Source organism: Periplaneta americana, chromosome 1 (genome assembly GCF_040183065.1).
Source record: "Periplaneta americana isolate PAMFEO1 chromosome 1, P.americana_PAMFEO1_priV1, whole genome shotgun sequence".
Taxonomy (NCBI): Eukaryota; Metazoa; Arthropoda; class Insecta; order Blattodea; family Blattidae; genus Periplaneta; species Periplaneta americana.
In genome coordinates this window covers 209647071-209935428 of record NC_091117.1, presented here as the reverse complement: position 1 = coordinate 209935428, position 288358 = coordinate 209647071, and the positions used below count along the sequence as shown (strand labels likewise).

Genomic DNA, 288358 nt, shown 5'->3' with positions numbered 1-288358 from the left:
TGCGTAATTCCAATTACCAGTTTCGTCCTTCGTACGAGTAACTCATGTTGAAATAATTCTGTATCTACTCTATAAAAGAGTACCTTACGTATTGTAAATTTAATCTTCACTTCTGCCCGATCCGAAAAGATAAAATTACTCAGAAATGCTATCTACTGTCCGATCAAGTGGTTTTGTCGCAGGGTCGTAGAAAGGGGGGGATCACGTGACAGTTAATTACTTAACGAGGCCCTTTTATTTAAGTTATTTTAAACACTTGTGTAATATTACGTAGACGTCCAATTCCTAACAGAAATTATTGTTTTCAGAAAAGAGCTAAGATAGCCCAGCTACGAGACTTTACAGAGGAGTGAACAGGAGCAGTTGGGAGAAACCGGGATGCGACGTAGGCAAACGGACGACAGTACCTGTGCGAAAATATGATTCAATATTGAAAGCTCTTTCGTCACTGGAAAACGCGAACATATTTCTGGAACGTACTGTATTCACTCAGTACTGCTTACGCGTCCTCGGCTCTGTGTCGTGAACGGTTGGAAGTTTACTAGTAGAAGGGGTGGGAGTGAAGTACGTTCCAAAACTCAGGTACAATAAAAATTGAAGTAAAAATAAAATGATGTCCCTGTACAATTCTTACGACTCCTTTTACCATCTGTCTCTTTACGGCCGATACAGTGAAAATCCACGGAGACTTCGTCCAGCAGGTGTGCGGTTTCGTGAACTGCTCTGCGAGCTCGACATCCGCCTGGCCAACAGTTCGCACCCTGGAGTATACCACCACTCCACCGTGGATTATGCGACGTCCCATGTTTGATGTAAATCTGAGCCGAAGTTTTAAGAATTTTACACCAGCTTTTGTATACAGACTTCGTTTTAGTGAACTTTTATCACAGTTTCCAAATTATTCATTAGTTTTTACTGACGGATCCCGAGTAAATGATTGTGTTTGTTGTTCCTTTATTGCGAATGGACAGATATTTAAATATAAATTGAGCCAATACACTAGTGTTTTTACCGCAGAACTATATGCTTTTTATAGAGCCTTATTGTTTTTAATTAGACAACCCCGGGGCAGATTCCTTATCTGCTCAGACTCCTTAAGCGGCATTCAGTCCCTGCAGCGTTTGAATTCTGATGATCCGCTTGTGTTGAGAACCCAGGAACTTTTCCACACTCTCCTAACCTCTGATTATGAGATTGGAGTAGTGTGGACTCCGGGTCATGTTGGCATTCCTGGTAACGAGGCAGCGGATGCTGCAGCAAGGGATGGTGCTATGAATGGGTCTGAGGTGTATTGGCGTGAGAGGTGGCGGGATATTCAAAATTACCTGAAACGTGTTATGGTGGCAATGGGAAGGACAATGGTCTCCACAAGAGGGAAATAAGTTACGAAGAATAAAGAATACTGTTCGCGTTTGGGATTCGTCCACAAGAGCGTCACGACACGAAGAAGTCTTACTCACCCGGTTGAGGATTGGCCACTGTCATCTGACGCATGGGCATCTGCTACGTGGCGAGCCTCAGCCGGAGTGTGATATGTGCCGTGTTCCACTTACGGTGGAACATTTTTTATTACAGTGTCGAAAATACGACCGTGTCCGTTGGCAGTATGGTATTCGGCCGAATCTACGTGACTCTCTTGGAAACGATTTTAATTGTACAAATGCAGTTGTGAGATTTTTATCGAATACACGACTTGACTAGGTGATTTAGTTTTTTATTGATCCGTTTTGTTTATCCTCCGGACCCATTACATCCGGAGGTTACATTCGTTGTTTTATATATGTTTTTAACACACTTGCCACTTGGACCATTTACATCCGAGCATTTTAGAAATGCGCCAGATAATTCATTTCTGGCAGCATATATTTTATTATTTTTACTATTTCTTTTTAAATACCAGCTAAGGTCTGTGAACTGCTCACTGTTATGTTTTTATGCTTCACCCTGTTGAAACTGCATTTGTTTGCCTCGTTTTAACCGTGACAACGCTTTTTAGTTCTTTTAAGTATTCTGGTTATCGTATTGTGTTCGTGTTTAGTGAATGATTTTAGATAAGGGCGCAAATAGCCATAGTAGCTGACGCGCCCTTTTTAAACCCCACTAACCAACTAACCTACTAAAAAAATATGTGAACTTTGCGAAATACAGGCGGAGCTGCAGTTGCGAGCGTCGTCAAATAAATCATAATTTGAATTTTTTTGGTCTCTTAAATCGACAGAGAATATTTGGAATTAAATCAGTAACTTCCCAAAACACGCTATGAAATGAGGAAAATTATTAAAATTGATATTTACATATTTCACACTTTAATATTAAGTAAGAACCAAGCTCTACTACTGTATCGGCAACTATTTAAGCTCTGCGCGATCATTACCATTTCAGCAAAGTACAGAGTGTCCCAAAAGTCTCCATACATAGGAAATATTAGTTGAAAATAGAAATGACACATAATGTGGCAGCCTTCGAGAGTCAGACATAGGTAAATGTGATCCAACCAGTTCCGACACACATTCTACATGACAGACGTCGATGATACAGGCCTGAAAATGGTGCAAGTCCCGTGTTTTCTTCTGGTAGACCTGCGACTTAAAGTAACCCCAGACGTAAAAATCAAGAGGTGTAAGATCTGAGGACTGGATTGGTCACATTCAGCACATTATGTGATATCTCTATTTGAAACTGACATTCCGTATGTATGGAGACTTTTGGGACACCCTGTACTTCAGGTATGTGGCAATGTGTACAGGCCCATAACGCCGTAAGTTGAATAGATCTGAATGCAATGTTGGGGGGGGGGAAGGAAATAATTTAATCGTGACTGCGGCTAGACGTAACAGACTGTCATACATCGTGTTCCGATCTTGCTAGCCTCTGGGATGTGTGACACATGAATGAAGAGAAATAGAATTAATTCATCGTCACTTGGTTTAGAAATTGTCAGTAGGCCTATTCAGTTGTACTGTATCTACAGCACTGAAGTGAGTTGCTGACTGCTGTTACACGGGAACAAATAATGCCCTTCCGTGCAATGCGAGAAGAGTCTCAGCTATGGTGAGCGGAGAGTCGGCCGGATATAAGCGTATTTAACAAGCTGCAGCTTCCTGAAGGCAAACATGAGAACCTTTTATGGCATTCGAAAGCGTTACCTCATAAAATAAAAGCCCAACAGCAAATGCAAAAGTAAGGATTTCGAAGTGTACAGTCCCTTTATAGCGTAATGTAGTAAAACGATTCTGTAATTTAAATGCGTTAGTCATTTAACCTTTAAATAGGATACATCAGGTTAATAGGTTATATGCTGTAATTTTAATAGAACAATAGCAAAAAATTGGTAGAAAATTAAAATTTCACAATACTATAATATTGCACAACATATAAAATATCCGTCTAGGTCCGAGGCATCGTTGATTCTTCGAGCAATTCTTGTATGTCCACTCAAGTAGGTTGCTAGCCTCACTCAAGTGTGTTTTTCTGTTGGGGTCTGCTCCCTTACGCCAGTAAATGTGGAATACAAGACGTGATAAAATGGATCAAAGGAAGAAGAAAAGGATGGAGAGATCACGTTTCAAGAATGACAGATGAACGACTTCCGAAAATCGCGATGGTAGGAAAACTAGACACCCCAAGACCTTTGGGACGACCTCCTAAACGATGGAAAGAAAGCTGGACACCATTATCAGAATAGGCAACGTTGGAAAAGACAGGATTTAATCCTGTTGTTGTTGTTGTTGTTGTTGTTGTTGTTGTTGTTGTTGTTGTTGTTGTTGTTGTTGTTGTTGTTGTTGTTGTTTTCTAATGCCAGGCGTTTGACAATAGTCATTTGACCTCTTGCACTCCAATATTTTTCAAAGATATTATCATGACCAGCCACTGAAGCACAGATTTAATCTTGGCTGATGTTATACCGCCAGCATTCCATTGTAAGATGTTCAGTTGATTCTGTACCATTAAAGTAGTCCCCGCCCGGAGATCCGATTGGGGGACTATTTTACCTCCGGATAATTTTACCTTAATGGTACTCATTTCATATTGGAGTTAAATGGCAAGTTGTAGCCGATTTAAGTGAACACCATATTTTAACATTTTGGTGTCTACTTCATTCACACACAACCCCCAGAATGTCTGGAGGACCACACCTGCTGTTGGTCGACGGGTCCATTGGACCTAGCTGGGAGATCTTGTTGATCACCAGCTTTCCCTCCTTAAGCCACTGGAGGACGATTTTAGTGCCATAGCAGGTCAGCACTAGGAACAGAAAAGTAGAAAGAGGAGGAAGGAAAGGGAAATGAACCCCTAGGCCTCGAATGCTCTAATGCCGTTAGGGTCGAAGAAAGTAAGAGTTCAGTTAGAGGACTGGATAGGAAAGGGTAAAGAGGGAATTAGGTATTGGATAGAGGAAAATTGTACCAAATTCGGTCATTAACTCATCAAGCTGACCAGTGCTAATGGATGAGTACCCCCTCCCTTTAGTTCAGCTTGTAAAATTATGCTTACTAACAGCTGCACCACGGGAAGGTAGGGATGGGACATTGGGTATTTGTCCAGGTTGGTTCCTTAAAGCCTTCAATGGCTCTCCCCCCTGTATCCGACAGATACCCTTTTGCAGCCTTTAATCCTACAATACGAAGAAGATATAAAATATGGACATTGCAATAGTTGTTTTCTTTACAGTCCGACACGGTTTAATAAACTAGTGTGAGAAATGATTATGTAATGTCTGTCCTTATAAATATTATCAAGGATTCTCTCCAAATATTACATTATCATCTCTATTTTAATTAATCCACTTATATTTGCCTTAAACAATTAACTTTTTTTTCTTTAATGTATCACATCACATTATATTGTATATGTTTATTGTATTCAGGACCCTTGTGGTCACTCGAATTCTTTAAGCTGATGTCTATAATTTAGAATTTATATATAATTTAAGGGTTAAAAACCAGCGTATAGGTAACTAAGTATGGACACTTCGCGTCGGTACCTTTGATGTAGCCGGACTGATTTCAATGACCTACAAGCCAGCTATGATATGATATGATATGATATGAAATATGGTATGAAATATGATACGTTACGATATTAAATCCAGATGTTTGAGATGGGCAGGGTATGTAGCACGTATGTGTATAGTGTGTTAGTTGGGAGGCCGGAGGGAAAAAGACCTCCCATGTATATCTCGGCCTCCCCAAAGAAGAAGAAGAAATTACTATTTTGATGATTTTATTGTCTATTTTCGTAATTTTTAAATGTCATTTTTTTTATTATTTTACTGCTTATTTCCTGAGCATTAAGTGTATATTTGCTTGCCTGTTTTAGCTAAAATAAATGCCTGAACTCCCGGGCCCTAGTGATTATGATTAAAATCATATCGTACTCCGAGAAGGCTTAGCAATTATACTCGCCGAAATTCAAACTCTGTCCCCGGATGAAAAAGTCATTTGCCAACAATTTGTACGTGATGCTTGCACCAGGGCCGTGAGACATCCAAGGCTGATATTGATCGCAGGCGCGCTTGTGTAGTAACATTCCAAATCACAAGAGCTGTGGTTGAAGTTCAAACTCTTGTTCTGAGATCAGACTTTATCCGATCATCTACGAGTAGCGACGCAAGTTTTCCCATTATTATGTTAAAGTTCAGCCTCCGCAAATCCAACCCCCACGTCCTCGTTGTGAGGGACGGTATCTACAGGGCGTCCTGGAAGTCCATGTACCTCTATAAACCCTTTAATTTAATAATGAGCACATGGAGCTAGGTGCTCAAGGAGTCCGTGCGTGCTTCATCGTGTCGAACACACAAGTCTATGCGTCTGGAAGCCCTTCGTGACGTTTCATCCAACATTGCAAAAGTGATTGAGGCAAAGGAAGCCGGTACTGCTTGTTGTAGTTCACTGTTGGTTCTGTAGCGATGCGCAGTAATCTCCCTCTTGAGAATACTTCACGCATAATTCTCCTGTGTCGTGAGGTCAGGGCTACGTGGAGGCCATGGAGATGGGGAACCAAGTCCAATCCAGAGTCCAGGAAATTTCTCGTCTAAGGTATACATCGACTCTTAGGATAAAAATCTACATTTCTTTCAAACTTTGGTGGCATGATGCTTGGGAGTAATCTAAGCAATTTGTATAATGCAAACTTAAAAATCGAATTTGGGGACACAAAGAATTTAAAAAAAAAAAAAAAGTTTGGACCGACCTAACTCCATTAAAAATTGACTTCGAGTAAAACTTCTTTCGTCAAAATGATCCTCTATGTATGGAGAATGTTACATATTAAAATTATTTATTTATCTTCAACCATTCTGAAAATATGCCACATTATCTGAGCACTTATGCAGGTATGAACCTGTCACACTCGTGGGTCTTAGTTCGAACTTAGGATTAAGATACAAATTAGATATACTTTAAATGTTATTTTAAGTGACAATGCTTCATTTAATTTAGGATGCTCCTTGTTATTATTATTTTATTATTATTATTAATTATTATTATTATTGTTTTTATTAGTTGTGTTTATTATTAATTGTCATTATTGAGTGTAATTAGTTACTACTGCCACCGGGTATATACCCCTTTGCAGTGTAAATAAATACATACATACACTTTAAAAATGTATATTTGCATAGTTTTGGGATAAAATAATTATAATCGATTGAAAATAATAATTTTAGTTTACAACCTAGCCACATGTTTAAGCTTTAATTTGGTACCTCAATGAAGTCTTTTGCCCAATCGGAAGTCTACTTTTTGTCCGTCGGAAGGATAATAAATGTCGGAAAATGTGAAATGGAGAAAACAGACACTGAAGATGGCGTAAGGTATAGAAAGCTCTTATATTATAAATGGGCTCTTGCACACGAAATTTTACTGTCAGCTCTGCAGTGCAAAACAGCTGTGCAGAGGCAGATTGCAAATTACAGACAACAGATAACTATCGCGCATAGAATGATATAATATGGATCATATTCACTCTCTAAACAATTGTTTAGTCAACTGTCCGAAGACAGGTCTGAACCTCACATGTGATACCAAAAAGGCACCACTTATGATGCAAATAAGCTATAATCTTTTCGCTGTAAGAAAAATCCTAATATAAACAATAGCACGTGACTGAAGTGAGGCTTCATTGGCCGCTGTTTGGCGCCATAGATTCTCAGTACATGTTCCCGCCTACTCTTGTACATTCTGTTTCATGTTAAACATTTCCCGTTACTCGTCAAGTAGGCCTAACCTCACTACTGTGCATTCATTTGCTTAGAAAACATTTATTTTATAATTACTCTAATTAAATTATTTTTAAGTCTTATGTCTTCACAATGGACAGTTGAGGATGCAAAAGCCATACTGCAGTACCACGTGCTTACGTGAACAACTACGAGCTCAAGTGACGCCAGCTTGTTACAAGGAACAGTCTACCTCGTTATTACTGTTGGTATTCATCCGCGTTCATAGTACATAAGAAAATATAGAAGTAGCTTTTCTTTTACATAGCGTTTTACATATGAGTGAAGTTATATGTTTCATCGTATTTAAGAACTAGAATGCAATGTTTTATTTTCAAATAATACAACATTGTGGTTTCCAAATACGAACTATATTTTCCTGCGTCATGTGAGTGTTTCGACTGGGAGCCAATCACGGGTATGACAGCAATGTGCTTATGTTTACATTAGGATTTTTCTTACAGAGAAAACAGTATAGGAGATAATAGGGTAGGATGGCCAGTTTCTATCCTCCAGCTTCATATTTGAATATACCTTTTCTCGCCAAGTCGTTTTTGCGTTTGCGCACGGCTCTATTAGAGTATTCTCTGATTCTCAATTACTCTATCATGCGTGTGATTGGTATTCACAGCTACCGCATCTGCCACTGGACACAATTTTCCACTGCACTTCTTCCTGACTAGCCATCCATTACTTTTCTACAGTGCGTCCGGAAAGTCCGTGTACCGTTATCATATTCCATCATAAACATTTACAGTTTTTAATGTTTATTTGGAAGGACGTCAGCACGTCGCGCCCCGTGCAGGGTGGCTACGCGATCTAAGGACGCTATTCTTAGACGGCACGGTCCGAAGATTCGTGGGTTCGAATCCCGCCTTAGAAATGAATAGATGTCCCTTGTTAATGCTCTGCCCTTTGTGTGTCTCAGTGGTATAACTGTGAACTAGTTATTTCGACCGAGAAGATAAAATGTCCGCAGACAATTTTCTCAGACGTAAGTCGCAAATTGTCTAAGCTTTGATGGCTGTTGACTCCAAAATAACGCAATTATGAAGTTTGTTTTGCCAAACATTAATGCTAGTAAAGAAGCAAAATGAAGACCACAGGCAAAGGCCATTCTACTCACATAAGGTGCGTTTTGAGATATATTTCCCTGTAATAATGCATGTACAATGATCTTTCATAGCATGTAGGCTACTACTTTGAAGCATGGATTTCTTGAACGTAGGTTAATGTTTCTTTGACTTGGAAACTGCTCAAAATATAGTACAGTTGAAGGTTAAAAAAAACGTAATTATATTAGGCCTATCGGTTGTTCTGTATGGTTGTGAAACCAAGCCAGGACGATGGTAACATTTAAAAATATCCCGTTCATATCATCTTGAAATAGTTATCCATACAATTTTAAACTGTAGTAGATTGGCAGTACTGCTTCTCACATAAGCGGCAAAAACCACCTCAGAGAAAAATACTTTAACCTCGTCTCGTTAGAAATGTATTCATGTCATTCATTAAGCCTATGTGTTTATATAGGTCCGTGGCCTGAGGTATCTTATTCTATACCATCTGCGCTTTCTGGTTATCATTCGAGTTTCTTCTATTTTCTTGTCACTAGATGCCTCCATTTGATTGAATTTATCATTCCGTCCAGTCAGCAACATGGCTGAAAAAAGCAAATATAATTGCCGATTTGTTATATGTTAAATGAAATAATATTAACTGTTTGTACATTCTTACACATTAGCTATTCACGTAATAATAATAGAAACATTGTTTGGGTTCTCAAACAGGCGTACAAAACTACTTTTTAAGAGGTATCATTGGCGATACCTTTGGTCACTAGCATGACTTTTCATCAATCACATTACTATAGTTTTCTATAATAAGTAGAATACATGATATTGTACAAACCTGATAGCTGTTATTTCATGCTCGCATCATTTTCATATAATCAAAATATTCTTTACAATATGATAAGCTTCACTAAAAAGTGACACTGATAGGAAGAAAGAAGTCAGGGGTAGTTACGAGCAAGTGGTGAGAAATGACGACAAACTAGCTCTACTAAAGTAGTTTCACAATACGTCCATTTTATGGCATCCACTGAATTCAGTGTGGAACTAGTAGAAGACTGCAAGTGCTGGTCAAAAAAAAAAAAAGGGATACTGTGCCCTTGTATTGTATAGGCTAATACTCCAATAGATGGACAGTTTAGTAAAAAATTGTGGGCAGAAACAATTCGTATAAGGCAATGGCTGTAATAGGAAGTGTGTGTGAAACTGCCAATCAGATTTGATCACTATGCCCGTGTATTGTATCATACTCCAATAGATGGACAATTTAGTAAAAAAATTGTAGGCAGAAACGTAGTGTTGTTGCTGTTATTTAGTTATAGTTATCATTATTCTTCAGATGCTTTTTTTTTTTACCTGTAATGTAGTTCCTGGTACAGTGCATCTTTTCTATATAATGTATATATTTAACGAGAGTATTATATTTGCCATGACTTCTAAGCGTAGTGTTGCTGTTAGAATACAGATACTTTCATTTCATTATTTGTAAGCAATTGTATTCATTTTTGTAAAATAAATCAAACTGAATGAATACCAAATTAAGTCCCCATAGCATCCCAAGATATCACATATGATACCTAGCATAAAACAAGAATAGAAGTCATGATAAGAATTTTGATTGGTTAGTGTTTGTCTTTGTATCGCCAATTATCCAATAAATAATATTTTAACATGGTTTTAGCTTTAAATTTGTCGCGGGACTGAAGAGATTAACACGTGAATTGTTGTATCAGTTATGGAGTCATCTTTAGGTGCAGATGTAACCACATGGAAGAAACGTAAGCAACGAAAGGAGAAGAAACAGGATATAATAAAGAAAAAGAAGATTGAAGGAGAGGGACATTTCAGCCACAAGACAGTATTTTTTTTTCTTAAAACAACCATTGTCCACAGTTAACTACATTTACACATGTATTTCTGAGTCAATTGAAGTTACAAATGTACTTCAGTTTGCCCAGGTTTCTTCAATATCTTAAGAAATGGCATGATGAATTTCATACTTGAAGTGTTAACAACACTTATGCCAGATAGTTTTTTGTTTCACCTGAAAATTTATGTTTTTAGAGTATGATTGTTTTTCACTTTTTCAGAAACCCTTCAAATGATATTCTACTTGATGGCGTTCACATATTTAAAAAAATATGACTTAGAATGTTCTTTCCCTGTGATCTTCAAATGTAATTTTCTGAGAACTTTACTATTCTAACCTAAAATGTCACAGCACTATTTGCTTCACATCGGGCTGATGTATGCCTATCATCTTAACATAATTAATTCCTATTGGCTGAGAAAACATTAATGTATTGCGTGGTTCGTGATTCTCCGACTCTTCGCTTTATTTAACGCATTCGCAGTTCATTCAGTCACTAATACCCAAGGACGTGCGGAGTTCTTCGTTGTATTGAATGTGGGCTACGTTTTTCTGAGAAAATTGTTTCGTGTAGTTAGTTTTCAAGTATAATTTAATTTTAAATTCTGATCCATTATTGTGTGATACAAAAATAGACCTCTAGTATTGTGTAAATGGTGGTTGTTTGAGTAGCAATTAGCTACTCACCTAGCGATCAGGATAAGAGGTGAGTGATAATTATATCACTACTAGTGGCTTGTACAGCAAATGCTGCAAACTAAGTTCATTAGAAGTTCAAATTAAAATTTTTCTAATTTATTTCCAATGAAGAATAGCAGACATTTTGAAAGTTATTTGCTTCCATAATAGTGAAACATACTCCCTCTGAATGCTTTTATGCCAAATACATTTCCTTGAACCTATCCATCTTCAGTTCTTGAGATTCAATGCGAAAACTCAAGTAACAATGTTAGGACGATCAGAGAATTTTTCATGTGGGAATAATGCAGTAGCTATTTCAGGTCATTGAGGATTACAGGTGAGAGTTGAGAAAATTTCAGGTTCGATTAAACCAAAGAAATATGAAATTAATTTTGATTTAGTTTTAACACGCAGCTAAAATAGGAAGCATGACTCATTACTACCTAGGAAAATTAGAGAATCACACCTATAAATATCTACATCACACTGCTATTAAATATATGAAAAAGACCCACATAACTTAACTAATAAGTATAAAAATATTTCATTTTAATAACAATATTGTTACCTTACGTAAGTTTTATAATTTTCAGTAACAATATATATAGCTGTTACTCAATAAATTATAGAAATAAAGATCTAATTTAAAATATTCTTTCTCTGCGTCTACTTATATAAAACCCCAAAAGGTTTCACTTTCATATCATCAATATAGCATTAATGTGTGTAATTAGTAGCAAATAGGTCTACTCACATAATATTGCATTAACTATAATAATATTTCATTTTTAATGGTAATAATCTCATCAAACATTCTCACGTTTTGTAGTTCTCAATATCCAATACACAGCTGTACTCGGAAAACTACAGACTAGAGAATCAGATCTGTAAATTATTTTTATACGCCATCTGAACTCTAAGATATGTCAGCAATCCTGCAGATCAAGGCCTTCGTGTAATATTGTTTATTGTAGTGTGTGTTTTGTTTTATTCTAAAAGCCATATTTTTCAAAACTGGCGACAGATGGATTTTGGAAAATAGGAAAATGATGTAGGAAAATTGACATTTCACTGAAAACTATTTTTCTGAAAAACTTTGGGTTCTAAGCTTCAAAATGAGGGGTCATTTATTAAAATCCGTTCAGCCGTTTTCCCGTAATTTCCATTGCCAGTTCAAATTTTATATATATATATATATATATATATATATATATATATATATATATATATAGATTATAGAACTTAGCAATTTGATTGAGTTAAGAAAATGTTTAACAAGAGTAAATTTTTCACAAAATGTATAATTATGTTAGTACTAATATGAAACTTAAAATCAATAAGCGAAGGAATTGTTTAAAAAGGGGAGAATTTTCTTTAATATTTTCGGATAATTTTCCGATTTAAACGTTACCAGAAAATTATCTCAAATCCGGTCCAACATTGATATTTGTCAAATATTGTGAACGCAATGTCTTGTGTTGTCTTAAGTAGAGGTACGGTGGAATGCTGGTCTGTATTGGGAACATTGTGTTAGATCGAAAAAAGAAATTGATTTAGTGTAAAATGCCGATAGATTGAAAATCCCCAGAAGAAAAGTTAATAGTACATTATGCAACGAGCCTATAATGGTAGTAATTAAGACGCGACTATGTTTGTTTATGAAACGAGCGCAAGCGAGTTTCATAATTTTCATACGAGCGTCTTAATTACCATGATAGGCAAGTTTCATACGACTTTTTATGCTCGACCATATTTCTAACTTGAAATTATTCATAAGTTTTCATGTTATGGTTATGTAAGTGACGAACGGAACTGACCTGAATTGTGAGATGTGCGCAGACGCGAAAGTATTGATTTTTTCCGAAGCACGAATATCATTGACCTTGATATAACCTAGAGAACATTAGTCTTGATATAACCTGGAAATTGATTTAGAATTGAAAAACGAGATGACAAATTGAATTTATTTGAATATTATTTACAATTAACGCTAATTATTATAGTAACAGAACATAACCTTCTGCAACAGTATTGGATTTCCAGCCACCGTGACTTTTCGCTAATTGTCTTTCGATTGCATATCCGAGAATAATCGATACTGGCGGGTTTATAATGGTACAATCAGTACAAAGGTGATTTGTCATTGGCTGAACAACTGAATTATAATGAATAGGTGTACTTTAATGGGGTGCATTAATGGGCTGCTACCAGGTGTATAATTACTATATTTCGGCATGGTCGAGCATAAATAATCTAATATATTTTGAACGTCATTGTAGCCTGCTTCATACCCTTGAATACCAGTAAGACATTAGCAGAGCTATGAGACCCACCATCTCACGTGGAGTGAGGAATAGGCTACAGTGTAACTTTATTTTAAGACGCTTTTCATGTAAAATAAACTTATCTCAGAATTTTTATTGCAGAGGCACAGCTATGGGTGCTGTGCAATGTGCTTTGTGAAAGTCGCACATTTATGATTAGAAACTGAGAAACTATGGAGCGTATACTGAAATAGATACACAGTGAAATGTTTCTTGAGGGGTGTTTTAAAATAACACCAACAACAAATATAAGCAAATCGCTCTTTTTCTAGCAATTAAAATGAGTAAAACATTTTTAGGAAAAGATTTTGAGGCGACCTGGTAACAAGTTAATACACAACACAAAGTATCTTCGATAAGAGTATATAAAATGTAGATTAGCCCAAAACAGCTCCAAATTGTTTTCTTACATAACATGAAGTAATATACGAAGTGGCGTATGCAGTATGTCTTTGAAATGTCTGCCAGAAAAATTAATTATTGTATATACAGGGTGAACCGTAAGTAATACAGTTAATTTCAAGGGGTTATTCTTCGAGATATTTCAAAGAAAAAAAGTTTAATACAATTTTGCTCGTATTTGCTTCCTTTTCGAGATAAAAATTGTTTTGTATGAAACATTTCGTAGCTCTTTTTGGGAAAGTCATTGATTTAATTCCCAATATGCTCAGTCAGTTTAAGAGAGCAGTGTATTATGATAATAAATGATTAAAAGAATTTTAATTTTATTCTTTAAACTTACAGAAGAAATTTGATCTGAACCAATGAAACATTTTTAATCATTTTCAGAACGGAAAGTTACATTTATTCACATCAAATTTCTGCACATTTGAAGGATAAAACTAAAATTTCAATCATTTACTATCATAAAACACTGCTTTCTTAAATTGGCTGATGATATTGGAAATTAATTCAGTAGCTTTCCCAAAATATGCTATGAAATATTTTATATAAAATATAATTTTTTCTCTCGAAAAAGAAGCAAACACGAGCAAAATTGCATTAAACTTTTTTCTTTGAAATATCACAAAGAATAACCCCCTGAAATTAATGGCATTACTTTATCTATCTATCTATCTATCTATCTATCTATCTATCTATCTATCTATCTATCTATCTATCTATCTATCTATCTATCTATCTATCTATCTATCTATCTATCTATCTATCTATCTATCTATCTGTCTGTCTGTCTGTCTGTCTGTCTGTCTGTCTGTCTCTCTGTCTGTCTGTCTGTCTGTCTGTCTGTCTGTCTGTCTGTCTACCTACCTACCTACCTACGTAACTACCTACCTACCTATCTATCTATCTATCTATCTATCTATCTATCTATCTATCTATCTATCTATCTATCTATCTATCTATCTATCTATCTATCTATCTATCTATCTATCTATCTATCTATCTATCTATCTATCTATCTATTATTCTATCTATCTATCTATCTATCTATCTATCTATCTATCTATCTATCTATCTATCTATCTATCTATTATTCTATCTATCTATTATTCTATCTATCTATTATTCTATCTATCTATCTATCTATCTATCTATCTATCTATCTATCTATCTATCTATCTATCTATCTATCTATCTATCTATCTATCTATCTATCTATCTATCTATCTATCTATCTATCTATCTATCTATCTATCTATCTATCTATCTATCTATCTATCTATCTATCTATCTATCTATCTATCTATCTATCTATCTATCTATCTATTATTTATTTATTTATTCTGGTGTAGTTAAGGCCATCAGGCCTTCTCTTCCACAACACCAGGAATACTTACGGTTCATTCTGTATGTTGTTGTTGTTGTTGCTGCTGCTGCTGCCGCTGTTGTTGTTTGTCAACTATCCGAAGACAGGTCTGAACCTCACAAGTGATATCAAGAAGGCACCACTTGTGAGGCAACTAGGTCAGGAGGTAATGGGGTAGGGTGGCCAGTGCAATTGAAAACGTCCTCAGAAACAGACAGCACTTAGAGCTTGATGCAATCTACATTGATTGATTTTGAAAACTAGCCTTTAAGGATTGGAGAAAAATGGACGTAAAGTGATATCAGAAGAAAATGATTTAACAAGTCGAGCAGAAGTAGTGTTTTCGCCACAAATACCTAATTTAAAAGCCAGTCACGTTGGTTGCGTTTGGTATTGAAGAATAACACAATAGGACACCTCATGTGCAGAGGTAAATCAACCATAGAAAAGGGCTGTATAATCCTCCTTTGTCCACCTTAAACCTGTTCTCTTGTGTGCAACTTTATAACAAGTACCGGAAAGGACGAATAATACAGTAGCCATTATATTACAAGCGTAGGCCTATTCCCTAACGATAAGCACGAAGAAATAGCACATTTTCTAAAATTTATTGGCCGTATTTGAATTGTTAAAGATTCGATTCATTACTAATGAATAAGGATTCATAAAAGCTGCATATTTGAAGCTTTGTCTGCCATTCTGATGGCCTTCTCTTTCTCTGAAGAAAGAATATTTGTATATTGCATGAAGACAATTATTATTATTATTATTATTATTATTATTATTATTATTATTAATCGTGGCGCGACAGCCCATGAAGGGACAAGGTCAGCCAGCAGGCATCTGGCCTCACGTCCACTTGCCCCAGCAGGGGTGAACGATTTTATTATCCAGCTGCTCAGCTGATTTCCGTAACCGAATTTCACTACTTATCGTAACTCCCCAAATTCATCACGATTCTGGATGGCATTGGTTCCATACACTGGCCGAAATATCATGAGAAAATGTCTTACACATAAGGACTAGAACCAGCTCGCATTCCGTAACTCGAGCCCAGACATAATGCCTTCGATACGGCGCGGAAAAAATTCTATCTATAATCCATAATATAATAATGGGTTACTGTTTCTGACTCGGAAGAAAAGTGTCGGGAAATCTCTAATTTGTTTTGTGTTATTAAACTAAATGATTATTTTTGCGTAACTGTGTTGAACTGTTCGGGTTACATCAGCTGCTTGTCTATGCGGATGACGTGAATATGTTAGAAGAAAATCCACAAACGATTAGGGAAAGCACGGGAATTTTACTGGAAGCAAGTAAAGAGATAGGTTTGCAAGTAAATCCCGAAAAGACAAAGTATATGATTATGTCTCGTGACGAGAATATTGTACGAAATGGAAATATAAAAATTGGAAATTTATCTTTTGAAGAGGTGGAGAAGTTCAAATATCTTGGAGCAACAGTAACAAATATAAATGATACTCGGGAGGAAATTAAAAACAGAATAAACATGGCAAATGCCTGTTATTATTCGGTTGAGAAACTTTTATCATCCAGTCTGCTGTCAAAAAATCTGAAAGTTAGAATTTATAAAACAGTTATGTTACCGGTTGTTCTTTATGGTTGTGAAAGTGGGACTCTCACTTTGAGAGAGGAACATAGGTTAAGGGTGTTTGAGAATAAGGTGCTTAGGAAAATATTTGGGGCTGAAAGGGATGAAGTTAAAGGAGAATGGAGAAAGTTACACAACACAGAACTGCACGCATTGTATTCTTCACCTGATATAATTAGGAACATTAAATCCAGACGTCTGAGATGGGCAGGGCATGTAGCACGTATGGGCGAATCCATAAATACATATAGAGTGGTAATTGGGAGGCCGGAGGGAAAAAGACCTTTAGGGAGGCCGAGACGTAGATGGGAAGATAATATTAAAATGGATTTGAGGGAGGTGGGATACGATGATAGAGAATGGATTAATCTTGCTCAGGATAGGGACCGATGGCGGGCTTATGTGAGGGAGGCAATGAACCTCCGGGTTCCTTAAAAGCCAGTAAGTAAGTAAGTGTTGAGCTTTTGGATTATTTTTTAATTTTTGAAAAGGAAGTAGCTAGCCTATATGTTAGTCGGCTGTCGTGCACATTTCATTTGACACACGGTTACTTAACCAGCAGTTTTATTGTTGCAGCGTAATATATTAAATGAGAAAAGCCACTCTTACTTCCTCATTAGAGAAAGTAGGCCTATTACGATGCTGCAAGAGCATGTTCGAGTTGCGCAGTACCGAAAAAAGAGGTTTGGATATACCGTCGATCGGTCTGTTCGTCTGTGTGTAACGATCTGGTTGCATTGTTTCTTACTTCGTGCCAACGAGGATTTTATCATGTAATGATATACAGGGCATATCAAAAGTCCGTTAACACTTTCAATAATTTATTACACAAAAACTACTAATGATAGCACTTTCAAACACACGTCAGTTTAAAGTCAAACTATCAAAGTTCGTTTTACACCTTACAGAGATTCAATGTGTGAACCACGATTGACTCGGCAGCTGTCCAAACGATAATCAAACTCTTCCCATACCCTTTTCAACATATCCTCTGTGACCGTGGCGGCAGCTTCTCGAATTCTGGTTTTTAGTTCCTCTAAATCACGTAGCAAAGGCGGTACAAACACAAGGTCCTTTAGATACCCCATAGAAAAAAGTCACATGCAATCATATCGGGTGACCTTGGTGGCCATGTCATGAAACATCTGTCCCTTACTCCAGCACGTCCTATCCAACGATCAGACATCTCCGTAATCAGGTAAGCACGAACTGCATTGTGGAAATGTGGCGGAGCCCCATCTTGCTGAAAGATGAAATCGTCATCGAAATCTTGTCTAAGGTGAGGCACCAACCATTGCTCCAACATGTCCAGATATGAATGTCCAGTCACAGTAGCCTCAATGAAGAAGAAGAAAGGTCCGTACAGTTTTCGTTGTGACAACGCGCAGAAAACATTCACCTTTGGTGAATCACGCTCATGTTCAATGATTCTGTGAGGTTTCTGTGTACTCCAAACACGACAGTTGTGCTTGTTAATTTTCCCACTTGTATGGAATGTCGCTTCGTCGCTGAAAATTAAGCGGCTGAATAACTTTGAGAGTTTGACTTTAAACTGACGTGTGTTTGAAAGTGCTATCATTAGTAGTTTTTGCGTAATAAAATATTGAAAGTGTTACCGGACTTTTGATATGCCCTGTATGTGGAATTAATAATATTAATAAAAATGAATGGGACTTTATTCGAAACGAAAACATACAGTTTATTGCGCGCAACTTCAAGAATCGCTACACGTGGGGAATAATTAAGCAGCATGTCTCGAAACATCGATACCAGACAAATGAAGATTTGAAGCAAGCTGTTAGGGAGGCATTCAGGGAAATCACACCGCCTTTGCTGCGGAAAATTTCACACAGGACATGGCGCCGCATCATTTTGTGCCGCGACAATGATGGTGCTCATACTCATGTTATGGATCACTAAACAAGCTGGAACGTAAAGTATCAACCATTGTCACACATCTGCTATGACATGTTCAAAATGGATGCACATCAACATACAAATGAGATGGGAGTGACAAAACTTTCGGTCCTTAATGTACATTCCCATTGTTTGTATGATGCGATTTGTTAAAAAAACATCTCCTGTATAGCCTTTATGCTACTTGTGAACAGTCGTTCGAAATTGTTGCCTACATACAGGTGGACTCCTATCAAAACTCGCTCCAAATTTTAATTCCGTATCTGTACCTATCAGCCAGAACCTCACCGAGATGGATAATAATATTTTTACAAGAAACGCATGACGAAATTTATTAGTAAATACAATTTAACATTTAGAATAAATTAATTTAAAACAAATAATAATTTTACTATACCGGAAAAACTAAACTACAATCTATAGTACATAAAGAAGACATGTTAACCCTACGCCATACATATCTCGATAGGTTGGGTACATTGCAGACGTGTTACTTTCAATGCACAAACATCACAGCAATGCCTTCAAATGCAGCTCGTTTACACTTGTGAACCAAGCGACAAACTTAACGACTCTTGGCCGTTAGAAATGAACAAATGTCAGCCCATCCTTTCGCCGCTAAATGAACAGATTCATAAAATTCTTAAATTTATGTTTCATTTAACGAGGCTTGCAACTGCTGAGATTATATCAGAGTCGCCGGTGTGCCAAAATTTTGTCCCGCAGGAGTTCTTTTACATGCCAGTATTTATTTATTGATTTCTTCCTGTAACCACTACAGATTGCCATTGACAAAGATTACCATGATACAATAAACAGAGTAAATGCCTTGAGGCTTAGTGATACATTGTTGTTAGAGTGAAAAATAACAATTTGAATTAAATTGAAACACATGATATTAAACGAAGTAACGTCAAGGAGATGCGAATAAAAGTCATGGTTCATATGTATGATGCCTGAAAATAGCTATTGATCCTTTGAGTGTCGCAATTGTTAGATCTCTTAAAATATCTTTATGCAGGCCAAAAGATTTACAGAAGTCGACTAGGAACCGGTACATGAGCCTGTCGCATTTAAGCACATTTAAATTCCATCGACCTGGGCTGATATCGAACCCGCAACCTTGGGCATTGAAGGTCATCCCTCTACCAACTGCACCACCCAGGCCGACTCCAAATTCATAATTTCTAGTTTGGACAAGGAGACATACTTAAAAACTTTCTATTTGAAATTAAATATGCTCTAGTACCAAGAATATCCACTTTCAGGAAAGTAATGCTGCAGATGTCGAGACTTACTAACAGAAATTACCAGACTGTGAAATATTCACTGCATATAAATGAGTTTATGCAAACTAAAGAGATATTACCACAAAATGGAAATGCAGGAAATACTGAAGTGTTATTGTGGATCGTAATAAAGTTTCAGACAGTACGAAATGGCTTAGCGAGGGATAATATAATCGTCTTTCGTCTTTGGAATGTTGCTTTCTGCCCACGAAATTTGCCACTTAGTGGTTGTGAACGTATCTTCTGCACAGTGACCTGTCTAATGTTTCTGTGTCCAGGCAGTAATTGTGTTACCAATTTCTCTGTTACATTCTGTCCGGCTAGCGCGTCTGGCCGCGAAACCAGGTGGCCCGGGTTCGATTCCCGATCGGGGCAGTTACCTGGTTGAGGTTTTTTCCGGGGTTTTTCCTCAACCCAATATGAGCAAATGCTGGGTAACTTTCGGTGTTGGACCCCGGACTCATTTCACCGGCATTACCACCTTCATCTCATTCAGACGCTAAATAACCTAAGATGTTGATAAAGCGTCGTAAAATAACCTACTAAAAATACATTCTGTCGTTTGATATGAAGGGTTCAGAACCATAGTGGGCTATGCGCAATTTACTAAAATCGTAGAAAACAAGCGTTAAAATGAAGTTATTACCATACTGTAGTTCAATGGAAACATATAACAAGTAATATAAAGGTACGATCACACATCGCTACTTTTGCAGCGCAACTTTTGTACTGCAGCTGCAAAAGTTGCGTGTCGTGTTCACACGTAAGCCAAAAGTAGCGCGCTGCACGCTACTTTTCGTGCTGCGCAACCCGAGTGCTGCAAAAGTTGCAACTGGAGGTTGCGAGTCTGTTCACACACAAGGCGCTACTTTTGCAGCCGCAGTCATGCTGCAGGTTTCCATCTCCGTGTTGATTTCTCAATATACATTTTGTGGTTATGTTCGCATTATTAAGAAACTCATGCGAAAGCTTCCTTATCTATTACTTGCTTTTCTGTCGTATCTAGTATTCAGAAATTGACATTATTTTTACTATAAAGCTTTTAAAAACGCCTATATACTTAAATGATAACCAACATTATATTCAAGTAATCAATGTTGGCAACCCTCCTGTTTGGAACTACGCTACGGAAAATGTAAAAAATGAATTATATCGTCAGCAATTATTCTCAGACTGTGTTGTGTATTTAATAACCGTTACAAATAATTTATATCCATCACATTTAACATTAAAATATGTCCAAACAATAAAAGTATCATTGGCACATTTGGGTGCAACACTGGTCGCAACCGCAGCAAAAGTTTCAACAAAACCGATATCAGAAATGCTGCGGCTGCAACCCTGAGAACCCTGTTCACACGTCGCTACTTTTAAGCTGCGCGCAGCATGAAAAAGTAGCGGGCAGCAGGTTCGGCAGCCGCTACTTTTCGGGTTGAACCGTTGTTCACACGTCGCAGTACAAGAGTAGCGCAGTTTTTTGTACTACAGCGGTGCAAAAGTAGCGACGTGTGACCGTACCTTTAAGTATACACATTGAAAGTAAATGGTATGTCAATCTTCATTAAACTACGGTATTCACTTAACTTTAACCCTTGCTTTCTCCGTTTTTAATAAATGGCGCTTGGCCCACTATGACTCTGTACCCTTCATATGTTCTATAATTCATCATGTACGAGTATTTACATTGAGATCAATTAGAGCGCTTTCAGAATTAGAAGGCACACAAGGCGGAGCTACTTCAAGCCGGTCATGTCTAGCCAGTATAATAAGGCGGTGTTGCCTAGTTAAATCGTCGGGAACTCTTGCTTATGCTTGCGTATTTCTTTCTTGCACGCTCAATACTTACGCACAGGGTTGAATTTTAAGCTGTGTCATTCGATAGAGTAAAAATTCTGAAGCTGACTGTACGAAAATGGAATTCGTTCATCACCTGGTTTGCATGTTATCGCTTTAATACTGAACAGAGATATTACTATCCAGCACGTGACATATGCCCTGAAGCCTCTCGCTGTAAACAGAGGTATATTTAGTATCTTTCCAAATTCAGACGGTGACTGTTTTCCGTGTGTCTCGTATATTGAACAACAAAACTCACCGTAACAATGTCTTCTGAAGGGATTCCAGTGACTCTGGTGTCTCGTCTACTATACGCAAAACGAAAGTTCTACTCTCACAAACGACGAGAACGGTAAGATTTTCACTTTCCGTCGCAATATTATGCAGAGTGTAAAAAGAAACATTGCAAAAACGTACGAGATATTTGCTTAATATTTTAAACAATAGTCTTGCCCGTTCTTCGATTAATTATAACGAAGATTATTAACAGCATGCCTCCTTAAGAACATGATGAAACTTTATAAAATAAAACAATTTAATTGCATTTCGTTTTTAAAATAATAGTACCTATGCTAGGAACGAGAAAATTTTATAATTCTAAAATTCAATTTGCATTTTAAATACCTTGAGTTATATCTATTGCAATAATTCAATTTGTATTTTAAGTATATTGAGTTATATCTATTACAATAATTCAATTTTCAGTTTAAAACCCTAGAGTTATATCTATTGCAATAATTCAATTTGCATTTAAAAAACCTTGATTTATATGTATTGCAATAATTCAATTTGCATTTTAAATACCTTGAGTTATATCTATTGCAGTAATTCAATTTGCATTTTAAATACCTTGAGTTATATCTATTGCAATAATTCAATTTGCATTTTGAAAACCTTGAGTTACATCTATTGCGCTAATTCAATTTGCATTTTAAATACCTTGAGTTATATCTATTGCAATAATTCAATTTGCATTTTAAAAACCTTGAGTTATATCTATTGCAATAGTTCAATTTGCATTTTAAATACTTGAGTTATATCTATTGCAATAATTCAATTTGCATTTTAAAAACCTTGAGTTATATCTATTGCAATAATTCAATTTGCATTTTAAATACCTTGAGTTATATCTATTGCAATAATTCAATTTGCATTTTTAAAACTTGAGTTATATCTATTGCAATAATTCAATTTGCATTTTAAATACCTTGAGTTATATCTATTGCAATAATTCAATTTGCATTTTAAAAACTTTGAGTTATATCTATTGCACTAATTCAATTTGCATTTTAAAAACCTTGAGTTATATCTATTGCAATAATTCAGTTTGCATTTTAAAAACCTTGAGTTATATCTATTGCAATAATTGAATTTGTATTTTAAAAACATTGAGTTATATCTATTGCACTAATTCAATTTGCATTTTAAAAACATTGAATTATATCTATTGCACTAATTCAATTTGCATTTTAAAAACATTGAGTTATATCTATTGCACTAATTCAATTTGCATTTTAAAATATCTACTAGCCCTACATTAATGCAATTTCCATTTTAAAAACTTTCAGTTATATGTATTGCACTACGTTAACTTTTAGGCCTATCTAATAATATACAATCTTTACATTCAATATTTCAATGCGTTATTATTGTATCGCTGTTTACATATTCACTTCTTTACATCTACTTTTACTCGTAAGCTTGTATTGCTATAGACCACAGTGATAGAATATAGAACCCTGGAACTCTCGGTCGATATAACCTTACAAGATTAAGTTAAACTAAATTAAAATAGATGTTTAAATTTAACAGAGAACAAAATAATCTTCAATTTCAATATAGGCACTAAATTACGTATGTAGAGGCATGCTTACGTTGTACAAAACATTGCCCGCTCCTACAAAATACTGTAGGATATATCCTCTTTTCTGTGGATAAATAAACAGCAATAAATTCAGGGAAGTCTGGACTTTTAGTAAACTTTCTCGCTTACAGTTTTTCAGGCAGTTTCCACATGTCAGATGGACTTTTTGGAAAATTAAGACACTGTTTCTGTCCTATTAACAAAGTAGATCAAGTTTCAACATATCAGACACTTTATTTCGTATGTTACTGACTCCACGATTCACTGATTTTTGAAGCGAACAAATGATAAACTTTAGGATAAAGTGACTGATTCAGTAAGGGCCGATTGTATAAACCATTTAATCTTAGATCAGAGGTTAAATTGATCCTCGTTCCAGCTGAACTTGGAATTTTGTGTTGTATAAAGTCTAATCTGAGATTAATTTGTCTTAAACTAAAGTCAACTTTGACTGAAGAAATTTCTCCGTTTAAGTTAGATGATCCAAGTTCAGTTATTATTTTCTGTTTGAAATATACGAGTGGCAGATTGTGCAAAAAGAATAACCATTATTATTAATATTAATAGATATATGTGTTTTCAATTTCTTGCCTTAATACACAAACATTCTTATATTTTATATGGCTTTATCGTGTTCAGCAGTATCAAATAACATAACCTATAATTATATTACGTTTATAACCATTAATTATTAATGGATATAATAGGTACATTCATAAATTTTCAATTAACTGTATTACTAAACGAAAATTGTCGTCTTGTAAAGCTTTATTATGTTTGGCAGTATCAAGCACCATAACATGATAACAATTTGGAAAACGGTCCATCTTCTTATTGTTCGCTATTATTTACGTTGCACAAAACAAACCAGTGTCTCCAACGGAAAGTACGAAAAGTCTCCAAAAAGTAGTTAGAAAGTCGCTAGATTTCTCATTATCAACAAAGAAATATTAAATTTTGTCACTATGGGGTGTTAAAAAGGTCGCTAAATCTCTATTTAAGCAATATAAAAGTTAAAAGAAATTGTTGTTGAAAAAGAGTTAAAGTCGCTATAGTGGCAACACTGAACAAACCTGTATAACATGGTCCGCGCATCACGTATTTCACCTGTTTATGCGATGTTGCCAAATCCTTTTCACGTGAACTTAGATTGCATTTGAACCAAGGTAATTTGATCGCGGAAAAGTTTTATACAATAGAAGAAGTGTCTGAACTCGGTTCACTTTCCGATCTTCGATCAAAGTTGATCTTTAGTCAGAGAGCTTTATACAATTGGGCCTAAGAGTATTTAAACATAACGCTCGGGTCTCCTGCCACATCGGACAAGTTCTGTCTTTTTCCCCACATATCCGCTGTCTTGTGCATCATGTGTCAACGCCGTATTGCTGCTCTATAGGCTATATGTCTTATTCTGAAACCGCTATAATCTGTAATACTAAATGCACTGCGTTGTTTGGTCTTTGGCGACCATTTAAAACGATTCGTACACATTCAACATCTCTGATGGGAACTTCATTCCCTTGCTGCCAATCGTGGTTGTAAGTGGTTTCCACATTTTGGGCGAACTCGAGAACTTCTCATAAAAGTTTTCGGGCATAGAAGGCCAGCGCTATACCAACTACGCCAACCGGGCCGACTATATACAGTAGAACCCCGATTATCCGTCACCCTATTAACCGATTGGCGGATTATCAACTGTCTTTCTCTATTTCCTTTTTATTGCAGAGAACAAATGAAGTGATGTACGTTATGTTAGTACATATTTGTTCTGCAGAGGGTTATTAATTATTACAAACCTTTACCCTTACACAGTATGTAGTAGGAATCTTTCGTTACTGGCAACAGGAACAGTTACTTGTGGGAGGGGGGGGGGGTTTTTTCTCCAACTTGTAAAATAATCACTAAGCTTACATGCTTTCAAAGAAATTACCCCAAGAACTTTCAACCTATGTACCATGCAGACCTTATCCTTACTATTCGAGTTGCCGTACTTTGTACTTCTATGCAAAATGTCTTCCACAGGTGCCAAAAGAAAACATGTTGTACTAATTTTCGAAACAAATACAAATACTTAAGAGATTTGAAGAAGAAACTGTGGCTCATTTCGCATCAGAATACGAGATTGGCGTTACAACTGTTCGCTATTTATTAAAAAAAAAATACAAGAATAAAATTGTACAAAGTACGAATACGTAAATCTACAACACGAAACTTTTACTTTTCCCATCTTTCTGCAGACAACCTTCTCCCTTGGTCCTTAAAACCCGTCGTTGACAACGGTACTTAAATCACTGAAGTTCTCATTCATTATCTAGCATGTTAAACACAACACTGTGGAGGAAATTACGAAATTGTAGTTTAATTTATGAAAATGTTTATTTACCGATTATCCGATATTTTCGATTAACCGTTCAGTCCATCCCCTTCATTACCACGGATAATAGAGGTTCTACTGTGTATGTATATATATATATATGTATGTGTATATATATATATACTAGTGGCTTGTGCAGCAAATGCTGCAAACTACGTTGAAATAAACATTTTTTCAGATTTATTTTCAAAGAAGAATACCAGACATTCTGAAAGTTATTTGCTTCCATAATAATGAAAGATACTCTCTCTCGACCCAATACTGAAGAGAATCACGCATATAAATATCTACACCACACCGCCATTAAATATATGAAAAAGACCCAACCCCACTTGATTAATAGCTATAAAAATATTTGATTGTTAGTAATATTATTATCTTACGTAAGTTTTATAGCTTTCGGTAACATATACTATATATATACTATATAGCCACCACTCAGTAAAATATAGAAATCAAAATCTAGTCTAAGTTATTCTCTACATCTACTTATATAACCCCAAAACGTTTCACTTTCATAAATCAATATAGCATTAATATGTATAATAGTAATAATGTCATCAAACTATCTCAAGTTTTGTAGTTTTTAATATCCAATACACAGCTGTACCCAAAAAATTACACACCTCAGAATCGAACCTATAAATTATTTTTAGTAAATTAAGTTTTTAATAACCAATTTAATTTGAGCTCTGAATATGTCAGCATTCTTGCAGATCATGGCCTTCGTGTAATATTGTTTACTGTAGTGTGTGTTTTGTTTTATTCTGAAATGCAACACGGCCGACTTGATGCTCGCTTCGCTTTTCCTGAATGCAATTAGCTAGTTCTCAAAACTGACGACAGATGGATTTTGGAAAATAGGAAAATTATGTAGGAAAATTGACATTTCACTGAAAACTACTATTTTTCCGAAAAATTTTGGGTTCCATGCTTCAAAATGAGGGGCCATTTATTAAAATCCGTTCAGCCGTTTTCCCGTAATTTCCATTACCAGTTCAAATTTTATATATATATATATATATATATATATATATATGAGATCCTGTTCAAAATATGGAAATATAGGCTTAAAAACCTACAGGACACGGAATGTTGGTACAGCGGAAAACTCTGGGAGATTGATTTCAAAGGAACCTAGTCTTCGTGAAGCAGAAACGGTCTAGCAGGGTTTAGCGATGTGGTTATGATGATGAAGATCACGATGGTGATGGTGATGTTGATGATAATGATGATGGAATATTCTGTTGAGAGACATTTGAGCGACGTTGGTGAAACCAGCTATGAAATACGTATTTATCGTGATTACACGATGTCTCACATTTCCCACGGTGTACGAAATAATCTCCCGCTCACAATATTCGAAGGGGTTACTTAGCATAATCAATATAGAGAAGTCGGTGGTTACGTCACTGGCCCGTGATCCCCGGGGCCGCGGGATGTTACTGGCAAGTCTGCGCACCTTGGATCACATACCGCGGAAATCGAACGCTTGGGGAAATTGAAACTGAAACTGAAATGAATAAAACATGCGGTTGGAAATTATTCATAGAGGAATACAGGGAAGGAAGTTTACCACAGGAATTACTTCGATAGCCGACTGCAGCATTAAAATATCATTACAGGTCAGACAGGTGAGATCTTCCAGTATCACCTACACGAGCGATTCCCAACTTTTGAATGTCACGGATCCCTTGAAGTTCATACTTCATTTTGGTGAACCCACTAAAACATTTTTACATAATTTAGGTGCGTAACTGATGTTTAAATATTTGCATAATGTAGTGAATTGACCATCCTTAACAGAGTGCTGCATTGGAGTTAAATCGTTCGCTTGAACTCGGTCGAGTGTCGCACCCTCGAGTGAGATACGATCGATCGTGATACGCTCGTAATAAATAGAAGCACAGTACAAGGTCAACTCACCGACATGTCTTATCTTGTATGGAAGGCGACAGATAAGATACACATATGTTTTGCTCACACGGTAAAAATAAGGCTTTATTTTCTGCGTTTATGACAAATGTTTAATGGAACAGTCAATGGAAAGTAACAAAACAGGAACATGAATTTATAAATAAAATAGTATGAAAAACTTCGATATACGGTTATTATTGCTAATTAATAATTATTCAATATTTGATTTACCACATGATATATTATACATATTATATATTAATATAATATGATAGGTCCATACATAGTGTTCCGCCTATATACTGCGACAATGTAGAAACGTTTATTTATTTATTTATTTATTTATTTGACAATTTTTGTACATTAGTACTATCAATTGTGCTTAAATAATTAACGTTACAATAATATGAGACTTGTGGAGAGGGTGACGTCCATAGATACTTTTTACAAAATATTATTGATATAGCAGTAGATTAATAACAGAGATAACGTCACAGAAAATATAATAAAACGAATAATCATGCTGCACAACTGTTACAGACGCAAAGATTGATACACTAATTGTTAGAGATTATTATTATTATTATTATTATTATTATTATTATTATTATTATTATTATTATTATTACTAGAAAACTTGATACTGTTCTTGCATTATCGTGATTGTGTTCTCCGTTTATAATAATTGCATTTACATCCAATAACATCTATCAGATGTGGCAAAAACAAAATCACTCCTGAATGAAAAAAAAAACATTTACTTACAACATTTATATTAATTTTATAGCAAGTTTTGTAGTTGTACTATGGAGAGGTTAGTTAAACACTGCAAAGTTTTGAAATGATAAACATCTATGACGTTACTACACAGTTCATCACTGTAACAAGAACGAATATCTAACGCTCGGCTTATACCGTTCGAGGATTTATCGCTCGTGACAATTTACCCATCATGCATGTGCACTACCTATCGGATTATGCTATGAACTACTTGGCGCTCGAGCGAAAACGTCCGATGCAGACCTCTGATCCTTAATAAATTGTTAGCGATATTGAAGTTTTAGCTTTTGAATATAATATGAAAATACATAAATACAAAGATATTTTTCGTTCTTTCTCGTTTTTCTGAGAAAATTAAATTAACTTTTTGACTTGCCGTAAAGTTGGGATGGTTGATTTTACCTCGCAGCTGTCAATTTAGAGAAATCTGGTTTAATTGTAAATTAAGTCGCAAATTTAGCTCAACATTAAAATGTATTTCTTCATTTGTTCTTCAATAGGACCAGAACAGAAAATGTACAGTGCACACAAGTAGGTTATATAAAGCATATCACATTTGAGTGTGCAACCGAGATTGCAAGAGAGTAGTTCTGGGAAACAAGGTTTATAAGTTCGAAACAGATGAAGTTCCAACAGCTTCTCTTCTTCTTTGGCGCGAAAACTATTTAATTTTAACACGAACGAATATTCACCCAGTTGTTTTTGTTTTTCAATTTTAGGAAAGAAAATCTTCCCTTAATTTTAACGTCAATAAATGAAGTAGTTCGTTATATTTGTAACGATATTGAACAAGAGTCATAACTACTTGCTAAAAAGTAAGTGTGGAAAATTAATCGAATTCTCGATTAACAATTCAGCGAGATCACAAATATAAATTTTTTATCGTTGCTTCAATATTATCCTGAACGGTGAACATCGTTCGAAGTTGGACCTTGAACACTGAATTTATAGAATTAAAAAGAAACTAAAAAATCAGATAGATAAGCAAGTATTTCAAGCCAAAAGTAGTTCCTTACTTACTTACTTACTTACTTACGGCTTTTAAGGAACCCAGGTGTTCATTGCCGCCCTCACATAAGCCCGCTATCGGTCTCTATCCTGAACAAGATTAATCCAGTCCCTACCATCATATCCCACCTCCCTCAAATCAATTAATAGGTCTATTATTCTCCCATCTACGCCTCCCAAAAGATCTTTTTCCCTCCCGCCTCCCAACTAGCAGTATAATATATGGTTTTCTGGATTCGCCCATACGTGCTACATGCCCTATCCATCTCAAACGTCTGGATTTAATTGCCCTAATTATGTCGGGTGAAGAATGCAATGCCTGCAATTCTACGTTGTGTGATTTTCTCCATTCTCCTGTAACTTCATCCCTCTTAGCCCCAAATATTTTCCTAAGCACCTTATTCTCAAATACCTTTAACCTCTGTTTCTCTTTCAAAGTGAAAGTCCAACGATTAGGGAAAGCATGGAAATTTTACTTGAAGCAATTAAAGAGATAGGTTTGGAACTAAATCCCGAAAAGATAATATATATGATGATGCCTTGTGACCAGAACATAGTACGAAATGGAAATGTAAAAATTGGAAATTTATCCTTTTGAAAGGTGAAAATTTTTAAAATATCTTGGAGCAACAGTAATGAAATTATTATACTTACTTACTTACTTACTTACTTACTTACTTCCTTACTGGCTTTTAAGAAACCCGGAGGTTCATTGCCGCCCTCACATAAGCCCGCCATTGGTCCCTATTCTGAGCAAGATTAATCCAGTGTATACCATCATATCCCACCTCCCTCAAATCCATTTTAATATTATTTTCCCATCTACGTCTCGGCCTCCCCAAAGGTCTTTTTCCCGCCGGCCTCCCAACTAACACTCTATATGCATTTCTGGAGTCGGCCATACGTGCTACATGCCCTGCCCATCTCAAACGTCTGGATTTAATGTTCCTAATTATGTCAGGTGAAGAATACAATGCGTGCAGCTCTGCGTTGTGTAACTTTCTCCATTCTCCTGTAACTTCATCCCGCTTAGCCCCAAATATTTTCCTAAGAACCTTATTCTCAAACACCCTTAATCGCTGTTCCTCTCACAAAGTGAGAGTCCAAGTTTCACAACCATACAGAACAACCGGTAATATAACTGTTTTATAAATTCTAACTTTCAGATTTTTTGACAGCAGACTAGATGACAAATGCTTCTCAACCGAATAATAACAGGCATTTCCCATATTTATTCTGCGTTTAATTTCCTCCCGAGTGTCATTTATATTTGTTACTGTTGCTCCAAGATATTTGAATTTTTCCACCTCTTCGAAGGATAAATCTCCAATTTTTATAGTTCCATTTCGTACAATATTCTGGTCACGAGACATAATCATATACTTAGTCTTTTCGGGATTTACTTCCAACCCTATCGCTTTACTTGCAAATGAAATGATTATAACAATAATATTTCAAAGTATTCATATTCCACTTGTACCTGCTATATTCTTCAAGAACCCTGTGGTGATAGTTCTTTGCCCTGTATAGATTCACTTTCTTCAAACACCTAAGAACACAATTTTACTGTGCCATTGCCTTTAGACCAAGTAAGAATATTTTCCTACTCACGTTTCTTTTAGCCACTTCTGTTGTGTACTTACGTGCAGTGAATATACGATTAAATGAAGCAAAACACTTTAACCTCTATAAGAGGAAAGGTAAACGAAGTACTTATATTTCGATTGCAAATTCAATGACCAGGACAAGATTTGCACTTCTCCTGCTTGCAGTGCTAATTACACTAGCCGTTTAAGGGAATAGTTGAAAAACAAGCTTACAACATCTAACCCGTAAGGAATTCCTGCAATGTGGAAAGAATCAATGTCCTTAATGGCTGCCTTTTTGAGCCTGAAATAAAATTAATAGAAACTACGTAGACTATCCAAAATAATCCATCAGCAATTATATTTTAGTAGCAGTGATTGACGATTTACCCACTCACATTCCTGTACAAATATGAACATACAAGATACATCGGAAGAACTGTTTGCCAAGTGAAAATAATTCCAACAAGATAGAATCCCAAGACTCAAATACGTCTCGTTACACCTCAAAGCGGTTAAAATGATCTGTGAAGGATTCAAACTGTCTAATACTGACAGAGTTTGAGAGACTAAATCTCTCTCACGTGCAGGCAAAGATATTAAGATAAAAGGTAAAGAAATTCTCTACACAAAGATATAAATAGTTCTATTTTTCGCAAGAGAGAAGGTTGTTTAAATACTTCAATATAATATTACTTTTCCAAGTGCTTTAATATTAATGGTTTTAAGTTTCACACTAGGTGAAAGGCATGATCCGGACGAAAGGAGGCTTCAGGAACTCGAAAAGTTAAACCTAAGATCTAAGCTGCTTCACCATTTGTACTGATTAGTCATTGTACGAGTAAAACATTATGAAAAAAGAAACCATTCTACAAGAAATACAGTTAACCTATACAAATACAAAGTCCTGACAGCACGGGACGAACAGAAACTTTGTCTCCCGCAATGCGCATGTCATGTCATATGCACCGAAGTTCAAGGACGTTTGTCGGATGTTGCATGCGCTCAATTCTCCTCAGTATGTTGTGAGCTACTTTTGGATTACTCATTATGCGCATGTAGTACAAGGTGGTGTGTGTTTTCTAATTGTTTGAGAGCACTGAAGGGATTACTAATTCGTTAGTGTAATGAAAGCTATTGCGTTTTTCTAATTCTTTGAGGACACTGAAGGCATTACTCATTTGTACTTAGTGTAGTGCAAGCTATTGTGTTTTTCTAATTGTTTGAGAGCGCTGAAGGGGTTACTCATTCGTACTTAGTGTAGTGCAAGCTATTGTGTTTTTCTAATTGTTTGAGAATACTGAAGGGGTTACTCATTCGTACTTAGTGTAGTGCAAGCTATTGTGTTTTTCTAATTGTTTGAGAATACTGAAGGGATTACTCATTCGTACTTTGTGTAGTGCAAGCTATTGTGTTTTTCTAATTGTTTGAGATCGCTGAAGGGATTACTCATTCGTACTTAGTGTAGTGCAAGCTATTTTGTTTTTCTAATTGTTTGAGAGCGCTGAAGGGATTACTCATTCGTACTTAGTGTAGTGCAAGCTATTGTGTTTTTCTAATTGTATGAGAATACTGAAGGGATTACTCATTCGTACTTAGTGTAGTGCAAGCTATTGTGTTTTTCTAATTGTTTGAGAATACTGAAGGGATTACTCATTCGTACTTTGTGTAGTGCAAGCTATTGTGTTTTTCTAATTGTTTGAGATCGCTGAAGGGATTACTCATTCGTACTTAGTGTAGTGCAAGCTATTTTGTTTTTCTAATTGTTTGAGAATACTGAAGGGATTACTCATTCGTACTTAGTGTAGTGCAAGCTATTGTGTTTTTCTAATTGTTTGAGAATACTGAAGGGATTACTCATTCGTACTTTGTGTAGTGCAAGCTATTGTGTTTTTCTAATTGTTTGAGAATACTGAAGGGATTACTCATTCGTACTTAGTTTAGTGCAAGCTATTGTGTTTTTCTAATTGTTTGAGAGCGCTGAAGGGATTACTCATTCGTAGTTACTGGATTGTAAGCTATTGTGTTTTTCTAATTGTTTGAGAACACTGAAGGGATTACTAATTTGTTAGTGTAATGGAAACTATTGCGTTTTTCTAATTCTTTGAGGACACTGAAGGGATTACTCATTTGTACATAGTGTAGTGCAAGCTATTGTGTTTTTCTAATTGTTCGAGAATACTGAAGGGATTACTCATTCGTACTTAGTTTAGTGCAAGCTATTGTGTTTTTCTAATTGTTTGATAACACTGAAGGGATTACTCATTCGTACTTAGTTTAGTGTAACCTATTGTGTTTTTTTAATTGTTTGAAAACACTGAAGGGATTACTCGTTCGTATTTAGTGTAGTGTAATCTATTGTGTAGCCTATTTCTAATTGAGAACACTGAAGGGAATACTCATTCGTACTTAGTGTAGTGTAAAATATTGTGTTTTTCTAATTGTTTGAAAACACTGAAGGGATTACTCATTCGTCCTTAGTGTAGTGTAATCTATTGTGTAGCCTATTTCTAATTGTTTGAGAACACTGAAGGGAATACTCATTCGTACTTAGTGTAGTGTAAGATATTGTATGTTTCTAATTGTTTGAGAACACTGAAGTGAATACTCATTCGTACTTAGTTTAGTGTAAGCTATTGTGTTTTTCTAATTGTTTGAGAACACTGAAGGGATTACTCATTCGTACTTAGTTTAGTGCAAGCTATTGTGTTTTTCTAATTGTTTGATAACACTGAAGGGATTACTCATTCGTACTTAGTTTAGTGTAACCTATTGTGTTTTTTTAATTGTTTGAAAACACTGAAGGGATTACTCGTTCGTATTTAGTGTAGTGTAATCTATTGTGTAGCCTATTTCTAATTGAGAACACTGAAGGGAATACTCATTCGTACTTAGTGTAGTGTAAAATATTGTGTTTTTCTAATTGTTTGAAAACACTGAAGGGATTACTCATTCGTCCTTAGTGTAGTGTAATCTATTGTGTAGCCTATTTCTAATTGTTTGAGAACACTGAAGGGAATACTCATTCGTACTTAGTGTAGTGTAAGATATTGTATGTTTCTAATTGTTTGAGAACACTGAAGTGAATACTCATTCGTACTTAGTTTAGTGTAAGCTATTGTGTTTTTCTAATTGTTTGAGAACACTGAAGGGATTACTCATTCGTACTTAGTTTAGTGTAAGCTATTGCATAGTTCTAATTGTCTGAGAACACTGAAGGGATTATTCATTCATACTTAGTGTAGTGCAAGCTATTGTAGGCCTATTTTTCTAATTGTTTGAGAACGCGGAAGGAAATGCTCATGAACAATAATTTTATCGAAGAACAGACGCCAATTACCGATGAGGGAAATGCAATAAATTAACATTTTATCAGCTGTGGCACGCAATCTACGAGACAGATTGAACGTGAGAGTGTTCTACGAACACTACAGTTCTGCAAATTCCACCCTTTCCACATTCGCTTCATCAGCAGCTACGTGGCGATGACTTTCGAATTCCACGAATGGTGTCCACGGCAACGGAAAATCGATGGCACGTTCCTAGCTAAGGTTTTGTTTACGAATGAAGCTTCAGTTACAAACCATGGACAAGTTAATCTTTGCAACACGCAGTACTGATCAATTGAAAATGCACAGTGGCCGAGGCAAGTGGACAAACAAAGGCCTCGACTTGTAAATGTGTGATGTGGGATCGTAAATAATAGTCCTGCCGTCTATACGCAATATGCGCAACCCGGTAGGCATTAGATACACATACATAATTAAAGAAAAAGGATGTTCACCAAATGTCACACGAAATTACTTGAAGTTATTGAAATGTTCTGAAGAAAAGAATCATACCTCTGTTATGTAACTTATAGCTACAAAAGATCAATCTAGAGGAAACGGCCAGCGCAGAAGAAACGAAACTAGAAAATTAGAAAAGCAAACGCAGCGACAAAGTTGGGATAGGACAGATACATTGCATATATAAAACGTGATAGAGATATGCTTATAAGATAAGTAATATTCAAATTAATCTGAAAAAGAAGCCGATTTTATCACAAAGTAAATAAAATAAGTACATTGAGTTATATATTTTGAACAATATTATGATTTAATGATACTGCACAAAAACCTAAGGATTATAATAAAATCATGATGTTGACCACTTGCACTTGATTAATTTATTAAAATAAACATTAAGTTAGGGGAAGGACGAGTAGCCCCGAACATCGTTGTTCCCACCAAGAGAAGAAAAATATTTTTACTGTTTATTTTCAACTTTATTATCCCTCTCCTACGGGCGCTGGCTTATAAGACAGAGAAATGAAGAAGTTAAACGGAGAAAGAAAGGCAGAAAGAAAGGAAGGAAGATCTTCATCTTTAGCCACCGTCATCTCAGGCAATAGCATGTTTGCCTGCTGATTATCTTGTTGTTTTTTTTCCGAGATTTTCTCTAACTATAAGGCAAATGTCAGGTAATTGCATAGCGAATCCTCTATCTCATCCCGCTATCACCATTCCTTCGACGCTAAATAACCTAGTATTTGATACAGCACCGTTAAATAAAAAATCTTCATCTTAGGAAAACTTCTAACCACTGTCACAACTTCTTACCAATTTCTTATGTGAGATATACAGGGACATTATTTTATTTTTACTAACATTTTTAATATTAACCTGGCTATACCTTTCTATTAACGATTGAAACAGAAAACACCGTTTGCTACCCCTTCCACGACTGGAGTTCGATGATACTGGCGTAAAATACAAATCACTTTACTAGGTATAGGAGGGAAGAAAAGTAGTTAATCCATTTATGTAAACTTGGAAATATCGCAGTTTTGAGTTTGATAATTTTCATTAGGTTTTTGTTTAATCAAAATGCAGTACTGTATTAACAATGAGTGTTTTTACACACGAACTGAGCTATCCATTCGGACGTATTGATTATGCAATGTATATTGTACTGTTACAGCACATTAGCGTACAATATAGAGAATGAAGTTAAATTTGAAAATAATCATAATATGAATATCTAAACACATTTTTGAAAATGGTGGCCGTTCATTTCGATACAGGCTTCAGTTCTTTTGTGCATATTATCGCACTATAGACTATTGTACCTAATCCCAATTACCAGTTTCGTCCTTTGTACGAGTAACTCGTGTTGAAATAATTCTATACCTACTCTATAAAAGAGTACCTTACGTACTGTAAATTCAATCTTCACTTATCCGAAAAAATAAAATTACTCAGAAATGCTATCTACTGTCCGTTCAAGTGGTTTTGTCGCAGGGTCGTAGAAAGGGGGAGGGAGAATCACGTGACAGTTAATTACTTAACGAGGCCCTTTAATTTAAGTTATTTCAAACAGTTGTATAATATTACGTAGACGTCCAATTCCTAACAGAAATTAATGTTTTCAGAAAAGAGCTAAGACAGCCCAGCTACTAGACTTAACAGAGGGGCAAACAGAAGCAGGTGGGGGAAACCGGGATGCGACGTAGGCAAACGGACGACAGTACCTGTACGAAAATATGATTCAATATTGAAAGCTATTTCGTCACTGGAAAACGCGAACATATTTCTGGAACGTACTATACTCAATTAACTCAGTACTGCTTACGCGCCCTCGGCTCTGTGTCGTGAACGGTTGGAAGTTTACTAGTAGAAGGGGTGGGAGTGAAGTACATTCCAAAACTCAGGTACAATAAAAATTGAAGTAAAAATAAAATGATGTCCCTGTACATGTAAAGACTGTTCTTTTATTATTACTGGTTCTTGAGTTGTAATTTCGTTCTTAAATTTAATTTATTGGAATGATATCGCAACACTTACAATTACGGTTTTTTTTTTTAAATAGATTAGTTCGGCTCTGGTCACGAGATTTCATTGATCAAAGATATTATTCAGTAATTTTTTTTTCGGCTGAAAGCCCACACCTGAAGTCTGTCCAAATAGTAGATTTAATAGGCTACTGATGGATGCATGAATGGATTTGTTGAATCCTTTTTGGATTGATGAAATGATTGATTCATTGTAGGTTAATTGATAGTCTGATTGATGAGAAATGGATTATGAATAGCACAATTACTGATTGATTGATTAATGGACATGAATTCTCTGAATTCTTTGACCATCCCCCAATATTATCAAGATTTAGCCTTTTCATGTTATTAACAATTTTTTAGACTAAAGAAAAACATGACGTGAATATGTTAGGAGAAAATCCACAAAGGGAAAACACGGAAATTCTACTTGAAGCAAGTAAAGCGATAGGGTTGGAAGTAAATCCCTAAAAGACAAAGTATATGATTATGTCTCGTGATCAGAATATTGTACGAAATGGAACTATAAAAATTGGAGATTTACCCTTCGAAGAGGTGGAAAAATTCAAATATCTTGGAGCAACAGTAACAAATATAAATGACACTCGGGAGGAAATTAAACGCAGAATAAATATGAGAAATGCCTGTTATTATTCGGTTGAGAAGCTTTTGTCATCTAGCCTGCTGTCAAAAAATCTGAAAGTTAGAATTTATAAAACAGTTATATTACCGATTGTTCTGTATGGTTGTGAAATTTGGACTCTCACTTTCAGAGAGGAACAGAGATTAAGGATGTTTGAGAATAAGGTTCTTAGGAAAATATTTGGGGCTAAGAGGGATGAAGTTACAGGAGAATAGAGAAAGTTACACAACACAGAACTGCACGCATTGTATTCTTCACCTGACATAATTAGGAACATTAAATCGAGACGTTTGAGATGGGCAGGGCATGTAGCACGTATGGGCGAATCCAGAAATGCATATAGAGTGTTAGCTGGGAGGCCGGAGGGAAAAAGACCTTTAGGGAGGCCGAGACATAGATGGGAAGATAATATTAAAATGGATTTGAGGGAGGTGGGATATGATGATAGAGAATGGATTAATCTTGCTCAGGATAGGGACCATTGGCGGGCTTATGTGAGGGCGGCAATGAACCTCCGGGTTCCTTAAAAGCCAGTAAGTAAGAATGTAAAGAAAAACAATATTGAAATGAAAAAAGTTTTAATCGAATGAAGCAGTAATAAGTAGTCCACTGTGGATGCGTGGTTTGCGGACCAAGACAGATGATTGTTTTAAAAGTTTTGTAATTGCTTCATTACACTTGTACTAAATGTAGAGCATTAAAAGGTGATTGACTATGTTGGATGAATAAGAATTTGTTTCAATATTCAGTTTCTTTTTCCATGTTATACTAACGACTTATTAATATAGTTTATTATTTTGATAAGGCAGTATTGTGTATAAAAACTAAAACTATCCGGTTGTCATGTGTATAAACTGGTGACTTATTTAATAAATAAATAAAGTGCTGAATGATCTTCAACAGGCCCAGGCCCAAACAGGCGCTGAGGTAGCTGGAGTGCGCTTAAAGTAGAAGAGCGAATGACAATAGTGACTACGTAACAAACGCGAAGTGGGGATCCACATCAGCACGTTTCAGGACACGTGAAACAAGGTGGCAATCTAGATCAGCACGTACAGAGCACATAAAATTAGGTGGCAATACAAATCAGCTTGCTTCTATGCACGTAAAATTAAGCGACAGTCCAAATCAGCACGTTTGAATGCACGTAAAACAAAGTGGATGTCCAAGCCACGTTTCAGTGCACTAAAACAAGGTTACCGGTACCTCTCCAAATGGCATGTTTCAGTGCACGTAAAGCAAGGTTACAGTCAAAATGAGCACGTTTCAGTGAACGTAAACAACGTCGCGATCCACCCAGCACGTTTCAGTGCACGTAAAGCAAGGTTACAGTCAAAATGAGCACGTTTCAGTGACCGTAAACAACGTCGCGATCCACCCAGCACGTTTCAGTGCACGTAAAGCAAGGTTACAGTCAAAATGAGCACGTTTCAGTGACCGTAAACAACGTCGCGATCCACCCAGCACGTTTCAGTGCACGTAAAGCAAGGTTACAGTCAAAATGAGCACGTTTCAGTGACCGTAAACAACGTCGCGATCCACCCAGCACGTTTCAGTGCACGTAAAGCAAGGTTACAGTCAAAATGAGCACGTTTCAGTGACCGTAAACAACGTCGCGATCCACCCAGCACGTTTCAGTGCACGTAAAGCAAGGTTACAGTCAAAATGAGCACGTTTCAGTGCACGTAAACAAAGTCGCGATCCACCCAGCACGTTTCAGTGCACGTAAAGCAAGGTTACAGTCAAAATGAGCACGTTTCAGTGACCGTAAACAACGTCGCGATCCACCCAGCACGTTTCAGTGCACGTAAAGCAAGGTCACAGTCAAAATGAGTACGTTTTAGTGCACGTAAACAAAGTGCCGATTCACGCAGCAAGTTTCAGTGCACGTAAAGCAAGGTTACAGAAAAAATGAGCACGTTTTAGTGCACGTAAACAAAGTGCCGATTCACGCAGCAAGTTTCAGTGCACGTAAAGCAAGGTTACAGAAAAAATGAGCACGTTTTAGTGCACGTAAACAAAGTGCCGATTCACGCAGCAAGTTTCAGTGCACGTAAAGCAAGGTTACAGAAAAAATGAGCACGTTTTAGTGCACGTAAACAAAGTGCCGATTCACGCAGCAAGTTTCAGTGCACGTAAAGCAAGGTTACAGAAAAAATGAGCACGTTTCAGTGCACGTAAGCAAAGTCACGATCCACGCAGCACGTTTCAGTGCACGTAAAGCAAGGTCACAGTCAAAATGAGTACGTTTTAGTGCACGTAAACAAAGTGCCGATTCACGCAGCAAGTTTCAGTGCACGTAAAGCAAGGTTACAGTCAAAATGAGCACGTTTCAGTGCACGTAAAGCAAGGTTACAGTCAAAATGAGCACGTTTCAGTGCACGTAAAGCAAGGTTACAGTCAAAATGAGCACGTTTCAGTGCACGTAAAGCAAGGTTACAGTCAAAATGAGCACGTTTCAGTGCACGTAAAGCAAGGTTACAGTCAAAATGAGCACGTTTCAGTGCACGTAAAGCAAGGTTACAGTCAAAATGAGCACGGTTTAGTGCACGTAAACAAAGTGGCGATTCACGCAGCACGTTTCAGTGCACGTAAAGCAAGGTTACAGTCAAAATGAGCACGTTTCAGTGCACGTAAAGCAAGGTTATAGTCAAAATGAGCACGTTTTAATGCACGTAAACAAAGTGGCGATTCACGAAGCACGTTTCAGTGCACGTAAAGGAAATTGGCAATACAAATCAGCACGTTTCATTGCACGTAAAATAAGGTAGCAATTCAAGAGCACGTTTGAATGCATCTGAAGCAAGACATACTTTGTTAAAATTAGTAAAGAAGTTGAATTGTTTCCGCATCACAGGAGTAAAGTTCAGTCCAGACACCACAGCTTACTTGGCGTTTTACTTGCAAATAAGAAGGAGCTTGTGGACCGTAGAACTGAATGCCTCCAACCCAGTGTTCAGTCTTCGTGTAGTCCACACGCTTCTTCCATTTGTAACTTTTTGCATGAACAAGTGAAACGTCAAGTAAGCTGTTGTGTCTTAAGATGCGTTGAACAGTCTTTTGTTTTGTCCGTAATAGGCTGAATTGGTGTTTTACAGGCTGGACGCCAGGAGGTTCTCCTCGGCGACGCCGGGAACTTCCGGCGCAGTGTTGCCCATGACACACCCGCCGTCTCCCCCGCAGCGCCGCAAGTTTAGCTTCCCGGCGTCGCTGCACTCGAGTCTGCTGGGCCTGGCGGGGGCGGGCAGCGCGGACGGCGGCTCCACGAGGCGGCGCTTCAGCAACGTGAGCGACGCCGTGTCACGCAAGCTGTCCAACACGATCGGCTGGCGGACGACCCCCGTCCCCACGCAGGAGGTCGTGGAGCAGGGCAAGTCGCTGTGCGGCCAGTACATCCGCAACCGGCTGAAGCGCTCCGGGGTGTTCAACCGCAAGTGCGGCCTGCAGCGCCTGGGCTCCTCGGGGGGCGGCGTGGTGCGCGACGTGTTCCCCGAGCTGGCCAGCCTGGGCCAGGAGCTGGAGCGCATGCACCCCAAGCTGTACACGGCCGTGGCGCGCCAGGCCAGCCCCTCGCCCGGCTGCGGCGCCCTCGGCTCCGAGAAGGCGGCGGGCGTCGTGCTCAGCGCCGTGGCGCGCGAGCTCTTGAAGGCCGACGTCACGTGGGGCAAGGTGGTGTCGCTGTTCGCCGTGGCGGGCGGCCTGGCCGTGGACTGCGTGCGTCAGGACCACCCCGAGTACCTGCCGAGCCTGATGGAGGCCATGGGCGAGGTGCTGGAAGAGGAGCTGGCTGCGTGGATAGTCGGCAATGGCGGCTGGGTCAGTGTCATCAAGTCAACACAAGTTTTGTTTTCAACATGTGTTCTTTAGTGATGATAACAATGATGATGATGGTGATGATGAAGTCCACACCTGTGGAGTAACGGTTAGCAAGTCTGGCCGTGAAACCAGGTGGCCCGGGTTCGATTCCCGGTGGGGGCAAGTTACCTGGTTGAGGTTTTCTTCCGGGGTTTTCCCTCAACCCAATATGAGAAAATGCTGGGTAAATTTCGGTGCTGGACCCCGGACTCGTTTCACCGCCATTATCACCTTCATCTCATTCAGACGCTAAATAACCTAGATGTTGATACAGCGTCGTAAAATAACCTACTAAATTAAAAATGATGATGATGATGATGATCATAATAATAATAATAATAATAATAATAATAATAATAATAATAAAGATACGGACTGGTGGCGGGCTTATGTGACGGCGTCAATGAACCTTCGGGTTCCTTAAAAGCCATAATTAAGTAACTAAGTAATAATAATAATAATAATAATAATAATAATAATAATAATAATAATAAAGATACGGACCGGTGGCGGGCTTATGTGAGGGCGTCAATGAACCTTCGGGTTCCTTAAAAGCCATAATTAAATAACTAAGTAATAATAATAATATTAATAATAATAATAATAATAATAATAATAATAGTAATAATAATAATAAAGATACGGACCGGTGGCGGGCTTATGTGAGGGCGTCAATGAACCTCCGGGTTTCTTAAAAGCCATAATTAAATAACTAAGTAATAATAATAATAATAATAATAATAATAATAATAATAATAATAATAAATACGGACCGGTGGCGGGCTTGTGTGAGGGCGTCAATGAACCTTCGGGTTCCTTAAAAGCCATAATTAAATAACTAAGTAATAATAATAATAATAATAATAATAATAATAATAAATACGGACCGGTGGCGGGCTTGTGTGAGGGCGTCAATGAACCTTCGGGTTCCTTAAAAGCCATAATTAAATAACTAAGTAATAATAATAATAATAATAATAATAATAATAATAATAATAATAAATACGGACCGGTGGCGGGTTTATGTGAGGGCATCAATGAACCTTCGGGTTCCTTAAAAGCCATAATTAAATAACTAAGTAATAATAATAATAATAATAATAATAATAATAATAATAATAAAATACGGACAGGTGGCGGGCTTATGTGAGGGCGTCAATGAACCTCCGGGTTCCTTAAAAGTCATAAGTAACTAATTAATAATAATAATAATAATAATAATAATAATAATAGTAGTAGTAGTAGTAGTAGTAGTAGTAGTAGTAGTAGTAGTAGTAGTAGCTTCTGATTGAGGTTCTGGCTGTTATCTACATCTCTTATCAGGCAGTACATCTCACTTGACGATATGTATCAGAGGAAGAACAATTCTGTGGTGTTCGGTCAGAACTTGATAACTCTAAAATGGTAATTTCCTGCTATCTACTCTTATCGGTAGGCTACTTAGAAGCTATAGAAAAGCATTATCATGTGCATATAATTAAACAGTGTTGTAATCTATGTCATGTTCATTCACATTTGTAGGTAAACTAGAATTCTGATTTCTAAAAGAAAAATGAAAATAAAAATTCTTGTAGCCTACCTCAAAACAGTTTTATTGGAGTTATCATATTCTGACCGAACACGACAGAATTGTTTGTATGCATCTGAAGTTTGATTAGTGTCATATGTAGCTAATCGGCGATGTATGCAATGGAGAGGGAAAGGAACTAGACACCCTACCTCATTATCTCTTATCCTAGTTGTCTCATAAGTGGTGCCTTGTTGGTACCACTTGTCAGGTTCAGACCTGTTGACAGTTGACTAAACAACAACAACAACAATAATAATAATAATAATAATAATAATAATAATAATAATAATAATAATAATAATACGGTAATAATAATAATTTCCTTTGCTGTGGTTCAATCATTGCGTTCCTAAGGATTGTAAAGACAGCAAACACAAACTCTGTCTTAAGTAGAGACACGAATTACCACGGAGATTGAATGTATGTCAGCTCAGTCAGTTGTCATGTTGTTTGAAACGATTATATTAGTTTATGCTCGACCATGCCGAAATGTAGTAATTATACACCTGGTAGCAGTCCTTTAATGCATGTCATTAAAGTACACCTATTCATTAAGGTTCAGGTATTCGATTATTCTCGGATATGCATTCGAAAGACAACGAGGGAAACGTCACGGAGGCTGGAAATCCAATACTGTCGCAGAAGGTTATGTTCTGTTACTATAATAATTACCGTTAATTGTAAATAATATTCAAATAAATTCAATTTGTCATCTCGTTTTTCAATTCTAAATCAATTTCCAGGTTATATCAGAATTAGTTCATGTTATTCTCAGATTATATCAAGGTCAATGACATTATTGTTCCTCGAAAAAAAATCAATACTTTCGCGTCTGCGCACATCTCACAATTTACGAGCTATGCACAAGGTCACTTCCGCTCTTGAGTTAGATACGAATAAATTGAATACTTCTGAATAATTTCAAGTTAGAAATATGGTCGAGCATAAAAAGTCGTATGAAACTTGCCTATAATGGTAATTAAGACGCTCGTATGAAAATTATGAAACTCGCTTTCGCTCGTTTCATAAACAAACATACTCGCGTCTTAATTACTATCATTATAGGCTCGTTGCATAATGTACTATTATGTACAATATCGCAACTTTTCACTTTCTTACGTTGTTCGATAATGGTCAGACTAGTGGGGTCGGAAAGAGGCAAAAGACTCGATGCTTTAAATAATATAATGATTATATTATTGTTGTTATTATTATCATTGTTAGTAGTAATAGTAATTTTATTGATTGGTTGATTGATTGATTGATTGATTGATTGATTTCACGAAGGCTGGATGCGGGATGGATCTTTGCACTTAGCCCGTTTATGTCCATTGAATGCCCTATAAGCGATGATTGTCTAAGTCCGATGGATGGCCCATCATCTACTGTCTCAAACTCTTAGACCTAAATTATTTTATAGCATCGAAAACCCGTACCACTCCCAGACAGCTCCCCAGTTTATTTTTACTGTTATAGATCCGTGTTTCGAAGGCAGAAGGTGATAATCAGTTTATGGTGAAAATGAGATTTTGCGGTATGTTGTGCATCCTGATGGTATCTTTATTGTGACAAAAGATGGCGTGCGTATCTCTGTTGTTTTATTATGAAACATGATTACTTTGGTTTTATACGATCGCTCAAACTTCAAATGTTCGCTCATGAAGAACAGCAGGAAATGACATCACATTTTTTCTTAGGGCCTCAGAGATAGTAGAAGAAATGAAAGGGAAGTGGAGTGTTGGTGGAATGAAAGAGGGATACGAGAGTAGGCCCTACCAGAACTCAAACTACCACTGTGGTGCGACTTTAAAGACTGACGATTTTCTGAAGATTATGCGTACTGAAAAATATTCCACTGATAAGTCGTTATTGACAGAATTCTAGCAAGTCAAGCAACACGAGACAGGGTTATGTTGAAAGCTATTATAGATAGGGTGATTTTATATGGGCGGCAAAACTTATCTCTGCGTGGTCGCATTGATTATAGTGAATTTGATATAAACAACCCACTAATTAAAAATGAAAGGAATTTTCGAACCCTTGCAAGAGAAAGGATAAATTGTGGTGCCTTGATGAAGTTCTAAGGAAACATTTTTAATGCTTGTTTTAGCTTTACTGTACACTATTAATGCTGGTTTTATTTATCGTTGTAACAAATTTCGATAAAAGGATATAAAGATGTCTTTATGTATTTATCTTCATTTTTATTTTATGTGCTACAAGAATCCCCCCCCCCAACCTTATTCCTGGGTGCACCACTATGCAAAATTAATCCAATGTACAATGTTTCTGCCTACATGCAAGTTAATTTGTATTTTAAAAATTGTTCTGACAATATTAGATGACTTAAAAATGCAGAGAATTGTAATCTCCGTGTCATAACCTACTCTATTTGAATAACTGTAATTAAGTCTTGCTTTCAGTATTGTTTATGTAACTACTACTACTACTACTACTACTACTACTACTACTACTACTACTACTACTACTACTACTACTACTACTACTACTACTACTGCTAAGGAGATGATTATGATTGTTGATTTTCATTATTTTTACCCCTTACAGGAAGTCCTAAACACGTAGTCTTTGTACGTATGAGATAGATTATTATTGTTAACAACGATAGACACCACTGACTTTGCAATGATAACTTACGTAAAATATCAGTAATATATAAGCAATAATATAGCATCACGGTCTATATACAATCACGAAGCTCAATACTTACTAAATATGCAAACATAGACAGTTGAAATATGCATCCATAGATAGTTGCTAACCACCAGGATCGCTACTATCGCCTCATCACAGACCCTTTCCCCAAGAGACGATAAAATGTATTGTACTTTCGATATCGTATTCTTTTGAAAAAATTAACACCTTCCTTCCACTATTGAAATGTGAAATACATAAGGTTCATATATTATTTTCATAAAGTATATATTATATTTTATAAACTCACCTTCCTGGATTTTTCGGAAGAATGATAAATCTGACCTCCTTTTCTTACAATATTTATAGTACTACAAACGTCTCCTTGTCCCATATTATTATTCAAATTGTTGTATTTTAGCCATTTACAGTTATTACAACCGATAACGAACATTTGACAGTTTACACAACCTTTCACAACAAAGCGAAAAACGGCACAGTCAATGCCTTTTCGATCTAGACCAGGCCGTAATGTTTGTTCGGGTTTTCTATTTCAGTGTATGGAGCTCAGTGAAATATTATATTATGACTTTATTGCGTATCATAGCTAAGTTTTATTTAGTGTAATGTGTCCATAAGTTCAGTTTACTTCTTGTTGCATAATATGTTTCAGAAATAATACAAAACTGTGTTATTTTAATGTGAAGAGAATTTTACGCGTTAACATAATCTGTTCGCATCAACATTTTAAGTTCAGAATTGAAGCTATTTTGAGGTTTAATAAAAACGTATTTATATTGTGATTTTAATTTAGCACATCTACCTTCCTTAATTGTAGACAGAAAATTTACAATACCACTCCTATGAAATTAGTGTACGTACGATTGTGTTACTTCGTCTCTTAGGTAGTAGATAAATACAATAATTCAGTACTCAATTGTAGTATTAAAATACAGACAAATAGAATGTGACGGGTGTCATACGTGACATTATGTTTAATTATAATGTATAATTGCGAATATAGGAATATAAGTTAAATATAGTAAACATAACCTATACTTTCCATATGACATAACATACATATGTAGTGGCAGGGCATTGGAGACCACTAAAATTAGACAGGAAGGGGCAACTGGTACAGTAAACATAATCTATTTTCAACATATCTAAATATTCGTGCGGTGCAACTGAAAATTATTGAATCGTGCATAAATGACTGTACAAGAATTTCGCAATATTTAATCGAATAAAGGCAGGTATTACACATACGAAAAACGTAATTTTCACACAAAAAATAATATTACACCTTAACTCGCAAGGAATTATGTCTGAAGTGTCTCCTAATCATTGTTTTAAATTTTATTAATGCAATTACACTACATTTTAGAGAAATATATGTTACTGTTTATGCATTCCAATTAATTTATAAGGTTGAAACGCCGCCCTTCGTGATCGGCTTAAGCGAGTCACATAGTCTGCCTTACGGCCTGTATTAGATCACGATGGCAGTGACACAGTCTATTGTTCGTAGTACTCACAGCGCCAAGCGGCTAGCAACTATCGTGAGAAATGCAAAAAATCACCCCAAGCTTCGTGACTGTATATAGTAGACTGTGATAGCATCTCGTTAAGATCTTTTGTCACTGTTGCCATATATTTTTTAGTTGAGAACAATATTTACTTTTCTTTTCTTGAAGGATTTGATTTATGATTATCTGACCTTCAGTATGGGTCTCACACTATTCTGTGCAATAAATGTTGTCTTTCCAGCAATGAAGTTTATGGCTGCTGATGCTGTTTCTTATTCCTCTTTTTTTCCCCTTTTATTTCAAGTAATCGCAATAATTGTTTCAGTTTCTCAGTATGTTTAAGTTGAATTTTGCATCATAGTGTGGAAAAAGTATACGCTTTGTTAGTCGGGATGGATACTGGGAATTAAGATCATAAATCACATTTTGATTTAGAAAATTTGCGGAATAGAATAAAACTACTGCTTTGTACAGAAAATTGTGGAAACTGTAGGAAAATGTTTAATAAGATATTTGTTGTAACTCTTCTGTATGCCCCTCAGGGGTAGTTTATCTGGTAAAGGAAAAGTGGAATTAATAATTCTGTGATGTTTGGTCAGAACATGATGGCTCCAAAAAAAAAAAAGCTGTTTTGAGATACAAGCATTTTTGTTTTAAGGCAGCGCTCGAGATTGCGGGTTCGATGCCGGCCCAGATCGATGACATTTAAGTGTGCTTAAATGCGACAGGCTCATGTCAAACTAAATTCAGCTTGTTTTGCTATTAGATCTATGCAAAAGATAGTAAATATCAATACCTTAAAAACAATATACTTTGCATACTTCCACTCGGTAATGAGTTTTGGAATAATATTCTGGGGAAATTCCACAGATAGTAACAGTATATTCCTACTACAAAAAAGAGTAATTAGAATAATAGTAGGTGCCAAATCTAGGGAATCGTGTAGGACTATTTTCAAAAAATTACAAATAATGCCAGTGGCTTGTCAATATATATTTTCATTAATAATCTTCCACGTATGTAATCGTGAAAACTTTGTAACTAATTCAACAGTTCATAGCATAAATACACGTCAAAAAATGACTTTCATACTCCATCGGCAAGTCTATCGTGCTATCAAAAAGGAGTGCGTTATATGGCAGTAAAAATTTGTAATAGCCTCCCTTTCGATATAAAAAATGAAACTCAAAACATAAGATTATTTAGAGCCAAATTAAAGAAGTACCTAATTTCTCACGCCTTCTATTCTATAGGTGAATTCATGACATTCAATAACACTTCATGAAATTGATACTAAAACCCTAAAACTATGTGTTGTACCAGTAGACTATATTGTAAATCTCGTCTATATATATTTCATCTAGACTGTGACTATAAATTAAGATTTTATAATAGTGTTAAGTTTTTTAACTTGTTCCATATTCTAGCTGTAAAGCAATGTATGAATACCATGGAATGTTAATAAATACAATACAATACAATTTACTGGCATGTAAAAGAACTCCTCCGGGACAAAATTCCGGCACACCGGAGACGCTGATAATATTATATTATATTATATTATATTATATTATATTATATTATATTATATTATATTATATTATATTATATTATATTATATTATATTATAACCTCTGCAGTTGCGAGCGTCGTTAAATAAACCATAATTTTTTTTTATATATGCTCTGGACCCCTATTGCTGGAAGATTGCCTGGCCGATGCTTACTACATAATTACCATGTAATGTTATATTCGTTACTCCATGATACAGTTGATGTAAGTGACGTGTATATTGTACTGTTATAAATGTATAATAGCTGATTTAAGCCTTGAAGACGGAACAGGCCAATAGGCCTAATCCCTGTAGCTGAAGAAGAAGAAGAAATGTCTAATAGCTTTTTTTTTGGAACAAAAGTGAATATTTCCCTCATTTCCAAAGAAAACTGGACATTTCCAAAAGATTTTTATCTATAAAATGCACAGAAAATAACTACCGGACTTGGAAGGGCTAGTGAACAAGCAGACATACCCATCCCACTTGACCGATTGAACGAACACTTTGTAAAGGACCCGACCTTAAACAACACAACGAAACAAGACACAGTTTTGCCTGACTCAGCTCCCCCAACTCGAGACAAATTCTATTTTACTGACGTCACTCCTATTGACGTAATGAAAGCCATCCGACGCATCAAGACGAAAGCTCAAGGGCCAGACAACATTAGCATATTACTCATACAGAAAATACAAGACATAGTAATACCTACAATTGCACACATATTCAATAGTTCCTTAATCACTTCAACTTTCCCTAAAATATGGAAGCAAGCTTTCGTTCTTCCTCTTCCAAAAGTCAAAGTTCCCACCGACCCGAACGACTATAGACCAATCAGTATCCTGCCAGCCATATCAAAAGCACTGGAAAGAATCGTACACAGACAAATTACTAACTACATGAACGAACACAAACTATTCGACAAGTATCAGTCAGGTTTCAGAGCTGGACACAACACAAGCACTGCTCTACTTAAAGTGACAGAAGACATTCGTGAAGCAATCGACTCTAATAAAGTAACAATACTAACACTTCTTGACCTTAGCAAAGCTTTCAACTCTGTAAATTTCGACCTGCTCACCCATAAATTGAGAAATCTGCATTTGTCAGAGACTGCTGTGAGTTGGTTCGAATCCTACTTACGGGAAAGACAACAATGTGTTGTATCCGGGAATCGAAGCTCTTCCTGGTTTAACATAACATCAGGTATACCACAGGGTTCGGTACTCGGACCATTGTTGTTCACGATATATGTCAGTGATATTACATCTCATGTAAGGCATTGTAACTTTCACTTGTATGCTGACGACCTTCAATGCTACATCTCTTCCCGCTTAGATCGAATAAATGACGCTATAGATAAATTGAACAAAGACATTGACTCGATTGTGACATGGACAAAGAAATTCCATCTTAATATCAATCCTGGAAAGACACAAGCAATCATATTAGGACACAAACGGCAAACCGACGCTGTAAAGCACCTCGACATTTCCCCCGTTAAAGTAAGTACAGTGCATATCCCTTTCAGTTCTTTGGTAAAAAATCTTGGCATTCACATGGATAATAATCTCAACTGGGACATGCAAATCACAGAAACCTGCAGAAAAGTATATTCTATTATTCATGTGCTAAAAAGGATAAATGTTCATCTTCCCTCTTGCTTAAAAAAAGTCCCTTGTGCAGACCCTTGTATTTCCCCATTTTGACTATGCTGACATTTTACTGACTGACCTTTCCAGCGACAACAAAATGAAACTTCAACGTGCTCATAATTTGTGTGTACGTTTTGTAAGCAATGTTCGTAAATATGATCATATTACCCCATCCCTGGAAGCAATAGGTTGGCTTAAACTAGATAAGAAAAGAAATTTACATTCACTTCTCTTTCTCTTCGAAATCTTGAACTCTTCTATTCCTTCGTACCTGTCGTCTCGCTTCACTTACCTTTCTTCCCACCACAATCTGAACACACGCTCTCGCCATGAAACAATACTAACAATACCATCCCATCGCACCTCCTCATACTCATCCTCTTTCACAATAGCCCTGCCAAGACTCTGGAATTCGTTACCTGCTAGCATCAGGGACTGTCGAAATAAAATTCAATTCAAACGCAAACTTACTAGGCACTTGGTCAGTAATTGAGACTCGTTCAGACATGGTTTCTTGTAAATAGTTCTTTTAATCTACCACAAAATATCTCAATATCCGGTAATTTCATCACTATAGAATTTTGTTATTGTAGGTTTAATTTGTAATTTAGTAAATACAAAAATATTCTTTGTTCTTAACTTCTATGATAAAATGTCTAGCTTTCATTAATCAGGTATTCTTGTCGTACTTTAATTTTTATTGTAATTGTCATTGTAAATTTAATATTAATTGTAATCTTATTGTTCATGTTATAGTTGTAATCCCCTGGTAGAGGGGCAGAGAAGGCCTGACGGCCTTATCTCTACCAGGTTAAATAAATAAATCTAATCTAAATCTAATCTAATCTAAAGTCATGATTATTGACACCATTAGAACAATGGATGTATCATGCACGACACATAAAATTATCCTTCACTTTGGGGTAAAGTGAAGGGTCGATATGGTTTTCCTAATTACTTTCTGAAAAAAAAAAAAAAAAAAACTTTTTTTTGGAAATGACCGGTTTTGTTTGCAACCTCAGCTATTAATAGTATATTTATGGCTGATAACTAAATGAATTTTGAATACGATATACAGCATGATCGCCGGCCCACGAAATTGACACTGCTACATGTTATGTATAACGAGCCAATATTAACATCTTTATTTTGTGACGTGTTACAGACCGCCTTGCTGTCGCACTTCAAGCCTCCCAACACGGAAGTTTCGGTCACGGGGATTCTGGGCGTGCTAGGCGCAGTCATGGCAGCCATGGTGTTCCTCATCTTCATCGCACGTTGGTTCGGAAAATTCGCCTTCATTTAATTTATAAGTTGTCTGTCCGCTGTTAGATTCACATGTTACATACGAAAAGAAAACACCAACCTTAAAACAACGCCAAGTCACAGCAACGTTCAAGACAGCAGTGCATGCCACCACTTGGTTCGCGGCTCAGTGACGTTGAAGAGACTGTGATTGTATTACAAGAGCCCGTCCGCTATTCACCTACCCGAAGACTAGAAGTTACTGGTTTATTGTGTCCCCTGATATACTGTATGTGTAATCTTGGTCGAGTATTTGGGTTCACCCAAACATCATTCTGCAAAGCAAAGACTTTGACGAGACATGCTGGGTGTTCATTTCAAACTGTGTCATAACGTCACTATTGTGAGTCAGCGATTTGAAGCGAGTTTCAGCTTTTATGTCAGAGAAGTTGCCTATTAATCAAGGCGTTCAATCTGAACTTGAGAACGTGTAGGGTATAACTTGAACGTCGTAGCAACAGATGGCGGTCTGTACGATCTGTGTGCTACCATAACCTCTTTCGAACTGTGTTTTGCGCGGGCAAGTCGTACCTAGGGTATTTGTTATCATCGGTTGCAACAAATGCTCCGTGTCCATGTTGACCGTCGAAGTTAATGTCAACAAATACTGTACGTAAGTAATCGTCTTAACCCTCTCCCCATATCCCGACGGTAAGAAAAAAAACTCACCTCAGTACGTGTTTCCAAACAGTTCACATTCCTGCCACTACCGGCGTATCGGTAAGTACTCTTCTGAAAGAACGCCGTACTTGCCAGGCAACTTCTCTGGCATATAGGTAATACACCTCTGCGGAAGTGTAGGAAGATTGAATTCTCTAGGCTCATCGGCTAGCCACATGACGACATACAGCGAGCCATGACACATTTTCAACTGAACACGCAGTAGAATAGCTGGATAATAGCCCTGATCACGTATATAACGGATTGACCAACGCAATGTTAAAAACGGTAGCATATGGAACAGAACAACCACCAGAATCGCCACCGTCGACTGAAAACGAACGCTAGATGGAAGTACAGTTGCTCCATACAATTCAAATGAGAGTTACAATGTAACTCATTCTACTGTCGCTAGGTGGCAGTATAGTAAACTTGATTATGACGTGACTCCTTCTACTGTCACTAGGTGGCAGTATAGTAAACTTGATAAAAGTTGTTAGTTATGACGTTACTCCTTCTACTATCGCTACGTGATAAAAGTTGTTGCCGTCAAAGCCTATAAGGCTGAACAATCTGTTATATAGTTATCAGGGATAATAGTTTTGTCTGGTCCGTATTAAGTTATTTCTTCGTTCTGTAAATCTCTTGTACGTGACCTATGGCTTCACTACCTTCAAGAATGAAGCTATGTTAAAAAAAAATGTTGTACATCGCCCTCGTTTGGGATTCACTTGAAGAATTTTGGGTCTAAACACTAGCAAGGTAACCATTAGCCCAGTGAAGACGGCTGAAATTAGTATTACAACTTTAGATGACATTCCGATTGACTTTGCCGAAAGGTGCTGAATCTGCTTACAAAACGAGAACTGTCAACATATGAACCCTAAAGATCTGTGATAGCTGAGTGTTGTGAACCTGTGTTGAAAGTTTCATATTAGTGCTGCGAAAGTGGCAGCGATCAGGTAGTTCGTGCAATGGTGAAAGTATTGGCACGTGTGCATTAATGTTAACTTTTATTTAAGTGTATGAATGTCTCACCATTACATTCCACTGTAGTGCCATGATAGTAATATTGTACATATAAATCACGAAAACTCGTTCTACCAAGTTAAACATTTTGGAACATTCATAGGGCATCGCATAAAACAACTTTTGAATAGCAACCAGAGTCCGTCGATGCCAATCTGCAACGTCTGATTGCTTAAAAAAAATATTAATTCAGCAAGATATAAAATTCGATCACGCGATTACCAGCGAACTTACATGAGCTTGCACAATATTTTTCATAAGCGAAAGAGCATTTGATTGCTGTTTCGTAGCTAAACTGCCAGTGCATGTGATATTTAATTTTCTCAAATTTCCAAATGTTTTGGAACCGACACGAATTTTACCGAGGTTCGAGAAAAGTCCATGTTTTAAGTTTCCATGGCAATGTGGCATTTGTTCTTTAAATAACTACTTTTGCTTCTGTTAACGTATTTTTTTCCCAATCTCCAATAAAAGATCGTTAAGTAATGTATTACTTCTTCAGCTCTGGAATAAAACCGTGCAATAACAAAACGATTTTCTCTTTCACTTTAGCCATTATGATTAAATTTCCTTACTTCTCTTAGCTGACAAAGACATGTTTTATTTTTATTAGTGCTGTCGATTGATCAAAATATTTAATCGATTAACGATTTGAATTTAATGGATTAATCGACAGATCAATCGAGATTTGATCGATTTGAAAAGAGTTTTATATTTTATTGTTAAATTTAATCTGTGTTTGGTTATAAACATAAGTATAAAATGTTGTATATCTGTATATATTGTATTGTTATATTACAAAACAACACTATTTTAATTATTTACTAATATATTTATTATGTAGGCTTATAATTTATTGTGTCAATTTCTCCTAGCATTTTTGAGACAAACACAAATAAAAAAAAGTGTAAAGACGCATCTAGTTAATACTGCTTCATTCATGATTTTAAACCTGTGAGTGCATTCACATGTTCCGAATTAAGTGCCGCTCTACGTTTATTAACGATGTTTCCTGCATCACTAAATACGAAAAAACTTTTTTTCTGTCAAGCGCTTCTCCACGATCGTTCAATTTAAATCACCGAGTTTACCTCTCAAATTGCCATATGACATAATGGAGTTTTCACTTTTCACAGACCACAGAAATCTGATTGTTTTCTTTAGCAAAATACATACACAAGCTTCATCTATAAACTCAATAAAGAAACTGCAACAGTGCAGTGGTCAAAACAACAGACTGGCCCCTATTGTAATCGGGTTACAGCATTTAAGAAAGAGAAGAAGGTAGTTACTCTCTCACTTGCACACAGTGTAGCCATGGCTAAGGGATGAGCGGGCGAATCACAGAAAAGTACGTATTTCATATGCTAGGTAGACGAGCTGACAATAAGGTGAAAGTTTTCTTGTAAAACCATAAAACGTAATAAGTGTTTCGCATTGTGTTTCAATTTTCAATAGGGGTAGATGAGGTCTCTGTCCTCATATCTCCATTTCTTTCTGAAGTGTTTGTGCAAAGATTTGCCCTATGTTACCTGGTTTGCAGTTACAAAATAACGGTACTATTGTGCTTTTAAGTAAGCAGTTTCTGAGAGACGAATATTTTCGGAATTTTTAGTCTGAGTTTATACTGTATTAATTATGTGTCAAGTAATCAGGGAAAAAAGAGTCTTTAAAATTTTGATAAAAACTGACATTTTTCTCCCGAGGATAGATAAGTACGGTACCTTAATGCTACTAACAATACAATTAATTTATGATAAGGGTAAGTCATTAGGACGTATGACAACATATTTTAAGTTGTGTTCATTAGAGAACTTGCACGTGAAACTAAGTATGCGTTTGCCATTGTCAGAAAAGATATCTTTTTGACTTAGTCATTTAACGATGTTGTATCGACTACTAGGTATTTGGCGTCAATGAATTTGGTGGTAGATAAAATTTGAAATGAGACCGAGGATTAGCCATGTGGTTACCCAACGTTTACCTTACAGTTTTGGGAAAACCTAATCAGATAATCAATTCAAGTGGGAATCGAACCCATATCCAGCGCAACTCGGGAACACCACACAAAAAGGCACTATTAATCTCAGCATGGGATTACCTTTAGAACAGGGCTGTTCAAACGGTGCTCATTGTGTGCCATCCGCTGAGGCATAACTGGTCATCTTAATAGTCTACGCTAAATGTGTAAAAACCATCTAATAACAGACATGACAGACAAAATTAACTCCTCTGAAAAGAAGCTTATTCTCTGGAAGAGCCAGCTTTCAAAAGAAAATACTGCACTCTTCTCGGATTTAGGTAAGTAAACGTAATTTATTCACATTAATACATATCAATGTCTGGGCACTGGGAAAGGAAACTAGATAGCAATTTTTGAAAACCCAAATTTACACAATTTAAAATTACAAATTAAAAGTTGTTGTGTATATCAATTCTAGATGGCAAAGAGGTATAGGTCGCGCCAGGGATTTTGGCAGATGGATTTCCTTAATGTGAACTGGAGAGCGAGTCCTCACCGCTGCAAGATCGGCTGTTATCTCTGTCGCAGTGGAATGGGTAGGACATAAGAGTAAACATGCACGCCCGAGTATTTGTGCACTCTGAACAGTCACCTCCAAAAACTAAACAAATATTACAGTAGTCTATATGTGTTTTTGGTATTCCCAAGAAACTTGTTCGATTAATTAAAATGTGTCTCAATGAAACTTACAGCAGAGTCCGTATAGGTCAGTTTCTATCTGATGCTTTTCCAATTCACTGCGGGCTAAAGCAAGAAGATGCACTATCACATTTACTTTTTAACTTCGCTCTAGAATATGCCATTAGGAAAGTTCAGGATAACAAAGAGGGTTTGGAATTGAACGGGTTACATCAGCTTCTTGTCTATGCGGATGACGTGAATATGTTAGGAAAAACTCCACAAACGATTAGGGAAAACACGGAAATTTTACTTGAAGCAAGTAAAGCGATCGGTTTGGAAGTAAATCCCGAAAAGACAAAGTATATGATTATGTCTCGTGACCAGAATATTGTACGAAATGGAAATATAATCTGTTATATATATGTATATGGAAATATGTTAATCCTTAGTCAATAGATAAGACTGAGTTTTACGAAATACGAACATTAAGGGATGGAAAATGGGAGGCAGTAATGATCAAAATAATTATACCGATTTACTTTTTTAACCAGCAGACGTGCAGCCTTTAAATTTAAAACAAAGATTCACTTATAAAATTGGGTTAGACTATTCATCTCATCTCTCAGAATTGTTTCTAAAATGTTTAAGGAAAGTAAAAGAAATTCAATTTCATGTAGGCTACTCCCTTGAAATAACTTTTTTTTTTTCCGAGTAGAGAGGAGAGAGAAAGAAGTCGACGATTTTAAAAATTCACTAAACTATATTTAACTAGAGACATAAAATTTAAAATGAAGGTTACTTTCTACAATATTGGTTAAACATTCTTAGATTTTTTAAATACCATATCCTAAGGTACTGATGAAAAGGCAGAAGGGAGTGAGAAATCTCATGTCATTCGATCTCGATGAAAGTCGATATCTGGGGATCTTTGCGATCACAGAATACGAATAAAGTATTATTTAGTCCGACTTTGTCCCTAAAGTGGTGGAGTGGGACAAAAATGAGTGAAAAATAAAATTAGATATCTTAGGGGTTTTCGAGACGAAAATTACGAATAATACAATTTGTGCGAATTCAATATGGCAGTTTCAGTACTATGAATTATATTTTTAAAAATTAAACATCGGATCTCACAGGTAACACATGTACAGTATTTAAGGGGGTAAGTAACACCTTTTGATAGTAGGCCTATACATTTAGTAAAATCCAAAATGTAATTTCTACATATTCTGAATGAATGTTGTGCTGGAATTTAATATAGTCATCAGCCAATACCTCTAGATTAATAAACAACTTTTTAGAATCCATAAAATACAGTATTTATTGTGAATGGTAATTATATTTTTCAATTGGTGCAATTTGTGCAGGAAAATTGGTTTCTCCGATATTTTGTACGATTTCGAATATTTTAAAATGCTTTCTTCTCTGTTCTATTCATAATGTGCGTGTGAAGAAATTATTGCCCTTGTAATATCCATTACAATCCTATTTAATATACTCTTATATAAATCTAACTTTCGCAGCATGCAATTTTATCCAATTAACCAAATTATATTTTGATTCTTAAGAAGAATCGTAATTTTATTAACTTGAATTGTCGCACCACCAGTAGACGATCCCTAGATTATTACTGGACAGATCTTGCACATTGATCTGGTAAGGGTATATATATATATATATATATATATATATATATATATATATATATATGTATATATTGCAATGCTTTTTCCTTTTAATTAAGAATTAATTTAATTTAGAAAATGTAGGAGACGTATTGTAAAATCATTGCGAACGGAAGTCATTTACATTTATTAAAGGTATTCTTTGAGTAGGACTGTACCGTGGTGTGTTTCATAATAAAGATAATTGATATGAGCTGCTGTTATGAAAATATGAACGACTCAGAATGTTATCGCATCTCATTCTCGCAGCTTACACAAACAATATTGGCTCTCCTACTGGAAATGTCATAGAGGTCATCTGCCAAAATCGGTGCCTCCGACAATAGCTCTAACGCGTCCTCCGTCACTAGCAGCAGTCTCCCAACCAGGCCTACGCTATGGTTGTCTTTTGTTCGGACGTGTCTGCACACGACCACCACTCCGGGAACAGGGAGCCAAGCTGCGCCCCTGTCTCCTGTATTCTTTCCTACACCAGCCTCACTTCTTACGTATTCTAAACTTATTTTATTCTCGTCTCGCTATAAGTCTCATTGCCATCTCCAACCCACCCACTTCTCTCCCCTGATCATCCTTATCTCACATCTTCCTGACTTCGACTCCCCACTTATCCCGGCTTGTTCGATAAAACACAACCATCTCCTCAACTCCCCCTCTAGAGTCGGTAAGTCGCGAGTTCGCTCTGTTGATCCGTCGATGATAGAGATCACCCTTCCCCACTCCTGAAGTCGGTAAGTGGCACAGCACGCTGTGTTGATCCTCCGATGCCAGGAGCTTGTTCTCGAAGTCGGTAAGTCGCACAGTACGCTGTGTTGATCCTCCGATGCCAGGAGCTTGTTCTCGAAGTCGGTAAGTCTCACAGCACGCTGTGTTGATCCTCCGATGCCAGGAGCTTGTTCTCGAAGTCGGTAAGTCGCACAGTACGCTGTGTTGATCCTCCGATGCCAGGAGCTTGTTCTCGAAGTCGGTAAGTCTCACAGCACGCTGTGTTGATCCTCCGATGCCAGGAGCTTGTTCTCGAAGTCGGTAAGTCGCACAGTACGCTGTGTTGATCCTCCGATGCCAGGAGCTTGTTCTCGAAGTCGGTAAGTCTCACAGCACGCTGTGTTGATCCTCCGATGCCAGGAGCTTGTTCTCGAAGTCGGTAAGTCGCACAGTACGCTGTGTTGATCCTCCGATGCCAGGAGCTTGTTCTCGAAGTCGGTAAGTCGCACAGTACGCTGTGTTGATCCTCCGATGCCAGGAGCTTGTTCTCGAAGTCGGTAAGTCTCACAGCACGCTGTGTTGATCCTCCGATGCCAGGAGCTTGTTCTCGAAGTCGGTAAGTCGCACAGTACGCTGTGTTGATCCTCCGATGCCAGGAGCTTGTTCTCGAAGTCGGTAAGTGGCACAGCACGCTGTGTTGATCCTCCGATGCCAGGAGCTTGTTCTCGAAGTCGGTAAGTCTCACAGCACGCTGTGTTGATACTCCGATGCCAGGAGCTTGTTCTCGAAGTCGGTAAGTCGTACAGCACGCTGTGTTGATCCTCCGATGCCAGGAGCTTGTTCTCGAAGTCGGTAAGTCGCACAGCACGCTGTGTTGATCCTCCGATGCCAGGAGCTTGTTCTCGAAGTCGGTAAGTCTCACAGCACGCTGTGTTGATACTCCGATGCCAGGAGCTTGTTCTCGAAGTCGGTAAGTCGTACAGCACGCTGTGTTGATCCTCCGATGCCAGGAGCTTGTTCTCGAAGTCGGTAAGTCGCACAGCACGCTGTGTTGATCCTCCGATGCCAGGAGCTTGTTCTCGAAGTCGGTAAGTCGCACAGTACGCTGTGTTGATCCTCCGATGCCAGGAGCTTGTTCTCGAAGTCGGTAAGTCGCACAGTACGCTGTGTTGATCCTTCGAACTAGAGAACTAACCTTCACCCGATTCCTCTCTCTCTCTCGTTATTCTGCCTCCCACAATACCCATGACAGCAAGTCGATTTTCCCCAGGCACTCCCGTTACCCCTACCTTCCTCTCACTCAGGTCGCACTTTACTATCACCCATTATAACTCTCCCCGCATCGAAGCCTCAGGACGAATTTCTAAACTACCAATTTCTATCACGATTCCCCCGTTACCCGTACCACAGAACTAGGAGGGAATCATAGTTACATTTTCACTGTTATTTCTGTAATAAACAATGTTACTTTAAAAACAGTCTTTCCTTTAAACTTCACCACAGTTTCGTATCACCCCACCCATAAATCACAGCCACCTTGTCACGTCACTCCCGTTTCCCCTCCCCACCTCGACAACACGTCGGAGAGCGAAACGACCAGGAGACCGGCGTACGACAAAGTACAAAATTTAATAGATCTACCTAGAATAGTTTAGAAAATTTAAATTTCACATCACTCTAACCTTAATAGGGTTTCTAGTTTCTACGGTCTTTGTATTTTCCAATCGAGCCAAACAATACAATCTTTTCTCAAGAATGAATTCAGAACTTCACAAATATATTATGTCGTTCTTGCAAATCGCAAATAGAATTAAATTCAGAAATGCTTCATTTGAAAGGGAGAAGATGGTAAAAATTTGACACTGATCCTAATTGGTACGTGATTTTCATTCGTTTTATGTAGAAATATCATTGCTGAAACAACTTAAATTCTAGATTAGTTTTATAAAAATATTTTGGGTCCGAAATTTTGACAAAAAATAAATATCAAAATACAGTCATTCATTAATCTCACAATGTATGCTCGCTTAGGTAGCGGATCGTTCCTTTTTATATTTATAGTCACTTCTTTCCTTTTTCCTTATTTCTTTCACCTTGTCACAGAGAAAACAAATGTGCGCCTTTTTCAGTTCTCTGTGAACAGTTCTGAACACAGCAGCACTGCATTTTTTCGCATTTAAATTACATTCTTTCCCTATACAACTGTATACTGCATAACGCGCGCTGGACTAACAATGGCGGATTTGTCGGCATTTGCCGGCTCAAACGATTGCGGTACTCTGGATATCCACGGACTTTGCGCTTAATAGCTATCGCACGCCATCTATGAACAGATTTGTGAACTAATACGCCATCTAAGTGAGTTTCCAATGTTACAATTCTCTCTCTCGCTCTCTCTCTCTCTCTCTCCCTCTCTCTCTTTTACTTGTTTATTTAGCGTCGATGGAGTTGGTGATAGCGAGACACTATTTGGCGAGGGGCGAGATGAGGCCGAGGATTCCCCACAGATTACCTGACATTCGTCTTAAGGTCGGAGAAACCTCGGAAAAAGTCCAACCAGTTACTGTAATCAGCCCAAGCAGGAATCGAACCTACGCCTGAACGTAACTCCACATTGTTGAACACCTCTCTTGGTGCCATTTATTGTGCACACAGTGTCAGCTACTAATACGTTTCAAATTTCAATCTCTGTCGATTTTTGTATTGTTGTATACTTTCGTGGCAATTTTATTGTTACATCAGTATAACGTGGTTGCACAAATTGGCAATGTAGCGCTGTGTTCCAAGCATGGCCGCTTAGTTGTTATGTTCAAGACCTTAAATGGCTTAAATCGACGACCTAGAAGTAAGAATATAGAGTGGCATCAGCGCTATTGGTGGTGCTAGCTTGAACTACCGGCTGCCATGTTCTAACCAAAGGCGTTATATAATAATACATACAATATATAATAATACCGGTAATAATAATAATAATAATAATAATAATAATAATAATAATAATAATAATAATAATAAATATACGTTTAACTGGTTAGCTCGCTTTATCAGAAGGAGACGTAGAGACACGTGGAGATTTTTAAATCCCCTAATTAAGATGCTTCTTGTGTACTCTGCTTATAATTGTAGCAACCGAACCGACAAAAGATAGTCTAACCTGTAATAGTAGTATATTATGATACAAGATTGGGAAGTGCTTTTTACAAAATCGAGAAAAAGTTTGAAAAATATTGTAAACATTTTTTGCACCAGCATATTTTTTAAAAATTGCAAATACAATATTATAGTTAAGTTAAATTATTATTTAATGTTCAGTTGTATTTGACAGGAAAGCTGTATGTTTTCCACTTCTTCATGGTTTCATCAAATACCTTACTATAATAATACCGGACACCTAACAATTCTGCGCGCGAACGACGCTGGTGCTGCTACCTAGGCGGCCGGTGTGGCGATACTCCCGAAAAAAGCTAAGATAATAATTGAGTATGGAGTTGAGACCAGTGATCTCAACATTATTGAGACACAGGAGCCAAACATCGCCTACCTTATTGCATAATCCATAAACTCTTTGCTTCAAATATATTCAAATTAACAGCTTTTCCTTATTTCTCCGTGACAAACTAGTTGTAATAATAATTTTTTATATTTCATATATAATAAATTATATTATAAAATATAATACATTATAAAATTATGTATCAAATTCGTTTAATATTTGTATATAATATATAGGTATATAGTTTTACTTGTCATAGGAGTTTTGTTTTTCCATTTTCAGCGCTATCAAATCCTTACATATTATTGTTGTTGGGGTCAACGTCTCAACAGTCATTATAAAGTAACTCTAGAGTCTACACATTTAATGACGGATTTATTATTTCATCGGTCCAATTTATTTTATTTGAGTACACAATGTATCTAGCTGTATTAATTATTGTATGTGTTATATTTCCGCTGTGTCGACTGCTAGTTGTTGTGATGTCAGTGCCAACTCCTGGGAGGAAGCAGAATCTCACGCTCAAACTGGTCTGAAGGTCATTGAAATCAGTACTGCTACATCAGAGATCAAAGGTACCGACGCGAAGTGTCCATACTGTATTATCTATGTGCTGGGAAACATACTAGCTGCTCGGGCAACGCGGCAAATGAAAACTCCGCGGCGTAACAAAATAGTGTAGCAAGTCCGTTATGAACAAGATTCAAGCTATTCAAAACAAGATACTGAAAAGAATTCACGGCAATGGTTGGGGAACAAGTACCAGACAACTTCGCGATGATCTCCAAATAGAATATCTTCATGAATATATACAAAAAAGCACAGAGAGAGAGAGAGAGAGCAACTCATCCGGCCTTAATTAAGGATGACCACGAGGATCCGAAAATGAATAGCTAACAAATACAATTAATTAAATATGAATAGTGTTATTAAGATAAAGTGTAATAATTAAGCACCATTGATTATCAATTGTAAAATAAAATCTTAGAAGATGACTAAATTATACTGATAAAAAAAGATTTTATTTAAAATTAGCATATCCTTAATTAAGGCCTTCTGAGTGGTATAGATGGAATTGTATAATCTGCAGGGAATCTTTGAGAATTTGCGAGATGATTTTTTGAATTTCAAAAGACGATATTGATAATTGTTTTAAAAAATGATATGTAAATTTTGGTAAAGAAATCCGAGCACCAAAAAATAAACCTGTCACTGACCAATTGAAGAGAGGGATGTTATACTTGGCACTAAGGTAGGGAATACAAGGTTCATAAATGGCCCTCTTTTCTTGATCAACCTGATCAGCTTGGATTAGATCTCTCTCCATGCGTATAGTTGGATCTATGATAATAGCCTTTTGTAGTTGCCTGTTTATTGCTATTATATCCGCTCTTCTGTGAGAGTCGTCTTCAGAAATACAGTGGACCTCTTCATGAACTTCCCAACCCTTGTTCCGAAGAAGACAGGCGATAGCTCCACGGATTCCATGATGCCTGTTGTTACGCAATAACTCTCCTTTCCGACAAAAGCCCATCACGTGGCCAAGAGTTTCTGTCTCGTTGCAGCCTGGTTGACGGCAACGGGTCGTGCTGAAAGCTCTGCCAGGAACGGAGCGCACTGCAGTAAGGTTGCAGGACATCTTGATTGCATTAATATATTCTGAAGACGACAAATTCCTTTTGGTGTTGACCCATGAATTGGCTCTTGGATATTCTTCATAGATGACTACACCTTTCCCCTTATGAGGTAACTGACACCAGGAGTCAAACGATCTCTTTCGCAATTCATCACGTAGATGTATTCCAGTTGTTCGAGGTGTTATGTTGGCTTCAGGAATTTTCAGGCGCTTGAGAGCAGTTTTCTTCTCCTCTTCAAGATTCCTGACAAGAAGGAGATGATCATCACTGACTTGTGAGAGACGTTTACAGATGTTAAAATCCTGAATATTAGCTTCCCATTCAGCCTTAATAAGTCCTAGGCCACGCACTTTTTTTTTTAGAAGAATATAGCATGTCATTATGTGTATCATCAGGAAGAGATATCATTTCTTTGACAGCACTTCTAAATACTTTATCTAGATCTTTAAGGAAGCTGTCAGGGAGCTGATCAAATGGAGCACATTGCAAAGGATAGATGAGCCCAGGCCATATATATTCATTCACAATCTTCAATTTCTGATCAGGCTTCAGTAATGGAGTTTCTGTAAGATTGTTAAGATCACGTGTTAAATTTGTTATAATTTTTTTTTTATCTAAGAATATTTTGTCCCGAAAATCAACTTCCAGATATCTAATTGTTTCAGATTTATCATCAGTACTATGTATAGCTGATCCATGAAGTGAAATGAGAGCTCCTTTAGTTAAAACACCTCTTTCGAGAATTATACACTTGCTTTTAATAGTGTTAATTTCAAGACCTAGTTCATCTAATTTACTTTCAGCCATATCAATGAGAGCTGTTGCTGACTTTTCATCTTTTCCAACGAGAGCCAAATCATCAGCAAATGCAAAAGCACTTAGGTTTTGAAGATCATTGGACAGTGTGAAACCGTATTGTTTGCTAATTTCATGATCTGTTAAATTTTCAAGAACGTAATTCAGTGCCAAATTGAAAAGTATTGGAGACAATGGAGATCCTTGAGCAACGCCTCGTTTTACGCTTATTGGCTTGGTTTTTGTGTGGTTAGTTTCTATTTGAATTGTATTATTAGTTAATAAGGAACCAATAAGTCTGAACAAGTTCTGCGGAATGCCAGATGATTTAAGGGCTCTAAGAATATGTTCATGGCCAACAGAATCAAAGGCTTTAGACACGTCCAGAAACACGACACAACAGTCTTTCTTATTAAGCTTAGATGATTGAAGACAGCCATTTATTAAAGATGCATTGATATGAGTTCCAGGTATATTACTAAAACCTCTCTGATGAGCATTTAATACAATATAAGACCGAAGCTTAATGTCAAGGGCTCTTTCAATGACTCTTCGAATGACGGAGTGAATAGTAATTGGCCTCCAATGTTTTAAATCGTTCACGTCGTCTCCTTTATGTATTAAAATTGTACGTGCTAATTTCATGAATTTTGGAACATGATTAAAATGAAGCATAGTGTTTGCAAGCAGTGTAAGAAATTTGGTAGCTTTGAGATGCCTTAAAACGTGTACTTACTGTTATTCTATCTGGTCCAGGGGAAGTATCAACTTTAATACCAAATAACGCTTTATGAATATCACTCTCAGTAATCACTATATCTTCAGGAAATTGTATGGAATCTTCATCCTCATCAGAAAGAGGGGAGCTATTATTTGTAGTACTAAAAACATGTTCAGAATGTTCAGTTATCAGACGTGTCGATACTTTACAAGTAGCTTTGTGATTTAAATTATGTAAAACTTTTCTTGCTACTTTACTTCTTTGATTGTAAAATTGATACTGGGTTAGTTCATACTCATATTTTTGCCTATTTATCATTCGCTGTCTCTTAGATTTCTTTTGTGGATTGGATGTTGTTTTATAATTACATTTACTGTTAATTTTACTTACTTTACGAGCTTGATAATGCTTCACAGCTGGGTGTTGGGGTCCTGGCAATTCAGCCATTTGCTGTGTGAAAAAATGCCTAACATCTTCCATTAGAGCTTCAAAATCTTCACTCGTTCCTACAGACTGGATGTGGTATAGCTTTTCTTCCCACTCTTTCATTGGATGAAAACTTATATATCACTTTGTGTATTTTCTGGATAAGATATTACATCTTCACCCTGTTGGAAAACTTGAACAGGATCCTGATTGTTAACTGCTACAGAATTTCAATTTGTTGTTTCGAAGAGTTTTTGCAAACTCTATTGATATGTAGCTGAGGTGTCAGTAATGTTTTTGTTGGGTGAAATATTGCTTGCGTTATTAAAATCTGATGAATGAGAAAATGCTGTAGTATACCTATGTGCCAGTTTTTTTCTTCTCTCTTCTGGATGGGCTTTACCCATATGTATATTTATTCCTGCATTGGATTTACATAATTTTCTGCAAATTAGACAACGTACTGCTTCTTCATTTGTGCTATCTTGTGACTTTTATAAGATAATTGTATATCAAACAAAATATTCGTATTTCACTATTGTGACTGACGCATTTCAACATTTAAATTTATAAAAGACATAGTTCGATAATAATATGCACCAAAAAAAAGTATAGACTATAAATTGTTGGTTCAGAAGTAAAAGTTTCGTAAGTTATTTATAATTATGTCCTTAGCAACCATGTATCAAATCCACAAAATATATATAAAAGTAAATTTCTTCTGAAGGAATGGAAAATAACTGTCAGTAACATTCACCTATATAAATAAAACTGTATTCTTCAATATTATCACTTCGAACCAAGGTATATAAAGAGTACTAATAACTTCGAACAATAAATACTTGATGATATTACCAAGAAAGACTATATTAAATTATAACTCCAGATCAAAACAATACCATTCAGTTCACAGCCTTCTCAATTATCAAGGCAGCACTCAATAACAACAAACAAATAAATTCTCTTGGCAGATATGACATAAACAGATATAATCGACGACGAAAACAACTACTCTTATAAATTCACTTCAACAAATGACATCCACAATATTTATAATATACTAATCCAGAGCCATCTACCAAGCTGAAACAAATTTATTTTCAGTCGGATGTATTCGTATCGACTGAACTTATCTGCATAAACTACGCAATAAATCATTTCTCTGCTGTGTTATCAATCTTATCATACGTGCAAGGCTTTGACTTTGCACACATTTAACTTGCCTGCCGCTTGAGCGCTACCGTCGCGCCAGTTAAAGTGTAGGCCTATTTTATACGTATGAGATGCGCGACTGTACATGGACAGTCTCGGACTGTGTTATCCACCAAGCAGATACCAAAGATAATAATGTATTACATCATCCAAGAGTCGCAAGGCAATCAACCGAAACTCTATTCAACAAGATAAAAGACTTGTGCACACTGCACAGATTTGTACTTATCAAGGCAGGTTTGAGTGAGTTAGATGTGTGGCGTGTATTGCTGAGTAATAATTTTGAATGTATACTTGTAATAAGATTGTGTTGATAGCCTCTTCCGCATTTAATTTGGATTAAAGTTGCATTGGATATATTGCATTATGATAGAAGTATTTGTTTCAGTTATACTTATATGTGTAATTTTATTGATAACGAAACACCTTTTGTTAGGAAGGAAATCACACTCTTTGGAAAATCGACATGTAGTGGTAAGTGCTTTGGAAGTACCTGGAGTTTATTTATTTGTTTTTGAGTATTTGAAATTAAGCTCGTGTTTGGTAGGCTTATAGGTGCTTAGTCATGGATTCTTGTAATTAGGCTACTTACAGTTGCGAATTCGTTAATTCAAAACACAGTACCGATGCCGGTACGCAAATTACGTAGATTACTTTGTTCATTATCTTAGGGCTCTACAACATCATATAGAATTATATATGTTTGACCTTCCCTTTGACCAACGCTGCTCTCACATGATTGGCCACCCTGGCTGTGTGGTGATCACGGTACAGGGCCACCGTAGAAACGACACAAGATAACCCCCCCCCCCCGAACCACATGAAAGACCACTTAACTTGGGAAGCGCACGGACTATCCATTGGGGCATAGCGGTTTATTATATCGACCTGTTGTCACTGAGGAATTGGATTTACAGAATAATTGTGGAGGCTGTTTCGAGCGATCGCGCCAATATGTTTGTACGCAAGAACAAAGGCCAACCTAACCTTACCTCATTAGTGTGATGATACTATGTATAGTCGAACAAATTCGGCTATTCTGTACGAAATGGGCACATGTGCCGATACCTAAGTAACAAGAGACCGAGAAGTGTGACAGATTTTGAGTGGGTTAATTGAGGGATTAGGTAAGTGACAAGAATCTGAGGACTGTGACATATTTTGAGGGGTCTACTGGAGAATACGGTACGGAACTGTTTTCTCTGTTGCTGTTCTTTTATTTAAGATTAATTAGGTAATTCTACAGAATAACTATAGGCCTATGCATAGGTAAGGATAGGAAGGGTGCAGTCTGTGTTCTGAGCCGTTTATCCAATAAGCCTATTATTCAAATCTAGTCTTTCAGGTGAAGCTCCCTGTAAAGCAGATTTGAATAATTTCAAGGGCAAAATTGTTCCGGGGCCGGGTATCGATCCCGGGACCTCTGGTTGAACGTACCAGCGCTCTACCACTGAGCTACCCGGGAACTCCACCCGACACGCGAGTTGTGTGGATATAAAGGGAAAAGTTGAGACGATGTCGGGTGGAGTTCCTGGGTAGCTCAGTGGTAGAGCGCTGGTACGTTCAACCAGAGGTCCCGGGATCGATACCCGGCCCTGGAACAATTTTTCCCTTGAAATTATTCAAATCTGCTTTACAGGGAGCTTCATCTGAAAGACTAGATTTGCATAATATATACGTTACTGTTTACGTTAACAGAAAACCACAATTCCAAGTCACACAGATATTGTGTGCATTCGTTGTGGGTCTCTGGCGTTTCGTCAGCCCACGCGAGTTGTGTGGATATAAAGGGAAAAGTTGAGACGGTGTCGGGTGGAGTTCCCGGGTAGCTCAGTGGTAGAGCGCTGGTACGTTCAACCAGAGGTCCCGGGATCGATACCCGGTCCCGGAACAATTTTTCCCTTGAAATTATTCAAGCCTATTATTGTTTTACTGTGTTAATGTCCCGAGATAACTAAAGAAAGGTGTCGACTTTTCAGAATCGTATAAGATTATGTTTGACTTCTAAATATTATTGAGATATAATCCAAATGGGCAATCGACTTCAGAGGGTTATTCAGCATTGAAATTCAGCATAGGACAAAATATGAGAAATTGCAGACAAATTTTGCCTACAGTAGGCTATGTATTAGAGGCAGGGTTCTTTTATGAGGTTTACAGCTTTACTTTTCTTCGAGGGTAAGCCATGTTAGGGATTTTATTGCCCTTTGCCAGGTTCGAACCCTTGTAGAATATATTTTGAGCGACTTAAAATATTTTGTCAGCAGAAGGTAGAGGGTCATTGCAGAAGGCAACTGACAGTTACTGCAGTATAAATGCTGTTTGGCATGTTATACGCGTCAGATTTAATTGTTACCTTTGTATCAGGTGACTGGTGGCTCCAGTGGGATTGGGAAATGTGTGGCTCTCGAAGCAGTCAGACGCGGTGCACATGTCACACTAATAGCCAGAGATGTTAAGAAGCTGGAATCCGCAGTCATGGAAGTAACAAAATGTGCCTTGCATCCCGAGAAACAGAAGGTGCAGTATGTGTCACGTGAGTATCCAGTCTTTATCAGAGTGCCTAGCATTACATCTTCATTGGTTCCTCTTGCATCTGTCATCAGACCTGGAGACAAATTGTACTGACACTACTACTTTGTACAGATGCCATCTGTATTCGTCCTTTACAAAGGATGCAACCATTACATTCCATTTCAGGTAATTTAGATAGCTACAAGACGGTATCGGAAAGTTTAAGGACTAAGACCAGGAAAAATTACAGGCTTACCTTTTTTAAATTTGGCTGCCATTATCTTCAAATATAATCCCCTGGGAAGTGTATACTGCAATCTCAGCTCCTCTTTCATGCCTCAAAAGCATCAGGGAATTCCTTTCCTTAAAGGCTGTTGTGATTCCACTTGGATTTATTTTAAGGTGTCAAAGTGGTGCCCTTTTAACTTGAATTTAATTTTGGGAAACAAGAGGCTAGGTTAGGTGAGTAGGGAGGATGTGGGATGACCACTACGTTGTTTTCTGTCAAAAACTGTCTCTTTCTGAGGGAGGGATAGGCAGATTGTTGTGATTACTTACTTACTGGCTTTTAAGGAACCCGGAGGTTCATTGCCGCCCTCACATAAGCCCGCCATTGGTCCCTATCCTGAGCAAGATTAATCCATTCTCTATCATCATATCCCACCTCCCTCAAATCCATTTTAATATTATCTTCCCATCTACGTCTCGGCCTCCCTAAAGGTCTTTTCCCCTCCGGCCTCCCAACTAACACTCTATATGCATTTCTGGTTTCGTCCATACGTGGTACATGCCCTGCCCATCTCAAACGTCTGGATTTAATGTTCCTAATTATGTCAGGTGAAGAATACAATGCGTGCAGTTCTGTGTTGTGTAACTTTCTCCATTCTCCTGTAACTTCATCCCTCTTAACCCGAAATATTTTCCTAAGCACCTTATTCTCAAACACCCTTAATCTCTGTTCCTCTCTCAAAGTGAGAGTCCAAGATTGTTGTGATGCAACAGCTAATTCCGATTGCACCAGAGTTCTGGTCTTCTGTCACACATCTTCTCTCAAGACACTGCAGTAGAAGTTAGAATTCACAGTAGAGTCAGGAGGGACAAAATTTTGGTAAACAGTGCCCCTGATGTCATTATATTACTGGTTGTCCTGTATGGTTGTGAAACTTGGACTCTCACTTTGAGAGAGGAACAGAGATTAAGGGTGTTTGATAATAAGGTTCTTAGGAAAATATTTGGGGCTAAGAGGGATGAAGTTACAGGAGAATGGAGAAAGTTACACAACACAGAACTGCACGCATTGTATTCTTCACCTGACATAATTAGGAATATTAAATCCAGACGTTTGAGATGGGCAGGGCATGTAGCATGTATGGGCGAACCCAGAAATGCATATAGAGTGTTAGTTGGGAGACCGGAGGGAAAATACCTTTGGGGAGGCCGAGATGTAGACAAGAGGATAATATTAAAATTGATTTAAGGGCAGTGGGGTATGATGATAAGAGTCTGGATTAATCTTGCACAGGATAGGGACCGATGGCGGGCTTATGTGAGGGCAGCAATGAACCTCCGGGTTCCTTAAAAGCTATATGTAAGTAAGTAATTATGTCCTTGATGTCAGAAAACACGACAAGCAAGCTTTATGTTGCACTCCTTTGGTCTAGGTGATTGCATGCTCTTTCATTGTGTGTTTTGACTCTGTATCATAACCATAAAATCCACCTTCCATCATCTTTGATGATCCTAGAGATAAATGTTGAGTCATTAGCCTTCTTACGAATTACAAATTTTATCTATTGTCTATAGGAGCGTACACACTTAACGAACGAACAACGAACGAATGATGAAGCAAAACTTCATTGTTTGTTTGCTGTTTGGAGCAACGTACATATCATCAGCAAATTGTCAGAAAACATTCACGTTCGCTGATTATCCGCAATAAAGGCAGACGGAAATATAACTATAGCAAGCACAGCCGTTGTTATTATAGGCAATTTAACAAAAAGAAAGTTAAAAACCAAAAGGCGATGGTGGCAGACACCACTCTACGAAAGTCTTAATCAGTATAGAGGCACTGACTTGCTTCATGATTTACGTCGAATGGAATTGGGGCAATTTCACAACTTTGGTCGCATTTCAGAAACAGATTTTGAAATATGTATTACTGTGCAAAATGGGGCCAAAAATTTCCAAGAAAGACACAGGCTGGCGAGAAGCAATACCTATTCAGGAAAGACTAGCATCAACACTTCGACATCTCACTACAGGAGATTCGTATACAAGTTTAATGTATTTATTCAAAGTGTCGAAACAGCTCATTACCAGGATTGTTCCAGAAGTATGTACAGCTATAATTGAGGAACTGGAAGATTTTATTAGAGTACGACTACAAGACAGGGGAAAGTTTCAGTACACGGATACCTCACTGACAATAATTATCTTAAAACACTAAAAAGAGAGATTTGTTTGTGTTGTCGAATGCGCATCATGCTTACAAAAAGGCACTTTTCAGTGCCAATAATTTATTTTGTGCGCACAATGTTGGAACTTTGTTTTTTCTGGGCGTGAATTTGTCCAAAAGGAACGACGTATGTTTATACGTGAACCAAGTTGACTCATACACTTCATCACTCCCCATTACAGATCTTTTTGTGGACTTCTGTCTTTCCCTCCGGAATGATGTCAGTAGGGATTCAATTTTCAATTTTCTTTTTGACTTCTGCTTCCTACAATAAACAACAAACGTGTATCCACTGAAAATAAATAAACAAAAATAGTTTTCAAATTTTGCACGTGTTTTAGCTTCCCAAACATCATGTTTTCTTACTTTATTGTGGTAAGTAGGATGCTTGGGATTCCATAAAGTTTCCTGCTCCCTATATGCCTTAATAAGATTTATAACAGCGTCTTCCATCCACCCCAGTTTCGACATCCTGTTGGTGAAATTGAACTAAGTGCTGTGTTCTGCTACAAACTACCAACTAATGGCAAATCCCGTCCACAACGAATACCAACTTCCTTTGATGTACCAACAAGCGACGGATCACTTCTGAAGGCAAATCAAAGATCGGTTTGCCTTTGCTGTGACGTACACACGTACCGATTTCAATCAGCGAATGCAATCGTTTGTCGTTTGTTGTTCGTTTGCTAAGTGTGTACGCACCTTATTGTATATTGTCAAAATTTGATCAAATCTTATGTGTCGTAGTATGTTGGAATGCTGTTACAGTTAATCGTTAATAGTTGTTTAGCAATACATTTGGCTATTCTTCATTCATCAAATCTTGAATCTGTAAAATATATATGTTTAAATGATTTATTAAGAAATATTAAGTAGCTAATAAATTTTCAAAAATGTGAATAATTGTATTGTGTCAAAAACTTACTTATTGATTGCGTGTAAAAAGTACTGCATTCAAATTGTAGCAAACACCATTGTATATTGGTAAAATGAACTGTTTCCAGTCATGGATTGTTCGACAGTGGTCCTCATGGATGAGTTAATTAATTTTCTCAAATGCGAAATTTTCAGGTCCCTACTCATTACTTGTAAAATGACAGATTTGAAATTATTGTAGTTACTTTCTCATTGTGTGACATTGTCCCCTGATTACTTTCGGCATTTAAGTTGTAGCAAGATCCATCATTCTTCGTAGGTGTGTTTGATAGAGGTTTCAGTTTCATTATAGACTTGTGTTATACATTTATACCAAAGTTCTTTAATACGATCTATGTTTACAATTACAGTTGACGTCAGTGGAAATTATGAAGATGTAGAGAAGGCATTACATAGTGCAGAAGAAGAACTAGGCCCTATCTTTCTGTTGGTGAATTGTGCTGGAAGTGCGATATGTGGGAGACTGGAAGATATTTGCATAAAGGACATCAAGGTAATTTTAAAAATTATTTTTGTCAATAAAAGTTAGGGCCATATTCATAGACATTCTTAGTGCGGGCTTCCAGTGGATGATCAGCGAACTAACGTTTTTCGTATTCATAAACCAGTGTTAGTGATATGCTGTGATATGAATCCTGTACAAGTAATCAGTCGATAGCCAGGACTATAGTCCCGTTGCTCTAATTTCTGGCAGCCAATCACGTTGCAGGACGGCTACATTTAAACGTGTGCATCTTGTGATTCGCTGATTCATTTCTTAAGGCTCGATAAATACTTAATATAATCGCCAGCCATTTTAGCTCTTTTTTTGGCGTTCGCAGAAAGCACACGAAGACGTTATTTGCCACTCAATTATTTGCTGAATTACATTGCATTTGATTTATTATCATAGGAGCTACAACATGATAATGTTTAACGGTGTGGCAAATAGATTCCTCGTAAGGTAGCTCGGCAATGTGAGAACAAAAATGGCGAACGATATTACCTACCTACTACTACTAGTAGACTTTATAGAGCCTTTACTTTCTAAGACGTAAGCAAAGGGACGGAGTCACGCCGGAAATAACAGCGTCGGGACTATAGTTTAGCACGCTCGTAGCGCGGGCTAGCGAAATGTCTATGAATAGCACCCTTAAGTTTTATCAGAAGTAAAAGAAAACACGGACAGATATTGACCTTTAATATATCTCTGTTGTCTTATAGATTCCTTTGTGTTCTTAATTTGTATTTTAGTACCAGATGGACTTGAATTTTCTGGGGACACTGTACCCCACCAAAGCTGTGATTTCCCGTATGAAGGGGAGAGGTGAAGGCAAAATTGTATTAGTTTCATCGCAAGCCGGACTTCTGGGAATATATGGCTACACAGTGTACTCTAGTTCCAAGTATGCGTTACGTGGCCTTGCAGAAGCCTTGCACATGGAGGTATTCTTACAAATACAGTTCTACTTAAACATTACTTCATATGGAGCTCCAGTTTCTGTCTCTAAGGAAGAAAGTATTGAAAGAAAATTAATCGAAACAGGCTCAGTTGATCTCTGATAAAGTGGAATTTCCGCTTTTATGTGGACATTTGAATAAATACATCTCTCTTACTCTTTCAGGCAAAACCATACAACATATCAGTGACACTGTCTTTCCCACCTGACACAGATACTCCAGGACTTGCTATTGAGGAGAAGACCAAGCTTATGGAAACTAAATTAATTTCTGAATCTGCAGGGTTGATGTCTCCAGAAGCTGTAGCTAAGCAGCTCGTGAAGGATGCCTTGGTTAGTATTTTGTGTTATTTGAATGGACAATTAGGTACTGCAATCAGCCATGCAGCCTAGACAAGCAATGCTTGGAGGCTTCCTTCTGAGGCGATCTCGGCCTTTCTATCTATCTAATCGTCTAATCTTGCTAGTTTGAATATAAGACAATTAAATAATAAACTAACCCTGCCATGAATCGTTATGATCAGGATGGTAATCTGCGTGTCGAGGTAGTCAAGTGACAACACACACTCACTATGTAAAACACAACTATTTATTTGAACAAGCAAAATAAATTCGTAGCACAGAAAATATCTTCTTCACAAAGTAACGTAAACCAAATCCAGCTAATTACCTTACATAGGTAGGTACTTCCCCACGCCGGCATCCATCTTGTCATACAACCTTGACATAACCATCACTCAGCACACACATAGCCGTTACATACAAATTGGCCACCCCTCAAACATCACACAACAATGGGTGCCTTCATCGTGAATTCCATACTCTTTAAGTTCGTTCTACTGCAACAACTAAATAAAACATAAGCCAAAACCAACTCACTGAACTAATTGTATATTGTGGTAGGCTTTTAGTTATATCACAGCTAGAAAAATGATCCTCTGAAATCAAAATACCGACCAGAGTTGACTGAACGCAAACCAGTCAGGAAAATGAATGCAGTTCAAGCTAATAAGTACATCCCAAAACTCCCCGCTAAATTCCACACGAATATCTTCTGCAATACACTCGCAGGTTCCCGCAACACCGTGGACTATCCAGCTTCTGGTAGACTTATCGAGCCTGGTTCGATCCCCGGCCTACGTAGAAGCTCGTACCCTATCACACCAACATCCTCAACTGCCGGCACACATCTGACCTGAAAGAGTCCATCAACCAGACTGACGCTACTGCTGCGAACAACTCGCATCACAGTACAAATGTAAACTCACGCCACTCGCTTAACCAATCAGCAAGCGCTATTATAAAATAATAACTGCTCCCTCAATAAAATAATAACTGCTCCCCCGGTCTCAACTCATCACAGGTTATAGTTATAGGAACAGAACCAGAGCATACGGATTCTAAAAAAAAAAAAAGTAGATGTAACCGAAAGTAAATGAAATTAAACTTCCAGTGTCAAAATATTTAGGTTACTCTGTTGCCTGATTGCAAATTAAAGTAATGGGTAGCATCTTAATGTATAAATTTTAGTGTTGTGGGATTTAATCGATTAATCGATCAATTTCTGTTTTAAGATTAATCAATCAAAAATATTTAATCAAATAATCGAGTTGATTAAAATTAATCGGTTGTAGTTGATATTAATTATTATTTTGTTAATACAAACTCATACTAAAAATTCCGACAATATTCCTTTCTTTGAAAATTCCTTACTTAAAAGCACAATAGTACTGTTATTTTCTAACTGTAAACCACAAACACTTCAGAAAGAGATGGAGATATGAGGACAGTGACCTAGTCTACCTCTATTGAAAGTTGAAACACAGTGCGAAACCCTTGTTTAGTTTTATGGTTTTCCAAGAAAACTTCCACCTTGTTGTCAGCTCATATTCCTAGCAAATGAAATACATACTTTTCTGGGATTCGTCCCCCTCATCCCTTATAAAATAGCCAAGTCTATACTGTGTGCAAGTGAGAGTGTAACTACCTTCTTCTCTTTCTAAAATCTGGTAATTCGATTAAAATAGGAGCTAGTCTTTTGTTTCGTCTGCTGTTATTTTGTAGTTGCAGTTTCTGTACTGAGTTTGTATAAACCACAAAAGTAGTAAATTGAAATCATCAGTACCAGTTGCAGAAGACACAGCCCTGCAGTATATATTGACTACACCCCAACTCTGGCTACTAGCAACAGGCATCTATAATGAACACCGATCAAAATATCCCTCATTTCTCGTGAAAAACAACAACTGAATAGACTACAGTGAACTATAGTGGACTTTATGTTGTCAGCAAACAGCTGGATACATTAAGAAGATTGATTGAAAGATCTTCGTCATCTGAATGAATATATAAAGTAACATTGAGATAACAAGAAACACAGTACAAACTCGTTGATTTCTTGTACACTTGGCAGTGTAAATAATGCTCATCAAGAGTCTGTCCGGAAAGATAATGAGCAAGTAAAAACAGAAAAAAAAAATATGTACATCTTGTCGAACATTATAGATTGCATTAAATTTTGTGGGACATTCGAACTAGTGTTGCATGGCTACAATGAGATGGAAATGTCAGTTCTTATTAATCTCATAAGCAGCTGGGGTAGTGCAATGAGGGGACACATTGGAAATAACGAAGTATTTGAAGACACTTGGAAGTCCATTGAAAATGTTCTACTTGTCTATTTACTGGATTGTGTCATAAAAAAGTGAAGAAGAATTGAATAATATTAAGTGTAATGATACCCGGGAGGAAATTAAACACAGAATAAATATGGGAAATGCCTGTTATTATTCGGTTGAGAAACTTTTATCATCCAGTCTGCTGTCGAAAAATCTGAAAGTTAGAATTTGTAAAACAGTTATATTACCGGTTGTTCTGTATGGTTATGAAACTTGGACTCTCACTTTGAGAGAGGAACAGAGATTTAGGGTGTTTGAGAATAAGGTGCTTAGGAAAATATTTGGGGCTAAGAGGGATGAAGTTACAGGAGAATGGAGAAAGTTACACAACACAGAACTGCACGCATTGTATTCTTCACCTGACATAATTAGGAACATTAAATCCGGACGTTTGAGATGGGCAGGGCATGTAGCACGTATGGGCGAATCCAGAAATGCATATAGTGTGTTAGTTGGGAGGCTGGAGGGAAAAGGACCTTTAGGGAGGCCGAAACGTAGATGGGGAAGATAATATTAAAATGGATTTGAGGGAAGTGGGATATGATGATAGAGAATGGATTAATCTTGCTCAGTATAGGGACCAATGGCGGGCTTATGTGAGGGTGGCAATGAACCTCCGGGTTCCTTAACCCTTTCTGGTCGGATTTAAATGTCTTGGCCACTGTGCGCCTGGTCCATTTAAATGACGCTCACCAGTGCGAATTGAACTACTATTTTACACTGCTTGATTTTCTTTTGTAACTTTCGTAAAAGTGAAGAATCTTTGATATATGGGGTTAAAATATTATATGAAAGGCTCACGCATTCGTCTCACTGAATATTAACTGTCTACTATAATTCGTTTTCGACTGTACGGGCTTGCCTTTATGAATGTGAAGCCATGTGCTTGCTCGCGTTCGTCAGATAATAAACTCAAGGCTAATGAAAGTAATATGAACTTAGAGATGTGAAGAGCCTTTTAGGTCGAGATATGCGACATGTAAACACCCAAAGTCGTAATCTTTGGTTTATATTTCGCCGTCATTATAAGACAACACTTCCTTCTGAGCTGGCAGTGGTCAGGTTCGAAGATCTATATTTAGCACTGTAATAGTAAGATAACTGTGAAAGATAAACACATGAGATCTGTAGCCATAGAGAAGACGTGGTAAGAGAATGAATATATACGAATGTCAGTGGCGGATTGTTAGAAGAACATAATTCATAAAATGTAATACATTATTGGAACTTTCGTGCCAATATATATTGGCGTATTTTTTCTACACGTATCTTTGCTAGATATTCTACATGCACATTTCAAATAAATATAAGAACTAATACATACCTATCGATACTTCTTCTCTGTATGGTAAAGGGCGAAACACTTGTTGGGGTGAAGTCCTGGCTTCCTCTCACATGTATCACAATAAAACGACGTTTCTTTCCTGCCACCTTTTACTTTTCTGTTCGAACAAACTGCACAGTCCTTCGTAACTTTCCTTTCGTGTGCCCGGATCAAGTGTAATTTTCCATTGAGACGATCTTCTGTATCTCCGGTACTTGGTCTCCCACGTTTTCGAGACATTTTGTTTCTCACATTCCCCACCAATCCTTCGATGATCTTCTTACGAAACTCCAGGTGAGACAAAGCAGGAAGATTTTTTGAGTTTTGATTCAAATTGTATAGGTGGAAACTGTTTACAAGGGAAATCTCCAGAATCCAGAAGTATAATTTTCGCCACCATTTCAAACTTTTCTTCAGGAAACCGTAGCTTGAACAGTAGTGGTCTGCTCTATCGACTCCCCCCATTTTTGAAGTGTAGTCTATAACAGCAACAGGTTTCTGAAAAACCTCTACTTCCTTCGCAGTTTTTCTCGAGACTTCTCTTGTGTCTGGATTATGCCATGTACTTAGAATGGTAACAACTCGCTTGTCTTTCCATGATAATGTCAAATATTTGTCTTCCTTCCTGTAGGCTACTACTTCATGTTTCTTTATTTTCAGTGCTTTCTTCTTCATTTGTTTCGGCAAGCCTTTCCTATTCTGCATTATTGTACCAGTCAAATGAACGTTTGCTTGTAACAGTTCCCGAGCAAGATCCAAGTTTGTGTAAAACCTGTCTGTGTATAGATGGTATCCTTTCTCATTCGTTACACTCTGAACTTTGTTTATAAGTTGAAGAACTATTCTGCTGGTGAATGTCAGTTCTGGATGAATCAAACTTTTTGTAGTTACTGATCCATAATAAGGAATCAAACCACAGACATAACCATTTGTCGAATCAGCAATTACATAAATTCGAAGACCCCATTTTGTTGGTTTCTGTGGGTTGTACATCTTGAATACTACACGTCCTTTGAAATTTACAGTAGACTCATCCACACATACATATTGCGATGGACTGTAAAATTCCAAAAATTTTGATTCAACGTAATCTACAACGTTTTTCACTTTACTTGCTCGGGACTGCATTTGTCTGTCTGGAGTTCCATCTCGAGGAGGGGGAGAGACATGAAGACCCCAATATATTTGCAGAAATCGCTTTCTTGAAAATATGTCTTTGTAGAACCGCGAACTGTCTAACCATTGTTCCGAGAAAAAGTCTTTGATAGTACTCTTCATACGTCTTCCCATATTCAGTATTACTCCATGAAAAGCCATTAGCTCTTCAGCGGTGACATCTTCCCAACCGTTCCAAATTGAATGTTTTCGCAAAGGTGTGACTTTTTGTATTTTTTGTCTAACGTACCTGTTGGTTTCGGTAGCTATTTCTTGAAACAGTGTCTGGCTAAAAAATAGCAAAAAAAAATAAAAATGGTGAATCAGGCTTTCGTCCAGTCTGGGGAGGTTTATAAGCTGCTGTTCCACGAAACGGTATATGATGAAAGTCATTGTCATTAGCACCCCAGTGATCCCAACCATCATTGTCAACACTGTCTATTTTATCATCACCATCATCTTCAACATCACTTGAACAGGACTGATTGTCATCAGAATCGTCACTGTCACTTGAAATGGCTTCACTTACTTGAGAATCAGAGTCATTGTCTTCAATTAGTTCAATGTCTGAATCATCACTAAAAGTTTCCCAATCCCCATGCAAGTCTTCATGTATCTCATCGTCGCCCAAAGCCTTCCGTTTTTTTTTTCACTATGTGTTTAGTTTTTTTGACAACATTTCTGCTCGTAGACGCCATTGTGATAACAAGAACGATAAAACATTCGCAGCCACTTCTAAAATGTATTTTAGAGCACAGGAAACAATTCTAATTCACACGGAAATAACACCACCGCACAGATCGTAATCTCAATAACATACTGACGCAACATGCATTCCTTGCTCCGAGTTCGGAGTGTTTATAAACATTGTAGGATACGTGGCGGACTCAGTCCGGCGCAGGACTGCAGCTGACATATTTTAGTGGCGGACTGACTCCGACATAGGAGCGGTAATGGTTAAAAGCCAGTAAGTAAGTATTAAGTATGCTGCTATTATGGCTGACAAAACTACTGATGTTGCTGAAAAATAGTTCGAGCGTGTTCAGAATAAGAAGGTGTATGGGGTGAATCTAGCTTAAGCTGGTGTATGTCTACTAACAGTGATACTGAAGTGATCTTGTCCGAATCCTCACGAAGTCTCACTGATGTGTTGCATGTTAATTTTTTTCTTATATGCACAGTATTTATAGTCAGAGATGAATTTAAACTGTCTTTGATAGACCTAAAAAATCTGAAGCTGACAGTACAAGATTGGATTTAGTATGGCAACTGGCTTGCATGTTATCACTTAAGACTAGAACAGCGATATTATCCAGTCTCCAACACAATATATTTTGTCCTGAAGTCCCTCTCTGTAAATTGAAATGGATACAAGTTTCCTTTCAAATTCAGATGTGGATTATTTCCTGTTGTATGCCTATGTATATAACACTAATACAGTACTTATTGTAACAATCTGTCTTGATGTTTTTTTTTTTTTTTTTTTTTTTTTTTTTTTTTGGACGTATTCAAAATGAAAGTTGTACCTCACAGAAGAGGTGTATGGTACGATTTTCAATTGTCATTTTATTATTATACAGACTGTAAGAAGAAATATCGCAAAAACGTATGAGATACTTGATCGATATTGTAAATATAACACTCTTGTCCCTTTTTAGATGGATGGATTATTACGAAGAGTATTAACTACATGGAAGAGAAAGCCATGTCTGCGTTGCTGACGGAAGAACAATATTCACTTACATATCATACTGGTCATGGATTATTTTGTCCGCAGAAGGATAATATCCACTTACATATACTGGTTATGGATTATTTTGTCTGCAGAAGGATAATATCCACTTACATATACTGGTTATGGATTATTTTGTCTGCAGAAGGATAATATCCACTTACATAATCATACTGGTGTTGGATTATTTTGTCCTCAAAAGGAGGATAATATCCACTTACATATCATAGTGGTCATGGATTATTTTGTCCGCGAAAGGAGGATAATATCCACTTACATATACTGGTCATGGATTATTTTGTCCGCAAAAGGAGGATAATATCCACTTACATATCATAGTGGTCATGGATTATTTTGTCCACAGAAGGATAATATTCACTTACAAGGGGGTTATTTTGTCGAGATTTGAAATTGTGAAAATGCATTAAAGAATTAAACTTTCTTAAGAACATTACTAAAGTTTATGAAGATAAAACAGTTTAATTATTACATTTTACTTTCAAAATAAATACTGACATACTAGGTACTAGGAGGTTTTGTAATTTCAGAATTCAATTTGTATATTAAAAATATTGAATTATACTGTATTTATTACAGACTGTACACTTTTTTTCTAATATATAATAATTTTTACCTTCAGTATTTTAATACGATATTACTGGGTTGTGATTTTCATAATCACTGCTGTACTCAGTGCTTACTCAGCTTGCACAGTATGTTATAAGTGGAACTTTGAAAATTCAGGTGATTCTGATTTCATTTCTGGGTCTGTACATCTGCTTTCACTTGTACACTTATATTGCCACAGACCACAGTGGTAGAATATAGACATTTCGTCCTCACATAAGCCTTCCATTGATCCCTATCCTGAGCAAGATTAATCCAATTTCTACTGTCATAATTCACCTCCCTCAAATTCATTTTAATATTATCCTCCCATCTGCGTCTTGGCCTCCCCAAAGGTCTTTTTCCCTCCGACCTACCAACTAACACTCTATATGCATTTCTGGATTCATCCCTATGTGCTACATGCCCTGCTCGTCAAAAACGTCTTAATTTAATGTTCCTGATTATGTCGGGTGAACAACACAATGCGTGCAGTTCTGTGTTTAACTTTCTCCATACTCCTGTAACTTCATTCCTTTTAGCCCCAAATTTTTCTTAAGCACCTTATTCTCAAACACCCGTAACATCTGTTCCTCTCTCAAAGCGAGAATGCAAGTTTCACAACCATACAGAACAATTGGTAATATAACTGTTGTATAAATTACAGCTTTCAGCTTTTTTTTTTAGAGCACACTGGATGACTAAAGCTTCTCAACTGAATAGTAAAGGCATTTCCCATATTTATTCTGCGTTTAATTTTCTCCTGAGTGTCATTTATATTTATTACTGTTAAGCAAAATACTCGAATTTTTGCACCGCTTCAAAGGATAAATTTCCAATTTTTATATTTCCATTTCGTATAATATTGTGATTATGAGAGACAATCATATACAGGGCCCGAATTCTGATAACATGTCATCTTTTTTTCCTTGTGTCTGAGGCATTGCTCGTTTGTTTATAAATCCCATTTGTGATATACGCATTCTAAATATCTAGGTATAATTTATAGGCAATTTTTGGTTATTTTTTTGCCATTTTCTGGTTTTTGGCCATTTTTAAAAGCTGTATGTCATTTTGTCAAGTATTGGGTCAAAATTTTCGTCATTAATGGGATTTCATAAATGCAGTGTGCTTTCTGCATTTTACAGGGTGAATCAAAAGTCTAAAACCATATAGATATCTTCCATGTGCTTGATTTTCGATTACTATAAGTATCACCAGTATTTGTAAGACCAAATGCTCTACCAGTGACACATTCGATTCTAGCCCTCAGCTATCTCAAAAGCTGCCATTTCAGATGAACTTCAAAATTTTTAATGGAAAGAGCATCAAAATCATGTGAAATTTTCTGGTGGGGGGGGAAACAGTGGTGCAACCTGTTTTGAGATACCTGTAATCGTTTTCAAGTTGTTTGAAGATAACTGTCATGACAAGTAAGCTGAAGTGTGTCCTTGAGAAACACGCAGGTTTCAATACATTATGCAGAGTTTCAAAAGTGCTGTCGGGAGACATGTTTGACACATCAGATATTAAACAAGAACTCACCCCCCAGTGACCTAGTGTACTTCAAATATGCACCCATTGCTCCTTTGGATGTGGACAGGAGCTTCACTATGTACAAAAGTACCCTGCCGGACAATTGGCGGGCATTTACCTTCGACCATCTCCGTATGTTCACAGTGATCTACTGCAATGCTGAATAAGGTATGGTTCATATGCTTAATTTTTTCATAAAACATTTAAATAAAATTACCCGGCTACTGTAATCCAATTTTTCAAGTTATATATTTTTTTTCTTTCTTTACAGAAGTTCAAAAGAGGAAAATGATGCTCTTAGACTGTAGACTTTTAATTCATTATTCAAAGTACCTAATTAATTCGTTAATTTTGTTCTTGTTTTCTACTTTTTTAATTGTTAAAAATTAAGTATGTATGCCTACTAATTCAATAATCTTTACTGTAAAATTTTTGTACAGTAGTTTAGTATGAACAGTTATTAAAATAGAAATTCCAAATTTTTTTAGGTCATTTTCATTAAATTTTAGTCATTTTATAGGTTATTTTTAAAGAATTTTTAGGTTGTCAAAATCCGGGCCCTGAGTATATACTTTGTCTTCTCGGTATTTTCTTCAAAACCTGTCTCTACTTGCTTCAAGTAAAATTCCCGTGTTTTTTCCTAATAGTTTGTGGATTTAACCTGTTCAATTCCAAACACTCTGTGTTATCCTGAACTTTCCTAATGGCATATTCTAGAGCAAAGCTAAAAAGTACAGATGATAGTGCATCTCCTTGCTTTAGCCCACAGTGAATTGGAAAAGCATGTGACAGAAATTGGTCTATACAGTATACTTATTGAGAGGAGAGGCCAGGGTCCTTCATGGACTATAGCACCGGAAGAATGAATGAATGAAGAATTACTATTCACTAAATTCTCATCCGAACATTGAAATAAATTTTTGAAGCAGATAAATACTTGTCAACATATTCTACACACGCAGACCAAGAATTCGAGCACATAACCACAGGGAATGAAAATAAAACTGTTGGAAGGTTTGAATACCTTTCCTCATGAAAACTGAGATATGCATTTTCCATACTTCTTGAACATAAAGCCATTTCCTATTGTAAATATAAATTTAACTCTGCCGAGTTGGCTCTGTGGTACCACATATGCCTCCAGACTAGCCAGTCTAGGTTTGATTCCCTGCAGGATAAGGTAAAATTTCTATCTTGGAACTAGGAGAGGTGGCAGTGCACAACTTCTAATTACTGAATTGTGCACTAATATGCCTGGGTTAAATCCCAAATATCTCGCAGTGCCTATGAAGAAAAGGCATATGTCACTGTTGATAGTGATTCATCAGTCGAACAGGGATGTTAAGCCTGGTGCTTTTTGACAGGAGTAGGCTATGTGCTGGCACCGGGTTTCCCCTTCGTCATTCCTCATCTTCATCATCATCCTCACTCAATCTCTACAATACACTCACCCTAGTATACAACATAAATTTCCACACACACATATATACACTCATGCACACACATTTAACTTCATATAAGGTGACCTCTTTGAATAGAGCAAGACACAAGAAGTAGCAGCAGCAGCCCAACACGGACTCACAAGAAGCGGAAAAACCAGCCATAGCCTGTCTACCATTCACAGAGAAGTTGTCGGGAAAGATAAGCAGACTGCTCCACAAACATGGAATAAAAACAATCCACAAACCTCTGCCGAAAATTAGGAGTAAGGTCAGATCAGTAAAAGACCGGTGATCTACCGCATTCCGTGTGAATGTGGGGGTTCCTTACAGTGGATAGATGGGACGCACAATAACTACCACGTCTTTCGGAACATCAAAGAAGTATCAGATTAATGCAGCCCGAAAAATCCGGATTGGCTGAACACTATTGAAAAAAGCCATAGGGCTAATTTTAATACCACCGAGGTCCTGGCGAAGTGTTCGGGCTACTGGGATAGAAGAGTAAAGGAAACCCTGGCCATAACGGTGGAACACGGTAACCTGAATCGGGACTCTGATCTCCAACTAAGCGCGGCGTGGGCACCAGCTATTAAATATCTCAACGCCCAGACGACAGGCTGTCATCAGCGGAAGACACATAAGAACTCGTCCGCTGAGCCATCGTGAGACCTGTGGTCAATCAGCCAAAAAGCACAAAGCAAGACAACACGTCGGCCGCATTCGCGCTGCGGTCCGCACTAATAAGAGCCAATCAGCGCACAGCTCCTCGGCTGACTCCTCCCTCTGGCACTATAAATTAAGGAGCTGGCTAGCCTTAGATATCATTTAACCCTGAAGATGAGGAAGATGAACATCCTCGAAATGTCGGTGGATCACCAATTTATGACCTGGCTGGAAGCCCGAGAAAATTTTGAGTTATCACATCACCAGGAAAGCTTCAGTAGTTATTTCATATACAGTCATTTCGCATTTTATTGCTGTTGCAAAAAATTACTACTTCTAACTATTAATAAGTGAACAAGCACTGCATTCAAATGCTGTGTAAGCTATCTCACAGTCTAACTGAAAATCTGAAGTATTGCCACAACGTTCTTACTATAAGTGGAGAAGGTGCCTGTCTGTCAATTCTTTATTATTATTATTATTATTATTATTATTATTATTATTATTATTATTATTTAATTTGTGTGGAAGAGACTAATTAAGGGCACTCAGTAAGAGAGAGAATCTCGACAATAATGTCAACCACAAGCTGACGATTAATTGTGATACTTGAATTCATAAGTTGTAATATTTATTTCTAATGACATTTGTTTCAGGTGGGAAAGTTCTACAGCACGGTTGGTTTTGAAGGGTTTATGCTCTCAACATTATGTGCAGGTATGACTCCAGTCTCATCAGCATTGGAACTTTTAGTACAGGTATGTGATTAGCTGAGTAGTTACATTACTTAGTTAAATGAGGCATTTCTTAAATAATATCCTGGGAGGGGGGTTAACGAGTTTAATATTCCAGCCATATTACTTTCATTGATTTTGCGCAAGTGTTTTGATGGTGTTAAGGGGAATACATTTGGGTTTCATAATGTGAAATCAGGATTATCCCAACAGTGAATAAATGTTCAAAAAATTATAATAAATAAAGGAGAAACTTTAATGAAGAAATTGTAATACACTAAGGCCGAGATTGTCCATCTTTTGAGTATCTCAGACCAGTACTTAAAGATAATACTTCGGAATATGTATTTACTTCATTTTGTATGTATTTATTCACACTGCAATGGGTATATACCCAGTGGCAGTGGTAACTAATTACACTCAATAATGACAATAATGAACATATTAATTAAAAATACAATTAATAATAATAATAATACTAATAATTAATGCTAACAATAATTTATAATAATAATAATAATAATAATAATAACAACAACAGGGAATATCCTAAATTAAATGAAGCACGATCACTTAAAATAACATTTAAAATAAATCTAATTTGTATCTTAAACCTAAGATCGAACTAAAACCCACGAGTGTGATATGTTCATATCTGCACAAGTACCTTTCAACACTACACTCATTTCGCTGTCAACTCACTCACTGCACTGAAACTATGACGCATTTCACTGATTCTATCCTGATTTCACTAACACTTCAAAAACATTTCACTGTTCAAATACTTTGCACTGCCACTATAAACTATAAAGCTTCACTGACAGGAACACATTTCACTTACACAACACACTTCACTGACACAACACACTTCACTGAAATAACAAAATTCTTCACTGATACAACACTTCAATAACAAAATATCATTTATACCCTTTAAATACTGTGTATAATTACCGTCTATTAGTAAAGTCCTTAAGCCTATTTTTAAATACATTTTTGGTTGTTGGTAAATCCTTTAGTAAGTCTGCAGGTAAAGCATTCCAGTTCCTGATAATACGATTGAGAAAAAAAAACTTTCCAGTGTCTGTCCTCTGTCTTCTTTCCCTCAATTTATATGAGTGGTCGTTCCTTGAAGAGTAATTTGGCGGCTGCAACCTATTTTTTATTTCTCTCCAGGCAGGCTCACCTCTATATGTTTTGAACATTGCACATAATCGAATTCGCGTTCTCCTGTCCTTGTGTGTGACCCATTTTAATGGTGAATTTTTCTGACAACATTTGAGAGCCCGTTTTTTAATCTTTTCCAGTGTCTTAATATGTTCTAATCTGTAAGGATCCCAACGTGCAGCACCATATTCCATTACTGGACATACTAGTGATTTATATGCAATCTCTTTGGATTTATCAGAGCCTTTTCTTAGTACCCTCATCACAAAGTGTAACGCTGTCCATGCTTTTCCCACTGTGTCTGTAACGTGTTCCCCCCAGCCGAGACCGCTGCTAAATGTTATTCCGAGGTATTTACATTTGTTAACTTCCAGAATGGTTTCAGCCCCTAATGTATACGATGCGACTATTTTATTTCTTTTCCTTGTAAAGCTGATGGCTTTGCTCTTTAGAGAATTTATTTTCATTTTGTTGGCTATTGCCCAATCGTTTATTCTATTGAGGTCATTCTGAAGAAGAGTAGTATCTTCATAACTTTTTATTTCCCTGTATACCATACAATCATCTGTGAATAAGCGAACCCTAGACAAGATATTAACTGGCAGATCATTTACAAAGGCCAGGAATAGAAGAGGCCCCAAGACACTCCCCTGTGGGACTCCAGAAGTAATTTCAATTGGGTTCGATAATTTCTCCCCTACCTGTACTCTCTGAGTGCGACACCCCCTAAAATGTTTTGCATAATTTAGACTGGTAAACATGTTCTACTAATGAAATATTTTCATTATGTAGTGAATTAAACATCCATAGTAGTAATTAACAGATAGCAATATTCAATTTTTGTTTTAGCGCTTGCATATAGCTAATTTCAAAACACTTGCAGGCTATGCAAAGTTGAGTTGTGCATGAGAGGGAGTCATGTTCATTATGCCAGTGTTAAAGGTTTTTGCAGAGAGTGCTTTTATCGACTGTTACACAGTAACAAATGGAGATAGAGGAATTCTCTTTATGCGTTAAAAAAAAAGAAGTAGAAGGTACAGATTTGAATTGCCCAGCATCATGGAAATTAAATGCTATTGTGAATTAAATTTATCCAAGATTACATTCTATAGTATGAGTAGTGGTATTATGAGACAGAGTTTCCACATATTACAACATTACTATTTCTTTAAGAAAAATAGATATTCAGGACAAAACTAATCTTAAAACCTTCTAATTTGTATGTAAGGTACTGATAAATGTGCATGAAACATGCTGACGACAAAACTATACTTGTTTTTTTGAAAGATGGGACATGACAGCAGCATTGCGATCGGAAAAACAAGTGAATGTCACGTAGCGTGGTAGGCCTGTTGCTATGGTAACAACAGTTGAGTTGCCAAACTTACAGTTTCCACATGGCGAGTGCTTAATAGCTCTCTTGGCAACATTTATTGTGAACACAATGTTAACATTGGTACGTTTCGTCTTTGATTCTCTGTCGATTTTTGTATTGTTTTCTTACCTTCGCGTCATTTGTCAACGGATGTTTTAATGTCAGCCATCTTAATGACAATTGTTAGCTACAATCAGCTGGCAGCGTGATAGTCCTTATTGGCAACATGGCACTGTAGTTCCAAGTTCGGCCGCTTAACTGTCATGTCCCATCTTTCAAAAAAACAAGTATAGGACATTCACGTATGGAAAATGGAGAACTTCATATTTTTTATGTAACTTCCATATGAATTCTGTATCTAATGTGTTACCAGTTTTCATGTCATAAGCATTGTATGTGATTCCAGGCTTAATTTTTAGAATTTACGCAAGCATTTTGTCTCATATTGCAACCTTATTTTCTGGAAGTCCAATTATGCGGCATGAGCATTTTCTGAAACATAACACCTGATTCCTTGATATAATCATGTTATGACTTTGCACACATAAGAAGAAATTATATTCCTATAAGGGATCACCTCGAATCCCATTTGTAACTTCGTTGTTTTTAAATTAGAGACTGTAGATAAAGACTGTCCCATATTACCAACTTCTCCTCTATGCTTTACATTGTTAATAATGCATAATTAGAGCAATTTTCTGTTTCTTACAGGGACTGTTAATGGGAATTCTGCGTGTTTTCACTTACTATTACGTACTAACATTCCAGCGAATTATTCACAACTGCATGAAGACTCGGGACCAGACAAAAAAATCTGAATGAAGACGTGATGATCTCCATGGTTAGGAATATTTCGCCAAAGTAGTGGTTCAGTTATAATAATGCTGGATGCAATGCTGTTTATTGAAATTGTCACATCAAGAAAGATTTGAGTCTCCTTTCTTCAAGTTCATTTGTATATTGTTTGTATTGAAAAAATTGAATGTGCACAGTTAGAGTAAAGGCTGGTTCACAATAAACGGGGAACGGGAACGACAACTAGAACGAGAACGGAAATATTGTTAAAATGAATGTATTTAAATGTGAGCATTCACAGCAGTTAATTGTGAATGCTTACATTTAAATACATTTATTTTAACAATATTTCCGTTCTCGTTAATTGTGAATGCTTACATTTAAATACATTTATTTTAACAATATTTCCGTTCTCGTTGTAGTTGTCGTTTCCGTTTCAGTTTCAGGTTTATTGTGAACCAGCCTTAATGAGTGTTGTTATAGCTGGAACATTTCACAGTATTAAAGGGCCATTCCATGTCTCGAGTGGGACATTTGCACAAGTGTTTTATTTATTTAATACTTTGATATATCTTATAAAAAACGTATATTTTTATTAATATATTGTAATGTGAAGTTTGTACAAATATTGAAAATGATAATGCTTAACCTTGTGTCACAGGTGGAACAAGACAAAATCATATCTTTGGATAAAAGAAATGATTATTTAAAATCTCTGTGAATTTATATGCATAAAATAATTTAAGTTATGTTTACTTTATAAATTACAATCCCACATAACAGTAGAAGGTACTTTATTTGCATTTTACAAAAGATATAACTTTCAGTGAAACTTGGACCTTAAAAGAGAAAGAAAGAAGCCGACTACAGGCAGCTGAAATGCGATTTCTTCGAAGTGTACTAGGAGTAACACATCAGAAATGAGGAAATAAGAAGCAATCTAAAAAGTTAACAGCCTGTTAGAAACTGTAGATGAGTATAAACAGAAATGGTGGGAACACGTACAACGCATGAGCCAAGATAGAACCCCGAAAATAATCGCTGACTATGTACCCACTGGCAAAAGAAGTATCAGCCGACCAACAAAAAGGTGGATACAAGAAATAAAGGAGCTGCAACGGGCTTAAAGCCTACAGCTTGAAGCAGAAGAAGAAGAAGAAGATATAACTTTCAGATACCACATGGGTTTTCTTCGGATGCTCTGGTTCCCTGTGGCATTCCAACAAATCTCCATCATCTTTTCTCTTCTCATTGCAAGTGTAGTGTAGACCAGCCTCCTATGGCGCATGCTGGGCAATGACTCTGTCGGAAAATTGGTGTACACAACTGGCTTCGTATGGGTGAAAGATGAACAGTCAAGTACCTCTCATTAGTTTACCCAGATTCAAGAACTGTAAAAATTTAACAGCGACAAATCTTTCTTTACAATATTGGGGAACTAGAAGGAAAATTAACTCCAATATGCAGAGCATTAGCAACCAACCAACCAACTAGTTTACCCAGATAGCGGAAAATTATTTTTAGTTTCTTTAACCCCGATATTGTATAAAACACTTCGATATGATAATTATAAAGGTAATAATAGGTTTTTCTAGTCTTGGATTTTCACTTTCGGTAATATTGCCGATCCTTCTGTGAGGATGTGAAATAATAGGTATATGTGATTTATAGGAGATTATCATTTCTAACTAATATTTATTTTATGTAATTAACTTACAGAATATTGTAATAAATGTACAAAAAATATAGTATAACACATTTCTTGTACAGTTGAAACTGGTTCATACATAGTTTGAGTGGAAGAATAAAGTTTTTTGCAATCAGCTATTCAATTAGTTTAATATACCACTATCTTGCAGGTGAAGCTTCCATGAGTTTTTCTCCACAATGTCAATACAGTGTGCGATGAAAGGGAAGTACCACATCTACCCTCTGATAGACACTTGATAGAAAGCAATGTTTTGATCAGCTCTTGTCAATGTCTTCCATATGTGTATTATAGTTATGGATGACTTGTGGTTGACCAACTGTTATTCTATTTTTCTGTTTTTGAGAATATGAGGAACCTGATGAATTCGTAGAACACTGTGGAAGTTAGTTGTCACATTCACCACACTATTGCAGGATTACTGTAGTCTGGAAAATAAAGGAATGTCAGTAAAAAAACTAGGGTGAGTGACTATGTGGTTTACGTCATTCATTGCTCTAATTGCCGAGATCACCTTTTGTTTCACATGCATGTTGAACGTTGTTCCAGAAGTTTGGAAAGTCACCCCAAGGTACTTGTACGAGTTAACGACTTGTAACTTCCCGTCTCCAATCTGCATTGTCTTTCTCTGATACTCTGCCAACTTTTCTGAATATCATCTATGCGCTTTTTTCTTGGTTGATGAGTCCATTTGTCTTGGCCCACTTTTGCAGATTATGTAGGCATTCCTGTACGTCTTCTAGTTTGCCGGAGGCTAATACCATATCATCTGCATATATATATATATATATATATATATATACACATACATACATACACATTCTGGTGGAGTTGTGGCTTCTGGTGTTTCTTATTACATTTGCGTTGCAAGGTTGAAGAGCAGGGGGCTTAGAGGGTCTCCTTGGAGGAAGCCGTTCGTCTGTGTGATGGGGGCTGATATATCTATATTGTTATCTATTGTGAGTCTGTTCTATTCTAGTATGTTTGTGATTATGCTCGTGAGGTAGTTGTTTGGCCCCATCATTTCTGCCATTTTGTCTTTTACAATCTTCCGATCTATTAGATCGAAGGCCTTGCTATAGTCGATGAAGACTGCATATATTTTATTTTTATTTTATTGGGTTATTTTACGACGCTGTATCAACATCTAGGTTATTTAGCGTCTGAATGAGATGAAGGTGATAATGCCAGTGAAATGAGTCCGGGGTCCAGCACCGAAAGTTACCCAGCATTTCCTCGTATTGGGTTGAGGGAAAACCCCGGAAAAAACCTCAACCAGGTAACTTGCCCCGACCGGGATTCGAACCTGGGCCACCTGGTTTCGCAGCCAGACATGCTGACCGTTACTCCACAGGTGTGGACAAGACTACATATAGTTTTCCCTTGGGGTGTCTTAGTTCATTCTGGATGTCAGCATTGAGGTTCGCAACAGCTTGTAGTGTCGATCTGCCTTTTCGGAAACTGAACTGTTCTTCTGGGATGAGGTTGAGGTTATCAGCTTCTTCATTGAGTCGGTCCGTGAGCATCATTGTAAAGAGCTTGAAAATTGTATTTTCTAGTGCTATGCCTCTGTATGATACGTCATTAATGTAGATAGAGAAGAGCAGTGGTTGATATCTGAGCAATGCTTTGTATAAATATATTTATCTGAATTTTCTTACGATGCCTCTGCCAATACATGGTTCATCAAATTATTGGGACTGTTCTGTACCACATTGTTCTTATATCCTAATGTTAAATTGTCTTTTTCCAGGTTGTAGGTGTAATAATAGGCTTTTTGAAGTAGAATACAAAAAATGCAAAGTTTAACCATTTGCGGTTGGACCCACAACTTTTTCCTCAATTCGTATCTGTTAGCTGAGCAGTATTATTACTTCGTATTGTTTTAACTTGTACTTTGCCCATAATTATACATTTTGAAATAAATAAAGAAAAATGGTTAAATTCACAGAATAGAGAATAGATAGTTGTTTCAAATGAATACACTTTTATTTATTTGTAGTTTTTTTGGAGAAATTACGTAGTTAGAGAAGTGAATGGTTGGTGAATCGAACATTTTTACAAGTTTTTGCTTGAGATTATTGATAAAAGTTTGCTTTCTTGGTTTACCTTCAAAGGCTGGGTGAGGTCGGCTAAAGGGGAGGAGGAGGCCGAAAAGATGTAATAATACTGCACAGTTTAAGTGCAATTTTTGGTCAGGAAATTTCATGATAATTGTCAGGGAAAAATTAGAAAATTCTGTAGAAACCCTATATTTTCATTTTATCTCGTTATGAGGAACATAATGAGGAGACCTGAAATCAGATGTGCCCCCTTTTTCTTAATTTCATCAGAATTTATTACATCACAGCCTTTCCCCATTCTGTTAGCTCGAATTATCTCTAAAATGTTTCTCTTATGCAGGTCATTAAACAGAAGTACTGAAGCAAAGAAATTGTCAAAATATACTCGTTATGGCAGTTGTTCTGGCTGATCAACATAGTCATCACAACACCACATCCAAGTCCCTTATCAACATATTTCTTATGTAATGTACCAGCACTTTGATATGGCTTGAACCAAGATACGAGGGTCATTCCAAAAGTAATGCACAACATTTATTTAAAAATTACATTTTTATCCTACAGCTTTGCTATTTTCACAAAATGTAGATACATCCTTTAGGAACAAAATGCCACTTTTCCACATAGTCCCCGTCCCTTTCAACTGCCTTACACCACCTTGGAACGAGGGCCTGTATACCTGCACGGTAAAAGTCTAGACCAACACATCTGAGCCACTCTTTGGCAGCATGCACGAGGGAGTTGTCATCTTCAAAGCTCGTTTCACAAAGCGATTCCTTCAGTTTACCAAAGAGATGGTAATCGCATGGTGCCAGATCAGGACTGTAAGGCGGATGTTTTAGTGTTGTCCATCCCAGTTTTCTGATCTCGTCTGTGGTCTTGTGAATGACATGTGGCCATGCATTGTCGTGCAAGAGCAGAACATCGTGCTTCTCCTGATGTGCTCAGTCAAGCTTGAAGTTTCTTGAGAGTTCCTACATACATGTCAGAATTAATGGTAGTTCCGTGTGGCATGATGTCCACAAGCAAGAGTCCTTCTGAATCGAAATACACATTAGCTGTAACTTTTCCTGCCGAAGGCGCAGTTTTGAATTCCTTTTCCTTTTGTGAATTTACATGATGCCACTCCATGGTCTGCCTCTTTGTCTCCGGTTCAAAATGGTGGAGCCATGCTCATCTCCTGTCACAATTCTTGCAAGAAAGTCATCTCCACCATTCTCATACTGGTCCAAAAGTTCGCTGCACATTGTTTTTGGGTTTCTTTGTGGGCTTCTGTCAACATTCTCGGAACCCATCTGGCACAAACCTTTTTTAACCCCAACTGTTTCAATATTCTGCACACACTTGTTTCTCCTATTCCAACTTGGAGTGACAAGTCTTTCACTGTTACGCGTTTGTCAGCCACAACCATGTTGTTAACGCACTGCTCATTGCCAGGACTTCATGCAGTGCAGGGTCGGCCGCTGCGAGGAGTATCCCGAATATTGGCGTGCCCTCTTTCACTAGATAATCTTCTTGCCCACTGACTAACTGTACTGCGATCGACAACTGCATCTCCATACACCTCTTGTGAATGTTTCCCACCATCTCGTTCTCACAGCACAGGAACTCGATAACAGCACGTTGCTTCTAATGAATATCATGACTATCAAGTACAGCAGCCACCTTGAAGGGGTGCTATCATGGCACCACTCACAGGAACGACTTAAATTTGAATACAAGTGGGAAGGATGCATCTGTAACCTCCATAAATTGCAAAGGTGTAGAATAAAAAATAAATTTAAAAAAATGTGCATTACTTTTGGAGTGACCCTCGTATATATTCAGAACGGGTCACAACACCAGAACTTATAACCATGTTATAGACTTAGTGTGGATGAATTGCTTAGCATCATGTTTGCCGAAATAAGGTACCATACTCTCATCTACAAAATCATTTTGTAGATAGTGGCTGTGGTCTACAGACTTCTTATTTATTTTATGTATGAGTGGTCGAACTGTTGCAAATCGTTCAGATAGAGGTAGCTTACCATTGTTGCAAACATGCAGGTTCCACATAATAAATTTGAACCTGTCTCTTGCCGTAGCTTCAAAAATCATTATATTATTATGGACATCTAAATGTCCACCGTGACTGAAATTATGTTGTTGTTTTCTAATGCCAGGCGTTTGACAATAAAGTCATTTGACCTCTTGCACTCCAATATTTTTCAAAGATATTATCATGGCCAGCCACTGAAGCACACATTTTGAGATGTTCCGAATCCATTTCTTGGTTTGAGTTGCACAATGGGCAGTTAGGGGACTGATATATTCCAATTCTTTGCAGGTGTTTGGCCAAACAATCATGGCCTGTTGCCAATCTAAATGCAGCTACAGACAATTTTCCTGGTAAATCGGGAAATAACTATGGATTATAATGCAGGGAGTTCCATTTTTTCCCTTGAGATTGTGTTATCAAATTTTGGTTTGTTGAAGTCTAAGTATGTAGATTTAATAAATCTTTTCACAGAGTAATACGTAGATTTAGTAACAGGTCTGTAAGTAGCAGTGCTGCCCTTCTTTGCTAAAGCATCCGCATTCTCGTTTCCCAGGATTCCACAATAGGATGGTATCCATTGGAATACAATTCTTTTATTGAGTGATATTAATTGAGAGAGCATTTTAGTTATTTCTGCTGTTTGAGATGAAGGTGTGTATGTTAAGAGATTATTGATAGAATAGCTGCTTTGAAGTCTGACAATATAACTGCATTCTTAAATTTATTGATCTGGCATAGAAGATTCCTGAGACTTTCACTTATTGCAATGATTTCTCCATCAAAACGTGTTCCATATCCAACAGATCTATGAAGTGAGAAGAGACAGCACGTAACACCTGCACCGGCACCTTGTTCTCTGGAGATCAAGGATCCGTCAGTGTATAAATGAAGCCAGTTTTGTGGAGGGTACTGAAATTATAAAGTTGTCAATAAATTATCAAAAATATTATTTATATCTGAAGTCTTTTTCCAGTACTTATCTTTTTAGGCACATTAACATATTCACTCAATAGTAATATGACTATGAAACTTTTCATTTTTTATATCTTTGAAAAATATTGGAATGCAAGAGGTCAAGTGACTTTATTGTCAAATGCCTGGCATTAGAAAACAACAACAACAACTTTTCATTTCTTGAGAGAAACAGTCACGGAGCCTATTTCTTTTGGCAGCATGGTGATTAGTATTTGTGACCATCAAATCTGTGACATCTTTGGAAAATAACTCGAAATGTTTTTTTGGTGTTCTTTCATTATACAGAGTGGGCCATGGGAATGTGACGATTTTAACATACAAAAGTAACAATATAAGATACAAATTAAAATTTTAATGCTGTTGTATAACAATAGCTTATTGAATTCCATTTGGGAACATGACCTCATTTCCTAAATAGCACACCTCTTAAATGATCCCCACCACTTAAGATGCATTGCTACAGACTTGGAGTGACAAGATTCTGTATCGCTGATTGCACCATGTTTATATGGCTGTGATTTCCTCCTGTATAGCCTTCAGTTCATTAATGTCCCTTGGTTTCCTAATGTACTTTAGACTTGAGGTAACCCCAAAGGAAATAGTCACATACCGATACATCGGGAGAATGTGCAGGTCACGGAATGTCTCCTTGTTTGGAAATCACATGGCTTGGAAACATTTCTTTAACCATTGTAATGGACACACATTGGTAGTGTGGACTGTAGCTCCATCTTGTTGAAACCAAATGCCGTTGAAATTGATTCCACGATAATGTAGCTCTGGAATAAGGAAGTCTCCTAACATCTCTATCTGCTTTAAAGAGTTTTCTACTATCTTCCACAATCCTTATGCAAATAACTTCTTCAACTCTGCTTTGGGAGATCGGATCATACCTGTATTTGTAGTCCATTTTTTTTGCTGGTCGTGACGAATTCCACAAGCAAAAATGCCCCAAATGCAACTGTTGGTTTTGTAGTAGGAGAGCTTGGCATGCCTGAGTGTCCTCGTGAAGTTCAGAGTTCTTGTATTTATTACACTGGTTAACAGCCATTTTGCATCTAGTATGTGATATATCAATTCATATCAATTGTTGGTTGTAGAATCTGAAACGGCCTTTGGAATTGCTGTATTACGTAAGGGTTTGGAAATATTTTAGATATGGGTTTTTCACTATTTTTACATTGTTAATGTTGTCACCTTTTCACAGTTATAATGTGTTTGTGTGTATAAATCATCATCATCATGTAGATATTTTACTACATTGTGCAACCGAAAGTAACAATGATTGTTGGAACTTACTAGGCAGCAACTCTGCAGACATATTGTATAAAAAATCTCCTTCATACTCGTAGTTGACCAAAGTTCTATTACAATTCTTTCTTTAAATGTCTGTTGAAAATTTTGTTATCCTGTATAGAATTTCGATATCATGAGCCATGGTTCTAAGCTGTGCCCTTTGTCACCCAATAAGACAATATTTTTAAATCCACTTCACATATCACGAACTCAATTCAGGTTTTCTACATTCTACAGTCATGAACGAATCCTGGCCAACTAGCTACAACACTTGCAAACCATTCTTTCTGTTAACGTGCTCATCATTTCATCATCATTTTTTTTATTTTATTGGGTTATTTTACGACGCTGTATCAACATCTAGGTTATTTAGCATCTGAATGATATGAAGGTGATAATGCCGGTGAAATGAGTCCAGGGTCCAACACCGAAAGTTACCCAGCATTTGCTCGTATTGGGTTGAGGGAAAACCCCGGAAAAAAACCTCAAACAGGTAACTTGCCTCGACCGGGATTCGAACCCGGGCCACCTGGTTTCGCGGCCAGGTGCACTGACCGTTACACCACAGGTGTGGACTTCATCATCATGCTATGTATATTTAGGAATACACACATGAGTACAGTCTGATAATAATAATATAAGCAATGTATGAATACCATGGAATGTTAATAAATACAATACAATACTGATAGCACTCTGAAAATTGCAACAGTTCTATATAGTAATGATGATGGAAACTTGAGCCACATGTTCTGTGGTACATGGATGGTCTGTCTGCGATCTTGCATGATCACAGCCCGAACAGCAGCAACATTTGAATGGCTGCAATGTATGCATATAATAAAGGGTAAATTCAGGTAATTCCGTGATATTAAGCATTTTTTGTTACTGTTACCTTAAATTTGAGTTTTAAATCGGGAAACTATTCTCATAGGAGAGGAATGTCTAGGAAATAACTTACTGTTACAAGAATGAAAATGTCAATAATTTTTTTCTGACATATTAAACATAAAAGAAATGGCAATGGGAGTTGTGTAACTCCGTGATATTCAAGTGAAAACAGTTTATTTTACTAGTTATTTTGAGTAATCCTGAGTACTAGTATATGATGACATGAAATCAAATTACTAAATGAATGAATGAATGAAGCCACTGTGTCCCATGAAGGGCTAGGGCCTCCTACAGGAGGGGACGCTCGGTTGGTGTGGTTCACATGATGAGCTATTTCACGTGAACAATATTTACATTCACATTCACTATGTGAGATACACTAGAGTTTGTCCAATTTTAGTTCTATATGAGTTTGTTCACTATCTGTCTCCACTCGTTCCTGTTGTGGGCGATGGTTGACCAGTTTCCTCCCAGCTGCTGCTTGAATGTATCTGCCCATCTTCTTCTTGGCCTGCCTTGTGTTCTCCTTCCTATGTACGGGTCCCACATGGTGGTTTCTCGCGCCCATCTGCCTTGTTGCTGCCTTGCTACATGACCACCCCACTTCCACTTCGTTATGAGGGCTTTTTCTGTGATGTTCTCAGAAGCTGTAATTTTCTGCAGTGCCATGTTGGAGACCTTGTCTTTCAGTGAAACGCCAACTATCTTCCTCTCCATTTTCCTTTGGCATATTTCGATGTTCGTCTTTTGCCTCTCTGTGAGGGCCCAGGTTTGACAACCGTATGTTAGCACCGGGAATACACAGGAGTTAAGAGCCTCTAGTCTGAGTCTGCGGTTTATGGACCTGTCGACATAAATAATAATAATTATTATTATTGTGACAACAAATTCAGTTTCTCATTTTCTTCAGTCACTATTATCTGACTCTTCACACAAAATACACTTTGTCCAATACATTTTGACATTTAACATGGTACCACATGTGGCAAAACTGACGTTGGATCCACTCTGCACCATTCTTTTCGGCATCTTCAGAATAGGTTCCACTGCAGGAACCACATCCATCATTATCCCATTTCTTTAGTTTTCCTTTTTTGAGACCACTTTGTTGTTTTGAAGTTGATGGTTTGGGTCTATTATGGCTTGTAGAAATTACTTTTGCTGAGAATTCACTTTTGCTTGCTTTTGGTTTCTTCTGACAAACAGGAAGCTTGAGTACTTCCTCAGTCGTAGATGTTTCTTTCTCCTTTGAGAAAAGTGTAGGCCTACCTGCATCTGAGTTACAAGAGATAGTGCAATGGCATCATCAGAAACTGCATCCTTGTTTGAAGGGAAATATCCCGGTCTTTGCAAAGCTGTTGCAAATGGTGGTGGTTTGAAAGGCATCTCCATATCCTTCAGCAGAAAGTCTGTTGAAATCGTAGCAGTCAGGTTTTTCATCAGAATGATCTATCATGAACTGGTTTAATTGTTTCTTCCAAGCTTCCTTCAGTGGTTTGTAAACTCTAACGTCCAAGGGCTGAAGAAGGTGAGCATTATGGGCTAGGAATGTCAACATGTGGACATTACTCTCTAATGCTAAGAATAGAACTTCTGGGAACAAATGACTGGCGTGGGAATCCATGAATAATATGGCAGGCCTGTATGGAGAGATATACTCTAAAAAGTGATGGAACCATTCAAGAATTAGGTAGATCTGCATTTATCCAGCCTTTAGGAGAAAGATGGACTAATGAGGCTATAGGAGACTTGGTCAACTTGTCATACATTCGGACGCCTTTGAAGATCACCATGGGGGATATGCTCATCCCAGAAGCACTAATGCACCCAAGGACAGTTATTGTGACCCCTCTTTCTCTGATACTTTGCTGGTAAATGTATTTCTTGTCCATCTGACTTACGACTTTACCTGACTTCAGAACATAGGTGAGTCCTGTCTTGTCACAGTTCCAAAGTCATGAAGGCTTACCTGTTAAATTCAGGTCGTCCATTAACTTCTTTGTCTTATCATAGAAGTCGTTAAGAAGATCTCTGTTAGCTGTAGAAGCTCTATTTGGAGACAAGTTTTCTGGAGTTCTGAGAGCGAGATTAAATCTCATCTTAAAGTTAACCCCCCCCCCCCAGTAGAAACCAGCCATTTCATTATTTCTAGAGAAAGGCTGATTGATTCTTTCAGCTTCAGCAACCCTGTATGCTGTCCACCTCATTTGATTTACTGTTAGTCCAAAATCTATTGACTGCATTGACGACATAATTTACTGATTTTACTTCCAGTTCTGCCGAAAAAACAAAAGGTTTTCCAATTTTTGCTAGTGTTGCACTATCAGGATCGGCTATAAATTTTGTGGCATAATTTTTCAAAGTACTCCATGGGCTACTGAAACGTTTGCTAGCCTGTATACAGACCATTCTTCGTTCTTCACCAGCCTCAGAGCTTTTGTCAGTGTTTTCGGATGTGTAGGCACATAGACCTGTAGATTGTTTGGGTGCCATCTTCTCGCACTATAACCTAACATGTTGAATTTTGCACTCAGAAATCAAAATAACGCGTATGTCGATAGCATCAGTAAATAACCAAAGTAGTCATTCATTGGGGAAGAGCCATTATTCAGATCTAGTGACTGATCAGCTTTGAGGTTAGAATTAAGTTTTATACTGAAATCATGTTTTAAATATCTATGTACCGTAATTAATTCCTTATTTAATATCTACGAAAAATAATGAATAATCGGATTAAAAGGCTCTTGTAAGAATCGTCATTAGTGTTGCCAAGTGTGGAACTACAGAACAGGGTAAACTGTTCCCAAAAGGGAGCTAAATTTCACCTCAAGGGGACTAAATATTTTCTATCATCGATATACCTTTAATTGATGTTTCTCTAAGCGTATCTTTCCTCCTAAAATGTATATATTGCCATGCAGTCGTCTTCCTCTTCGTTTACTGTTTCCATCCAGCTTCACATTCTTTATCGCCTCTTTCATACACAACACTCGTTTATATGCGGTCAATAACGTTATCTGGCAACTTATGTGTGTAACAATAATTGCTGTCACTTCTTAACCCATACCGTATTGAGAGAATTGCAGATAGCAAAAGAAATTGCATTCTATTTCTTAGTTTGTTTTTCACTACATTCATTACACTGAACACCCGTTCTGTGTCCTCATTAGAGTGAGGAAGTGTGAGAATGGACTGACAGCGAATTAATAAAAATGAAATAATCCCACGAGCTTCGATTTACGACTTGCTTTCAATTTATTTTACATTGTTTGAGTCTGGCGCGTGGCACCTGCTATTGGCTAATCAGTGGATTTTAAAATGTTTCCCCCATCCCTAACATTGCACCATTTATACAGGGACGAATGTGGTAATTACTATTAAGTAATGCCAATTGTTACGTAAGTTACGGAGCCATACAATTTGACATTACGTTGAAATGTTAAGAAGTCTGACGGTGAATTAAAAAAACTCTTAGATTTTATCCTAAAGATCTAGAATACCCGAAGGGGCATTTTTCAAGGCCAAAGGCTAGTACGAAAGGCTAGTTCTAGTTCGAAAAGGGCTAAATTGGCAATGCTGGACTTGTCATTAGATCTTACCTTATTAGGAGTGCAAGCAGAATTATACATTTGATGCACACCTCAAGAAAACTGTCATATTTGATACACAGTGATTTGATTCTAAGCTACCAATGAGAGAAAATATTTCAAATCATAGTTGATATTCTGTAATTCGGAGTTTCTGATTAGTTTTTGCTGTGCTGACTCTTACTTTAAAGAGATTCAGTAAGAAATTGTTCAACCTAACGGGTGTCCAAGATTGAGGGAAGTAGAAAAAAAAGGAACAAGGCCAAGAAAGGTGCTAAAAAGGAATTAATCTACCAGATACAACAAATGTCAGAGGAAAGGTCATCAGAGGATGATGAATAATGTCTTTCTCTTGTCTGCCTGGATAATTACAGTGGAGAATTGGGTGATGTGCAACATATGTAAGAAGTGGGCTCACCTTCGTTGTACAAAGGCTGAACGTCAATACGAATGCCCGGATTGTTACTGAGATTAAATAAAATACTTTTAAAACAAAGGGAGATACTTAGGCATACTGGTTCACCATGTATGTTTCCTTATAGTTTTCAACATGCAATTGATGTTAATGTACATTTCAATTTGATAGGCTATAACACTTTAATCCCGTTGCGATAACGTGCATTTTAACAATGGCGAGATTTATGAATCAGCTCGACCTGGCGCCCTTCGTTGCTAATACGGATGAATGCATTCAATTTCTATTAGACGAAGGACTGCTTACAACAAGGATGCTGTGCTCGGAGTGTGTTGTCTCCCTTCAGCCCATTACGAAACGGGGTCGTACTTATTCATTATTTTCTTGCAGAAGAGGCTATGAGCAATTCAACCAATCAGTTACAAAGGGGACGTGTTTCAAAACTGTAAATTGCCGCCAGGTCAAGTTCTCACATGCGTTTGGACATGAATTGTACGCGCAGACAGTAACGGGGGAGCGACGTCTCAGTGAGCACACACTAGCTGACTGGTTTAATTATTGCCGAGAAGTGTTTATTATGTCCATGGACTCAAAGTATCAAAATAGAGGGAGGATAGGCGCTCCCGTGCACATTGTTCAGATCGACGAATGAAGATCGGCCGAAGAAAGTTTCATCGTGGTCGAGTCGTAGAAGAAAATTTGATTCTTGGCATTATCGACGTGGTTACGAACGAGGTTCGAATGGAGATTTGTCCCCATAGTAACAGGGATGCCGTCACCTTGTTTAATTTGATATCTCAGCATGTAGAACTCGCCAGCACGATACACCGATGCCTGGAGAGGGTACAATGGTTTGCTGAATGGTGGGTTTGCTGCCCATTGGACTGTGAATCATTCAGTAAATTTCGTTGATCCAGGCACACACAACATAGAGTCGCGCTGGCGGGGTCTTCGGCTCAGGTTATCTATGGGTGGCATAAGACGTGATAAAGGAGATGCACACTTGGTAATAGGCCTATGTGGAAACTGTTGGGCAAAGGAAAACTGCATCAAAAGTAATGTCATTATGGCATACACGACCTACTGTGCCGTTTTATTTCGGCATACTACTTTTTTATTTCCTTTTCCTTTCTTTCCTTTCTATTCTTATTATTTTATTTTTAGTATTAGTTTACCTCACCTTTCATAGATGGCTTTACTTCTCCATTTTCAGTCTTACTTTCTCCTTTAGATAGTTTGTTTCTTTTCTTCCATTATAGCTCTATTATTCCTCACGTATAAGCAGCAAACTTTAGTGATCACGTGACTTGGTTTTGGTCTGTAATTGATTATTTTGGGGGAGCATTAGCACTCAGTTTGACTTTGGGGGAGAATTTCGTTTTGAGGTTTGAGTCTAGTGGAACGACTCGTTGAGGAAAGTTGGACGACAGCTGGGAGAGCTGTGCGTTGGTGTTGTGGCTATTCGCGATGGGATCGCGGGTGACCCAGTTCGGAAAGGAATGGACTGATGTAGTCTGGGATCGAACGGGGTTCGTGACTTTATACAGGCAGGAGCGTAGCCGAGCTGCGGTGATGTATGTAGTGTGTTTATTAAGGTATGAGTGTCGAATTGAACCTATTGTTGAGTGGGTTTCGAGACTGGTATACCAGAAAGTAAACAGGTTTTTACACATTAGTAAGGTTAAACTTATTATGATTCATAGAAAGAGTTTGATTACAGATAGATTGTGAAAGAATTAGCTGGCATTCGTCAAGGGTTTTACTTTGGTTGTGTTTGGTTGTGAAACATCAGACAAGTTGGGACTTGTTTACCGAGCTGCTAATAATTACAAACTGTGAGGACAGATGGCATTACTAGTTTGTGTAATGGCGAATGCCAGTTCAGTGAACTCTAGTGGTCAGCAGTGTCGAAGGAGTGAGGAATTATCATTGATTGTACTTTACTGGAGACCTTGATTCATTGCTATTTTTCCTAGAGTGTTCTTAATAAATCTTGACAGAGAGTGTTAATGATTTATATGGAGTGTTTTCTGTGTATCACCTCACCAAACAGACAATCGACACTATCATATCTTTCGACGGCAGGGTAATACTTTATTATCGGAGTACTGTTTACTCAATACTTTTACCAACTATTCAAAGTACACAGAGGCCCACCGTTGCACTACTTCACCTGAACATCTAGTATTAAAAAACAACGTGTCAGTTGCTAAAATATTGAGTGATTCAAAAGTTCAAAGTTAGGCTTTTGGGTGTTCCACCGTGCCCTGGAACTTGACATTTCCAACGTTTCGGAGCGACATACAAGTTCCATCATCAGGGCAAATAATGGTTGTCTACTCTGGTCTTACTTACGTCAAGTTGTAAAGTAAAAGTAAATCCATGGCGCTACAGCCCATGAAGGGCCAAGACCGACCAGCCGGCTGCTGGCCTCAGGTCCACATGTCGAAGCAGAGGTGGACGATCATCCAACCAAAATGGAGGTATCGTGTGGTTAGCACGATGATCCCCCCAGCCGTTATAGCTGGTTTATGTCAAATTGTATGAACGTAAAACATGAGGTGTAAGGAAATATACCTAATATAACCTTACAAAAGTAAGCTATATGAAGATAGCTGTGAATGCTGATGAAACGATAGCCTGTAACAAACATTTCAAACATAGAGTTACAATGAAAAATTGTTAAGATGTGCAATTAATTACAATTCAAAATTCAGTGTGTTGTACGTAACTTATGAAAAATCTTACAGAGTCATTAAGTTAAAATTAAATGGACAGATAGCATATCGATGGCTATTTGTTAAAACATCTTATCCGCAAATTACAAATTTTACAGGAGACGAAAAAACTGTTATGGTTGTCCATCCGTAGTATTAATAATGAGATTTGGTCTTATATACTGTATGTCCAAAAATATAGAAAATGAATGTGCCATGTATCACACATGAATTATGCTCGGTTTCCTTAATATGGTTCTTAAGATGTTTTGTTGGGCAGAGTATTTCTCGCTATTATTATCTATTATGAGTTAAGTTGTTTTCATGGACTGATATTGGTGGTTAAGATAATTTCGGATATTAAAGTAATTTCAACAATACAAGGGCTGCTCCTCGACTGATGCACGCAGGTAGTACTTGTGCACTTCATAGAGGTGACCGTTGTTCCCCAGGAGTAATGTAAACGGGTCCTCTATTGTTGAATGTATGTTAATTATTTTCCTGGAATGTGGGTTTTATGGTTTAAAGGATTATTAAAACGATTATAAGTCTGTTCATCTTTATTTTATAACCACAGAACCAAACTAATGATTATAAAGAAATATTTGAAATATCACAAAAATTATCACTTCAAATGCAATAATAAATTGAGTCATCAAGAATAATTTCAAGTAAAATATTATAGCATTGGTTAGTTCACATTGTTTTATTTGGAACTTTAAACAGAAAATTAAACTAATTGCAATATTGTATGTGGAAAGTTAGGTTAAATTTTGTATTGAAGATTCCACGAAAGATTTCAAAACTGACAGGTTTATTTAGGGGAGAACATTGGTTTCCCTTGATTTATACGTAACTTTGTCTTAAACCAGTTCTATAATCTTGACAAAGTGCATCCGTTCAAATCCATTTTTATATTTTATAACTAACCCTGCTTACATCACATATTCATTTTGTATGAGGTCTCGCCCACCTCATTGAATATATGGCCATAAAGTCATTTAAATATGCGCTCCTGCATATATGACTTGTATCACAGTCTACTATATACAGTTGCGAAGCTCAATATGTAGTAAGTATGCAAACATTAGATAGTTGCTCACCACTAGGATCGCTAATATCGCCTCATTACAGGCAATGCAAAATAGTACCGTCACAGTCTATTGTTTCTAGCACCCTCAAAACTCAAGCTTCGTGACTGTATATACTAGACTGTGCTTGTATCGTCTCAAATGCAGGTAGTAAGGCTGTAAAAAGCATTACGAGAGGGGTTCGGCCGGCGCTGTGGATCGTGTCCCGACATAGCTCAGTTGGAAAGAGCGCTCAGCGCGCAGAGCTGAGAGGTCCTGGGTTCGATTCCCGGTGCCGGTACGAATTTTTTTCGTATTAAATAGTAATAACCCTGCTTAATTGTCATTGTACTTATTGCGCTAGCCTATTATTGGTTAAACACTGTTCGGCAACACATTAATATTAAAAATCAATAAATTATTATTGTTACTATTATTTTTATGATCATCATTACCGTAACCATCATTCTTCTCTTCAAAATTTACAATTTAAAAAAAGTCAAACTTATTCGTGAAGGAAACAACGAGAATCGAACACATTACCTGTCGTGTCGGACTCTAAAATTAGCTGACTGACTAACATGTAATAAGTAGTGGAAGGTTTTGGTTTTGTAATCTTGTTATAAATGTGGGAACCTATATGGTAGGACTTTCACTCACTTCGAAGGGCATTTTCATAATTAAGGCTTGTAGAATATTTCAACTCAATCGCTACTCCACTTTCAAAAGGAATTGCTTAATGACACAATTACATTTGCTTAGTTTTTAATGCAGAGGGAGAGAGTCTATCTGGAAGGACTAATTCAATAATGAAAGGGAACAGATCAATTTCAGGTGCCAACTGTATTTCTAGTGCTGAAATTTAGCAATCAAGAAGTTTTTGTATTTTTTCGTAAATGTACGATACATAGGTTTCAGAAACAGACAACTACTTTCTGTAAGAATGAAGAAATATACTAAGTAAACTGTAAAACATTGTGCATTGAAAATTTCAGAATTTAACAACAGATTCGAGGCTGGTCACAAAATAACTTGCCAAAATACTTCAATTGAGTCTAAATCTCCTGATCTTTAGCTACCAATCACCTCAGACGAAGTTTATAAACTTCGAACAGAGCCACCGGCATAGCTCAGTCGGCTAAGGCGCTTGCCTGCCGATCCGGAGTTGCGCTCGCGCGCGGGTTCGATTCCCGCTTGGGCTGATTACCTTGTTGGGTTTTTCCGAGGTTTTCCCCAACCGTAAGGCAAATGTCAGGTAATCTGTGGCGAATCCTCGGCGTCATCTCTTGAAATAGACGTACTACCTCGCTGTCACCAATTGCATTGACGCTGAATAATCTAGTAGTTGGTACAGCGTCGTTAAAAACTTCGAATATATTATTTAACAGTATAACACATTCTTCTAGTCGTACATTTTTTTTTTATCTTGGAAACTCCAGACGATCCTGGTCATTTTGCCTATATTATCTGAGAATATGTGGGCTGTCATTGGTCAATAAAAATGAATTTAATTGTTCGTACTGATTCCTAAGAATAGGCCTATGACACCCTTTTCGCATCTTTTAATTCTTCACTTGAAGAGCCAACCTTCCAAACGTCTTGTATTCCTTTTTTTCTCACCAGAAACAGAAGAAATTCTGTTTACATTTCTTCAAAGTGATTCAATGAAATAAATGCAGTAATTGGTCTGTAGATTTTTATGGTGAGATGGTACTTAGAGGGATGAGGCCGAAGGTTCGCCATGAATTACCTGACATTCGCCTTGCAATTAGGAAAAGCTCGGAAAAGCCAAGCAGGTAATCAGTCCAAAAGGGAATCGAATTCACGCCCCAGCGCAACTCCGGGTCAACAGAAAAACGCGGTACTGTCTGAACTTGTCGGTGGCTCCTAAGTAGTCCAATTGTGCGAAATGATATGAATTTATAACAGTTTCTTTAAAATTAAGAAATTATTTAAAGCGCCCAGGTTATTATATGCTAACATGATGAGTGCATATACAACTGAGACAACAGACCTGCTGTTATTTGACTAATGTAAAAATTATAACACTATAGTCGCGACGCTGTTATTCCTCTTAGCCTACGTCTTAGGAAGTGAAGGCTCTATAAAGTCTAGGTAGGTAGTATCGTTCGCCATTTTTGTTCTTTCGTTGCCGAGCTACCATACGAAGAATCTACTGGGTGTTCAGTTCAAAGTGTGTCATGCTCGCTGTTTGCCGTCATGTGGCTAGCCGATGAGCCTAGAGAATTCGATCTTCCTACACTTCCGCAAAGGTGTATTACCTAGGAGGCAGAGAAGTTGCCTAGCAAGTACGGCGTTCATTCTGAAGAGTACGTACCGATGCGTACGATAACGCCGGTAGTGGCAGGAATGTGAACTGTTTGGAAATATATACTGTCGGGATATGGGGAGAGGGTTAAGACGATTACTTACGTATTTGTTGACATTAACTTCGACGTTCAACATGGACACGGAGTATTTGATTTGTGTTGTGGAATGTTACCGTACGTAACCGATGATAACAAATACCCTGCGTACGACTTGCCGGCGCAAAACAAGTTCGAAAGAGGTTATGGTAGCACACAGACCGTACGGACCGCCATCTGTTGCTACGACGTTCAAGTTATACCGTACACGTTCTCAAGTTCAGATTGAAGAACGCCTTAAATAATAGGCAACTTCTCTGACATATAAGCTGAAACTCGCTTCAAATCGGTGACTCAACAAAAGTGACGTCATGACACACTTTTGAAATGAACACCCAGTATTTGCCACACCATTAAACATTATCATGTCGTAGCTCCTATGATAATAAATCAAACGCACTGTAATTCAGCAAATAATTAAGCGGCAAATAACGTCCTCGCGTGCTTTCTGCGAACGCCAACGAAAGAGCCAAAATGGCGGGCGATTATATTAAGTATTTATCGAGCCTTAAGAAATGAATAACGTCTTTCTCAGCGAATCACAAGACGCACACGTAGCCGACCTGCAACGCGATTGGCTGCCGGAAATTAGAGCGACGGGACCATAATTTACAGGCATCCCTTATTCGCTATCCGTCTCGCTGAAAATATCGCCAGATGTTTCTGGCGTTGCCGAGCTGCTTAGTGGTGGACTGGGTAGTAGCAGATTAATCACTTGTAGTGATAAGCTTCCACTTTTCTTCTCGGACATATTTCTTAATAAAGAAATGAGAGAATCAGATGGCACTAGCAAAATTGATAAAAGATGTGATTTGTGTGCTGTTACGTTATTATTGTAAGAAAATAATATAAAAAAATGTTAAATCGAACTTACATCATCACTTTTTTTTTATATCGTCGTAAAGTTGCTTCTGGAATGCTGTACTGTGTCGCTGCACCTAAACAGGGCATCCCTCTCTCTTTTACAGCTTGAATTGCATCCTTAGTATTATCTTTGTCCCTATTCCCTCTAGTGGAAATCTTCTTGTAATTTCTCACCATTGCTGCAGATGTAAGAATAGGAAAAATTAGCTTAGTCGCGATTTCTGTCAGAAATAAGTCAGTTGCAATTCCCATTGTCGCTATAAAACACTGTTCTTTCACAATAATAATAATAATAATAATAATAATAATAATAATAATAATAATAATAATAATAAATTTAAATTTGTGACTAAATTAAGCCATTTGGGGCAAGATGACGAGTTTGTTATCTTACTCCAGTCCTCTTGCCCCAAATAGTTTGACGTATGAACTAGAGCCCTCCATAAATGGCAGAATTTGCGCTCTAAACGTAAACAATGGATGTTTATGTATTTGAAAAACATATTCGAATAATATTCCAGAACTAATTAACTGCCCAAATTCTTATTTATCCCACGCTAGAAATTATAGTATTGGTGGTACTTACCCAACGTTTCTTCACGGGAATTGGCTCTGTAACGGCTTTCCTTACTGCAAGCCTAGATCATATATGTAACAGATAACTCCTCGCTACGTTAAAATCGGCAGCACTTTGAAGAGAACAACCGCCAGGCTCGCCACCCGTCCGCCGTAAACGAACACGAGATGGTAGCTCAGTCGCTAATGCAATTCAAATGGGTATTATGACGTGACTCCTTATGTAACAACTAGATGGCAGCGTAGTAAACCTGACAAAAGTTGTTAACCTCAAAGCCTATAACCCCGACATATCTGTTACATATAAGATCTAGGCTGCAAGTTATTGCGAAATTTCATCCCTAGCCGCCATGTGCTGCTATCTGTCGGTTTCCTTGGGAAAGTAACAGTTGGTTAACTTGCCCCTGTCTCCCCTACTTAATATTCTGTATAAAAATCCGTCCAACAATTTACGAAAAGTCGCTGTACACAGAGAAACGGACGGGAAGTTGAAAAGCGCTTTTTAAGTATATTAGGAATACTGAAAATGCGGATTATATGCTATAATTTCGAAATCAGTTTTGCAATACATGATGAATGAACTTCGTATAATAGAAAGGTAAGCTGTGAAGACAAAATTTATTGCAAAGAAATTGAGTACCTTGTTATTTAGATAAAACAGATTCAATTCTTTCTGTTCCTTTTAGTGATAATGATTTTAACTCGCAGCTATCATTTCCAGCAGAAATTACTCATGAATACTGAATATGAAGGACAAAAGTTGGTATCTCCCTATCCACAGACACTTTAGAGTTGCAAGAAATGTCGAAATAGATTATTGTATTTGTCTTCCGATTTGTACTTGATATAATGACGAAGAGAAAGATTGGATACCGCCGCTTAAAGAGTGTGTCGTTCTTTGTCATAATTTCAATTACCGTCTAGCTTCAGTTTTTAGCATTTATTTTTCCAGAAATTGAATACACGCTACTACGCCATGCTGGTTACAGCATTTCTAACTTATTATTTAAGTCGTATCCGCCCCCACCACCAGGCCTACAACTAGTAGCTTGAACTCGCGCACTTCAGACTCTACTTTTCACCTCTGCTGTACCAACGAATACAGACTATTGAATACTGCAGACTCGGTTGATGCTGATTCTGTGTCAAAGCGAGATTATTAAAAGGGAATAAGCTAATTAAGATTTTGAATCTCAAGTTTGGCAAGAATACGAACTAAAATACACTAACAAAGGTAAGAAAGTATCGATAAGGTAGACGGACTATCTCCAGTCGTTTAGTTCTTACCATGTTTTATTGGAATGAAAGAAAATTTATTTTCAAGGATTTTCTTCAAAATATATTTTTAAGTCAATTGCATTATATAATGAGAAAGTGTATGCCATTTCAATCTTTTAAAATGTTATTTTTTACTGTCTTTGAAAATTCATGTCTTAGTCATTTAAGAATTATCTTCCACAGGAAATGACCTCGAAATGCAATACCGCCTATGATAACAAAAAAGCTACAACGGATAAGAGAATGGCTCTTATTTTAAGGATGCTGAAAATTGCAGGAATATGGTCGAGAGATCCCATCGCACCACGATGGAAAGCTCTTTTATATACGTTTTACTCGATTCTGATACTTTCTGTAACTGGCGTATTGTTAGTAGCACAATCCCTTTATGTAATATTGTCTGCAACAGAGGTAAGTGACATCGCAGATAGTTTGAACATCTGCATATCACAGACAGTGTTCTTGGTGAAAGTTTATCCCTTCATATTCCGACGAGACAAGGTTCAACAGGTCTTAGCAGGACTGGAGCAATGCTTCTTTACCCATGGCACAAAACATACACCAAATCAGTTGGAGATCATTAACAAGTCTATGGCTAGAGCCAGATGGTGCATTGTCATGTTTTGTGTTCTAATATATAGCGCCACTGTCAGCATGGTTGTAACACCGATCGTTGCGAATGTGACTTCTACAAAATTGCAGTCACCTTCGAATACATCCGAGGAAACTCCAGCGATGTCTGGAATGCTGACATGGCTCTGTTGGTATCCTTTCGATTTAACGACGCAACGAAATTTTCTCATTGCTATGATTCACCAATTAGTATCCATAATCGTGGAAGGGACAACCGTCATAGCGTTACCGAGTGCTTTTTACTATACTCTCATCATTCACATGACCGCTCAGTTTGAACTCATCGGTGAAGCTCTCAGAGACGCTCAGGAACAAGTGAAGCACAGATTTGAATCTAAGATCACTCAGAGTTCAACAAGTTTCAGAAACAGAAACAATGAGGAGTCTGGAACCATAAAATATCATTTCAAGCAAGGGACAGGTGAGCATTTGCCTCGTACTGATCTACGTGATGATATGTTCAAAACGGAAAGACCGCCAATGAATGGAGAAATAATTTCAGTCTTAACTTATTTTAAAAGTGATGAATTTTTCCAGTCTAGCAGTGACGATATAGGAGACATGCCATCATCATCACTAGTTACTGGAAATGGTGAATTTTCTGAAAGATCTGCATTTGCCCAAAATGAGGACTTTAACACAAATCGCAATAAATATGATTCACATGAAGACGTACACAGAGAGTATCCAAACTCTTTGGACGAAAATACATCGCAATTTGAAGATTATGAAGATACAAACACATTTAAATACGAGACACGAAACGAGTATCAAATGTTACAATATTCGCAGCTTGAATTTGATGCAGAAATGTACGAATACCTGAAAGATTGTGTTCGCGCTCATCAGGCCTTACTGAGGTAAGCGAAGACATCGTCTTCAGGGTATAACTAATTAATCAGTCTTTAGCTCCATATTCTAACAATATTATTATGAAACACTTGAAAAATATGGAACATTGCAATATGTAAGCCTATTCCAAACTATTACTACACTTTTTACTATTTGATGATCCATTAGGAATAGCGAGCTTCCTAAACTTATTCCTTTTCATTACGCCACTATTCTTTGAAAAATCACTCGCCATATAGTCCCGATTATGTAGCCTTGACCACCGAGTTCAACATGAGAAATACTACGGGTGAGGGGAGCAGACTCGGGTAGCTAAAGAAAAAGGTCATTACTCATTAATCTGTTGACATATTTATTCCTGAACATTGGTTTTATTAAGTACAGTACTGAGTTTCTACAACAATCAATTAACAGTACGTGAAAGGAAAACTTTAACAAAAAGGTTATACACAAATTGATAAGTCTGTAATTTACGGTTTTACCCCACGGGTTTAGGCACTATCGGGCACTTCCGGTGGCATAATCGGGTAAGTTCATAAAGTCTCTATTGTGAATATTTATCAACATCTATCACATTCGAAATAATCTAGTGCCTTCTTTGGCCAACCAGTGCATCCTTAACGAGCTCATTTTGCACATTTTCTGCACTTTATCCATTCATCTCGACGTTTTGTAAAATAATATTTTTCTTTGCTGTTACTGCAACTGACGATTCCTTCACCATCGCTATCTTCGCCTGTAAAGGCTGGTTCACAATAAACCGGGAACGAGAACCAAAATGAAAACGAGAAGCAGACGACGTGAATATGAAAATTTTTGATTCACAATAAACCGAGAACGTAGACGACTATGCATATCGATATGTATGTCAATAACGATATGTAAAGTCGATATTACGCATTCTGATGTTATCTGTGTATAATTGACCAATGGCGTTCTCTCATGAGTACAAGGCAGCCAACATGAACACAGGTTAACCAACTTCGAAATTTCAACTGAAACATTTCATTAGGTACCATCTTTATTATCACAACCTGTTTTAAGTCTACCATAACGTAAAATAATTAGAGAAGAAACATTTGTAATAGAAGAAAAATGAACACAACAGTAGTTATTGAATTGAAGCATGAATATGTAGTGTATAATACAACCAATACAGTAATAAAATGTGATTCGCTTCCGATCGGTGTTCAAAGATGCAGAATTGAAAGCCATGTATTCTCCTTCATTTTCTCATCTTTATACGAGGCGCGCCGCTTATCGTAAACGTGAGGATTTTCCTCAACACTCAATATTAGAATCTCATCAAATAAAAATTTGCTCCATGATGCACAGCACAGAACAAAATAATGCATAGGTTATGTCACGGTCTTCTTGCTACAAAATATATGACGACAAAATAGCTTTTAGATGGCAATAGAATGAATCTAGTGGGCTGTGATCGGAAACGTGAACGCCAAAGTTGAAACTTGGCCAACTCTCCGTTCCCGATCCCGGGCTCCGGCAAGCTTTTCGTTAATTGTGAATGCTCACATTTAAATGTACACATTTTAACAATTTTACCGTTTTCGTTTTCTTTCCGATTCTCGTTTCCGGTTTATTGTGAACCAGCCTTTAGTCTACTCTTATAAGATGTCTGCTTTTTCCATTTGCTGCGGCTAAAGTGGACCTCTCTTGCCATATATATATATATATATATATATATATATATATATATATATATATATATATATAAATAAGTATATATAAGTAAGATAACAATGTTACTTCATAGTTCAAATACTAACGATATTACTATAATCATACAAAAATTATGTGCTCTAAATAAAAGAGCAGAAATAGAAATTTCAAAAGAGGGGTCCACATTACCCGAACTTCCTCATAATTATAATTCTTTTCGTATGAATTATTCTAGTGCCTCGTTTGAATCAAGCAATTACTGCAGTTTTTTTTTTTTTTTTGTATGACAACAAGAGCAAACTCGTTATCCTGGATTAGCCAGACGTAACGTGCCAAACATAGTAGGTCACCTATCAGGTCATACCTATCTGACTAGATACTGGAACAAGAATGTAGTTCCGAAACTTTCTAAATGTTAAGTTTCAGAATTCGTTGAAATACTTGAAAGTTCATTTCTGAATATAAAGAGGTATAGTACATTTTTTCATCTAAATCCTGGTCACCATATAAAAGAGACAATAATTGTGAGAAAACTACGTAATTTATAACTGGACACAGAGAGAGCGATAGTTTTGACTGTGATATATTTAGGCTAGTGAAAGTGTGGCGCGACATGGTAAATAGCTGGTTTTTTACGAGATCCATTGCCATAATATTCATTGAAGAAAGGTGTCTCAGTTTCACAAGGTTCTGTGGTCAACTTGCAGGAGTCTGTCTTCAGGAGCGATACTCGTGCTCCTGCATGGATTCTGTTAGTGCTTGTGTTCATTACTTACTTGGGTTTCTTCAACTATGAAGCGAATGTCAGGTACTCCTGTGGCTACTTCTCGATCTCATCTCAGCAAATTCCATTTAGTTATTGACAATTCCGTCTACTCCAGAAAATATTGCAGTTGATATGGCGTCTTTCAATAATCAGAAACAAATGTGACAAAAATTAGTACTGGAATTGTGAACACTTCTTGAATTTCATAAGAATTTGTTTTCATTTTTTGTTTGTTTTTTTTTTTTTTCGTTCTTGATAGATAGTTGATGCTATATCTGCTATTTCATATAAATTTTTTTGTTATTTCTATCACCTAACGAGCAAACGTTCTGAGGAGGGCAGATAAAAAAGTTAAATTTTTTTCCTCCACCATGTTAATATTGTCAAAAGAAGTCCTTATAAAAATTTTGGCCACTCGACCGCAATTACGAGGCCGTCCAGAAAGTGATTTTCCCTGGGGGCGTTCATAGATAAAAGCACAATTTCATACAAGTATTTATTGAAACAGATACAGCAATTTTTGCTCTATTTGTCAACATATCACCTACTGGAATTGAGACATTTGTCATACCATGGGATCAATTTTTGTGTCGTAGAAGTCAGCCGCCTCAGTCCGGAACCAGCGTTTGACTGGTCTGCACCTTTCTCTGTCGATCCTATGATATGAAAAATGTCTCAATTCCGATGGAAAATATGTTGGAAAATAGCTCAACAAGTTGTGTCCGTTGTAATAAATTTGTCCAATGATATTGTGTTTTTTCTTTCTGTTAACGACCCCTGGCAAATCAATTCTTTTAAGGCCTCGTAATTGCGGTCGAGTGGCCAAAATTTGTACAAGCACCTCTTTTGACATTATTAACATGATGGAAGAAAAAAAATAACTTTTTTATCTGCCCCCTCAGAACGTTTGCTTGTGAGTGTATGTTTGGATTAAAATAACCCAATAGTCTATCGTTTTATGAGTGATTATTTTTGTTCCAATATATTTGCTCTGTAAATTTATTGTTCTCCACCAGTCTTGGACGAGGTGAAAATCACAGCCTCTTATCTTAATTGAAGGCCAAATTGACACCACAGTCTAGTATATTCAGTCACGAAGCTCAATACGTAGTAAATATGCATCCATACGTAGTTGCTAACCACTAGGATCGCTATTATCTCCTCATTACATACAATGCGAAGTAGTATCTGTACTGTCTAGTGTTCCTAGTACCCTCACAACTCAAGCTTCGTGACTGTGTATACTAGACTGTGCTGACACTATGGCTATAAGTATGCCTATCTCGAAACCTCAAAGCAGAGGGCATGTTCAGAAATAAGTCGAAACATTGATCTTATTGCCCAACCTAACCCTTATGGATTTCGTTGTATGGGGAAGATGGAAGTTCTAGTTTAGGATAAATACGGCAGAAGAGCTGGTTGCTCGCGTTGTTGAAGCTGCAGAGATTATTAAAAAAAAAAGTTTGACATTTTTGAGCGTAGCCTCTCAGACAGTCCGTAGTGCGTAGAAATCAATTATGCATTCCGTGAAACTAAAGGCAGTTTGAAGCATATCTCTGAAGACTATTTTTTCACATCACTGCATTCAGTAACAGAGTCTGAACACAATTTCTTCACACCACTTATTAACATGAAATGGCAAGTCTGAGAGGTTTTTTTTTTCGCATAAAAAGAATGTTTGTTTTTAACTCCTCTGTCATCCGTGAAACGTTGTAAACGAATTTTTTTTGACATTCTGCATATATCCATGCATTTTTGTAAGGTATGCTGAGACTCAGTTTACCTATGCTCTTAATATCCATATGGAAGTAAGGTAACTACTACTGGGGCCCAGTTTACCTAGCCCCAAGGGGAATATTAAAAACTATTATATAAGTACAGAGCGTTCGCCTAGAGGTGGGGCCAGGAAAGCGGCCTGCCTGCGGTGTCGTCTGCGGGTATCGTCTATCCGTAAGCTTCCGCTTTCTATACTAATAGCATACTTACTTACTTACTTACAAATGGCTTTTAAGGAACACGAAGGTTCATTGCCGCCCTCACATAAGCCCGCCATCGGTCCCTATCCTGTGCAAGATTAATCCAGTCTCTATCATCATATCCCACCTCCCTCAAATCCATTTTAATATTATCCTCCCATCTACGTCTCGGCCTCCCTAAAGGTCTTTTTCCCTCCGGTCTCCCAACTAACACTCTATATGCATTTCTGGATTCGCCCATACGTGCTACATGCCCTGCCCATCTCAAACGTCTGGATTTTAAGTTCCTAATTATGTCAGGTGAAGAATACAATGCGTGCAGTTCTGTGTTGTGTAACTTTCTCCATTCTCCTGTAACTTCATCCTGCTTAGCCCCAAATATTTTCCTAAGCACCTTATTCTCAAACACCCTTAACCTATGTTCCTCTCTCAGAGTGAGAGTCCAAGTTTCACAACCATACAGAAGAACCGGTAATATAACTGTTTTATAAATTCTAACTTTCAGATTTTTGGACAGCAGACTGGATGATAAGAGCTTCTCAACCGAATAATAACACGCATTTCCCATATTTATTCTGCGTTTAATTTCCTCCCGAGTGTCATTTATATTTGTTACTGTTGCTCCAAGATATTTGAATTTTCCACCTCTTCGAACTAATAGCATACACACGAGAATTTTTCTACGTAGTACTAACCTTGTTATAGGCGATGTTGGAAGCGATGTCCATCTGAATCCATACATTTCTGGCACCTTTTAATAAAATTATCATTCACATGAATAAGTTTGTCTTCGGTAATTTTCCTAACCTCTCTTTTATATTCATCTATCCTGTGAGGATTATTCCTATAGACATTATTTTTTAGAGTTCCCCACAAATAAAAATCGCACACTCTAAGGTCGGGGAACGTGGCGGACATAAGACCTGAGAAATAATCCTTTCTCCAAAAACGTCGCTTATATCGTTCATGAATTCATGGGCCGTACAGGCTGTTGCTGAAACCTATTGAAAATACCTATTGAGTTTCTTATCATCTAAAAACATTTGGAAAAATGGCGCGAGTATTAGAGTGCGATATCTTTGCATTTAATGTATCATGAAAGAAAATGGGCCCAATAATTCGCTTCGCTGTAACAGCACACCAAACTCCAATCTCTTCGTCATGCAGTGGAACCTCATAAATTAAATGGGGATTCTCTGAACTCCAATATCTATTGTTCTGTGAGGCAACATGACCTCGTAAATGAAACCACGCCTCATCAGAAAAAAATTATGAAATGAGGATTCACAATACTTTGTAAAATCCAATTACAAAACTGAACTCGTTTTTCATCGTCTCTAGGCCGTAATTCATGCACTATACTCACTCTGTAGGATTTTAATTTTAAAAGATTGGTAGCAGTAAAGACTGATGTTTTTGAAACACTAACTTCCTGTGAAACATGTCTAGGCCCGATTGTATAAACCATTTAATCTTAGATCAGAGGTTAAATTGGTCCTTGTTTCAGCTGAACTTGGAATTTTGTGTTGTATAAAGTCTAATCTGAGATTAATTTGTCTCAAACTAAAGTCAACTTTAACTGAAGAAATTTCTCCGATTAAGTTAGATGATCCAAGTTCAGTTATTTCTTTTCTGTTTGAAATATACGAGTGACAGATTGTGCAAATAAAATATCCACTATTATTAATATTAATAGATATGATAGGTACATTTATATATATTTCTTTCAATTTCTTGCCTTAATACACAATCTTATATTTTATAAGGATCTATCGTGTTCAGCAGTATCAAATAACATAACCTATAATTATATTATGTTTATAACAACCATTAATTATAAATTTTCTATTAACTGTATTACCAAACGAAAATTGTCATTTTATAAAGCTTTATTATGTTTAGCAGTATCAAACACCATAACATGATAACAACTCGGAGAACAGTCAACCTTCTTCTTATTGTCCGCCATTATTTACATTGCACAAAAAACCAGTGTCTCCAACAGAGTGTACGGAAAGTCGCCGAAAAGTAGTTGTAAAGTCGCTAGATTTCTCATTATCAACAAAGAAAGATTAAATTTTGTCACTATGGGGTGCTAAAAAGGTCACTAAATCCATATTTAAGCAATATAAAAGTTAAAAGAAATTGTTGTTGCAAAAGAGTTAATGTCGCTAGATTGGCAACACTGAACAAACCTGTCCGCGCATCACGTATTTCACCTGTTTATGCGATGTTGCCAAATTCTTTTCACGTGAACTTAGATTGCATTGGAACCAAGGTAATTTGATCGCAGAAAAGTTTTATACAATAGAAGAAGTGTCTGAACTCGGTTCACTTTTCGATCTTCGATCAAAGTTGATCTTTAGTCAGGGAGTTTTATACAAGAGAATTATTTGCGTATCAGCACATGCCGCTTTCGTGGCCCCACCCGTAGGCGAACGCTCTGTACATGAATCCCTTGTGTTAATTTGCAGGTATACAGACTGGTTTAACTCTTTATTGAGTCCCATTGTCTTCTGGGAGTTTGTGACCGGCGCCCTCGTCATCTGCATGCTGGGCTTCGCCTTAATATCTGTAAGTCGAGGGCTCAGGCATTAATGTTTGCACATTACCTTCCTCGTATATAGATAACGAATGTGCACTACTGGTTTCACTGCACACTTACCTAGTGTCTAGTACTCCTAGAGTACTCTGAATATTCCATAGTCGCGATCTCTGTGAATTTTGCCTAGTCCCGTCCCAAGACGTTTTCTGGTATGGTGTGTCTCATTGTACTGGTGTAAATTGTCCATAGGATTTTGTAGAGCATGGGGACATTATACGACGAAGTGAAGAGAAGCGAATAGAAACATTTGAAATGTGAATATGGAGAAGAATGGAACGTGTGAAGTGGACAGACAGAATAAGAAATGAAGCTGTGTTGGAAAGATTGGGTGAAGAAAGAATGATGCTGCTGAAACTGATCAGGAAGAGGAAAAGGAATTGATTGGGTCACTAGCTGAGAAGAAACTGCATACTGAAGGATGCACTGGAAGGAATGGTGAACGGGAGAAGAGTTCGGGGCAGGAGAAGATATCAGATGATAGACGACATTAAGATAAGTGGATCATATGCAGAGACAAAGAGGAATGCAGAAAATAGGAAAGATTGGAGAGTGCTGGGTTTGCAATGAAAGACGGGCAGAACACTATGAATAAATGAAGACATTTACGAAAAGTTTAAGAAACAACCTGGGAGATCTTAAAAAAAAAACTGGACTGATTAAGTATATAAAAAAATTCTTGACAAAAATTTTGTTGAAAGTTGTAGTGAACATTTACCTTTTGCACAGGGGCATCATTTTATTTTTACTAACATTTTTAATATTAACTTGCCTATATCTCTGGATTAACGCCGCTTGCTACCCCCTTGCACGACTGGAGTTCGATGATACTGGCGTAATATACAAACAAATCACTTTACTAGGTATAGGAGGGAAGAAAAGTAGTTCATCCATTTAGGTAAGCTAGGAATATTGCGCTTTTGAGTTTAATCATTTTCATTAGGTTTTTGTTTAATAAAAACACAGTACAGTATTAACAATGAGTGTTTTTACTCATGATCTTAACTGTCCATGTGGACGTATTCATTATGCAGTATATATTATACTGTCTACAGCACATTAGCGTACAATATAGAGAATGAAGTTAAATTGAAAAATAATCATAATATGGATATTTAAACACATTTTTTTAATGGTGGCCGTTTATTTCGATACAGGCTTCAGTTCTAATGTGCATATTATCGCACTATAGACTATTGTACCTAATCCCAATTACCAGTTTACTAGTAACTCATGTTGAAATAATTCTGTACCTACTCTATAAAAGAGTACCTTACGTACTGAAAAATTCAATTTTCACTTCTGCCCGATCCGAAAAGATAAAATTACTCAGACATACTATCTACTGTCCGTCCAAGTGGTTATGTCGTAGAGTCGTAGAAAGGAGGGAAATCACGTGACAGTTAATTACTTAACGAAGCCCTTTTATTTAAGTTATTTTAAACAGTTGTATAATATCACGTAGACGTCCAATTCCTAACAGAAATTAATGTTCTCAGAAAAGAGCTAAGACAGCCCAGCCATTAGCTGGCGAATAAAAGCTGGTGGGGGAAACCGAGATACGACGTAGGCAAATGGACGACAGTATCTGTGCCAAAATGATTCAATATTGAAAGCTCTTTCGTCACTGGAAAACGCGAACATATTTTTGGAACGTACTGTTTACTATGAGCGTAATGCTGCTATGACTGTATATGCGGTCTTGGATCTGTGTGGAGGACGGTTGAACTTCGTTAGTAGAAGGGGTGGGATTGAAGTACATTAAAAACTCAGGTACAATAAAAATTGAAGTAAAAATAAAATGATGTCCCTGTATTATGCATTAAAATTACATTTTTGCCCATTTATTTTGAGCAGTAGATGCTTCTTTGTTATTGTGCCTCTTTGATTCATGTATTTGCTCGAGAAGTTTAGTATATTTCGACATTTTTAAAGTAGAATTCAGCTTCTGTTGCTGCCAGCTGCTTATCCGTTTTAGACAGTGTTTTTAAGGATAAAATAGTCAGTCGCACTTATTTTCACATTGTGTTTAAACACCCGTGTGATGTATTTTCGTCTTCACATGATTAACTACGTCAGACGGTACACCATGTCTAATATCAAATTTTGATTTGCACAACTTGCATTCTACAGCTTGCCCACTTCCGGTAATAAAAGGAAACTCATTTTTCATATTGCTTTCGAAATTATATTTTCGTTTTTTTGCATGTTTATGTAAAGTGACTGCACAGACAAAACATTTATAATTGTTTGTTCTCCACCTGCACAGGTTCACATACTACAGCAACCTAAAGAACGGAGACGAACGTTGTTACAATCAGATCGATAACTGAAAAACGTACGGATGCAACCAACCTCTATCAACATATCACCACAGTCTAGTATATACAGTCACGAAGCTCAATACGTAGTAAATATGCATCCATAGATAGTTGCTAACCACTAGGATCGCTACTATCGCCTCATTACAGACAACGCAAAATAGTACTCGCACAGTCTATTGTTTCTAGCACCCTCAAAACTCAAGCTTCGTGACTGTATATAGTAGACTGTGATATCACAGTAAAGGAAAAGGATTATAGGCCTACACCAAACAGTTATTTTCGTAGTTGTACAAGTAACGCTTTCTAACTTTCACAGCAAATTTCAAACCAAAATATCACGTAGCGTAAAATAAATTGGCAAAGCATCATCGAAAAAGGGGCATATTTAAGCGTCTCCGAAAAAATCTCGGCACAGACAATTACCAAAAACCTCTACCTCAGAATAAACGGGAGAAATGTACTCATACTGATGCCAAGGTTTGTACTAATCAAATCTGTAACATTATAATCCTTTAATTCAATACATTTATTGAGTTACTCCATTTCGAGGTTGCAATCAATAAAATGATTTTGTGTTATTTACAAAGCAGTTTCAACCCGTTCCTGAGGGTGCACACTTCCTTCATTTTATCAAGAAATTATATACTTTGACCTTTAAATTGCATAATTTTAAACAATGCGTGTTAATTTTTTTCCTGTTTACCATCTATACTAATAATAAATCTGGAGCCGAAATTTTTCTGGTAATTTTCGATTTTCCAAAAATAATTGGTCCTAACATATATAATTAACCACCCTGAAACCGAAAATCGCTTTTTTGAAATTTTTGTTTGTATGTCTGTCTGTCTGTCTGTCTGTCTGTCTGTATGTTTGTTACCTTTTCACGCGATAATGGCTGAACCGATTTCGATGGAAATTGGAATATAAATTAAGTTCGTTGTAACTTAGATTATAGGCTATATGGCGTTCAAAATACGTTATTTAAAAGGGAGGTTATAAGGGGGCCTGAATTAAATAAATCGAAATAACTCGTTTATTATTGATTTTTGTGAAATATGTTACATAACAAAAGTTTCTTTAAAAATGATTTCTGATAAGTTTTATTCTCTGAAAAATTTTGATAGGCCTGATATTTAATGAGATAAATGAATTTTAAAATTAAAATAACTGCCATCCAAGGTGGTGTATTGAAATAAAAAACAAATGACTTCGTCTATAAGGGGCCTTGGACACAACAATCGAAAGCTATGAAAAATAGCCTACAGACAATGTTTCTGTGTTTGTATGAAGTAATATATCGGAAGCTAAATTAACCGATTTGTATAATTAATTATTATTTTATCATTGGGAAGTGTAGTTTCTCTGGATGGACATAATGCTATAATGTTATTACAGTAACTTGTGAGTGAATTGAGGACAGGTAAGATTAAAATAGCTTCTTATGCACAGCAAACTTGATAGGTTATTCTGTATATTCATTTCCTGTATTTCTTATGATAATGTTTATGAACATATTCATTTTTATCTCAGAGAATTAACGAACAACGAGAGTGTATTGATTTAGTATGCAGTAATAGCACGTTAGCTTAGCAATCCATTATTTTATAATTCAAATTTTAACTATGCTCAATTGAATCGTGTTAAAATACATAAAATACATATGCAATAAATGCAATGCAAAAAAATTGGGTAATGAGCCAAGCAGATTATGTTGCGCTGTTGTAAAAGTTGTTCCTCCTGAGATTCAAGAGCTCCCACAACAAATTAAAAACTTTCTAATTCGAGTACATCCGTTATCAACACACTTTTTACATAATATAATATAATATAATAAATCTGTAGCCAAAATTTTTCTGTTAATTTTCGCTTTTCCAAAAATAATTGGTAATAACCAGGGAAAGGGATTTGGAGTATTATACAGAATGGTGAAACGTAGTATAGATATTCGTAGCTCAGTGACTGTCAAGCGAGCTGCGTAACAGAGCATGGACGAGTACAGTTCACTTCATACAAACTTACATGCAACGTGCTGTAAATATATTTCAGAATAAACAAATGGAATAGTTTAATGACATATAGTGACCTACATACATAATCTGCATTTCTTTTTTAACTACATGTGCTTTTCTTGGCAACGCACAAGACACCAATAAACAACATTACAAATATACATAATTAAATATCAATCTCTGCGTCCTCGCATGTCAGTGGAAACATTGATGGTTGATAGACAGTTGTCTTCTGCATGGAACTCGCCTCTGAATATTTGTGTTTTTCTGTCAGGAGCGTGTTAAATTATAACCTTTATTTACAATGTCATGAAATATGACAATATGTATACAACAGTATTTACAATATATGCAATATAATACAATATTTACAACATAGCCTAATACAGTATCATTAAATGTTGAACAAAATGTAGAACCAAACGAAATGGTATTTACAATTAATGCTATGTTTTGTTGATGAAACAATTATTCCTACTATGCCTTGTTATAATAAATTGTACATATTATTTTCAAATTTTCAAAATACAACTTTGCTCTGTTGCAAGGAAGGAAATTTTTTAACATGGAAAAACTCCGCTCTACATCTGCAGAGACAATTGGAGAGTACTTGAAACAAGATACGTCAATTAAATTCACATGTTGAATGACGTCATTGGGACACGTCTTTGTTAATACATCTGAAATCCGACTAAGAATATCGTATCCATCATTTTTAATCAAAACTCTGTTCATTTTTTCACCAACACGTTTTCCTATTTCACCTTCTACTGCGCTCAGTTTATTTACAATAGTCCTCATAATATTTATTTGCTCAACTAGTTCTACTCCTGACTTTCCTAATTGAATAATGGCATCCGATAAATATCCAAAATTTGACTTAATATCCGTGACTTCTTTCTCGATTGTTCTATCATTTAGCAGTTCCTGGCGTATTTGAATCGCAGCCGCGTCATCGGTATCGAAAGACTGGACCACTTTCTTCACAGATTGGAGGTGACGTGTGTAATAATTGCAAGCTCCTAACCGTGACCCCCAGCTCTTAAGAACTGGACATGGGGGAAGCGACAATTTAGGGAATTGTTTCCTGAATTTTGATATTCGATCTGGAGCTTTTACAAATATAGTCTTTCAATTTTATATTGTTAGTTGGTTTCACTTTCGGCATTGTACCTGCACTTCACTACGCTGAACTGCAAACCTGCATGTTGCAGTTCTTATGCGACAACTGTCCCGTTCACCTGTTGTTGACGTGCAGAGAGCTGCGAGTATGTCATGGAGAGGAGGACTTGGTATAAAGGGTTGTAAACAAATGGCTGTGTAGATGCCAATACTAGCTTTTACTACTCCAAATTCCGTTCCCTAGTAATAACAATTAAGAAACATGTTAAAGGAATTGTCATTGAACCAATTGAGTGTCTCTGGATCAAAATGATCGCATTTTAATATTTTAAATACAATTTAAATTAAGTACGTAACATATTAAACGATTTATCCTTCTATCAAACACGAATGTTCCCTGGATCAAATGTCCTATTTTAATTATGTAATTACTTTATGTTTATTTCTAACGGGTGCAGCGGAGCGCACGGGTACGGCTAGTAAATAAATAAAATTGGGGCATCAATGAATATGTTTAATGTATTTTAAAGACTATTCAGTCATTTTGTCACAGTACGAATAGTATTATTATAGCAAATTTTTCAGGACTTATGCGAAAGATTTGCATAAATTAATTCATTAATAGGCCTATGTCATTAAACATTTTGCTGTAAGTGGTAACTTTCATTTCGGGAATAGAAAAAAAAAAACGAGTAGTAGCATGAAGAATATGGATCCTGATCGTGTGAGGGCAGTTGTTTCTGGACAAGGAAATCCTGTAAAACTGCCGCCCTTTAAAATGGTGCGTTATCGTGATTCAAAACCACTTGCCTTTTTTGTGATATTCGCATCTTGAAAGAACATCTTTCTTCACAGCCTTTGGTTAGGCCTAATATTCTACATTTATAGTTACAATAGGTGAGACACATTCTTGATTGATATACGACTTACATCTGCATTGCTACAAATACGGATTGTCTTTGAAAGTGACAGTCATAACTTTTTGCCTGTTGGCCTCCATGTCATGTAATAGGAATAGCTCTACTTATAAATGGAGAGGAAGATACAAGAGAATTAGCAGAGTATATAGGCCTATATAAATTGTTGGACAACTTTGTAACACCATATTTTCAACAATACTAAAGAGAAATACATAATACTCGTGTTACCACCATTTCAAAGAGCAGTACTTACAGTTACGGTTTCATACTGAACATAAATGCATTAGATATACTCGTATGTCCTAGTCCACACCTGTGGAGTAACGGTCAGCGCGTCTGGCCGTGAAACCAGGTGGCCCGGGTCGAATCCCGGTCGGGGCAAGTTACCTGGTTGAGGTTTTTTCCGGGGTTTTTCCTCAACCCAATAAGAACAAATGCTGGGTAACTTTCGGTGCTGGACCCCGGACTCATCACCTTCATTTCATTCGGACGCTAAATAACCTAGATGTTGATACAGCGTCGGAAAATAACCTAATAAAATAAAAATATATATATACGTCCTATATGTGACACGGTAGGTGTCTACACCGTACTCCTATTCTCGCCAAACCCCCTCAGCATGTCTTGTGTGAAGTTCCCGATGGCGGTGGTGATGCATAATAGACGGATATGGTGATCCCAGAATCCTCACGCTTTCATCTAGATCAGCGTTTCTCAAACCTGTGGTCCTCGAGGTCTGTCCTTGTGGTCCTTCAAAAAAGACAGAAGAAAAAATATCACATTATAGCTTAAAATCTCAGAGTTTGGAAATGACACTGGCAAACGAATTTCTCCCAGTACTGCAATTTATGAAATTTATTACCCTACCCGTCTATCGACTTCCCACTCTACTCTCAGCAACAAAAGAGTGATTTAAAACACTATATACGTGGTATTTCTCGACATCTTTTCCCTGCACATCTGGCGCCGCGCCTGTAACCCAGCCAGGGATCACCCGAATTCATAACAGAGGACCAAAGTACCGAAACTTAATTCAATTTTAAAATATAAATATAGGCCTATTGGTATTAAAATATGCTACGAAAATGATAAATTTGCTTTCGAAGGGAACAAGAGTAAGGTGGTCCGCGGAACTGTTCTGACTTTAAAAAGTGGTCCCCACTTCAAAAACGTTTGAGAAACGCTGATCTAGATGAATCGTGAGAGCCTCAAATTAAACGTTTTAAGTCGTTTCCAGAAAACGCGTGTTTGGTCCATTCTTCTTCACGGAACAGGTGTACTTGGACATGCTGAAAAAAAAAATTATTTACCAACAAGAGTTTCAGAGAGTATCTATTGACTTTTCGGCATAAATTAAACTAAAACTGGTCGGTCGTTCATCGGCCGGAAACATTTTTTTGCATGTGGTCATCCCCCTTACCGGACTTCACAGTGTGATGTCTTCCTATAGGGTTTCGTCAAGAAAAATGTTTACGTCTCTTCACTTTCAACTACATCGTCGGAATTGAGGTTTTTCGTTAATGTGAATTGTTTTCTTTTTTAAGATGCCAATCACAAGCGCCAAATTCGTCAAGAATGTCCTGCATTTCTTGAGCATGTTTTTCATGATGGGGATCACGTATTGGCTGGGATCCGACCTCACAACGCAAGTAAGTAATCTTCTTATTCTTTGTTACTCAAGACTGTACTGAACTTAGAAATCTCACTACTAAAATGATCGATGTCAGTCCTACATATTTGTGACGAGTATGTATTTACAAATAATAGTTTGTCACCGTTATTGAACGTATGAAATTTTGATGAAATGAAAGATATTAAAACAACATTCAGTAAATACAGCCGGGGAGGTAAGACATGAGCCAAAGTTTGATATGCGCAATGGCCTATGATGACATCTACTCTGTAGTGGCAGGCAGAAGAGAAGATGAACCTTCCACGCTGCATGATTGAAAGGATTTTTAAGATGTGGGTTTGATTCCAAAATGTTGTAGCCTAGCTTCCTAACTTCCGTTCTTGTCAGACCCATTAGCGATGACTCAAAGCTAAGAATAACTTCCTCTAATTCTTGTTCAGCTTCTGGAGGTAGTGCCGTTTCTGTCCCATTCACTGATGAATGAGGATGTCGTCTGTATGCTCTCACAACCTCGCCGCGGTACCGGTAATGTCTAAGAAAAGTATTCTTAGGAATTTCGTACTTTGTCACTATCTGATTTAGTCTAATTTTGCCCTCATAAAATTCCTTTATAGCCGCTTCCATGTTTTCTAGTTCCATCTCCCGTATTCTCTCTTCTCCGTCATTTCAATATTATTAAGTATTGCTTCGAGTAACTGAGACACATTCGCGGTGTGATTTGAGCAATACTGTAACGCTGCGCTTTAGGCAACGAAGCCATTTTATAAACCTCTTTCCCCACCTTCTAATCTTCTGTAACTTTTGTGAATATTCTGACGTAAAACTGTAGCTAAAAAAAGAATGTAACAATAAGAATATAATAAGTTAAGAATAAACTACTTACCAATGCACAGGACTCTTACGGAATTGTTGTAATAACTCGTTTGCTGGCACCACTTCTGGTAGTTCCAAAAAATGCCGCATGCAATCTGACAACAAATTCCACAATTTGGGACATCTGGCCGAAATCTACGGCTGACCACTAGGATCCAGAATACAAAGCAGAGGTTAAATGAAAAATACAATATGATTGCGGAGAGAATACGGAACAATGATAAATTTAAAAACAAAAGTACAGTTTGAGTTCGGAGAGACATGAGATGAAAATACATTGAAGAGTAATGAAATGAAGTGAAAAAAATTACATAGTATTATACAAGTGATTGTGTAAAATGGATAATGAATCTCTCAATACCATTAGACAAATTTTGTTAATGTCCTCATTAGAAAATTTAAGAGAAAGGAGAATGGTTTTGGTAAACTTAAATGAAGTTCCCCTAGCGCCAAAAAGAAGTCCTTTCACTTCCCATGTATTAATATTCATTTTGTATCTCTCACTGAAGTGAGGAATACATGGGTTGTAAATAGACTTCTTTTCATTGTTACCGTTGTTGGCTTGTTGATCATCCTTCTCGAAACGGACAGTGGGGTCAAGAATGAGGCTTCTTTGATTCCGGCGATCGATGGCTATAATGTCTGCTCTTCTCGTTGACCCATTCTCAGCCAAGCAGTACACTTCTTCGTAAACCTCCCACTTTGCCTTCCGAAGAGTGGTTGCGATGGAGCTTCTCACTTTATGGTGGCGATTGTTCCTCAGTAGTTCTCCTTTAGGGCAATAACCCAAAACATGCCCAAGGGTTTCTACTTCGCTGCATCCTGGATGACGAAACTTTGGATCTTGAAAGGAACGACCTGGCACCGATCGTACTGCTGCAATGTTTGTGGACAACATAAAAGATACAATTTGGGCTACTCTTTCCTACAAAAGAAATGTCTTCTAAGAAATATACAATTTACTACATTCATGTAATATGGTATTGCGTAGTTATGTACGATACATAAATAATCACCTAGCCTATGAGAACTGCTTGTGTTTAATCTGCCCAGTTAGTAAAATCTTAATATTTACTTATTGTTACAATACGAAACACATCTTCTCATAGCCAATACAAACGTTTATCCTTAAACATAGGACTGGAGATCCAGTGTTGTAAATTTAACCCTTTCAGTCACGACTATTTTTAATGGAAGAAAAATTCTATTTTTGCCGTTGATCATTTTGTAATACTAAAGGTATTTGTACAAAGTTAAAAAAGGTAGGTTTGTTATTTTGAGAGATACTTGGTGTGCACAAATGTAGATAAAATTACTCAACGTTACCAAAATTTCGTTTATTACAAATGTATTCATTTACATTGTTAGTTCACATAGAGCCATCACTTATTTTAAAATCTGATTTATAATTGGAATCAATTGATTCTAAAAACCATCTAAATAATTTTTTGCCTTGAAAGTCAGTAAAGCAATTTCTATTTTTATTCAGGCAAAGATGTGTTGCATTTCTGTCATCACCAACGAGGTTTTCCTGTAGATTTGCTGTTTTTGCATCTACCAAATTTATTCTTCAGTGACTGTTTAATTTCTGTAATGGCACCCTGATAAGTACAATGATTCTCGAAGGGTTTGGTTTTCCCTTCATCTATTGTTTTACTTCAAGCTGTCCTTTGAAATGACAAATTTGTTCGTCAATACATACTTTAAGTTCTACAACAAGTTCCTTACACGTAGTTCTCAGTGAATCATATAAAGATCTAACCTTCCAGAATCTATCTGTTGAATCTGTTGGTTTATCTAATATGTTGACACAATGCAGAAATTTCCTGAGTTTGAAGAACATTTTTCTGACATGTTGTCTGTAAAAATGTTTACTCCTAATGCTGTGTTCCAATACATTCTTAGGCGGGGTAATCTTAGACTACTGGCTGTTATGTGTAACCCAAGGAGAGTAGTAAGTTTATTCAAATTGGTTGCCAAGTAGGCCTACCTAGACTCTCCAAGTTGGTTCGCATAAATGTTCGTCATCTCTACAAACTTTTCGAACATTAAAATAGGAATGTATCTTGAAAAATGTGTTATTGGATAAGAAGTCCAAAATGTCTTCACCATTATTATCTTCCCAGATTGGGGTGGTTTCTGGGAATATTACACTACGTCGCCACTGAATTTTGTCTTTTGATGTCAGATTCGTCCGTTCATATTCATAATCTGATTGTTGATTATTCTCAGCTCTTGATTCTGCACCATTCTCTTCTCATGCATCAGCATCATCTGCACCATTATCTTCTCTTGGTTCTGCATCATCTGTATTATTTTCATTCTCAGCTTCGTCATCTTTTTCTGACCATAAATACATGGTCTATAATAGTATGATATAATACAGTACCAGTATATGCACTATACATAAAATAAATCATGTTTAAATATTAACCACATAGTTTATTGGCTTCAAATAATTCATCACGTTTTTTCCTTTCTCCTTCACTCTCAAACCCTTGAAGTTCTGAACGGTCAATCAGATCCAGAATTTGACTTGGTCCAAGCTCTAAGAAAAAAGGACACAATAACCAATTACACATACTGTGCATACAATTAGAAATTTCAAAACACTAAACGTTTATACTAACAATAAAATGTAGAAATTAAAGTGGAGTTACGTTTTATCATGAACATTCACTAAGCAAACAGTATGTCCTGCTGGAATGTCCATAATTGTACACTTGGTATTTTGCACTGTAATTTTACATAAAACCGGAGTATTTAAAGCTAAAATAAACACTTTCATTCTAAGATGGAACATATTTGTTAATGTTTCAACTATTATTTTCACGTAATATGGTATATCAAACTATGCACACCAAAATATGTAACAGCTTACTTTTCTCGGATTTTTACTCGGTTTCGTGGCTATTATGAATCACTTGAAATGCACCAAATCTTCCACAGATCGCATCAAAAGTGATATCAGTGAACACAGCAACAATGGACCAAAATATAGACACAACGAACACAAGGGTACTATACGGAATACTAAGTTTTATATAACTTCAAAAGAGGCGTTTACAATATTGTAGACGCGATGTACGAAAGGGTTGATTTTAGGATATGATAAATTTATTAAAATAATTTTTCACTACCGATACTAATTACAACACAACCTACATTATTCAGAAGATAATGTCTAAGCTTTAATATTAACCGAATATTGTAAATGGAAGCCATGCCCAGTAGGACAGGAAGTTCTCGCGTTATAAGCTCAGTTCCTGAAAATTTTAAATTGAATTTAATTAAAAATGTGGACATACTTTCCGTACTGGAACACGTATTATTTCGTTTGGTCTATTAGTATATATAAGTTTCAAGCCTGTATAAAAATTTTGTGTTTAGTGGATATTCGATTTGACGTGTAAGCCTACTGAGTTCAATGTGTAATAACACAGTGAATAAGTTACATGAAGAAATATGTGAGGATAGGCTGTATTTATCTGTTTAAGAGTCTGGAAGTATACAACGCGGCATACAACAGCGGCTGGTACGATATGGCGCCACGTTGCAAGTTCTTGCTCATGATGGTAATGGCGAGGGCCCAGAGACCAGTCATGCTATCTGCTGGATACTTCGGTACCGTCTCTCTTGAGACCTTCGCGGCGGTAAGATTCAGATTAAAACATAATTGCTCTTGTGTGTAAGTGAAAGATCGCATCTGAGAGTAGTGTTTGTTTCCAAAGAGAAAGAGTGACAAGAAATTAGCTTACCTACTTCAACGTAAATTCTTATGCAGCCAGGATCGCTTACAGTTTACAGATTGTGTGTGTAGTAACAATAAGAATCTAATCTTCATTGTGTGTGTTAATCAAGTAGGAATAAAAATTGTCCGTTTCATTTCTCGGAATAGTCTTACTTTTATATTTCCCCAGACAGATATTACTGAATATCATTTGTCAAGAAAGTAATGGTGGAAGTCTTTATAAGCGAAACATTTTTTCTTCATTTTTTATATACGATACACTTTTAACACACTGATAATCACTGATTAACTTACAACTTCTTTACTGTGTTAACTTTTTAGGTAATTAGTTTCGAATTGATATCCTTCATTGTCCAAACCTAATATATTTTAATGTCTTTATTGTTGGCAGCTAATTGAGTCAGCAGCTTCATACATCACGGTTCTGCGGCAGATGCAATAGCCTAGAAAATGGAGTCGCACTTACGGAATTCTGCAGAGGAGATTCTTAGTCTTAAGAGATGTTACAATTTCATAGTGGTGCAGAGGAATCAACACTATTTGTAGCCTAGATCATATATGTAACAGATAACTAATCGCTATGTTAAAATCGGCAGCACTTTTAAGAGAACAACCGCCAGGATCGCCACCCGTCCGCCGTAAACGAACACGAGATGGCAGTACAGTCGCTAATGCAATTCAAATGGGAATTATGACGTGACTCCTTATGTAATAACTAGATGGCAGCGTAGTAAACCTGAAAAAAAGTTGTTAAGGCAAGAGTCCAAGAGACCTGGTACTTTTAATAAAAACATCTCAAAAAAAGTTGTTAATGTCAAAGCCTATAAGGTCGACCTTAGGCTTGTAGCAAAATTGTCGACCTAATTAACTGTGTTTTCCTTAACAGTTGCATATCAGTCCCCATTGTTACACCGACTAATACCAATGGCGGTGGTCAGCGACTACACGTTTATGCTATTTCTGCAGTAAACCTGGATAAAGTATATATTTTTGTGATCGTTAGGTGTATGTATTTATTCATACTGCAAATGGGTAAATACCCGGTTTGACGTATGGATCCTTTATATCACCTTTATTACATTTTTTAAATTGTACAGAGCATTTTTTCAACAGATAGGATAGGGTTGCCCATATCGCACCACTTTATAAACACAGTGTGATAACGTCACAAATATATAACAGATTCACCCAATAAGTAGTCCATCATAAGCTAGGATTCCTAATCTTCTTGTGTAATTTTCCTCAAAATTTTCAATCACTAAAAAATAGCTTTTAATGATTCTTTAAAAAGTAGTCTGTGATTGGTGCCATTTAAGAAACAGTTGCCTAAATCGCATTTTAAGATCCCAAATCGCACCTCGATAATATAACCTTACATTAAAATAGTTTAAGTTGATGTTCTCTTATTTATTCACCTAAGATACATTAAAACATAAAATCAATTTAAATAAACTATAAAACAAATATGATTACAAGCAAATGTCTCAATTTTTTTCATATAGAAGTTCAAAATTTGGCAGCTGTCACAGAAGAAAACAATGTACTTTAGTAATTGTCACAGAAGAAAACAATGTACTTTAGTAATTGTCACAGAAGAAAACAATGTACTTTAGTAATTGTCACAGAAGAAAACAATGTACTTTAGTAATTGTCACAGAAGAAAACAATGTACTTTAGTAATTGTCACAGAAGAAAACAATGTACTTTAGTAATTGTCACAGAAGAAAACAATGTACTTTAGTAATTGTCACAGATGAAAACAATGTACTTTAGTAATTGTCACAGAAGAAAACATTGTACTTTAGTAATTGTCACAGATGAAAACAATGTACTTTAGTAATTGTCACAGAAGAAAACAATGTACTTTAGTAATTGTCACAGAAGAAAACAATGTACTTTAGTAATTGTCACAGAAGAAAACAATGTACTTTAGTAATTGTCACAGATGAAAACAATGTACTTTAGTAATTGTCACAGAAGAAAACATTGTACTTTAGTAATTGTCACAGATGAAAACAATGTACTTTAGTAATTGTCACAGAAGAAAACAATGTACTTTAGTAATTGTCACAGAAGAAAACATTGTACTTTAGTAATTGTCACAGATGAAAACAATGCACTTTAGTAATTGTCACAGAAGAAAACAATGTACTTTAGTAATTGTCACAGATGAAAACAATGTCCTTTTTGTATTACGGTATATATGATAAATTATATATATTGTATATTATAATATGTATTATATATAATAAACTATTAAAACTGTCAACTTTGTACAAGAGTGAATATGATTCATTTTAAGACTTAGTTTTTGCATAAGTTACTTGCAAAATATTACTGTTAATTCTTCTCATTCTCATTCATTATTATTGTCGTGTTATTATTGTATCAATTTTGCAATCATGTTATTTGCTAATTGCTGTTGGTTTTTTACTTGGTTATTTAACGACGCTGTATCAACTAGGTTATTTATCGTCGATTTTTTTTATTTTTTGGGTTATTTTACGACGCTGTATCAACATCTAGATTATTTAGCATCTGAATGAAATGAAGGTGATAATGCCAGTGAAATGAGTCCGGGGTCCAGCACCGAAAGTTACCCAGCATTTGCTCGTATTGGGTTCAGGGAAAACCCCGGAAAAAACCTTAACCAGGTAACTTGCACCGACCGGGATGCGAACCTGGGCCATCTGGTTTCGCGGCCAGACGCGCTGACCGTTACTCCACAAGTGTGGACTTAAGCGTCGATGGGATTGGTGATAACGAGATGGTATTTGGCGAGATGAGGCCTAGGATTCGCCATGGATTACCTGACATTCGCCTTACGGTTTGTGAAAACCTTGGTAAAAACCCAACGTGGTGATCAGATCAAGCGAAAATCGAATCCGCATCTGAGCGCAACTCTGGATCGATAGGCAAGCACCTCAGCAGACTGAGCTACGCCGGTGGCTAATTTGCTGTTGTCTAGCACATGAATATAATAATAAATAAGTATTAATTTTATTATTATCACCATAATCTTCATTATTACCACCATCATCATCATTATGAAACTACGTCGTTCATCTCTTCAGAATTTGGAATTTCAAAATGCGAAGTCCTTGGTGAAGTAACCAGTGTGAATCAAACACATGACAGAGTCGTTTCATACTCTAACATTAGCTGACTGCCTAACATGTAATAGGAGGTGAAAAGGTTTGCTTTTGTAATCTTATTGTAAGTGTGTGAATCTGTGGGATATACCATTCAATAGCTTCGAAGAATATTTTCATAATAAATTAACGCTTCTAGGATATGTCAACTCAAATGTTACTGCTGTATCAAAGGGAATTGCATAATGGCACAATTACACAGGGTTATTTTTAATGCAGAGACATAGAGTATTTGGAAGGACTAAAATAATGATGAAAGAGGACATATCCATTTCAGTTGGCAAGTGTACTTTTAGACTAGAACCTTTGCCATCTGCATACATTTTTTTTTTTTTTCCGGAAATCTTAGGTATTACAAACAGAGAAAGAGTAAGGGAATATACCTATGTAAAACCTGAGACAGTATGTCATTGAAAATTCCAGAATTAAATTTCATAGCTTCGATTCTAGTCACATAATTAACCTGCCAAATACTTCCAACATGCAAATTGAACGCTAGTATACTCACTGGTTATACAAATATTCCGAACACATATGCTCCTCCTATCAGCCAATTCAGTTTCAACAACACTCCTCCACCTATACAAAGCATTGGTTCGATCCCTATGCATACATCCCTCCATTTTCCTCACACAAGCCCCTCCAACGACCCAATCAAAATTCGAAGCCCGCGAAAGAAGAATTCTCCGCCAAATCTTCCACCTGCACAGACGCACCAGAAACAACACAGTTTACACTGCGACAAAAACAAAGCCACTCTTCACACACCTAAACAACATAAACAGGAAATACACACATTCGGCAGTAAATCGCGTATATACACAACACATCTTCGCAAATCCACCGAACACAAACAACAGAACAACACTGGAGAAACTCCTGTACAACTACCTCCAGCCCCAACCAACAAACTAAAACACACAAAAAAACCGCAAACACGTGTTGGAAATTTGAATACTGTCTGAGAGGACACACGACAGCAACAGAGAGGCAGATCAATAAAATAACTCTACACCATGAAAGTCTCCATAACCATTCAGACGCTTCTGCCACCGGAAGGAGAAACTTTAAAATCTCAACAAAAAATATGTTTGTACGTAAGTATGTATGTATGTATGAATGAGTGCATACATACATAGTGTTCTGCCCAAGAGCAGGTCTTTAACTGCAAACCCAGCATTTTTCATTCTTCCCAAATTCTTTCTTTCCTCTCAATCTCCCCATAATAATACATTAACGTTGTCTATCAGGTGATATCTTTTACCCCGAACTCTTCTCCCGTTCACCATTCCTGATATGTACCATATGTATATTACATTAGTCCCCTACAAATATAGCAAATCAACAAATTAGGCCTACACAAAATAAAAGGAATCAGTCACTGCAATCACACACCTACTGGCACTTATGCCAGAAATAGTTTCATATGTGTAAATATATTTATATGGTTATTTATGTACAATGGCTGGAGAGGGCATCTTGCGCGTATAAGACCCTAAAACGGCCTCTGGCTCAAAGCCAGAAATGTCAATAAACAACAACGCAACAATTTCCTGATGTTTAGCTACCAACCATCTAAGACGAATTTTTCCAAACTTCGGACAAAGCATTTGACAATATAGTAGCACTTTCTTCTAGGTCTTTGGTTGGTACTAACTGCTGATTTACGCTATTCTATCCCTTCAACTGCTTATATGCATTGGTGTTTTGTGCCATTTAATTGTCTTATCCTTTTTTATATAATATTTCCTTTAGTGCATTAATAATAATAATAATAATAATTGTTTATTTTAACCTTCTTATAATTTTCGCTCATGTACTTCTATCTCGGAGACCCCAGATGATATTGGTCTTTTGCCTATTTGTTGTTACCGAGCATTATGCCGGGAGTCATTGGTCAATAAATTTGGAATTTTGCCGTTTGTACTGATCCCTGAGAATATGATATCCTTCTCAGATCTTTTCATTCTTTACTTGAAGAATTAATCTTTGATTCATCGTGTGTTTCCTTTTCTCACCAGCCATGGAAGAAATCCTATCTGCATTAGGATCATTAATAGGGTCTAGGGCCGAATTAGTAAATTGTGTCCTCACCCCCTTTACCTCGGATTACCGAGATTTTACTGTAATTATACGTTGTGTTTAAAATCGATGCGCTCCCCTAAGGAGTAACATGCTCGTAAAGTATTACAGAAATTGTAATGGTGCCCACTTAAACCTTCCAAGTTGTGTTGTTAACTTGTAGGCAGTTAATGAACTGTAAAACATAACTAAATTGAATGTAACTTGCAGGGGCGAATGCTAGTCACGAAAGTTAGGCTTGCTCTTTTACTCACAGGGGAAGATGGGAGGATATAATAATTCATAATATAAAAATAATCACCCACAACATAAATAATTTATTTTATAATTATGAAATCATTATGAGTCATGGATCATATTCGCTTATCAGATGTAGAAGTTCGATATAATATAACAAACATGGCCAACAATACAGTTTATTTATTTTTTTCGGACCCTGCCAACCAATGCATAATGTTGTATTGAGTACATAATATTCTCTATAATGTCTGTCTTCTCTTGAATAGTCCTTCGGGAAAATGGATTTAATAATAATGTTTGAATAATACACAATTCCGAACTCATTGCAATACTTCAAATTAATGTTTAAGAATTAATAATACATGCATTCCGCTCATACAATTACATTGCACTCCCAAATCACAGCACATTCCCGCTGTCAATACTGCTCTGTGTAACGTTAAATAGTCGTTGGTGTAGCTCTCGGACCAGAGCTTCAAACAACACATAACAGAAGCATGTGCGCCTAGGACGGACCAAGGAGGAAGGCACTTGCGCGCATCATATTCTCGCTATTTCTACGTCTTTCCTGTAGCTCCGAGAAACGAGCAAGCGTTGCGATACTTGCGGTGTGCAACCTGCGGATGGTATTACGCCTATACAGTATTCCAAAAATCAAAATAAATTTTAATATACGTAACGCCATTTTGAGAAATAAACATTCTACGAAAATATTGGGCTTGCGCAGCAAGCATAGCATGCCCGGAGAAATCGCCCCTGATAACTTGTATGTTTTCTGGATGAAGAATCTAAAGTGCCTCCTATTATATGTGAATTACTAAGCCAAGGTGATATTGGTTAACTAAATCACAATTATTTTTCACTCTAAACTTTTCTGTCGTCGAATTTCAACGACCAGTGGCGACTGGTACACTGTAATTATCTTCTAACACTCAATATGTTAGTATTATTCAATATTCCTTATAGGCCTACCACTACTTTTAATGTTATCTAGTTCTAGGTCAAACTCAATTCCATTATATGATGTAAGAGTAATGGAACGGAGAAAAATTCTCTCCGGCGCCGGGATTTGAACCCGGGTTTTCAGCTCTACGTGCTGATGCTTTATCCATTAAGCCACACCGGATACCATCCTGGCGTCGGACAGAATCGTCTCAGATTAAGCTCCAACTCTTGGGTTCCCTCTAGTGGCCACCCTCTGCACTACGTCATAGATGTCTATGAACGTAGGACCGAAGTCCACACATGTGCTGAGGTGCACTCATTATGAGTGACAGATATGCAGATATTCTGCGTCATCATACGATGTAAGAGTAATGGAACGGAGAAAAATTCTCTCCGGCGCCGGGACTTGAACCCGGGTTTTCAGCTCTACGTGCTGATACTTTATCCACTAAGCCACACCGGATACCAACCCGGCGTCGGACAGAATCGTCTCAGATTAAGCATGGAAATATCATGTACTTCGGTACATTAAAAATAATATATATGATATGCGTAAATCACTTCGTGATTTAAGACGGCGCTTATTCCGTCGGATCCCGGCCAACTAGTCACTCATAATGAGTGCACCTCAGCACATGTGTGGACTTCGGTCCTACGTTCATAGACATCTATGACGTAGTGCAGAGGGCGGCCACTAGAGGGAACCCAAGAGTTGGAGCTTAATCTGAGACGATTCTGTCCGACGCCGGGGTGGTATCCGGTGTGGCTTAGTGGATAAAGCATCAGCACGTAGAGCTGAAAACCCGGGTTCAAATCCCGGCGCCGGAGAGAATTTTTCTCCGTTCCATTACTCTTACATCGTATGATGACGTAGAGTATCTGCATGGAAATATCATGTGTACTTCGGTACATTAATATATATATATATATATATATATATATATATATATATATATATATATATTAATTCCATTAGTTATTAGGTGATTCCACGCAATACAAGAATTTACGTAGGAAATCATCTCAAGATATTAGAAATTGTTCACCATTTTGTATTTTAACTTGAATTTAGACCCTCTTTACCTTTTTACTGGAAATATTTGGAAAGTGGACTTCAAAATTTCGTGATTAGATAGGAATGGAATTTGATTCGACATTTGTTCGTTTTTCATGAAGTATTTTCTTTTTTATTTTTCTTAAAAAGGAAACGCGTACAAAACTGCGTTTTGAAAATCCATCCCTGAGTTATACTAAATTTGTGTTATTCTCGCATAATTTGACTAACGGATACTTAAAGCCCTGTATATAAATACGTAAAAAAAAAATTGACGAAAAACCGCTGTACAGAGACAGACAGACGGGAAACTGAAATTCACTTCTTCGGTGTTAGGAATTTTGGAAATACGCGAAAATCTCGAAATCCTTCTCCCAGCATCACATTACTTACTGAATAAACTTCGTGTAATAGAAAGTTATGCTATGAAGACAAAAATTATTGCGAAGAAATTGAGTACCTTGCTATTTTGTTAAAAAGACATCCAGTTGCTTTTAGTAAAATGATTTTACTTCGTACCTATCATTTAGAGAAGAAATGACTTATAAATAATGATTTGAAGAACGTAAGTTCATATTATCTCCCTATCCACAGACACTTGATAGTTACAAGAAACAGATTAGTGTAGTGGCCTTCCCATTTGTACTTGGTATAATGACAAAGGAAAAGGTTGGAAACCGCCGCTTAAATCGTTTGTCATTGCTTGTTACAGTTTTAATCATCCCATAGCTTCAGTTTCAATGATTTTTTGAGAATTTAAATACACGCTACTGCGCGACACTGGTTACAACATTTCCAACTTATTATTTAAGTCTTACCCGCCCCCGCCAGTACACCCAGGCCTACTGTGGAAGCCTGTGCTGGCTCACTTCAAGGTCTACGTGTGGTCTCTGCTGTACCAGCGAATACATAGAAACTATTTAACACTGCTCGATTGAAGCTGATTTTGTCTCTAACCAAGATTATTAAAACGGAATAATTACGACTTTGAACCTCAATTTTGGCAAGAGTACGTACTAAAACACGCTAATGAAGGTAAGAAAATACCTTTGTGCGAGATCGTGCGTATTTGCTTGTTTTCCGCACAGAACCAATACGCGGTAAGTGTGAAATACCACATTCAGTATTCCCAACGTTACACACATAACAATTTCCCTCTTCTTACCTCTTAAGCGAGACATTCATTTTACTGCTTTAGGCTTTTAACGTATTATTTTTAGAGACGTTTAACATAGTAATAACTATAAATTGGAAACTTACCACTGCAATTTCACCTAAATTGCAATGTTAATTATTGTTTTTAAATATTTGCAAAAATTAAGTAAAGTCTACAACTCCATTAAAGTTACTGCATTCGTGATGCAAGTAACAATAAGGAAGCCGTGAAAAAATCAACAAGATTCCAGATGCGGATGTTATTACTGGAATATGTTATATAAATAATATTGTTAAAATATTAAAATGAAAAATAAATCATTACATAACCTTACCGTTTGTTTTAAGTTCGCATTTATAGACTGGGGGGGAAAAAAAGACAGACGTATATCACGGCCTGCTGGAGCATAGTAAACACAGAAAACATTTTAAAGCAACAATGTTGAAGAAAGATATTTTGGTTTTCCGAAGTTGCCGTCATTAAACAGAAACCAACATGGAGATTTCATTGCAACTAATTAGAAATTCGTCTTTCAGGTATGTAATAAACGATCTTCGCACAAAATAATGTACGATACACGAGCGTTATGTTTGTTTTCATGTTCTCGGAAATTAAAAAAGCTCAAGTACGTTTCGCTTTTTCAATCTTTTCCTCGACCATGAAAACGTCAACATACTGCTCTTGTAACGTATATTACTATTATGTTGACGGACTGTCTAGTGCTTACCATGCTTATTCGGAATCAAATTCCGTAAAGGAGAAAGTGTTTGAAGGAACTGTAATAGTACCATAATATACGTTACAAGAGCGGTATGTTGAAGTTTTCATGTTCGAGGAAAAGTTTGAAAAAGCGAAACGTAGTTGAGCTTTTTTAATTTCCGAGAATTGAAAGAAAACATACCGCTCGTGTATCGCACATTATTTTGTGCGAATATCGTTTATTACTTACCTGAAAAAGGAATTTCTAATTAGTTCCAATGAAATTTCCATCTTGGTTTCTGTTCAATGACGGCAAATTTGCAGAACGAAAATATCTATCTCCAACATTGTTGCTTTAAAATGTTTTCTGTGTTTACTATACTCCAGCAGGCCGTGATATACGCCTGTCTTTTTTCTTCCCCCAGTCTATAAATGCGAACTTAAAACAAACGGTAAGGTTATGTAATGATGAGTTTACTTAATTTTTGCAAATATTTAAAACAATAATTAACAGTGCAATTTAGGTGAAATTGCAGTGGTAAGTTTCCAATTTATAATTATTACTATATTGAACGTCTCTAAAAATAATATGTTAAAAGCTTAAAGCAGTAAAATCAATATGTCACTTAAACGGTAAGAAGAGGGAAATTGTTATGTGTGTAACGTTGGGAATACTGAATGTGGAATTTTAGACTTTCCGCGGATTGGTTTTGTGCGGAAACCAAGCAAATACGCACGATCTCGCACAAAATCCTTTGCATCAGTTCCTTCGCAAAAGAAGTCGGGGATCTCTCAGCATATAAATTTTGTAGGTTTTAATATCCAGCTACAATCCAGCGAACAATCAGTGTTACATTTGTTGATAACCACAGTTATTTCAAATACTAAAACATTTAGGCCTAAGCATTTTTGACTTCAGATAAGGAAATTTAATTAATTAATTGTATCTTTTGTCACTGTACTGAAATCATCTACACATACCGACAGCAAACGAACTTACTTTCTTCTACTCCAACAGAATACTCGTGGTACCAAGTTCTGCAAAAAGAGGAACTGGATTTGTTGCGAGAGTTGCAAAAATGTGTGGTAATTTGGATGGGCAATATGAATAATACGAAATAAAATTAGAAACTGTTATTTTAAAAATTAGTTTTACTTCAATACTGGATAATTACCTTCAAGTAATTAATCAGGCCTAATCATACACAATAATGAACAGCAAACATAAATGAACAAATTGTATTAACTGGGCCGCCAATTAAGACTCGCAGCACGGTCTATGAGGAAGAAAGTTCAGAATAATAATATCTTCTGTTGCAGAATCCACATTTTTTCAGTCATCCTCATTGCTCTCATATCCTCAATCGTCGTCACTGGATTCTTCCATCACAAACTTCCTTATTCTCATCCTTTTGGGAGTGCTCAGTTCTGGATCGTTATTTCTTTTTTGTCTAAGATGTATATATTTTTCCTTTCATTCTGTTTTGAAAATAAAGACTAAGTAATAAATAACTGATGATAAATTACTAATAATGTTATAAATATGTTATTCAAATTTCCCGCTCGTCGACAAAATAGAATTTGATCATAATACGAAGGTCATATTCGATAAATTATTGTGGCTCAGATTAAATGAAAGGAGAAACTTACATTCCCTTTCTCTCTTATACCGAATTTTGCACACCTCTACTCCCTCTTACTTATCTGTCCGATTCCACAGTCTTTCTCGGTATCATAACTTAAATACTCGGTCACAATATGATAACACGCTAGAAATACCACTCCACACATCATCTCTTTATTCTTCATCTTTCACTGTTGCTACTTCTCGTCACTGGAATTCTCTGCCGCCTGAAGTCAAGAGCTGCCGAACTTTAATTTCCTTTAAATGTAAATTATAAAAATATCTTATGATGAGTTGCCAGACCTAACGCGTTGCAAATATTTAATGGAATGTGTTCCACTGTATTTATTTTTATTTTTTTTTTTGTTTCTTATTTTTATTATCTAAATCGTGTTTATTTATCACATAACGCCAATATGTATCCCACTGTGTTGTTTTTTATTAGTAATCTATTTTTGTGTACATTTTATTCAATTGTCGGTTTCTGGTTTACCTAATTATGTAAATCCTACTTAATTGTAATCTAATACTAATATTTATACTAATGTGTTTATTTTTATTTTTACTGTGTACTGTACATTTTTTATTGAATTATCGGCTTCTGTTTTTAGGTGATTCGTATTTGATTCTAACAACATTAATATGTATTTCACTATGTTTATTTTTATTTTATGAAGTAAATTTTATGTAACTGCCTCTTTTGATCTCATTATGTACCTAAATTTTATCAGTATGTAATTACTTAATTCCGGTCCAGTTTTATGTTCAACTGTGTAAGCACGTTTTAATCCTGGTTGAGTGTAAGAGAAGGCCTTACGGCCTTAACTCTGCCAGGTTAAATAAAGCTATTATTATTATATATCTACTAAAATGCATCAGAACACGGGCTATCAACTGCTAAAACATCCATGAAATGCTTACAGGTTAAAACAGGTGCTCTACATTACCACAGAGTTTTAAAAAAAAGCTTAAGTAAATGAAGTAAAATATTATAAACTGCCAATGGATAGAGATTTTGCTGCACACCTTTCAACAGAAAAAACATCTATAGATATCCAGTTCAGATTGAAGGACTGATTTGTAGGGAGAGGGTTCACAAAGACCGTTTTATTTTCACTACTTATCGTTTTTCAACATTTCGTCGCGCGTTTTATCTTAATCCTGCCAAAACCTTAGCATTATCCGTATTTTGCCGTTATTCAAATTGCCCCTCTTTACTCTATCCTGTTTATCAGAAAATTGATTAGACAGTTTGCAGTACGTGCGACAAATTATTCGAAAAATGGATTTTAAAAATTGTCACAGAACATTTTATTTTAAAGAATTTTAATAAAAACGAAGTCCTTGAATCTATTGTATAATAATTATGCATAATGAGAAAGTATGTATGACATTTCTATCTCATAAAATATTATGTATGTTTCTCTGTATTTGGAAATGCACATCTTAGTTATAAAACAATTATCACAGTCTAGTATATACAGTCACGAAGCTTGAGTTGTGAGGGTGCTAGAAACAATAGACTATGTCGATACTATTTCGCATTGTCTGTAATGAGGCGATATTAGCGATCCTAGTGGTTAGCAACTATCTATGGATGCATATTTACTACGTATTGAGCTTCGTGACTGTATATACTAGACTGTGCTATTATCTTTCACAGGATATGATCTCCAGATGCAGTACCGCCTATGATAACAAAGCTGCAACGGATAATAGAATTACCCTTGTCTTATGGCTACTAAAAATTGTCGGAATATGGTCAAGAGATCCCATCGCCCCACGATGGAAAGCTATTTTATATTGTATTTATCCCATTTTGATACTTTCAATTGGCGTTCACTTCTTAGTAGCGCAATCCCTCTATGTAATATTGTCTGCAACAGACGTAAACGACATCACAGACAGCTTGAACATCTGCATATCGCAGACTGTATTTTTTGTGAAAACTTATCCCTTCATATTCCGACGAGAGAAGGTTGAGCAGGTCTTAGCAGGACTGGAGCAATGCTTCTTTACCCATGGCACAAAACATACACCAAACCAATTGCAGATCATCAACAAGTCTATGGCTAGAGCCAGATGGTGCACTGTCATGTTTTGTAGTTTAATATATATCGCCTCTGCCATCATGGTTGTAACACCATTCATGGTGAATGTGACTTCCTCACAGTTGCTCTCACCTTCGAACACATCCGATGAAGCTCCAGTCAAACCTCGAATGCTCACGTGGCTCACATGGTATCCTTTCGATTTAACGATCCAAGAAAATTACATCGCTGCTTTGATTCACCAATCGATATCCACAGCCGTAGAGGGGATATCCGTCGTAGCGATGCCCAGTGCATTCTACTACGTTGTGATTATCCACATGACTGCTCAGTTTGAACTGATCAGTGAATCTCTCAGAGAAGCTCAGGAGCAAGTGAGGCTCAGGCTTGAAGCTAAGATATTCGCCATTAAGACTCCAACGACTTTCAGGAACAGAAACAATGAGGAGTCTGGAACCATCAAATATCACTGTCGGCAAGGGACAGCTGAGCATTTTCCTCTTAGTAATGTACATGATGATATGTTCAAAACCGGAGTGCCAACGAATAGAGAAGTAATCTCAGCTTTAACTTATGTAAAAAGAGATTTATATTTCGACACTCACAATGACGATATGCGAACGTCATTGCGAGTCACTGGAAGTGATAACTTTGCTAAGGGCTCTGCGTTTTTTCAAAATAAGCACTTCCATACAAATCTCAATATGAGTGACTCACGTGAAAATATACGCAGAGAGCATCCAAACGCTTTGGGCAAAAATACATCACAAATAGAAGATTGTGAAGATATAAACACATCTAAATTCGAGACTCGAAACGAGTATCAACTGTTCCAATATTCGCAGTTCGAATTTGATGCAGAAATGTACGAATACCTGAAAGATTGTGTTCGCGCTCATCAGGCTATGCTCAGGTAGGTAAAGAAACTATCTTAACAGAATAACTATACTTGTTTTTTTGAAAGATGGGACATAACAGGAGCGTTGCGATCGGAAAAACAACTGAATATCACATAGCGTGGTAGGCCTGTTGCTATGATAACAACGGTTGTGTTGCCAAACTTACAGGTCCCACATGGCGAGTGATTAATAGCTCTCTTGGAAACATTTATTGTGCACACAATGTTAGCATTGGTACGTTTCGTCTTTGATTCTCTGTCGATTTTTGTATTGTTTTCTTACCTTCGCGTCAATTGTCAATGAATGTTTTAACGTCAGCCATCTTAACGACAATTGCTAGCTTCCATCAGCTGGCAGCTGATAGTCCATGTTGGCAACATGGTACTGTAGTTCCAAGCTCGGCCGCTTAACTGTCATGTCCCATCTTTAAAAAAAACAAGTATACTGAATCATTCATTACCTCCATATTTTTATTATTATTATTATTATTATTATTATTATTATTATTATTAATCCCATGCAAGAAAAAAATCGAATATGTATTCAAAACGATTACTTACATGCAATAACTTAACATATTGTACGTTCGCTCGGAGAAAAACCAGGGGAAGATGTGCAATAAATGAGTAAGCTATCGAAGCAGTGGTTGTTGTTACACAACTCGACACGCGACTAAGGAAGCAGCGTTGCAACACCTACTAGAATACATCATTTAAACGTCCCACTTACAATCTATGTTTATTTTCACTAATAACATTTGTCATTCTTGTAAGCCTATTGAAACGCAGGGACAAACTGATTCAATATATTTTGATTTCATCAAAGCTTTTGATGTAGTTCCGCACTATATCCTTCTTCATAAGTTAGGAAATATTGGCCTTTCTGTAAGCTACGTAAAGTGGTTCGATAATTATTTAAGTAATAGAGTTTCATGTGTAAGACTGTTTAATATACACTCTTATTCTTATAATATAAATTGCGGAGTCCCGCAGGGATCTACTTTAGGACCTCTCCTATTTATTATATTCATAGATGATATATGTAAAAGAATAAGTTCTGACTGTTTATTATTTGCAGACGATTTAAAAATTTTTCGTACAATCAAAAGTAGTACTGACTGTCAATCACTTCAATGTGACATTAATTCAGTCGCTAAATGGTCAGAAGACAATGGTATGAAAATTAACGTATCCAAAACTAATGTAATAACCTTTTCTAGAAAAACTTCTTCACTGAAATTTAATTATTATCTAAATAATGTACTAATTAACAGAACGGATTGCGTAAAAGATTTGGGAATATTCTTTGACAGTAAATTGTATTTTCATAGTCACGTTGATTACATTTACAATCACGCAATCAGAATGCTAGGAATAATACGGTCAATAACTTATTCTTTTTCCACGCCCGATTCTCTCTTATTGCTATACTATACATTGGTGCGATCGAAACTCGAATATGCATCTGTAGTTTGGAACTCGATTACAACTACGGACTCGGCTAAATTAGAAAATATACAAAGAAAATTTATATCCTTATGTTCATTCAGATTTTTGCCCATTAATTCCGGGTATAGTTATGAGAGAAAATGTGAATATTTTAATTGTCAAAATCTATATGCTAGACGCCATGAGCTAGATTATCTGTTCTTTTGTAAAGTCCTCAAAGGTGATATATCCTGTAACTCTTTCTTAAACAATATTACCTTACGTATTCCAACAAAAGATATGAGAGCCCACAAACTTTTCTATATTAGAAATTCGAAATTTCTTTCACCAGTCTCCAGATGCATTAAAAATGCCAACATGCATGGCTGCGAATTCGATCCCTTCAATGTATAGACTTTGTTTGCTCTTGGCAACGATTTATCATTTATGTATTATTTTAGGCATTCAATTAACATTGTCTCATAGTATTCTTAGTTATCCATTCATCGTCATTATTGTAATTAATTGTAATTATATTTATGTGTAATAATTATTTTTGTTTTATGTTTTTTGTTATATTTGTGCTGAACTGTAATTGGCCCCTGGCTGTTGTACAGCACATTAAATAAATAAATAAAATAAATAAATAATAATGATGATAATAATAATAATAATAATTATTATTATTATTATTATTATTATTATTAACCCGCCAGTGTACGTGTCATGAAAAGTTACGTAACTACACGGGTTGGGTCTCTCAGATCCATTTTCTAAATATGAAAAAAAAAAAAAAAAAAAAGTATATTTGTTTGAGTCATATAATAATAGTTTTATTCTTCTATACAATTAATATCATAAATTTGTGAATTTCACAAATTTCAGAGTAATATAACCTATCACAATTGAGTCTTTTTTTTTTTACCAATACAGCAATTCGCAATCTGTGCCTTGTGTCTTTTCTTGCACTGCACTTCAACTGAAGTCCAATGTGAGGGATATGTGGTTGTTCTAACATTCATAAATGGCGCGTCGTATTATATCACGTCCGAAATCAAGTTTCTTGAATTTCGTAACTGTTTGTACTGAATTTTCTTTTTAGGAGTGTTATACTCGGTTATATTAAATAAATTATTTTCTTCACTAATGATTTTGAAACACCCGTAGCGCGAACAGTTTTAGCATTGGTGAATCACATTTGTCTTCTCCTTCACTGAGAAATAGGCATATATGTTTTATAATATGTGCAGTTTGTCTCTCTAATGAATGACCTCTTCTAACAGGAGAAGTACGAACATTACAATTATTGTTGTCATCATTATGTTGTGCACTCCCTTCAACAGACTCCCATAGTCGCCGCATATTTTATTAATTTTAATGTACGCTAAAAGTACTAAACAGATAATGCAAACTACGTGAACTCCAAGTCGTTACAGAACTGGCAACTATGTAGTGTTTACCTCTGCGCGGAACGAAGGAAGCTGCAGGAACTTGTGTTGCCTTCTGCTTTCAGCTCCAACCCCTGGTTTTTCTCTGAGCGAACGTACAATATTTTACGTTCGTTTCAAATACTGGTTGGGACAAGTTACCTGGTTGGGGTTTTTCCGAGGTTTTCTCTCAATCAATTCCCGCAGAATTGCAGGGTAAGTTTCGACGTTGAACCACAGTCTACTCTATACAGTCACGAAGCTTGAGTTTTGAGGGTGCTAGAAACAATAGACTGTGGCGGTACTATTTTCCATTGCCTGTAATGAGGCGATATTAGCGATCCTAGTGGTGAGGAACTATCTAATGTTTGCATATTTACTACGTATTGAGCTTCGCGACTTTATATACTAGACTGTGGTTGAACCTCGGACTCATGACACTATTCTATATGCCTAAATAATGTGCAGTTAAAAAGTGTCAGGAGAAATGATTATGTAGATTAAGCATAAATGAGGCGTTCAGATTAACTAACTCCTTTCCCAAAGATTTTGAGATATTCAAGGTTAAAGTTAAATACACATAATTAAGTCTGTGATGTAGTCAAGAAGAATACTGCATTCTGTGGGCTTTTTACTGAACTATGGAGTTAATCACATTGACCACTGATAATATGGTCAATTTAATACATTACCAACTTAGAAACTCTAATAAACCAATCCAAAATTATATCCTGACAAATGCTGTTCAATAAAATGAAATTTAAGCTCTAGATAAATACTAAAACATCACAAAACTGCCATAAACTGTTCAATAAGACATTGAGTTATAAAGAATGCGTAAAATCGGGACACAGACACGAAAATATGACAATAATCACAAAAAAATAGAGAACATAAAACAGCAGAACTTTTACTATAATGACTTATTGCACAATTCAACCAATGCATGAAACTTAATATCCTCTATTATGACTTACAATTAAGGTAAAATATCCATATACATGACTAAAAATTAAATTCTGAAACATAGCATCGAAATAGAACTTTAATCTTACAGTACACAGATTGAAGCAGAAACCTTAAAACTGTATTTTACTATAATAATTTTGCCACCACTGTAAAGCTACACCAAGTTACAGTAAAAAGTTTTTTTTTTTTTTTAAAGAAAATTGTATCTTACTATTATCTTACAACAGGGATGTCGAACAGCGCTCTCGAGCTGTGAACTGCAGAGCCTTCACTCCTCCCTTACCGTGCAACGGTTGAACACAGGCAGCAGGCAGTCCGGCCGAATGATCGTAAACAAAAGCGAAACTGCGGCGGCTGGTACTTTGATAACTTTTATACATCTTACCAATTGATTAGGAACTCAGTTTAGATTTGCACTTGATAAACTCTGATGAACAAAGAATGTGGTCTACTTGAGGATGAATTATGATGATGATGATGATGATAATAATAATAATAATAATAATAATGTTTTATCTGCTGGGTTATTCCATGAATGTTGTTCGTTAGTGACGGAAATAAATCATAATAATAATGTTGTTAATATCATGTTTAAAATATCAACTTTATGTGTATGTGTTGTAGCAGTGCAACTTCAAATTCAGAAACTTAAACTGTTTTGATGTATAAAATTAATTACTTTTAACATGACTTGAAATTTGTTAATAGTTTTTGTTACAGATTAAAAAATATCTCCTCTTCGAGTTCGATCCTTTAGTGAAATGACATCTACAAGATCCCCATGAACACTGAAATCTGAATCGACACTCCCTATGAATATACTGTATCTTTCCGGTCGGTACTTTCATCAACAGCTATAGTGAGTAATAGGTGTTAGTTTTCATTCTTGCTATCAGTTGTTCCTCTCCTCCAAGATATCTCGCATTTAATTATGATACGTGCTCTGCAAAAATATTACGAGACAAACATATAGATTTAAAATCATTAACGTATTCCGGACATACCTCTTTTGCAACAGCTATGAGACAGCCTGTCACAAATTCTCTCTTAGTAAGTAGCTTTGAAGCCGTTGCAATAATTTCACAAATTTTGTAGCTAGCACGAACCAAGCTTATTCTACTAACACTCGATGATGATGATGATGGAAGATTTTCTAAATTCAATCTTGATTTTAATTCTTCTACAGCCTTTTCACGAGTGAAACCGGATAACTTTTCTGGTCCATAAGCTTCAGCATGACGAGTAGAATTAAAATGCCTCTTAATATTATGATGGCTGATGTATCCAAGTTCTTTTCTACATATTAAGCAATGTGTCTTTCCGTCCTTTAAGATAAATAAATATTTACCTTTCCACTCACTATTGAATCGTCGTTCCATATCCATACCAGCCGCCAGAGTTGATAAACACACTGCGTACAGAACACTGCTACAGCGAGCTGACTGACTGTCGTTTCAGGTCAGCTACGGTAGGAAACAGTATTAATCGTTTCACAGTTTGAGAGCGCTGTTCGACATCCCTGTCCCTGTCTTACAATGAGGCCTCCAGATATACGAGTACACGAGACTGATTTGTACTTTTGCAGATCTTCAGACTGGTTTAACTCTTTATTGAGTCCCATTGTCTTCTGGGAGTTTGTGACCGGCGCCCTCGTCATCTGCATGCTGGGCTTCATGCTAATGTCTGTAAGTCACATGACTCAATCTGGAATGTTTGCACTTTACTTCCCTTACATGTAAGTGACCAACTGGTTTCACTGCACACCCTCCTACAGTCTCTAGTGCTGTAATCTATTAATAACGTGAAGATCGTTGAGAGTTTTCCCTAGTCCCGATTCAAGCAATGTTTTGGTATGCTGTCGCTCATGACACTGGTTTAGGGCATCCATAAAACATTTTTATGAAAATAGGGAAAATTGCGATAAGTTTAAGGGAAAATCTGGGCATCTTCAAAGAAATCGCGACTCATTAAAAATATCCAAAAACTATTGACAAAAATGTTATTCAACATTATAACATTTAGCTTTGTATTGTGTATTCAATTGACATTTTTGTCTATTTATTCTGGAGAGATTTTTTGTTTCCGTGAAATTCTAATTTATGTATTTGATAACACTACGGTCGTGTTCGGCGACTTTACGTAATTGTGACGCTGTTGGATGTACAGGGACATCATTTTATATTTACTTCAATTTTTATTGTACCTGAGTTTTTGAATGTACTTCACTCCCACCCTCTCTACTAGTAAACGTCCAACTGTTCTCCTCACAGAACCAAGCGTAGTAAACATGAACAGTATTGAGTTAGTGAGTATAGTACGTTCCAGAAATATATTCGCGTTTTCCAGTGACGAAAGAGTTTTCAATATTGAATCATATTTTCGCACAGGTACTGTCGTCCGTTTACCTACGTCGCATCCCGATTTTCCTCACCCGCAACTGTTCAAAATAACTTAAATAAAAGTATTTAACTGTCACGTGATTTCCCCCCTTTCTACGATCCTGCGATATAACCACTTGGACGGACAGTAGATAGCATGTCTGAGTAATTTTATCTTTGCGGGTCGGACAGAAGTGAAGATTGAATTTACAGTACGTAAGGTACTCTTTTATATAATAGGTATAGAATTATTTGAACATGAGTTACTAGTACGAAGGACGAAACTGGTAATTGGAATTAGATGCAATAGTCTATAGTGCGATAATATGCAGAAAAGAACTGAAGCCTGTATCTAAATGAACGGCCACTATTTTCTAAAATGTGTTTAAATATCCATATTATGATTATTTTTCAATTTAACTTCATTCTCTATATTGTACGCTAATGTGCTGTAGACAGTATAATATACACTGCATAGTGAATACGTTCGCATGGATAACTCAGTTCGTGAGTAAAAACACTTATTGTTAATACTGTACTGTATGTTGATTAAACAAAAATCTAATGGAAATTATACTCAGAATTACGATATCTTCTAGTTTATGTAAATGGATGAACTACTTTTCTTTCCTCCTATACTTAGTAAAGTGATTTGTTTGTATTTTACGCCAGAATCTTCGAACTTCAATCATGGAAGGGGGTAGCAAACGGTGTTTCCGGCTATGAACCATTAATCCAAAGGTATAGCCAGGTTAATATTAAAAATGTTAGTAAAAATAAAATGATGTCCCTGTATAAATGCAATGCTGATGATTTTATCAGGATTAGAGGAAGTGGTGTAAGTTTAAGAGTACTGTTTTCTCGTTGTTTATTCTGCAGATTTTTTTACAGGTCCAGGGTATTTTACTTGATTCATTGTGTGTTTAATTCCGATTTTTTTTTATTCTTATACCTCTCAGGTCCTTAATTTATTACTTTGTAGCTCCTTTTTAGGATTGCTTTGGATCTCATAGTTGTTCATTTTTATGACATAAAACGAATTAATTATCTTGTTGTTAGTGAATTTTATTTGAGATCGTTTTCAGGTCGTGTTCATATTTTATTTGTGCTATTGTTGAAAGTGTTTTATTTTAAAGATCTTTAAATAATATCCCAAATGGCTTTTGGTTGCTGTGGCGCCTTGTTAAACATCACTACAGTCTATACAAAACTAGAAAAGTATAGACAATTCTCTCTCTCACACATGAGTAGGGAGCGATGTTGTGAAGTTGTGCGTTACGGCTGATTGCGCCGCCTACCGCAGTGTCGGAACTGAGCAGCTGACGCGAATTCGTAAATTTGTGTCATACGGATTCTTTGGGTAGACAAATATAATAATAATAATAATAATAATAATAATAATAATAATGTTGATATAATGAATAGCTGTAATATCTATCCGGTTATTATTATTATTATTATTATTATTATTATTATTATTATTATTATTATTATAAAAGTTACACCAGGTGCTTGTCTATGCGGATGACGTGAATATGTTAGGAGAAAATCCACAAACGATTAGGGAAAACACGGGAATTTTACTGGAAGCAAGTAAAGAGATAGGTTTGGAAGTAAATCCCTAAAAGACAAAGTATATGATTATGTCTCGTGACGAGAATATTGTACAAAATGGAAATATAAAAATTGGAAATTTATCTTTTGAAGAGGTGGAGAAGTTCAAATATCTTGGAGCAACAGTAAAAAAAATAAATGATACTCGGGAGGAAATTAAACACAGAATAAATATGGGAAATGCCTGTTATTCGGTTGAGAAGCTTTTATCATCCAGTCCGCTGTCAAAAAATCTGAAAGTTAGAATTTATAAAACAGTTATATTACCGGTTGTTCTTTATGGGTGTGAAACTTGGACTCTCACTTTGAGAGAGGAACAGAGATTAAGAGTGTTTGAGAATAAGGTGCTTAGGAAAATATTTGGGGCTAAGAGGGATGAAGTTACAGGAGAATGGAGAAAGTTACACAACGCAGAGCTGCACGCATTGTATTCTTCACCTGACATAATTAGGAACATTAAATCCAGATGTTTGAGATGGGCGGGGCATGTAGCACGTATGGGCGAATCCAGAAATGCATATAGAGTGTTAGTTGGGAGGCCGGAGGGAAAAATACTTTTAGGGAGGCCGAGACGTAGATGGGAAGATAATATTAAAATGGATTTGAGGGAGGTGGGATATGATGATAGAGAATGGATTAATGTTGCTCAGGATAGGGACCAATGGCGGGCTTATGTGAGGGCGGCAATCAACCTCCGGGTTCCTTAAAAGCCAGTAAGTAAATAAGTAAGTAATAATAATAATAATAATAATAATAATAATAATAGTAATAATAATAATAATGTTGATATAATGAATACCTGTAATATCAGGTTATTATTATTATTATTATTATTATTATTATTATTATTATTATTATTATTATTATTATTATTATTATAAAAGTAATAAAAGAGTGAACGTGAATATGGTACTGTGTGCAAACGATATGTGGTATAAACCGTAATCAAGATTTCATGCAATAAATTTGAACTTGTTTGTTTTACAGAAATGAGAAATGATGAGAAACAACAAAGATAGTGTTAGTTATCTCCATTAACATATTGCGCCCATTGATTTTTCATATTTAAAACCTAATTTCTTTACGATAGTGTGCAAAGAAGAAGATTCCGCATCTCGTAGCGAAATTCGCATCTTTTTTTAACGTAGTCAGTATACACAATCCGCCGGAACAACTATGAAAACAATAACCACGACAGAACGCTAATACTTTTTGTGACACAGTAACAAAGATTAAACTCTTCCGAACAAAACAGCTGGCTACCACGTGCTCGCAGTGAAACAGTCGGCAACGCCGACCTTTCGCCATGGACTCTGGTTTGAGCGGTTACCATAGTGACGCCTTGAAGACGCTGAACTGTCAATACCTTTCTAGTTTTGTATAGACTGTATAATCCTTCATCACTAAATCAATGGTCGATTCTTAAAACCATACTTTCACCAATACTGAAGTGGAAGTATTTATATTATCATTTGAAAGAGAAATATTTTCAGTTTCATATGGGCTATTTCATCTTTAATCGACCGAAATATAGAGAAAATTGACTTGCAATTTTTAAATACAATGAAACTTTTTCTGTCCGTAGACAACTGTGATATAATGCTTTGTGCAAAGTTTGAGGCATCAGTACTTAATAGCGTTTAAATTAATAATATTTAAATTTATCGTATTTTCATAAAATTAGCAACTTTAAACTGTTGTGTCTCCGAAACCTTTCACCCAATGATCAAAATCATGGTTTATTTTGATGCTGAGAAGTTAAAGTTCATATTGACATGTAATAGTAATATGCGTTACAAGAGCGGTATGTTGACGTTTTCATGGTCGAGCAAAAGATTGAAAAAGCGAAACGTAGTTGAGCTTTTTTAATTTCCGAGAACATGAAAACAAACATACCGCTCGTGTACCGTACATTATTTTGTGCGAAGATCGTTTATTACATACCTGAAAGAAGAATTTCTAATTAGTTGCAATGAAATCTCCATGTTGGTTTTTGTTTAATGACGGCAACTTTGGAATACCAAAATATCTATCTTCAACATTGTTGCTATAAATGTTTTCTGTGTTTACTATACTCCAGCAGGCCGTGATATACGTCTGTCTTTTTTTTCCCCCCAGTCTATAAATGCGAACTTAAAACAAACGGTAAGGTTATGTAATGATTTATTTTTCATTTTAATATTTTAACAATATTATTTATATAACATATTGCAGTAATAACATCGGCATCTGGAATCTTGTTGATTTTTGACGACTTTCTTAATGTTACTTGCATCAGGAATGCAATAACTTTTGTGGAGTAGTAGACTTTACTTAATTTTTGCATATATTTAAAAACAATAATTAACAGTGCAATGTAGGTGAAATTGCAGTGGTAAGTTTCCAATTTATAATTATTACTATGTTAAACGTCTCTAAAAATAATATGTTAAAAGCCTAAAGCAGTAAAATGAATGTGACGCTTAAGCGGTAAGAAGAGGGAAATTGTTATGTGTGTTAGGTTGGGAATACTGAATGTGGAATTTTAGACTTTCCGCGGATTGGTTTTGTGCGGAAAGCAAGGAAATACGCACGATCTCGCACAAACATTTTCTTACTTTTTATGGAAATGGAGAAATTTAGATTTTTCTTAATTAAGATGCCTTTGGCCACGAAAAAATATTTTTAAAATATATGATTAGATTCCGCATTGAAAGTACAAATAAACACATATTTTTTACTGGTGGTACGTTGATAAGAAAGTATTGAAAATATCAAATAAAGAAGATGAATAGTACGCGCGTGAACTAACCAGCTGACTGTGAGGCGGGAGATAGCCGAGGGAAGGAAGGCCAGGAGACATAAACACGTGATGTGTCGTCTAGCAGTCATGGCTGTGCTAGCTTTATCACAGGTTTTCATAAACACAGGAGTAAAACGACGCCCAACGCTCGCTTATCTTCAGCTCTCGGCCAGTGCGTGCGGTACTGCGCCGTTCAAGTCTAGGCGTGTGAAAATAATCTATTTATTACCCTCTAAACTTATTGCCGAGCCACTAAGCAAACAATGTCGAATCCCTCTTAATAATGCAAGGTTTTTTTCTCAATTTTTTTTTACAATTTTACAAATGGCCAAAAAGCCTAAAAGCAAGTAAAATCAGATTATCTGTCTCTCTGTGTACAATAAAAATAAGGATTACTTCTTAACATAACCTACCAAATGTCATCTTCAAAATAAGCTCTCGTTCAATGTTCTGCAGTAAATGGTTCCAGAGTTCTGAGCGCTGAAAGAGGCTTGTTTTTTTTTTTTTTTTTATAAAATACGCTAAATTTGTCGCTCAATAATACGAAAACCGTTTGACTTTCGATAGTATATTTTTGAAAATGCACTCCCCTCAGTATCTTGTATAAGTAGGGAAAAAATTAGAGTATAAAAAAATGCGAGGTTTTTTACTGATCGATTTCATATGCAATAGCCCATATGCATTAATGTATGCCCCACGTGTGGCACGGCTGATGCAGAAGTCATACTCTCGTTCTCCGCAAATTCTCTCTTGACTGTTGTGTGATATTTCCGATGGCATGGTGATCAAAGTATGCTGATATGGGGATCCCAGATTCCTCACCTTATTATCCAGATGAGACGTGACAGCTCAAAATGAATGTCATTTGTGCTCGTTCAGTCTTCTTCACGAACAACAGTGTCACGGGACAGGTGTACTGATATGCTGGAGAACTGATTAAAGTCATAACTCGCGGACAGGGACGGACAGGAGTTCATTTAGTAACAAGGCGTTCTGATATGATATGATATGATATGATATGATATGATATATATTTCTCAAAATCTTCAGTCCTGCTGGCCCTTCACATTTCTGTATTCGGGCCAGCATTCCCTTACTTGCACTGTTTACAACTTTAAACAAGACGTATTTTGACACTTGAAGCCTTTTCTTGCTATGTCTTTCATGTCCCTTCACTTTCACTTGACCATCCTTTTACTTTATCCACTACTTTTCTACTTCCCTTCTCTTATTCTCAGTTCCCTTAAAAATAATTCCTACCTTCATAACTAACTTAATACTTTAAATAACAATACATATAAAATATTTAATATATATATATTTATTTATTTATTTAATATATATAATACGTATTTAATATATAAGATCTAACCCTTGTTAACTATTTCACTAAAAACTTGAACTGTTATTATATTGCTTTCACTTTATTTATAACACTATTTAGCACTGAAAAAAAGTAAAACAGCTCACTTCCATTTATCCATTATCTAGCTAACCTACTATTATTTCAGCTCACTGATGCACCATTTCCTCAGATTATAGACAGGTTTTTCTCCACTATTGTCCCCTCTTTTCTCATTCTTGGCACGCTTAACACACTCACTACTTCCTCTTCTATTCCCCACACTTATTTCGCTTCCTCGTTCACCAGTCTCTTCTTTCGTCGGTTCAGCATTCCTCTCTCTCCCCTTCTGCCTTTCTCCAATTCTGTTTCCATCTGATACTATGCTTGTTCCGCTGGCTTGGCCTTGGGGTGACGTCATTACTGGTCGTCTACTAGATGGTGCAGCCGCTGCCTTAAAATTCACCGCCTGAGTGGAATATGCTGACGATGGATTCTTTCGACATTCTTCCCTCGCAATATTTAATAACAAGGCATTCCGAATATTGTGTCTATTGACTTTCTGGATAAATTAAACTTCACTACACCACTAAAAACGATTGTGCAACGGCCACAGACATCTTCTACACGTGCCCTCCCCGGTCACCGGATCTCATAGGGTGACATTTTTTCCCCTGGGGTTTCATCAAATACAATGTTTAGGTCTTTTCACTTGCAACGGCACTGCCGGATTTGGGATTTTCGTTAATGTGAAATGTTTTTTCTTTTAAGGTGCCAGTCACAAGCGCCAAGTTCGCCAAGCACGTCCTGCATTTCATGAGCATGTTCTTCATGATGGGGCTCACGTATTGGCTGGGATCCGACCTCACAACGCACGTAAGTATCGTACTCTCTCTGTTACTGAAGGCGACAGAATTTAAGTAGAAGTCTGACTATTGAAATGATCGGTGTGAATCCTGGAAACGAGGCAGCGGATGCTGCAGCAAGGGACGGTGCTATAAATGGGTGTGAGGTGTATTGGCGTGATAGGTGGCAAGATATTAAAAATTACTTGAAACATACGTTATGGTGGCAATGGGAAGGAGAATGGTCTGCACAAGAGGGAAATAAGTTACGAAGAATAAAGAATACTGTTCGCGTTTGGGATTCGTCCACAAGAGCGTCACGACACGAAGAAGTTTTACTCACCTGGTTGAGGATTGGCCACGTCTTCTGACTCATGGCCATCTCCTACTTGGCGAGCCTCAGCCGGAGTGTGGTCTATGCCATGTTCCACTTACGGTGGAACATTTTTTATTACAGTGTAGAAAATACGACTGTGTCCGTCGGCAGTATGGAATTCGGCTGACTCTCCGTGACACTCTTGGAAAAGATTTTAATTGTACAAATGAGATTTTTATTGAATACAGGACTTGACAAGGTGATGTAGTTTTTGAATGACCCGTTTTACTTATCCTCCGGACTCTTTACATCCGGAGGTTACATTTTTTAGTATATGATTTTAACAAACTTGACATTCGGACCTTTTACATCCGTGCATTTTATAAATGCGCCAGACAGTTTATTTCTGGTGGCATTTGTTTTATTGTTTTGTTGTTTCTTTTTAAATACTATCTAGGGTCTGAGAACTTCTCACTTTTATGGTTTTTATGCATCACCTTGTTGAAACTGCATTTGTTTGCCTTGTTTTAACTGTAACAACGCTTTTTAGTTCTTTTAAGTATTCTGATTATTGTATTGTATTTGTGTTTAGTGAAAGATTTTAGATAAGGGCGCAAATAGCCACAGTAGCTGACGCGCCCATTTTAAACCCCACTAACTCGGTGTGAATTCTACATATTAGTGGCGATTATATATTAATTAATAATCATGGTTTTTCTTTATGTGACGTTTTGAAATTTTTACGAAATGGAAGAGATCAAACCACATTCAGTAATAAATTTATGCTATTTATTAACTTAACTGTCAAAGACAGATGGAAGCCACCGGTGTAGCTCATTCGGCTGACGAGCATGCCTGCTGATCCGGAGTTGCGCTCGGGCGTGGGTTCGATTCCCTCTTGGGCTGATTACCTAGTTGGGTTATTTCCGACGTTTTTTCCCAACCGTAAGGCAAATGTCAGGTAATCTATGGCGAATCCTCGGCCTCATGTCGCCAAATACCATCTCGCTATCACCAATCCCATCGACGAGAAATAACCTACTAGTTGGTACAGCGTCGTTAAATGACTAACTACACAAAAATATATAGATGGATCGTTGCATGCATGGCTGGGTGTAAGGATAGTCTTATCAATGGACAGATGAAGATGAAAAGGAGATAAGATACACAGACGAACAGAAAATGAAGAAAAGTTGGTACGTAGGTAGTATGTAAATGAATTTTGGATGGTAGTTGGGTAATGTGTAAGTGTGTTGTAAGTTATTTGAGTAGCAGGATAACTGGGTAAGTAGGTAATTGCAGAGATGGGTAGCTCCACATAACAAGAAGAGATAAACAAACAGAGAGACAGATAGGTAGATAGACAAACAGGCAAGAAAGATATACAGACACAGGCATGTAAGTAAATAGGTAGGTAGGTAGGTAGGTAGGTAGACAGACAGACTCGCTCTAGCCAGTCCTTACTCAGAGGTGCACACGTATCTTTCCCTCCCGCGTCTGTTTGAGGTGCAGCAAGGATTTTGTATAGTAAAGGTGAGTACACATGCATGTCCCCTCCAAACTTGCAATTGGAACTCATTTGTGTTGTGTATGACAGAAAACTAGAACAACACTACAAGGAGAAGGTACTGTTACCTTTTACCAATCAGTCAATCGCTCCCGCATCCCTTAGTTACGTAACTTTGCTGCTGAGGTCATTTCAATATTTGGAAGCACAGAGGCCTACCCATGTGAACGGTTTTTTTTCCAGAATGAATATCAGTAAAACTAAAGAGACATCCCATTCAACAGACAATCATTTCACGTCCATAATTAGATTTCCTAAAAGTATTTTTTATCTAACGTCCCGCATATTAACGTGTAGTCATTTGGACCTCTGCGTCCATTTAAAATCCAACAATTACATCATTGTTGCAAACAAACAGCCCTACTGAAGCAACTTCAACTTAATGTCCTTCATTTATAGCTAAAAAAACGTAGTTTATAGCTGGAAACCACATAAGGTTAAAAATAGCACTCTGTAGTGCTCATAAGTTATTTTTTTTAATTTGTGCCCTAAATAACTCTGCTGTTTTAAGTAATAGTAGTTTATAAGAATTAACGTCTTGTTTTAACAGTTTCATTGGCATAGTGGTCCAATAAGCAGGTACAATAAAACAAAATATATTTGTATAAGGTTCGATTTAGTTTTTATGTTCTAGAAGGCTTTTAATATCTTTGCCTGACTGGTGTTTAACATTTACATTGGCATTGTCCTCACCCCCACCGGGGTCCTATTATGAGTTCGTGTAATTAGGTCATGTGTTGACTTATTTATATACTAGCCATACCCGTGTGCTCCGCTGCACCTGTTAGAAATAAATATAAAGTAATTACACAATTAAAATAGGACGTTTGATCCAGGGAACATTCGTGTTTGATAGAAGGATAAATCGTTTAATATGTTACTTAATTTAAATTGTATTTAAATAATTAAAATGCGGTCATTTTGGTCCAGAGAGCAATCATTTGGTGCAATGACAATTCCTTTAACATGTTTCTTAATTGTTATTACATGCAACCATAGTTTAATGAAGATTGACATATCATTTAGTTTTAAGGTGTATACTTTATATTACTTGCTATATGTTTCAGAAGTTACTGTAATAACATTGTAGAATTATGTCCATCTAGAGAAACTGCACTTTCCAATGGTGAAATAATAATTAAACAATTAATTAGCTTCCGATATTACTTCATACAAACACAGAAACATTCTCTGTAGGCTATGTTTTAGCTTTCGATTGTTGTTGTCCAAGGCCCCTTATAGACGAAGTCATTTGTTTTTATTTCAGTACAGCGCCTTAGATGGCGTTGTTATTGTAATTTTAAAACTCATTTATCTCATTAAATATCAGTCCTATCAAACTTTTGTATAGAATAAAACTTATCGGAAATTATTTTTAAAGAAACTTTTGTTATGTATCATTTTTCATGAAAATCAATAATAAGCGAGATATTTCGATTTATTTAATTCAGGCCCCCTTATAACCCCCCTTTTAAATAAAGTATTTTGAATACCATAAAGCCATAAGTTACAACGAACTTAATTTATATTCAAATTTTCATATAAATCTGTTCAGCCATTATCGCGTGAAAAGGTAACAAACATCCAGACAGGCAGACAGACAGACATACAAACAAAAATAAAAAAAAAAGTGATTTTCGGTTTTAGGATGGTTAGTTATACATGTTAACACCAATTATTTTTGGAAAATCGAAAATTACTAGAACAATTTTGGCTACAGATTTATTATTAGTATAGATTAAAGATAAGCAATTGACGGAACCTTATACAAATATATTTTGTTTTATTGTCTTATTTTAAAATAAGTTGTGCAATAACTATAGAAAGGTCAGTTTATGTTATCAACAATTTTATCGTTCATTAGGGAAATTCAAATGATTTACTTCCGTATGTCTAATCCTGTATAATCTGTATAATCATTGTGTTTGGGGAATGTTCGCTTTGATGTGGACAGGGTCAAATGTGCAATAAAAATAAGTTACAATTATGTGTGAATGGGAATGCATTGGAAATTTTGAGGCTGTGTTTACTTGTTTAAGAGTCTGGAAGTATACAACGCGGCATATGACAGCGGCTGGTACAAAATGGCGCCACGTTGCAAGTTCTTGGTCATTATGATAATAGCGAGGGCCCAGAGACCAGTCATGCTATCTGCTGGATACATCGGTACCGTCTCTCTTGAGACCTTCGGAGCGGTAAGATTCAGATTATAAAATAGTTGCCTTGTATTTTCTAGATTTGCTGCTGTGAGGTTATCACTAACGTTATCGCAATGGTAATTGACAATTTAAAAATTATAATGATGGACTACATTGTTTTTGAACCAAATTTTCCCTATTAAATGGTCGGAATAAGAGAACACATTGAATGGCCAGCTAGATCACCTGATATCAACCCACTGAATTTCTTCCTGTGAAAGTTTCTTGAGGTCCAGAGTGTATCGTAATAGACCAAACATATTGAACCCCCGAAATTAAAAATGTATTAGACTGAGATGGAATTGTTCACTCGTGAAATTGTGAGAAAGACAATGGACTGATTTCGTGACGAAAACAGGGGCATTGTTTGGCCATGAATGTTTCTGATTTGGAACATCTATTATACTATGAATGTTATCTCAAAATGCTCCTTTCTATATGCAAAATTAGAGTGAAACTCAAACCAAGAAATGGATTCAGAACACCTGAAAATCTGTGCTTCTGTGGCTGACCATGATAATATCTTTGAAAAATATTGGAGTGCAAGAGGTCAAATGACTTTATTGTCAAACGCCTGGCATTAGAAAACAACGACAACAACATATGCAAAAATTTAAAAGTGATTCAATATAATTAAATCGTTTAAAGAAAATGTACAAGAGAACAGTCACTGACATGAATTAGATTTTTATTTGCAGTATCTGTATGTAAAACTGACTGGGTACTTGAAATAATATGCAGAATGCAATAAAAAATGTTAGTTTTAAAAATCCTTTTTTTTTTTGCCGCTACTTTTATTATCTTGAATCATTAATTTTCCAAGAATACTGAAAACTGCCATATCATTGAGTTATTTGGAACAATTTTTGTGCATATGCTTTTCGTGAAATGAATGTAAAAAAAGTCAATAGCAATATGCCATACTGTCCACCGCTGTTCAGTAATGGTTCGCATGTCTGACCGTGAGACGAGCGGACCCGGGTTTAAATCCTGGTTGGAAGAAGTTACCTGGTTGAAGTATTTTCCATGGTTTTCGCTGAACCTATTAAGAGCAAGTGCTGCGCAATTTTACCAAAAAATACTATACTCTCAATTATATATATACATATGAAGAACGCTATTCGAAGTTAATAACCAAATTTCAGAGTTTAAATCAAGAGTGTAACGAAGTTATATGAATTTCAATCCATTTCACAGAAATAAATGAATATTACATGGTTGCGATCTAAGCCCTATAAATAGGATCACAAAAAACAACATAGAAATCAGTATTAATTGGATTACAACTCATAAATAAATCAGTAGTATACAACCCATTGCATGCTTGCAAAAACAGAAGATGATTTACAATATTAACAGCAATCCATTCAAATAAAATTGGCAAAAATTCTATATGAAAATTCCCTTAACAAAATCTAAAACAAATAAATTAAGCAGGGTAAAAATGCATGCCTTCGCGTGGGTTATGTGCAGTTAGGATGCAGCCCGCATAGTGGCTAGAAGCGCAAGCGGCATACCGATAGAATCGGTTATACATAATCCCCCAACTCAAGCGCATATCTTTATTCTGTTTCAGATATTTGACAGTTTCGTTTAATATTATTTTCTGCCTTTGTTACATAGGATGTCGTCCTTGTACAACTGTACATTTTTAGGCATATTACATTCACAAGCGTTAAGGTACTCCTCCACGGAGCTAGTTTTCTGCCCATTGCAATGAATTTCCAGCGCAAGGTCGCTATTGCACCGTGTAAATTACACAGCGAGCTGCTAGATTGCATAGGCTGTAGGAAAAAGCGCACAAATGACTTCTGGCTTGCAATACGATTCTTGCGCCGTGTACACAGCGATAAGGAAAGTCTGGCGCTACCTCCTTCTGGCATGGTCAGGTTAGATATTATGGCAGCTGGCGCAGCAAGTCTTTTGTACGGTGCTAGCGATTCCATTGGGTGTATTGAAGGAAAACAGCAGAAGAGTGAGAAAATACTGTAAGTACTGATAGAAATGATAATATATATTGTATTATGTATATAATGTAGGACCTAAATCTTTATTTATTATAGTATATTTTATTGGATTATAGCAAAGCATTTGACTCTGTTGACATGGATCTACTATTAACTAAACTTCGAGTGTTAAATTTTTCTGACAGTGTTATCACCTGGATGCACTTCTACCTCACTGGCCGCCAGCAGCGTGTTGTCTTTAATAATCAGTTCTTCTCCTGGCAGACAGTAGAGTCAGGATTTCCCCAGGGTTCAGTATTGGGTCCATTGCTTTTCTGTCTCTATATTAACGATATCGCCAAGTCATTTAAATATTGCAGATATCATATTTATGCAGATGATGTTCAATTATACATTTCTGCCAGTCCTGATAGACAAAGTGACTGTATTAATATACTCAATGAAGATTTCGAATCCGTTTCATCTTGGTCTCAACAATTCGGACTTAACTTAAATACAGATAAATCACAGGCTATCTTATTTTCGAATAAAAGATTAATCCCCGATATTAATAAGCTGAACCTTCCTCCTGTGACTTTGAATAAAGCGATCATTCCATTCAGTTCAACTGTAAAAAACCTGGGAGTTCATTTTGAATCTAACCTTACCTGGGACACGTATATCAAACACAGATGCAAGAAAGTATTTTCCACTCTTCACTCATTAAAAAGATTGTACCACTATCCAGCTAAATTAAAGCAGACGCTTGTACAGACTCTTATTATGCCTCATTTCGATTATTGTGACGCTTTATTCAGTGATCTCAGGGTGGATTTATCCCAGAAACTGCAAAGCGCTCATAATGCGTGTGTTCATTTCATTTGTAATGTCCGCTACTACGATCACATTTCGCCTTCTTTCGATAAATTATTGTGGCTCAGGTTAAATGAGAGGAGAAAGTTACATTCCCTTTCTCTCTTATACCGAATTTTGCACACCTCTACTCCCTCTTACTTATCTGTTCGATTCCACAGTCTTTCTCAGCATCATAACTTAAATACTCGGTCACAATATGATAACATGCTAGAAATACCACTCCACACATCATCTCTTTATTCTTCATCTTTCACTGTTGCTACTTCTCGTCACTGGAATTCTCTGCCGCCTGAAGTCAAGGGCTGTTGAGCGTTAATTTCCTTTAAATGTAAATTATAAAAATATCTTATGATGAGTTGCCAGACCTAATGCGTTGCAAATATTTAATGGAATGTATTCCACTGTATTTATTTTTTTTTCTTATTTTTATTATCTAAATCGTGTTTATTTATCACTTAACACCAATATGTATCCCACTGTGTATTTGTTTTTTATTATTAATCTATTTTTTTGTGTACATTTTATTCGATTGTCGGTTTCTGGTTTAATTATGTAAATCCTACTTAATTGTAATCTAATACTAATATGTATACTAATGTGTTTATTTTTATTTTTACTGTGTACATTTTTTTATTGAATTATCGGCTTCTTTTTTTATGTGATTCGTATTTGATTCTAACAACATTAATATGTATTCCACTATGTTTATTTTTATTTTATGAAATAAATTTTTATGTAACTACCTCTTTTGATCTCATTATGTACTTAAATTGTATCAGTATGTAATTACTTAATTCCGATCCAGTTTTATGTTCAACTATGTAAGCAAGTTTTAATCCTGGTTGAGTGTAAGAGAAGGCCTTACGGCCTTAACTCTGCCAGGTTAAATAAAGTCATTATTATTATTATTATTATTATTATTATTATTATTATTATTATATGGTTTGTGTATATATATATAGTGCTTAAAAACAGTGTCACATATTTTTATAGGAGATAGTATAGGTCGAAACTAGAAAACATTTCCCTTAAACATGTGTCCGGAAACAAATATCTGTTGAGATATGGCCCATGTTATATATATTTATGAGTTACATCAACACACTCCCAGGTCTGGGCGTTTAGCCTCTCTCTGAGCGTTACTGCGCGTTTAACCCTCAATGGGAGAGAGAATATTTTCTATGATACGTGCACTTGCAGGAGTAGGATGAGACAGGTACCTGTAGATCGCTCAAGCTAACACAAATCGCCCAGCCCTGCACTAACCCATTAATATTAAATATTATGAGGTTGATATATGTATAATGTGTAGAAATGGTTCTGATATTGTGAATTAACATACAGTATAATCAAGAATATTTCTTATTTTATTGAAAATTTTGTCTTACATTATCACTTTATTTGTTTAAGGTGAAAATGGAAAAATAATTACAATGGACACGTGAACGAGTAAGGCTACACTGTGACTGTTAGTGCTACAAGGTCATGTAGAATGCTCTTGCGCCAGAGAATCCAGCGTGAATTTCATAGCGACATGTAAACATGTGCTGCAAGATCTTCCTGACAGCTTCTAGCGCTATATAAAAAATTGCAAATAGCGCGCTATTCTGGCCATGTGTGTAAACGTGATGTGATATTTATGTTGCGATATTAAAATAGCGCGCTATATAACTAGCATCGTGGACGAGTACCTTTAGTTACCGGTAGTTTTCTTAAATCGCTTCAATTTTATAATCTCTTTCAATTCTTTCAGTTTGTACGGGTTGTTCATACACATTTGACAATAATTCTTTACTAATGAGTTAATGACCCTTCTTAAAAAATATGTTCAATTAAAAATGTATGCGCTGTAACAGAATAACAGAAATGCAGATTGACATTTTTTGGAAGACATTAAAAGATGAGTCACAAATTCTCTAATATTTTCTTCACATCCACAACCGCAAAGTTTTATATTTCTGTTTGTATACTATAACTGAAACATTACTTTAATGTTAGAGTTTTGCTTCCCGTGAAAATGTAGAAAGTATCATAGGAAATTAGCTTGCCTTCTTCAACTGAAATTTATGTGTTGTGTGAAGCAATGCGAAGGAAGTAATCTTCATTGTGTGTGTTGATGATGCATTAATAAAAATTATCCGTTTTATTTGTCGGAATAGCCTTACTCTTACACGTAGCCAGTAAATTTTAGACAGACATTATTGGATGTCATATCTCAACAGAGGATGAATGGAAACTCTTCTAAGCAAAACATTTTTCTAATATATTGTAATGCCTTTATTGTTGACAGCTAGTTCAGTCAGCAGCTTCATACGAAACGGTTCTGCAGCAGATGCAATAGCCAAGAAAATGGAGCTTTCGCACTTAACAGAATTCTGCAGAAGAGCTTCTTAGTCTTAAGAGATGTTAGAATTTCACATTAGTACAGTGAGAACAATTACTTGTAGCAAAGAAATATTGACCTAATTAAACGTGTTTTCTTAAATTGCTGACATGCTCACCACTTTTTAAGTGTACCCACATTTCTTTGTCACCAACAACACAAAACTGGTGGTTCCAAATGTAAATCTAGGAGGACACAATTATTTGCTCTTGTAGCATAAAGAATGATACAAAATAATAAAATTCCTTGCTGCTATTAGAGTACTGTTTTGATGGCATAAAACGAATCATTGTCAAAGATTGCACAACACAGTTCGTCATATAATAAATTTAAGAACAAATTTAATGTAATCATCACAGGAAGTTAATAAAACAAAATAATACATGATACAATATTGTGACTCATTATTTTCTTTTTTTAATTTCGTAACATTTTCTGCATGGTTTATGTGATTTATTTTATTACTGATGCAGCTTCCCTTTTAACTACAGACCTGATGAATGTTGACTGGCGAAATGCAGTCAGTTAATTTTTTTTTTCTTTTTAGATTTTTTCACCAGGGGTATAATACTCTGCACCTTGATTTTACAATTAGCTTCCTAAAATCATGTTAATTATAGGTTTATTCTGACTTATCCAGATAGAATATCCTCCATGGTGTTTGGTGACGCTAACAATCTCATAACACTTTCCGGAATTTTAATAATAATTTAATAATACTCGAAATTCCAGTAGAAACCTATGTTTATTCGAAGTTACATATAGATTCATCAATATGTACGGTATACAGGGTAATTCACGACTAATGACCCACGCTTTAGGATTCTATAGACCATTTTGACCATAAAGTGCCATATGAACATGGGTCCAATTATAATTAGTTAGGAAGATATTTGTAAAACTCCAAATGCCATACTGTGATTCAGGCTTTGGAGTTTCTTGCATCGTAATACAAATATTGGAACGTAAACTAAACGATGTTCTGCACTGTGACGTGAAGTTCAGGGTTAGAGGTGAAGGGAAAAATAGGTCTACTCCTATTGTGCAAGCTGCTGTGCTCATCAGGGACAATCATGTCAAGATACGGGACGCCATGCACGCCATTAACATCCATGCGGCCAAATGCATTGAAATGGAATGAGTGATATTTGAAGATCTGCTTCCAAACTGAGGTTTGTTCATTTTATGACTAATACACTATTTTTAATTAATATTTCTGTGTATTTTAAGTGAATAATTCTTAGTTCTGCTCAAAATCACTGTTACATTCTTAGGATTCAATCAGCTGTAACTCCATAAGAGTTGATAATCGGACCCATGATCATAGAACTGATTTCTAAAGCTCAGTCATTAGTTATGAATCACCCTCTAGCCTATAGACCTATGAGATATAACAGTCATGATAAATTGGTTTAAACATACCTTACCTTAAATGAAAGGCACAAATTATCGATGTAATTGAAATAGGCTGTTTAAATAAAATATTAAATAAATTACATAACTATTGGTGCGAAGAAAACCAAATGATTGTCAATATAGAGAAGATAAATTGCCAACTTTTCTCACTAGACTGGAAAGCTAGAAATCTGGCTCTATACTATAATAATCATATAAAAACACCACATGAGACAAAGTATCTCGGTGTCACATTTGGCAATAAATTATCCTGGAATCATCTTGCAAAAAATCAACAAATGGGATCAAAATCCTGGAAAGATTAGGTAGTACCAGATGGGGATGCTCAACAAATACGCTCAATACTAAATATCACATGTACATCAAGCCTATTCTGCTGTGTTGTGGTTACATCACCATAAAGTATAGAAAAGCTAATAAAATTCAAAACAGTGCATTGAGAATTATTACAAGTAGCGTTAAATCAACTCCATTAGAAGCAATACGCATGATTAGCAAAAATTGTCCAATAACTCTTAAACTACAAGAACAAGCTTTACTCCAACATGAAAAGCTCATGCGACTTCAGGGAAATAAAAGGGAACAGAAAATAGGCCTACCCCAGTAAGGAAATTAATTACACCCTTGCAGAAAGACCTTTGGGGATGCCGAGACCAGTGGCGGCTGATTGACTGAGGCAAGTGAGACCGGGCCTCAGTCACCTGGCTTAACAGAAATCAAATTTTGTGTTTTTATATAATGCATTAGTTATTTGAATGAAGCATCGCTGTAGAAGCATTTTAAAACTTTGTGATGTATATAGACCTGTTTTGCAGTAAAATTTACTCCTGAGGCCAGAATCACTCGTGCAGGGTCTGATTGTGGTGTATATAGACCTGTTTTGCAATAAAATTTGTTCCTGAGGCCAGAATCGTTCGTGCCGGGTCTGTCTTCTGAATTTCCTGTATTTTCGCGGGGTTTGAGCTTGCGCTTAAAACGTTGTAGCCGAGGCACAATCCGTCTGGCCTTGTGGCCTGGTCAGGTTTCACTCCTCACATCCATGGACCGGCCTCAAGGGTAGAGTGGGGTGGGAATAGCAATGGTGACTTGTCTTCCTAAATAGGTCATAAATAACACAAATTCCAGTTCTTTGGCAGGCAGAGACCCACACTATTCCCTCCCCTTATGTCTCAGTTTATGACTTAAGCGAGGGTGTTGTTCTATTGTACTTGGTAGTACAGTCAATCCGCTCTGGTACAGTAGTGAATCTGGGCCAATGTTGTTATGTATTTCGGGAAAATATAAACAGAAACAAATGCGAGAAATAATGCTGGTGTAGTTAATTCATTGTTAAAGTGTTCTTTTTTCAAGAAGAAATAATATTGAAAGAAAGGAAGTTTTAAATAAAGAGAGAGACTACCGAGATACCTACGACATCGCTGACAATTTTTCTGACAGATAATCTTAAAACGCGAGTTTCTATTGCATCCTGGTATGGGCAACATAAATGGTAAGTGGTAATGTGGTGTAAAATAAACTTCTCTGTTGGCCTTGTTTGTTGCTGTCAAGGGAAAAAAATAAAAACAACAGAAAGGAGGGGATTTTCAACACATAATGTGGGTTGCTTCATCACACTGAAACAATCACTGAATCTCACAGCATAACAGCTTATTTGGTGAGTGACATTATTTTTCATCAATAGTAGGCTAATAATAATAGAACTAATAATAATAATAATAGAACTAATAATAATAATAATAATACAGTAATCATGATATTAATAATATAACAATAATTAATATCGTAAATAAACATTTCCTATCGGAGGCACTTAAACTAGTTGCATCTGGCCTCACCGAGGATTTTGATCACCGGCCGCTACTGGCCGAGACTTAGATGGGAAGATGATACAAAAATGGATTTGAGGGAGGTGGGATATGATGGTGACTGGATTAATCTTGCTCAGGATAGGGACCGATGGCGGGCTTATCTGAGGGCGGCAATAAACCTCCAGTATCTCGACGCCCTCGGTAGCGCAGTTGGTATAGCGCTGGCCTTCTATGCTCGAGGTTGCGGGTTCGATCCCGACCGAGGTCGATGGCATTTAAGTGTGTTTAAATGCGATAGACTCATGTCACTAGATTTACTGGCATGTAAAAGAACTCCCGCAGGACAAAAATTCCTGCACACCGCCGATGCTGATATAACCTCTGCAGTTGCGAGCGTCGTTAAATGAACCATATTTTGCATGTATGTATTTATTATTATTATTATTTTACGACGCTTTATCAACATCTCAGGTTATTTAACGTCTGAATGAGATGGTGATAATGACGGTGAAATGAGTCTGGGGTCCAGCACCGATACCCAGCATTTGCTCATAGTGGGTTGAGGGAAAACTCCGGAATCAAGTTTTGAGTGAGTGCTTTCCAGTATCATAGAATGGAATATGAGGAATATACTTGAAATTGTCATAAGTCAGAAAATTGCATATTATTAAGAGCTCAAGTAAATTGATTATTTAAGCTTTCATTACTAGTATTGCAATTAACATTGTGTGTGTTGCCAACATAATGAAAAAAACACTTCTGGTTTTCACTTCGGCTATGAATTCGTAAAGAGTGGTAAAAGCAAGGAAGAAAGAAATATTCATTTGATCGGTTTTTAACACGTGACTGGATAAGTCAGAAATAAACGCAGGTACAGGTAATTCATTATACAAAAATACAAACTTTGCTTTGCTATTCAAGTAATTTCTCATGCCAAACAACAATTTCCCTCATGTCGATTGTCTCGATCAGTCTCGATGCTTCACAGTAACAAAAGAATACCCTAGCAATCGGAGGTAGTTTTTCACTTGTTCTTCATGTCAGTAGGTCCCGGACGTTGAGTACTTCCGGTGATTCAAAACAGCTAAACATAGGAGGGATTATATTGTGTTTGCACTACAGATAATTTATCATTTAACGAAATAAACGGGATATCGATGGACGGTAAATATCTAATTAGCTGTAAACAACAACAGTCTTGTAAAGTATATTTTTGAAAGGGAGGTAATATACAATGGAAATGTGATCGTAAGTGGGAAAATTGGGTCTAGCATCTTTAGGCCTAACGTATAGGTTAGAATCTCATTAAGTCGCTGGTGGAATCAGAAATTTAACGTAAATTTGTCTCAACAAGTAAATTTGTTGCTGATATGATGTATTCGGGTCGTTTGAATCCCTCTGTATTTCATTTTACTTTATATTTGATATTAATCTGCGTAAAATTTAATTAAATTGCGAAATAACTTTTCAAAGATGTTAAGTTTTCATTATCGGTTTACAGAAAATTGATGTACACAATTAAAATGGGTTTTATATATGTGGAAAAAGTTTGTGTATTCTTAAACGGTGTGAATATGCGATATATATGTAGACCTACGTGATATAATGCATTTAGATAATATAGTATGTGCTGGGATGTGTTTATTTCATACTAAATAGAATGTTTATTTTTGTTTTATAATATCAGAAGAACCGTTTTATAAGACTGTGAAGTTTATTGGAAGACTATAGAACTAAATACATTTAAGTAATAATCTTACAATTTACTAATAAAATTAATACGTTACATTTCAGATATACAGTCATGGTGGGAAGTACCAAGTATTGCTCATTTCTGTTCATTGTTTCGAGCAGCGTTCAATCTCTTGGACTTCGATATTGAGGTTAGTAAGTCATACTGTGTAGGTATAACTTCATATATACGTTATTTTTGAGTCTGTAAGTATTCAAATTGCAAAGTTTTAGCGAGAATTGTTGAATTACATTTATGTTATAAATAGGTTTAGTGAGCGCCTTATACAATATGTATGTATCGAGTGTTTTGCATTGATGGTAATTAATATCAGAGAGGATGTGCATGAGCAGACATTTTAGTAGAACTTTATTGCCCTCATGTTTATTCATTTATGGTTTTTTTGACACAGTAAGCTAATTTTCATAAAATTGAATCCAAATCACTGCTGTAAATGCAACTATGTATTTTTTTGGTCATCCTTAGTCATATGATCCGTATCGGTGGTAAAATTAATACACCCTGTTAGATCTTTGAGGTCTTTTTAGGCTTTCGGAAGTGGTGGTAGTTGTAATATATATGTAGTAATCCGTAGTTTGAAATTCTAAAGTACCAGTGAGTGTGTAGAATGTTTTCTGTTTTGTAGATTACCACTTTGTCGTTTTATGTTGAGATCCCTTGGTAAACAGAGCATTTTGCCACACTGGCCCTGACTTTCCAGCGACGAATTTACTTAGCAAAACGCCTGTTCGAGCAAATTTTTGACAGCCTGCGGTAGTTACAGAATATCTTGTATGCGTGAATTTTTGATCCTGCTACACACCACAGATGGAAGAAAAAAGAACTTATTGAAATAATTTAAAATAACGTAACAATTGTAGCACACCACTCTGAAGACATCGTGTGATTGCTGCAACTGCTACGAACCTGCCCTCAAATATCTTAGTTTCTTATATATCCTGCAGATAATTTTCTTAGACATTTTCATACGAAATCATTGAACATAACCTGGTGATATCATCATTGTGTTGCAGTAAGCGGGAAAACACTCATTTTTCGGTCCACAGTAAATCTGTTTGTGTATCTACCAGAAGTATATGTGCAAGGCATAAAAGCCTCAACAAACCAAACCTTACCTGTCATTAACCCTTAAGAAATTCGCGTAATTTATTTTTGAGATATATGTATACTCGTAAAGTTATACTATCTCTGAGTTTCTTTCCACCATGAAATAATGAAATACAAATGAGACATCAGACTCGTGTATGGTGCATAGTGAGATCGAAGATTCAATCAATGTATTTTATATTATTACAAAATTTCGAAGGTGAGATACAACACAATGGATGCATTTTATTGTATTGGAACAATGATACCCACAACATACTTTCAATTTACTGTCAATCTCACATTGTTTCCTTGAATTTTGGGCAGTTAATGCCTGTTCTTGGACTAGAGGAACGTTTATTTTTGACGAATGGAAGTTGACTTGAAATATAAACGTCAATGTATATGCCCAACTTGGAGCCAGGCCACAAAAGGGAAATACACAGTAGGAGGAGAATTCGATCCAGTGCTGTGGATTGAATTCGGCGTAGCTCAGTGGTCAGAGCACTTGGTATGTAGAACCAAGGACCCGGGTTCGATCCCCGGCACTGGAGCAAATTTATCTCCTCAAATATTAATCGTCACTATAACAGATATTATTCTGTTGGACCAATGAATAACATCTTTAGTAAATTCGTCTAGCTATAGTACTGTTGCTCTAATTTCCAGCAGCCAATCGCGTTGCAGGTCAGCTACATTTAAACGTGTGCGTCTTGTGATTCGCTGAGGAAGATATTATTCATTTCTTAAGGCTCGATAAATACTTAATAAAATCGCCCGCCATTTTGGCTATTTCGTTGACGTTCGCAGAAAGGACACGAAGACGTTCTTTGCCGCTCAATTATTTGCTGAATTACAGTGCGTTTGATTTATTATCATAGGAGCTACAGCATGATAATGTTTAACGGTGTGGCAAATAGATTCCTCGTATGGTAGCTCGGCAACGAAAGAACAAAAATGGCGAACGATACTACCTACCTAGACTTTATAGAGCCTTCACTTCCTAAGACGTAAAGAAAGAGGAGTCTCGCCGGGAATAACAGCGTCGCGACTATAGCAGTGCATATTTCTGTACAGATTTCTGTACACTTTACTGCGGAATCCCGGCCATTAGTCACTCAGCTGAGTGCGTTCCTTGTATAATGGCAGTTGACTTGAAATATAAACGTCAACATATTTGCCCAACTTGGAGCCAGGCCACAAAAGGGAAATACACAGTAGAAGAAGAATTCGATCCAACTGTGGATTGAATTCAGCGTAGCTCAGTGGTCAGAGCGCTTGGTATGTAGAACCAAGGACCCGGGTTTGATCCCCTGTGCCGGAGCGAATTTTTATCCTCAAATATTAAATGAATTATGTTAGGTAAAGCACATTAATAGGATTTTAATTGATAAAGATTTTGTTTCACTTCATGCATTTTTTATGTCATATGATCCGAGAAATCATACTGTAACTTTTAAGTTCTTTATAATTATTTGAAAAATGTTATTGTATTGTCATTGTTGAGTGTTATTGATTTACTCTCAACATAACTTGTAATGTTCACAGGAACTGGAAGAAGCCCTTTTGACAGATGGAGCAGAAGATTCTGGAAGTTCCCTTCTCCAAGAACTAATTGTGAGGCTTTTGTGTGGTTGCCTCGGGAATAATGACATTTCAACATTCAATTATCAGATGTTTTTGCGCCGCTTGTTCAGGCAGAAATGTCAGGTGAATTTAAACTTTGTATGTAATTAACTCATATTGTTATGCATTTTAATTTACGAATTTTGCTCTGGTTAAAAACAAGACACTCTGTTTTTTTAGGTTCTTCTCTCTTAGTTTTAAAAAAAGTTTACAACAATTATTTGCTTTGTGTGAAATGCGTGTTATTATTCGGTTGAGAAGCTCTTGTCATCCAGTCTGCTGTCCAAAAATCTGAAAGTTAGAATTTATAAAACAGTTATATTACCGCTTCTTCTATATGGCTGTGAAACTTGGACTCTCACTCTGAGAGAGGAACATAGGTTAAGGGTGTTTGAGAATAAGGTGCTTAGGAAAATATTTGGGGCTAAGCGGGATGAAGTTACAGGAGAATGGAGAAAGTTACACAACACAGAACTGCACGCATTGTATTCTTCACCTGACATAATTAGGAACTTGAAATCCAGACGTTTGAGATGGGCAGGGCATGTAGCACGTATGGGCGAATCCAGAAATGCATATAGAGTGTTAGTTGGGAGACCGGAGGGAAAAAGACCTTTAGGAAGGCCGAGACGTAGATGGGAGGATAATATTAAAATGGATTTGAGGGAGGTGGGGTATGATGATAGAGACTGGCTTAATCTTGCACAGGATAGGGACCGATGGCGGGCTTATGTGAGGGCGGCAATGAACCTTCGGGTTCCTTAAAAGCCATTTGTAAGTAAGTAAGTAAGTATTTGCTTTGTGTTCTAGAAGTAGATATGAAATGACGAACTTTAGTTATTAGCTCTTCCCTTCCTGTTCTCCAGTGAAACGTAGTACAGTACCCTATAAGATGCTAATTAAGTAAACCGCTTATTAACCGGGACCACATATGAGGCAGGTAGGGGAGAGTCGGGTAGTATCGGACATCGGGTAATATCGGACAGTGAGTTTCATCTACCACACGATGATAGTACCTGATTGACATGGTTACGTTTCTGTGATGTCGCATAGAGAAACGTAACCATGTCATTCAGGTACTACCATATGGTGGTAGATGAAAGAAACGCACTGTCCGATACTACCCGATGTCCGATACTACCCGACTCTCCCCTACACTAATTTTGACTTACATACAGTGACATCTAAAACTTTTTCCTTACATTTTTATTGTACCTTGTTTTTTTATTATACCATGCAGGCTTTGCTTAATCATAAGTTGTCAGCATGTCTGGCCACGAAACCAGGTGGCTGGGTTCGAATCCCGGTCAGGGCAAGTTACCTGGCTGAGGTTTTTTCCGGGGTTTTCCCTCAACCCAATATGAGCAAATGCTGGGTAACTTTCGGTGCTGGACCCCGGACTCATTTCACCGGCATTATCACCTTCGTTTCATTCAGACGCTAAATAACCTAGATGTTGTTGTTGTTTTCTAATGCCAGGCATTTGACAATAAAGTCATTTGACCTCTTGCACTCCAATATTTTTCAAAGACATTGTCATGGTTAGCCACTGACGCACAGATTTTGAGATGTTCTGAATCCATTTCTTGATTTGAGTTGCACAATGGGCAGTTAGGGGACTGATATATTCCAATTCTATGCAGATGCTTGGCCTGTTGCCAATCTAAATGCAGCTACAGACGATTTGCGTGGTAAATCGGGAATCAGCTGTGGATTATGATGCAGAGAGTTCCATTTTTTCCCTTGAGATTGTGTTATCAAATTTTGTTTGTTGAAGTCTAAGTATGTAAATAACCTAGATGTTGATACAGCGTCGTAAAATAACCCAATAAAATAAAATAATTGTAAGTTTTAGTTGCCATGGTAATATTTTAAGTACACTGGGGCGTGCTTCCGAACAGGGACAGCGGTATTTTCTCTAGGTACAATCAGAACATAGTTAAAAATGCAAGGAAAAAGTTTATGATGTCACTTTCAATGTCTATTAGCAATTTTTTTCATTGAAATACATGATTCATGAAAGGTAATACAGCATTACTATACTTGAACTCCCCTACCCAATCACAACAACCCCCACTGAAACCGAGCCACCAATCATAACAATGCCTGGTGAATTCAACGATAAAAAAAACACGTTCCCGTCATTTCCGAAAAATAAACACCAAAACACTATTTTCACCTTATAAAACTATCATAAAATCAAGAGCCCTTATTTAAAAAACCGTGCAGTAGTCGAACTCCTCTGAGTGCAGTACTGAACTCTCATAAATTTGAGATAAAGTGACCGTAAAAATTTATCTGTCAGCTTATAGAAGTTCTAACATCTATAGTCCCGTCGCTCTAATTTCCGGCAGCCAATCGCATTGCAGGTCGGCTACATTTGAACGTGTGCGTCTTGTGATTCGCTGAGGAAGACGTTATTCATTTCTTAAGGCTCGATAAATACTTAATATAATCGCCCGCCATTTTGGCTCTTTCGTTTTCGTTTGCAGAAAGGACACGACGTTATTTGCTGCTCAATTAGTTGCTGAATTATAGTGCGTTTGATTTATTATCATAGGAGCTACGACATGATAATGTTTAACGGTGTGGCAAATAGATTCCTCGTATGGTAGCTCGGCAACGAAAGAACAAAAATGGCGAACGATACTATCTACCTAGACTTTATAAAGCGTAGACGTAAGCAAAGAGGAGGAGTCACGCCGGGAATAAAAGCGTTGTGACTATAGAAATCCATCTTCACTAATAAAATCACCAATGTATTGTTAACTTCGATAGTAGACAGACTTTGTTAGAACAGTTCTCGTCACATCCGTTTTCCATAGTGTTAACGTGAATGAGGATCCATTGTAGCACAATTGTTGTACTTTCGGTTTAAGGAGCTTGATCATTGATTGGATATCATGAGGGCCTTTTCAATCTTCAGAGAATAAAATTTATACCAATTTTATTGTTAATATTGATTTGTAAATTAAATAATTTTATCATTGTGAGGCTAGCATTCACTTCAGAATGCCCACATCTGTTTGCAGATTTTCGTTTCCCTCACATAGATGTGATGACTACAGCTCGGACATGTAGGCCTAAGCACTTAAGATATTAAAAATAGGCAGGCAAAAAAGCACTAAAACATTCAAAATAGGCACGAAAATGCGAACCAATTTTAAGAAGTACATATATAATGGATATAGCCTGTAAATTATGAATATTTTCAATTATTTTAGAATTTGATATTGATGTATTTTATGACGAATTAAGCTCGGAAAATGAATGTAATTTTAATATGACAAGAAACTCAGAAGGCTATGAAAGAACAGTTCAGAAAAAGCTCCAACAATGTAAAATCCCAAACTAGTTTTCAGAATGTATCTCAACAGAGCTGTTCATTCATGTTAAAATCCCGGAAAAATGTTATCTTTGCTTTGCTCCCACATAACCTATAACCTTACTATACTGCACGTGCAGGGGAGGGGGGGGGGTGTGTGTGTGTGTGTGTGTGTGTGTGTGTGTGTGTGTGTGTGTGTGTGTGTGTGTGTGTGTGTGTGTGTGTGTGTGTGTGTGTGTGTGTGTGTGTGTGTGTGTGTGTGTGTGTGTGTGTGTGTGTGTGTGTGTGTGTGTGTGTGTGTGTGTGTGTGTGTGTGTGTGTGTGTGTGTGTGTGTGTGTGTGTGTGTGTGTGTGTGTGTGTGTGTGTGTGTGTGTGTGTGTGTGTGTGTGTGTGTGTGTGTGTGTGTGTGTGTGTGTGTGTGTGTGTGTGTGTGTGTGTGTGTGTGTGTGTGTGTGTGTGTGTGTGTGTGTGTGTGTGTGTGTGTGTGTGTGTGTGTGTGTGTGTGTGTGTGTGTGTGTGTGTGTGTGTGTGTGTGTGTGTGTGTGTGTGTGTGTGTGTGTGTGTGTGTGTGTGTGTGTGTGTGTGTGTGTGTGTGTGTGTGTGTGTGTGTGTGTGTGTGTGTGTGTGTGTGTGTGTGTGTGTGTGTGTGTGTGTGTGTGTGTGTGTGTGTGTGTGTGTGTGTGTGTGTGTGTGTGTGTGTGTGTGTGTGTGTGTGTGTGTGTGTGTGTGTGTGTGTGTGTGTGTGTGTGTGTGTGTGTGTGTGTGTGTGTGTGTGTGTGTGTGTGTGTGTGTGTGTGTGTGTGTGTGTGTGTGTGTGTGTGTGTGTGTGTGTGTGTGTGTGTGTGTGTGTGTGTGTGTGTGTGTGTGTGTGTGTGTGTGTGTGTGTGTGTGTGTGTGTGTGTGTGTGTGTGTGTGTGTGTGTGTGTGTGTGTGTGTGTGTGTGTGTGTGTGTGTGTGTGTGTGTGTGTGTGTGTGTGTGTGTGTGTGTGTGTGTGTGTGTGTGTGTGTGTGTGTGTGTGTGTGTGTGTGTGTGTGTGTGTGTGTGTGTGTGTGTGTGTGTGTGTGTGTGTGTGTGTGTGTGTGTGTGTGTGTGTGTGTGTGTGTGTGTGTGTGTGTGTGTGTGTGTGTGTGTGTGTGTGTGTGTGTGTGTGTGTGTGTGTGTGTGTGTGTGTGTGTGTGTGTGTGTGTGTGTGTGTGTGTGTGTGTGTGTGTGTGTGTGTGTGTGTGTGTGTGTGTGTGTGTGTGTGTGTGTGTGTGTGTGTGTGTGTGTGTGTGTGTGTGTGTGTGTGTGTGTGTGTGTGTGTGTGTGTGTGTGTGTGTGTGTGTGTGTGTGTGTGTGTGTGTGTGTGTGTGTGTGTGTGTGTGTGTGTGTGTGTGTGTGTGTGTGTGTGTGTGTGTGTGTGTGTGTGTGTGTGTGTGTGTGTGTGTGTGTGTGTGTGTGTGTGTGTGTGTGTGTGTGTGTGTGTGTGTGTGTGTGTGTGTGTGTGTGTGTGTGTGTGTGTGTGTGTGTGTGTGTGTGTGTGTGTGTGTGTGTGTGTGTGTGTGTGTGTGTGTGTGTGTGTGTGTGTGTGTGTGTGTGTGTGTGTGTGTGTGTGTGTGTGTGTGTGTGTGTGTGTGTGTGTGTGTGTGTGTGTGTGTGTGTGTGTGTGTGTGTGTGTGTGTGTGTGTGTGTGTGTGTGTGTGTGTGTGTGTGTGTGTGTGTGTTTTTTTTTTGGCATATTCAGAATTCGTTAAAAAATGATAGGTCTGTACAAGTAATGAAAAATTAAAATACCAAAGCACAAGCCTCTAGTGTCATTTAACATTTCATAATGATAATAATAAAAATAATTATTTTATTTTACCTGGCAGAGTTAAGGCTTTAAGGCTTTCTCTTCCACTCAACCAGATTGCAACAGGAACAGTACATTGCGGAAAATCCAGTTTCCGCAATGACTAATACACACCACTTCTGACTAAGTGTCTATGTGACTGTGGATTTTAGTTTACTGTTGATAACAATATACATAATGGAAGTGAAATAACTCTGCATATTTTCAAAGTGATGTTTCCATGAATTGTTAGTCGCCAATGTCTGATGGAGTTGTATATATTGAATAAAAGTGGTGAGAGGGGGCATCCTTGACGAACTCCACAGTGTATTGGTCTCCACTGGGTATGTTCTGATCCAATAGTAATTTTGATAATGTTGTGGTTATATAATTCGTAAATTGTTCTTTTAATTGCGTTTGGAACTGAATCGTCTGCCAAAATTTGAAAGAGATTATTTCTGTCAACATGGTCAAAAGCTTTTTCGTAATCAATAAGAACCAAGTGAGTTTCTTTATTAAATTTCCTTTGTTTTTCGATCAAAATCTTCAGAGTAAAATATCCATCTGCGCAAGATCTGCCTTTTCAAAAACCGTTTTGTTCCTCACCAATGAGAGTTTTGTAGTGAGCTTTCAACTTAAGAGCTATTATTCTTGAGAAAATTTTGTATCCACTATTTAGGTCAGGAGACTGATTCCTCTGTAGTTTGTGCAATCTTTGATGTTGCCTTTCTTGAAGATTGGGATGATGATAGCTTTTTGCCGTGATGTTGGTAGAGCCTCTAGATGAAATAGTAATAGGACCAATCTGTTATGATAACACTGTAAATGGACGTAAGTATAGAACTGAGATTCTTCAACAGTTTTTCGTCTTATTAACTAAGAAAGAATGGTTATCCACTTAAAAGTCTTTTGAGAAAACACTCTAGCAAAAGTACTATACATGAAGCTAATATGCTCGAAAAAGACAATGCGAGGGCTGTCCAGAAAGTAAGTTTCTCTGGGCCATTCACAGAAAGAAAGCATATTTTCATGGAAAGATTTATTGGAACAGATGTATTAATTTCTGAGCTATTTTTCAACATATTTCCCACCGGAGTCATTTGTAATACTGTGGGATCAACTTTTGTAGCCATGTGTCATAGAAGTCTGCCACCTGAAATTGGAACCAGTGTGTGACAGCTGCCTGCATTTCTCTCTTGATCCCATGGTACATAAATGTCTCAGTTCCTGTAGGGAATATGTTGAAAAATAACTCAAGAATTGCTGTATCTTTTTCAATAAATCTTTACATGAAATTGTGTTTTCTTTCTGTAAACGGCCCCAGGGAAACTTACTTTCTGGACGCGCCTCGTAATTGGCAGAATTAGATATTTTATCGCTCCTTCTTTTTTCTTAATTTCAATCTCTTTGTGAGCAATTTCCAGTTTCTCATTTAAATAGTTGAATGGCAAGCTTTATTCGGTGTTAAATGAGCATGTATTTAGCAACATGGCATACTTATCTTAAATGCAGGACTGTCCCTTCAAATTTGGGATCCTGGGAATCATAGTCTGTGCATAGGGGGATGCCAACAGTGTTGGGGTACATGTAATTAGTGTTTGTCCATTGAAGGATAACGAAAGTATAATCTATGTTACAACAGAAATTGGGGGGATTCCATTTGAACTGGATTGAGGTTTTTGCCACACGTGCATGTATATACATAATGTCATATTATGTACAGTCTAAAGGTACGATCACACGTCGCTACTTTTGCAGCGCTGCAGTACAAAAAACTGTGCAACTCTTGTACTGCGACGTGTGAACAACGGTGCAACCCAAAAAGTAGCGGCTGCTGAACCTGCTGCCTGCTACTTTTCCATGCTGCGCGCAACTTAAAAGTAGCGACGTTGTGAACAGGGTTCTCAGGGTTGCAGCTGCAGCATTTTTGATATCGGTTTTGTTGAAACTTTTGCTGCGGTTGCAACCAGTGTTACCACCCAAATGTGCCAATGATACTTTTATTGTTTGGATATATTTTAATGTTAAATGTGATGAAAATAAATTATTTGTAACAGTTATTAAATGCACAACACAGTCTGAGCATAATTGGTGACGATAATTCATTTTTTAAATTTTCCATAGCGCAGTTCCAAACAGGAGGGTTGCCAACATTGATTACGTGAATATACTGTTGGTTATCATTTAAGTATATAGGCGTTTTTAAAAGCTTTATAGTAAAAATAATGTCAATTTCTGAATGCTAGATATGACAGAAAAGCAATAATAGATAAGGAAGCTTTCGCATGAGTTTCTTAATAATGCGAACATAACCACAAAATATATATTGAGAAGTCAACACGGAGATGGGAACCTGCAGCATGACTGCGGCTGCAAAAGTAGCACCTTGCGTGTGAACAGACTCGCAACCTCCAGTTGCAACTTTTGCAGCACTCGGGTTGCTCAGCACGAAAAGTAGCATGTAGCGTGCTACTTTTGGCTTACGTGTGAACACGACACGCAACTTTTGCAGCTGCAGTATAAAAGTAGCGCTGCAAAAGTAGCGACGTGTGACCGTACCTTTAGAAGAAAGTTTTGTCGCACAGATACTTTACAAGTCCCAGAAAAGAGGCAGTGTGCATGATCGGACATACAACGAAACAAAACTAATTTTATTACCTCAACTAGGCTTTCTCTTGTGAATCAGGTTGCTCATCCTCTAATCATGCGCACTGCCTCGTTTCTGGGGCTTATAAAGTATCTGTGCTACAAAACTTTCTTCTAAGACTGTACAACAATCAGTAATACTGAATAAATTGTTGCTGCTGCTTCGTAAGGTGGCTAGAAAATTAAATTTGGCACAGTATGGCACACTCGTCATTTTTATCTTCGGGGCAATATGAAGGGTAGAGTGTACAGAATAAACCACCACACTCTAGACCAGACGTCTCAATAGGGCCTTCTCGGAGCACATCCTCCTCTCCCTCTTTTTTTAATGTAAGAGTGGAACAAGATATGGGACCGGTTCGTGTATCTCCGGATGATGTCATTGACCTCGACGTTTGAATAGACATCTGTAACCGCTACGATTTTGTCTCCATCTCCGAGGAAAGAATGTCCTTATTACCGCAGATGTATGAACAAATAAAAGCTTTCATAGGGAAAGCGAAATTGTGGGAGTTGCAAGTTTCAGTGGATAACTGTTACCATTTCATTAATCTAAAATTGTTACCTACTTTGAATCAAGACCAGTGTAGCAAATATAATGAAGTACTGAAGGACTTGAGAAAAGAATTTGAGAGGACATATCATAAGGATACATACTTTAACAATCAAGAAGTTTAATTCTAATTTTATTATTATTATTATTAATATTATTATTATTATTATTATTTAATTGAATTTTATTTTATTAAATATAATATGAACTTAAAAAAAGAGAGATACTAAAAACCATTTACTAGAAATGAAGTATTTTGTTGTTTAGTCAACTGTCCGAAGACAGATCTGAACCTCACATGTGATATCAACAAGGCACCACTTATGAGGCAACTAGGCAAGGAGATAATGGGATAAGGTAGCCAGTTCCTTGTGCTTAAATAATTACGTAACATGTATGGTTCTTCATGCTTCAGATGTCTTCTTTTTACTCATAATATATAATGAGAAAATACATTTATTACTATTATTATTATTATTATTATTATTATTATTATTTTACTGCAAACGACTTAAGAAATTTTATTCCTTCCGTAAACAACTGTTTATTTTGACAGTACAACTCAAAAGTGCCGCTTTGTGGAATTTCTCCCGCGACAGTTACAACTTAGCTCACTCACGCTTGTAACATAATCAACGATCGGCTATCTTCGGGTACTCTGCTTATCTCTTCAGCTGACTACGCTATCTACATTTGCTCTGTGTAACAACTTTTATGCGTTGGCCTTGAGACGCCTGCTCTAGATGAAGTAAAGGAAAACATTTGCAAGGAAATTTGTTGAATTACAGAGAGGAAACTTGTGTGATGGAGAATTCCTTAGAGTGGTGTCAGAAATAAAAAAATGCTTTCTGAAATGAAATTCACTGATGGTGAGGGATGAATGTTGTCTAAAGCATGTTTTAATTATTTCAGGAATATGGGCGTGACAATCCTTTCAATACAGACATGGACTTCCAGTTCCTTCCTTTACGTACAAAGGTGGAGATACTGCACGCATTGTGCGACTTCAGGCTCGATGCAGAGGATGTGCAAGATTTACTTAAGGTGGGCATAGATGTCACGCGTTAAATAGATTTAATTTTAAATTATTGTTGTCTTAGTGTTGTTAGTTTGTCCTGAATAAATAAATGCAGTATAATGCTAGATATGTTGGAAATAGCTTATCAATTTTGCCAACATTCTCTTGTGTATATGAAAATGATTCTATTTCTGGGCTATTCCATCTCAAATCGACTGAAATATAGAGAAAATTGACCTTGCAATTTTTAAATACAATGAAACTTTTCTGTCCGTAGACAACTATGATACAATGCTTTGTGCAAAGTTTGAGGCATCAGAACTTCATAGTGTTTAAATTAAAAATATTTTAATTTATCGTATTTTCATGAAATTAGCAACTTTAAACTGTTGTGGCTCCGAAACCCTTTCACCCAATGATCAAAATCATGGTTTATTTTGATGCTGAAAAGTTAAAGTTTATACCGACATATAAACAGTTTTTCTTACTTTTTATAGAAATGGAGAAATTTAGATTTGTCTTAATTAAGACACCTTTGCCCACGAAAAAATATTTTAAAAATATATGGTTAGATTCCACATTGAAAATACAAATAAACAAGTATTTTTTACTGATGCAACGTTAATATGAAAGTATTGAAAAATCAAATAAAGAAAATAAATAGTACACGCGTGAACTAACCAGCTGACTGTGAGGCGGGAGCTAGCCTAGGCAAGCAAGGCCAGGAGACATAAACACGTGATGTTTCGTCTAGTAACGCATAGCTGGGCTAGCTTTATCACAGGTTTCCATAAACACAGGAGTAAAATGACACCCACCGCTCGCTTATCTTCATCTTTTGGCCAGTGTGTGCTGTGTTGCGCCTTTCAAGTGTAGGCATGTGAAAATAATTTATTTAATACCCCCGAATCTTATTGCCGTGACACTAAGCAAACAATGCCGAATCCCTCTTAATAATGCAAGGTTTTTTTCTCAATATTTTTTTACATTTTTACAAATGAGCAAAAGGCCTAAAAGTAAGTAAAATCAGATTATCTGTCTCTCTGTATACAATAAAAATAAGGATTACTTCTTATCATAACTTACCAAATGTCAGTTTCAAAATGAGCTCTCGCTCAATGTTCTGCAGTAAATGGTTCCAGAGTTCTGAGCGCTGAAAGAGGCTTTTTTTTATAAAATACGCTAAATTTGTCGCTCAACAATACAAAAACCGTTTGACTTTCGATAGTATATTTTTGCAAATGCACTCTCCTCAGCATCTTGTATAAATAGGGAAAAAATTAGAGTTTAGAAAAATGCGAGGTTTTTTACTGATCGATTTCATATGGAATAGCCTTTCTAGAGGTCAGTTTGAATAGTTTTCGTGTTAAGAAATGTGTTGCAAATACAGGGCTTCTGTTGTATATACTGATTGCAGGCGCAGTGTTTTGCTTCTTAGCGGCTAGACGTGTTGCAGCTGGCTGCACTTGTATGTTAACCCTGCGTTGTTTTGCTTCTCGATGGTTGAGCATGTCGCAGCCGGCGCACTCGTATGTTAACTCCACTACTTAAAACGTGTATAAAATCGTATTTTATAGAAGGTGCTAAAAATATCGTCCTCCTCCGTCTAAATAGGCTTGTTGGGAAAACACATCCTGATTGACACAATTAAGTTCGGCCACAAATGTTTCTGATTTCATTTCTTCTACCAGTATATATGATATTTAATCTCACAATAATAAAGTTAAATTGTTCAATTTAAGAACAATGAAAAGTAGACAAAGTGTATGGCTATTTTCATTAATGACTGAAGGTTTAATTGACCTCACAGCTAGTGTTCTTTTCAGATCAGACGTGGTTCCACCTCACATGACTGGCCTGTAAACAATCAAACACTCGCTATTAGTGTTCTGAAAATCCACATCGTGCACAAGAAATCTCTCTTCTTGATAGGAAAGTTGGAGTTTAGTGTGCTGTTAGCACAAGATGAATAATCAATCCGATTTTTTACAAGTAGAACACACTTTCTCTACCTTAATTGTTCTCATTTCATATTGGAGTGAAAATGGCAAGTTGTAGCCGATTTAAGTGAACACCATATTTTAACGTTTTGATGGCTACTTCATTCACACACAACCCACAGAATGTCTGGAGGACCACACCTGTTATTGGTCGACGCGTCCATTGGACCTAGCTGGGAGATCTTGTTGATTACCAGCTTTCCCTCCTTAAGCCACTGAAGCACGATTTTAGTGCCATAGCAGGTCAGCACTAGGAACAGAAAAGTAGAAAGAGGAGGAAGGAAAGGGAAATGAACCCCTAGGCCTCTTCAAGAAATGGATTCGGAACACCTCAAAATCTGTGCTTCAGTGGCTGGCCATGATAATATCTTTGAAAAATATTGGAGTGCAAGAGATCAAATGACTTTATTGTCAAACACCTGGCATTAGAAAACAACAACAACCTTAATTGTTCTTAAATTTTATCTACTCTTAATTGTCATAAAATTGAGCATTTCAGTTGTTGTGAAGTTATATATATTATATACTGGTAGAACAAATGAAATCAGAAACATTACACTGGTCGAACTTAATCATGTCAATCAGAATATAATGCCTCTTCAGCCGAGGGAGGACGACATTTCCAGCATCTTCTACATGGTACGATTTTATACATGTTTTAAGTAGCGAGTGCAACTGGCTGCGAGATGCCCAGCCACTGAGAAGCAAAACACTGCACCAGCTGTCAGTACATGTAATAAAAGCCTTGTATTATACATTTTATTACCAACTAAGTGTATTAGAACAAATATTTGGAACTAAGAATGATACCTTTTCTCCAGCAGTTTTGTCTCTTTTTCATAACCACATTTATTGTGAAATAAATTTGGTTGTATGATTTCTTACTACAGAAATGTTTTTTTTTTTTTTTTTTTTTTTTTTTTTGTTCATGTACACATTTTAGTGTTTGGGATCACTTTTGAAATTTTTTCTTCATTTATTATACCAAGTAACCATTTGTTGCTAAGTTTAGATCTGTTCACTTACTTGTTGATCAGTCTATGTTTATTGTATTAAGGGAGTTTGTAATTTAATATTTGTTCTGATATTCTTTCCTGGTCCAGTCTTTTTAAGTGGTTCAACAAATTTTTTCTGTGTTGTATTGTAATTTAATTTCGTCCTTTTCTGTTTATTTTGAAACTTACCTTTCAATTTCGCATTTCTTGTTTCTGTAATTGTGTTGTCACCTTCCTTCAATGTGCAACTTTCATCTTTTGAGAACAATTAAATATAGCTAAAGAAGTATCAAAATTCAGCCTAATAGACCTATCTTTGTGCGTGTGTTTGCATGCACGTGGGCACACCATGCACGGTTGTTCATTTAAATTAATAAGTGGAATAAATTAGTAGCAATATGTTCTCCAGAAAATTTATACCCTTGAACTTACTTGAACTTGTTTCAGAACTTGGAGTCAGATAGTTTGCGAGTTGAGCCATTGGGACATGACGAGAACCACTCTGCGTATTGGTATTTCTATGGTACTCGGCTTTACAGGGAAGATTATCCAAAAGTTGTAAGTCTCTTTTAATTTAGTGAATATCCTATTATACAGTTTAGACTAGTTTATAAGAGTGTTTATCTTGTCAATGTTTCTGCCGTATTAATAGCTGGGAGAAATTCTTTTTCGATGTACAGTAAAATCCCTCGTAACCGGCATCCAAATAATCTGCAATGGCTGGGCCAAAAAAAAAAAAAAGTTAAATCTGCCACATTGCCAGTCTGGGCCATCAGTGTTGCCACATTAGGAAGTTAGCATGAACTTTCGTTTTCAGTAAATATTCCAACCTAAAGTTAGTATATTATTTGTGTTGTGTGACATGTTTTAATAAAGAAAATCCACACAGTTTTTATGTTTATTTAATTACTAGCCCTACCCGTGCGCTCCGCTGCACCTCTTATAAATAAATATAAAGTAATTACATAATTAAAATAGGACGTTTGATCCAGGGAACATTCGTGTTTGATAGAAGGATAAATCGTTTAATATGTCACTTAATTTAAATTGTATTTAAATAATTAAAATGCGATCATTTTGGTCCTGAGACCACTCATTTGGTGCAATGACAATTCCTTTAACATGTTTCTTATTTGTTATTACATGCAACCATAGTTTAATGAAGATTGACATATAATTTATTTTTAATGTGTAAACTTTATGTTACTTGCTATATGTTTCCATTGAATTATGGTAATAACTTAATTTTAACCCTTGTTTTCTAGTCTTCAGTAAATAGCGCTTGGCCCACTATGATTCTGAACCCTCCAAATAACTTAAATAGTGACAGAGCATATATTTAATTTTATTTATTTCTTTCGAAAATGTAAAAGTTCACGATCTCCTATGTACCATTGCCATGGAATGAATAAATGTGTTTTTTTTTTCCTACTCATAAATTTTATATTTTGCACATAGGAGTTACTGCAGGAACATCTCTATAATCTGAGGCGGCGGTGAAAATGTATTATATTGTTATTTTAAAAGTCTTGTATATCCTTAAATATCAGTCCTATCAAAATTTTGCATGGAATAAAACTTATCGGAAATCATTTTTAAAGAAACTATTGTTATGTAATATTTTTCACAAAAATCAATAATAAGCGAGATATTTCGATTTATTTAATTCAGGCCCCCTTATAACCCCCCTTTTAAATAAAGTATTTTGAATACCATATAGCCTAAAATCTAAGTTACAACGAACTTAATTTATATTCCAATTTTCATTGAAATCCGTTCAACCATTATCGCGTGAAAAGGTAACAAACATCCAGACAGACAGACATACAAACAAAAATTTCAAAAAAGCCATTTTCGGTTTCAGGATAGTTAATAATACATGTTAACGCCAATTATTTTTGGAAAATCGAAAATTACCAGAAAAATTTTGGCTACAGATTTATTATTAGTATAGATGTTCGGGCCGTCAGTGTTGCCACATTAGGAAGTTCGCACGAACTTTCGTTGTCAGTGAATAATCGAACCTAAAATTAGTATATTATTTGTGTTGTGTGATGTGTTCTAATAAAGAAAATTTACACAATTTGTATGTTTATTCAGTTATGAGCAAGTGATAGAGAAATAAACTTCACATGGCTCCATTTTTAATATTTGGCACCATGAAATACGAACTTGTATATACAGGTATTTATTCAATTATCCAGCAAAATCTCGTATCCGGAACTAGTCTGGTCCCTTTGGTGCCAGTTTAGAGGGATTCTACTGTAATTACAAATTTGTGACATTAATGACATGGAGCTGTCATATTGCCTTAATTATTGGGAGGTATGATTGAAAATAAATTAACAGCCTGTATTGCTGGAAAATATTTGAAATTATATAGAGGAAGCGCAAAGAAAGCTTGCCTATTTGACTGATGCGCAGAAAACGATATTCGGTCCTTGTGCCGTCATGCTCATTATGGGGCTGCTATGAATCACGTAATGCTGATTGCAGAGCGCATTCGAAAGCGCGGTCTTGAGCTGTTCGTATCGTGAAATGTATTGTGCAGAGCGGGTAGAAGCCAGCGTATGCGTTACATATTCTGCGTTTTATCCCTCATATCAGGATTTTTATAGAGTTCAAAGTGTGTTTGTTAAATAACAGAGTTCTGTATAACATTCTATGTACTTAACAATGCCCCTGTTGGCTCTAAATTAGAAAGTGCTAATGAAATGTTACACAGTCAAACTAGGGAATTATTTATAATGTTTATAAATATATGAAAAACGAAACAGGTTCCGCTCGTAACGTAAGGAGTATATACAGATTAAAATAAATCGACCATAGTACCACGCTAGTTATCGGAACACTTTAATAAAATCACATAGTATTAGTTAGGCTATTAGTATTTTATTACAATGTCAAATATCAATTATTACACGATCACATATTTCTTATATCATCTTTGTAATTTCATTCAGTGATTTTATATGTAAAAGAATTCGTGCTTCTGTATTTTCAACAATGTTATGTTATTAGTTGCTCTGCAACTAGGTTTAGGTTACGTTACATGCGCTGTGATAAATCTCACTCGAAACATCAAGACAGCAGACGACTGAGAACTGACGACAGTTTGCCAATCAAATCGAAGCCAGGTCGAGTGCACCTGAACGTTTCCGAAAGTTTGCACCGCTTTCTGTGGCAAGGTCTTCTTGCGTTTACTCTACCAGATTATAATAACTTGTTATAATAACAAGTTGTATTTTTTTTTTAAGAAAACTGAGTACAGTCAGTTATTAATAGTGATGAGAAATACATGCAAATGCATATTTCTATCAGAGCTGCATATCTTAATGAGACTTAGTAATTACATGTTTCATGTTTAATTAAGATGGTTGTTTGTGCATATACCATATGTGCGTATTTTTTATGTTTATGTGTACTGCGTATGATTTAGAAGTCATGCTTCAAAAACTTGATGAGCAATACAGACAGTATGTTATGAATATTAATTTAATCAAAACAGAATATTTGGTTATTAATTCTGATGTTAAATATGAAATCACTCATTAAAAATGGACAACAAATTAAACAGGTCGGCTCTTTTAAATATTTAGGCGTCACAATATCTAAAAATGCCATTGATAAAACAGACATTAATAGACATGTAGAACAAACTATAAAAGTCTTAAGAGTATTAAATTCAGTATGGTGAGAATGAAAGTATCTTCCAAAAAAAAAAAAAAAAAACCATTCGATATGGCATTTGTTTCACCTGTTGCAGCCATTCCCCCACTGAGCATCACTGAAATTGATTCCCATATATTTTTCCCAATCTGTAATTCCCAGTGACAATTTTTCCCAAAGTGCAATTTCCCAAGACTAAAGTTCCCAATTCTTAAACTGGCCACTTTTCCCAAAAGTCATTTGCATTAGCATTCCCAAAAAATGCAAACAATATATAATTTTCTGAAATTGTTTACTTGGAAATGAAAGATGATCAGTTACAAACAGAAATTGTGGCCAATGGATCGTAGGTAATGCAGAGTTCGATTATCATCCTTGTACTGAAAAAGTTGTCACCAGCTAGTGTCATCTTATAACAGTTTGGGAATTCTCCTAAATCTTGTAAATTAATTGGTTCTGTAGGCAGTTCCCTTCTCCTAACACGGCATAAAGATTTCTTCAGATTTTCTCGATCTGTAGCTGGCTTAAAATTCCAGATTCAACTCTTAGAAGTTCTGTATGAAGGATTTGTACAGGAGGTATTTCTAGATGTTCAGTTACAATTCTTTTCATTCGTTGAGCCACCAATTCTGCATTGACCTTTTCTTGGTTTGGACCATGAGAATGAATACTTTCTTTCAGTATGATAATTTGTTCTCCAACCCCTTGTGTAATTGTAGTAGCTCTGCATTCCTCTCTTCGAGACCAATACCAGTAATCTTTGTCATTTTTCTGTCTCATCTATAGTATACTGTATATGTCCATTAAGTACTAATTTCTTTACTTGTGCAGGTGAAATTATAATCTGTGCCAAAATTATACTGGAATTTCGTATCACACTACATCTAAATAGCATTACCATGGATACTCACTACAATATGTACGTGGAAAAAATGGATAATTTAACAGTGGGAATATTAGATTGGGAAAATTGCCCTTGGTACAAATATTTTGGGAGAAATGGTCATTGGGATAATGCATAACTGTGATTATCAGATAAGGAAAAATGGTTTGGGAAAACTGTCCGGGAACAGCGAAGTCTCTGTATTCCCACCTGTAATGTGATAGATAAGTACATCATATATTATAGTCTACATAGTACAGCTGAACACCAGAATGATAATGGTGATAATGATGCCAAATAGATGATTAATTTATACGTAAAATGTCTTAGCAGTGGATGTAATATGCAATATTTTATTATTCATATTTTATATTATTTGTAATATGTTTATACTGTTTTCGCTGTAAGAAAAATCCTAATGTAAACATAAGCACGTTGCTGTCATACCCGTGATTGGCCCCCCAGTCGAAACACTCACATGATGCAGGAAAATATAGTTCGTATTTGGGAACCATAATCTTGTATTATTTGAAAATAAAAAATTGAATTCTAGTTAAATACAATGAAACATATAACTTCACTCATATGTAAAACATTATGTAAAAGAAGTTATTTTCATATTTTGTTATGTACTATGAACGCAGATGAATACCAACAGTAATACCGAGGTAGTCTGTTCTTGTAACAAGCTGGCATCACTTGAGCTCGTAGTTGTTCGCGTAAGCACATGGTACTGAAGTATGGCTTCTGCATCCTCGGTATGTGTGGTTATTAAATATAAGAGTGGAAACCCTCTCAAAAGCGGAGAAAAACAAATAGTCTTAAATGTGTATAATAAGTTAAGTGAGTTTTAATTACAGTAGGCTAATTATAAAGTAAATGTTTCCTAAGCAAACGCATGCATAGTTGTGAGGTTAGGCCTACTTGACGAGTAACAGGAAATGTTTAACATGAAACAGAATGTACAACAGTAGGCAGGAACATGTACTGAGAATCTATGGCGCCAAACAGCGGCCAATGAAGCCTCACTTCAGTCATGTGCTATTGTTTACATTAGGATTTTTCGTACAGCGAAAAGATTATAGTGTCATTGTGATTTCCCCATTAGATACTTAAACAGGTAGACTATTGGAGTTAAATATTTGTTAGAAACTATGAGATTTATGGTGGACAAAGTTGCTGTATAATAGATTTTCTCATAATGCTTCATTTCTTACCAGTCTTGTCCTATTTCTCCATTGTACCATCTCATCAGTCCTGAGTATCCTCTTAAAGTGTAATTATAAAAAGAATAAAAAGAAATAGTGGTAAAAATTAGGCGTGGTTCTTAGTCTGTTTGAGGTCCATATTATTTATAGTATTTGTAGGACAGAAATTTTAACATTCTGTTTCCTTCTAGAAAAAGAAAGCAAAGGAGAAACGTCATAGAGGGAAAGAAGAGAAACGTAGGAAGAAACGAGGAAAATCTCCACCGCCAGATTCTGAATCTGAAGAAAAAGGATCAGGTGTATGGCAGGTGGTTTGTTTCACTGAACAAGACTGGGACAAAGTCACTGAAAGTTTCAGAGACTCTACATCGAAGAATGAAAGAGCATTATTCCACACACTGGCAGAAGATTTTTTGCCTGAAATTCCACGTCTCTTTGCTGAAAAAGAACGTTTACAGAGGTAACTTATTCGAACATAGATTACAAGGCACACAAAATACATTCAGTGTGTTCACTTACGTAAGTAGTAGAGTAGGATTAATATATTATACACAGCTCTTTTTACTTCCATGAAGAAGTCAAGGCCTTTTTATAACGAAAATATACATTTTTATTTTGTGTGATCATTCTTTTGTCATCTTGCAAATATTTGTGCAGAAGAGCTTGGAATATTCTATTATATTAAATTATAACTGAATCAGCGATTGCAGAAACAGCACATGTATGTATGTATGTATGTATGTATTTATTTATTCACACTGCAATGGGTATATACCCGGTGACAGTGGTAACTAATTACACTCAATAATGACAATAATAAACGTATTAATTAAAAATACAATTAATAATAATATTAATAATTAATACTAACAATAATTTATAGTAATAATAATAATAATAATAACAGGGAATATCCTAAATTAATAAATCTAATTTGTATCTTAAACCTAAGTTCGAACTAAAACCCACGAGTATGATATGTTGATATCTGCATAAGTACCTTTCAACATTACACTCATTTCACTGTCAACTCACTCACTGCACTGGAACTACGACACATTTCACTGATTCTACCCTGATTTCACTAACACTTCAAAAATATTTCATTGTTCAAATACTTTGCACTGCCACTATAAACTATAAAGCTTCACTGACAGGAACACGTTTCACTTACACAACACACTTCACTGACACAACACACTTCACTGATACAACATAATTCTTCACTGATACAACACTTCAATAACAAAATATCATTTACACCCTTTAAATACCGTGTATAATTACAGTCTATTAGTAAAGTCCTTATGCCTATTTTTAAATACATTTTTGGTTGTTGGTAAAGCCTTTAGTAAGTCTGCAGGTAAAGCATTCCAGTCCCTGATAGTACGATTGAGAAAAGAAAACTTTCCAGTGTCCGTCCTCTGTCTTCTTTCCCTCAGCACATGTCAATACGCCACACATAGTAACATGTGCTGTTTCTGCAATCCCCGATTCAACTGGAAATCATTTCTTTATTAATTTCTGATATCGTTCTGCTAGACATTTTGTGTGTTATGTAATTGAAGAGTGACATGAACAGAGAATTTTCTTTTTGTGCTGTAGGCCTAATATTTGTTTTGCTATGTTTTCATTATATTTATCCATTAAAAATTATTATTACAGTTTGAAAAAATATCACTTTAATTCAGAGTTAAAACAGAAGGAGAGATGCAGACAGAATTTAGATCTTAATACTATGTACAGTTGCCCAAAGAAATATTGGGCTGTTGGATTATTCAAAGTCCTAGATATAAGATGCTGTGCATGATTAGAGATCTAGAGCACAGATTCACAAGATAATACGTAATTGAATTCTTTAAATTCACTCTGGTTTTATTTCGTCCCAAAACTCTCTTGAAAAACTGGAAAGAAAAATATTAATTTGTTTTAAATAATAGATAAATATTATAGGTAATTATTGTTATTAAATGTGAATCTAATGTGCTTTTATGAGTTTCGAAATTGTACAGGCAGCAGAGCAGTAAATGAAAGAAACTCTCGAAGTTTTATTTTGTTTGTAAAAAGGGAAATGAACTGACCAGAGGTGATTAGAGTTATTTTTACAGTGAAACCTCGATCTATCGTTTTTTAGGGGAACAGGGAATAAAAACGATAAATACCAAAAAACTATAATATTGGGAAACCATAAAAGTTACCATATTTAAGTGTATAATAGATACAACAGTGTTATGGACGCATCCCACTATTCCCTAGACAATTTAATTCTTTGGAACTACATACAGGTTTTATCATCAGGACAATTAGGTAAGACATGTTGGGCTCTTTACATCTGGCTTGTTTAGGTGACAGAATACATAATACTTTGCTATTGTTTATATAGGAAAATTACATAATTGCTGGTACCAAAAGAGACACTTAAGAGACATGAATTTGTAATACGAGGCGCATCCAGAAAGTAAGTTTCCCGATTTTTTCCCCTTGAAAGTAAACGTAATTAGCCGTGTCAATTGCACATGCGCAATAGATCTATGACGTATCAATCATATGCCAGTCGGAGAGGTCCCGCCTGGTGCCAGTAGCGTGGCAGCAGTGGTCCGAAATGGAAGCTCTTATTCCTTCTCCCTCCGCCTGCGAGGTTCGGTCGGTGATAAAGTTCTTTAATGTGCAAAGCATTGCGCCAATTGAAATTGATCGGCAGCTCTGTCAGGTCTATGGGCCGAACATGAGTAAGCAAATGGTGCTCGCTGGTGTAGGCAGTTTTCCGAAGGTCGTCAAAGTGTCCATGATGAAGAGAGCAGTGGGCGACCGTCCCTCATCAATGATGATCGTGTTGAGCTGGTGCGGCAGTACATCATGGAGAACCGTCGCTTCACATTTACGGAGCTGAGCAGCCATTTTCCGCAGATATCGCGACGAGTTCCTCGACAGGATCGTCACGGGCGATGAGACTTGGATTTCGCACGTCACTCCGGAAACCAAGCAGCAGTCAATGCATTGGCGGCATAGTGGATCTCCGGTCAGGACAAAATTCAAACAGACGCTGTCGGTACGGAAAGTGATGTGCACGGTGTTCTGGAACAGGAAGGGCATTCTGCACATTGACTTCCTTCCAAGAGGTGAAACAGTGAACGCTGACCGTTACTGTGAAACACTGCGAAAATTGCGACGTGCCATTCAAAACAAGAGGCGTGGAATGCTTACTGCAGGTGTTGTGCTCCTCCATGACAATGCTCGTCCACATACGGCTCGGCGCACAGCAACTGTTTTGACGGAATTTGGGTGGGAGTTGTTTGATCATCCACCCTACAGTCCTGATCTTGCTCCCAGCGATTTTCACGTTTCCTTGCACCTCAAGAAATTCCTGTCCTCCGGTGAGCGTTTTGGCAACGACGAAGAGCTGAAGACGTCTGTCACACGCTGGTTCCATTCACAGGTGGCAGAATTCTACGACAGAGGGATACAAAAGTGTCTCAATTCTGATGGTGGCTATGTTGAAAAATAGCTAAAACATTGCTGTACCTATTGCCAATAAATGTTTTCCTGAAAGTGTGTGTTCTTTTTTTTTTTTTTTAAATAGGAAAACTTACTTTCTGGATGCTCCTCGTATGTTGTTAACTAATGCTGAGTTCTTGGCAATAAAGCCATTAACTCTCTTGCTTTTCAAGGTAGGAGAGTGATGTAGCAAAAACTACAACCATTTTAATGTAGGCTTTTGTCATCCAGTCTTCTCTCAAAAAAATTGAAAGTTAAAATTTTTGAAACAGTTATATTACCGGTTGTTCTGTATGATTGTGAAACTTGGACTCTGACTTTGAGAGAGAAAGAGCGATTAAGGGTATTTGAGAATAAGGTATTTAGGAAAATATTTGGTGCTAAGAGAAAAGAAGTTACAGGAGAATGGAGAAAGTTACAAAACGTAGAACTGCACGCATTGCATTCTGACATAATTAGGAACATTAAATCCAGACGTTTGAGATGGGCAGGGCATGTAGCACATACGGGCGAATCCAGGAATGCATATAGAGTGTTAGTTGGGAGGCCGGAGGGAAAAAAACCTTTGGGGAGGCTGAGATGTAGATGAGAGGATAATATTGAAATGGATTTGAGGGAGGTGGAATATGATTGTAGAGACCGGATTAATCTTGCTCAGATAGGGACCAATGGCAGGCTTATGTGAGGGCGGCAATGAACTTGTGGGTTTCTTAAAAGTGATAAGTAAGACTATTACATCACCTACTCACAACACCCAAACTGTTTGAAAGACTACACCTGCTGTTGGTTAGCAGGTTCATAGGACATAGCCAGGAGGATTGTCAGACAGCTCCACCAACCATATCCCTCTTTACCACTTAGGGTTCGCTTATGCATGCCATGGCAGGTCAGCATGCTGAAATGGCATTTCCTCCATTTTTAATGGAACAGTTATACTGGTGTGACTCAGTGTCCAGGGCCTCACTTGTTAGAAACGTGTTGCACATATATAATATAAATGTACTTACTTACTTATGGCTTTTAAGGAACCCGTAGATTCATTGCCGTCCTCACATAAGCCCACCATCGGTCCCTATCCTGAGCAAGATTAATCCAGTCCCTACCATCATATCCCACCTCCCTCAAATCCATTTTAATGTTATCCTCCCACCTATGTCTCGGCCTCCCCAAAGGTCTTATTCCCTCCGGCCTCCCAACTAACACTCCATATGCATTTCTGGATTCACCCATACGTGCTACGTGCCCTGCCCGTCTCAACGTCTGGATTTAATGTTCCTAATTATATCAGGTGAAGAATACAATGCGTGCAGTTCTGCGTTGTGTAACTTTCTCCATTCTCCTGTAACTTCATCCCTCTTAGCCCCAAATATTTTCCTAAACACCTTATTCTCAAACACCGTTAATCTCTGTTCCTCTCTCAAAGTGAGAGTCCAAGTTTCACAACCATACAGAACAAGCGGTAATATAACTGTTGTCCACACCTGTGGAGTAACGGTCAGCGCGTCTGGCTGTGAAACCAGGTGGCCCGGGTTCGAATCCCGGTCGGGGCAAGTTACCTGGTTGAGGTTTTTTCCGGGGTTTTCCCTCAACCCAATACGAGCAAATGCTGGGTAACTTTCGGTGGTGGACCCCGGATTCATTTCACCGGCATTATCACCTTCATTTCATTCAGACGCTAAATAACCTAGATGTTGATACAGCGTTGTAAAATAACCCAATAAAATAAATAAAAATATAACTGTTTTATAAATTCTAACTTTCAGATTTATTGATAGCAGACTAGATGACAAAAGCTTCTCAACTGAATAATAACAGGCATTTCCTGTATTTATTCTGCGTTTAATTTCCTCCCGAGTGTCATTTATATTTGTTACTGTTGCTCCAAGATATTTGAATTTTTCCACCTCTTCGAAGGATAAATCTCCAATTTTTAAATTTCCATTTTGTACAATATTCTGGTCACGAGTCATAAGCATATACTTTTTCTTTTCGGGATTTACTTCCAAACCTATCGCTTTACTTGCTTCAAGCAGAATTTCCGTGTTTTCCCTAATCGTTTGTGAATTTTCTCCTAACATATTGACGTCATTTGCATAGACAAGAAGCTGATGTAACCCGTTCAATTCCAAACCCTCTGTGTTATCTTGAACTTTCCTAATGGCATATTCTAGATAATATAAATGTACAAAAAAAGAGAACTATAAATTATTTATTCTGGGTTAATAAAACTAATTTATGATGTTCTCTTTATTATTTATAGTTCTGGTTTATATACCTTTATGCTATAATTTATGTTCGTGTCTCTTCAGTGTCTCTTTTCACTCCAGCAATAAGTTTCCTTATACAGTATAAACAGTAGAGAAATATTATCTATGTGCAGTAGTCTGGAGTAGCCCAACAGAGTAGGTGGAGTAGCCCAACAGAGTAGGTGACACCTCTGGTCTTACCTATATGCCCTGATGAAGAAACTGTATATTGTGGAAAACCCAAAAGTATAATTCTGATTGATTCATCACGTTCATCATAAAAGCTTAAAAATTCGTGACATTTTATTTGTTTCTTTTTTTGTTTTATTTACATTTTTGTGCATCATTCCCCAGAGGTTAAAACTTGAATCTTGTTCAAATATGTTGTTGTTGTTTTCTAATGCCAGGCGTTTGACAATAAAGTCATTTGACCTCTTGCACTCCAATATTTTTCAAAGATATTATCATGACCAGCCACTGAAGCACAGATTTTGAGGTGTTCTGAATCCATTTCTTGGTTTGAGTTGCACAATGGACAGTTAGGGGACTGATATATTCCAATTGTATGCAGGTGTTTGGCCAACCAATCATGGCCTGTTGCCAATCTAAATGCAGCTACAGACGATTTTCGTGGTAAATCGGAAATTAACTGTGGATTTTGATGCAGAGAGTTCCATTTTTTCCCATGGGATTGTGTTATCAAATTTTGTTTGTTGAAGTCTAATGTAGATTTAATAAATCTTCATCATCATCATCATCATCATCCTTCACGAATTAGGCCTCTGTAGACCTGTTTCGGCCCATCTAGCAGTCTTCTTAAAGGTCTTCCTGGTCGACGATGTCCTCTAGGTTTATATTGCATCATAATTTTTGGGATTCTTGAATTTTCCATTCTTCTTACATGATCTAGCCAATTGAATTTATATCTGCTGATTTTTTCTTCTACTGACTCTACTTCTAATTGTTCTAAAATTTCTTCATTCCTTTTTCGGTCTAAAAGAGTATATCCTGCTGTCCTCTTCAAAAATTTCATTTCCATTGCTTTGATTCTGTTCATGTCTTTTTTCTTTAATGACCAAATCTCACTTCCGTATAAAAGGGTGGGTAATGCTAGTGTATTATATATTTTTATTCTTGTAGATTTTTGTACTAATTTAGCTTTTAATGCATTGTTTATTATTCCTAGAATTTGTGTAAATTTGGTAAGTTTCTTGTTCACATCTTTTTCATTTTGATAAGATATTTTACAACCCAGATAATTGAAATTTTGCACTTGTTCGAGGCATTGGTTATTGTGTATTATGTTACTTCTGACTGGGTCTTGTCCTAAAAATGCCATTACTTTTGATTTTTGTGCTGAAATTTCCATCCCAAAATCTTTTAATATTTTATTTAATGTATACAATCCTCTTTGTAAATTATCCTCTGAATTGGAAATTATGACTTGATCATCAGCATAGAGTAATAAATCTTTTCACAGAGTAATACGTAGATTTAGTAACAGGTCTGTAAGTAGCAGTGCTGCCCTTCTTTGCTAAAGCATCCGCATTCTCGTTTCCCAGGATTCCACAATGGGATGGTATCCATTGGAATACAATTCTTTTATTGAGTGATATTAATTGAGAGAGCATTTTAGTTTTGTTCAAATATTATAAATGTAATTTATGTTCAATTTGTTTTTTTTTGTCTTGGCCGCATAAATTAATAATGTTCTTTAACTACTTTAGAAAGAGAATGTTGGAGTACCAGCCTCGCAGACAGTCAAGTCGTTTGGAAAAACTCAAACAGCAAAAAGAGGAAGAGGAGAAAATGTTACAAAGAGAGGAGGAAGAACGATTACGACAAGAGAGAGAGAAGAAAGAAAGGTAATAGCTGTGCACATATTTCGTTAAATGAACAGTATTTAGAATAACAAGGCGAAAATAGCTTGTCATTATTTTGCTGTGGTTTTGAAATAATTTTTTTTTTTTTTTAATTTTTTACGGTACAATATTCTCCCCATGTAGACAGCGTGTAGATTAGATGCATTTATACATTTGCAAAAAGTAACTATTTCACTTGTTAGTCTGTCTCTTTGTTACTTTGTCAGTCCATCTTTTCATCTTCATCAAATTACTGACTTTCCAGTATATGTTCTTTAAAGGTGAAGGTAAAGGTGTTCTTCATAATGCCATAGATGTGCATAGCAGTAGAGTTCCTTGCTTTCACGACGTCAGTATTAAGGTAAGCGTTCACTACATCGTATCACGCTCCTTGTACGAATCGCACGCAACAAATATTTTAAGTGCAGTGCGTTCAATGTAACGGCTCCACCTCATCGGATTCCCCTATCAGCTGTTTGAAACATGACGTCATACGATATTGACATTGCTGAAAGCAGAGGAGTTGAGGTTAGGTCTATTAATTACGTCTGTTAGCGAATAAGAATTTGTAATTGCTTCATGCATCTTAATTGAAGAGGAAGAAACGAAAGAAATATTGGTTACATAATATATTTGCAAGGAACGACTTGATTACTTTAATGGGAACGCCTCGAATTATATAATTCTTCGCAATTTTCTACACGCGAAATAAGTTTTCCGTCTGCCATTTTGGCGCGACACTGAACATGGCACAACATAATAGTAACAGTTGACCAATTAAAATTGATTTATTAAAGAAAGCCATGATCGTACGCATCGGAAAAGTTGCCCATCCGAGAAACATGGACGGATTTGCCGGTAGGCGATGCGTCCGATACGATGTAGTGAATGCGGTTACATAACAATTACAGCAAAGATAGTCTTTTTCCGATCCGTGCAATTCGTCCAATCCATGCGATACGATGTAGTGAACGCTTACCTTTAGAATAAGTGGTGTAGTAAGCACCATGCACCGACTGCCTTTTTATCTCTGGGGAAGACTTACTACTCAATTGAACAAGAGTCCAAGAGGATTCCAGGGTTGTTCTGAAAATTTGGGAGTGAGAAAATCCTGCTGCCATCCAGGATTGAGCTCAGGAGATTTTTGTGAAGGCATATTAATTTTAGAGTTTCCTGTAGTTCAGTCAGTTCGTGAAATACTGTATAATGACAATTAATGCAGAAAATATTTCGTGCACTAGCTGTATGTACATAATTTATTATATTGATAAGGTCTCATGTTACACAGCATGATAGATATTACTAGTATCCAACTAGTATGCAACTGTTTTAATAAAAATGAAACTGATTCAACAAAGCCTCTTAACTAGTAACCTAGATCATATACAGTATATTACTTCGTTACTTCTAATCTTCATATACTTCTAATCGTGTAATAGTCAATTATGTCCCACTCAAGTTTTGATTTTCTCTAGATAAATCAAAACCTCTAGTGAGATTACTGTTGATAAATTTCCGGGCACAAAGTGTTAACAATGGAAATAATTCTAGTGTTTTTCTTTTGGCATAGGTTACAACAACAAGAAATGGTTAAGGAGAGTCGAGCAAACAGAGCACTGATGCGTTCATTGTCCCGCACAAACTCAGAATGTGGCAGCACAGGAAGCATCCCTGACTCCCTAACTGACAATAGATCCAACCGTTCAAGCACATTCGTAGGTCGTCAAACCAACAATTCACTCTCTTCTGCTACTGGTCAGATAGTGATCCAGGGATTGAGGCGGAAACTTCGCAGCTCACAGGTGTAAGTACAACACATTCCCATGATCTTTCTTTATTTCTAATTTGCAGATGTTAGATATTTTCATACTTTAAGAGCAGAAAATATTTTTACTTGTTGAACTGTTTACTTCTCGGACACAAAATTAAGTGAACTTGTGACTCGTACTTGTAAATATGCTTTCCTTATACAGTAGTCCATTTGGAAAGATGTGAAGCTTACTTTTCGATAATATCCAGTATTTCAGTTTGCTCATTACAAGCTCATTAGAAGCCACCAGCGTGGCTCGGTCGGTTAAGGCACTTGCCTGCCGGTCTGAAGTTGTGCAGGTTCGATCCCCACTTGGGCTGAGTGCCTGGTTGGGTTTTTTCCAAGGTTTTCCCCAACTGTAATGTGAATGCCAGGTAATCTATTTTGAATTCTCGGTCTCATCTCGCCAAATACCATCTCGCTATCACCAATCTCATCTACGCTAAATAACCTAGTAGTTGATACAGCGTCGTTAAATAACCAACTAAAAAAAAAAAAAAAAAAAAAGGAAAAAACAAGATCATTAAAAGCTAAATGACATTATAGACTGAAATTAAAATTTGCTGGTATTATGTAAATATTATGTACATGAAGTTATTCACTTTCTGTTAAACAGTTATTTTACGAAAATTATTTTTAAATTGTTGTTGTTGTTTTCTAATGCCAGGCGTTTGACAATAAAGTCATTTGACCTCTTGCACTCCAATATTTTTCAAAGATATTATCATGGCCAGCCACTGAAGCACAGATTTTGAGGTGTTCCGAATCCATTTCTTGGTTTGAGTTGCACAATGGGCAGTTAGGGGACTGATATATTCCAATTCTATGCAGGTGTTTAGCCAAACAATCATAGCCTGTTACCAATCTAAATGCAGCTACAGACGATTTTCGTGGTAAATCGGGAATTAACGGTGGATTTTGATGCAGAGAGTTCCATTTTTTCCCTTGTGATTGTGTTATCAAATTTTGTTCGTTGAAGTCTAAGTATATAGATTTAATAAATCTCTTCACAGAGTAATACGTAGATTTAGTAACAGGTCTGTAAGTAGCAGTGCTGCCCTTCTTTGCTAAAGCATCCGCATTCTCGTTTCCCAGGATTCCACAATGGGATGGTATCCATTGGAATACAATTCTTTTATTGAGTGATATTAATTGAGAGAGCATTTTAGTTATTTCTGCTGTTTGAGATGAAGGTGTGTGTTTAGAGACGATTGATAGAATAGCTGCTTTGGAGTCTGACAATATAACTGCATTCCTAAATTTATTGATGTGGCATAGAAGATTCCTGAGACATTCACTTGTTGCAATGATTTCACCATCAAAACTTGTTGTTCCATATCCAAGTGATCTATAAAGTGAGAAGAGACAACACGTAACACCTGCACCGGCACCTTGTTCTCTGGAGATCAAGGATCCATCGGTGTATAAATGAAGCCAGTTTTGTGGAGGGTACCTAATATTAATTGTCTCCAAAGACAATTGTTTCAGTATTTCAGTGTTTACTTCTGATTTTAATATTTCTTCTGTTAAATTTAGATTATATTCTATATTTAATAGAGTTAAAGGGTTTGGTTTAATTTGTAAGTTTTCTTTTAAATTCGGGATATTGATTTTCTGTTTTAATTCTTGAACAATGGATATGAAACTTTTTTGAGTTTTCAATCTACAGAGAGGGCTGTATGAATGCCAATTGTTTCCTGGTAATCTGATAAGTTTTTCATATTGAATCAGTGCTTTTTCTTCTATTGTCATTTTGATGCTGTTAATATTAGTGAGGAATCTCATAGAATCTATTGGAGTTGTTTTGATTCCACCAGTAATGAGTCTGAGAGCTTGGTTTTGAACATATTCTATGTCGTTTATGAAAGGTGAAGTTATTAAAATTTCTCCGCAGTATGTCAGCACTGGCTGTATAAACATTTTGTATGTAGTGTTCAAAGTATTCCTAGAGCATCCCCATTTCTTTCCTACTAGTCTTTTTAGAAGGGAGAATCTTTTACGAGCTTTTTCAGAAATGTATTTCAAATGGTTGCTCCATGTTAACTTACTATTTTTAAATTGTGTATATGTTGGAGGAAAATCAGTTGATAAGCTACAGTAATAAAACATCTCTGCCACCTGAATAAGTGTGTGTGCTGAAATTTATTGAAAACAGCACGTATGACATTTCTTCATCTTCTAAAAAATCTTTGAATAATACATTTTTTATTTCTAAATAAATTTGTTCCTTGAAGTATGTTTTCGTAGTTAACAAATTATTCATCCGAAATAAACTTTTTTGTAAAGATAAATCCATTCTGTTTTATTCATACCTTCAAAAGGAATTAAAACATAAAAGTAGACTATGTCTGTATAGGTTTATATTATTTTTGTCTCTTTTTAATATTGTGTTAGATAATGTAACTTTTTTTTTGTGTGAAAAATACACTAAATATTTCATGTTTGTACCTTGTGTTTAACTGAAAACCACCATATAGTTAAGGAGAAATACATGTATACAGGAAGATTTGGAGTCAGATAAATGAATAGACAGATTAGTAGAGCCGGGATGTTTGGCAAAATGCCTTTTTTACTGGGTGTAAGTAAATCTTATTTTCATAGATACATGTAAATGTGATTTGGGGTAAATCAAAGTGATAGGGCCAATATTTTTTTGTCTTTTTAAGATGATTCTTATTATAGTGAAATGCCGCTATTACGAATGTTGCAATTACGAATTTTTCAGAATAACAAAATAATTTTTTAGTCTCAACCATTTTACTGTTAATTTACACATTAAAAATGTTCAGTTTAAAGAACGCATAAGTAACGAACTATTCAGTTAACGTAATAATAATTCATTCCGCTACAAAAAATGTTATTTTAACGAAATTAGGCCTAATAACCAGTTAAAAATACTTAATTACTTACAAATGGCTTTTAAAGAACCCACAGGTTCATTGCCGCCCTCACATAAGCCCGTCATCGGTCCCTATCCCGTGCAAGATTAATCAATCTCTATCATCATATCTCACCTCCCTCAAATCCATTTTAATGTTATTCTCCCATCTATGTCTCTGCCTCCCCAAAGGGCTTTTTCCCTCCGGTCTGCCATCTAACACTCTATATGCATTTCTGGATTTGCCCATATGTGCTTCTGTGTTGTGTAACTTTCTCCATTCTCCTATAACTTCATTCCTCTTAGTCCCGAATATTTTCCTAAGAACCTTATTGTCAGACACCCTTAATCTCTGTTCCTCTCTCAAAATGAGGGTCATAAAACTTGTTCATCTTAAAATTGTAATCCCTGATCAGAAAGCAGTTCTTCATGTAATACTCATACATTAAAAATATATAAGCTTCACATCTTACCAAATTCTGTAGTATAGCTTTGGTAATTTGTTTGAGATATTTCAGTTTATAGGGATGTTCCTAATGCTGAAGATTTCTAGTTATTGAATATTGTCATGTTATTAGCAGTTAATTTTAATAAGCTTGCATTAAGGGTTTAGGTACAGCTTAAACGAGTAAAATTTTGGAAATATTCAACATTTTTTTCCTCCATTACTGTATCTTGTACAATAATGAAAATTGGTATGTGTAAAACACCGTCTTTCTGTTATACGATAAAAATATTTTTACTATTAAAAAAATTATATATATATATATATATTTTAATTCTTGACAGTTCACTATGCAGTGATGAAGCTTTTCCCTCATAACTCAAAAAGTATCCAACATTCTGTGATGACATTTTTTGTGTATATTTATGCATGTCATATCTACAATATAATAGAAAATCACTTCTCTACCTTTGATAGATTGTCTGATAAAAAATAAATTCATTTTAAAAAATGGTCAAATATCAGTATTTTCTTCTAACACAAAATAAAAAAGATATTATTTATTAAGGAATGAAGTTGAAAGAGCATGATATTGTAAACATGAGTTTCAGCAATAAAATAAAAGAGAGAGAACATGAAAAAGTTAACAAGTTTATGAGTAATGAGGGAAATGCTTCATCACTGCACAGTGAACTGTCATGAATTTTGAAATATATATATAATTTTTTTTTAATCCTAAAAATATTTTTTCGTATAGCAGAAAGACAGTGTTTTACACATAACAATTTTCATTATTGTACAAGATACAGTAATGGAGGAAAAAAATGTCGAATATTTCCAAAAATTTTGCTGCTGTAAGCTGTACCTAACCCCTTAATGAGACTCATATTTTATCAAAGGCTCGAATTCACTGTGACACTACAACGGATATTATCAGACTTACAAGAATTGGCTTCTTGATTTTTTATGATAGCACTGTACCAATTACTTGCCAAGTTTAATTTTGTTTCATGTTAATTAGAATACTCATATATGAAGTTTCTTTAAGATGTGTTTGATGTATATTTCCGACATGTCTTTTTGTGTAGAATTGTATTAATCAGTATTATTTTGATCATTATCAAAGGATACAGTATAGTCAATAAGGGACATTATTTTGTTTTATTTAATCTAAACTTTGTGATTTATATGCTCTGTACAGTTATCTGCACTAATATCATACGGTAAATGTAATTTTTATTAGTTGCAAATAAGCCTTCGAAGAGTAAGAATTGATTTATGTAGCCTTTTTGTAAAGGTAAGAAAATGTCAACATCTCATTCTTATGGCACAGTATTAGTGTGAACTTCTCTTTCATACTATTGTGATAAAATGCATTCTAGATACATAAGTTTGAATTTGGTGCTGCTGTTAGTGAATATTTTTATTTTATTATTTTTAGTGTTAGATGTTTGATATTTACTAGTCTTCCTGATCTGTCAACTTTCAAGCCCCTGGGCCTTGCCTCTTGGGAAATACGAAAATGAAAAGTCAATGGAAAGAAATTATTTGTAATTTCTTTTATTTTTATGGTAGCTGGATTTTATTGTTTAACATATTTAATGGCTTCATAATAAGAATATTTTTGAAATTTTCTCTATTTATATTTTATCTTTGTGACTGCCAAGATATGCTAAAAGAACTTGCAGCAAACAAAACAGTTTCTCTGCAGTGGATACCTACTCAGGGAGCTGGCTCCCACTAACCTACTCAAAACCAATGTTATTCCAGTCTTTGAAAATAGCTGTAAAAGAGCAATTCAAGACACAACATCTGCAAGACCTAGCCTCAAGAACATCAGAGAAGCACTGGAGATAGTCAATTCTGAAAATACCAATTCAGCCAAGAAAAAGTGCAGTCATACTCTTTCGTCTAGCAACAGGGCATGTCTATAAAATTGCTGCTTAATGTTTGTTCACTTGTTGTTTTCTTTGAAGATTGATGATTCTATAATCATTTTATCAGCCATTAGATAAATAAATAAATATTTTATACATCGTGATTACACAACTTTTAATACTGTATCACTTCGGAATATGTATGATAAGAACTTTTGTGTATTAAATTTTAACGTACCTTGTTAACATGTTGCGACCTATTTTCGGTCATCTTCGGAACTGGTTGTTGTTGGTCTTGGCGCCTCTTGTTTCCTGTGTGGGTGTGCTCGTAGTGTAGAGTCAAAGAGTGTGTGTGTTTTGAAATTGAGTTGAGAACAATATGAAATATACAGACACACGAAAACATACCCCAACGATATTCTCAACACACAACTCAGTTTCAAAACACATACACTCTTTGACTCTACACTACGAGCACACCCACACAGGAAACAAGAGGCGCCAAGACCAACAACGACCAGTTCCGAAGATGACCGAAAATAGGTCGAAACATGTTAACAAGGTACATTAAAATTTAACACAAAGTTCTTATCATACATATTCCGAAATATTTTATCTTTTTAAGGCATACAGAATTCTATTAATGCTGAGAAAAATCTAGTGTGCATACATTATAGCAGGCCTTTCCAACACAGCGTTTGAGGGCTAGGGCACCTGGATGCTGCCCTGAGTCTGCCCAGGGCGGACCCCCACTCCTCTCTGTCGCTGAGGCTGTGGTGGTGTATGAATGCATGCGATCATCTACTCTTCCCCTCGACAGTTCGATTATATTCTTGAGGCATTGCTGGATTATGTGTTTCATCATTCATTCATCCATCCATCCATCCGTATGGTTTACTATCATTTGTGCTTAACTGTTTCTGAATAAGAATGAAGAGAAGTACGTCGACAGTTGGTTCAGGATTTAACTCCTCTTGGGAGGGCTTGTATCTTGTCTAATCTGACGACAACAATGTTCAATGTTTAATATGCCATATCAATGTACGGGCAAAAATATATAACATTAAGCGTCACTTTGAAGTTAAACATTGTGATACCCACGCTCATATTATCGGTGAAGAGAGGAAGGCATTAATAACGAAAGTAAAGGCCGAAATGCGGTCTTCTTATGACGAGGTAAATATCATTTCAACTAATTAAAGAGCCTACTCTAAAGGCAATATAATTAAATTAATAGTTGTAGTAAGTTTATTTTGAATAGTTGTCAACAATGTATGAGAAATATTATAAAAACATTGGTTAAACTGTTAAAGGATTTTCTGTCCGTTTAACTATATATGTATTTTTTGTATAGTGACAATGTCAATAAGAATTCATTTTTCCCCTTTCTTTCGCAGCACATTGAGTGAGCCAAGTTCCGAAAGAGTTGTCCATGCAAGCTATATTGTTGCCCTAAATATCGTCAAAAGTAGGTGGCCTTTTACGGATGGAATGTTTGTTAAGGAGTGAGTGCATGATTTCAACTTCAGAGATATTGTGTCCTGCCCTGGTGACATTATTTGAGTGAATTAGTCTCTCCACAAACAATCTCCCGCTGTGTGCAGGAACTTGGTAATAGTACATTATGGAATGAGCCTATAATGGTAGTAATTAAGACGCGAGTATGTTTATGAAACGAGTGCAAGCGAGTTTCATAATTTTCATGCAAGCGTCTTAATTACCATTATAGGCAAGTTTCATACGACTTTTTATGCTCGACCATATTTCTGACTTGAAATTATTCATAAGTATTCATGTTATTCTTATCTGACTGGAGAGCGGAACTGACCTTGTGCAATATCTCATAAATTGTGAGATGTGCACAGACACGAAAGTATTGATTTTTTCCTAGAAACAAATGTCATTGACCTTGATATAATCTAGAGAGTAAAATAAAGATTAATCTTGATATAACCTTGAAATTGATTTAGACATTGAAAAACGAGATGACAAATTGAATTTATTTTAATATTATTTACAATTAACGCTAATTATTAGAGTAACAGAACATACCTTCTACGACAGTATTGGATTTCCAGCCTCCGTGACGTTTCGCTAGTTGTCTTTCAATTGCATATCCGATACTTGCGCTTGCATATTGCTACAATGGTGTTTTCTGATTGGTGGAACACCTGAACTTTAATGAATAGGTAAACTTTAATGAGGTCCATTAAAGGGCTGCTACCAGGTGTATAATTACTACATTTCAGCATGGTCGAGCATAAACATTTTTATGACATCCTTTTCTGTAAATGTTGAGCAGGCTTCAGTCAAATTCCAAAGAGAACTGATAAGGCTTCAATGTTACACAATTTTGAAAGATAGATATTAAAATATTCCAGGCGGCCTGGCCTCTCTCTCAGCGATCAGTATTAAGTCTCTTTCCCACTCACTCACTGTCTCTCTCCGGAGCTTGGCATGGCTCATTCGAACCCAGGGCTGCCATGCGGCATCCTGGTGGCTGCCCACTTGGAATGGTCTGCATTATAGTACAGTTTGGATTGGTTACAACTTTACTTAAGGCACATATACATATAATGAACGTCAAGTATTCGTTTTTCCCAAGAGGGGCTGAAAGTTGATAGATCAGGAAGATTGGTAAAGTACACAATGACAATAATGAAACAGTTTCGGAAACTGACATCTTGTACAGTTACACAGTCCTCACATATGGGCTATGTTATTCATCACTATGTAGATCAGAGTCGACCATCAGTGATGAAAGATGTGTTTGAGTCAGCACATAGCATTTTTAGCTAAGCAGCTCATTTCCAAAAGTGCTCCATAAAAGAAGTAAACTGAAGTTGCTGAAGGCTTCAGTTGTGGCACTCATTGTTCAATGTTTGAAAATAAAAATAACATGATCTGTGTCAAGATTGTTACATTTTGAAGAAGAAAAAGAAAAACTAAAATTCCTGTACTCTTTCGTTATGTAAGTTATATGTGAAATATCGTGATATAGCAAAAATATATTTTGAGAAATTAACTGAATTATGCTTTTTCAGCATCTTTGATACAGAAAAATTAGCGTTTGATATCCTTTTTCTTGTAAATTACTGTATTCAGCATTTTTTTATGTCATTCAATTCTTGTGAATGAATTAGCCTGGGAAATGTGCTTATTTTGATTTTATTGGGTTATTTTACGACGCTGTATCAACATCTAGGTTATTTAGCGTCTGAATGATATGAAGGTGATAATGCCGGAGAAATGAGTCCAGGGTCCAGCACCGAAAGTTACCCAGCATTTGCTCGTATTGGGTTGAGGGAAAACCCCAGAAAAAACCTCAACCAGGTAACTTGCCCCGACCGGGATTCGAACCCAGGCCACCTGGTGTCACAGCCAGACACGCTGACTGTTACTCCACAGGTGTGGACTAAAATGTGATTATAAAACAGCAAAATGTTTGTTGATTGTTAACAGTAGTGTGTTTGAAACTCTTAAGCCAAAATTAATAAAATAATTTTTTGGTCTTAAAATTGGCTCTGATTTTCTTCTTGATATTTTTTCCTACTTAAATGTTAATTCATTAATGTTAAAGCAGTTTAAAGTAAACGACTTTAACTGTGAAACTCAAATCCAATGCGCTTATGAACTGTATTAGATAGAGTAAGTTACTTTTGTTAATAATAACTAGTAATAGGTACTTACAGTTAGAATGATGTATTGTGAGGTACTAAATTGCAGGCTCAACTTTTTTCACTCATTACTTGATCATCTGCTTAAATTTAGTGATTTTCTAGCTGTTATTTTCACTTCAATACTGACAACAGTTCCTCCAATACAGACATTATCACTCATTACTTGATCACCTGCTTAAATTTAATGATTTTGTAGCCGCTAGTTCACTTCTCTATTAACAACAGTTATTCGAATATAGACATTATCACTCATTACTTTATCACCTGCTTAAATGTAGTGATTTTCTAGCTGTTATGTTCACTTCACTATTGACAACAGTTCCTCAAATACAGACATTATCACTCATTACTTGATCACCTGCTTAAATTTAATGATTTTCTAGCTGCTAGGTTCACTTCTCTACTAACAACAGTTCTTCGAATATAGACATTATCACTCATTACTTTATCACCTGCTTAAATGTAGTGATTTTCTATCTGTTAGGTTCACTTCAATACTGACAACATTGCCTCGAATACAGACATTATCACTCATTACTTTATCACCTGCTTAAATGTAGTGATTTTCTAGCTGTTATTTTCACTTCAATACTGACAACAGTTCCTCCAATACAGACATTATCACTCATTACTTGATCACCTGCTTAAATTTAATGATTTTGTAGCCGTTAGTTCACTTCTCTATTAACAACAGTTATTCGAATATAGACATTATCACTCATTACTTTATCACCTGCTTAAATGTAGTGATTTTCTAGCTGTTATGTTCACTTCACTATTGACAACAGTTCCTCAAATACAGACATTATCACTCATTACTTGATCACCTGCTTAAATTTAATGATTTTCTAGCTGCTAGGTTCACTTCTCTACTAACAACAGTTCTTCGAATATAGACATTATCACTCATTACTTTATCACCTGCTTAAATGTAGTGATTTTCTATCTGTTAGGTTCACTTCAATACTGACAACATTGCCTCGAATACAGACATTATCACTCATTACTTGATCACCTTCTTAAATTTAATGATTTTCTAGCTGCTAGGTTCACTTCTCTACTAACAACAGTTTCTCAAATACAGATATTATCACGATAGTTATTTTGTAACTGTTTGAGATGTTTTACAAACAAGCTATTGTAAGAAACTGAATTCACTGATTGGTATTGTATATCAGGTACATATTTTATATCGCGATTATATATATATATATATATTTTTTATTCAATGCCACCAGGTTGTCTTTTCGACATTTCTGGTCTTCTCTCCTGGCCGTGGCTTAATTGTAACCCACTTCTGAGGTTGGGGCGCCTGGAAGGCGGAGTTACATTACCCCGATGATGTGATAGGATGATTATGATAATGTAGTGCCAGGAGAGGTCTTAAATCTAAACTTAACCTAAATTCCAGACCATGGACGAACACAGGAATAATCCCCTTTAAGGAAAAATTCCTGTGCTCTAACCGGGAATCGAACCCGAGACCTCATGAACTATAGCCAGAAGCTCTGACCACTAGACCATGAGGCTGGTTATATCGCGATTATAATAAAATACATTGCATAAATATAATTATTATAATGTAATGTAGTGTTAGGAAAAAAAAAAACTTTTTTTTAAGCCATCTTTGATCACCATATATTGTTTTGAGTATAATACATAATAATTCTGATTATCTCTGTTTTCAGTATTGCGAATTTAGAGAAAAATTAATAAATTACAACAGATAGGGCTACTCTGTAAATGAAATATCCTTTAGGAGAAAGTTTGAATTAGGTACTTGTATCTGTACTTAACTCAGGAAGTAATTTATGACTGTAAGTCATATTCATAAGTATGTACACATTTTGTACGATACAACATTTCCGTAGATGATAAATTTAATTATAATCCTACTATAATCGCGACGTTGTTATTCCCGGCGTGACTCCTCCTCTTTGCTTACGTCTTAGGAAATGAAGGCTTTATAAAGTCTAGGTAGGTAGTATCGTTCGCCATTTTTGTTCTTTCGTTGCCGAGCTGCCATACGAGGAATCTATTTGCCACACTGTTAAACATTATCATGTCGTAGCTCCTATGATAATAAATCAAATGCACTGTAATTCAGCAAATAATTGAGCGGCACATAACATCTTCGTGTGCTTTCTGCGAACGCCAACGAAAGAGCCAAAATGGCGGGCGATTATATTAAGTATTTATCGAGTCTTAAGAAATGAATGTGCCTTCATCAGTGAATCACAAGACGCACACATTTAAATGTAGCCGACCTGCAACGCGATTGGCTGCCGGAAATTAGAGCGACAGGACTATAGTTAGAAATATCCTGAAAGACCAGTGAAGAAACTACTAAATCAGACTGACCCAGATCTATTTAGGTCTAGTTCATGATGATTGATGATAGTGATGATGATGACAAATTTCTTTAACATGGATGTTTTGAAGTCACTAGTCACATAAGAAATAGAATTATGGCATGAAGTCATTAGAACTGATTTCGAGTAAATCATTCTTTTGTCCCTCGCTCCAGATAAAGACCCATTAATTTTTTAGTAAGAATAGTTATATTTTGTGTTCATAATTTCCATAACCATTACTCTTAGATATTGAATATGAACAAAATTCAACCAGTAGTGTAAAAAAATTGCTATACCCAGAGAGTATACCAGAAATGCTTTTTTCAGTCTTAGGGATGCTAAAAATGCGTGTTTGTTCGTGAAAATCTCAAAATTAATTTTTTTTACATTACAATAATTCTTCTATATTTTGTATAAAGAAGTAAAAAATATAAGTCACATTACTATTTCCTGAGATTTTTTGCTCTGACTTATTTGCTTTGATACTTATTGTGTACTCAAGCATGTCTCTCTCAGATCAGTGCATAAAAATTGTAGATAACTGTCATTGTAGATGATGTCCATAATGTATCATAGATGATGGTTCGACGTTACATTAAGATGTGGAGGTGGTTAATGGGGAAGTAATAGTTGTTAAAAATGTCCATCTTTGCTTGTTTAGCTTCCAAGAACCAACTTATACTTTGTTAGTAGTATATATAATAATGTAAACCTCCTGACATTTTAGGCGTTCTGGAAAGAATATATGGGCTATTCCATATGAAATCGATCAGTCAAAAACCTCGCATTTTTTTAATACTCTAATTTTTTCCCTATTTATACAAGGTGCTGAGGACAGTGCATTTTAAAAAATATACTATCGAAAGTCAAACGGTTTTCGTACTATTGAGCAACAAATTTAGCATATTTTAGAAAAACAAGCCTCTTTCAGCGCTCAGAACTCTGGAACCATTTGCTGCAGAACATTGAACGGGAGCTCATTTTGAAGCTGACATTTGGTAGGTTATGATAAGAAGTAATCCTTATTTTTATTGTATACATAGACACAGATAATCTGATTTTACTTGCTTTTAGGCTTTTTGCCCGTTTGTAAAAATGTAAAAAAAATTGAGAAAAACCTTGCATTATTAAGAGGGATTCGGCATTGTTTGCTTAGTGTCACGGCAATAAGTTTCGGGGGTATTAAATAAATTATTTTCACACGCCTAGACTTGAACGGTGCAGTACCGCATGCACTGGCCGAGAGCCGAAGATAAGCGAGCGTTGGGCGTCATTTTACTCCTGTGTTTATGAAAACTTGTGATAAAGCTAGCCCAGCTATGTGCTACTAGACGAAACATCACGTGTTTGTCTCCTGACCTTGCTTGTCTCGGCTAAATCCCGCCTCACAGTCAGCTGATTACTTCACGTGCGTACTATTTATTTTCTTTATTTGATATTTTCAATACTTTCTTATCAACGGTGCACCAGTAAAAAATATGTGTTTATTTGTACTTTCAATGCGGAATCTAACCATATATTTTTAAAATATTTTTTCGTGGGCAAAGGTGTCTTAATTAAGAAAAATCTAAATTTCTCCATTTTCATAAAAAGTAAGAAAAGCTGTTTACATGTCAATATAAACTTTAATTTCTCAGCATCAAAATAAACCATGATTTTGATCATGGGGTGAAAGGGTTTTGGAGCCAGAACAGTTTAAAGTTGCTAATTTTATGAAAATACGATAAATTTAAATATTTTAAATTTAAACACTATGAAGTTCTGATGCCTCAAACTTTGCACAAAGCATTGTATCACAGTTGTCTACGGACAGAAAAAGTTTCCTTGTATTTAGAAATTGCAAGGTCAATTTTCTCTGTATTTTGGTCGATTTGAGATGGAATAGCCCGTAGACTGTAGAGTAGTCTGTTTAAAAGTTTCGAAACATTTCTGAGCAGGGCAGTGGCCCCAGCCCTATGCAATGGCAGACATTCTCCTCCATGAGAGCATAGCTTTATCCACTTGCAGTCTATCATGAGTGAGATTTCATTGGAGTTGGCGAGTGTTGTGTTGTGAGTCAGAAGTCATTAGGAAGCACAGCTAGCAATGTGCAATGGTGAGATATTCACTTTGTCGTCATATATTGATGTTGGAGACGTACATCAAGTGTAGAAAGGAAATGTTTGAGAACTACATTCCAAGACAGCTCCTATTTCATGAAGTTTTTCTTTCGAAAGCACATGATATTTTCGTTTTCTTTTCTGATCAGGCATAGAACCTGTTTTATTAAACTTATCCACTAACTTTAATATTGATTTCCGTATTGGAACTGGGTTGCACTTGTCTATAAATGTTTGTTTTGTTCTGCCACGCAATTTTCTGCACTTGACTTACGTTTTCAAGATGAATATACGATTGCCCAGTAATAGCTCACCATCTTACAATAATGTTTAGGTGAGGGGTTTGTACTTTTTCCATTGCTGGTTGTCGCAATCAAAAAATTAAGACAACGTTTCGAAGCTATTCTGTATGACAGTCATACAGTCATACAGAATAGCTGTATGTAACGATCCCAACAGTAGGTTTTTTCCTTTCTCTCCTTCCTTCCACCTGAAGACGAAGGGAGAACCACCCTTCGAAACGTTGTGTCTTAATTTTTTGATTGTGACAACTAGCAATGAAAAAAGTCCAAACCCCTCACCTAAACATTAATGATCCACCATTGCTTTCCAACCCCTCATTTAGACCAACATTGTACAATAATACTATATTCTCTAATAAAATCTAATTCACAATTGCACAATACAGCTGTCTTATTCCAATGAAATCACACTCACGATTGACTGCAGGCTGGAAGAGCATTATGTTTTCATGGAGGGGAATGCTATAGTCCCGCCGCTCTAATTTCCTGCAGCCAATCGCGTTGCAGGTCGGCTAAATTTAAACGTGTGCGTCTTGTGAAGACGTTATTCATTTCTTAAGGCTTGATAAATACTTAATATAATCGCCCGCCATTTTCGCTCTTTCCTTGGTGTTCGTAGAAAGCACACGAAGACGTTATTTGCCGCTCAATTATTTGCTGAATTACAGTGCATTTGATTTATTATCATAGGAGCTACGACATGATAATGTTTAACGGTGTGGCAAATAGATTCCTCATATGGTAGCTCTGCAACGAAAGAACAAAAATGGCGAACGATAGTACCTACCTAGACTTTATAAAGCCTTCACTTCCTAAGACGTAAGCAAAGAGGAGGAGTTACGCCAGGAATAACAGCATCGCGACTATAATGATTGCGTGGAATATTGGTAGCCGACCAGCTGAACAGTATTTTGGTACTTGTAAACTGCCCACACTCTGTAGTAATTAAAATTGTGAGATGTCGAACAAATAAGCCAAGAGAATTTTAAAATTCTTCTTATTCTTCATCTATTAATTAATTCATTCATTCATTCATAGTTTTCTGCCTTGTCATTAGTGTCTGCATACAATCCATATACAGTACCTGGCCACATTATTAGGCTCATTCACATTTTAAAAATAGCTGCCACGGTGGTCTCGCAGCTAGAGTGCTGGGCTTATAATCCTGTGGATCCGGGTTCGATCCCTGGCATGCCTCCAATTTATAACTTGTGTTGGGCAAACCCATGGTCCAGGTAAGACAAGGATTTTCTCCAGGAAGCTCCGGTTCCCTGTGGTATCCCAGCAAATCTCCATAATGATCTCATTGCGGGTGTAGAGTAGACCAGCCTCCTATGGCGTACCTTGGGCAAAAACTCTGTTGGTAAATTGGTCTACATAACTGGCTTCATATGGGTGAATGATATAAGATATAAGTCAAGCACCCACTATTGGTTAAGAAAAAAAAATTTAAAAATACATTGTTACTAGTGGCTTGTGCAGCAAATGCTGCAAACTAAATTCATTAGACGTTCAAATAAACATTTTTCAGATTTATTTTCAATGAAGAATACCAGACATTCTGAAAGTTATTTGCTTCCATAATAAAGAAAGATACTCTCTCTCGAGCCAATACTGAAGAGAACCACGCATATAAATATCTACACCTCACCGCCATTAAATATATGAAAAAGACCCAACCCCACTTGATTAATAACTATAAAAATATTTGCAGTTATGTATTGCATTCATGTTACTTGATATTTATGAGTACAGAAATCACAAATCTTTACTTTTTACGAGAATATTAATTTCAAAACTCTTTGGCTTAGAGATCTTCTTCCTCTTCTTTTATTATTTTTTTTATTTTTAATAATATTATCTTACGTAAGTTTTATAGCTTTCAGTAACATATACTATATATACTATATAGTCGCCACTCAGTAAAATATAGAAATCAAAATCTAATTTAAGTTATTCTCTACATCCACCTATATAACCCCAAAACGTTTCACTTTTATATCATCAGTATAACATTAATATGTATAATTAATGAAAAATAGTCACATCATGGCATTAACTACAATAATATTTCATTTCTAATGGTAATAATGTCATCAAACCACCTCAAGTTTTGTAGTTTTTAATATCCAATACACAGCTGTACCCAGAAAATTACACACCACAGAATCGAACCTGTAAATTATTTTTAGTAAGTTAAGTTTTTAATAAGCAATTTAATTTGAGCTCTAAATATGTCAGCATTCTTGCAGATCATGGCCTTCATGTAATATTGTTTACTGTAGTGTGTGTTTTGTTTTATTCTGAAATGCAATTAGCTAGTTCTCAAAACTGACGACAGATGGATTTTGGAAAATAGGAAAATTATGTTGAAAAATTGATATTTCAATGAAAACTACTATTTTTTCTGAAAAACTTTGAGTTCCAAGCTTCAAAATGAGGGGTCATTTATTAAAATCCGTTCAGCCGTTTTCCCTTAATTTCCATTACCAGTTCAACATTCAAAAATACAACCATGTTGTCTTCGTTTAATTTTCGGAACATATCTTGAACAAAGTTAAATTTTCAGTGAGTGGAATGAAAGAAAATGACATATTTTATGTCCATGTCAAATTTTCATTTCATCAAGATCCTATTTTCGCTAAAATTATTTCCATAGCTCTATGTAGTGTACTTCAAATATAGGACTGTTTTATCTACTAGACACAGAACTTGAATTGGGTTTCGAAATAGTTTTTTTATTGCAATATACTGTTTCACATTCTCCTTTTCACGAATTCCTGTACATTTTGAATTGAGTTCAAATCTGTTCAATTGTCAGGCGCTGTGAAAAGATGAATGTAACTGTTGTTTAATTCTTTCAACTTTTAAAGGCAAATTTACCAACATATGAATTAGGTCTAAAAGCACAAAAATATATATATATTTATATACAGGATGAACACGAAGTCTTTCTCTGATTATAAACATTTGTTACTGAAGAAAAACTACGCTAGATACAGGGATGCGGTTTTCAGCAAATGACACTTCAACTTAGAAAGTTTTTATGCATACACTTCAACATGTGCTCTATTTGTTGCCCAGAGAACATCTAATCGATACCCGATTTCATGTCATGTTTTCACCAACATTTTGCTTTTCCGACCTCCAAATTCGAACATTGTGCCTGTTGACCTTTCTTTGAAGTGCGAAAGATTGATTGCCTCTTCAAAAAACAAACTGGCATAAGGTAGTCGCTGTGTTCAATTCGTTCCAGAATGTCTGCAGCAAATGCATATGGCAGCAAAGGTTGCATGATTTACATTTTATATGCATGAAACTAGGCTGTTTGTGCAAAATTTTAACCACAATACTCTTGAGGTATGTCAACTCCATTTGCGGTATGATGTGTCAGTCTTTTCAGCTTTCAAAAGCTAGCTGTGTGCAGAACATCAATAATCTCTTATGTCACTCTAGATGAATTTTATTTAATTTTCTTTCTTTTTTTACTTTTTTATTATTTTATTATATTCTATTTTGTTATATTCTTCCTTACGTTTTCCATATTAACCATTTGTACTAAATGAGTTGCTTTTGTTATATTCCAATGTATTTTACTTCCTTTTTTTTTATTATGGTATTATTTTCATGTTGTTTAGTGTTGATTTTATTATGCTATTATTATTATTTATTTTTTTTTGTAATATGTTAGTATTCTGTTCTGTAACTTTTTTGTTAAATTTTAACTGCTTGTATACTTTGTGACCTGGTAGAGTGTAAGAGAAGGCCCAATGGTCTTAACTCTGCTAGTGTAAATAAAGAACTATTATTATTATTATTATTATTATTATTATTATTATTATTACTTACTTACTTACAAATGGCTTTTGAGGAACCCGAAGGTTCATTGCCGCCCTCACATAAGCCCACCAGCGGTCCCTATCCTATGCAAGATTAATCCAGTCTCTATCATCATACCCCACCTCCCTCAAATCCATTTTAATATTATCCTCCCATCTACGTCTCGGCCTCCCTAAAGGTCTTTTTCCCTCCGGTCTCCCAACTAACACTCTTTATGCATTTCTGGATTCGCCCTTATGTGCTACATGCCCTGCCCATCTCAGACGTCTGGATTTAATGTTCCTAATTATTATTATTATTATTATTATTATTATTATTATTATTATTAGGTGAAACTTGGACTCTCACTTTGAGAGAGGAACATAGGTTAAGGGTGTTTGAGAATAAGGTGCTTAGGAAAAAATATTTGGGGCTAAGAGGGATGAAGTTACAGGAGAATGGAGGAAGTTACACAACACAGAACTGCACGCATTGTATTCTTCGTCTGACATAATTAGGAATATTAAATCCAGACGTTTGAGATGGCCAGGGCATGTAGCACGTATGGGCGAATCCAGAATGCATATAGAGTGTTAGTTGGGAGGCCAGAGGGAAAAAGACCTTTAGGGAGGCTGAGACGTAAATGGGAAGATAATATTGAAATAGATTTGAGGGAGGTGGGATATGATGATAGAGAATGGATTAATCTTGCTCAAGATAGACCAATGGCGGGCTTATGTGAGGGCGGCAATGAACCTCCGGGTTCCTTAAAAGCCAGTAAGTAAGTAAGTCACTCTAGGCCTACCACTTGTCTGGTTTCCAATACTGTCAGTTTTTTTTAAACTTTACATACCACCCTTTGATAGTTTTCACATATGATGGATATCGTCCATACTCCCTCTAGAAGTCTTACTGAACTGTAATGGGCTACCGTACCTCATTTCGTGTTATAAAATGCACTGACCTTTTTCCTGCATAGGCGCCATTTCGATACTGAACTGTACTGTACTGCAGTGTTTTTTTTTTATATTTTATTGGGTTATTTTATGACGCTGTATCAACATCTAGGTTATTTAGCGTCTGAATGATATGAAGGTGATAATGCCAGTGAACTGAGTCCGGGGTCCAGCACCGAAAGTTACCCAGCATTTGCTCGTATTGGGTTGAGGGAAAACCCCGGAAAAAACCTCAACCAGGTAACTTGTGCCGACCGGGATTCGAACCTGGGCCACCTGGTTTCGCAGCCAGACACGCTGACCATTACTCCACAGGTGTGGACTACTGCAGTGTTACATGTAAGGAAATAAAACTATGAATCGGACAATATAATGCCGCAACTTTCATTTTTCTATCTAAAATAGTTTTTGAGTTACAATTGTTCATAATCGGGGAAAGACATTGTGTTCACTGTGTGTGGGGGGGGGGGGGGGATTGTTTGTGTTTGTGTTTTTTTTTAATCCTTGAATAATAAAATCCAATGTGCATTATTTTACTGTGATTTTACCCATACGCATTGCACATGCACACACACACACCTCTCTCACTCCTCTCTTCCCCTCACCTCTCTCTAAAATGCTGAAAAAAAGCTTTAAGTCTCTGCAATGAGTTTTCTATGCTAAAAAATAATAATACTTGATATTGACATTAACTTTCTCTTTTTGTATTGTCGTTAGCAGGCTGCATGTTCTATTTAAATGCTCTTCTGCAAACAAGCATAAAAGAAGAATACTTGAAATGCATAGGCAGCTATGTATACCTTTTTATTTTACTTGTTTCTGGTTTTAACAATACGTTGTGTTGTTGTTGTTATCTAATGCTGGGCTTTGGCAATGAAGCCATTAGCGTTCTTGCTCTCCAATATTTCTCTGTGGTGGATCCATCAGGTAGAACTTCACAGGTTTGTAGATGATCTTCAGTCATTTCTTCTTCTTTGTTGCATAGAGGGCAATTTGGATTTGTGTAAATTCCTATTTTATTCAAGTGTTTGGCCAAATAATCGTGTTCTGTAAGCAGTCTGAATTTTGCTACTGCAGATTTACGTGGGATTTCTGGAATAATTTCTGTTTTTTTTTATTAAAATATTCCATTTTTTATCTTTGGCTTTGGTACATAGTGCTTGGTTTTGCTTGATTTTATATTTATTTTTAATTAGTCTTTTGATGGATGTAAAAGGTAGGCTTGTATTTGTATTCTGAATTAAATTGGATCCTTTTTGGCAAGAAAGTCAGCAATATTTTAACAATATTTAAAGCTGGGTTAGGGGCTAATTTTGAGTATGATCTAAAGAGAATTATTGCCTTATCAACTTAAGACAATTCGGTTTAATAATAAGTATTTTATCAATAGGTTTTTCTGTTCTGGTTTTTTTTTCATTTGTATTGTGATAAATCACGCAGCTGAACTAAAATATTCCAGTGATCGTAAGTTTTCACCAACACATGTCATTAACTTTCTCTTTTTGTATTGTCGTTAGCAGGATGCATGTTCTATTTAAATGCTCTTCTGCAAACAAACATAAAAGAAGAATACTTGAAATGCATAGGCAGCTATGTATATCTTTTTATTTTATTTGTTTCTGGTTTTAACAATACTTTGTGTTGTTGTTATCTAATGCTGGGCTTTGGCAACGAAGCCATTAGCGTTCTTGCTCTCCAATATTTCTCTGTGGTGGATCCATCAGGTAGAACTTCACAGGTTTGTAGATGATCTTCAGTCATTTCTTCTTCTTTGTTGCATAGAGGGCAATTTGGATTTGTGTAAATTCCTATTTTATTCAAGTGTTTGGCCAAATAATCGTGTTCTGTAAGCAGTCTGAATTTTGCTACTGCAGATTTACGTGGGATTTCTGGAATAATTTCTGTTTTTTTTTATTAAAATATTCCATTTTTTATCTTTGGCTTTGGTACATAGTGCTTGGTTTTGCTTGATTTTATATTTAATTTTAATTAGTCTTTTGATGGATGTAAAAGGTAGGCTTGTATTTGTATTCTGAATTAAATTGGATCCTTTTTTGGCAAGAAAGTCAGCAATATTTTAACAATATTTAAAGCTGGGTTAGGGGCTAATTTTGAGTATGATCTAAAGAGAATTATTGCCTTATCAACTTAAGACAATTCGGTTTAATAATAAGTATTTTATCAATAGGTTTTTTTGTTCTGGTTTTTTTTCATTTGTACTGTGATAAATCACGCAGCTGAACTAAAATATTCCAGTGATCGTAAGTTTTCACCAACACATGAAGCATATATCCTTCATGTCACTTGCAATACTGTATCAACCTTTCACAGTATTTTTGTGTTACATCTTTTTCAAGTGTAATTTAATTTAGAATATGCAAGTTTATGACAGAATCTGAAATTGGAATCTCTTATTTCATGCAATAATGCATTTGACAATGTGATATTACAATTTAAATTAACATATTAGTAGTGTATTATTTTAAAATATAATTACAAGAGAAGAAATATTAACAAAAATACGTAGGTTTTTAAAAGCAGTTAAATTAGATAAGTACCTGGAAAAATTACTCTTCTTGATTAAGGAGTTTTGTTAATCTGTATGATTGAGTCAGATAGCTTTACATTTAATAGTATTTGTAGGTATATTTTAATAATTTTTACATGTATTTGTCATGATTTCGTCATTTTAAGAGATAAAATCTTTTGAAAGTCTTTAGAGATTTTTTATAATAATTTTCCCTTCTCTTTTGTGATTCGTAATTCTCTTAATGTAAGGGATAACTTCAAGAAGTTAAATTGTTCTAAGTACAGTTGATTCTGTGTTATAAGTACTTCGTAATGTATAAGATATACATTTTTGCACCACAGTTACTATTTTAAAATATTATGAAACTAAAAATCATAAACTGGAATCCATGTTCTGTTAAATTTGATAAAATACAGAATACTATAATATAGCTCATGTACTTGTAAAATTTCATCATACTGTTGATTTCACAATGTTTGAAATATGCAAGCATGCACCTGCACAGTTATTGTTATGCAATAATTCTTATTTATATTTTATATGTGAAAGTGTGCATCTTATACACATGAAAGACATTATTTTTATTGTTGAAACATTCAGATCTGTTATTTTTATAGTGAAGTCATATACTCCTATGAAAGCTGTCGTATTATATTCTGTACTTTAACAGTGATTGCATCTTACATTGATAACATTGAAGTTTTACATTCATTTATTTAGAGCCTTCGAGTTCCTATCATTTTTAGTATACATATACAAATAAAAGTGGTTGTTGAATTTATGTTTCATTACAACTATACAGTGCTATTTAGTTGTATTTTATATGATTTTCTGATGTCCTTGTATGACATTTCGATATTCTTAAATACAATTTATATCAAATAAGATTCTTGGTGCTTATTAATATATTTTATTATCAGTTATGGAAAAAAGTACGTCAGAAACTTCATTAAGATTGAGCTTGTGATCTTCAGATTTAATTTGTGTGTTTTAGAATTATGATATTTAAGGGGAGAGGATGGTATTTTTTGTTGAAAAATGAGTAAATTAAAAAAAAAAAAATTTTTTTTTCTTTAAAATACTCTGTGATATGTGTGGAATGCATAGCATAATATTTTGTGGGTATTTGTGCGCTTATCAGGTTTTGAGACGCCATTTTTAAACTTCCTGCGTTATGGATTTTTAAATCACTCGCCCCCTTTTATTGTTGTTTCCGGTAAATTAAATTTTCCAAAAAAAAAAAAAAATTTTCTTTAAAATACTCTTTGATATGTGTGGAATGCATTGCATAGCATTTCATGGGTATTTATGCCCTTATCAGATGTTGAGACGCCATTTTTAAACTTCCTGCGCTATGGAGTTTTAAATCACTCGCCCCCTTTTATCGGTTTACGGTAACTTCATTTTTTTGCTACATTGCCAGATAAAAATGGATATAATTTCTGAACTATTAAAGATATATGCATGAAATTTAGAACACACATTCTTTAGACTATTAGGAAACTTTTCTCTGTAACAAAATTTTGTTAATTGATTTCATTTTAAAACTACATCCGTTTGTTTGCAAGAAAGGAATTCAGAAAAGTGTTATTACATTTTAATTGTTTATTTTACAAACGTAGGGACTAATATCAAAATTCTGTTACAGACAGTTTGTAGAACATGCTTTTGCAAGTACATTGCAAAAAACTTGATGACTCTACCTTTAAAAATGGTTAGATATATCAATTTTAGAAAAATCCTGCATTGGGTATATTTTTTTAAATCTGGGCCCCCAAATAATTTTTTTTTTTTTTTGAAAATATTTATTTTTGGTTGAGTTGCAACAGCTATGAGCTCTCTACATACAAAAAAAGAATATTTTACACCAAATAGGAAAAAAGTTATAAAAATTACCATGCTCTCCCCTTAAAATATGTTTAAGCATCAACATCAATTGAAATATATTTTAACCTATGAAAGTGATTGTATGAACACTACTATTTTTTTATTCACATATACTTGAGTTAACAAGATCGTGTTAAAAGACGGAATAAATGTCATGTGTAAGACCATAAAGAGTTTTGCTAAAGCATACTTCTGTTATTCTGAAGTCATGTAATACTAAGCATCAGAAAGTAGAATAACATATTCAGTATGTTTTCAAATTGCCACACTTTTGTTTATTCTGTCCTTTGCGATACTTTATCATATGTAATAATAATAATGAACAAGTGTAGATCTTAGAATGGCTTTTATAGCTGTAATGTGCTATTTTTGCTACGGTTTATTAATATTTTATGGATTATATTGATTCCTGAGTTACTAGAAACATCAACAGTATTTCCTAAACTGTACCTGTATAAGCATTAAGCCTACTCCTTTACTTAGTTTTGAAACTCAAATAATGTAGGAAGATAAGAATACTTCGTTGTAACACTATTTTAAAAATAAACGTCAAGTTACATGACTTTGTCCTGCAGCTTATGTTTTGCATTCTTTAAAACCTTGAACCTAAAAGAGGTTATTCCAATCCTGTTTGTGCTATTTCAGTGTGCATTTCCTTTATGATATTTCATATGCTGTCATCTTCGCCTCTCTCTCTTTTTCTTATAGAAAAAGTACGCTTTATATTTTGTGAAAAAAAAATATTCTGGATGTTACAGCATCACGATGCCTGTTTACTTGATGTCTAAAATGTTTTCATCAGAAAGATACTGAGTTATTATACATTATGGCAGTATACAAAACAAACATATTAAATTCATTAATATGTCACATCAACGGACGTTTATACGTCACCAACATCGTAAGATGAAGATTACATTTGTAAAGTTTCTTCCCATCCATAAGCAGTGCTGACTAGATCCGACGCCATGGACAGTACTCTATAATAGAGTCGCCAGTATGAAAGGATGATTCCAGAGCCTTTGGCGTGAGACGATCTTGATAGCTCAGTGGTAGAGCGCCTGACCGGAGTACAGGAAGTCGCAGGTTCGAATCCCGCTCGAGGTTGTGAAATTTTTCTTTCATACCATGGCATGATTGTGACTATAATAGTATTTAAATTCATAAACATATTAAAGTAATTGTTACACAAAATGCCAGATTTATTAATTCAAACTTCGATTCTAAGTTCAATGAAGTAAATTTGAAACTTCCTTGGTAAAGAAAACTGTATTTTTGACCAAATGTTTATTTAAATTTCAGTTCAAAATGAATCAAAGTCACATGTTCATTGCCAAGGAAAAAGATTGACATGCAATTTAAGCATAATAATATTTAATTTTTAGTTATTTTCAGATAAAATATACATTGAGAGGAACACATTTGTTTTCCTGAGTTCATATGTTAGAATAAATATCCAAGATCTCGTAACTTTCATAATCTCCTTGTAATACGTCTTAGGAATGAAGAGTGAAGCTTTTATTTTAACATACATGTTATACATATGTTGTTGAGCTAAGTACATTATTTCACATTTGTGTACACATGAAAGAATTTATGCACAACTTTTCATATTTCAGTTGTACACAAGGGTAAGTTATTGTTCAATAAAACTAATTTTTAACACACCCTATTTAAAAGAAAAGTCAGGTCAGTCGTAAGTTAGATATATACACTTGAAACTGAGGAAAATATTCTGCAGTAAAAAAAAACACTACTATTGTGCATACTAGCAATTACACATAGTGGAAAATAAACGAACTATAACTTTTGAAATGTTAGTGACATTTATGAAATACACTTAACTTTCTGATGACTATGTTGATGACACTATAACTTTTGAAATGTTAGTGACATTTATGAAATACACTTAACTTTCTGATGACTATGTTGATGATACTGTAACTTTTGAAATGTTAGTGACATTTATGAAATACACTTAACTTTCTGATGACTATGTTGATGATACTGTAACTTTTGAAATGTTAGTGACATTTATGAAATACACTTAACTTTCTGATGACTATGTTGATGATACTGTAACTTTTGAAATGTTAGTGACATTTATGAAATACACTTAACTTTCTGATGATTATGTTGATGATACTGTAACTTTTGAAATGTTAGTGACATTTATGAAATACACTTAACTTTCTGATGACTCTGTTGATGATGCTATAACTTTTGAAATGTTAGTGACATTTATGAAATACACTTAACTTTCTGATGACTATGTTGATGATACTATAACTTTTGAAATGTTAGTGACATTTATGAAATACACTTAACTTTCTGATGACTATGTTGATGATACTATAACTTTGGAAATGTTAGTGACATTTATGAAATACACTTAACTTTCTGATGACTATGTTGATGATACTGTAACTTTTGAAATGTTAGTGACATTTATGAAATACACTTAACTTTCTGATGACTATGTTGATGATACTGTAACTTTTGAAATGTTAGTGACATTTATGAAATACACTTAACTTTCTGATGACTATGTTGATGATACTGTAACTTTTGAAATGTTAGTGACATTTATGAAATAACTTAACTTTCTGATGACTATGTTGATGATACTGTAACTTTTGAAATGTTAGTGACATTTATGAAATACACTTAACTTTCTGATGACTATGTTGATGATACTGTAACTTTTGAAATGTTAGTGACATTTATGAAATAACTTAACTTTCTGATGACTATGTTGATGATACTGTAACTTTTGAAATGTTAGTGACATTTATGAAATACACTTAACTTTCTGATGACTATGTTGATGATACTATAACTTTTGAAATGTTAGTGACATTTATGAAATACACTTAACTTTCTGATGACTATGTTGATGATACTATAACTTTGGAAATGTTAGTGACATTTATGAAATACACTTAACTTTCTGATGACTATGTTGATGATACTGTAACTTTTGAAATGTTAGTGACATTTATGAAATACACTTAACTTTCTGATGACTATGTTGATGATACTGTAACTTTTGAAATGTTAGTGACATTTATGAAATACACTTAACTTTCTGATGACTATGTTGATGATACTGTAACTTTTGAAATGTTAGTGACATTTATGAAATAACTTAACTTTCTGATGACTATGTTGATGATACTGTAACTTTTGAAATGTTAGTGACATTTGTGAAATACACTTTCTGATGACTATGTTGATGTTACTGTAACTTTTGAAATGTTAGTGACATTTATGAAATACACTTAACTTTCTGATGACTATGTTGCTGATACTGTAACTTTTGAAATGTTAGTGACATTTGTGAAATACACTTAACTTTCTGATGACTATGTTGATGTTTCCAACCATGCATCATCTGAATGGTAGTGAGTTGATATATATTTGTTGTGAAACTAGTTCCCACCTATCTTATAATTTTATTGATTAATATTTAAATCGTAGAATGTTTAATTTTTATATTTTGATTTTAATAATAGCGAAACAATTGTTTTCCACTGTTTAAAATCGTTTAAAAGATTTGTTACAAACTCGCAGAATTTAAAGGATACAGTTCAGTGTATATTATGGAAAATTAAGACATCTCCCCTTCCCCCTCACTGCATACTCATTACTTTTGTTAGTATTGTTTTTCACACATTAAACAATTTATTTTAATTGAGCCAGAAAAGCTGTAAATTGTTAGCATCCTCAGAAGAAAATACAAAATGTATTAAGCAGCAAGAGACAGCCGGCAGATATTCACTTGTTTATATTTTTATTACAAAGTACGTTCAGCAGTGGATTGATTGTTAATGCACTTACGATTTCATTCTCGATTTACTTTTGTGAGTTACTGTATATTCTTGTGTGTTACTGGAATCTTTTTATTTCAATTGTAATTTGATGTAACTTTTATTATGAATGATTCAGTTGGATTCATTTTTTAGTGAATATTAATTTTAATCAAAATGAATTTAACGTGCATTCTTTCACAAGAATAATGTAATTCCTTATTTGCTGAAGTTATGTTTGTAAATGATATTCTCTGGTCAGTTATTTAATATGTCAGGACAAATCTCAGAGATTACAATTTTGTTTGCTAATTTTCAGCAGTCATTATATTGGAAATGTAAGATTTCAAGTACAACATACAGGACAAGATTATGTTTTCTCTTTCCATTACATATTTTGTACATTTATTTATTTATTTTTAAATTGTGATATACGAATAGGGTTGCCAACCCTCCCGTATTTCCTGGGATCTCCTGTATTTGTCCCTAATTTTTAACAGTCTCCTGGCTCCCGTATTTTTCTTCTCTTCATGCATCGTAATAATTTATGCGATGAATTTTGTTGTTCAAGAGATGCATTAAAATGTGCAGTTTTCATAGAACATAATGCTTGCCAGAAATGGGTTTTAGTGTTTACCCGTTTCAAATCAAACAGTGTTAATGTTATACATTTGGAAAAACTGGCTAGTTTTGTTCTAAGCACACTAAGTAGTAATTCTCATACAAATATAGTGTTTCATCTCATGAACAATAATTGAACACATGTTCAAAATAAGAGCACGAAACATCTAATCAAATCAGAACTGCAAACTGCAGTTGACTTCAACTATTACACGAGACAAAATCTGTCTCAAAATATTCTTAATTTAAGCATAGCTGCCGAGGTGTAGAATAAAGTTGTTTTCCAGTAAGTGAACCGAATAATTTGTCTATTTTATATGTGAAACTTTGTCGATTCATTAGTCTCCCGTATTTTCTTAAAAAAGTTGGCAACCCTACATACAAATATTCCATATACAGTAAATGTTATGTAATAGGCCGAATAAAGTTGTATTTTATGATTTGACAAATTTATTCTTAATTACTTAGTGCAGAGAAGAGGAAATAATTATAAAATTACGTAATTATAAGTTACGTATATCATCGTCATCACTACCACCACTATAATCATCATCAACATCAGACATCACTGGCAGCAATATCAGAGCTACTGTTTGTATGATGTTTTGAGGGACTCAATTGGCTGTAATCGTATTTCGATACAATTGTTTTGAAATTTATATGAAATGAATTTGAATGTTATAAATTGACGTGTATGTATTATTTTTATAATGAATAACATGTTGTATCTTTAAAGATTTAGAACATTACATACATAATTAATTATTCAATTATTTTCCATTATTATATCATGAGCTGGTCCTTCATTAAGATTTTTTCAATGCCTGGCAATTTGTTGTGGAGTTACACATTAATGAATGAGTTGCATCTTCCTTCAGTTCACAACAAAAGAGTGAGGAGAGAGACAGTTATACTGTTAAGCAATGGAGTGATCTTCTGATTCTTTTATTTTATACTTTCAGTTCAAATAAATGCCGTGTAAGTCGCATATGTCTCCTCATTGTACATCTTACTGTATAGTTGTCTTACGCAAATATATATTACATCAATGGTATACGCACAGGATGTGTAAGGAGACTCAAGCCCTTCCCCCCCAAGAAAAAGGAAGGGAGAAAGAAGAAAGCTTTTTAATGTCTTGACGTGTCTGTATCTGTTATTGTGGAAAGTGTGTGCTCTTTGAAAGATGTGAATGGCTTTAAAAAAAAAAAAAAGTTCGAACTTTCGGTAATGTTCGAAGCTCTGTAACTTTTATTTGGAGGATGTTTGGTAGCTCCAACCTTTCCAGCCAGCCAATCACATCTCAGTGAGACAAGCTGTACTTCTCAAACCATTCATGCTTCACATAAGCATGCAGCTGTACAATTTAATGTTCCTGTTTGGCCCTGATTATACAGTAAATAGCCTCTCACAAACTGTGTTTCTGGGTGCACCACTGTATTACATTGTGTAAACTTGGTGGAATGGACGCCTGCATAGCTGCAGTTACAAGAAAATAATTTGCGTTGTGGTATTTGTGAAAGATTATTAAAAATCTCCAAATAAATTTGCCACTTTCGATATATCTTCAAAATGGATGAATTCAGGTTTGTGCCAGATTATTTATTTTGATCCCTTTATGGCGAAAATAACAAAAAATCTTGATTTCGCCTATATTTTTATACATAACATTTATTGCTTTTTGCTAAACATTTGTTTTTATTTAAAAATGGAAACATCACATATTCATTATATATGAGGTCTCGCCTACCTCATTGAATATTACAAGACTACTATGAAGTAGCCAATGTGTATTATCACCATTTAATTCGAGAAAAATTCGTTCCGGCACCGAGAATCAAACCCGGGACCTCTCAGCTCTACGCGCTGAGTGCTCTTTCCAACTGAGCTATGCCGGGACACAATCCACCATGCGAACTCCTCTTGTAATGTTTTACTACCTGCACTTTAGACAATGAAAGTCATACATGCAGGAGCGCATATTTAAATGACTTTATGGCCATATTCAGCCTCAGTTTGTGACAACTGCTAACAGTTAATACATCACATATTCATTATATATGAGGTCTCGCCTACCTCATTGAATATTACACGACTACTATGAAGTAGCCAATGTGTATTATCACCATAGCATAGCTCAGTTGGAAAGAGCACTCAGCGCGTAGAGCTGAGAGGTCCCGGGTTCGATTCCCAGTGCCGGAACGAATTTTTCTCGAATTAAATGGTGATAATAAAAGTGGAAAATTAAATGTTTAGAACTGATTTGAGTAAATAATTTTGGCTAAGGGGTTAAAATGCGTTACTGGTACCATGATATTTTATATTTATATTTTGAGCCCCATTGTGATCTAGTGGCTATAGTGCAGAACTTTCAATCCCATGGATCCGAGTTCAGTCCTCAGCATATCCCGAATTTATAACTTGTGTTGGGCAAGTCCGTGGTTCAGGTAACAGGAGATTTCTCCAGGAGCTCCAGTTCCTCTGTGGCTTCCCAACAAATCTCCATCTCATCTCGTCGCAGGTGTAGTGTAGACCGTTCTGCTATGGTGCACCCTGGACAACGACACTGTCTACACAACTGGCTTCATGTGGGTGAATGACAGAGAGTCAAGTACCCGCCATTAGTTTTAAAAATCATATTTTATAGATAAATTGACTCAGACGCATTAATTATAGACAAACTCCATCCAAAAGTTGGGATGAGGAGTGGAAAGAGCCTTACAAAGATGAATTAACAAAGAAATATACCAAAATTATTTTATGTTTATCAGTAGTGCTAGGAATGTGTGTTTCTTAGAATCTCATAATCTGTTTTTAGCATAATAGTACATTATGCAATGAGCCTATAATGGTAGTAATTAAGACGCAAGTATGTTTGTTTATGAAACGAGCGCGAGTTTCATAATTTTCATACGAGCGTCTTAATTACCCTTATAGGCAAGTTTCATACGACTTTTTATGGTGACCATATTTCTAACTTGAAATTATTCAAAATTAGATCATGTTATGGTTATGTGCGAACTGACCTGAATTGTGAGATGTGCGCAGACGCAAAAGTATTGATTTTTTTCCGAGGCCGAATGTCATTGACCTTGATAGAGAATAAGATGAACATTAGTCTGATATGACCTGGAAATTGATTTGGAATTGAAAAACGAGGTGACAAATTGAATTTATTTGAATATTATTTACAATTAACGCTAATTATTATAGTAACAGAACATAACCTTCTGCGACAGTATTGGATTTCCAGCCTCCGTGACTTTTCGTTAATTGTCTTTCGATTGCATATCCGAGAATAATCGATACTTGTGGTTTTATAATGGTACAAAGGTGACTTGTCATTGGCTGAGCACCTGAACTTTAATGAATAGGTGTACTTTAGTGAGGTGCATTAAAGGGCTACTACCAGATGTATAATTACTACATTTCGGCATGGTCGAGCATAAAGTACATAATGATTTACATATTGAAAAAGTGAGGAAATCTCAGTTGTAATATAACTGAATTTCTCAACATTGACACTAAAATTTTTCATAACTAAATTGTTCATGGTCAGAGCTCAGTAAAGGAATTATTACATTTCAGCATGTGGAATATGAAAAGCTATTTATTTTTTAAATCATAACTAAGCACTATTTCGACAATGAACTTAAACATTGATTTATCAATACTAATTTCTATTTCCTTTAGAATACAACGATGAGATGGGAAATGAAAGCTGATTTTCATAAGTATAACTGTTCACTGATTACAGTTTTGTTGTGTGCTGAAGAGGGTTGGTTCAGTTTCCAGTTTTATGAAGATCATGCTATTTCAGTGCTGAAAATTAAGGTTTATGTTATTTGTTTCTAAACAATGTCTGTTTATGAAAGAACGTATAGGTGTGGTTGGGATTGGTTGATAGATACTGAGTTTTCCAGTCTAAACAACGTGTTATCGAGTATAAATTTATGTTATAAGAAAATATTTCTTAAATATAAAAATTGAACCTGTGTTCAAATATTATAATTATCTTTCATAACATATGTTCTTAATTCTCTGAAAGACATCTTGACAAAGTGTGTCAGGGGACGAACAATTTTATTGATCCATTTTGAATCTTGCATACACTACTTTTAACACTTGAATATAATTATTTGATTAACTAGTGGACTTACTCGTGTTAATTATGTAAGATTTGTGCGGCTTACAGCTGTTTCTGTGCTTCATGCACCATCCTCAGAGCCTACTAGATCACAGCGTCATCTCGAATTTCTCTGCCTGTTATGTGGGTGTGTTTGATTGTTGAAAGGTGTTGAAGAGTCGAGTCAAATAGTGTATGTGTACTGAAATTGATCTGTGTGTTGAGAATTTGATCGGGGTATGTTTTAGTGTGTTTGTATATTTCGTATTGTTCTAGTGTGTTGAGTTTTTGGTTCTTGGGTTGTATGTGTAGGACTTCCATGTCCGCATTTATGTTATTGTATGTATGGTTAGCATTGGTTATGTGATCGGCGTATGTAGATGTAGTGTGTCCTCTGGTTATTGCTTTAATGTGTTCTTTGTAGCGTATACAAACTCACATGTAATAGTTGCGATAACTTCTACATAGGACAGACAGGCAGATCATTCCAAACACGCTACAAAGAACACATTAAAGCAATAACCAGAGGACACAATACATCTACATACACCGATCACATAACCAATGCTAACCATACATACAGTAACATAAATGCGGACATGGAAATCCTACACATACAACCCAAGAACCAAAAACTCAACACACTAGAACAATACGAAATATACAAACACACTTAAACACACCCCGATCAAATTCTCAACACACAGATCAATTTCAGTACACACACACTATTTGACTCCTCTCTTCAACACCTTTCAACAATCAAACACACCCACATAACAGGCAGAGAAGTTCGAGATGACGCGGTGATCTAGTAGGCTCTGAGGATGGTGCATGAAGCACTGAAACAGCTGTAAGCTGCACAAATCTTACATAATTAACACGAGTAAGTTCACTAGTTAATCAAATAATTTTATTGAGGCTGTTAGAAGCAAAGGGATGTAAGTGACATTTAAAAAAAATCATTAAGTGCATCCAGGGTAAACTAAAGCATTTCAAATTTCAGTAGTAAAGGGATATATCTTTCAATCACATCGCATATGAACATTTAAAATTAAAACGTCACGGAATTTACGAATGCTTAATAACTTTTAATCACATTATTATGGAAAATAACGTAGGTGCACTTACACCTCTTTGCTTCTGACAGCCTCTATCATTTGTATACATTTGAAGTCTGATTAGTGTAATGTGTAGCTAATCGGTGATGTATGCAATGGAAGGGGAAAGGAACTGGTCACCCTATCCCATTATCTCCTGGCTTAGTTGCTTCATGTCATTTGAGAGGTACAGACCTGTCTTCGGACAATTGACTAAACAACAATCATATGTATGTTTGTCTTTTTTCACGAATGAATAAATGACGATAAAATTGTATAAAAGTAAAATAGGAAAGATCTACAAGGAAGTGATGTAAGCATAGACAGCAGTATTACTCAAGTGAAGTTAACAGTCCTGGAAAGGTATAATACATCGTATATGTATGATTTTTATTTCATCATTATATAGTGCAACGATTTGAACGTGACAGGGTGTGTCTTGTTACAGATTCAAGCAAACAGACGAAGATCTGCAAACTGGGATGTATAAGATCTTAGAACACATCAAGAATCATGATGATGCATGGCCATTTGCGGATCCTGTGGATGAGGACTATGCCCCGCGGTATTACTCAATTATCAGACACCCCATGGATCTTCAGAAAATGGAAGATAAACTTGATGATGGGGAGTACCTCACATTTGCGGACTTCAAAGCTGACTTTCAACTCATTGTGGACAACTGCCGCCAATATAATGGCACCGACAATGGTATGTGTTCTTTATTGTTGCATGCAAATGATATGGATGTCCTGTGAGGAAGTATTACCCCATACCTGTTTATGAAAGTGCAAAGGTTTTGTGTTCCTGTGGCTGCTGAATTTAAACAATACAGCCATGAAAGAGTAACGGTCAGTGGCGTAGCGTCAATGTAAGCTAAAAAGCTCAGCTTCCCCAGGTAATGATAATTTCATAATAAACCTGCAGTTTATGGACAAAATTATTTATTAATTTTAATAGAAGTTATATTTACACGTTAAATATTGTGATGCGGCAGCTCAGGATGATTTGTGATGCAGCAGTAAACAAGAAGCCTGCACACACCAGCTTCCAAGCAAACTGGTTTCTTACACCCATTCTTCTGTGTAACCCACCCTGCAGATTTTCCATCCCTTTCTAACTAAACTACCCTGGTTGCAAGGCTCGCAAGAAGCTAGCTTTGACATTGAAAATAAGTAGTTTCCGAGTTATCCCTTTTCGTCAGTTGTGTTCAGTTGAAGTGTTAGTGTGCATTGTGGCTGATATAATAAATAATGAGTGAAATAACTGTTCCTGACACCAATTTACTTGAATTTTTTAGGACAATTCTATTAACAAGACTGACTTACGAACAAAAGTGTGATCTAAAAAACAAATGACCGACTCCCTTGCTGTCAATGAAGGACATACTCAAAATACAGACGCATACTTACGTAATGATACTAATAGGCCTACTGTATCTATTGACCGTTAATATTGTGATTTATCTATCGTATTTGTTAGAGATATGTGTAAACCGTGAAATCATATTTTACTATGTACCATTTGAGGTCATGCCTTATTGGTGTTACTTACGAGGTTCCAACCAATCTTTGACTGCTGACTTGACATTGACTACTATTTATTTTAAGACTATATTTTTGTAATACGTTTTCTCATATTGCATGAAAGACAACTTGAGTTAGCTTCCCTGCTCAAAATTTCATGCTATGCCACTGGTAACGCTTAAATGAGAAAATCAAGAAAAATCTAAGTACATTGAGAACAATAAATGCAGATTATAATTTTGTCATTCATCTCGTAAAATACTTAGGGATTGGATTATTTAAAAAATATCACACAGTTTTTTTTTTTTTATCCTTACACAAGGAACTGTGAATAAAAAATTCCTCTAATTGCCATAACAAACCCAACAACTCGTAGTGTTTTGTTTTTCTACCCTCCTGAGCACTGTAAAAGTATCACATGGCTTTTATTCACGTCAGTTATTACGTGCTTCCTTTCTCCAATTTTAAGTGTTCAAATAGCATTGCTTACCATTTAATCCAGCGAAACATTATATCCATTTTGTTAAAATATTATAACAATGAACCTCAGAATTAATTCGTGGTGGTTAAAAATTATTTTTCATTCATTGTGATGCTGATTATTTGAAAGTTTACGTATTTTTAATCCTCAATCTAGGCAACACCAGTTCTACCACTTGAGTTGCCAAAATATTTTTCCTTCTTTGATATTGTTACAGGAGATATTTATGCTCAAATCAGAATGAAGTCACTTCATTTTTAATTCAACAAATGAAACTATAGGTAATTAGTAAGGGATAAGCAGAGTCTCAGTAATGCTTCCTTAGGACAACGAAAAAAAGAAAAAGAAAAAAATTAGCTTGTCCTTATAAATAGAACATCTTGTCAGTTGGATGACTTTGCTCACTTTTCCCAAATAGATGGTTAGACTGTCTTCTCAAATCTAGTGAATTGTATTATTTAACGAAATACAAAATAAGAAATAAATGTCTAGAATAAATATAATCTATTGTTTTTAATGCTGTAGAGTATTCAGAAATGGTGGGAAACCTGCAAGAAGCCTTCCAGTTGGCCGTGGAACGCTATTTAGAGTCAGATCCATCGTCAGATGAAGAGGTTGCTGTGGAATATCCAACTGGCGCAACATCTTCTGACAGTCGAACAGAAACTCAAAGTCACAGACATAAACATCATCACCATCATCGTCATCACCACCACCATCGTGCCAGAAGGAAGAAAGAAAAGTCTCGTCAATCCTCACATATCAATAGGTATAAGCTCTTTCATACACATGGAATAATTAACAGTAAAGACATATTATAATTATGTTCTGTATAAAATGTGAAGGGGTCAGCAGGACATATTATATATCATATCATATCACTTTTTTTTTTCATTATATGAAATATATGTACGAGTTCCATCAATTATACATGATACAACATACATCCTTTCATCATCATTTCAGTCGCACACAGTGCACAAACTGTGTACTTCGCAATGTCTACCGGTCTTTGTGTTCAGTCAACAGCATCACTTTCCTCTACCAACATCACAATAAATAATCAATCCCACTCTCACTTCTCCGATCTTCACTTGTCATCGTACATTTCCAGGACGTCAGCCAAGTGCTCATTGTCTCGCGGCTTCTTGAGCTGCTTCTTACACTGGTTCGGTTTCTTACGCTTGTGGGGTATCGACTTCTTGGGTCCATGATCTTGCATGGAGTGGATTCATATTACATCATATATCATATCATATCATATCATGTCATATATCATATCATATCATATCATGTCATATATCATATCATATCATATATCATATCATATGTATCATTCAGATGCTAGATAACCACAGCAGTTGATGAAGTGTCGTAAAATAACCTACTAAAAACTACTACAGTGAAACCTGGTCAAATCAGAACCTGAATAATCCGGAATCCTGTCTATTTCGGAACAATTTATTGGTCCCTGCGAAATTTGTGTGTATTATGTGTAATTTTTCCTGAATAAAATGGAAACTGTCCAACGCGGAAACGGAAACTGCCTGCTACTGTTCAAAACGAAAATAATATTTTGGACACACTATATTTTGTAACTATATTTTGAAACAGCGTGTAATTTCAAGGAATATACGAAATATATAGGTCACTAAGATAAAAACAAGTTTTCTTTGCAAAATTCTAGAGGGTACGAGGGTGTGTTGGCCTGTCGGTCATAAATTTTATTACCCTGTTGACTAGGCAGACGAGTCCATTCAAAGATTTTCAATGCTTCACACCCGTGTACTGTCGTAGCTAAACAGAGCGCAAGTGTAGTGATTTCCTGGTAAAAAAAAAAAAAGTTGCGTAAAATGTAACATTAACATTAAGTGATGAAGTAAAAGTTATCGAGTTAAAGGAAAATTAGAAACGAAGTGTATGTGAAATAATGTTGAAGTTCAGTTATAGAAAACTCAGGTGTGGCACTTTAAAGATAAAGATCAGAATGAGTGAGTGGCTTGCGGCCAATATTGGTGACATAAAAGGAACCAGAAAACAACTGTTTATGTGGAAATAAGTGAACTGTTGTGGGAGTGGGTTCTTCATGACCTTTCTAAGAACATGCCAATTTCTAAATCTATTCTGCAAAGCATGCCATTGTACTGAGAAAGAAATTATATAAAGCAGAATTCAAAGCTTTTAATGGATGGCTCCTAGACTAATTAATTAATAATGAGCAGTCATATACAATACAGTATTATAGTATAGTTTTGGATATTAAACTGAATGAGATTACTAAACTTTAGTAGTGTTTAATGACTAATGAGTGAGTTACGATACTATTTTCATCAAGATGATTCACCAACAGAATAAGCGACGGAAGGCTGATTTAATGTGAGCAGTGTTAAATGGAATATTTTGTACTCTTTGCAGTTTACGACATGCCATTTTATTTTTCATGTATACGAATGATAAAATATTCCATTTTAATGTAACACCTGAATAATACGGAAACCTGTTCACAACGGGAAAAAAAAATTAGGACCATGTCACTTCTGTCTTGAACAGGTTTCACTGTATTTGGATCTCCATAATAAAAATGTGAAAAAGTTACGATTTTACCAAAATGCATCAAGACTTTATAGACACTCTGTATACAGTTTACTGTTTGAGTTCATAAGTTATGCACTTTGTGTAATGCAGAAAACGAGAGTTTATATTCTTATTTGAGTGTATGGTAAATGATTTCATTGGTAAACGATAGTTAAACAAATAAATAATGATTCATATTCGCAGCATTGTTGAAGGAACTGAATTGTTGCAATAAGCATAAAACGTTTAATGAGGAAGTGTGTGTCATCTTTGTGACACTTGCTTTAATGAGGAAGTGTGTGTCATCTTTGTGACACTTTCTTTAATGAGGAAGTGTGTGTCATCTTTGTGACACTTTCTTTAATGAGGAAGTGTGTGTCATCTTCGTGGCACTTTCTTTAATGAGGAAGTGTGTGTCATCTTTGTGGCACTTTCTTTAATGAGGAAGTGTGTGTCATCTTCGTGGCACTTTCTTTAATGAGGAAGTGTGTGTCATCTTTGTGACACTTTCTTTAATGAGGAAGTGTGTGTCATCTTCGTGACACTTTCTTTAATGAGGAAGTGTGTGTCATCTTCGTGGCACTTTCTTTAATGAGGAAGTGTGTGTCATCTTTGTGGCACTTTCTTTAATGAGGAAGTGTATGTCATCTCCGTGGCACTTTCTTTAATGAGGAAGTGTGTGTCATCTTTGTGGCACTTTAATGAGGAAGTGTGTCATCTTCGTGGCACTTTCTTTAATGAGGAAGTGTGTGTCATCTTTGTGACACTTTCTTTAATGAGGAAGTGTGTCATCTTTGTGACACTTTCTTTAATGAGGAAGTGTGTGTCATCTCTGTGACACTTTCTTTAATGAGGAAGTGTGTGTCATCTTTGTGGCACTTTCTTTAATGAGGAAGTGTGTGTCATCTTCGTGACACTTTCTTTAATGAGGAAGTGTGTGTCATCTTTGTGGCACTTTCTTTAATGAGGAAGTGTGTGTCATCTTCGTGGTACTTTCTTTAATGAGGAAGTGTGTGTCATCTTCGTGACACTTTCTTTAATGAGGAAGTGTGTGTCATCTTTGTGACACTTTCTTTAATGAGGAAGTGTGTGTCATCTTTGTGACACTTTCTTTAATGAGGAAGTGTGTCATCTTTGTGGCACTTTCTTCAATGAGGAAGTGTGTGTCATCTTTGTGGCACTTTCTTTTTCAGAAATGCTCCCAGTCCAGAAAGTGAGCACACGGTGCAATCAAGTACAGCAGAGGAGAAGGAGGAAGCACCAATAACAGTATCCAGGGAGAAAGAGAGAGAGAAAGAAAGAGAGAAGGAGCAGGAAGACAAGATGGATCACTCAGCTGAAGGTGGTATAGACACTGAGGGAAGTAGTACCAAAGATGGAACGACAGAACTCATGAGACCTCACAGTCATAATGGTACGAAACGCAAGAAGAAGACTGGCGTCATAAAAAATGCGGCAGCAATAGAGGCACTAGAGCTCGCTACTGAACAAACTCTTAAGGTATGTCTAGTTTTGTAAGTCGTTTACTGATTTCAGTTAATTTCTTGTCAAATAAGACATCTCATAACTAGAGACCAGCACAATATAAAGAAAATGTTTGCCAAATATGAAAGAAATATTTCATTGACTATTACACTTTTACTATATCACACTACTTTTGACCAATAAAACGGTACGAAAGGACGTCTTTCAACCAATCATGGCTGCTTATCGCGTCCCTAGCATTTGTTTATTTTTATCACTACCCTAGCATTTGTTTCTTTGTTTGCCAACATTTCAAACTGCACTGGTCTGGACGTCAAAAAACAGAAAATTACAAACCACTCCAGTCGATGCACAGCACTTTCAAATATGACTCGCATTGGCATTCAAGAACAAGAATTAATAAAGATCACTGGTCATATATGAAGAGCACCATTCGGAGATCCTGAATAAGTTGAGGAATACACCATGTAAATCAACGAGTTCACTTCTTTTACGCACACGTCCAATATAACATCAACTGAACCACCAACCACTAAAACATTCAAATTTGAAAATTGTACTTTCAATAACTGTTTCTTTCAAATTATTCACGTTTATTTTTTATTTCATCATCCCAAATTAAAACTTTTCTAACACTTGTTTATATTATTTAGGTTATGTTATAGCTTCTGCTATATGATATTATGAATAGTCACGTATCAGAGATTGTTTAATACTAAGATTTATTGAAAATCATCTGTCAAGTGACGTTGATTACTGGGATCGGGATAATTGAAGTGGAATGCAACTGTTTTAATAAAAATGAAACTGAATCAACAAAGCCTTCTTGACCAGTAACCGTCCACAGAGTTCAATGAAGATTCCATAGTTGACACAACTGATAAGAAAACAGCTAGGCCTAATCATAACACACTACTGCCATCTACTAGCGTAATATTTATAATGTTGAGATGGTACAAATTTGAAGACAGTTTTGTATTTTCGTAAGTTAATTAATATTTTATTGTATTGGAGTACTTCGTTACTTCATATCTTTATATACTTTCTTCTAATCGTGTAATAGTCAATTAAATCCCACTCGAGTTTTGATTTTCTCTGGATAAATCAAAACCTCTAGTGAGATTACTGTTGATAAAATATCTCAATGCCTAAACCATTTGGAGCAGGTTTACATCATTATTTGCAAAATAAGCCTTTAGAGATTATTAACAATTTTGTCTATATTTAGTATGAGTCGGCCTCGGTAGCATAGTCGGTATAATGCTGGCCTTCTGTGCTCGAGGTCGTGGGTTTGATCCCGGCTCAGGTCGATGGGCTCATGTCGGTAGATTTACTGGCATGTAAAAGAACTCTTGTAGGACAAAATTCCGGCACACCGGCGATGCTGATATAACCTCTGCAGTTACGAGCGTCGTTAAACCATAATTTAAATTTTTTTTAGTTGTTGTTGTTTTCTAATGCCAGGCGTTTGACAATAAAGTCATTTGACCTCTTGCACTCCAATATTTTTCAAAGAAATTATCATGACCAGCCACTGAAGCAACATTACTGCATAAAATAAAATAAATCTGCATAATTAAACAGTTTTTCAACATCATCAAATCCTTGTCTGAATGCAGGTACTAGATAACTCATTTTTTTACACAAAGAGAACAAAAAAAAAAAACAATTATTACATTGTCTGGACTCAACACTGATTGCAAAACACAAGTAACTTTTCTATATTTTTTGGCAAAAGATTACACTTTCTGTCATTAATATCCTTTGTATGATGAAAAACTGGTAAGTTACGAAAAGAGGGAAAATTAATTCGACAGCGAAATTGATGGTTGAAACCCATTTAAAACATTAATTTACATGTAGGCCTACATATGTAAGTAAACATGAAATCTTGAAAAGACTTTCTCTGGATTCGAAAGAATCAGCAGAGGTGAAATAGGAATCACTTATTTTTCCTTTGACTTCTGGAATTCATTTACGGTATGGATTCAGTTACTCAGAAGGGGAATTTGAAGATTTCACTTGCCCTTAGGAATCCAGAATGTTGGTGGAATGGATGGCTCGGATTTTTTAAGAGTTTCCTGAAAAAACATCTCTATTGTCTCCTTATAATATCTGGAAAGCCTGATTTAGTTGTAGTTATATAAATATTAACAAAGGGGGAAAAATTGTGCAAAATATGAAATAATATGAAGATTTTTATGAACTATGAAAATTTTTGGCCTTAATTGAACTCTAACAGCGTGAATTGTGAAAATTCTTGTTTCCATACTATTTGCAGAAATAGTTTAGCACATGACATTTCATATTTTGCCTCTATAATATAATCTAACTGAAATGTTTGAACAAAGTTCGGGAATGAAAGGTGGAAAAAAGTATGTCCAGAAATTCATGATTTTGTAGCAGTAAGAAGATTATGCAGTACACTAGCAAGAGTTGCACTAAAAAATGTGCGGTTTCATGAAAATTTTATCTCAGTATCTCAATTATAAGTATACTTCTGTACAATTGGTAGAACTTATTAATGTACGAATTATGTGTAACCAAAACTTTAAATTTAATTACTATCTCAGAAAATAAATTTTCTACGTTTTCAGCGACAAGTATTTATTTTATTTCTCAGCAGTTAAAGCTAGAGTGATAAAACTTGGCATATTTATCCACTAATATCTCTGTTCTGAAATGTAGCATTTGATTGGCTGTATTCAGCATAATTTTATTGCTAGCAGTAATATACTGAAATAGATCATTATCTCACCCTTAATGGTAATGTGACATTGTTCGTTTTTCCCATGTATATATATACAGTAGCGTGCAAATTAATCCGAACAACGTAATTACTTATGCAAAAACACTCAAATGGGATAAAAAAGGATCTAAGACATACCTCAGTAATCTATGTGGCCTCCCTTGTTCCTAATAACAGCTCTGAGAAGATTTGGCATGGATTCCACAAATTTCCCACAAATATTCTTCATTTCTTCATCGCGAAACCATACACCAATGAGGGCAGAAATCATCTTCTCCTTTGTAGAACAATCCATTTTTTGCATTCTTCTTTTGCAAATTGACCACAAGTTCTCAATGGGGTTGATGTCGGGTGAGTTGCCTGGCCAGGGGAGTACCTGAATATTCTTCTTGTTGAAGAATTCTGTAGTTTTTCGAGACGTATGGCATGGTGCCAGGTCTTGTTGGAACACACCTCTGCCATCCAGAAATGATTTTTGCAGCTGGGGTACGATTCTGGTTTCCAATAAGTGAATATATTTGTCAGAATTCATCATTCCCTTGATAGGTATTAATGCTCCAGGCCCTTCATGTGTAAAACAACCCCAAAACATTACTTTAGGGGGGGGGGGTATTTGGGTGCTTGTTGGTGATGAGCTGCTGTTACTTTTTCGGATCCTTTCCGTACGTAAGAAACACGGTGGCCGTGGACCTCGAAATGAGACTCATCGGAAAAAAGTACATTCTTCCAGTCATTCACTGTCCAGTGTTGATGTAATTTTGCCCACATTAAGCGTTTTTTGCACATAATAGGGGTTAGCAGTTGCTTCTTAATAGGCTTACGAGCCCTTCGTCCAGCTTCCAAAAGCCTACGCCATATTGTTGTGACGTGAATATTCGCCCCAGTGGTAGCCATTAACTCGCGGGTTAAGTCGACAGTAGGTAGTCTAGGATTTAATTTACTTTTCCTGACAATTAAATGATCATCTGCAGGTGAAGTCTTCCTTTTCCGGCCACAGTTTCCTTTTTTCTGGGGTGTGATGGATCCAGTCTCCCTGTATCGTTTTATGATCGAATTAACAATAGCCAAACTGATGTGACATTCTGCAGCAATTTGCCTCTGTGTCATAGAAGAATGCTCTGCTAATGTTATAATTTTAGACCGTTTTCATGGAGTTGTATCCATTTGTGAAGGCGACAGAATATACACAGGATTGCAGTATTAAGTCTTCAACACAACTGAAATGCTTACAAGTACAAAACGACAGGCAAAAGTCACATATTATAAAAAAATAATGACAGACCTTCAACAATGGAATTACACGTACTACAGATGTCAATTAAAGCGGTATGAGCAGCTGTGAGGCCAACAATGACAGAAAATGTAAAAATATACCGTGTTCGGATTAATTTGCATGCTACTGTGTATATATATATATATATATATATATATATATATATATTACAAATGAACAAATTAGAGTAGGGCATTACTAATGCTCCATGACACAATGTGCAGTGTTACTTTTAAGAAAAAATTATATTTTAAAAAACGTAATAATTTTTTTAGAAATAGAATTTTTACCAAAAAAATAAATAAATTTTATTTTTTTAAAAGTGTTTATGAGAAGAAATTTAAATTTAATTTATGATACTGATGTGCATATTCTGTAAAAATTTCAATAATCTAGCTCAGTATTTCTCAAACTATGGTCCGTGGACCACCTGTGGTTCTCGAGTTCTGTTCATGTGGTCCTTCAAAAAAGAGAGAAGAAAAAATAAAATTCAAACTACTTGCATATGACATTATAGCTGAAAATCTCAAAGTTTGGACATGACACATGGCAATTGTCTTTCACTTTTTCTCCCAATAGGCCTCCTAATATTTTATGAAATTTCTTACCCTACTCGTCTACCCACTTTCCATTCTACTGTCAACAACAAAAGAAGGATTTAAAGCACTATGAACGTGGTGTTTCTGTATATCCCTGTATATCTGGCGCTGAGCCTGTAATCCAGCCAGGGACCACCCAAATTCATAACAGAGGACCAAACTACCGAACCTTTTCATGTATTGATCACTTTCTTAATAGTTTTGCCGACACCCAGTCTGCACATTGAAATGGGCACGTACTGTACATCATACACCAAATTGCATCTTTACTTGTTGAAAATCGGGCATGTTTCTGCATTAATTTTTTATTTGTTTTTCCATATGACGATATAAGAAATTTTAGACTCCATCTATTTTAAAATCCGACAGGTTTACTTTTTACACTTGCGTGTTTCGTCTCTAAGTGCCGTTTCAATTTTGCCGGTTTCATACACTCGTTCGAAAGCACTTTGTAACAACGCACCGAGGTTTTGGTTCGCTTTCATTGCTACACCAAGTAAATCCAAGTTCCAAATAACTCTTGTCATATTTATGAAAGTATTTCTTCTTTTAATAGCTAATAGTAGGACTAGATATTTCTTTAATGACACTATAAATAATATATTTCTTCACACACAGCTTCTGAACTATTAGCACTGCCTAAATGAAGCATATCATCATGTTCCTTTCTTTTCAAAAATCCGGATCAAAGTCAGTTTTCCATTATTTATAATGGGCACTATTTAACAGAGACATGGGCAAACTATTAGCTTGTACCACGTAAGGATTTCAAACAACTAACTGCTATCAGGCAAGCAGTGAATCAACAATGCACAGAATTTGTTATAAGTTACTTGTGATTGGCTACAAAAAATATAATTACGAAAGTATTATAATTAATTAATTCTATTTTAAAATATAAGTAGACAATACTGGTAATAAAATATGCTATAAAAATAAAGGGGACAAGCGTAAGGTGGTCCGCGGAACTGTTCTGACTTAAAAAGTGGTCCCCACTTTAAAAAAGTTTGAGAAACGCTGCTCTAGCTCAACAATTGTGGATTTTAGAAACGTCAGTAGCTCATCGCCTTAAGGTGATGAAGGTGTATTTACTCTTGACAGAATCGAATGAAAATTACGCATGCGGCTAATTGAAAGTTATGCACTCGTGGTAGATACAATATTCAGGAAGTAGATACGAGTAGTTGTGGCAAAAATGTATTACAGCGAACGCCAGTAGGGGAAGTTATCCCCACCCGCGCCGCACTGCTCGGCACATCGCTCGCATGCTCTCTCTCTCTACTATCTGCCCCGCTTCGATGGATCACTGCCTACCACAATGCAATACGCATTAGACAACTGTCCACAACCACAATGCAATATGCATTAGACAATACGCATTAGACAACTGTCCACAACATGTACTATTAACACAACACAACACAATGTAATCTGGTTTTCATTAAACAACACTCACCTGTTAACTTTGCACTATTCTCGAAGTAACACAATAGTCACCAGAGCCTCGTTTGCTGTTATCAGGACCCGCCAATTTGAGGAAGAAGTACACGTCTTTGATACGGCTCATCACAACACGTGGTTACGTCTGTACACGAAGCTGGACACGGACACAATGAAGCTCCACCAGCGCGTGTTAACACTTATGCCACCCCTGCAGTCAACCCCTACCAAGCTAAATTCACAAGCCCGCCAGTTTCTACCCACGCCATTCGGTCATTGTCTCCCCGCGCCATTCCATCATTGTCTCCCGTTATGAATTCTTGCAACAACCCTTGGACAATACTGCAAGATGTTATAGGCTAAGACATATCCAACGACACATATTGCATTTCTACAATACGTTATGGCAGTTCCCTTAAACATAAATAGATTCATTTTCCCTTCTACCCCCAACTTGCCTCGGTAGTCCAAAGCGTGAACAAAAAGCGTGCGTTTAGGTTTAGTTACGAACTTTCTCGGATCGAATCTCCCCTCCTGCGAAGTCGTAAGAAAAAAAAAAGAGAGAGACATGAAGCAAGGAACAGAGAAGGAGAGACTGGAGGGAGAGAGAGGAGAGATAGACAGGACGAACTTCCTCTTTTGCTTCGTAGATGTCGTTACTCTTTTTGTTCCACTTTCCACCCACCCTAAACGCCTATTTCCACTCTTTCCCGCTAGGGTGTGTGGTGAGCTTGTAGGGGAAAAGTGGAAAGGGGACGTGGGCAGAGCTTTGCGTTCACCGTATTACGTTTTTCCCTTAGTTGTAATTCATTACTGTGTACTGCTTAAAAATCGCGTTCCCTTCTTAGATAATGGATAATCTCCAGAATGGTTAATCAAGGAACAGATAATCGAGGTTCTCCTGTATATTTATTCAGTTACATCTACATTCTGGTTGATTTTGTCTGTATGATACTTTGTGTATTACAGATTAAATTGTTACAGCTATAAGATGATTTTAGTTTTCTCTGCAGTCATTTTTGGTATGAAGTTTGATATGAAACTAAGTCTCTCCAGCATGATTGTTTTACATTATTGTAATATTATCCAGGATATAAACAAATGGTTGGATGACACACCACGCTACATGGAGTTCTCTTCAGCAAGTAACTCTCCAGCACATCTCATAAGTGCTGAAGATTATGAAAGTGTAGGTTCCCGCATTGAAAGTGAGTATCGTCGAAGTCTCAAAATGGATAGGGATCGACCTCCATCTGGTACTTCATCTCGCAACAGCAAGGATAGCAAAGTAAGTACTTACAGTAGAACACCTATTTAACGTTTTTCTGGTGACACAGAATAATTAATCTTAAGTGCTTAATTTAGTGAATAGGAAAGACGAATATGTAAACTTTCAATTTGTGTCTCACTATAAACTATGACTGGGCACATATAGTTAAGCTTCAGATTTGTCGTATTTATGAGGCATAGTTCTTTAGATTTCTCTGGCTATGATTTATTCCAGTGCTTGTGTAACATTTAGGTTCAGCTAAAAGACATGTCAAATTTCTTCTGGTAGGATAAACATGTTCTTCTTTATATTTCAGACGGTTTTATGATAATATTTTAATAATGTATATTTATATATTTGTTGAATTTGGAAAATGTTGTTGTTGTTTTCTAATGCCAGGCATTTGACAATAAAGTCATTTGACCTCTTGCACTCCAATATTTTTCAAAGATATTGTCATGGTTAGCCACTGACGCACAGATTTTGAGATGTTCTGAATCCATTTCTTGATTTGAGTTGCACAATGGGCAGTTAGGAGACTGATATATTCCAATTTTATGCAGATGCTTGGCCAACAGTCATGGCCTGTTGCCAATCTAAATGCAGCTAGAGACGATTTGCGTGGTAAATCGGGAATCAACTGTGGATTATGATGCAGAGTGTTCCATTTTTTCCCTTGAGATTGTGTTATCAAATTTTATTTGTTGAAATCTAAGTATGTAGATTTAATAAATCTTTTCACAGAGGAATACGTAGATTTAGTAACAGGTCTGTAAGTAGCAGTGCTCCTCTTCTTTGCTGCTTTGGAAAATGTTAAATTTGGAATAAACCAAATTTGTCGAAATAATCAATTGGCTTGTTTAAGCAAATTTTAATTATCCGCTTTTGAAACAATACGAGCAGAAAGAGTGTAAATTTTGTTGCTCCTCCCCATCCGATTATACCACACTGGATGATAGATTGAACCAGACCTAAATAAACTAATCACAGAATATTTGTAGGGATGTAAGAACGAAGAATTACAAATTTATAAATTGTTTTACGAAGTTTGTTATATAAAGAAGAAACATGTTTATCTCATCTTAAATGCTGGTCAATAATAATTCCTAAGTACTTTACTTGTGTAGTTTCCTTCAGTATAAGACATATGCAATCGTCATTAATTGAACAACCAGCATTATGAATTATTACATTTAATTTACCACAAGATTTGAATTGTTATAAACCACTTGCGTTTAAGGAAAATGGAATCAAAGTAGTCTTAAAAACGTTTAGGCCCAGTTTCTTCAGCATTAATTAATTGTAAGTTAAAAGTATGAATTGCTGTTAAAAATATTGCGTTTCTTCGACTTTACATTTCACATTTTAACATTCTGTTTGTTAACTCTCTGTTAGGACCAGAGATTCTAGAGTTTAACCATAACCTATAACCAAGTATAGGCTCACTTCTGTTTTCTGAACTCTGACAGTTGCGATTCTCGCATGTTTCCGTTGTTTGATTCAGAGAGAATAGAAATCTTTCTATTCTCTCAGGTTTGATTTCTGCTTCTTTCCTCGTTTGTATCACAATAGCGTGGAGCGGCGTATTGGTATTGCTGTTATGAAATGGCGAACACTGGAACAAAAAGAAATCTTGGGACTAATTTCTCTTCTTTCGAAAGAAACTTTCTGCTGGAAATTATTTCCCAGTATAAACCAATTAATGAGAATAAACAAACAAACGGATCTAAGTTGAAAGCGAAAAGTGAGGCTTGGCAGAAAATAGCCTATACCTTTGTATGAACTTCTGGTCTGTCAAATCACAGAAATCATCCGCTCTGTTTATGTATTCATGGATATCATTTTCTAAATAATGCAGATATATAAGTTCAGCATCTAACGCACCAGCCATATTGGATACTTCTATGCTAACAGAGAGTTAAATGATTTAACTGCATGAAATTGGGCAGTTAAATTAACATGGGTTTTAACAGCCTGTTAGTACTAACAGTAGTTGAAGAAATGCTTCAACTGTTAAGTTTACAGTTAAAATGGAATAACACACTGTTATAATTTAACAAAGGTTGAAAAAACCGGGCCTTTATTAAAGAAAATTGCTATCTAGCCATTTTTTAATAACATTTACACCATGTGTACCTGAGGTCTACCATTAATATGTAAATAAGCATCTTAACAACATAAGACACGTAGTACAATGCAGTGACGTCTCAGTACTCAATACAAAATACAAAAGCACACACACAAACGAAACTGTAGTTTAGTGGCCTGTCATAATCATGATTACTCACTTACTTTGCTGTAATAGCTGCACTTGCAGGGCAATATTCTCGAGAGCATGGCTATGCCTCCTTGCCACACAGAATCTGTTGGCAATAGGAATCAAGGAAATCACACTGTAAAATTTACACAAGTACAAGCATAAAATGACTTGGTAGTAATAACTGATGAAGTTACAAACAAGTTTCACTTCATTTGAATTTCTAATTCTTATTTTATATTATGTATGATAGGAGAATGAATACTATAAACAAGAATATATAAATAAGCTTACATATTTGATACAGGATCTCAGCAGCAAGCGGCGTTCGATGAAAGACAGTTCCAAGCATCAGCAGCAGCGCCGTCGTGAGGTTCAGAGAACCATTGAACGTCTCCAACCTGGCAAAAGTAAAGGCAATCTCATTTCGAACATCCAAAGTGCTAACAAAACTGCAGATGAAACTGGGGGCTGCAGCAACTTGCTGGGGATTGGTGGGAAGCCTAAAGAGAACAGAAACTCGCTTCTGGTGAAAACAGACGAGGCCACGCCTAAACTGAGCCTTGGCACTGTTCTTACAAGCGATGTACTTGGTTTTGGCGTGACTGGGCATAACAGTCATAATTTTGATTCTTCTGAAGAAATACCTGTCGAAGACAAGAAACCCATTATTTTATTGAAAGAGGAAGAGAGAACCGAAGAATCTCCATTAGACATTTCTAACAAATTGTCACCTGAAAAACAAAAACGATCACTGCCAGGAGGGTTGCAGAGTCCATGTGTCAAGAAAGAAGATGAAAAACCTGCGATCGAAGAAGGAAATTTAAGCAACAAAGACATCAAGCAGGAAAAAGTTACACCTAACCTCAGTGCCTGGTTTAAAGCTTTTGGAGCTCCTAAGACAACTGCTGTACAAAAACAACGGAAGCCAGAAGCTGTGTCACAACAAGATTTAGATACATGTGCAGAGGACAGAAGGTTGGAAACAGCTAGAAGCCCAAGTCCTATTCCAACAGATGTGCCTTCTTGTAGTGGGGCTTTAGAGAGGTCACGGCCTCTAGGTGATGTGGCACCACGACCACCTATGCAGGAAGACTTGGAGCGTAAAATAGATGATGCCCCAAGCCCCACACTGCAACCGATGGCACCAATACAACGTCAAAGGAAAGTGAGTACAGGCAGCAGCATGTCTGAACGTTCGTCCTTCAGTCAGGATCCGATGGACCCACTTGATGGATATCCAGTTCCTTATCCATCTCCTCTGCATCGTTCGCCAATGGCTGCTTCTCCTGTAATGGCTTCTCCAAGACCAGAAGACACTCCTAAACCTACTGCCTCGTACCCACCTTTGAATGGAACTATTAGAGTCGGGTTTTATCAAGACACGTCATCTAGCCTCCAGAAGAGCAGTCCTGAGAAAAGCAATAGCAGTTGTAGTCCACAGTCTCCATCCCCATTCCAGCAGCCTGTGTACTCCCCTCGCTACCCTCCTCCTCACGACACACCGGGCTACCTAACCTACCGAAACGCCACACCAGGGCCACCGCAGACATATGATGGCTTGCCTGTTGCTCCATACGGTCCTGTAATGCAGTACTATGACACAAGCAAGCCCTTAACAGATCAGTATCGTGCAGCTCGTACACAGGCATCGGAGGAATTCATGCCCGGAGGTCTGTCTCTTTCGTACTCCAGTAGTCAACAGCAGGGCTACCAGTCTCCAACTTCTGCACCTACTAGCTCTCTACCGTACACTACAGATCGACAGTCTGGCTTCCAGCTATCTGTTCCAAGGCCCAGCACTGCACGTAGATCGCCATCCGTGCCTGCTACCAGTGCAGGACTTCTTTCATATACAGGCAGTCAACAGCAAGCCTACGATATATCTGTGCCAAGACCAACTGCTCTCCAGAAACCAACACCTTCGAGTGTGACAGGCTCTCTACCTTACAGTTCTGGCTACGAAATCTCAATTCCACGTCCCGGCACATTGAGTAAGGCCTCTTCAGTGACTGTGCCTACCACTGCCTTGTCCTTTTCATCGGAGCGGCATCAGGGATACGATACTACTGTGCCACGTCCTAGTACGAAAACCCCTGCCACAATATTTCCAGTCAAGAAGCGACTGTATAGTGATATTGAGTCAAGCGGTGGACTGCAGCATCAGCAATCTTCTAGTCGACTACATCCCTCTCCTCCGAGTCCTATCACAACCGCGACCCCGTCGACTCCTCCACCAGCAGTGGGTCTCCCATCGGATAGCAGGCTCTCCACGTCAGCAGTTACTACTCCTCTGGATCAGACACCAGCTGTACACCAAGCTAAACGAATGCAGTCGTCTCCAGTTCCTGTCTCAGTCAGTGGTCCTCAGACATCTGCTGCTCAGACTAGTGAACGATTGCTTGCTCCTCCTAAACAACAAACTGCTTCGGAAAAGAGTAAAACAGATGGAAGTCTGCACCCAGATTCTGAGAAGCTTCACCAGCCTGCAGGAGCTCACATAGAAGATGGAATACAGGCCCCAGAGAGATTACGTCGATCAGCAGCATCTCCTGGAAGGAATCTGCAGACTTCTGTGAACCTCCAGCAGTCTGTTGATGCATCACTGTCGTCACGGCAGGTGTCGTCCAAGCAGGCTTCTGCAGAGCAGCTAGCGCTGAGGAGTGTGGGGAATGACATATCATTCCACAGGGGACCATTCTCACCAGCAGCACCGTCATCTATCAGCAATCTCACTAATCTCTCTCACATTGTAGATCGCTTCCCAAGTGATGGATCTCCTTTCTTTTCGGGTGGAGAGAAGAGCCGCATATTTGGCCAAGGATCGGTGCAGCCACCAATTTCATCTGCAGCTGCAGCAATGGCCATGTTCTCACAGCCCACCCCTTCCATTTCGTACAACCGCTCCGTGCCCGAGTTGTCAGTGTTGCCCAGCAAGGTATCGGATGTACAATCTGTATACAGTAGGACTGTGCCTGAACTCTCCTCGGTGCTTCCCGGTAAGTCTACGCCTCCCCTCAGTAGCATTCGGCCACCGTCATATGACAGAGCGGTGTCAGAACTCTCGAATTACAGTCGCCAGGCTGTCGACATAGCCTCGAGCCTACCGAACAAGTCGACGCCACCTGTGGAAGGTCAGCCGACCTTCAACCACGCAGTTACGGACTTGTCCCCCGTGTTGACCAGCAAAGTGCCCCCGGCCACGGCCATCACTGTCGCCACGCCGACGTATAGCAGGTCGGTGGTGGTGACGGACTTCTCCATGGTGCCCACCAAAGTGCCACCCCTCGTGGAGGCCCCGCCTTTGTCTGTGTCTGCTGCACCCACTCCTACACCAAAGCCATCACGTAAGCGCAAGACAAAGCAGCAGCAACAGCAACCACAACAGGTGACGAGCAGTGCTGAAACCTCGGCTGCTTCCAGCACTGCCGTCACTCCGGGCTCGACAACTGCATTCCAACAGTACATGTCAGAGCCATCGGCCATCGCACTCAAGACAGTGCAGACTAGTGTGGTTCCCGGCAGTGCCTTCAACTTTGGCCCAGCGACATCTGGGCTTGGCTTATATGGTGATGCTGCAGGTTTCCTTGATGAGTATAGAAGTGCGCCTACCGGTTACTATATCCCGCCTGGCACCGAACCAGGCCGAGACAAGCAAACCACTGCCCCGCCTGCTCCTTCTCCCTTTCCTTTCCTGGGCCATCCGCAGCCTCGGCCGCCAACATACCCCCACCAGTTGGCCCAGGCATTCATCAATCACCAGCCGGCCCTGATGGAGGCCTCTGGGGCCACGGCACCGCTGTACCAGCAGTACTTGCAGCGCCACCAGGAAGAACTCCTGAGGCACTCGGCAGCCGGAGCCCCAATGGTGCTTCATCAAGGACTTCTGGCACCACCTTCTGGTTACCCTCCCGGTTACCATCCCGCACTGGGCATACGCCAGCCCTATGACACTCTAAATCGCCCCTCCTGGCTATGATAAGTCACGTGAACTTCTTCTGCATGCAGCAGATTCTGTAGTAAACTTCTGGCACAACAAAGTCTTGGGGACCAGACGTATGGAGTTTTATCCAAGATGGATAAATAGACAAGGTTCTGCATTTGTGGTACTGAATTAGTGACATGCGTAATTGTTCTGGCTTTGCTCATTTTACCACACTTCTTTTATTTCTCGTACATTAAATTTCTTTTGAGCTATGAAAGAGATTTAGTGATGAAATGCCAAAAGAACTTTGACAGTATTGTCTTAATTTGCAGCAGATACATCGATTTTATAATTGTATGAAATCTGCTGGTTCAGGTTTCATGATTTCCTTTTTTACCGATAGTTTTAAATTTGGAAAATAAAGCCAGTGCAACTACAATTTTGAGTTTTACTTGAAGTTGACATGTTTTCAATTAAGTGCAGCAAATAAAATGATTTAATAAACAAAGGCTGAAATAGTCGACATTTACAATAATAGAATTTTACTGCTAAGATTTTTGCTGCATGTTGAACCAACATACCAAAGATACTTTTCTCATAGAAAATAATTTTTTCTGTTACTATGTTATGTACTTTGTACGGAGTATGCAAGATCAGTGTGTGAAAATGACACTTGTCTGTACAAACCAACAAACACCAGTACAATTGTACACCATGCAATGGGCTTTAGCCTTCACATGAGAACAATACTAACTTGCGCTCTTCTTTTTTAAATATCCTTTTTGTTTTATTTTTAAAATGCAAGTTTGTCAACTGCATTTTTCTGCAGTTGAAATGTTTTACTTTCATCGTATAGCATGTGTGCGTGTCTGTTTGAAAGGGAGGTGAATTATTAGCACTAAGTTTGATTAGGAAGATTGTGTGTTGTGTGGTATTCTATTGTACGAGTATAATTTCCAAGCAGAGTGATTGCTATTGTATACTGTAATAGAAGGATGTGGATGCAAATGTGTGAGCATAGTACTTTGTACATTCTTTTATACAATTCAGTCTCACTCTATACAATTAAGCATTTATTCTCCTTGGAAGATCAATACACTAAAATGACGCCATATAACTTTTCCAAGGTTGAATGCCTTCTGAACCGATCTGTTTAAATTCTATTGACGTTGTTTTTTTAGCTTTGAGCTGGTTCTCGTCTAGTAAAACGACTACACACAGACTGTAACATCCTGAGCAATATATTGATTACTAAGTAAACATTCAAATGATGCCTGCCACTGTTAAAGAGTTTTTGGGCAACATGAGTTGCGGTTTATATTACGACAATAGGCCTATGCATAAACAAATTTCGTTGCTAGAATTTAAAATTATTTTATTTTAACATGTTGACTTAAAAATGTTTAATTTATGTAAAGTATAAAAAGTTCCGGAAAGAATTAAACTGAAAATATTTTACTTAAATTCATATTTTGATTATATATAATTTTAAATGTTACACCTCTTTATGAAATAAAATATTACCTAAAATAGACTTTGCTATGAAGATTTAGAATAAACAAAAGAAAAATACTTGCAAAAGAAGTTTAACTATGTCCTGAACGTATGTCATAAATTTGTTCATATAAATTTTTTTATGGAAGTTAACATAAATCTGTAAGACTGACAATTCAACACTGGTATACTGAACTCCATTAGAGATCATCTAGTCATGTCATTACTAGAACAGTTTTAAAGTTGTCATCCTGTTGATATTAAAAAAAATATATATCGCTAATAGTTTGATGCTCCACGTTCAGCAATCATGCTCTACCTAAAAGTGCTTGAATGATTTCTTGCAATAGATAACCTGATTTTGTAATGTTTATGATGGATAATTTATTGCATTGCCATTACAGATGGTTAGAAATCTTTATACAGAGTGAATTGTAATTGTGTACTACAAAATAGTGCAGAGTATTCTATACTAAAAATGAAACATTTTTTCATATAAACTTATGGTCATCCCTGCTTCATTATTGAGATAATGATTGGAACAGTTAGAGAAAGACAACAGCTACTTTTCTCAGAATGTTGTCTAATGACGTGGTTATTTACATTGCAAGTTTATTTATTTATTTTATTGGGTTATTTTACGATGCTTTATCAACATCTAAGTTATTTAGCGTCTGAATGAAATGAATACCGGTGAAATGAGTCCGGGGTTCAGCACCGAAAGTTACCCAGCATTTGCTCGTATTGGGTTGAGGGAAAACCCCGGAAAAAACCTCAACCAGGTAACTTTCCCCGACTGGGATTCGAACCCGGGCCACCTGGTTTCACGGCCAGACGCGCTGATTGCAAGTTTACAGAAGATGCTCGAAATGTTCACCATTCACTTCGCAACACAATGTCCACCCTCCTCTGCCATGAACGTCTTGCTCTTTGAACAATGCCCCGAATTGTATTTCCTGCAGCCACAATTGCATTCAACAGATACTCTCGCATGGCATGTAGTTGAGAGTAAACTACTCCCTTCATGTGACCCCACAACTGGAAGTCTCCCCATGCAATAGGCCCATTGCGTCCAATCCATCTGCCTGAATATCGTTCATTCAAATGACGTTTCACTGCATGACTGTAATGCACAGATGCTTCATCTTGTAGTAGCCCGGTGTTCAACCGTGTTGACAGTGGTACAGTTTGTTGTGGTAGTTCAGTCTGCATAAAGCGCAAATATGCAGCACCTGTTGACTGATTGTAGTGTTTCTCTCTCTTCAGTAATACTGTGCAGGGCCGCCGACAGGATTTATGGGCCCCTGAGCAGTATTGTGCTCGGGCCCCATTGAAAAAAAGTTAAAAATGACAAGTTACCAATTATTCTGACGATAATTATTATTATTTGCGAAATAAATAAAAGATGACCCCATTACACAGATACGAATCTAAAAATATACACTTTTGTTATATTGAAAACTTTTAGCAAGACTTCACATTAGCACATTATACTGGGTGTTCAGTTCAAAGTGTGTCATGGCTTGCTGTATGTCGTCATGTGGCTAGTCGATGAGCCTAGAGAATTCAATCTTCCCACACTTCCGCAGAGGTGTATCATCTATCTGCCAGAGAAGTTGCCTAGCAAGTACGGCGTTAATTCTGAAAAGTACTTACCAATACATACGGTGACGCCGGTAGTGGCAGGAGTGTGAACTGCTTCGAAACACGTACTGAGGTGAGTTTTTTTCTTACTGTCGAGATATGGGGGGAAGGTTAAGACGATTACTTACAGTACGTATTTGTTGACATTAATTTCGACGGTCAACATGGACCCGGAGCATTTGATTTGTGTTGTGAAATGTTGCCGTGCGCAAACGATGATAACAAATACCCTGAGTACGATTTGGCCTCGCAAAACAGTTCGAAAGAGGTTATGGTAGCACACAGACCATACAGACCGCCATCTGTTGCTACGACGTTCAAGTTATACCGTACACGTTCTCAAGTTCAGATTGAACCCCTTGATTAATAGGCAACTTCTCTGACATAAAAGCTGAAACTCGCTTCAAATCGCTGACTCATCAACAGTGACGTCATGACACACTTTGAAATGAACACCCAGTATTATGCTTCTTTTTCAGTAGGGCCTGCATACTATGTTTCGTGACGAAACTTTCGTCTTTTCGTTGTCGTTTGTTTCGTTTCGTTTTCATAAAACACTATTCTTAAAACCTGTAATTTCTGACTTGCAGGCCAACATCAACAAACAACTCTCCTTGACTTCATTGATGTAAAGTCATCAATTATATCATCAAAATTTAAAGGCTTAGCAAGATCGCTCTCCAGACCAAGGAAGCCAAGGTTACTCAGTCTTTCTTGGCACATTGTTGCTCTGAATACATTTTTATTTCCTTCATTTTGTTTGAAGTTGGTGTGAAATTGAGCGTTGCTTGTGAAGGTGCAGAATATAAATCAATCTCAGGCCTGGGTTCAGGTTGTCAAAAATGAAGACAGTTCATGCATAGAAGTGAATACTGATGGTTGTGGCTGTTTAGAAAAAAATTCTGATAACAGTAGTATTGAATCAGAACAAGCAAACAATAGTAAAAATGATGTGTTAACATGTGCAAGTGAAACAAATTTACACACACCAGTTCCTAACTCTGGGTCATTGCAAGTAACATGCGACCTTGGAAAACTAAAAAGTGGCAGACAAAGTAAAAGTGTCACTGAATGTGTTGTTCGAAAAAGTATCCCCAACCTGTCCAATAACCTTCTAAGTGACGGAACAAGAGCCTTTCCAGTATTATTTTCAAAACTCAAGAATGAAGAATGTTTTCCGAGAGACTGGCTAGTGTAAAGTGAAACAAATCAGTCACTGTAGTATTTTCCCTGATTTGTTTCACTCCACACTAGCCAGTCTCTGGGAACACATTCTCCATTCTAGAGTTTTGAAAATACTGTAATACTGATTTTAGAAAGGCTCTTATTTTCGAACAACACATTCAATGACACAATATGTCTGCTACTTTTTAGTTTTCCAAGGTCGCTCAATTTCACACCAACTGCAAACAAAGTTCTACTCCCTTTCTTAATATCTTCCAATTTTTCTGTCTCTCCTTGTGCTTCTCAGCTCCCGACTTATGCTTCTACTTGTTCATTGTCCACTGGTAACACTAATGAACAAAATTTACTAGAAAAACGACAACGAAAAGACGAAAGTTTAATCACGAAACATACTATGTAGGCCCTGCTGAAAAGAAAATGTGATCTTGCAGCTTGGATTTGGGAGAGTCCACTAGCATATTGCGATGGGCCAGCAGGGGTTGGTAGTTATAAGAGGACAAGCCAATTGAATGTGTTCGGTACAAGTGACGGGAACATATTTCAGGCAAATTCTGGAGCCCTCAAGTGTCGTGTCGATGATTGTTAACGTGGGAAACCGATATTCTATTATATAAAAGTTAAACATTTACATAATGAAGTGTTAATTTGTATTAATTCTACTATTGTTGGTTAATATGTCAGATTCATGTAACAAATGTTCTTACAAAATTTTATAGTACCGGTATGTATCTACGAATAATTATTCGTGATAATGAAAAGTAATCAGACTCACTTAATCTGACGGGCCCTTATTGCTCACGGGCCCATATGCACTTGTCCCCTTTGCCCCCCCCCCTTCTCGGCAGTCCTGATACTGTGTACTGTAGAGTGTCGTCTGAGCGGTTGATGTATGAATAGCTTCAACGTAATGCCAACTCGTGCATACCACTTGATAACAAAACCGTCATGGCTATATGTTTATATGACAAAATCTGTTTATATTGGAATATAGAATACTTTATAGTACACAATTACAACTCACCCTGTATACATGAATGAGGATAGAAACAAGGAAATATTATTTCACCGAGAACATAGCTAGTTCACTCTCACTCCCACCTTTCATATAACTGCTTATATTTACAATTTATCTTTCTTGAATAAAAGTACACTGTTTTTATTCTAATAAGTTGGTTCATGACTAGGCCTTTAGGCATAAAGAAGAAGACGTTTTTGCATAAGGATGTTATGCCAAGCATTTAATTTTTATGTACAGAGAATTTACCTGATGTGTTATTTCCATTCTGAATAACATCTTAGAAAGAAACAGACACATGTAATAACTGAAGACCTGAATTGACAAACATCACAAGTTCAAAATTTACCGAATTTGACTTCTTACCTGACGTGTTGTGTTTTGCATAGACTACCATCCTGTAAAAATGAATATCCCAAGTCCTACTCTAAGCCCGTGATATCATACAAATATTTATTTCATTACTCTTATATTGCAAACCTACATAATTCATTTGTTTTCCTGAAAAATTTACTTCATTGGACTTGGAATGTTTGTCAGTTGAGCTCTTCTGAAAAAAATTTTAAGCAAATTGCTAAGTGAATTAAAAAAATTAATAACTATTAACATCTCAATAAATAACCTACATACATACATACATACAGTAGAACTTGGTTATAACGACATCCAAGGGACCTTAAAAATTATGTTGTTATAAACGAGTGTCGTAGTAACTGAGATTCATATTATCAGTCTAGTGAGGTGGAAAATGAAAATAACAAACTTAATTAGACTTATTTCAGATTTATGTATTGACTTTTAAGCCTGCTATGAACATAATAAAATACACGTAGGCCTACAATTATAAATACAGTATTCTGTATTAAAACAGTTTGTTCAGTACTCACCAAACTATTTTACTTAGAAGGGAAGTAATCAATCATTCTACTCTGTTGTCTTGTACTTGCCCAATACACACTTTCTAGGGCTAAATTACGTTCTATGTTCATAATTTCCGTTGCAATTTCACTGTTCCCTTCCCTAGCTTCATAGAACATGTTCATAATTGTAATGAATTCTAAAGCGTCACTCACTTCTTTTATTGGCCATACTGCATTAAAACGCGTGCACTTAGTGAAAACTTCCTGTCGAAACTGATCTAATACCGCATGAATTCGGGCAGGTTACAATGGGGTGGGGAATCCGCCTGCATTCCAGAGGTTTAGGACAGAAGGAGACTGTAAAGAATTTGTCAGGGTCAGATTTCAACAAAATATTTCTTGAAATACTTTGGTTCTTAGAAAATTTTGTTCCAAACTGAGGTTGAAAATGACGTTATATGCGAGGTAGACGCATATGCGTTTGGCATATTAAGCAAGGTAGGAAAGCTTATGTCTTATGGGGAATTAGTTGGGACCACAGAATATTTGACGTTATAGGCGAGGTGTCGCACAAAACGAGGTCGCTATAACCAAGTTCTTCTGTACATGTTATGTTTGTAAGCAGAATATTCTAGAACGCCTATCAGAAAGGTGTGTCGAATTATAATTGTGATTAATAAGTTATCAAGGAGTGGAAATAGATTATAAGCTACTGTGTGGATTATAGTGAGAGCTCATACCACTCGAGATAGTTGGAACTCATAACTGGCAACTTCTCCCTAGTTCGTAATTAGATCAGAATGTATTTTGTTTAGGTAGGAATTACCTAATATAATGTGAAAGAACTTCATGTAGTACAGTGAAACCTCTGTATGCTACACATCTCATTATATTGGAATATTTTCTTGTAAGCGCACAAATTTATATGCTGTTACATGTCCAGTATATCCTCTATGTTGGACACCCCTCAATCTTGGAAGCTGGAGACTCCTTACAGTTCTATCTTGGACGATTCTCTTGTTCTATTGTGTATTTCTGCTACCTGTTTAAAGTTGAGTTTCACTGAACCTTTCTGTTTTACAAAACCACCAGCACAGTAAAATGAGAGGGGGTTTTCCTTATACCATACATGGGCACAATTTTCGGTTACGTGAGGCACTCGATTTGAAATAGTTTTTTTATTAGGAGAGGAGACTGCAGAGTAGGATGGGAAATATAAACTGCTGTGACCTGCGTCACCTTATCGTAATCGCTAAGGCAGTCAGTGGCGAATTATTAGGAAAGCGCTTGGTTAACATGAGAGACTCGAAAACTTTTATTCGATTTGGCAAATTAATTCGGCAGCTTTAATCATAAACTTCTTTACTATATCTCCATCACTGAATTGATTTAAATCACAGACGAGAAATTGCGTAACTAGCCAATAATATTCCATCACGTTGTCTACATTTATTTTCTTGAATATTCTGGTGTTTATCAAGGTTACTTAATAGATTTGCATGTTCTCGACCTAAAATAATTTCAGAAAATCATATTTCGTTTCCTACGCACATTTAATATTTTTTTTTATAAATTTCTTTTGGAAATAATATGTACAAAAAACATTTAATTCCTTGTACCTTTTAATGCAGCATGTTTAAGGCATAATGTCGTATTTAGTATACTATGCAAATGTTAAGATCATAAATTTTCTTCAGAATAGTACGAAAAATAACATTTAATTTGTCTTACCTTCTAATTGAGCATGTTCTTTATGACATAAGGAGTAATGTCGTATATTAAATTTATTAATGCCTAATAGGATTTTCGAGCATAACATACATCGTATGTTCTCCCATTCTAAACAGCAAAAAAACTCTTCCTCCCATTTCTCATGAAATAATCGTTTTCTAACGCATAAACATTGCTTTGATAATGTCATTATGCCACCACTGATATTGCTTATGAAACTGATATAGAACCTGCCCACGCCTAGGAGATGCGTGAGGGAGAAAAGGGATCTGTGAAGATGATGTCACTCAGAGCGATAAGCTCTGTGAAGGTCAGTGAGGCATGATGCCCATCTTTGCCTTATACAGTACAGCATCCGTGCACTTCTCTGGAATTATCCACATCGTCCTTTTTGTAACTAAATTTGAGTATACAATAAAGGAGCATTATTTTTCATAACAGTAAACTTTATGATGTGAAATTATTTCAGTAGGCCTGCAGTATAGAAATCAGTCGATGTTGAGGGTGGGTGGATTGTGGTCCCACGTTGGAGACCATTTGTGGGTGGGTGCGTCTCGGTGTTGCGTGAGATTCGCTCAGGGTAGCCGAGGTACTGTTGTGGTATAGGATGATGTCGGGAATAATACCAAGCCGGCTACTTATATAAAAGGCAGTGTAAACTCCAAAACTATAAGTTTATTGTCGTATTCACTTGGTAAACCCTAGAGTATGTATTTCCGGCTGACTTATAATTCAATCGTCGGTCGCACTGTATCGACTCTATGGCGGCTCTGAATAAGCTCTATCCGATACTATAAATTCAATACTCTGCCCAGTACACTATGATCGAAGCTCCTAAACGTTGACGAGTGGCCTCGCCGATGACAAAGTTCTATCTATCGAGTCTTCGCCGGAAGAAAGACTATTAAGTTGGGCCGCCGACACAAAAAAAAAAGATGTCGCGCCGTCTACACGAAGAAAAGTAGTTATCCTGTCGACACGAAACGAAGTAGTTATTCTGCCCTGTATGTAGGGCCGTCGACACGAAAAGGAGTAGTGATTGTGCCCTGTATGTAGGGCCGCCGACACGATGAGATGTTGTGTTTTTCTCTGCTCCCCGTCACCCTCATTTATAAAAACCTATCCTACGCTAAAACTAACTATCCTATTGGTTAAAAACTACGTCACTTAACCGGCCTAAAATCTATTCCCTATTGGTCCAAAGTGACCTCATAAGCTAAACCAAGATCTCTCCTTATTGGGCGCGAAATACGTCATCTCTAAATTTAAACTTTGGATTTCCCATAACATCTAACTAGTTTGTATATCTCACAAGAATACCCGTTCTTTGGAAAACCCAAGCTTGCAGTATCTTTCCCATGGGTCTAGTCCGACTTTAGGATTTTACGCTTGAAAGGGTGTCTATGCAAAACCCTGCCCAAGGTGGCCCTAAATCTGTCCGATGCTGACAGGTGACGAAAAGATGCGAAACATTTGTGTGGGAAGCTAATTCTAACGAAGTCGTCAGAACATCCCCGCGAATACATGTAATGAAAATATGGAGATATCATTTCGCTAATAAATCGGTCTCTCCCTCTCCTAATTACTGCTTCAATGTTGAGTTTTTTACCTGTGAGAGTCACTTTGTGCAATTTGTATAGTGCCTCAATATGAGTAAGCGTGAGTTGGTGAAATTAACAATTTGCGTTAGGTTGTCAGTTGTAGGAAAATTGCAGAAGAGTTTGGAATTTCTAAATCAACAGTTTCAAACATTAGCAATAATAGGACTCAATATTAAATGCATGGGAACGAAATTGCAGTGGGAATTTGCAAAACTGTCAATGACGAACTAAACAACAAAGTGTTTGAATACTGTAGTTCCTTATCATTATGTACAGAAATTTCCTTTCCATTGCATGCTAAAAAAAAAATCTACTTTCCTCTATCTTGGACACCCTATTAAGTTGGACAATATTTATTGAACAATATGTGTCCAGATTATAGAGGTTTCACTGTAATTGAAAATATACACATATGCAACAGAATGGTTCCTTTGCATTTCTGAACAGGAATGCTGTTTTCAGTAGCTACTTTGGAGTTCTGCTAGTTTTCTTTTGCCATGTATAATCCAACCAGATTATGATATCCTCAATGAGAACATCTCTGTGGCACAAAAATAGGTAAATTGCATATGAAATTATAATTATATAAAAAGGCTGAATGTATTTATCATGTGTATTCTCAGTGTGGTGGAACAATACCAGTTCTGTCATAAGATCACTTGTATAGTTCTTCGAAATGTAAATTATTGGATACGTATACTCATTGAAAACTCTTGTATGATCGACGTCTTTTGGTTTGTGGCTAATGGAACTATAGTGAAAGGATCATTCGAAACATTGAGGTTTGGTGGGAAAGTGCAAAATGTATGAATAAGAAAAATGTTATAAGGAAAACAGAATCTGGCAATTTTCATTATATGCCATATCCACTGCACAAACTTGTCAATGCATGCTACAGTTTCCAAAGGTGATTGTTGATTGGCAAGTTATGATTTTTCTTACAGTTTCACAAATACAAATATTCGATAAATTTGTGTTCGGAATACAGAGACAGATTGGTAGGTTGACTGTTGGAAAGGTGAGGAAGCACTAGTTTTCTTTATCCCATTGGTGCTTTTCCTCAAAGGATGTCATATCGTCCCCCTCATACCGAAACCATGAATGTGCATTTTCTTAGTTCTGGGAAGAAACGACTTTAAAGTTTCAAATGTCCTTATAAATTCAAGAAAACTTAATTTTAATCAACTTCCTATATCATAAGAAGTGACCAGCCTCATGGGCTAGTGGTCAAAGCTTCTGATTACATACGATGAAAGAGTAATGGAACGGAGAAAAATTATCTCCGGCGCCGGGATTTGAACCCGGGTTTTCAGCTCTATGTGCTGATGCTTTATCCACTAAGCCATACCGGATACCACCCTGGCGTCGGACAGAATCGTCTCAGTTTTAAGTTCCAACTCTTGGGTTCCCTCTAGTGGCCGCCCTCTGCACTACGTCATAGATGTCTATGAACGTAGGACTGAAGTCCACACATGTGCTGAGGTGCACTCGTTATGAGTGACTAGTTGGCCGGTTCCATTACTCTTTCATTGTATGATGACGCAAAATATCTGCATGGAAATATCATATGTACTTCGGTACATTAAAATAATATTCTGATTACAGTTCATTAGTTCTCGGGTTCGATTCCCAGGTAGAACATAGAAATTTTTCCTTAAAGGGGAATGTTCCTGTGTTCGTCCATGATCTGGAAAGTAGGTTAGGCTTAGGCTTAAGACCTCTCCTGGCACTTCATAATCATCCTAACATTATATCATGGGGGCAGTGTAACTCCGCCTTCCAGGCACCCCAACCTCAGAAATGGGTTACAAATAAGCCATTGCCAGGAGAGAAGACCAGAAATGTCAAATGACAATCTGGTGACAGGATACTAATTCTATGTAAATGTTGTTGTTTTGTAACGCCAGACGTTTGACAATAAAATCATTTGACCTCTTGCACTCCAGTATTTTTCAAAGATAATGTCATAGTCAGCCACTGTTTACCCAGACAATCATGACCTGTAAGGAGTCTGAACATGACCACAGCAGATTTATGTGATAGGTCAGGAATTAAATCAGGTCTTTCCAGTAAATTTTTCCAATGGGAATTTTCTGTAATATCTAATATTTGGACATTATAATTACAGTAAAATCCCTCTTAATCGGCACCAAAGGGTCCAGGCTATTTTCAGATACGAAATTTTACCGGATAATTGAATAAATATCTGTATATACAAAAAAAAATTCGTATTTCATGATGCCAAATGTTGAAACTGCAGCCATGTGAAGCTTATATCTCTATCACTTGCTCACAACTGAATAAACAGAAAACTGTCTATGTTTTCTTTATTAAAACTCATCACACAACACAAATAATACACTAATTTTAGGTTCGAATATTCACTGAAAACGAAGTTTGTGCGAACTTCCTAATGTGGCAACACCTGACGGCCTGAACATAACTAAACATAAAAATTGTGTGGATTTCCTTTATTAAAACACATCACACAACACAAATAATACACTAATTTTAGGTTCGAATATTCACTGAAAACGAAGTTTGTGCGAACTTCCTAATGTGGCAACACCTGACGGCCTGAACATAACTAAACATAGAAACTGTGTGGATTTTCTTTATTAAAACACATCACACAACACAATACACTAATTTTAGGTTCGAATATTAACTGAGAACGAAAGTTTGTGCGAACTTCCTAATGTGGCAACACTGATGGCCTGAACATAAGTAAACATAAAAACTGTGTGGATTTTCTTTATTAAAACACATCACACAACACAAATAATACACCAATTTTAGGTTCGAATATTCACTGAGAACGAAAGTTTGTGCGAACTTCCTAATGTGGCAACACAGACGGCCTGAACATAACTAAACATAAAAACTGTGTGGGTTTTCTTTATTAAAACACATCACACAACACAAATAATACACTAATTTTAGGTTCGAATATTCACTGAAAACGAAAGTTTGTGCGAACTTCGTAATGTGGTAACACTGATGGCCTGAACATAACTAAACATAAAAACTGTGTGGATATCCTTTATTAAAACACATCACACAACACAAATAATACACTAATTTTAGGTTCGAATATTCACTGAGAACGAAAGTTTGTGCGAACTTACTAATGTGGCAACACAGACGGCCTGAACATAACTAAACATAAAAACTGTGTGGATATCCTTTATTAAAACACATCACACAACACAAATAATACACTAATTTTAGGTTCGAATATTCACTGAGAACGAAAGTTTGTGCGAACTTCCTAATGTGGCACCACTGATGGCCTGAACATAACTAAACATAAAAACTGTGTGGATTTTCTTTATTAAAACACATCACACAACACAAATAATACACTAATTTTAAGTTCGAATATTCACTGAAAACGAAAGTTTGTGCGAACTTCCTAATGTGACAACACTGACGGCCTGAACATAACTAAACATAAAAACTGTGTCGATTTTCTTTATTAAAACACATCACATGACACAAAATATAATATACTAATTTTAAGTTCGAATATTCACTGAAAACGAAAGTTTGTGCGAACTTACTAATGTGGCAACACAGACGGCCTGAACATAACTAAACATAAAAACTGTGTGGATTTTCTTTATTAAAACACATCACACAACACAAATGATACACTAATTTTAAGTTCGAATATTCACTGAAAACGAAAGTTCGTGCGAACTTTCTAATGTGGCAAAAATGATGGCACAGACTGGTAATGTGGCAGATTTAAACATTTTTTTTCGGCCCAACCAAAAGTGTCATTGTTTTGGTATTGCCGGTTATGAGGGATTGTACTTTATTTGAAATTTTATTTTTATTCAATTTTAGAGCCTTTCTTTGATTAAAATGAAGTTTTCCTGAATTTATAAGGGCATTTGAAACTTAAACTAGTTTCTCCCAGAACAAAGAAAATGCTTATTCATGGTTTTGGCATGAGGGGGACGATATTATATTGAACTGTCTCATTGTTCATTAGTTTTAACTTCTCTTAGCTTAATATTATCAACTGATTCGGAATCAGGACTCCCAATGGCTTTCCTTCCGCATATTGCATTAATTACAGTATATGTACAAATGTATTTGGCTGCTTTCCTTATTTTTCTTCTCATTATCACTAAAAGTAATTCAGTCAGTAGAGAAACTGACTTTGAAATGGAAAGAAAAGAATTTAGTCTCAGATGAAGGCAAAGGATGTTTCTTATTGTTGTTTCTTCTTAAATTGCTGTGGCAGTAGCGGCTGTCCATAAAGAAAATAGGTGAAGTGCTGTTCACATACCAAATGCATGAACATAATGAGTAAGCCTACTATTCGTAAACTACGTGCAATTTTACTAGTTCTAGAACATATGCAAGAAAATTAATTTATTTCAGGACTCATCCAATTTCTTGGATACCAAGTCAATCCTCCTATCTTTTAGTGATGTAGCATTCTGAGTGAAATTTTCAATATTTTCAAACAGAAAAGCTTCTTTCATCGGAAGAATTTTTTAAAGTTATTTTATACAACTTCTCTATTTTCTTAGCACGTTTTAAAACAAAGAACAAATGGAACTGTAAGTCGTCGAGAGTTTAAAACATATTTTTATCCTCATATTTAAGTCTACAAAACGGCATTTCTAATAAATTACAAACCGTGTCATTTCGCACTCATTTATCAATATTTTCTGTGTACTGGTACCTAAGTGTTTGTATAGTAGAACTATAGTAATATACACTATGGTGTAGGATTAATACACTATATATAGACTTATCACTAATATACTCTATATACATTAACTTAAATAATAGGTACACAGTATTAAAATACATGTGCACATTCACGCGTGCGTTAAACTTTCAAAATACAAGAGCTGGAACAAAACTGGCAAGCTCATGAGAAGAAACAATACACGCCGCAGAAAACAACTTTTAAACTTTGCGAATGTATGTGGGGTGTATTCCTGATAAAATAACATGCAGCAAGCTAATTTACAGCTGCTTGGACACAAGGAATGAGAATACTATTCTCGAGTTAAGTAGTGCATACTGTAAAATTTCATGGCCCTTCAACAATAGCCTCCGGCCTTGGAGACTAGTAATTTACCGTTAGATCTGCAAACTGGTTACTCCACCTACAAGTCTGACAGTTGTCCGTAACTGAAAGACTCAGAAACACACTTCACTCTTACAATCTTTCTTTAGTGTGTGACGTCATGTTACCGTGGAAACCAAGTGCTGTATGAGATTGGGAGCCCAAATAATTTCACCTCTACAGTAAGTTCCTATAGACCCTGCTAGACGCTCGTAACAGTTGACATTATTCTATTCAGCGGACGGTTACAGGTACTATTTATACAACTAAACACTGTTCAAAACGACTGAAAAGAAAACTTTTATTTTATTTTAGAAATACGGTACTGGTAATAACTAGAATTAATTATTAATACGAGATAAAATTGTGTTTTACACGTAAATAAGTGAAGTGGCACTTCACCTACTTCACCTGAATAGCCGCCCCTGTGCTGTGGAATCTTATATCAAAGAATTCCCACGTTCCCTTTCTCTAGGAATAGGCAGCCGAAGCCTCTTTGCCTTTCTACCTTAGAGGTACCATTTTGGCATACAAGCAGGACATCTTTACCAAATAATTCTTAGAATTAAAAAATTGGAATAATAATTTAAAATTTTAAAACAAGTCCTTCTGTGTATGTTTCAAACTATTACGAACTTACGAAAATATTTAATACAACCTAACAGGCTCTTTTGTGTTCACGGATGTTACAGTGAACTGCTAATCAAAGAAGTGTTTCTATTGTGCCTCATGTTTTATTTATATAATTACAAGCCTTCTGATTGAAAGTTATCCTGTTGCCAGCGAAAATGATTTTTGAATCGGATACTGGGAAGTAACTTGTGTATATTGTGTATGTAATTTCAATTGGATTTATTGTACAAAAAGTAGTATAACGTGCAATAATATTCTATATTCATATTGCAGCAATAGTGTTATCTTCGAAGCAGTCACTGCAAATTATATAAATATGTAAATTTCTACCACAGCCCAAAATTTTATTGCAAAATCGGAAATATTGGATAGAGGATGAAAGTGTTTATTATGTTCTTAATAAACACGTTTAGGTTCAAGTGTATTATAAGTCTGTAAATTGAAGTATATCACATGTAATCTGTAATTAGATTCCTATTTGAAATGTTTTTGAATCTCAAGGAAATAATATTACAGTAATAATTTTGTTATGTGTGACTATTAAAAAGTTTCCGTTAGCAATTCATACTGCCAGGGAAATAGAATTTTTGTTTAAAAAATTTGCATCCAGAAATGACTGGTATAACTGAAAGTATGATAGACTCACTGACTGCTGTACGCCTAGACATCACATATTAAACCTTATGCCTTGCATAACAAACATTTTTTGTATGTTATATATCGGTATTTTAATTTTTCAGTTTCGTCTCATTCTTGGGCGTTATATAAAATGTTATTTTATGTGAATAATTTTGTGTTGTGTTGATGTACATATTTTATTTATTAAAGCATTAATTTTATAAGAAGTCTGTTGATGCGGTAAAAATTAACATTTTATGCATAATCTATTCGTAAATTCTAAAAAAAAAACTACAGAAGTAATACAATAGGAGTGCAATATGTACATTTATATTATGAATGACAAATGAAAAATGGTCAATTCTGTATCAAAGTTTACCGACATTTTTTTACTCTACCTTTATTCATGATCCAGCTGAGTGAGTTTATGGGCTGAAAAGATAAATGCGGTCTGCAAGTTTCCATTTTTTAATCACAATCATTGCATTTTTCTAGTATAAGAGTAACAGGAGTAAGCCACATTTATTACTGTCATGCGATTTTTTTTTTATTTTATTTATTTTTTTTTATTATTATTATTATTATTATTATATATATTTTTTTTTTGAGAGGTTGTGATAATTTTAATCATTTACATCTATCTACCTTTTCCTTAAATTTATAAGAAACTCGTAACATTCTTTATTGTTAAAAACTTCAAATACTGGTACATTTAATCTTCTGATATATCAATATCCCGGGTCTACCGGCAGCGACTTGTACAGTACAGTTATCCACTGTTTGGTAGTGTTAAGCAGTAGGGTACATTTTCTCGCTACAGCGCGCTGGTGAAATGTATTCCCATCATGCATGTTGCGTGCTACATTACACTGGTCAACATGATTTTTCACAAGACTAAATGCTGTTCTAGTGCAGTTTTTTTTATTCCGAATTCAAATATATTTATATTTTATATTTATTTAATACTATACACTTGAGCTACATTAGGCATTGCAGCCCGAAAGAGCAGAAGCTCGTGCTCAGGCGCAGTTCAGATCAGTTATACAAAATATATCACAAAATTAAGAGAGTTCATTGAGCACAATAACATTAATAAATGGTAAATACATACAGCATGTAATAATAGGGTCTATATACAAATAGAAAATACAAAAGTACATAAATATTAGAGTATCAATTTTTAACTCAATTAGCTTAAACAATTAAATAATTAATCTGATTTATTTCTTAAATCTATGTGTGTTAAGTGTACTTAGCTCAGGGTAAGCTCTAATTAATTCGTTATATATTTTGGGTCCAAAATTTCTGCTGTGTGTAATGTAATCAGATTTTTCCATCAGGCATGGTTTTTTTAATGACATCACTTTTTGTATAATATACTTATATATATATATATATATATATATATATATATATATATATATATCTCAGGCTGTCCACATCTGTGGAGAAACGGTCAGTGCATCTGGCCGCGAAACTAGGTGGCCCGGGTTCGAATCCCGGTCGGGGCAAGTTACCTGGTTGAGGTTTTTTCCGGGGTTTTCCCTCAACCCAATACGAGCAAATACTGGGTAACTATCGGTGCTGGACCCCAGACTCATTTTACCAGCATTATCACCTTCATTTCATTCAGACGCTAAATAACCTAGATGTTGATACAGCGTTGTAAAATAACCCAATAAAATAAAAATATATCAGGCTTTCTTTGTTACAATTTTCATAAGTTTTAATAACAGAATTTTTCGTCAATAATTGTGGAAAATTTATTCAGAATGGGTTGGCAACACTGTGCAGGCTTATTCATGTTCAGACATCAACACCAGTCAGATGAGTGACAATTGTTCATAAACTCACCTAAAGTTAGTTAAAGCTGTACTTCTGCATAATGTCAATGTATTCCCATCAATATCTATGGTGCATGCCACTGATATGAAAGAGACGTATGAAAATTTGAAATTGCCGCTAGAAAGAAATCCATTATACAAAATAGAACTGGAATATGTGTGGAGATTTGAAGGTGATAGCTTTATTGCTCGGTTTGCAACTTGGATACAATAAATTCTGCTGTTGTGTGAATGGGACAGCAGGGATAGGAAGTCTCGCTACATTAGGAAACAATAGCCTGAAGGTGAATCTTTTATTCCTGGACATAAAAATGTGTCAAATACCTCATTAATAAATCCTGAAAAAGTGTCTTATTTACCTCTTCTGCATATAAAACTGGGACTTACGAAACATTTTGTAAAAACAGTTGATAAAAATTCTGCTGCATGTATGTACCTATTTAGAATCTAAATTTCCAAAGTTAATGATGTGAAAGTGAAGGGAGGAATTTTTATGGAACCACAAATAAGATCACTAATATTGGATGATGAAAGTTTTGAGAAACTAGTGCACTGGAAAAAGCAGTGTGGAAAACATTAAAAAATATCTGTTGTAGTGCCCTCGGAAATCACAAAGCATAAAACTATTGTGAAATAGTGACTTTGTGAATTCATACAGAGCAACATGTCTTTAAAACTTCACTTCTTGGACTACCACCTAGACTTCTTCCAGAAAATTTTGGGCTTATAGTATGAACATGGAGAGCATTTTCATTAGCAGATTTCTACAATGGAAAGGAGGTACCAAGGCAACTGAAGTCCCAGTATGCTGGCAGACTACTGCTGGACCATGAAGAGAGACATCTCAAAGGCAAAATATGATAATCATCATATAAAACTTTTTAAGTAAGCCAAAATGAGATCATTTAGCATTATGTAAGCACTAGACCAGACGGCATTTCGGAAGGCAGTTAGCTCCTATATGCGCCGTAGCATTTCTGGTATGTGACGTCACAAGCTTGTACAGTAGAACCAATCAGAATCAGTCTATAACAAGCACTTCCTGAGTTCGTTTGTTCACGTGTGAGTGTTTCAATACATTGAATAAGTAAAACTAACATTACTGTGTGTATGTAAGGTAAATAAATGGAAGAAGAGACTGTAAAAAGACAAGTATTACACAAGCAGGCGCGGAAAATAGTGTTTAAGGTGTATAATTATTATAAAAACGTTAACGAGCAGAACGCCGCTGGCCATCTTGATGCTGGCAGCAACGTTGCCAACATGCAAGAAACGACTGCAGAAGGATGTGGTGTGGGATTGAGAACCGTGCAAAGAATATTGTTAGTGAAGGAAAGAGGGTTTGTTTGGTGTCATGCTTACAGTAATCAACGGCTAAGGTCATTTATTGTCTTTTGATAATTTAAATTCTCTTCTGTGCTATTTGCATCACACGTGCGTGTGTAGTACGATGTGGCAATGTTGCACGCTGCCTTGCTCTCTCTATCTGTCTCTCTCGACGCAAACGCTAGCAGACAACTGCCTTCCGAATTGCTGTCGACTCTAATTCTATAAAAGTTTTAAATCTCTGTCACAAAAAAGAAAAACGCTGCCTGATGGAAAAAATCTGAAAGCATATTTGAACTTGGCAAGACAAAGACACTTAGATTCAGTTAATTTAGTTCTTGTGAAAGAAAACAAAGTTCAAGTTTGTTGACCAGTGTTATCACTTCAGTTTTCGAAATGTCCCCCCCTCCCATGCGAATTTTCTGCAGGAACGTCCCCAACGAATATTTAACAAATGTATTGTTTATAAGCAGCAGTGGAGGCAAATATTTATGGTCGGTAACAGTCAGGTGGTAAGTGAAGGGGACAAGACGGCAGTCGAAGAAGGTATTTATGGTTAGTGATGGGAGGGTAGTAATCCGCTGACATATTATTTCCTAGACCTGTACAACCACGAAAAAGCACACGATGTAGTAGTCTCTGGGATATGCCAGAATTACATTTTTGAAGTAAATCTAAGTTTAAGGAAGTTAAAATAACTTTCATCCCTATTAATAAAGTAACATTCTTTAGCAGAGAAATATATTATCCTAAAATGAGAAGTAATACTATTGATCTCCTAGTTCAATAATCACTTTCTCTTTTACTTTCTTCCTTCTCATTGATCCGCAAAACATTTCTGGTAACAAGCAAGAGTTAATTATGTCTGTATAAAAATGTTACCAAATCAAATAACTGAAAATTATTGTCTACATCTTTTACACTAGAAGTGACTTCTTGAAAGTCGTCTATGTTTACACCATTTTCATTTTCGTCCATAATGGAGATGATCATCATCATATTTAATGTTCACTTATCTGTAGCCTGAATAATTGGGAGTACCACAACTAAGATGATTATGCTGCTGGCCAATCATCTTGCAAATCGGTATTGTCTAAAATTGTTGTTCTCTCTATTGCTCTGAAGTTTCGTGTTCTAGGAATGGTAGAAAGATGTTAAGTGAACCAACCAATTTGTAACATTTCCTAGAGCGTCAATGATAAATTGGTGTAATAGCATGCTTTACATTTGACGTGAGTTGTATTTCCTGTCACATATTAGGTGTCTGGTTTATTTGCCTCTTATTTTTCTGTTTGTATTGGGAAATTCCACAGTGGATTGATATATTTTTTTGTCATGACAGTTTATGAATAATGTATATGCCAGTATACAGTATTGTTTCTCTCATTTTCTTTCGTATTTAATGATTTTCATATATTATGTCGAGGTCTGGCCTGAAACGAGTTTTTGCACGTAAGACTTTCTTTGGCTCTTTGTGCCCACTATACAGGGTGATTCACAAGGAGTTACTGCCACTTATGGAGCTTATTTCCGAAGACATTTTGAGCAGAAAATGTCATATAAACATGGGTCCTAGCTCAATATTTTCAGAGTTACTATAATTTGAAGTTGTTTGTAAAATAATTTTTTTTTTCCTTTAGTTTTAAGGGTAGAAGAATATTGTTGTTGTTTTCTAATCCCAGGCATTTGACCTCTTGCACTCCAATATTTTTCAAAGATATTGTCATGGTTAGCCACTGACGCACAGATTTTGAGATGTTCTGAATCCATTTCTTGATTTGAGTTGCACAATGGACAGTTAGGGGACTGATATATTCCAATTCTATGCAGATGCTTGGCCAAACAGTCATGGCCTGTTGCCAATCTAAATGCAGCTAGAGACGATTTGTGTGGTAAATCGGGAATCAACTGTGGATTATGATGCAGAGAGTTCCATTTTTTCCCTTGAGATTGTGTTATCAAATTTTGTTTGTTGAAGTCTAAGTATGTAGATTTAATAAATCTTTTCACAGAGGAATACGTAGATTTAGTAACAGGAAAATACCTTAATGGTACTCATTTCATATTGGAGTGAAAATGGCAAGTTGTAGCCGATTTGAATGAACACTATATTTTAACGTTTTGGTGGCTACTTCATTCACACACAACCCCCAGAATATCTGGAGGACTACACCTGCTGTTGGTCGATGGGTCCACTGGACCTAGTTGGGAGATCTTGTTGATCACAACTTTCCCTCCTTAAGCCACTGGAGGACGATTTTAGTGCCATAGCAGGTCAGCACTAAGAACAGAAAAGTAGGAAGGAAAGTGAAATGAACCCCTAGGCCTCGAATGCTCTAATACTATCGGGGTCAAAGAAAGTAAGAGTTCAGTCAGAGGACTGGATAGGATAGGATAAAGAGAGAATTAGGTTCAAATCTCAGATATAAGGTCAATTAAACAGTGTTCATGGGTTAGATGAGAAACATACAATATATATAACACAGTTGTATGAACACTTTTATACAACTGTGCTATATATATTGTATGTTTCTCAGAGAATTAGGTATTGAATAGAGGAAAATTATACCAAATTCGGTCATTAACTCATCAAGCTGACCAGTGCTAATTGATGAGTAGCCCCTCCCTTTAGTTCAGCTTGTAAAATTATGCTTACTAACAGCTGCACCACGGGAAGGTAGGGATGGGACATTGGGTATTTGTCCAGGTTGGTTCCTTAAAGCCTTCAATGGGAAGGATTAATGGCTCTCCCCCCTGTATTCGACAAATACCATTTTGCTGCCTAGAAGAATATTACGAACTATTCAGAAGTATTCTTTGTTTAATCGGCTAGTATTCTGAAGCTAAAAATGTGTTGTGAATTCCATAGTTACTTCATATAGAAATATTTTTCGATCTTTAACTAGACAGTTACATTTTTTCTTATGCTCTTATCAAAACAATGTTTCAAATCACGCCACTCTTGTAATATCTTTAAGATGGTAAATTAGAATGCAAAATTGAACTGTAAAGAATCAAATTATTAGAAGTCGTGTGATTTGTAACAATTGTGATAAGTGTGTAAGAATAATGTAATTTTAGTTGAAAATTAAAACAAAAAAAAATCTGTACAAAGCAACTACGGAATTAAAAACACATTTTTAGCTTCAGAATATTAGCGAGTTAAGAACCTATACTTCTGAATAATTCATTCTATTTGTAATAATCTTTTACCCTTAAAACTAAAGAAAACTACGATGAAAGAGTAATGGAACGGAGAAAAATTCTCTCCGGCACCAGGATTTGAACCCGGGTTTTCAGCTCTAAGTGCTGATGCTTTATCCACTAAGCCACACCGGATACCCATCCCGGTGTCGGACAGAATTGTCTCAGTTTAAGTTCCAACTCTTGGGTTCCTTCTAGTGGCCACCCTCTGCACTACGTCATAGATGTCTATGAACGTAGGACTGAAGTCCACACATGTGCTGAGGTGCACTCCTTATGAGTGACTAGTTGGCCGGGATCCGACGGAATAAGCGCCATCTTAAATCACGATGTGATTTACGCATATCATATATACTATTTTAATGTACCGAAGTACATATGATATTTCCATGCAGATATTCTGCGTCGTCATGATGAAAGAGTAATGGAATGGAGAAAAATTCTCTCCGGCACTGGGATTTGAATCTGGGTTTTCAGCTGTACGTGCTGATGCTTTATCCACTAAGCCACACAGGATACCCATCCCGGTGTCTGACAGAATTGTCTCAGTTTAAGTGGATAAAGCATCAGCATGTAGAGCTGAAAACCCGGGTTCAAATCCCGGTGCCAGAGAGAATTTTTCTCCGTTCCATTACTCTTTCATCATATGATGATGCAGAATATCTTCATGGAAATATCATATGTACTTCGGTACATTAAAATAATATATAAAGAAAAAAATGTATTTTACAAACAACTTCAAATTAATGAAAAAACAATGTGGTTTCAATATTTCCGTCTCTGACTTGTTTATTATAATGTGAACGAAAAAATTATTTTTTGTTAACACATTTCAATTATATTGTGAGCGTTTTCGCCCTGTGTAGGGCATCTTCAGACAATTGTGTAGATATCTGTGCTAAGTGTACAAAATCAGTATTACATAATACGGAAATGTGACTAATTATACAAACTTTAAAATTTTAAAACCTATTAAAACACTTTTAAAAACAATCTAACTAAAAATAAGAACATGATTGAATGACAAAAATTACATTTTATTAGGAATATGCATATTTAATAGCATACTGTAACTGTTATATGACAGTTAAAGAATTTGTGAACAGGCTATTATTATGTGGAGTCATTAAACTATATTGCTGATAAATATGTAAAGACTCGTAGGTGGGCACTATCATATGACTTATTGGAAAACCTATAAAAATGAATTCAAAATACAAAACTTCAAATTACCCTAACTCCGAAAATATTGAGAATAGGACCTATGTTAATATTAAATTTTTTGCTCAAAATATCTTCGGAAATAAGCTCTGTAAGTGGCGGTAACTCCTCTTGAATCACCCTGTATATATGATATTTGTCCAGGTTCAACAGGTGGTTCGGGTGACATTCGTGAATTCAGTGTTGACAGGTGGGCCATCCTGCAGCAGATTTGATAAAGCCTGGCTAATCAGCAGATGAGTAGCTTGATAAGCTGCGGGGTCTGGAGCCCGAAGCCCTTTGTGTATCACCATTAGGAATCTGTACAAGCCCCAAGATTTCAGCTCAGCCAGTTTCTTTAGTATTGCTGATTATAAATGAAATTAAGGGAAAGTGGTGTGTGTTGATGGAATGATACAGGGAAATGGGAGTACCCTGAGGAAAACCCTCTGCAACATCTTTTTATTTCTGACACCATACAACATATTGTTTCTTTGAATTCTTGACATAATCTACACTGACTATCTACTTCTTTCTTAATAATGCATTTGCTGTAATATTTTGTGTTCGTTGCCTGGTCTTGTGCTATAATAATTAAACTTTCTGTCTCAATCTTTAATTTACAGTTCTGGAGCCATCTCAGCTTTTCTTTCTCATCTACTAATTTCTCATCAATGTTTTGTAAGTAATGCACAAGCATTTATTATTATTATTATTATTATTATTATTATTATTATTATATATTATACAGGGTGATTCACGAGGAGTTACTGCCACTTACAGAGCTTATTTTTGAAGACATTCTAAGCAGAAACTTTCATAAACATGTGTCCTGTTCTCAATATTTACAGAGTTACACTAATTTGAATTTTTTTAAAAATACCTTCTTCCTTTAGTTTTTGGGGTAAAAAAAAGTTACAGATAGAGAATGAACTATTTAGAAGTATACTTCTTTAATTGGCTAGTGTTCAGAAGCTAAAAATATGTTATTAATGCTTTAGTTGCTTTGTACAGATTTTTTCCCCCAATTTTTAACTAAAAATACATTATTCTTACACACTTATCACAACAATTGTTACAGATCACACGACTTCTAGCAATTTGATTCTTTACAGTTCACTTTGGTATCCTAATACTCTCGGCTCCACAAGTAAAGAACCCTGGCCCACACCACTTCTACACAGATGACAGTGATTGACAGGCCAATTAGGGGAAGTTGTCTTGCTAAAACTTTCAGTTTTCAGTTGTTGCCACGTTTACTCCTGATCGGACTCTTAATTTTCTTTTGCAACTGATTGGATTCTTTTCAATGTATTTTCTATTTACAAACAAATTAAATCAATATTATTATTATTATTATTATTATTATTATTATTATTATTATTATTATTATTATTATTATAACAGGTCATCACCCATGATCAAGTGGTTAGCATGTGTTTAGATCAAAGTGATGTGGGATCAAACCCAGCTCAAGAAGTGAGCATAAAAACCCGCAGCATGCCTTCCTTTGGAAGCGAAGTAAAGCTGTTAATTCCATGATGTAAATATATCGCATGTTAAAGAACCCTAAACCCTGAAAGAGAGGGTCCCTGGGCAAAATTACCGATTCTGTATCTAATAAGTAATCTGATCCTTCACCATTTTAAATTATTCTTCTAATAAAGTTCTTAAGATTTTGTAGTATAAGTATACTTTGTTTTCGTAACTTCGCCCCCTTTCCTATTGGCGATTTATTACAATTCTTACGCTTAGTCGGCGTCCTTTCAGAAGAAGGCCCTGGTTGTGGCTGTGGAGGCACTTCACTATTATTATAGTTTATCTACTACCGAAAGAAATTAAACATTGTACATTCACTATCGACTATCGTACTGTTTGAGACCACAACACGCTGTTACTAAGACACAAGTGAAACTAATGCAGTGGCAGGAATATTCTTTGAAAATTGGAAAATTCACAACACAGCATTCTAGGCAGATTCCTGGCGGTACCTTTGTCCACGGTTCCACAAATTGGGGGAGCGTGTCAGTCAGATTTATGGCCTTCTGAACCCAACTCTGCAACAAAGGTTCTTTACTTGTGAAACCAAGAGTACACAATCTTAAAGAGTTTACAATAATGACGTGATTTGTAACAGTTATTTTGATAAATGTGTAAGAAAAATTTAATTTTGTAGTTAAAAATTGAAAAAATAAATAAATAAAAATTCTGTACAAAGCAACTATGAAATTAGTAACACATTTTTCGCTTCAGAATACTAGCCAATTAAAGAAATGATACTTCTGAATAGTTCATTCTCTAATTTGTAACATTATTTTACCCTTAAAACTAAAGAAAAAAAGGTATTTTTTTAACAATTTCAAATTAGTGTAACTCTGAAAATATTGAAAACAGGACCCATGTTTATATGACATTTTTTTGCTCAAAATGTCTTCGAGAATATGCTCTGTAAGTGACAGTAACTCCTCGTGAATCACCCTATATAATATTTACAAAGTTTATTTTCAAGTTACAGTTTCTCATTCTGTGAAGTTTATGTTCAAGTTTTCGTGAATCAAGATGGACTCTGTGACAGACAAAAGTTGAAGGCAGATATTCTTTATTCTTGGATTAGGAGGCTAGTTGAAGAAATCGAAATTACTGGAGCATGTTTGATAAAATCACCAGTGGCAGCATTACTTAATTTTATTGTGCAATGTATAGAGAAAATACTGTAATACTTTATACTATTTCAAAACCTTTAGCATATCTTGGCATTCCATATATTTGCTTTGATATTGTCCTGCGCATGCATTGCTGATAGAGAGCTTAATTGGCAGGTTTTGTTCACACGAACTAAGGGGAAAATATTATGGTGCAACAAAAACTGATTTCTAGATTTTCGTGGAAGTCCGCCGCCACTTTGGAGTAATGGTCAGCGAGTCTGACTACGAAACTAGTGAGTCCGGGATCGAATCCTGGTTGAGATAAGTTTAGGGTTACCACATTTTTTTTTTTACACAAACCAGGACATTTTAATTGTCAAACACAAGCACTAATTTTATGATTCAACCATAAGTCATCAACTTCAGTTTTCGTGTTTTCACTGGTTTCTTCTTACAGAACCAGGTATATTTCTCACTGGAATGAACTTGCCTAAGTGCACTTATGTTGGAGATGTTGTTCCAGAGACACAGAAAACAAACTGAGAAAATTATGAACCAGAATCCAGTCTCTACCATCATATCCCACCTCCTTAAAATTAATTTTAATATTATCCTCCCATCTACATCTCGGCCTCCCCAAAGGTCTTATTCCCTCCGGCCTCCCAACTAACACTCTATATGCATTTCTGGATTCGCCCATACGTGACGACATCTACAAGAGTGATATTCCTCGAAAGTTACCACAGATAGTCTTGTCCCCCTTCTTAAAAATAGGTATGATTATGGACTCCTTCCATTGTTCTTGTACAATTTCCTTCTCCCAAATAACAAGTACAAGCTTATAAATTTCGTTAGATAATGCGCTTCCATCCTCTTGTATTAATTCTGCTGGAATTTGATCGATACCCGGAGAGTTGTAATTTTTCAGCTTTTCTATTGCAATTTCGACTTCAGAAAGTGTGGGTTCGGGTATAAATGGCTCAACAGTCTGTATTTGAATTTCGTCCTGATCATTTCTATTTGGCTTATGTACATTTAGTAGTTGCCCAAAATAGTTTTTCCATCTGTTCAGGATTGAATGAGAATCTGCAAGCATCTCACCATTCTCATCCTTGACCACATTTCCCCTTGTCTTGATATCCATTCTTAAATTCCTTTATATAAATCTCTAATGTTTTTATTCATACTACTTGTTTCTACCGCATTGAGTTTTCCTTCAAGTAATCTCTCTCTTTATTCCTAAGTGTACAACTTGCTTCCCCTCTTTCATTGAAATAAATATCTTTATTCGTCTCAACTGGATCCTGTAAGAAATTCAATTTTGCCTGTTTCCTTCTTTCTACTACCGTGCAAAACAATTCATCAAACCACAGTTTCTTTTCCTTAGTTTCATAATAACCTATTATCTGTGATATTTTCTCACATGCTATTAATAATAATCAACTTCGACGGAACTTCCTAAAGTCGCAGACCTATTTGAAATTTCGACCTGATAATGTTGCTTAGTTTCCTCGTCCTTTAATTTCGGAATATTCTACCTTAAAAAATACATTGTAATATCATTTACATTTCTGTTGCAACATGGAAAACTAAAAATTATTAACTTTTTTATGTTAAAGAAAACCCACCTTTCACTACCTTTTCAAGAAATGTCTGTTATTGTTTCTGCAGTGTATAATGGCTTTTAACATGTGACAGATTCATGTTTACTAGTAAGTTATTGCTATTTATATTTGTAATCATTCTTCGTAACAATCTCAATATTACTTTGGAACAGATGCATTATAGGTACTGCCAGTTAATATATCTCCTAAAAAAAGGTCAACGGAAGTAGCAGTTCGATAAATGAAATTATCAATACCTATTATTTGAATAATTGAGAACCAAAGTTTTTTTGTTTACATATCATCATGGCGAGTATTTAAACACTACAAGGTCCAGGGAAAATATATGCATAAAATACTATAAAGAATAATGAAAAATGAATAATTTCAAGGGAAAAATTGTTCCGGGCCGGGTATCGATCCAGGGACCTCTGGTTGAACGTACCAGCGCTCTGCCAACTGAGCTACCCGGGGACTCCACCAGACACCGTCTCAACTCTTCCCTTTATATCCACACAACTCGCGTGGGCTGACGAAATGCCAGAGACCCACATCGAGTGCACACAATCTCTGTGTGACTTGGAATTGTGGTTTTCTGTTAACGTACACAGTGACGTATATATTATGCAAATCTAGTCTTTCAGGTAAGGCTCCCTGTAAAGCAGATTTGAATAATTTCAAGGGCAAAATTGTTCCAGGGCCGGGTATCGATCCCGGGACCTCTGGTTGAACGTACCAGCACTCTACCACTGAGCTACCCGGGAACTCCACCAGACACCGTCTCAACCCTTCCCTTTATATCCACACAACTCACGTGGGCTGACGAAACGCCAGAGACCCACATCGAGAGCACACAATCTCTGTTCGTTCAACGTTCAACCAGAGGTCCTGGGATCGATACCCGGCCCCGGAACAATTTTTCCCTTGAAATTATTTAAATCTGCTTTACAGGGAGCCTTACCTGAAAGACTAGATTTGCATAATATATACGTCACTGTGTACGTTAACAGAAAACCATTCCAAGTCACACAGAGATTGTGTGCACTCGATGTGGGTCTCTGGCATTTCGTCAGCCCATGCGAGTTGTGTGGATATAAAGGGAAGAGTTGAGACGGTGTCTGGTGGAGTTCCCGGGTAGCTCAGTGGCAGAGCGCTGGTATGTTCAACCAGAGGTCCCGGGATCAATACCCGGCCCCGGAACAATTTTTCCCTTGAAATTACTCAAATCTGCTTTACAGGGAGCCTTACCTGAATGACTAGATTTGAATAATGAAAAAGTTAGGAGAAGTCAGTGATGTTCCGTATAATTGAAATATATAAAAAAATGAATTAATTTTATTAGGTTGGCTATATTAGAATAACAATCGATAATATACTACATTATTTCTAGATAGGAATATGACTCAATATTATCACATAGGCTGGCGGTACCTATAATGTATCTAAGCCATTACTTCTACTTTTCAGGGTTGATAATAAATTTAAATCAAGATTATACACTACACATATTATTTCTCTATTATATAGAGTAATTCTTGAGTAGAATGTTGGTGAGAAACGATTTTAGTGCCTCCATTGTTGGTTGCAAAAGTTCAGCAATTAACAGGGAAGAGATACGAGTGAGACCCTGTTTATATTCTGGTCCTCTTCTTCTCTTCTCAACAAATTTTAAAATACTACCAAAAATTTAAGGAGTTCATGGACTAGACAATCTGTTTTGCACAACATTTTACAAAATTATGAATTTGATAATTGCAACTCATGTATTTAAGTAGATTAATTCGAAAGATATCAATGATTGTGGGAAATGGTAAATTTTGCATTTTCATTCTGCACTTCCTTTTAAGCCACCAGCCATTTCGAAGGTATGAAATAATAGAGAATGTATATCACATTAATTCAAAAAAGTAAGTAGGGTTCCGATACCTTTGACCCATCATCTTTGTATATTAGGGAAAGAATGGTAAAGAACAATAAAAAGCTAAGAGCAGTTAATGGATGATATTTCTGAAAACACCGGTAGGTACTCGGAGGATCAGTGACATCACAAAGTATGCATTAATCAGAAGGAAATCTTTATTCTGTCATAGCTATTAACTCTTCCTTGTTCATCATTGAATTAATTTGTCGTGTAATGATAATTGCTGATTCATTATCCATAGGGGTGTGATTTTATGGTGATTATTTTACCCTGATTTCGAAGATTGAAATGGTTTCGGTGAATATTTCGTAAAAAAGCGAGTAATTCTACATATTTCGCACCCTAAAGAAATTTAAGAAATAATAAAATAACATTTTTTAAAATTATTGAAACTAACAGAAAATTGTTTGCATCATTATTTAAATTCATAATTTATTCAATTACATCCCACTGCGAGGATGATCACATGAAGGCATTTATTGTAGGAAAGTGAAATGACTGTTGAATAATTTCAAGGAAAAATTGTTCCGGAGCTGGGTATCGATCCCGGGACCCTTCGCTTAGTGCGCGAACGCTCTTCCGACTGAGCTACCCCAGGAACTATACACGACACTGTCACAATTTTTCCTTTGTATCCACACGACTCAAATGAGCTGACAAGACGCCAGAACTCAACTATGAGTACACACAAATGCTTGTGTGACTTAAATTGTGGCTTTCTGTTAACGTACCTCCAGTAACGAATGTATTATACAAATCTGGCTTTCAGGTAGTAGCTCCCTGTAAAGCAGGTTTGAATAGCTACTACCTGAAAGCCAGATTTGTAGAAATGACTGTTGTCTGCTTGTGCTGCTCCCTAGAAGTAGTCACTGAAACTATGCAGACATTGTTGCTAAATACCACACGTATGCAATGCTGAATGATCAAATATGTAGATATATTCATTTATATTTTATAACGAAGGAAATTTTCACTTTTTACTTCTTTTATTTGAAAGAAAGAATCTCTTTTTTTTTTCTTGGAAATTCTCCATAAAACCTGTTTCTGTTGAAAATATCGTGATTATGAAGTAATTTGGTGAATTTATGTAAATTTCGCGACTATGTTCCACTTAATTTTGGATTTTCATTAAGGGAATTGCATTTTCTATGCATTTCGCTTATATTAATTATAGTTATATATATAAAAATATAAATTTAGCTTCCCTTATGAAAAGGTTGCCAGATTTGACAAAGCGTATTACATATCATTTGGAAACACACTTAAAAGGTAAAATGATACACATTAGAAACAGTTAGGGATTCAGATATGCAAAATGTCAGAAAAATTTATACCTAAGTAGCATTTGTGCTCATTTACAGTTAAGAAAGAGGGGGGGGATATCATCAGATAGGGTAGAATGATTTGAATGCCGCGAGAAAAATAATAGTACAGATTGATTGGCATTGATATCTAAACCATAACAGCCATCGGTTAAGATAACTTGAAATTTCCATTATCACTCCCATACAAATGATTTCTCAATATCTGAACCGATCCTTTGAGGGCACTAATGGCTATTTCCTTCACAATGCTGTGTGTTAGGTCCAGGTTTTTAAATTTGTTGGCAAAGAAGGAGGGTATGGTACCTCGTGCTCCCACCATCAGACCTATTACATCAATGTGGGACAGGCTATATTTATCTTTATAGAACGGGATTGTTGGTTCATAGATCCGTTTCTTTTCACTGTCCACCTCATGCGGTTGATCTGCATGTGTCTCAAATCTGATGGTGGGATCGAGAATGTATGCCGAGTTGTTCTTAATGGCAATGATATCAATTCAATTATTTCTTAAAGTTCTTTAGGGTGCGAAATATGTAGAATTACTCGTTTTTGTACGAAATATTCACCGAAACCATTTCAATCGATTGTACGAACTGCAGTACGATAATTCGAAATATGTGTTGGCAACAATGTAAATCTTCGTAATATAGTGTGTTAACAGATTAATAATGCCGGTATGTAGGCTAATTCAGTTTGAATACAGCTTTTATTATTAAATTCAGTATGTGTTTACATGTTAAATTCAGATATATATTATGTTTATAACCATTTAATAAAATAAAATCACACCCCTTAATTATCCTGAGTGAGAGGACTCATAATGTGATAAATTTAGTGAATTCAGAGAAAAAAAGTGTTCAAACACAACATGATTTTGTAAAATTATATTTTTATTCGCCAAAGGTGGAATAATTTTATCATGCAGAGATGTTAATTTTTCCACTTCTGCTATATTTCAAACTAATATTTAGGAACAATTTTTGAGAAAGGAACTATAAGATACAGAAAAATACAATTATATTACAAGTATATCAACCATGTTTTTGAAACTGAAACACACTGAATGTTTTTCTAAATTAAGATTGCATATTTTTTTTTATTAAATCTATACAATTGCGTAATACACTTTTCATGCTAATGCCTCCTCCAAAAGAGATTTCATTCAAGAAATTAACAAAACAATGTGACTTTTCTAGCAAATTTAACATAAATTAAAATTCACAAATTTCATGTTGCTGACCATACCGTAATAGTAATACATGATAAATCTGCTTAAAACAAGACATATTTTGGTGGTTACAAATATCATTTTATTCCAGAACAAAAAAGATTACTTCCCTGCATCAGTTCACTGCTAGTGGTGTGTAAAGTGTAATTATTTTCTCGCTCTGTAATGAACATTTTTATATAAAATGTAAGAAATTCCTCCACAAGGTAATTGTTGAATATTGTATTGTAAAATGTAGTCAAAAAGGGTAATTTAAAAAAAAAAAAACAGACGTACATACTGCGGTTTGTGAGTGCTTTACAACCAATGATGCAATGATTTCACTCTACAGGATAAGGCACTAGATTTTTTAAGTTAAAATATGTGAAATGTGCTAATTTATACATACTAGGTTCAAAAAGTTCCCGGAATTTGCTATTATCATAGAAACAACGTACCTTAAACACTATTCCACAGTATTCCCTTCAAAATAGTTGCCTTCCGCAACAACACACTTTTGCCAACGCGTGTAGAGTTCCTGGAAGCAGGCTGGAAGCCATTTTGTGAAACCCGTCTTAGTGCTCTCGTCGCGTTTGCGATAACCTCTTCAGCATTGAATCTCCGTCCTTTCAGATGACTTTTCAGACGGGGAAACAGG

At 36.2% G+C, this 288358-nt stretch overlaps 5 protein-coding genes across 11 annotated transcripts in view; all 5 read left to right on the top strand.

Moving 5' to 3' along the window:
• Buffy (BCL2 family apoptosis regulator buffy) overlaps positions 1–54209 on the top strand; it is a 158287-nt gene extending 104078 nt beyond the window's left edge. Inside the window, exons 3-5 of one of the 6 annotated variants that reach the window (XM_069836727.1) lie at positions 38480–38608; positions 40675–41392; positions 51561–54209. In XM_069836727.1, coding sequence (XP_069692828.1) covers positions 40733–41392; positions 51561–51701 — 801 coding nt within the window. In that variant the 5' untranslated portion in view covers positions 38480–38608; positions 40675–40732 and the 3' untranslated portion in view covers positions 51702–54209. Of the gene's footprint in view, positions 1–10682; positions 10869–21795; positions 21942–38479; positions 38609–40654; positions 41393–51560 lie in introns of those variants that run through there. The other 5 variants (XM_069836719.1, XM_069836738.1, XM_069836696.1 and 2 more) reach the window with 5 other exon arrangements.
• Positions 54210–66894: 12685 nt separating this feature from the next.
• Kdsr (3-ketodihydrosphingosine reductase) lies at positions 66895–91085 on the top strand. 2 transcript variants are annotated; one of them, XM_069836598.1, is made up of 7 exons: positions 66902–67178; positions 69072–69240; positions 72963–73105; positions 73846–74037; positions 74217–74384; positions 85844–85945; positions 89175–91085. In XM_069836598.1, exons 1-7 carry the CDS (start codon positions 67071–67073, stop codon positions 89283–89285), a joined length of 993 nt encoding a protein of 330 aa, XP_069692699.1. In that variant the 5' UTR covers positions 66902–67070; the 3' UTR covers positions 89286–91085. The 2 variants fall into 2 exon arrangements, with proteins under 2 accessions (XP_069692705.1, XP_069692699.1); XM_069836604.1 differs by lacking the exons at positions 85844–85945; positions 89175–91085 and adding an exon at positions 80867–81536 and having other exon boundaries at positions 66895–67178.
• A 12223-nt stretch (positions 91086–103308) lies between these two features.
• LOC138707258 (odorant receptor Or2-like) lies at positions 103309–134577 on the top strand. Its single transcript, XM_069836595.1, has 5 exons — positions 103309–103808; positions 119547–119646; positions 127594–127698; positions 132053–132208; positions 132698–134577. The coding sequence occupies exons 1-5, from the start codon at positions 103702–103704 to the stop codon at positions 132746–132748; spliced, it is 519 nt and encodes a 172-aa protein (XP_069692696.1). The 5' UTR covers positions 103309–103701; the 3' UTR covers positions 132749–134577.
• A 10359-nt stretch (positions 134578–144936) lies between these two features.
• LOC138709552 (uncharacterized) lies at positions 144937–168380 on the top strand. Its single transcript, XM_069840411.1, has 5 exons — positions 144937–146222; positions 151617–151716; positions 158919–159023; positions 162915–163070; positions 168186–168380. The coding sequence occupies exons 1-5, from the start codon at positions 145327–145329 to the stop codon at positions 168234–168236; spliced, it is 1308 nt and encodes a 435-aa protein (XP_069696512.1). The 5' UTR covers positions 144937–145326; the 3' UTR covers positions 168237–168380.
• Positions 168381–172552: 4172 nt separating this feature from the next.
• LOC138707242 (protein split ends-like) lies at positions 172553–271651 on the top strand. The gene is made up of 13 exons (XM_069836594.1): positions 172553–172666; positions 173297–173385; positions 175890–176051; positions 185216–185347; positions 188764–188874; positions 194268–194536; positions 201545–201682; positions 203250–203483; positions 236418–236680; positions 238502–238745; positions 241744–242050; positions 249187–249384; positions 251931–271651. The coding sequence occupies exons 1-13, from the start codon at positions 172660–172662 to the stop codon at positions 255600–255602; spliced, it is 5826 nt and encodes a 1941-aa protein (XP_069692695.1). The 5' UTR covers positions 172553–172659; the 3' UTR covers positions 255603–271651.
• Positions 271652–288358: the final 16707 nt, after the last annotated feature.

Bases quoted from the DNA above. Each gene is read 5' to 3' on its own strand.
- Kdsr (XM_069836598.1), top strand. From the start codon at position 67,071: ATGATAGAAGTATTTGTTTCAGTTATACTTATATGTGTAATTTTATTG. The intron at 69,241-72,962 runs GTGAGTATCCAG...TTACAATTACAG, and splicing joins GAAGGTGCAGTATGTGTCAC to TTGACGTCAGTGGAAATTAT. The intron at 85,946-89,174 runs GTATGTGATTAG...TGTTTCTTACAG, and splicing joins CATTGGAACTTTTAGTACAG to GGACTGTTAATGGGAATTCT.
- LOC138709552 (XM_069840411.1), top strand. From the start codon at position 145,327: ATGGCTAGAGCCAGATGGTGCACTGTCATGTTTTGTAGTTTAATATAT. The intron at 146,223-151,616 runs GTAGGTAAAGAA...GTACTTTTGCAG, and splicing joins GCTCATCAGGCTATGCTCAG to ATCTTCAGACTGGTTTAACT. The intron at 163,071-168,185 runs GTAAGATTCAGA...TATTGTTGACAG, and splicing joins CTCTTGAGACCTTCGGAGCG to CTAGTTCAGTCAGCAGCTTC.
- LOC138707242 (XM_069836594.1), top strand. The intron at 173,386-175,889 runs GTTAGTAAGTCA...TAATGTTCACAG, and splicing joins TCTTGGACTTCGATATTGAG to GAACTGGAAGAAGCCCTTTT. The intron at 201,683-203,249 runs GTAATAGCTGTG...CTTTTGGCATAG, and splicing joins GAGAGAGAGAAGAAAGAAAG to GTTACAACAACAAGAAATGG.
- LOC138707258 (XM_069836595.1), top strand. From the start codon at position 103,702: ATGGGATCGCGGGTGACCCAGTTCGGAAAGGAATGGACTGATGTAGTC. The intron at 119,647-127,593 runs GTAAGTCGAGGG...TTCTTTTTTAAG, and splicing joins TGGGCTTCGCCTTAATATCT to ATGCCAATCACAAGCGCCAA. The intron at 132,209-132,697 runs GTAAGATTCAGA...TATTGTTGGCAG, and splicing joins CTCTTGAGACCTTCGCGGCG to CTAATTGAGTCAGCAGCTTC.